Consider the following 283536-nt stretch of genomic DNA (forward strand, 5'->3'; position numbering starts at 1 on the left):
AGGACCTCCAGCGCAGAGACTTCTCCTTGTGTCTAGACCATCCCCAGGGAAGACATCCACAGAAGCCTGGGAGGCACCAGATCCTAGGCCCGCTCTCAGCCCCAGGGAGTGTATTTTGGACAATCTTTAGGTCACTGCGAGCTACTGTTACTTTGACTCTCCTGCCCCAGCCCATCGTCTGGGTGCTATTCTCAGAAATACAAGCCCTACGGAGCTGTCCAGACACGTGAGCTTTGCGGCCAAAAGGCAACCTGGATTTAAACTCTGGGAGCTCGTAAATCATTTCCAGAGTGATAGTGGATTCTCAGGGACTCCAACACCAGGAGTTCCAGTAACAGCCTCCGCTGACTCTGTGCGTTTACAAATAAACAGGCTTCAGATCCTGCCGTGCCCACTCACCCCAGCCTCATGAGCCTGCTCTTACTGTTGGAGCCATTCTGATCACCAAGATCCCTGTGCCGCCCTGTGGCTGACTCCCCTCACTTTTGCTTCTCCTCCTCTCCTGAGTGGTCTGCTCCTCTTCCCTATTACCACAGCCTTTCTTCATCTGAGGAGGATGCAGGTGAGACCTGGGATGAGCCCATGAAGACTGTCACCAAGAGAAGGGAATGTAGGCATCCCCATCTGGGGAATGGCTCTGGGTGCCCTGTGGTTAGCTTGTCTGGGGTCTGTGTGTGTGCATGCACATGTGTGTGGGGTTTGGGCCCATCAGTCAACCAGTTGTGGACTGGGTCTACCACGTGCCTACTGTGGGCTAGGGTCAGTGAGGCCACAAAGGAATATAGGTTGAGACCCTGTTGGCCATGGCAAGTGGAGAGGAGATCAAGGCCCATGAAAAGGAGCATCATGACCTGTAGAACCAGGGTTCAGAGAGAGGCTGGGGCCCCAGGGGCCAGGGTAGGCTTTCTAGGGAAGGAGGGATTGCACTGGGCCTGGAAGAAAGAGCAGAACTTAAAGGGAAGAAGAGAGGGTATTCCTGGCAGGAGGAATGGAGAGAGCAAAAGGAGCAGAGTGGAAATGAAGTAGGTATGGCTGGAGCAGAGACTCTGTGTATGGAGAATTGGACATGAGGTTAGATAGCTAGAGTGTGGAGAGCCACCAGGCAGATGAATTTGGACTTGCTTGATAGGCATTAGGGAGCTCTGTGGCTTCTTGAGCAGAGGAGGGCATGAGCCACTATCCGGCAGTCTTGTGGTGGTCTGTAGCAAAGAGGCCAGAGGCAGTTAGGTGGCCCTGTATACACTGATGCCCAAGTCCTGTTGCTTAGTTTGTGCCACCCACGCATAGATGGCTTTGGGAACCTAAGAATGCCAGACCCTGGTAACCTGCTGGGACTGGCACCACTCTTTCCTTGCTGGTAGCTCCTCTGTTCTCTCACTCCCTGCTTTCCAAATGTTGTGTGCCCTTGAGTGGATTCTGACTCATGGTGACCCTATAGGACAGAGTAGAACTGCTCCATAGGGTTTCCTAGGCTGTAGTCTTTACGGGAACAGATCACCAGGTCTTTTCTCACATGGAGCCACTGGTGGGTTTGAACTGCCAATTTTTTGATTAGGAGCCAAGGGCTTATCTCTGCGTCATCAGGGTGCCTTGCTTTGCTTTCCAGATACAAACAAAAAAACCCATCGCCATCGAGTCAATTCTGACTGATAGCAACCCTATAGGACAAGGTAGAACTGACCCATAGGGTTTCCAACCTTTAGGGATGCAGACTGCCTTATCCGTCTGCCACAGAGCGGCTGGTAGATTTGAACTCTGACTGAGTGCTTAACCACTGTGCAAGGGCTCCTTGGTTTGCTTTCCAGATAGACTCTTACAAACACAAGACCAGCCTCAGGGCTTCCCTGGCTATGATACTGAAAGTAGGGGCAGCTTTGGTCATGCTGCTCTCCCAACCAGCCTCCCCACTTCCTCCTCCCCTCCCCTCCCCCCGCTCCCAGAGGCCGGAGGCCCTGCCTGACAGCCCAGGCTTGACTGGGGAGCAGAAAGGCTGCTTGTGCAGCCTCAGGCCTGGAACCCACAAAGGGAGTCCAGAGTGTCTTGGAGAAATGACCTGGCCCTTTATCTAGAAGCTCAGAGTGAGGCGGGCTCTCACAGGCACCTAGAACAACCCATAGTCTATAACCAAGAGCCTGACTACTTCCAGGGACAGGACCCCTCCTCAGGCTGTTCCCTGGTCTTTAAATGGTTCTGACTACAGACAGCTCACCTCATGTCGATTTGAACGCCCTGCTGTCATCAGTTTGGGCTGCATTTCGGCGGGGGGGGCGGGCTGTGTTTGGACTGGGACTTTTGAGGGACTTCCGGGACCGTCCTGCCAGAGGGAGGGTCAACTAGCCTCTTGGGTCTGGGGTGGCTCTGCTCAATGCCTCGGCCCACCTGCCCTCCTGCCTGGAGCCCCAGGCTGGGGCCGTTTCAGCGTGAGAAGCACGGGTCCATTCCCAGCTTGGCCCTGGGGGTGGGGCATCAAGGGTCAGCCTTCTCAGCCTCACTGGGGAGGCCAGGCTCAGGTCAGCCAGTCGCGCGACGAGCCCCTCCCCCCAGCCTGAGATCATCACCCTCTGGCCCCCATGGCAGCCCCCACCCCCAGCTGAGCTCACTGCCCTGGCCTGCGGGGGGACATTGTTGTCTCTCGGGCCCCTCCCCTGGGCTCAATGAGCTGTTTGTTGGCACGTCAGGCGAGCCAAGGGGAGGGCGGGCACAGGGCCCGCACACAATGGGGATTCCGTCCATTCTGAGGTGGCTGCGGGCTTTGTCCTGCGGACCCTCATTCCCACCATTTAGCGGAGCCGGAACTCCAGGCGGAAGGCCCCGTATAAGAACAACAATGTCGTCACCCGTCTATGGGGGAGGGCGCTACAGGCCCAGCCTCCTGGGGGCCCAGGGGACCCACAGCCTAGGGCAGCCTAAGGGGTGTTTGAGACAGGTTCAGACACCAAGGCTGTGCCTCAAATCTGAAGGCGCCTCAGGCAGGCAGACAAGCACCCTCCACCTGCCCTGCCAGACCATCTGCAGGTCAGTGGCAAGCATTTAAATGGGGGCCTTGGCATCCCAGCTTAGCTCAGCTCCGCCTAGAACAAAGCGGGAGCCCTACGGGTATAGAAGGGATGAATGCATCCTGTGAGCCCTGCTGGGTGGTGGGAATTAGAGGGGCTGGGTTAGGGGTGGCCTGACCTGCAGGTCTTTCTTGATCCAGCTTGGGCAAAAGCCCTTGCTCAAAGCTGGGCTCAGGCCTGTTTCTGGGCCTCTAGCCCAGCCAGCCTGGCCCTTCGGAAGTGGCGCTGGCTGCTCAGACAACAAGTGTTTATTTTCCGGGGGGTGGGGGGATACAGGACGTCAAGGCGTTTCCCTCCTGCCTGGTGCTGCAGTGGTTCTCACAGTCTGGGCACTGGTGACATCACCAGCCTTTCCTCTGCAGCTCTGGCCTCCTTGCTTTTCCCCCCTCCTACCTCCCACCCCGTGCCCTGGCCACACTACAGAGTTCTGAAGCTCCTGCTTCCGGCCAAGCACTTTGGAGCGGGCACACATGGAGGGTGTAGGAGCAGCTGGGAAGTCCTGGACCAGCCCCTCATCCATTCACTGCCCCTGGCATTCAGGCTGAACCCAGGGAGAGCCCCTCTGTGTTCATCCCCACCAGAGGGGTTGGTGTCCCACCCAGGGCATGCTCCTAGAGCGATGCTGGCCCTTTAAGGGTCTTGGGAAGCCAGAACAACAGGAAATCCAAACGGCCTCATTAGGCAGCTCAGAGCTCAGCACAGTAATTAGTGCCCTGAAAACAAAACAAGGAAAAGCAGGTGGTGGTGCCCCCTCCCTCAATCTCGGCTGCCCCTGGCATGGCCTGTTAGTACCCACAGCTAGGCAGCTGGGATAGGACCCCTCCCTTCTAAGCCCCCTCACCCCCAGCTCCTAAAGCCTGCTGTCCACTGCCCAGGCCAAAGGTCAAAGCCTACGCTTTCAGGGAGCAGGCCATAACCTCTGTCAACTATTTTTCCTTAAGGAGATAGGTGCCCCAGGGACACGCACTGGGGCTTCCCCTCTCCCAAAGCCAGGTGGCCACTTGTCCATAGCATCCTCCACCTGTTTGCAAAATACTGTGATGCAAGGTTGGGGACTGGGTTGGCTCCTCCAGAGGCAAAGGGGAGACCCCTGGGAGCCCCAGGCCAAGAAGGCCTTCCCGGTGTAGTGATCCTCCAGGTGGCCAAGACCACTGGCAGGAGGAATGGTAACCCACAGGCCCTCTGGACAGATCCTGGGGACTTGCAATCCACCTCAGATGATAAAAGTCTGACTGGGAGTCAAAAGGGATCCCAGCGAGTCCCTCTCTTTAGCCAGGCTACAGGCCGTGGCTCATTCTATCTTCCCACCCCTACATTTAATGAAATTGGAACTGTGTCTTGACTCTGACTCCTGAGATGTCTCCCTTATCTGTACTACCAGGGGAGGGACATTCTATGCTCCATTTAAGAAACAAATATGCATTCAACAAACACCTATGGAGCAGTTGCAATACTTCCAACACTGTGCTGGTGGGGAGGCTCCTTCCCTCTGACTTGAGACTGTGACTTTCTCCACGGGTGTATTGCCCTTACCACCCCCACAGACCCAGCACTTCCGAGGTGACTGGTGAATGCTTGTGAATAATAAAAAAAATGAATCAGGAATGGACTCTGAGCTTGAGGTGTTTACCACAGAAGCCTAGGATTTGGCATGGCTCAGCAGCACCCTGTCAGGACGCTGGCTGTGTGCTCAGAGCCTAGACTTTGTGCAGAGCAAGAGCCCAGGGTACTGTGGAGGAAGGATCCCAGTCCTCCTGTGGACCACACTGGTGATGACCCCAGGAGTGTGGGGAGGAGCTGCTCTGGGCTTGTGTAGGCTGCAGGCTGTGGGGGGCAGATGCTGAGCAGTAGAGCTAGACAGGTTGAGTGAGGACGGTGACCAGCCTAGGGCAAGCAAATGGGGCTGTAATTAAGCTGTGGGTAGGTTTCTGGTCACACTCCTCTTGGCTAAGAACAAAGGCCTCAGGCATCATTGCCCATGGGGAAGGAGATGGAGCAGAGGGAGGGGGCGGGGGTAACCCAGAACCTACTATTGGGTTGGGCAGCTGGTCTCCAGCTGGGTAGGGGACTCTGTAGCACCTCCTGAGGCCACCAGCTGGGAAGTGATTTCTGAAGGACTCCAATCTGAAGCTGAGAGGGCTGCCCTGATGGTAGAGGGGGAGTGGGCCAGCCAGGAAGTGACTGAAGGCTATGGGGCCATGGAGCAAAGCTCCTCATCCCTGGCCACACAGGAGAGTCACTTGAGCAGCCCTCTGGAGAGTCTGATGTAATTGGTCTGGGAAGAAACCGAGGCGCTGGTATTTTCTGAAAGTTCCCCAGGTGTCCCAGTGTGTGGCCAGGGTGGAGAACTAAGGCTGGCTGGGGAGCACAGGGACCCATTTTAAATCCAAGGGCCTCACCTGCCTCTCCCCTCCCCTCACTAAGGCCCACAGTGCCCAGAGGCCACACAGCTGAACCAAACAGTAGGAGTGCCCTGGACTAGCTGACGGGTTGTGGGAATCGAACCCAAGAGGGAAATGGGCAACCGAGTCCCCTAGGCCCAGGGGTGAGGCCTGTGAAGAAGTCCGCTCTCCTTGACCCCCAACACCCAGTGGAAAGTTACTCAGGGAAGTAGCTGTGGCCAGACAGAAAAGAAGCCTTGGGCGGGGGCAGTGCCCATGGTGTGCCAGTCACCCCAGCCAGGCCCTAGGAATGGACCCTCCTGCTTCACCCCTTCCCTGTCCCCCAGGCCTGGGGACAGCACCTGGAGAATAGGCTGTGGAGAAGGAAAAGGGGTAGACTCAGAGCACCTGAGCTGAGGGGACCTGGCCCGGTACGGGGACGTGCTCCAGTCCTGAATCACTTCCCGGATACAGTTCACGGCCCAGACTTCAAGGTTTTGGGGGGGAAATCTTTTTTCTAAGTTCCCCAATCTGTCATCCCCCTCCCCCACTGGCCGGATAGGACTGGACCAGCGTCCTCTCTGGGCTCTTCTCAGCCTCCCAGCTCAGGCCTTCTCCACCGAGGGCCCTGGACATTGTTTCCCGCCTCAGGAAGTCTCTGATGCCCTGCACTGGATTTTGTTTTCCTTGTTATCGGGACAACTAATATTTTTTCCTGTGCGGAAAAAAAAAGAGATTTTCCCAAGCAGATTACAGCTGTCAGTGCAGGGTGGGGTGTGGGGTTGGGGGAGGGGGCTGGAGGCTGAGCCGGCCCTTCACCCTTCCCCTCAGCCACTCTGTCAGGGCCAGACTTTGTCAATGGAGGAGGAGGACCTGGCCTCAGGGCCGGCCAGGCAAGCTGGAGTCGGGGGGAACTCTGGCCTGGGCTGAAAAGCCAGTCCCCTATCCTCTGCCCATGGACTAGGCCATACTTCCAAGGACAGGAGGAGCCCTGGGCTTGCCTTCTCTCTAGCGCAGCAGAAGGGGCAGGCACAGAGGTGGATTGGAGGATCCGTGGCTCTGGGGGGCCGTTTCTTCCCGGACCAGAATTCTGAACTGCCAGGCAGCACCATCAGACCAGGCGGCAGGACAGGAGGGGAGAGGCTTAAGGAAGGGTGGGAGCAGTGGGAGGCCAGCTCCGGTACACACTGCGACTGGGGCTCCCTGTCTCTGACTCACTGGGCATACTGACACCTGCTTCCCTACCTACAAGGTTATGCTGTGAGGACACAAAGGAAATAAAGTATCTGATTCAGTGTCGGGGGTTCTTTTCTTTGTGTGTGTGTGTATTAACATATATGTGTGTATAATAAAATTTGCTGTTTTAGCCATTTTAAGGGCATACCCCAGTGACATTAATTCCATTCACCACATTGTGCAACCATCACCCCGTCTATTTCCAAAACTTTGTCATCACCTCAATGTCAAGGGTTTCTATGACTCTGGTCAGCAGGGTTGACAGCAGGTATTTGAGTTTCAGTGTGAGTGAGCCCTCTACAACCAGCGGACCAGAAACCAGAGGCCGCCACTGAGGAGGTTCTGTTTGAATGGCACACCTGGTGTGTGAGCCCATGCATGCGGACACGCATTCACACACACTGGCCTATGCATTTTTCCTTGATAAACTCTCACTTTCTGTATCGAGCTGCTGTGGCTCTAGGGACAGGTTGCCTGGGTCTTCGGGGTGGAGACCCACAGAATAACCCCATGGCAGCAAGAGGGCCTTGCCTTAGATGACCCAGTTTCTTTTCAAGTTAACAATACCAAATAGAAGGACTTCAGATGTGGGTTACTCAATTGTTTGTGGCTAGCAACGTATGAAGAAAACCAGCCCCAGCCCCTGCCATGCCCTGCACCCTCTTGCAATGCGGCTGGTCTCCTCTGAGAGGGGCTCTCCTGCCTTCATCCATCACTGCGGTGGGCTCCCCAGTGGCCGTGTGCAGAGGTGAGGGGAAATACAAGGATTTCTATTTATACTTATTTTTAATCTAAAAATGAGAAATTGAACTTTAATATGTGTTTTGACTGTAGCACGTAATCTGTATATAAATATTCATAATCATAAACATTTGGAGACCACCACCCTGGGAGATTACTGAGGGCTTTGTGTCCTATCATAAACCCATTTCTGACTGGGTGCTGGGGTGGGGGAAGAGGACAATGGGGGAGGGGCCAGTGAGCGCTGGGTGCAGAAGCTCTCTGGTCTGGTCAGACTCCAGGACCTTTTCTGGCCCTCGAGGCCACTCTTCTCCCTGTCTACCCTCTCAGGCCTCCTTACGGCCCAAGCAGGTTCTAGAACCTTGGCTGCCATGGTCCCTGTGGGGAGTGAGTAGTCCTGTGTGGCTAGCACGTTCTCCTCAACCTCTGCGAGGCTGGGGTCCCTGTAGCTGCCCTGCATGCCATGTCACCCCCAGGAGAAAAGTCCCTGGCGGGGAGGCGGCCCTCTGCCGGGAGGCTGTTTCCTCAAGCGGCCAAGGTAAGAAGTGGGGGATTTCCAGCCCAGTCCATGGGGCTGACTTCAGTACTGGGGGCTCCTCTCCTTTCCCATGTAGCCCAGGCTGGGGCGAAGACAGAACTCGAGAGGAGAAGAGTTAGGCCCCATCGTTGGTAATGGACCGTGGGACAGAAGAGCCAAGTAGACTCGCAGGCCTCCTGAGTGGAGCTTAGGCTGGAACCCCGGGGCTGAACCTAGGACCAATAAGGACCCAGTGCTGGAAGACCCCGAAGGGCGTCTTGGGAGAGCTGTGGCCTGGAAATTCAGAGCCACACTTACTCATGGGCCTGTGGGAAATGACTCAAATCGATGAATGCCCCTGCATAGCCCCACTGCTCTGCTTCTGCCCCAGGACTGCTGGGGGCACCTGGTGGAGAGTGGAATGGCAGTTGTAAATCCCACCTCGTAAGGTTCCCTTAACTGGCCAGCACTTCCAGGGACCGGGGACGATGGAGACTCAAGGGAGTCAACATGGCCCCATGGGAGCTAGGAGCCAGGAGCCTCACATCCCAGACAATCAGGGGCACTGCACAGTGCATCCGTCCCTACAGACAATACCTCTGCACCATCTTTCCCTGCAAGCTTGGCCCCCAGGAAAGGGAAGCTGTCCCCTACAGTGTTCTCTGTATTCCGGCACTGTGGCAGCTGGGCAAGGAGGATGGGTGCAGTCCCAGGAGAGATGAGGCAGTTGTGGTGGCCTGGAGATGGGGTCCGCTCACCAGGCCCTGGTAAGGGCTTAGGACACAGCTAGACTCTTCTTCCACCATCACGTGCCTCAGACATTTGTGAGCTTCATATTATTACCCTGCTTCTATGTGTATATGTGTCTGTGTGCCTTGCACACGTGTGTATTCTTGTGTGATTAATGCCAGGTCAAGGAAAGGGCAGAGACTCATTCAAGGTCCCTGAGCAGAAGAGGATCTGCAAGGTGAAGGAATAACACCAGCCACCATCAATGCAGGCTCACAATGTACGAACCACCGAGCCGGGGGTTTATATGCCTGATCACTGATCTGCACAGCAACCGACCCTCTGAGGGAGATGTTACTTACCATTTATCTCCATTGTACAAATCAGTAAGCTGCATAAGGCTGACAAAAGTTAAGTGACCAGGCTGAGGTCAAACAGTGAGCAAATCCAAGGCAGGATTTGAACCCTGGTCTGACCGAGACCAAGCCAGAGATCTCTCTGCCAAGCTCTCTCAATTATGCCCTATTTGCTATGAGGTCCTAGTTTCTCTGGTCTGAGGTAACAGATCTCCCTCCCCCAACCCCTTTTCTCCCTCCCCCCATCAAGGTGGCAAAGCAGAGACTGCTGAAGGCCGCGTGGCGCCCAGGGCACTGCGTCCAGACCTTCATACACCAGGCCAGTCCCCAGTTCAGAGGTCCGGCTGGCCCTGGGCTGGATCAGCTAGGGCTGAGCTGGGGCAGCTGTTTACAGTAAACAGAAAGCTCCTGAGGAAGGAAGGAGGGGAGGGGCTGGGGTCGTCATGGAGACAGGGATGAGCTGCGGGGCCTCAGCTCTGATCCACAGCCATTGGTAACACACCCCTGCCCCTTCTAGGACTGAGAAGGAGAGGTCCTGGAGGAGGCCCAGAGGGCGGGCTGAGGAGGGGGGGGAGCTGAGCAGACAGGCCAGATCTCAGGGCAGCACCCACTGAGAACTTATTATTACTTATTTTTAACAATAACAACTACTCTTTATTGAGCTTACGGCACACCTGGCGCTAGGCCCTTGGGAATGTTTTCTTATTTAACCCTGACAACCACCAGCAGGTAGGTACAACAATAGCTTCTTACAGATGAGAAATTGAGGTTCAGAAAGATGAAACAACTTGCCAAGATCACACCACTTGTCAGTGACAGCAGAAATTCTTGGATTAAAAATGCTTTCAACCGAGGCGGGTAGGAGATGAGACAGCTGGTGAAGCTCTGAGCCCCTCAGCCAGGGGGAAACTGAGTCCCGTGGGTGCCAAGGGGACTTTCCTAGGCTTCTGGAGTTAGTCAAAGAGGTTGCTGGGGACAGAACCCTTGTGTTCCAGCCCTAACCACTAGACCACACAGCCTCTCCATGGCTTGAGCTGGGAAGATCCAAAGAGAAACTCCCTTTCTAGCCCCAGCCTGGAGTGTAGACTCTCCCCCTGCTAACACGGCTGCCCCAGTGGAGGCCCGGCTGGGCCAGAGTGTGGTGGGGGATGCTGGGGGGTTTCTGCCACACATATGGTTTCCAGATTCCAGGGGATGAAGAGGAGGCCCTGAGGGGCGGAAATGGGGGTGTGCGATGACAAATTTAGACTGATTGCTTAAAAAAAAAAAGCCAAGAAACTCTAAAAAAAATAAAAGCAAAAATTCCACTAGAAAACCAAAGGGAATTATTCAATTGTGAAACTGAGCGCCATGAGCCGCAGCATGGTCTAATTCAGAACAGTATCAGGGTTCTTGCGGTGTTGACTGCTCAGAGGATGCCAGGGAGGGATGGAGGCTCTGTCTGCCGTTCCTGGCTTCACGCGCTCAGGCTTGGGACAGGGATGGAGTCAGGGAGGGGGACTGGAGGATGTCTGGAGCTCAGGAGCACTGCAGGGACTCTTCTGGAAGGCTTGGGCATCCAAGAGCCCCACTCCAGAAGCCCCATGGCACGGTCAAGGATAGCCTCTGGCTTACACAGGGTTTGGACCTGAGCAGATAGGAAAGGATGAGCCATAAGGTACGAACCTGGGGTGTCTCTGAGACCCAGCCTCAAAGAGAAATGGCCAGGAACAGAAGCTAAAAGAGAGGACAGCTGCCTGGAATTCCGACTTGCAGCAGGCCCAACGCCAAGGGGGGACAAGGGGGACTTTCTGAGGCTCCCAGGAGAGTGCCTGCCAGCCAGCCAGCTAGGCTGTTGAGCAAGCTCTGGTCTGGACCACAAGGGCAGGCTGGCAGAGGAGTCACGCTTGTCCGTGGCCGGGGCGATATCTGCCCGGCCCCCAGGCCTGTTCCTGCTCCTCCAGGAAACCAGGCCCCCACTCCCCAAGGTGGGCCTCCTGTCTCACCTTAGTGGCCACGTTCTACATGCCCGAGGCTTCCTCTCTCCTTCCTATCATGAGCCTCTCTTCCCCAGAATCACTGCTTTTTGAGAAAACAGAGAAACCTTCTCAAGTAAGTCGCTTTCTTCCAATTCCACTGACACCTGAAGAGATCAGAGGGGTTTGTGAGGAAGGGCTGAGACGGGGCTCACAGGGTCCCAGCCCTAGAAGAATGAGGCACAGAAGAAAGGGGAAGAGAAAGCCAGCCAGCAGGAATGACTCATGCCAGGCACTGGGCTAACTTTACAGGTGTGCTGCAGTAAATTTTCTCATTGAAGCTTCGCAACAGTCTCTCAAAGTCTGTACATTTCTTCACATTTTACAGGTAGGGAAGTTGCAGCTCCGAGGATGTGACTTAACCTGACAGCTGATAAATGGCAGAGCAGAGGTTTTTTACTTGCTGTTTTCAGATCACCTCTCTGCCCCTCAGCTCAGCCCACTTTGTCTGGAGATGTTTGAGGAAGGGCTGAGGCCAAAGTTTAGCTCCTAACAGGAACGTGACCATGGATGACTGACGCTGAAGCCTATGAAGGAGGGACAGGGTTGTGGATGGAGCCTCATGTCAGCCACCTACTGGCTGTGGGCTGGTCACTTTCCTCTTAGGTTCCACACCTGTGAAATTAGGAGGTGGGATTGGTGGCTGAGTGGTTTTCAAACTAGGTTTCTGGGCATCCTGGCAGTCCACAGAGGTTGAGGTGGAGAGGAAAAGGGCCTGGGTCCCCCAGGCCAGTGTCCACCAGAGAAGCTCAGCATATTTGTTTTAGGTATTGGACACCATGAAAGTTTGTATTTGAACAAGGACCCCGCAGCACTCTATGGTCTGAGGTCACCGCAGCTCTGACTGGGAGCCAAGATGTAGGCACTCAAGTCCTGGGCTGGGGAGGGCAGCAGGGCAGGCCATGTCTGGGCTTCTAGGCCTGTGGGGAAGCCAGGGAGGAAGCGGGTCACAGGTCAGGGCTGTAAGAGGCGCAGGGCAGGTGAGCTGGTGAGCTGCAGAGATATATAGCACCTGCCTGCACACCTGGGAAACACAAACAGACCTTTGGCCACAGCAGCCTGGGAACCAGGAGCAGCACCCACTGTCCTGTAGACTGGACCAGTGCCCCTTCCCCCCGGCTTGTTCTCAGTGGGCATCGGTTGCTAGCTGCCAACCCTGGGCCACCCTGAACTCCCATGACTTCACGGTACAGTTCGTGACTGCTCAGTTCAAGGGGGATACTTCAAGGCGAAAGTTGTGAAAATGCAAAGCTGCTCAAAGCTGGAAAGGAAAGCACCCAACTGTGGGGAGTTCAGAGAGCAGGGGCTAATCTCCGTGAAAGGAGAACCCTGTTCCGCACCTTTGTTAGGCATCCGAGACCAAAGTTTGCTACTGTCCCTGTCTTCCCTTTTGGAATCTGGACATAAGCATGGCGTCCCTCTTTTGGTGGCTTCAGCATACATAGCTACCTGAATGTCATCATTTCAACATCCGGGTGGAAGAGACAGCCCAGGGTTCCAGCTGCCTGAGGATGAGAGCTAGCTCGTACCCCCCTTATCACCCTACTCCCCCAGGCCTGCCTCTGACCACCAACCACCCTCAACCTGCTGCAGGGCCCAGCCTCACACCACATAAGCAAAGCTGCCAGCAGGGTCCTTTGTGGTGCTGCTTCCGTGTGGCACTGCCCAGGGGCTCCACCATGGGGCAACAGATGGACCTATGGTCTCTACAGAACAATGGTGGGGGAGGGGCCCTGGCATCGCCCGCCCCAAACAGGAAGCTCTGCATGAGCTTCAAAGGACAGGCAGGGCCAAGGGGCTGAGTGGCTGGAGCCAGTGCCAGGACTGACGGCTGCCTCAAGAGATGCCTGCCAGCCCCGGGATGCCCAGCCTGGCAGTGGGCGTGGGGCTGCGGTGGCAAAGGCAGTTGCCTCTGACCTGGGAGCAGGTTGGAGAGTGAGGGCTGGACACTGGGCTGTTTCCCATCCGGGCTGCAGGTTCTTTCCCAGGCCACAGGCGGTCTGGCCCTCCAGCAAGTAACTATGAGGGGCAGGGCTGGCACCAAGCCTGCGGCCCACTCCCTGCCTCCAGCTCCCAGCTGCTCTGCTCAGAGCCTTTTCCTCTCCACTTCCTGTTCACACAGGGGGGGGTGCGGGAAGTGGAGGGAGGAAGTTGGGGGGAGGCGTGTAGGGGGGACCCATTGAATAAAAGGAATTAACCGTTTCCCTCCTCTGACCTCTGGGAATTTCCGCCTGTGAAAGTGTCTCGAAGAATCTGCAGAGCTGGGGGAGTGGAGGGGAGGTGTGCCCCCTCTTGGCCCCCTCCCCTCTCCTCCACCCAGTGGTGGCGGTGGGACCAGATAACTCCCTTTGGGCCCCTAGCCTTTTGTTTCCCTGGCGCCAGGGGGCAGCGCCAAGGGCAGCCTGGAGCCTTGTGGCCTCGGAACCCCCTCCCAACCAATGGGGTTGGTGCCAGTCCTCAGCCTGAGACAGGAGCCTTGGGGGCAAGGGGCAGGAACTGCGATAATTGGTGGTCCTGGGGGAATGAGCTCACACCCAGGGTGGCCAGGCGCTGAGCTCTGCGCCCTCTCTGCCAGGGCTCCTGCCCTTGGCCAGTCTGCCTTGAGGGCAGAAGGGAGGGAGGCAAGCAGGACCTCAGCCACTCCCGACTCCCGTTGACATGTAGGTTCGGGGAAACCAGTAGACAGCGCCTCCTGGTGACCACTGCCTACTTGGCTGGGTGGCTCCCCAGGGCCCTCTCAAGGGCGGGCCACAGGAAGCACCTGCTCCCCAGGACCAGTGCCCCCGCCCCCCTCCCCCGTCTCCCCCAGGTGGCTTCCTTGTTTACAGGCCTCCTGCCTGGTCCCAGCGTCACTGCCTGTGGCCACTCCTACTTCCAGTGACTGCACCAGGAGCAGCTCATTCATCTTGGCCCCCGTCAGTGCAACTGCCCCCCACACTACCCCTTCTGGCCCTCCCCCAGGCTCGGGGCCAAAGCTCCGAGGACCTTCTCCCTCCCCTCCATTCCAGGCTGCGCTTGGTTTCCAGGGATCCAAGAGCTGTGGCTTCCCATTGCCCTGACTCACCGGAACCTCATTCTATCAGTGCCAGGGAAGCCTGGGGCCTTTTTCCAGGAAAAAGGAAGCAGCCTAGGACCAGATGGGCTGGCTTAGGGAGGACAGAAGGGGCAGGGGCGTCCCAGGCTGCTTTAGCCAAGCCCCCTGGGAGGAGAGAGCTATAGGGCAGTATTTGTTTAACTAACATGTAGTAAGCACCCATTACGTGCAAAGACAGAAGCCCCAAGCTGTTTTATCTAAGTGAGCAGGACACTACCCCTGTGCAGCCCGCCTGTGATAATGCTCACTGACAATGGGGAGCAGAGGCCCCCAGTCCTCCCCTCAGCCACATGGGGAGTGGAAGGGAGGAGTGCTCCAAACCTTCCTGACACAGTAAAAAGGGAAAAGATTAGGGTGTCCTCACCCACCCAATGCAACCCCATCACCTCACATTTGCTCCCACTCTTGCTTCTGGGGGAAGAAGAATCTGGGGTTCATAGAAAACGGGCAGCTCTTAGACCCTCTTGTTTGGCAGAGGCCATGAGGAGACCCTGTCGTCCCAGTGGGGAACTCAGGAGGGTAAGATTCACCTGGAACTGGAGAAGACAGTCTTGGCAGGCTGTGTGTATGAGGGGCAGGGGTGACCTGCAGCCACCAGCTATGTGGGTGTGACCCCTGCAGGATTCCAGGAACACTCTGTTTTTTGTTTCCATCTGGGCCAGGTGACAGACACACCCATAAAGCCAGGCAGTGTGCTGTGAACACCAGCCCAGGGGGCAAAGGGTGCTCAGCTGATGTCATTGGGTGGCCTCACTCCAGGCCTGAGACTTAACCTTCAGCCACTATTAAAGAAGCATAATAGGGGGAGGGGTCACAGGCGACTAGATGGGGAGAAATCCTATCTGCCAAATGCCTTGGACGGCAGCAATGACTGTCTCACCTTTGTGCTGAGCCTCAGCATTAAGGTTAAAGGCCAGACAGTGGCAGGGAAGTATCAAAGCTGGGCAGGACCTGGGAAGGCAGGGACCCAGGCTGGTGGAGAGGGGTGAGCAAAATCTAGCATGCTTAAGGCTAGTGGAGAGAGAGAGAATGAGGGGCTTCGAATCATGGGTAGGTGGTGGACAGTTTCAGAAAATTCTAGGAACAACTATGGAGGGAACAGTCGGAGGAGGCACTAGGGGAAAAAGTGGCTTAAGCAATCAGTATCCCAGGTGCCTGGGTGCTAACGATTCTGTGGGGAATACCACCACCTGCTGGCCAAAGGGAAGAACAGTCCCTGGTCCACGGCTCAAACCAAACCCACTGCCGTGGCGTCCAACTCCTAGACTCAGAATAGCCAAAAAATCCAAACCCGTGACCGTCAAGTTGAGTGACTCATAGCGACCCTATAGGACAGAGTAGAGCTGCCCCATAGGGTTCCCAAGGGGTGCCTGGTGGATCTGAACTGCTGACCTGTTGGTTAGCAGCCATAGCTCTTAACCACTACACCACCAGGGTTTCTGGATTTAGGATGGTAGCTGTAAATTCCCAACTGAGCCCTGAAGGCGGGGAAGTTAGAGCCAGGGGACGAGGAAGTGAAGTAAGCAGACTATGGCAACATCATCCTGTCTCATTGCCTGCCATGCAGGACCCTGGTGGCCTCCCTTGGCACTCCAGCCCCCCGAGATCACTCACACACCACTGAGACCAGCACCAACACAAAGCCATGACTCCAGGGCCACCAGTACACACACTGTTTAATGCCCTCACCCACTGCCAGCCCCCACTGTCCTCCATGAGGCCCTCTGCCCCAGGGCACCCCTCACAATGGAGACCCAGACACAGGGCACCTGAGCACGTCCATTATCAGCACTACTTCTCCCACCCCAATGCCAGGACTCAGATGGGCTGCCTTTCCCCTTCTGAGGACCTATGTGCACACAGAAGAGGGGGCTTCCTTTGAAGGAGCAGAGCTGGAGGTCCAGAGGCCAAAGAGTAAAGAGGAGGAAGAATGGTGCTTTTGCTCTGGAAGGTGAGCGAAATGTGTATAGGAGTGATAAGGATAAAAGCGCTGTTAGATGCAGGGGAAATGCTAACAGGGTCAGCTTTCCGACTTCTCCAGGCTAAGGCCATCCGCTGGGAGCCAGGTGGATGGGCTGCTCTTCGTGGCTCTAAGGCAGATCTGAAGAACAGCCCAGGAAGCTGGCCGCTGTGCAGCTGACACTCCACGGCAGCAGCTATGATTACACTCACCCCACATGGCAGAGCCCAGTAACCTGTGGCCGAGCAGAGATTAGGGTGCGGCCTTCCTGCTGCCACCCGTCAGGGGTGGCACCCTCCTACAGCCAGCTGAGATGCTCCTCCTCGTAGCGCTGAGGATCAATGAAGGGCCGGTCAATGGAACGGATCATCAGCTCCCCGCAGTACACGCACTCAGCGGCCACCAGCTCATCTAGGTCAGCCTTGAGCTGCTCCCGGCTGGGGCCCCCAGCTGCGGCCCCACCCTCTGCCTCCTGGGCCCGGGCAGAGCCCTTGGCTGGGGGTTGAGCAGCCCCCAGCTTTCGCTGCAGCTCCTCCAGCCGGGCCTGCTTATAGGCAGGCAGGCCAGGCCGCACGGCCTGCAGCAGGCAGTCAGCATGGAACATGTGGCCACAGAGGAAGAGATAAAAAGGGCGGTTGAGGAGGGGGAAGTCACAGGTGGCACATTTGTCCTGGGGCTCCACGGTGCCGTAGCGGCCTCGCAGCTCCTGCAGGTCTCGCCGGATGCGCTGGGCGCTGGCTGTGGCCTCTTCCATCTCCCGCTGCAGCTCCTGGATGTGGTGGTTGTAGGCCTTAAGCGAGCTGCAGATGGCCTCCTTGAAGTGGTCGATGGTGACGAAGTCGGGAAAGAAGGGCAGCACGTCCTCAATCTTGAGCAGGGGGCAGCTGGCGAGGCAGGCCATGGCCGTCTGCACGTCCTCCTCCTCCTGCACCACGTGCCGCGCGATCTTCAGCCAGAGTTTCTTGCGCAGCTCCTCATCGTCCTCGGGCAGGTCCGCGCACTGCTTGGCCAGGTCCACGTCCACCTGCGGGGGGACCGTGGATGTTTAGGCCAGCCCCTCCCCAGCCCAGGACAAAGACTGTGAGAGGGAACCTGGGCCTGAAAAGAGGCCCCCAAGGCAGGGTTCCCAGCACTCCTGGCAGCAAACAAGGCGGGGGTTCCCGGGGGCCAGGATAGAAACCTGTCTCGGTAATGGCCCTTCAGTCCCTGCCACGACTATATAAAAGCTACTTGTGGTGGTGGGTCTCCAATGTCAGTGAACTTAAGAATCACCTGGGGAGCACATTCAAAATAGATTTTGGGGCCCCACTCCCAGACACTCTGATTCACTAAGTCCTAGGTTCAGGCCTAGGAACCCGCATTTTAAATAGCACTTCCAGGCACGTAGACGATTCATGCTTTGAGAAATGTTACCATGGAGCTCAGCACCTTTCCCCTCTGCTCTGAGTGACCACAACCCAATGGCTGACATGCAGGTAGAACCTGTCTACATCCCAGGCGCTGTTCTAAGTGCCTTTCACATATGATACTTTAATCAGCCCTATGAGGTAAGTGGAGTCCCTGAGTGGTGTGAACAGTTAATATGCTCAGCTGCTAACCGCAAAGTCGGTGCTTCAAACCCACCCAGAGGCACCTGGGAAGACAGGCCTGGCCATCTACTTCCAAAAAAGTGAGCCACTGAAAACCCTATGGCACACATTTCTACTGATAGACAAGGGGTCGCCATGGGTTGGGATCAACTTGATGGCAGCTGGTTAACTGGTTTTTATGAGGCAAGTAGTAGAACATCACTCTCACTTTGCGGCTGAATTATCTAAGGCACATGAGTTTCAAAAACTAGCCCAAAGACCCACAACTTAGTAAGTAGCGGTGCCAGAACTAAACCCTGACTTCAGAGTCTTTGCTCTTCACCAGGCACTACACCAGGCTCTTCAACAGCGACCTCCAGCTGCTGCCCCTCCCCCAACCCTTCAGCATCTGAAGCTACTGCTCTCCAGGTCCCTCTCCTGGCTGGGTCAAGACTCGTTGGCTCACCTGCAGTGCCAGGTCCACAGCCTCCTCGTACAGCTCCAGGACCTTGTAGACGTGGACGCAGGCGCGGTGGTGGCCATGCTCAGCACAGAGCCGCAGCGCATACTTGAGGTCGTAATGCACACGGCGTGGGCTGGCCCCTGCCTGCTCCAGGTAGACCAGCAGTGAGGCAGGCTGGCCGCGGGCATAAAGTGACAGCAGGTAGTTGTGTATGGCCTGCTCGGTCTCGCCCAGCACGTTCACACAGAACTCCATGTAGCGGATGGCCTGGCTTACCTGCTGGGCCTCACCACCCTGGCTATAATTCACCAGGGCAGGGATGAGCTGCCTGGCATCAAGCCGGCTGCCCAGCTCAATCCAAGCGTCCACCAGCTGGCGGGGTATGTGGCGGATGAGGATGGGTGAGAACTTGTAGAAGAGCTGGGGGTCACGGTGGCGGGTGAGCACAGCCAGGGCCTCCTCGTAGGCCTCATGCTGGCAGTGGTACGCCACCACCCGTTCGTAGTCCTGCATGATTACTGCAAAGTACACCATGTGCTCCGAGTCCCCATGGCTGGCAAGCAGCTCGTGGATGGAGGCCCGGCTGGCAAAGAGCCACTCCTTGTGGCGGGGGCTGCTGAGGAAGGCACGGAAGCGCTCCCGTGTTTCCCGGTAAAGGGTCGAGGCCTCTGGGTCGCCCTGCAGCGCGCCAAGCCGGCTAAGGTAGAGCTCTGTCAGCCAGGTGGTGAGCAGTGTGGCCTGGGTACGCTCAGTTGGCTTCAAACCGGCCAGTTTCCGCTGGAGGAACTCAGCCAAAGCCTCCTCCTGTCGGGCCTCCAAGAACTTAAGGGCAATCTCTTCAAAGTAACTCTGGGTCAGGGCGTAACAGCGGGCGCTCTCCAGGTATCGACGCTGGCGAAAGCAGAAATCGGCTTCACGGGCTAGGACTGTGTCCAGGCAGTCAGGCCGCTCTCGACAATACTCTTTGGCCAGATCGAAGCGGTTCATGTCCAGGTAGGTGCGCCAGACATCCCGGGCCTCTCGCTGCACGTGGTAGCGGAAGACAGCCCGCTCAGTGTAGGCCCACAGCTGGCCCGTGGACGAGTCCTTCACCATGTGCTTCAGAGGCCCAAACTTCTCCAGGAAGTGATCCCGCAGCACCACCTGCCCTGTCAGTGTGCACACCGCCTCCACCCGGTCCGCCAGCAGCAGCAGGAAGTGGAACTGGGTCAAGACGATGGCCAGGGGTGGGCTGGCCCCAGGACCCACCCCCTCCGGGTACTCCCAGACTCGCTCCTCACTCAGCAGGGAGTCTGGACGCCCACAGTCCAGCGCTCCGTATAACACACCGTCCCCCATCATCCAGGCAAAGGCCCGGGGCGCAGAGCGCAGCTTGGGGGTATAGAAGGCCAACTCACTGTATCCCAGATTGCTGGGGAACTCACGGAATGGGGGTGGGTGGTCAGTGTAGGCAGCAAAGAGCCCCGAGAACCCTTGGGCCTCAGCCCCCTCGGCAGCTCGGCTTATGAACTGGAAGAGGCGCTGCCGAGTGGTGGCAATAACAAAACCACGCCCATCAGGGCCCCGCTCAGCCTCCAAGGAGCACACGGGTGCTGGACCCCCTTCTTCATTCAGCACGTACAGTGGACGGAAGTAGAGATCGGGGGCCGGGCCAAAAAGTCCACCCTCGCTGGCTGAGAGCTCTGCTTCGAAGATCTGACCTTGGGCGGTGCCGACCAGGATGGGGCCTGTGCTGCTCTCGGTACCCAGCGCCTTGTTCCAGCCCACGCTCTCCACCAGCTGCCCCTTCCAACGTGCCAGTGGCCGCACCTTCTGTCCATTACGGTTCACGTAGAGGACCTCAGTGCTGCTCAGAGCAATCAGCAGGTGAGAGCCTGGAGTGGGGGACAGCATGGCAACCTAGTGGGTGCCGCCACTCCCGCCTTCAGCCTCCTCCTTGCCCCCACCAAGCTCAGATCCCACCCGCCCTTTCTGGGGCCCCCTCCTCAGACCTCTACTACCTCTTACCAGTGTGGTCCAAGAACATCTTGTGAACTCTGGCATCATCCTTGCGCCCCAGCTCCACGTGGTTGGGCTCATTGGCCTTGCCCAAGTCAATGCTGTGGAAACCAGAGTTGCAGCATCACTCCAGAGAAAGGATCACAGACCCCTCTTTCAGAATGTGATGAAAGCCACAGCTTTTCTTCCCTCAAATCCACATACACCCACAAAATTCTAAATTTAATCCCAAGGGAACCCTAAAACACATACAGGGTCCTACTTAAGACCCTCCAGCTCTGGGAGTTCCACCACCTTATTCTGAGAAGTCACTAAGCAGAAGCCTTTTTCTGCAGGTCAGTGGAGTTCCAGCGCATCTGGGAGGACAGGTAAGGGTCTCCCAGATTGCTGGGTAAGAATGGAACAACAGCAAATAGTAGTTAACGGTTACGGAGCACTTTCCATATACCCAAGACCCTGCCAAGAGCTTAATCTAGTATCATCTCAATTAAACTGCACAATAATCCAAAGGAATATTCCTGTTTAATTTTCCTTTTTTTCAAATTATATGCTCATTACAACTAAAGAATCAACACAAAGAAAAAGTTAATGATTTTCTTCCCAACTCCTTTCATTCTCAACTCGATGAGAAAACAGATGTTAACATCTTTCTCCATGCTTGTAACACCGATGGGGTGTTTTGTTCTTGTTTTTACAAAAATGCCTTCACACTGTGTGTGTGTACGTATTATTTTGCAACCTGCTTTTCTCACCTAACGATATTTCGTGAACATTCCATTCGGTCAACAAATATAGCTGTAACTCATTATTTGAATAATTGCGTAATATTCCACTCGTAATTGGCATTTTCTGTTGATGGGCATTCAGTTTCGGTCCGGTTTTTCCTACCCCAAATAATACTGCAATCAACATCCTTATATCTGTACGCTTGCAAACTTGTGCTTTTCTATGGGATACATTTCCCAAAGTGCAATTACATGGTCAAAGTTGATATTTTAAATTTTAACAGATGTGGCCAGATGACTTTTCCAAAAGATGGTGGAAATTTACTCTCACTGGCCATGTATGAGAATTCGTTTCCCTGCATCTTCCCAGCACTACATCTTACTGCCTTTTTTTTTTTTTTAAATATTACTGCTTTTAATTTTTGCCAATCTAATAGGTTAAAAAAAAATTGGTATTTTATCATTTTAATTTGCCCTTTCCAGAGATTAAAAATGTTTTCATGTGTTTACTGAAAATCTGAGAAGTCCCTGGGTGGCGCAAATATTTAAGTGCTGGACTACTAGCCAAAAGGTTCATGGTTTGAATCCACCCAGAGGCACCTCAGAAGATGAGCCTGGTGATCTGCTTCCAAAAGGTCACAGCCTTGAAAACTCTTCAGAGCAGTTCTACTCTACACACACGGGGTCAGAATTAACTCAATGGCAACAAAAACATAGAGTTCGTCTTCTATGAACTGCCTGTTCATAGTCTTTGTCTTCCTTTTCTACTGAATTGTCTTTTTCTCATTAATTTGTAAGGACTTTTTAAGGAACAGAAATATAAATCTTTGGTCATGTGAAACAAACATTATTTCCCCATCTGTCCTTTCTCTTGACCTGATTCATAGTGCTTTCTTTTTTTGCCATAGGAGCAAGTTTTACATAGTGAACCATGTCTACCTTTTTCTTATGGCTTCTGGGTTTCCTAGCTTATGTAAGGACTCCCTTCAGCCTGAGGATATAGAAATGTATTAGCGTTCTTTTAATATTCTCACTGTATATTTTTTACATTTAAACCATTATTCCACCTAGAATTCACTTTTGTGATACAGAGGCCTGCTTATTCCAGGAGGATAAACAACTTTGTTGGGTCTATTTCAGGACTCTAGACTGTTCCACAGTTCTGTGTGACTACCTTGTGGTAGGTACTACCTTTAACAGATAAAAGAACAAGTTTACAAGGGTTGGATGACTTGCTCTAGATTCCATAGCTGGTAAGTGGTACAGTTAGGATATGAAGCCAGGTCTATTTGAATCTTAACTACTATACTATATTGGCTTTCTTTGGAAAGAGATGGGTTATTTCCTGAAAATTCACCTGCCCAGCATGGTAGAAAGACCCTGGTCAGTTATAAGTCCCCAGATACCACCAGTTTTCCCTCTTCCCTCAACCCACGGTTACCGGAACAGCGTATCCTTGCCCAGGCTCATGCAGAGCTGATTGCAAGAGACGACAAGACTGGTGATGCGCTCAGAAGGGGTGAAGTCGATGCGCTGCTTCGTGAAGATGGGCACCTCCTTTTCTAGCTGGGCATTCACATAGCCTACAGGTGAGGAGTGAAGAAAAGGTTAGCTATGAAAGAGACGGAGAAAAAGGAGAGACGACAAAAAACAGGACCTTGGCTAACACACAGCTCAATATCAAGTAGCTGGCTAATCACTTCTGGATTAGAGGCGTCGGGCTCTCCCTACACTTCTGACAACAGTGAGGGGTTGATTCTTTGAACTCTGGAGATGCTGTCACACCATGATGCATCTGCTCCCAGTGGGAATGGGGTGTCAGGAACTTCAGGGTTCTCCCTTAAGTCTTTGACCAGCAATCCCAACTCAACTAAAGCAGCTCCACTCTCTCCCATCCTCCGGCGCAGGCAGTAATGCTCTCAGTAGGTCTCAGTGAGAAGAATGAAACTCCTTGTCAGGCAGAGGGAGCCTGGGAAAGTATTGCCATTAGTGGTGTTAACAAACTGCTGCACCTTTTTTTCTAGTCTTTACCCTCATTCCTTTACCACTGCTCAAAATACCCCAGCATTTCAGGCCCCTCTGCCAACTCCACACTATTTTCTACAAAAATTACCCCTCAACTCCGGGCGGTGCCCGGGTCTAGCCAAGGCCTAAAATATTTCAGATCCATTTTTTCCTGTTCAGCAACACATTTCCATCTAGGACCATCCCTCCTTCTCCTACAACATTCTCCTTTCCTCACTTTCTTTGCCAGTTCTCCCCCTCCCACCTCCAGAAAGGGCCTGGTGGGAAAAGCACAGAATCAGACATTGGAAGAAGTCTGGAGTCTATTTTCAGATCTCCCACTGGCTCAACTGCCGTGCACAGGCAAGTCACTTCCTTTCCTGGGTCCCAGTTCCCTTTTAGAAGTACCCCAGTGGCAGGGCCTAGATCCCACGGCTGCTTCAGGTGCTCGTTCAAACTTTGATCCTCCACCAGCTGGGGGCCAGGAGAGCCAGAGGAGAATCAAGGGCCTAGACCTGGACTGCACGGCCCCGGAGGTGAATCCGAGCTCTTGGGACCCCTCTCCCGCTCCTTCTCTGCAGGTGCCAGGAGGGCCAACGAGGGGAGTCCCGCCCAGCCCTCCCTTACCAGAGTGGGGGATGCCCACGCTAGGGCAGCCGGGCTGCTGGACCGCCGAGCGGGACAGCGAGTCCTCGTACTCATCCAGGATGGAGGCCATGGCGCCTGGCCTCTGGGCCTTTCGTCCGGGGCCTGGGGATTACGACAGGGCTCCCTCCAGGGATCCCCGACGCCCTGGAGAAGAAGCTGCGACTCCCCAGTCTCGTTAGGATCCGACAGATCCTGGGAATCCGCCTCCGCCGTCTCTTCTTTAAAATCCCGAGGATCTTCTCGGTCTCGTCTTACAGAGGGAGAAGGCCGGGAAACCCTCCCCTCTGAAGCGGGCGCAGTGCTGCACCCCACCCCCGCCCCCACGCGATCGCGGGCTCCCTTCAGCGGACCCCAGGAGATCCCAACCTCACGGGGCCGCTCAGCTGACTCCCGCCCCCGTGACGCGTGCCTATAACGCAACTTCCGGGTTCTCAGAGCCCCACTACGCTTGCGCCGGGACGTCGCCGGCCTGGCCCGGGGAGGCACTGAGAGGACTGCGGGGCGGTGGCAGGGGCGGGGCGACGACGGGGCGGCCGATGGGGCGGGGCGGGCCGACGACGGGGGAGGGCCGACGGCGGGGCGGGGGCGACCGCGGGGCGAGGCGACGGCGGGGCGGCCGATGGGGCGGGGCGGGCCGACGGCGGGGCGGGGGCGACGGCGGGGCGGGGCGGGGGCGGGCCGACGAGGCGTGGGGCGGTGACTGGGCGGGGCGACGACAGGGGCGGGGCGGTGACGGGGCGGGGCGACGACAGGGGCGGGGCGGGGTGAGGGCCCCAGTCCGTTCTGGAGGGGCGGGAGCTGGGAGGGGCGGTGGCTCTCAGCCGGCGGGGATCCCAGGCTGGGGAGGAACCGTGTGGTGGGCTGGCCCTGCTGAACACAAGCGCTTCAGGACCCTGCTGCGGTTCCGGGCTTCGACACTAGGAGGCGAGCCCGGCTTTCTCAGTCACGGCCCGCCCAGCACTGTCCTGCCCCAGCCCGGGAGCCCGCGCCCGGCACCTTTCTGGACAAGGTTTCCCACTCTCAGACGGATCGCTCGGCCTTCGTTGTCCAGCGCCACTCCCACCTTTCTAAGTAGCCCGCCGCCCTAGGTCCCCAGGATTGTCTCCAAATCTAATCGCTCCCTTGGTCCCACCTTCATAAGGTTCAGGTAGAGCAGTTCTGGCCCCCTTCTCCCACACCCAGGGACGCACCAGCTTCCAGAAAGCGGGAGACCATGTGCCAGGTATCGCCCTGACCTGCCGCGTAGCGGCTTCTCTCTGTGGTGGAGACAGATCGGGCAGTAGGGAGACTAAGCACAGCTCAGGAGCGCACGTCACTTCCATTCATTCACTCAACAAAAGAGTGTTAAGCACTTAGTCTGTGCCTGGCCTGGGGCTGGGCACTGGGTCCGGACGTGAGTATGGCACCGTCCCTACCCTACAGAAGGTCATAATCCAGCAGGGCGACGGGCCAGTAAATAGGTAATACTAGGAAAGCGACTGGTGGAGTCCACAAGTGAGTGCTCACACTCTGCCACACGCTGTTCCAGGCTCTGGGGACACAGCAGAGAACAAAACTAACAGAAGTCCCTGCCCTCATGAAGGGTGCGCAGAGACGTGGCCACAGCGCTGTAGAAGCATGGAGGAGCGAGGAACAAATACCTGCAAAACCTGGCACGAACGGAATGATAGGTGGCTTTGGAGGCGGGTGGTGAAGGTTGGAGTCGCCCAGCTTAAAGGGAGGGAGGGAGCCCTAAGCCGGGATCTGCGAGGGCGGGGGTGCGACCGCGGTTGGGTTTCCTTTCCCATCCGCCCAGGTGACCCAGAAGAGTCTGTTCTGTTCTCTTCGGCGGCCCATGCACTCTACCTTGCTGTGGTGGAAGGCTTTTGGCCAGAGTCGCCGCCCACCCGGCTTGGCTGGAAGCCCCGGCGTAATGACTAAGAGCGCCTCCTTCACTCTAAAACACCTGGGTTTGCGCTGTAACTTGTGTGGTCAAGCTGCTTTTACCGAACTTCCCTGCCAGGCGCGGAAGACCCTGACGCTCATCAGCCCCCACGGAGGGGTCTGCGGCCCTGGAGCCCCGTCCACCCCTTCCGTCCCCCATCCCCTCCACCCCGGCCAGCACCGGAGGGGGTGACAGGGGTGAACTGTCCAGGGTAACTTTTCCCCGCGCCCGGCCTCGAACGGCGCGCGCCCCTCTGACTCGCCCAGCTTCTTCTGTTCGAACCTGCCGCGGCTACCCGCTTTCCCCCCGTCCGGCCAGGCCTGCGGAAGGCAGGTTTCTGAGCTGGGCAGTAGGCAGGGGCTTCCCAGGCGCTCGGCGAACGGGGCTCCACCTCAGACCACCTGCCGTCTGCATCCGGGAAATACCAATCGGTTCAGCCAAGAACCAGACTCATAAAAGGTACATCTACAGTATGCCAGGCACCATGCTAAGTTCCTAATATTTTTATCTCATTTAATCCTCACACTGATTCTAAGGTAGGCAATGCCCTTATGCCCACTTTAAAACCAGCGCGGTGGAGTCAGCTTGGACTCGCGGTGATCCCTTGTATGTCAGAGTAGAGCTCTGCCCCACTGGGTTTTCAAAGACTGGTTTTTCTGAAGTAGATCACCCAGTCTTCTGAGGCACCTCTGGGTGGACTCAAACCTCCAACCTTTCCGTTTGTACCACCCAGGGACTCGCTGAAATTCAGAACAATGAAGCAGTTTGTGATCAGTAAGTGGGGGAGCCATGAGACATATTCAAATCCAAGTAGATGCTGAAGAGTTCAGCCACCAACCTGTCCATCCCCAGTGGAGGCTGAGGGAAGGGGAATACAAATGGCTCTCTCAGGTCTGGACTTCACAGAGGGGTGTCCCCCTTGCATGAAGTCTATCAGCGTAGGAGGGTTGTTTCCAAGATAGAGTTCATCAGTCACCTACTTACTGTCCCCAAAGGCCCCTCCTAGGTTCTACTGCTTTCTGTGATGTATGGTGTCATAGATTGAATTGTGTCCCCCCAAAATATCTGTCACCTTGGTTAGGTCATGATTCCCAGTATTATTGTCTACCATTTGTCATCTGATCTAATGAGATGGATTAGCGGCAGTTATATGGTGCCTTAAGCCAATCTCTTTTGAGATCTAAAAGAGAGAAGCCAGCAGAGACAGGGGGACCTCATACCAGAAAGGAAGAAGCACCGGTAGCAGACCTGGGTTTCCTGCACAGAGAAGCTCCTAGTCCAGGGGAAGATTGACGACAAAGGCCTTCCTCCAGAGCCAACAGAAAAAGCTTTTGCCTAGAGCAGACACCCTGAATTTGGACTTGTAGCCTACTAGACTGTGAGAGAATAAACTTCTACTTGTTGAAGCCATCCATTTGTGGTATTTGTTATGGCAGCACTAGATAACTAAGACCTTTAGGGTGGTGCTAGGGTGGGGGCTGCTTGCTACAGACTCAGTACATACTCTCTGATGAACTGATTATAGCAGTGTATCTCTACAGACTCGTTCTTCCATCCTTGGGCTGGACATAGAAATAAGAGCCCGAACCCAGCCTTATTATTTATCCCTGCCAAACTACTCACCAGCTATAACACCTAGTGCATATTTTATCTTAGTTTTCGCTTCTTTGTCTACAAAAATAAATAGATATAATAATGCCTACCTATTAGGTCCGTGTTTGAGGAGTGAGGTGTGCCAGGTGAAAGCTCACTACTATAGTATCCTATCCAACATAGAGTATGTGCTCAATAAATGCTAAATGTGACTTTAATCTGACAGTCCCTCTCAAGTCCACTTCCTCCATGAAGCCTTCCTGGACCACAGCTTCACTCTCAGAGCCGTTATGGCTCTTCTTATCCTGGCCATTTACCGGCACCTTTTTTTAAATTATGAAGTGCAGAGATGTTGCTTTGATACAACAGAAGTTAATTATGGGGAATAACCCAGACAATGTTGAGCACCAAGATAGAGAGATGCCTGAGGGAATTCACAACTAAAGAAATGGATCCCCTGGTTTCTACCCCTCAGAATCATCCATTTGGTAGTTGCCATGAGACAGGTGAGGGCTGACTGCTGGGCCAGGGAGAGAGGATTTGTGTAAGAAAGCAGGGGATTGGCGGTAAGACTTGAAGTGCATGGATGATCTCCAAGAGCAAGAAAGGGAAGGTGTTAAGAGCAAAGCACTGCAAACAGCATGATGTTCAAGGGCAAAGCTGGAGCCCTGGAGACCAGGAGAGTGGAGGAACTGTGACCAGCTGTGGCCAGATTGTGAAAGCTGCTCGACTGGGCCATCTGAAGGCTTTAGGCTGGGAATGATGTCATCCTGTGTGGATTCTAGACAGATGGGCTGGGCAGTGACTGGGTGGAGACTATATCAGAGAGGGTGTGACCTGAGGCTGAACCAGAGAAGCCCCTGAGGTCCCAACCAGGGGAGAGTAGACTAGAGAAGACTTTTCTGAGAAAGGACCCACTGATCTTAGTGTCAGATCAGATGTGGGAGGTGAAGAAAAAGTACAGGATGACTCCTGGGGAGACCTGGCCGAGAGCAGCTGTGACACCATTGCTGGGGAGGAGGATGAGCTGGGTGGGGGCAGGATGGCGGCCACAATGACTGAGATGGGCCTGGACAGTTGCACATCAGGCACCTGCAGGCACTTAGCAGAGAGACCCAGCACCCTGTGCAAAGTCTTCTAGGGCAGCCGCCAGTAATTACTTACTGAACTATTGCATGAGTGAGTTTCCTCAAGCCTCAGTTTCTACATTTGTAAAATGAGAGAAAACCTACCTTATAGCGTTGTAAGGATACTAGATGTTACACAAACCACTCAGCACTGTGCCTGTATCTAGAAAATGCTCAATACAAGTTAACTATTAGTAAAAGTTATTGGCTGGATGAAGACCCAGGCCAAAAGAAATGATTTAACTAACTTATATAGTTTTTTTAATAGATTTTATTTTTTAGAACAGCTGTGGATATACAGAAAAATTGACATGATAGTACAGTTTCCATATACCCCGCACCACATTTCCCCTATGATTAACATCTTACATTAGTGTGGTACCCCCTCAAAAAAAACAACCTGTTGCCGTCAAATCAATTCTGACTCATAGAGACCCTATGGGACAGAGTAGAACTGCCCCACAGGTTTTCCAAGGAGCAGATGGTGTATTCAAACTGTCGACCTTTTGGTGAGCAGCTGAGCTCTTAACCACTGCGCCACCAGGGCTCCAGTGTGGTACATTTGTTAAAATTAATGAATGAATATTGATACATTAGTATTTAATTGAAAAAAAAAAAACAGACTTTATTCAGATTTCCTGAGTTTTTAATCTAATGTTTCGTTTCTGTTTCAGGATCTCATCCAGGATAACACATGTCTCCTTAGGCTCCTCTTGGCTATGAGAGTGTCTCAGACTTTCCTTGTTTTTCATGACCTTGACGGTTTTGAGAAGTACTGCTCAGGTATTTTGTAGGATGCCCTCTACTGGAGTTTGATGATTTTCTCACGATTAGACTGGGGTATGGGTTTTTGGGAGATAAAGTACCATTATCATTATGTCATATCAAGGGTACTACTATCAATATGACTTATCAGTGTTGATGTTGACCTTAATCACCTACCTTGAGGTAGCATTAGTCAGGTTTTTCCACTGTGAAGTTACTCTCCCCGCTTCCCCCCCCCTTCTGTGCTCTTTGGAAGTCACTGTGCACAGGCCACACTTGAGGAAAGCCGTTACAGAGGAGGCAACTTCCAAAGTAAGCCCCCTAAGACCAAATACTCAAATGTCTGGAGGGGTGTGGTGCATTCTGGGAACGTTCTTAGATCAGCATGTCTGGGGCACTGAGAGGTAAGTACAGATGAGATGGAGTTTAACTGGGGATGGGGCAAGGGGCTGCTGGGAGTTCTTGATAAATCTTGTAGCTCTGTTTATTTTTTAAACTGCGTACACTTACGGAAACAACGACAACAAACCCGTTGCCATCAAGTCCATTCTGCCTAATAGCAACCCTATAGAACAGAGTAGGACTGCCCCATAGGGTTCCCAAGGCTATAAATCTTTTGTTTTTTTAAACATTTTATTGTGGTTTGGGTGAAAGTTAACAAATTGGTTTTCTATTCAACAATTTATACACATTTTGCTTCATGAAGTTAGCTGCAATCCCCTCAATGTGACAGCACTCTGCCCACTTCCTCCCTGAGTTCCCCGTTTCCATTCGCCCATCTTTCTTGACCCTTCCTGCCTTCTGAACTTTGTCTTTGGGCAAATGCTGGCCTTTTGGTCTCCTGTAGTTGATGGTTCTGAGGAGAAAGTTCCTTACTGGGTGCTACTGTTCACTTTATAGGCCTATCTATTGTTTGGCTGAAAGGTGATCTCCAGGAGTAGGTTCTGTTCCAGGTCTGAACTGTGTCTGAAGGCTGTAAACCTTTACAGAAACAGACTGCCACATTTTTCTCCCATAGAGCGGCTAGCGGGTTCAAACCGCAAACCTTCTGGTTTGCAGCTGAGCGCTTAACCACTGCGCCACCAGGGCTTCTGTACAACTATTGCCATGGTTAAAATAAAAATTAAATTTGAAAACAAATGACTAAATTTCCCTTGCAGAGGAATTCAAAATAATTCAGTTTATTCGATACTCTGCCCCTGAAGGAGATAGAGCTCCCCACTTCGTTCTTTATGAAGAACATTTGAGAATGTAATCAAGTTTTGGCTGACTGAATAAAAAAATAAATCACTAATATTTTCATCATCTAACTTGGAAGGGAGTCAAATAATTTAGCGACATTGCTATTGCCCAAACTACATCCATTCCCATTTAATGATTTATGTGAACCAGGTTTCTTGGCATTTACATCAACACAAAACCCAATATAGCAAAAAAATTGATGCTTCATCCCAGTCCAGCATTTCACCCCCAAATACATGAGCCAATACAAGTTTTGGAAACAAACACAAAAATGGCTCCATGCATCTCATCAAGGTGTGTATTTCTAACCCAATTTCACTTTTCATGTCTTTATGTTTTTATCAAAATGTATAATGTATTTATGTTTTGATCAAATACTAATAATTGTGATAACTTAATTTTTTTTAACTTAGAGCCTTATAATAATCAGAGATATAACATTATAACATTTTTTAGAATTTTATATACTTACTTTATTACAAATAAGTATGATCAGGTATCAATAAAAGCTTTCAAACATAACATACAGTAAGATTGGAAACACTTAAAAAGAAAATGATCCACTTAGGGGTACCTGATCTTCACAAGGGCCCAAAGTCCGTCAAATAGGGAAAAGACAGTCTTTTTTTAGAAAGAAAATGAATAATAAAAAATTTCCAGCTATTAGAAAAGACCTTGTTCCTGTGTTTTTGTAAATGGCTGACAGAAAGTATCAAATTGCTTTGGTATTTAGATTCCAGTGCATACACTTAAAAGAGATAAGTTTTATTTAAATGTCGATGTTCACAGTATGCTAGAAATCATACCCTTTGCAAGGATTTAATCTTAATCTTAGTTGTCAACATCCTTTTGTAGACATCTTTTAGGAAGCATGGCTGTCTTGCTGGGGTCAATAATTTGTGCCTGTACCACCTCTACTGGGAGCCCCTTCCATGCTGGCTTTTGCATCCCCCCCACGACCACCCTCCGTACTGTTTCTCCCATGGCCTTCTCAGCCAAGCCCTCAGGATCCCCCTTCTTTTCAGGATATGGAATTGAAGCCAACTAACCCTTCTCCTTCCCTCAACTCTACAATGTGAGGGTAGAACTAGACCATCTCTAAGGTTCCTTCCAGCTCGAACATTCTTTGGTTCTCTGAAAGCCAAATCCTTGTCACATCCATTTAGAGATATTTGGGGACTGTGCCCAAGGAACAATTGTTTTCAGGGCATGGCCTCAGAGCCCTGTGCCATGCTTTTTACCTATCCCTTAGTCTAAGATTCATTTCGAAAGACACCTCAGCCAGGGAGCCTGATTAACGTGAAACCCAATAAAAGCTAAGATCCCCCTCTCGTTCTGCCTCCAGCTGTAACAACATCTCAGATCATAAAACCTGGCATATGTAAGCACTCGGGTAACACTTCTTGCATCCATTGGACATGTACTGTTCCTTACAAATACACACTGTCACACTGCACATATATGGATTAACTTACCTATTCACCCACACAACCTCCTGCAGAAATGGTCTTCAAAAGTTTAAAAAATGATGAAATTGTATATGTAAAAGAATACTAACAACACAATTATGACTAAATCTAAAATCTTTAAAAAGACAGACAATACCAAGTGTTGTGAAGATGTGGGGCAGCTGAACTCTCACACATTGCTGGTGGGAATATAAAATGGTGCAGCCATTTAACATACACTTGCTGTTACGGATTGAACTGTGTCCCCCCAAAAAAGATAGGTTGAAATCTTAACCCCAGTACCTGTGAATGTGACCTTGTTTGGAAACAGTCTTTGAAGATGTTATCATTTAAGTTAACATGAGGTCATACTGGAATAGGGTGAGTCCTAATCCAAGAGGAGTGGTCTCCTTGTAAGAGGAGACAGAGAGACACAGAGGGAAGATGGCCCTGTGAAGACTGACAAGAGATGAAGTCACGCCGCAGCTGCAAACCAAGCGAAGGCCTAGGGGTACCCAGAAGCTGGGAGAGATAAGACAGGATCTTCTCCTGGAGCCTCTGGAGAGGGCAAGGCCCTACTGACACCATGAATTGAGCTTCTATCCTCCAGAACTGTGAGACGATAAGTTTCATTCCTATAAGCCATCCAGTTGGTGGTACATTGTTAAGACAGCCCTAGGAAACTAATGTATTCATCTTATGACCCAGCAGTTCCACACCTGGGTATTTACCCAAAAGAAATGAAAGCACATGTCCACACAAAGATTTATACACGAATGTTTATAGCAGCTTTATTCATAATCACCCCGAACTGGAAGCAACTCAAATGACTATCAGCAGGAGAATGGATAAACAAATTATGATACATCTACACAATGGAACGCTACTCAGCAATAAAAAAGAACAAACTACCCTTACATACAATAGCATGAATGAATCTCAAAAATATGCTGAGCCAAAGAAGTCAGACACAAAAGAGTACATACGGTATAATCCCACTTATTTAAAATTCTAAAACGGGCAAAAATTAAGCTCTAGTGACAGAAAGCAGATGACTAGTTGCCTGGGACCTGGTGTGGGGGTGAGGGATTGACTAGGAAGGAACCAGAAGGGACTGTATAGGGGAGATGGGAACGTTCTGTATCTTGATTGTGATGGTGATTATACAAGTGGATACATTTGTCAAAAATCATTGAACTACACACTTAAAATGGGTGTACTTTATTGTATATAAATGATACCTTGATAAAGTTGACTACAAAACAAAATTTTTTTAAGTTCTCTGGTCAAATGTTGGAAACCCTGGTGGCATAGTGGTTAAGTCCTATGGCTGCCAACCAAAAGTCAGCAGTTCGAATCCACCAGGCGCTCCCTGGAAACTCTATGGGGCAGTTCTACTCTGTAGGGTAGCTATGAGTTGGAATCAACTCGATGGCAACTGGTTTGGTTTTTGGTTTGGTCAAATGTTAGAATATTAATTAGTGTATATGAGGCAAAAAGCAACAACGACAGCAACAACAACAACAAAAAACCCTTGCTACTGAGTCAATTTTGACTCACAGCGACCCTACAGGACAGAGGAGAACTGCCCCATAGGGTTTCCAAGCAGCGGCTGGTATAACCTGTACCTCTCAAGCAGAGGCCTGAAAAGAGGGCGGTGTTAGAGTGCAACAGACCTGGGCTCAGAGAGGGTTCCCTTAACCTCTTTCTCTCATAGCCTTGGGCAAATCATTTAACCTCTATGGAGACTCAGTCTCCTTATCTGCAGAATAAAGATAATAACAGACACCAGTATATCAGACCCATGACTTGAAACAGTTAATTTTTTTTTTTTTTTGTATTTCCTGTCTGGGACATAAAAACAAAATTACTGCATTTATACCCGACAAAAACTTGTATTGTTTATTTTCAGGCAGAGCCTTGACTTTGTCTGAGAAAACTTGCCCTGATGCAAAACCAAAACCAAATCCAAACCTGTTGCAGTCACAGTGACCCTACGGGACAGAGTAGATTTTAACCACTAAGCCACCAGAGTTTCCACCCTGATGCAGGGGGAAGATAATTATAACAACAGCGCATGCTTACAGAACACTCTCTATGTATGGGGCACCAGTCTAAGCGTTTTCCACAGCTCATCTAATCCCCACAGCACTCCATGAGGAAGGTACTATTTTAACCCCATTTCACAGACAAGGAAACTGAGGCCCGGAGAAATCAACAGCTAGTAAGTGACACAATCTGGAAACCAATCCAGGTTGTTTCGGTCCAAAGTCCATGCTGGACCATCAAGCTAACTTCTCTTTAGCTGACAAAGTTGTAATTTGAGACAAAGGAAGGAAAAGGAACTTGAATTAAAAATGCTAGCTTCTCACAAACTTAAATGTGAACAAAAACCAGTGCCTTCATACCATAATTTCACAAAAAATAGTGAAAGGATTTCATGCTGGTTTGGAAAACTGGGCTGTTCCTAGAGTCAATTGCCGCGGCCATCTTTCTGGGGAGTAGGCTTAAGTCCTAACAGGAGTAAAAAGGGACCTTTCTAGCGTGACCAACTGTCCCAGTATGCCTGGGACTGTCATGATTTTAGCACTGAAAGTTCTGTGTCCCAGGACACCCCTTAGTCCTGGTCAGCCTAGACCTAGATGTACCCTCACTGAAATAACCCCAAAGGAAAAGAGAAGTTGTGTGACCTTCTGGATCTAGCTTCTTCCTCCCTCTACAGTTCATTTCTCATCAGTCTCTGCCTTGGCCAGGCTGCAATACTTTTAGTTCCTAAAATGGACCAGACTCTCTCTTTGCCCTCTGGGCCTGATTCCTGCTATTTCTTCAGGCTGTCTCCAAGCCCTCTTTGCTTGGTCCACATATTCCAAATCCAACCAGACTGATGCAGTTTGATGCCTACACATCAGTATGGTCACACCAGTTGTTGAAATATCCACATCGGTTGGTAAACATCCACTTCCCTGAGTATGCCCCTACCTCCAGTGTCCCTCCCTGTTAGCCTTCCCCAGGATCCAGCCACTAAAGGGTTCATGTCTGGCACAGCAAAGGTCTTTTGGAAAGCTGCTCTAGCACAAGGGTTGGCATCCTTTCTGAGGCCATATTGTTGTTGTTAGGTGCCATCGAGTTGGTTCTGACTCAGCAACCCTCTGTACAACAGAACGAAACACTGCCAGGTCCTGCGCCAGCCTCACAATGGTTGCTATGTTTGAGCCCGTTGTTGCAGCCACTGTGTCAATCAATCTCCTTGAGAGTCGTCTTCTTTTTCAATGAACCTCTACTTTACCAAACATGATGTCCTTCTCCAGGGACTAGTCCCTCCTTCTGAGGGCATAAAAAACCAAAAAACCAACAAACCCGTTGCCGTTGAGTCGATTCCGACTCATAGCAACCCTGTAGGACACAGCAGAACTGCCCCATAGGGTTTACAAGGAGCACCTGGTGGGTTCAAACTGCCGACCTTTTTGGTTAGCAGCTGTAGCTTTTAATACTACACCAGGGTTTCCTCTTAGGCCATACCAGTTGCTAAGTAATTTAAACATCATTTCTGCTTGTAACTACGTAAAATAAGAATTTATATACGTGATACCAGGAAGAGGATTTGGAGTAATATTGTTTTTAATTGAATGCTTGTCTATTGAGTTCTCTTTTTATAAAGCTGTTGATGTTCATCATGCTCATGACTGTCATCATCACCATCAAACGGTAACACACACTCTAAGGTTATCCCCAGAGATCTGAACGGACCTCAGCAGTAGCACGCCCCAGATTCTGTTCATGAGGAGGTTGTGGGCCAACCGAGCCAGTCTTCAGGGAGAAGCAGTTGAAGATGCGGCTGGGCCATGCGAACAAGTCTCTGTAGGATCAGGGAAGGTGGGACTGCCCACCAGCCTTTTTATCATTTGCGCAAACCATGCAGGTTCCTCACCATTCATTTATTCACTCATTCACCCCATAAATAGTTAATGAGCTCCTACTAAGTGGGATGTCACTGTGCTGGAGCAACAAGATCTAGAAGGTATATATAAGACCTTCTCTGTCCTCTAGTTCTTACAGTCTAGTTGAGGTATGAGACAGGCAAACAGGAAACACGGAGTATTCTTAAAATTAGTGAAACAGGCAACTAGTTCAGAGAAGGGGGTACTGACATGGGGTAGAGCAAGGTTGGGGGAATAGGTGAGCCCTGTTTTGTTCACCACTGTATACCCACGGGGCCCCAGGGGCATAGTAAGAGCTCGGCTGCTAACCAAAAGGTTGGTAGTTCGAATTCGCCAGCTGCTCCTTGGAAACCCTATAGGGCAGTTTTACCATGTCCTATAGGGTTGCTATGAGTTGGAATCGACTGGGCAGCAATGGGTTAACGGGTATACCCACCACTTTCCATAGTGCCCTGCCCACAGGGGGTTCACAAACACACCTCACTGAATGAATAAATGAGAACCACACTACAATAATCCTACCATTCAGAAAGAATCACTGTTGACATGTTGGTGCATTTCCTCTTTTTTTCTAAATATACAATACATAATTTTTTTAATTTCCAATAACTTTTTTCCTTGCAAAAGTAACATGTTCACTGGAGAAAATACCAATAAGCAATATAACATTAAAAGCTACATGTGCTTATTAGTGCTCATTATATGTCAGGCAAAACAATTTTAGCAGAATTTCAAATTCTCATGGAATACAGACTCTCCGGAGCCATTGAGGCTAGATGAACCCCCAAACCATTGCCCTGAAATAATCTTTAAACTTTAAGCCTTAAACGAAAAATATCCCCTGAAGCCTTCTTTAAACAAACAAACATAGTTTAGCCTAATTAGTAAAGAATGTCTGCCTTAAGCATTGTGCTCTTTTAAAGAACTATCTATTATGTAAGATCAAATTGATAACAGCAACTCAAAAGGTTAGAGAAGAAATTTAAGAGGCAGTGAGTTTACATTAATGGAGGATGAATAATTTGGAAAAGGAGGGCGAGAATGGTTGCACAACTTGAAGGATGTGATCAATATCACTGCATTGTACATGTAGAAATTGTTGAATTGGTGTATTTTTCCCGTGAACATTTTCAATAAAACTGAACTAAATTATTAAAAACAAAAAACAAAACTCCACATTTTGATACAAGTCCCTCCTATTGGTCTCTATTTTATTTCAACAAATTTTTTTTTTTTTTTAATACTTGGGCTCAAATTGTTTCTACGATTCTGTATTTAACATTATCTTTTTTAAAATTGTTTTATTGTGGTAAAACTATATACAACAAAAACATTGGCCAATTCAACGTTTTTTACATGTACAATTCAGCTCATTTAATACTATAACATTTTCCCATTCTTGAAAGTTGTCATTAAGAATCATTTTTGGTGGCTGATTATTATTCCATCCTGGAGATGTGCTCTCATCCAGGACGTACGAAGCCACGTACACTCTATTCTGTGACTAACAGGGTTTCTCGGGAGGTTTTGGAGTAGAAGACGGACAGAATCAATTTGTTGTCTTAGGAAGTTTGGAAGCGCTATACATGAACAAGATGAAGACGGGGAGACGTGGATAAAAAAGAGAGTCAAGTACATCAGGCAGGAACTGAGGAGGAAGGAGTCCAAGTGGACTGTGAGTTCTGAAGCCCACTGAGTTTCCAATTCTTTCCAATTCATTAGATGGAGAGAATTGCCCTATCATTGTCAGAAATAAGGAAGTTAGAAGAGGGAGCTCAATTATTTAAAGTGGAAGTGAGTCCTTTGAGAGGAACATTTAGGTGACAACTCCAGCAGACTTTTGAAAAATACTGGTCAGGGCTTGAATGAAAGGTCTGGGCAGGAAAAAGAGGTTTGAGGGGAACAACTGCAGTTGGGGTCAGTTGGATGGAGAAACCCAGGGAGAAGTGGAGGCTAATCCACAGTGTGAGGAAGGGGAAGGTGAAAGTGGAGGTGCCTCCCAGAGCAGTGGGTGGAGGTGGGGGTCCTGGGCGCTAGGAGGCTGGCCAGTGGCTTCCTGGAGGGGTAGCGGGGTGGGGTAGGATGCGGTGGGGGAGGCCGAATTTGCCACAAACTCCCTCCTGAGACCCCAGCATACTGAGTAGGGAAAACCTCCAGTGACGCAATTAATGGGAAAGCTCAGAAAATGTGTGTTCTAATTATTACATTGTTATTATTAGGAGTCCCTGGGTGGCACAAGGAGCCCTGGTGGCACAGTGGATAAGAGTTTGGCTGCTAACCAAAAGGTCGGCAATTCGAATCCACCAGCTGCTCCCTGGAAACCCTATGGGGCAGTTCTACTCTGTCCTATAAAGTCGGCTATGAGTCGGAATTGACTCCATAGCAATCAGTGGGTTTGGTTTTTTGATGGTGCAGATGGTTAAGCGCTCAGCTACTAACAGAAGGTTTGGAGGTTTGAATCTACCCAGAGGTGCCCTGGAAGAAAAGCCTGTCGCTCTGTGTCTGAAATATTACAGACATTGAAAAACCTTAGGGAGCACCACTCTATTCTGACCCAGAGGGTGTCACCACCAGTCAGAATTGACTTGTAGGCAACTGGTTTGGTTTTGGTTATTATCATTATTATGTTGGTAAATAAGTGTTAAATATGAAATGATTTTGTCTTTAATCTTTTTTTATTTTGAAGCTCTCTGACCCACCTAGCTCAGTCTCTGGGCTCATTCTGAGCAACAGGCCTGACTTGGGGGCTTAAAGTGAGGCTGGCAGAAGAAATGGAAAAGACTGGGGGAAGTACATTGCACTGTTTGAATCAACTTCTCAGGACTGGAATTCTTTTGGTAACCCCTTCTTCGGCAGCAGGATAATCAGGGTGGGGTGGGGTGGTTTTCCTTTCTTTTGGTGCGTCTTTGTGGAGCTGAAGTTTTGCTACAGATATCCCAGCAGGTGGAGTAAATTTAAATAAGATAAGGGAGGAACAGGAGTGCCTAGTGAGCTCCTGACCACACCTGAAGGTGGACCTGTGGCCTTAATACTCAGATTGCAGGTGCAGGGACTGTCTACACTTACTAGCGTCTTTGATCTTGAGGCAAGACTACTGACTTCTCTGGGTCTCAGTATACACACTGACAAAATGGAATATCCCCTAACACAAACACACACAGACACCACCTCCTATCCCCAAACCTGTCCTCCATACTAAAACGATTTTACAAGTCTAAAGCCATGTGTTTGAGCAAAAAAAGACCAGACTTACTGCTCTGACAGAGACTGGAGGAACACCCAAGACTATGGTCCCTGGACACGCTGCTAACCCAGAACTGAAATCACGACTGAAGCCCACTTTTCAGACAAAGATTAGACAGGCCTACAAAACAAAAAACACAGGTGAGGAACGTGCTTCTTACTTTAATCAAATACACAAGGTCAAATGGGCAGCTCCTGTCCAAAAGCAAGACAAGAAGGCAGGAAGGGACAGGAACTGGACGAATGGACACAGGGAACCAGGGGTGGGAAGGAGAAGCGTACTGTCACATTGTGGGGATTGCAACCAATGTCAGAAAACAATATGTGTATAAACTTTTGAATGAGAAATTAACTTGAGCTGTAAACTTTCACCTAAAGTGCACACACACACACACACAAAAGCCATGTGTTTTGGGAAGGAAAACCACAGAGGTAAAATGCCATTCTTATCATATCACATCAAGAGTACAGGCTATCACCTTGACTTATTACTGTTGATGTTAACCTTGATCACCTAGCTGAGGTAATGTTTGTCAGGTTTCTCCACGTAAAGTTCCTGTTTGTTTTTTTTTTTTCACCCTTTCCATACCTGCAGTCTTTGGAAGTCACTACGTGTAGCCCACACTTAAGCAGTGGGGAGTTACGTACCATCTCCTTGAGGGCAGAGTATCTATATAAACTATCTGAAATTTTTCTGCACGGGAGGCTTGTTTATTCTCCCCCATTTATTTATTCAGTCATTTATTTCCATCAGTACGGACTTGTGGATATTTATTTTATACACTGGGTTATAATCCAAAACGACTTTGTTCTGTTGCTCAGACTGTTTCAGCTTGGGCCATTGGGGGCTCTTTCAGCTGGCTCCTGTGTCTCTTTGTGGGTTTTTTGTTTTGTTTTGGGTTTGTAAGCATTCTTTGCTCTTTGCACTATAAGATGCTCCAGGCTTGTCTTGTATATTTCCTGCTCTAGACCTAGAGTCAGTCACTTCTCCAAGGAGAAAGTGAGGCCAAGTTTTAATCCTAGAGACTGGCTGGAAGCTGGGCAGAAGATCTGGCAGGTGGGGAGGAATAAGGCCCAACCCACCCATAGAATGGGACTTTCCCAGCAGTAGCAGCCAGATTTGCAAGTCATTAGTGAGAAATAGGTGACTCACCAGCTCCCCAGGTTGTCTCCTCCCTCCCCCTCTTGCTGACAAGACTGTCCCTGAACCAGCTCCGATAAAGGGACCTAGGTAAGAAAGTGTCCCCACCCATGGGGCCGGAGAGGAATGACCCATTACAGGCAAAGTTAGCAGACACCACCACCACCCCCCCCCACACAAACGGAAGACTTCATTTCATACATTTGTGTGTTATTTATGCCCTTCCTACCTGCAGGAAATATGAAATAACATTACTCTCAAATTTACAACTACAATAAAACTATTATTAAAACCCATGTAAAAGGACAAACCAAAAAACTAAACCCATTGCTGTGCAGTTGATTCTGACTCATAGTGACCCTACAGGACAGAGTAGAACTGCCCCACAGGTTTCCAAGGCTGTAAATCTTTACGGAAGCAGACTGCCACGTCTTTCTCCCTCGAAGCCATCGGTGAGTTTGCGAATCTGACCTTTTGGTTGGCAGCCAAGCGCTTTAACCTCTGTATCACCAGGCTCCTTGTAAAAGGACAAAAGCAGTATAAAAAAGAGAATACAAGTGTGTGCACGTGTGTGTGTAACAATTTTATCCCACACACCTGGCTGAGGCAGCCTCCTGGGATGCCTGAATCACAGCTTGCTAGCACCAGGACTTTCAGAGATGAACAAGCTTCACCTGTCATTTTACAGAGCCGAAACTGATCAAGTGATTTTCGGGGGGGAGGGAAGTTGGGGCACTGGGCAGGGAGAGCACACAGCTAGGCAGCTGAAGAACTGGGAACACTGGGACAGGTCTCCTGATGTCCAGGTCTTTTCAAATTCCCATTCATGATTCCCTTTCCAGGAGAATAAAAAGAAGAGCTTATAGTTGGAATCCCCCGCTGCCGTTGTGTCGACTCCAACTCATAGTGACCCTATAGGACAGAGTAGAACTGCCCTATCAAGTTTTCGAGGAGCGCCTGGTGGATTTGAATGGCCAGCCTTTTGGGCAGCAGCTGTAGCACTTAACCACTACCCCATCAGTAGTGGTTAAGTGCTATGGCTGCTAACTAAGGGGTCAGCAGTTCAAATCCACCAGGCGCTCCTTGGGAACTCTACAGTGCAGTTCTACTCTGTCCTATAGGGTCGCTCTGAGTCGGAATCAACTCAACAGGAGTGGGTTTTTTATAGTCGGAATCCACTTGACAGCAACAGGTTTGGTTTTGGTTTTAGGGGGATACCATGGCAGGGCAACTTTGGGGCCCCTTTCATTTGCCAGATGAAATAGCTTAAGTGAATATGTCTGAGAAGTCTTTGGGGCTGTGGGGCTATAACTCGGCATCAGTAGCCGCCCCAGACATGCAGACATGTGGGGAGTGCAGAATGTAGACATTGGGATGTAGAAGTGGATACTGGGGACCCTACCATTTCCTCATAGTCAAGATTTTAATGGTTAAGTCAGCAACTTTCCAGCTGTTGCCTTCTTTAAAATAAAGAAGAGAAAAATCAGGAATCCTTCCTGCCTACAACAGCTCACGAACGAATGGCTATTCCCCGTGTTAAGGTGTCTTCCATGATCTTTGTATAGGCTACGATGAAAGACCGCCTTGGGGATCACAGGAAGGGTTACGGGCCTGGTGTCCCTTGGTGTGGCTGCAACAAAGAGATGAAATTAGCATTCACTCTACTGGTGACCTTTCTAGTGCCACCTGGGAGATCTTGTCTCAGTCTGCAAACTCCTTCTAGGGCAAGGAGAGTGGGTGATCCAGAACACTATCTGCAAATAGGTAATCAATATGGTTTGGATGATGATAATATTATGTTCTTTGGGGATTTAGGGAAACCCTGATGGCATAGTGGTTAAGAGCTACGGCTGCTACCAAAAGGTCAGTAGTTCAAATCCACCAGGCACTCCTTGGAAACCCTATGGGGCACTCTGTCGTATAGGGTCAATATGAGTTAGAACAGACTCGACGACAATGGGTTTGGTTTTGGGGATTTAGAAAATATTCAAGAGGGGCAATGTCCTTGAAAAGCCACTCTGGCTAGTTTCTCCAGCACCCTGAGTCCCTCCAGGCTGAGTCTAGAGGAAGTCTTTCCATGGAAGGGCTGCCTGCTGTGCTCATGCTTGAGGTTCTCTGCCTTGCAGCTTTCATTTTCTGTATATTTTCAAATTCATTTTTTATTAATAAAATTATTATAAAAGTAATATATGGCTGTAAAAAAAATTCAAATATGTAACTATGAAGTAGATACTGAAATTGAAATCTCCCCACCCCAACTCCCCGAAGTAACCACTATTACCAATTTTGCGCATATCCAGCCAGACTTTTTTACGCTCCTACAAGCATCCCGACCCATTGCCATCGAGTCGTTTACTACTCATAGCGACCCTCCTACAGAACAGAATGGAACTGCCCCATATGATTTTCAAGGAGCAGCCGGTGGATTCGAACTGCCGACCTTCTGGCTCGCAGCCAAGCTTTTAACCACTGCACCACCAGGGCTCCCGTACAAGCATATGTATAGATTTTTCTGTCTCCATTTGAACACAAGTGGGCTCATACTGTATTACGTGTCCGGCACCTTGCTTTGTTCCCCCTAACAATACATCACGGATAGCCTTCTCGGCCTCATTTGAGCGACCCTTTGTCCTTGTACCTGGGTGCTGGCTGGAGCGTCAGCTCTGCGCCTCTCTCCCTTCCGGTGTTTTGGAGACCGCCGGGCCGGCCTCGTGCAGTGCCTGGCGCAGGTGGGCGGGGTCCCGAGCGGCTGGGTATGCAGATGAGGTGGGCGGGGCCTGGCACGTACCCGCGGTTAGCGGCGGATCCGAGCTCCCTACCTCTACAGTCTCAGTCCGAGGCTGCCGGCGAAACCAGCTTCCCCAGCTTAGCCGCGCCTGGTCCCGGGCTGGCCCCTCTGCTGCCCCCTGAGCGGGCCATGCCCCCGCGGGATCTGAGCGAGCCTGAGCCACCGCCCCTCCGGGCCCCGACCCCTCCCCCGCGGCGGAGCAGCGCGCCCCCGGAGCTGGGCATCAAGTGCGTGCTGGTGGGCGACGGCGCAGTGGGCAAGAGCAGCCTCATCGTCAGCTACACCTGCAATGGGTATCCCGCGCGCTACCGGCCCACGGCGCTGGACACCTTCTCCGGTACGTTCAACGGCCCCGGCGGCCGCGTGGCTGGAGGGGGGGGTGTGCACCCGGGAGCTCCGGGGGAAGGGAGGCGGGCCTCGAGGTGGCGCTGATAGGCATGGTGGGGTCAGAGGACGCTCCTCCTAACTCAGGCTGTCCTTCGTCCCTGCAGTGCAAGTCCTGGTGGACGGAGCCCCGGTGCGCATTGAGCTCTGGGATACAGCGGGACAGGTGAGAAGCGGGGAGTAGCCTCTACTCGTCTGGGGCGCGGTGGGCTGGAGGCGGGGGACGGGGAACCCCGGATCAGCCGCAATGGGGAAGACCATGAGCTCTTGGTTACAGGGCTCAGGTTTTCCAGCCCCAGGTGAGGGGCCAGTTCCTGTTCCATGTGGCAGGGAAAAATCCCATTAACTACCTGGCCTTCCCACCCCAGGAGGACTTTGACCGGCTTCGCTCCCTCTGCTACCCGGATACCGATGTCTTTCTGGCCTGCTTCAGCGTGGTGCAGCCCAGTTCCTTCCAAAACATCACAGAGAAATGGCTGCCGGAGATCCGCACTCACAACCCCCAAGCGCCGGTGCTACTGGTGGGCACCCAGGCCGACCTGAGGGACGATGTCAATGTACTAATTCAGCTGGACCAGGGGGGCCGGGAGGGCCCGGTGCCCCAACCTCAGGCTCAGGGTCTGGCCGAGAAGATCCGGGCCTGCTGCTACCTTGAGTGTTCAGCCTTGACGCAGAAGAACTTGAAGGAGGTATTTGACTCGGCCATTCTCAGTGCCATCGAGCACAAGGCTCGGCTGGAGAAGAAACTGAACGCCAAGGGCGTGCGTACCCTCTCCCGCTGCCGCTGGAAGAAGTTTTTCTGCTTTGTTTGAGCAGCTGTGGCAGCATAGCCAGCGGTGGACAGGTGGCCAGAGACTTCTGGAACCTGGGGCACTGGGCCTTGGAGGGGGCTGCTGACAGGGCCAGGCCACCCCGTGGGACTCAGTTGCCTTCTGAACACTGTGGGGCAGGAAAGAAGGCTCTGAGCCAGATTTCTGTGGTCAAAGCCCACAGAGAAAACCCAGCACTTTTATTTTCATGGGGTAGCCCCAACAATGTCAGCCACCTCTGAGCAGTTTGGGATCCAATTCCAGGTTTCTCATCCTGGGCCAGCAGTGCTGAATTAGGACCTCTTGTAATGATCCCCAATCCTTCCTCAGCGTGGAAGAGCCTGGGAACAGCTTGGGTGTCTTGGAGGGGTGGAAGGTGTCTAGCCAGATTTGGAAAGAAGTTTGGGCTGGACTGTGTCAGAGGTCTGAGAGACTGAAGCGAGCAGAAACAAGGCTTTGGAGCCGTGGGACTGCGGGCAGGCTGGGGTAGGAGGCAGGTCAGAGGGCTTGGCCTAGAAAGAGGATGAGCAAGGAGGACAGCAGGAAAGCAGGGCAGCTGAGAGGAAGACTTGACACCTGGGCTGCCCTCAACCCTCAAGCCAGGGATGGCGGGGCAGCTGGTCCCTGGGAAGAGCTGGATCTCAGGGCTCCCTAGGCACTGCCCAAACTGGCTGGGCCAGAAGTGGGGCAGGAAGTGAGAGGCAAGCAGCAAAGGGTGGGGGAAGGAGTTGTAAATTAGAGCCCCAGGAAGGAGCTGGAGGTGACCCCTCTCCCCAGGGTCACAGTCTAGGGGGTATGACGGTGCATAGTGTACAAATAAAGCCTCAAGTTTCTGAAGCTGCTGTCTTCCAGTGTCATTTCCTAGATTGGTCAGCAAACCTATCTGCCTGTTGCCCAGATCACCCTCCTCAAGTCCCAACAGCCTGGATAGAGACAGGTTGAGCACCAAACAACTGTTTAAGTGCTGAGGCTGGACCGGAGGGTAGGGGCTGGACCAGGTGCCTAATGGGACAGTGTGATGGGAACTGGACTGGGGGGGCAGGCGTGGGGCTCCCTGCTTGGGGCTTAGCTAGTTCCCAGGAGAGCTACCGTGGGAAGCAGCCTGGAAACGGGTTTCCCCAGGTGTCAGCGCCAAACCTGCTTTCCCATGACCTCACCTGGCAGATGGGGCCCCTCCCCTCTCCCCCTCCTTTCCAGAGGGCAGTACTCAGTGCTGCTGCTCTGGGGCAATCTCAAGCCTTCTAACTTTCCTGCTTCAATCTGGCTGAGGCCTGCTCCTTCGGACTGTCCACAGGGTCTTGGGCTAGGGGGCCTAGGTTCAGGACCTGAACAAGGAGGGAACCCCACATAACCTAGATTTCAGCCACTAGACAAGACTTCCCGCTGGTCAAACTTCTTGGACTTCGGTTGGCTGGACCAGTCTTCAGCCATGGTCCTCAAGTCCACTTCAAGGACCTAGTAAAGACCAGATGTCAGTTGTGAGCAATTTAAATAGGAGAAGTTTGGTTCTAGGATTCCTGTGGAAGTAGGGTTCATTGGAAGAACCCTGGAGAGGAGCAGGGGCCCAGAGAACATTCTCTGGAACTGAATCTGGAGGGAACTTTAAAGGCCACCTTGGCAAAATGGACAAACCTTGTTTTACTTAACCATAGGAAACAGGCCCAGAGAAAAAAAAAAGCCGTATCTCAAAAAAGATATTACAGGGTGCCTATAAGAGCACTTCGTAAATTCTAGAGTTGGGTACCTTGGTAAGTGTTATTCTTGTGAAGAGGTTTTTTAAAGGCAAACTGGCATTGCCTCGGGCACAACCTGGTACACCTGCTAGGCAGCTGCCAGGTGAGCATTCACCTGTCCCAGCTCACCTCTGGACCAGCTCCCTCTGCTGGAAGCTACAGCTATGTGTGTGTGAAAAAGAGCATGGGTGAGAGAAATCCTAGCCAAGTGAAACCTCAGATAATCCCCAAATGCAGTTTTAGCCAAGACTGTGCAGCCCTTGTCCCACCAGGGCCCATCTTCCAGAGCTCCAGCCGTCTCACTCCCCTTGTTCCCTTATCCTCTCAGGTGGAGGTGCTGAGCTGCATGCATCGTTCCATCCAGGTCCTGAGGTGCCCCATTTCCAGGGCCAGCTGTCGCCTCAAGCCAGCCTGACACTCTCCTCCACAGCAGAGACCTGGATTCAAATTCAGGCTCTGACATCAACCAGCTCCATGACTTTAAACAAATCTTTTTCTTTCTCTGTGTCTCAGTTTCCTCATTTGTAAAATAAAGGACTCAGGACTCTGATTGGATTAGAGGTGCTATGGGTAGAGGAAGAAGCCTAGTCAGGTGATGTCTGAACCTCCCACCTCCAACTTCTTCCCTGCTTCTCTAATGGTACCAGCACATCCAAGTCACCCAAAGGTGGTCACCATGCCTCCTCCCCCTGCCCAGTCACCAATCCTCGTCAGCAGCACCTCTGTCAGCTTCACCCCCCCATCCCTGCCACTGCTGCTTCCCAATCCATTCAGTGTCGCTGCCTTCTCCTGGGGATCCACCAACTTAAGACTGGAGCCGGCCCTCACTGTCTCTGATGAGCTCCCAGCTCCTCATTTTATGTCTTTGACTGGTCTTCTTGAATCTGTCACCAAGCTGGGCCAGCTGGAGTTCTCTGATTCCAAACCTTTTGTTTTGCCAAATCCCCTAGTTCAGAAGGTACCCCCTCCCACCTCCCAGATGCTTTCTTTGTTTCTCTCTAACCATCTTCCAATACCTGCCTCTTCCGGGAAGCCTCTTCTACCTGTATTAGTGCTGATGACACTCCAAGTTTGGTCACTGACACCGGCTGCAGAAAGATACAACTCGAGAACGCAGTCCCTGGGTGATGCAAATAGTTAACACACTCAGCTGCTAATCGAAAGGTTGGAGGCTCAAGTCCACCCAAAGTCACCTGGGAAGAAAAGCCTGGTGACCTACTTCTGAAAAATCAGCCATTGAAAACCCTATGGAGCAGAGTTCTGTTCTGGCACACATGGGGTTGCCGTGAGTTGGAATTGATTCAATGGCAACTGGTTTTATCCTCCTAATGCCCCGGTAGGAAACCCTGGTGGCATAGCGGTTAAGTGCTACAGCTGCTAACCAGTTCAAATCCACCAGGCGCTCCTTAGAAACCCTATGGGGCAGCTCTACTCTGTCCTATAGGGTCACTAGGAGTTGGAATCGACTCAAGGGCAACAGCAACGGGTTAATGCCCCTGCAGGGTCTCAGACTTCAGATGCCCCGCTGGCTCCAAGTGCTTAAAAGTAAAAGCAACGTGACTTGGAGACAAGGCCCGAGATGGCTTGCTGGAAATGTCCTCTGAAGCCCGGCGTCCGAGCTTGTGCAGGCTGCAAACCCACTGGCTCTCTCAAGTTCTGTTTCTCTCACTAATATGGTATGGCTCTTTACTTTCTGGGACAGCTCTTTTGTTTTTTATATCTTTGCCTGTCCTTCCTTTGCCTCTTTTCCCTGCCTTCTCCCCACTCTTGAATCGATCTTTAATGGGATATTTATGATTATATTAATTGGATAAAAATTCTGTGTTTCTTATTCTTAAATATTTAAATCAAGGGATTTATATCTTCTATAATTTTTTTTTATACATATACATGTTCTTATCTACGTAAACTGTATTTAACACCTGTGTAATTAGCAATTGATTTCTTAAAAATGACATCATTTTTATTTTTGCCATAATAAATACTCATAGAAAAATTGGAAACATCCAAAAAATTAGGAGACTGAAAAATCACACATAGCCTTAACTGTCCAAAACAATCAGTAACAACATTTTGGTTTTCTTCTATTCCAACTTTTCTGCTATGCACATTTTTTTTGAGACTTTCTTTGTAATATATACAATTTTGTATTTTACTTTTTTCGTTTAAAATTACAATAATGTCTTTTCATGTTCTAAAATCTGAACAGAAGTCTGTTATGTTCCTTAGTATTTTTATCTTGACCAAAATTTCTTTAACTAGATCCCCATTTGGGAACGTTTAGGTTGTTTTCTTTTAACCTTTTTTCCTTACTAAAAATGATATCACACTGACAATTGATTTTTTTTCCCACCCATGAGTTGGTGATCAACTGCAGAAAAAAAAAATTTCCACCTCTAGCTTGGAGGCTGGGCCCCAGTGCAATCCCGAGTGGATCTTGGGAGGGAGCTTGGATTTCTGTGTGTGTGACTGTAGGGGGAGGGGGGGCCCTTACTGTTGGAGCATGCCTAGCAGATTGTGGGTGTTCAATAAACACTAAATGATGACAAGGTGTGTATACATTTGTTTCACGTATGTTTCTCTGCGTCCATGTGTTTGCTCTTGTATATTTAAAGTAAGTGTCATCTTTGTGCGAAACACTGAATAACTTCGTATGTGCGCGTGTCTGTGTATCAGTGTCTGTAAATGCGAGTGTCTGTCTTCATGCCAGATGTCCTTAGGTCTGCATTGGATATGTCTATATATCCTTTGGAGTGTGTATTACAGTATATGTGTATCTGGGTGTATATGTGATCTGTGCCTGTGTGTATACATTTTGGTTGGACCTAGTTTCTTGAGGCTGTGTATCTGTGTGAGACTGCTCAATTCTGTGTGTGTGTGTGTCTTTCTCCCTGCACCATTGTGCTGGGTGCATGCTGGGCCTAGGCTGGTGTGAGTGCACAGGATCTGTGTCCTTGCTTTCTCTCTGGGAGCACAGTGGTGCCCAGGGCGGAGGTGACGCACCCTCCCTCAGCTCCCCATTCTCTTGGGAACCAGCTCGTGAGAGTGAGACCGAGAGCAGACTGCGTCAGGAGCACCAGCCCCTTTTGCAACCAGCCCAGGCCCCAGGCGGTAACCGTGGCTCTCACAGGTCAGACCTGCCCACTTTGCCTCTGCTGCCAGGAAACCCGGCTCCCAGGCAGGGCTGCGCTGTCAGTGCCCTCCTTGGGTCTGGGCCAGATCCCCCGGTGAGCAGAACCTAGCCAAGGGGCCACATGAGTCACCCTGTGGCAACACAGGAAGTGATTTCCTGGACCTGGGCAGTGCTGGCTGTCCCAAGGAAGCAGGGCTTTCTGCCTCTGTATGCAGCCATGCGTAGGCAGCCTTATCTCTCCCATCATTGCTTTCCATCCTTGCAACTGAGCTTCAAGATAGGTCAGACGGCTTTTATTAGCTCCACTTTACAGATGAGGAGACCAAAGCACAGAGCCACATGACCGAGGTTAAGGCAGAGCTGGGCCTTGGACCTGGTATCCTGACCCCAGGCCTAGGCCCCCTCCCAGTATCCAAGGGAACAATAGGTTCTGCTTCCTAGAAACTGTTCTCTTAGAGGGCAGGGCAGGGAGGCAGGGTTTATGGGGCAGGCTAGGTTATCCTAGGCTGGGGAATGAGGGAGAGGGAGACAGGCCTGGAGCTGGGAGTTTTAGACTCCCGGGACAGATGTCAGCACTGAACCAGGCCTGCTCTCCTAGGGGAATGTGCTCAAGGCTTTCTTCACTGAACAGAGGCTAGTAGATTTGCCCCATAACTGGGATGGCCATTTATGGTAATTCACTGTCAAACTCAGGACATTTTTTGAGACTGAATGGGACCTCTGTTACTAACTACATGGGACAATAGGCATAAACCTGGGCTATGGTCACCCTACTCATCACCTTTCTACAAAGCAGGAGTCAGTCGTTGTCATCAGCTCCATGGCCTCCTTGACCTTCACCTGTGTCAATTGCCCTTTCTCCCCAGGTGTGCAGATGACGCCCTGGCCCCTTGGCACCGAGGGGTAGCTGGGGAGTCTTTAGGCCCAGTGTGGGCATGGGAATTCCCTGCGACCCCTTGAAGCTGGCAGAAAAGCAGGCAGCATAGACCCTACCCAGGGATCCCTGAACATGACTGCTTCCTCCCTGAGACCTCTATTCTCTGAGGCCATGTTCTGCTGCTTCTGCCTGTCTTCCCTCCTTTCCCAGTGCCCTGCACCCTCTGGGGAGCAAGGGGAGCTTGCCCCCACAGGTCTCCCTCTGGGACCTACGAGATCACTCTCCTGGTGAGACAAGGGGACCTCCAGGGGCTGTGTGAATTTCTCTCCCTACCACCCCCTCCTCTGCCCAACAGGCACTGTGGTCTGCTGACCACCCCATCTCCCACTGGGCCTCAGGCTCTGGCTCAGGCTCACAGCCCCATCCCTGACTTGCCGGGTGACTCTGGGCAAATTACCGCTTTCCTCCTTGTCTGAGTTTCTCCCAGGTGTGAAGTGGGCTAATACTGTCTGCCCCTCCTTGGCTCCCAGGAAACCCGCAGGGATAAGTGAGATAATAGCGGAACCGATTTGGAGGAAGCTATTGAGAGCCAAGTAAGAGGTATCAGTGCTGGCCTGTGTTTACGTGGGTGTGGACCTGTGGTTCCCAGCCTTCTGGGGTCTGTTCCAGCCCTGACAGCTTCTTGGCCTGCCGGGGCTCATGGCCTTTTTATACCATTTCCAGAGAACAGAAAGAACCCGGAGCCAGGAGCCTAGTCGTCTGGAGAAGGTGCAGGGAGGGAACAAAGAGTTTGGGGCTCAGGAATGCTGGCCTCCCAGCCTGCTCTGCCCCTAACTACGGGCATGTGGCCTTGGGCCAGTCACTGCCCCTCTCTGAGCCTCAACTCCTCAGCTCTGACAGTCTCTTCCAGTTCTGAACTCCAAGGACCAGAGAGCTTGGCCACAGTCATGGTTTGGGGGCAGAAAGGATCTCACTGTTTAGTCCAACTCCATTATTTTTCATAGACCACTATGGGTTCTCCCTTTGGGAGACACGGACTAACCCCATGGTCAGCCTGGTTAACTCACTGTCATAAAGTGGCTCCAAATGGGGTCGCCAGGAGAGTCTGAGGGGTCAGGGCAAACCCACTGAGAAGAAAGCCCCAGGTAAGTTTATGGGTCAACAAAGCGATGACTCCATCAGAGTTTGTGTGTCCCTTGTATCTCCAGCCTCCCCCTCGTGCTGGTTCCTTCCTCGCAGACAAAAACCCAGCACAGGCCTCTCCTCAGCCTTCCACTCTCTGTGTGTGGCAAGGGCTCTGCTCTTTTTTCCTCTCCACTCCACCCAAAACAGCCTCCAAACCCCCGTCCGACTCCCGGCCCTCATTAGTTTTCTGCCTTGGTCACCCTTGCTGCTCTCTCAACCATTAGCGATGGTCTGCCCACCTCCTCATCCCCAGCTTCCTTCTTCCTGACCTCCTGCAATGGTTGAAACCCCCACCTTTTGAACTTCTCTCTCTCGTGACTCCTGTTTCCCCTGAGCCCTTCCCTTCTGCTTCCTCCTGCCACCAGTCCTGCCTCACCTTCTGCTCCTCCCCGCTCCCACCCCTCTATTGCTCTCACAGCAGTCTTGCCCACTCCTCCATTTCACCCTTACACCGACCACCCCAAATCCAGAAGCCCCAGCCTCTCCATGGAGCCCAGGCCCCTCAACTCTAGAATATTCACGTGTGGGGCCTCACCAGACACCAGACGGGAGGCTCAGAGTATGGCCCAAAGGCTTTAAGGCTCCTGTGTTTGCATCTCACCCCTGGCCCTATTTTATGTTTTCTCACTTTGTTTCCCTGGTTTCTATCTTATACTCAAGTTATTTCATAATTTATTAACCCTTTTAACCTGCCTTAAACCCTCCTCCAGTAAGGCAAGGCAGAAGCAAACAAAAACTAAGTAACCAACCATAAAAGCAATACGACCAATCTCCATCTGGTACCTGGCAGCCCCTCACCTCCCTCCCTTCTCTGGGAGCTGCCCCTCCTCTGTTAGTGGCATTGCCAGCCCTCCAGGCTCCAGGTCAGAAAGCCTGGACGCTCCACTGACCAAGCTCTCCTTCTGTACCACCTAGAGTTACCAAGCCTTCAGTGTTTCCCTTCCCCAGATCTCTAGAAGCCCGCTGCCCTTCTCCATCCCTTGTCTCTATCCCATTTCAGGGCTTCATGACTGGATGATTCAATTTGTTTTCTTTCTTAAGTATATCTGAATATTTAAAAAAAAAAAGAAAAACTCGTTACAAAAGCAATAGATGTTCATCATAGAAAATTTAGAAAATGCAGATTGACAAAAAAAAAATCTAATTTTATCAATAAGAGATAACACTATTGACATTTGGGTGAATATCCTTTATCCGTCTTTTTTTAAAGCTAAACATATACCTTTTTTTTTTTTTTTTTTAACCCCACAGCAAGGGGCCTCCTTATTTCTTCAGCAGTCTGTTTTCCTCATCTTTCTGGTTCTGGGCTCTGCTGATACAACCCCCAGGAGCGGCCGCAGGTAGAGGCAGGAGATACTGGCTCTCAGGCGAGAAGGCCATGTGGAAATGACACGGGAGACACAGGTGGGCTAGTTAGAGGGCTTAGGCAACCCCCAGGCTGAAGCTGGGCTTCTGGGTTTGGTAAGGAAGTCCAGGTGGGGCCATTGACAACCGCCCCCCCGCCCAAAAAAAGCCCATTGCCATCAAGCAGATTCTGACTCAGTGGCCCTATAGGACAGAGCAGGACTCCCCATAGGGTTTCTAAGGCTATAAATCTATGGAAGCAGACTGCCACAATCTTTCTCCTGCTGTTCGAACTGGTGGATTCAAACTGCCGACATTTTGGCTGGCAGCCGAGCGCTTTAACCACTGTACCACCAGGGCTCCCTGACCTCTCTCCAGGGGAGTTTAAAGGTACCTTCCCAGGCTTTAGTCTCACTGTAGCTGGGCGGGGAAGGGAGTGGTCTTGTGCAATAGAACAAACCTCTCCTGGTTCAGGGCTGTTTGTTTAAGTGGGCAGGGAGGGGCTCAGGAGAAACCATCCAGTTTTTGTCAGTGTTTGTCTGAAATGTTGGGGCCAATGTGGTTTTAGAGACAACTCCCGAATATGGGGAAGGCAGGGTGGGTTCTAAGGGACAAGAGGATGGGGGTCCCAAAGCTGAATACCTGGAGGGTCCAGGCAAGCACCTAACCGTGGAAGCAGCAGCCTGGATGGAGGCTGTGGATGGGATGGCACCTGCCTGGCTAAAGAAGACCCCAAAACTCAGCACTTAACGTTACTGCTATGCGGGAATGTGGGTCGAGGACTGCCAGGTCCCCCACCTTTCCAGAAGAAGCTAGAAATACGGATTTTTATGTGAAATCTCTCGATTCTTTCAATGTTGGCAACCAATTCAAGAAATGAAGCCACTGTTTGGGTCAAAACAAAGCGTGGTTGCAGGCTGCCAGCGAGCAACCTTTTTAGCAGCCTTTGCTGACCATGTTACCTTGCTGAATTTACTGGTGTTTCCTCCCTCTGTCCTCCACATGGTGTGACCTTTCGTGGTGTGGCCTGCTTACCTGTCCCAGGCCCTCCGGCCAGATCCCCTCCCTTAAAGCTGAGTTTGGGTCTCTTTCCCCTGCTCACACCTCCAAGATCCACCAATGTGGCCTCTGGCCTCTTAGCTTTCCCTCTCACTGCCTGGTCCACACGAAGCAGCTTGCTGGCACCCAAACCCAACAAGGCCATGACCTCCACTGCCCAGTTTTTGCTATGATTTTGTCGTTCTTGGAACACCCCCACCCCACCCCTACCTGCTCGTCTCATTCTGTACCTCCTCCAGGAAACCATTTCTCCGCCTCCTCCTTAATCCTCACAGCTGGACCAGCCTCTGCTTTAGGTCAACAAGCAGGGCCCAGCCTGGGGGATACTGAGGTAAGTAAGACCCGGAGTCTGCCCCCAGGAGCTTCCTGTCTAGATGAGAGCAGACTTGCACTAAAAAAAACCAAACCAACTGCCTTCGAGTTGACTGTGACCCATTGTGACCCCTGTGTGTCGGAGTAGAATTGTGCTGCATAGGATTTCCGATTGCTGATTTTCCAAAAGTAGATCACCAGGCCTTTCTTCTGAGGTGCCTCTGGAGGGACTCAAACCTCCAACCTTTTGGACAGCACCCAGGGACTCCAGACATGCACTAACATGGTCCACATGTATGCAGCAGGGCTGTGAACAGTATGAGAATGGAGAGGGAAGTGAAAACCTCCTGCTGGAGCTGAGGGAGGCTTTTTGAGCTGGATCGGGGGGGTGAGTCAGAGCATTCCACGGGCAAAGGGTCATTTGAGGTAAAGGCAGCCACCTGTGCAAAGTTCCGAGAACGGGCCTTCATTTGGGTAGGTGGAGCAGAGGACGGCTGGGGAAGTCAGAGAGATGTGGAGTGGTCTGGGGACAAGTGTATTTCCATCCCTGCTGCCAGCAATCCGGAGTGTAAACTCCAGGAGAGCAGAGGCTTCATCTCAGCTTCATTGCTCCATGCACCAGACACCTGCCTGTGGGCCTCTCCTCAAACCTGTGCAGCAGAGAACACAGTGCCCAGAGCAGTGAGAGCACCCCCTAACGGCTCCCTGCAGGATCTTCTACCGCCAGAGCTGGCCCAACACCAGGTCCCAGCAGCTGGTACTAGGCATAGCACTTTGCCTGGCATCGTCTCACTTGCTCACTGCCCCACCCAGACAGCATGTTCACTTTGTACTATTAAGCACTTACTCTGTGTTGATCATTGTTCCTAGGCACTGGGATACAGAGATAGACTTTAATGAGTCATATCACCCCAGTCTGGGAAGTACTCATAGAGAAAGAACTAATAATGGGGGTTAGATCATGAAGGTGGATGAGTGGCTGGCAAAAGTAGGGTGCTAGAAAGGAAAACATGATGCCCCAGGTGCCAAAGCAGGGTAACTCAGCATCATTTACTGCAGATGGAGGGAGTATGGATGGAGTGTTGGAAACCAGGGATGACACTGGTCGCTTGGCGCTCATACCCAGAGGGAAGCCAGGTAAATGAAGCAAACTTTGCTCTGTGCCCAGGTCTTGTTAGCAGACATAGGCATGTGGAGCAGGGAGAGCCCGACCTGGGTGTGTGCAAGTTTCAGGAACGAGAGCATAGGCTGAGGGATGAATGGTGGGGAAGTGGTCTTGGCTGAGAGCACATGTACAAAAACATGGAGGTGTGACAGTGTGCCCCACCCAAAGGAGCTCCATCCTTCTGGGGTGCTAATGAGTCTGATCTGGGTGCTTGCCTCAGAGGGGTGTGCAGTTATGGAATTCATTCAGCTGTACGTTCATGGCTTCCTATGTAGGTTGTTTTTCACTTGCCAGGAAGTAGGCTCAACCTTTCACATTCCCATTTATGTTTCTGCACAGCCGTTATCACAATCTAAAGTTCTCTCTTAGGCTCTGGACCCTTACTGTAGGGTTTGAATCCAATTCTCCCAGGTGGTTCTAGGACCTTGGGAGCTCACTTAACCTTGCTGAGTCAGTCTCCTCATCTGTAAAATAGGGATAATAGTAGCTAGATCACAGGGCCTTGGAAACCCAATAGGGCAGTTTTGCTCTGCCCCACAGGGTCACTGAGTTGAAATCAACTCGATGGCAGTGGGTTTGGTTTTATATCACGAGGCTGTGTGCAGTCAATCACTTGAGCTATGTAAAGCACTTACATACTGCTTTCCATGTGCCAAGAACTATTTAAGTGCTTGTCGTGACAAACTAATTTTTTTTTTTTCAGTTTATTGTGCTTTAGGTGAAAGCTTACAGCTCAAGTTAACTTCTCGTACAAAAACTTATACACATATTGTTATGTGACCCTAGTTGCTATCCCTATAACATAACAGCACATTCCCCCTTTCCACCCTGGCTTTCCCGTATCCATTCAACCAGCTCCTGTGTCCATTCAATCAGCTCCTATCCCTTTCTGGCTCCTCATCCCACCTCCGGACAGAAGCTGTATTGTGTATCTACTTGAACTATGAAGCACACTCTTCCCGAGTATTATTTTATGTTTTATAGTCCAGTCTAATCTTTGTCTGAAGAGTTGGCTTTGGGAATGGTTTTAGTTCTGGGTTAACAGAGTCTGGGGGCCATCCATGTCTTTTGGGGCTCCTCGTCTGTCAGACCATTATGTCTGGTCCCTTTACTAGAATTTGAGTTCTGCACACTTTTCTCCTGCTCTGGCAGGGACTCTCTGTTGTTTCCTATCAGGGCAGTCACAGGTGGTAGCTGGGCACCATCTAGTTCTTCTGATCTCAGGCTGATGGAGTCCCTGCTTTATGTGGCCTTTATCTCTTGGGCTAATATTATCCTTGTGTCTGTGATGTTCTTCATGCTCCTTCGTTCCAGGTGGGTTGGGGTCAATTGATGCATCTTAGATGGTTGCTGGCAAGCTTTTAAAACCCCAGATGCCACTCACCAAAGTGGAATGCAGAGCATTTTATTAATAAACTTTGTTATGCCAATTGACCTAGTTATCCCCTGAAACCATGGTCCCCAGACCCCTGCCCTTGCTACTTTGTCCCTCAAAATGTTTGGTTGTGTTCAGGAAACTTCTTAGCTTTGACAAACCAAATTCCTAGTGACTGGCAGTGCCTGGCACATAGGAGCTCAGCAAATTGTTGAATGAATACAAGTAGGATTTTTTGGAGGACTAGGAGAGGGTCAAAGAATAAAGGCTGCTGGACAGGAGTGTGGAGCTGCGCGGGGGAGGGGGGCTGCATTCCCATGAAGAAGCCAAGGTGTCTGTGAATGGGGAGACAACTGGTGACCTGGGCCAAATGGGACCCCCATTCCCAGCCACTACACCAAAGAAAGTTGGTACTAGAGGCCAGGGTTCAAATCTGCAACCCCTCCCCCATCCCCATCTAACACACTAAGGGTGCCCCAGCTACTGAACAGGCTTGTTGGGAGGCTCAGACCAGGAAGAAACTATCCTACACAGCAGCCCTGCAGCTTCTCTGGCCCCCAACCCCCATGGCCCTCTCACCCCTCCCCTCTGGTGGTCAAATTTAACACTTCTCTCCACCCTTAGGGGCTGGGGCAGTTTCGGGAGAGGTAGGGAAACCTGCTGAACAGGGTGGCCAAAGACTGAACCGGTTGGACTTGGACAGGGCGGTCCCATCTCCCCCCAAGCAACTGTATCCCTTCCCTGGCCCACAGAATGGAGGCAGAAGCCCACAGACCAACCCATTTTATTACACTGTGGGTGGACAGGGCCCTATGGCGAAGTGGGGAGGGGGTGGAGAGGTGAATGCAGGTGAGTGGTGGTGGGGGATGAAAGCATGCAGCCCCCCCACCCCTGCCCTGCCCCTGGGCCTTTTCTGGCTCTGCCAGCCAGGCCAGGCCAGCTGGGGATGGTCAAGGTCAGAGGGCTCAATATTGGAGGAAGAGGAAGACAGAAGGCAAAGGCCAGACAGCAGTCTTCCACTCCTCTTTGCCCACCTCCATGGCATTAAATAAACAAAACTCTTTACAGCACAAAATATACAGAGAGGTCCTTCCCCCCTGGCCTGGACTGGGTGGAGGGGAAGAGGCAGGTTTGGAGGACAGGGTAGGGGGCCTCCAGCTTCTGACACTGCCTCAGGTCTCCCCACACCCTGCGGTGGCCACAGGGTAGGGGGTAGGCAGTTTTGAACAGGAAACAAAATGTCAGCTTCATCTGAAATCCTAGGCAGATGGCTGAAGAGACAGGTTCATCTGAGTACAGGACTCGTGGCTCAGGGGTTTTTCCTGTCCCAGGCCCTTGAGCCTTTTCAGAAACACCTGCCCCCAGCTCAGCTGAGGCACCTCCAGGAGGAGCTGGAGCCCTGGCCTCTGAGCAGAGTGGCCCTAGGGGACAGGCTGGAGAAATGTGGTCCCAAAGTTTTTCCCAGCCCAGGCCTCCATCTTGGAGAGGAGGAAGCAAGGCCAGGAGAGCTGGTGAGGATCCCAGCTGAAGGACCAAGGCAGCTCCCGGCTCAGAGGGGCCGGGTCGTGTGGTTATAGACCAGGTGCTCTGTGTCCTCGGTGGTGGAGACCGTGGAGCTGGCGGGGGTGGGTGGTGGGTGGTGGCGGTGACGGTGTCTGCGCAAGCCCTTCCTCTGGTTCTTGAAGAAGCAGTAACCCAGGATGGCTATCACCACCACAATGCAGGCGGCCAGGAGCACCGCAATGGCCACCTCCACAGAGCCTGGGGAAGAAGCAGCAGAATGAGGGGCTCCCAATCCTACACTGTATCCAAGGGACCGAGTCAGAATGGGTGCCAGCTGTGGAAGGCTGTGGGGACTCAACTCAAAGCTCTAGCACACGAAGAGCCTGACAACTCTTTAAGGAGTTCTGATGGAGGGTTTCTGGTGGGCCTCAGGTCCAGGCTCCAGGTGGCTCTACTTGAAGGAAGCTTGGAGGAAGGCCCGGGACCCTGATGGCCAATACCCGGCATGCATTTTATTATAGTTTCCTCCCTTGCCCATTGCAGGCATCACTATTTAATTATGGCACTCGGTCCCTTTAGGCAACCTCAGGATCCTTCTCAACACAGCTTTAGGTAGTCCCCACTGATCCTGTGGAGTTGATCCTTGAATTGATACCTGTCCATCAACCTCAGCTACAGGGCAGTACAGGGCTTACCTACGCTGGGGGTGGGGTTTTCTCGCCGCAGACCAAACACATCCTTCTCTGCAAAGTGATGGGGGAGACAACAGTCAACGCTGAGGGGCTCTGAGACTCAGCTGCTCCCCAGCGTCCCAGATGCCCTGTAATGGATTGAACTGTGTCCCCCAAGATATGTGTTGGAATCCTAACCCCTATATCCATGCATGGTGTTTTGTTATGCAATGGAGCCACAGCAGTGTAGGGTGCGTCCTAAATCTAATCACTTCTGAGCTATAAAAAGAGAAAATCAGATACAGAAGCGAGCACAAGCGGGCGAAGACAGATGTCATGTGAAGATCACCAAAGAACTGAGGGACGCCAAGGCTACAGAAGCTGAAAGAGACAAGGTTTCCCCCCCAGAGCTGACACCCCTAGAGCTGGTGCCCTGAACTTGGACTTCTAGCCTCCTGAATTGTGAGAAAACAAATTTCTCTTCTTTAAAGCCACCCACTTGTGGTACTTCTATTACAGCAGCACTAGGAAATGAAGACACCCCCCACTGCCATCTCCCCCCACTCCCACTCCAGGCACTCTGGGGACAGCGGTGTGGTCAGCCTGCGCCTTGGGACAAAGCAGAGAGCTCTAGCTAAGTCCTTCCTCTCCCATTTCCACCACCCCTCCCTGCCTCTGCCCTGCTCACTGGAGATGCCATGACAGGACTCCAGACAGTGCTGCTCCTCCTCAAAGTTGTTCTTGTTGCCATGACAACCGCCATAGGTAAAGCGAGAGCAGCGCTCAGTGAAGGGGTTGTAGTACCAGCGGGGGATGCTCTCCTGACAGAGTCCTGTGTCTGGCAGGTCCACGCAGTGCCCTGGGGGGAACAGCCAGCAGAGCGGCAAATGAGTCCAGGGGCCTCCCAGCACCATCCACCAGTTTCCCACCATCTCCCAACCTCGCCTCATGCTGGGAGGGGGCTGTGGCTCACGGGGCCTCAAGAGCCCAGGGCAGTGTTGCCAGAAGCAAGGGACACAGATCCTGGACAATAACCCTGGGCACAGAAGTAAACTACACTGACTCATAGAGTTATTTCCTTTTCCATTTCCTCCCAACTTTTCTAACTGTGCTGAAGAAGCAGCCTCAATTTTCTAACACGGGCTGACCTGCCTTTTTAACCAAGAGGATGGGCCTCAGGTCTGATGCTTGGCAGGTAACAACATCCAGCTAAGACTCATGAACACTGATTTATTATATTTATTTTTATTGTTGTTCTCCACTTGTGGCAAGTAACAGTGGCTTTTCATTTATGGTAGTGATGTGAAATTTTCTTTTAAAAATGCATTAAAAAAAGAGTTGATTTATAGAAAAAAATATTCATTAAATAACATCTCAATGCTACGTGGGCATGGCTGAAGTGACGGAGGCTTGGAAACCATGAGCCGGAGAAGAGAGCCTAGAAGCTCATCTGGAGAGCTGGGCCCACCCCGGGATCCTTCTGCCCACAGCCTGGCACACACCGCAGGCTCCGTCTGAGCGTGACATAATGAGCGAGGCCGGAAGATCGGGTTGGCGGTGCCAATGTCTGCCCTGACCCTCAGGGGGTGGAGCGCTCTCACCTTTGTCACTGGGGAAATGGAAGCTCTGGAGCTCATCGAAGCCGCTGGTGTCTGCGGAGATGAAAGGTCAAAGGTACTGACCCAATGCGGGTCTCCCGGGGTACAGGGCAGAGCTGTCAGGACCCCTGCAAGCCTCCATGCACAACCCTCTCCCTTTCCCAGGCCTCACATTTTTCACAGGTGGCCTCGTCAGAGGCGTCAGGACAGTCGGGGGTGTCGTCACACTCCAGGAAGCCATCGATGCAGCAGCCATCACCACAGCGGAACTGGGTGGCCTGACAGGTGCCAGAGCATACTGCGTGGGGGTAGGACGGGCGGGGCGAGGTCAGGAGGAACACAGAGGTCACCACTTATCCAGCCTCTGCCCCAGCACAGCATCATGCAGGCCCACTCTTCCCCTTCCACCACCGCCTCGGCCTCTCCTACACACGAGCTGGGCGGACCCTGGCAGGGGTGTGCTGGGCCGGCAGGGGCGGGGTACGGGTGATCCCTCCACATCTTATTGGGGCAGGAATGGTTGGGGTGCGGACATCATATGGGGGTCCCCTATAGGGTCGTTACTGGGTTTTTATGGGGCTGTGGGAAAGAGGGAAAGAAGCAAAGCCCACCTGGATGTTGCCTTCCCATTGAGGGGCCTGGGAGAGAGAGAACAGAGACGTGAGCAGAAGCAGGGCCAGGCCCCAGCAGGGATGACATGTCGGGGAGAGAGCTGGGAACAGGGACGCCCACCACCCACCTCCCTGATCAGTAAGGAGACCACCCTCCCTGGGGGAAAGTTGCCTGAGCCCCAAAGTGGCCTTTGAAGGCCCACCTTGCACATCCCGGCAGGCGAGCTTGCACTCTTCTTCCCGAAGGTAGTTGTTCTTGTTGCCCAGGCAACCTCCGTAAATGAAGCTCTTGCAGACCTGTTCCGGAGGGCTGTAGTACCAGCGAGGGAAGGCGCCCCGGCAGCGGCCCACCTTGTAGGACGCAAGGCAATATTCTGGGGGGAGGGGAGTGTGTGAGAGGGGGGCGTTTGGGGCCAATCAGCAGAGTGTGGCTCCCAGTGCGGCCTCCCCTCCCCTCCCCTCCCTCTCCCTCACCTTCTGTCTGCTTGGCAGACAGCACAGTGACCGTGAGGTTGGCAGTGTTATCTGGCTGGTCTGAGTTGGTCACTGTCAGCTGGAACAGGTAGGTGCCTTCTTGGAGTCCCCATAGCTTCACCTGGTCCGGGTCATTTTTCTATACACAAGAGTGGCCATCAGGCCGGATGCCACCTGATGCCCTTGGGCTTCCTCAGGCTCTCCCAGCCCAATATCTACCCCTGGGGAGAGCAGAGGAACCGGCCATTAAATGCATCCTCAGCTTCTATCACTCCCACCATGTCCCCTGCCACTGGCTGGCCTAGCCTCCAGATAGTTGAGGAGGGTCAAGGACCCAGCCCGGTGCCTTACCTCTACCCTGACAGCCGTGTCACCTTGCAGCAGGTGCCACTCTGTGTTCTCATCACTCCTCAGCACCAGGGGTTCCTGGGGCTGTACCTTCAAGTCCATGCCCGCCCAGGCCTTGGGGACCCGGGACTCTGTGGAGAAGGGGAGGTTAGGTCAACTCCCACTACGGACCAAGTGTCTCCTGGGGGTCAGGGGATCGGTATGGGCCAAACCTAGATCCTACACGGGGTGCAGGCTGGAGCTTACAATTAAGCCATCTTTTCTGCTCTTCATTCAGAGATATTGTCTTTGGTATGTTGAAGACATTTTTATGTTGTAACCCCCTTTTTTTTTTTTTAAAGCAAATTACTGAACAGCGTATGCCATCTGTCCCACTGCAGGGAGAATATACATATTTATGGAGCCCTGGTGGCACAGTGGTTAAGAATTTGGCTTTTAACTAAAAGTTCAGTGGTTCAAATCCACCAGCCACACGTTGGAGACCCCTATTGGGCAGATCTGCTCTGTCCTATAGGATTGTTATGAGTTGGAATTGACAGCAATGGGTTTACACACACACACACACACACACGCACACACACACACACACACATACATATGGAGCCCTGGTGGGCCAATGGTTAAGCGCTTGGCTGCTAACCAAAAGGTCAGTAGTTCAAACCCACCAGCAGCTCTACGAGAGAAAACACCTGGTGATCTGCTCCTGTAAAGATTACAGTCTAAGAAACCCTATGGGGCAGCTTTACTCTGTCTCATAGAGTCACTATGAGTCGGAATTGACTCGATGCTCCCGACATACATGCATACACACGTATATATATATTTTTTGGCTTGTTCCTGTTTCCTACGATAAGCAGGTACTTGTGCTGTTTAAAAAGTAACAATATTTTCAGAAAACCAAATAAATAAATGTGTGATTAAACCCATCACCCCTCACTCTGCTGGCCAGAGGCTGGGGGAGGCCCCTGACTGACCACCTGGATAGCGTCCTTAAGCACAGTCTCTGGGCAAGAACCTGGCAAACCCATGGTGCCCCAGGGTGAGCAGCTGAGGAAAGAGAGTGCCTCCTCTGCCACTGTGAACAGACTCTGCCCCTAGGTACAATAGGTCCTGAGGCTACCGTGCCCTGCCTCTACCTGAGGTTTCTCCAGTCTCAGGGTTAGGGGCTGGGAGAGGGAGAAAAGCACACAGCAGGATTTCTGTCTCTAGTGGGCTGAATGGTGGCCCCACAAAATACATGGCCACATCCAATCTCTGGAACCTGTGAATGTGACCTTATTTGGAAAAAGCATCTTTGCAGATGTAACCAAGTTAATTATCTCAAGATGGGATCATCCTGGGTTACCTGGGTGGGCCCTAAACCCAACACCCAGTGTCCTCACAGAGGCAGAAGAGAAGACAGGAGGAGAAAGACAAGTGAAGGTGGAGGCAGAGATTAGCCCAAGCCAAGGAACGCCTGAACCACCAGAAGCTGGAAGAGGCAAGGAAGGTCCTGCCCTAGAACCTTCAGAAGGAGATCTTGGACTTCTGAGCTCCAGAACTGAGAGAATAAATTTTTTCATTTGAAGCCACCTAATTTGTGGTCATTTATTACAGCTGCCACAGGAAATTAATATGCTCCCCTTCAAGAGATTGCAGTCCATTTGGGAGATAAAAGCCTCAGAACTCCAACAACATGAGCAACAGGTGCTAAGTGTACACAGAGAAGGTAGTGGACATTCGGAGAAGGGAGAGACCACAGCAGGCTAGGGGGATAAGGGAAGGCTTTCTGGAGGAGGGAGAAAGGATGTCTTTGTTTGGCTGTGAGGAAGAATGTGTGGTGTCCTTGATGATGGCAGAAAACATGATAAACCAAAGAGTGAGGAATTTGCAAGGCTAGTTTGGTGGACAAGAAGGAAACAAGCTAGGCTGGGACAGAGCTCAAGGGTCCTGGAGGCCAGACCAGGACATTTGGACATAGGCCCACAGCGGCAGTGACTGGCAGTGACTTTTACGTATTTAACAACTAGGTTGTTTGTTTGTTTTTTTGTTACAGGAAGGGGAGAGACACTGCTGTGGATGGTGGGTCCAGGAATCCTAAGGGAGGGGTCAAGGGATAGGGGCAGCAGGGGGCACTCAAGAGCTCTCTAGGCAGTAGCAGCTGTTTACCAACCCCCATTAGGAAGTATTCCTATGGGGGTGGGAGGTTGAGTGGAGCAGTGCAGCGGGAGTGGTCTGACTTGGAGGGCCAGCCAAGGAATGGGAAGAAAGCAGGATGTGAGAAACAACTGGGCCACTTCAGGCTCCTGGGGAGTCAGCACAAGAGGAAGGGAAACCAGATTTAGAGGGAACATGTACATTCGGTTACACAGAAGTTAGATTTGAGGGAGGAAAGACCATCCAGAGAGGAAGTGAGCAGCCGGCAGTGGGAGATGTGGTGGGAGCTCCAGAGAGGCCAAGGCTGGAGACAGACCTGGAGTTGCATATTATACTCTGTGAAGACATGTGCTAGGTACTTTAGATTCTCATCATGTGTTCTGTCTGTTGTGATATTACATGCCATGTTGTCATTGTCAGTTGCTCTCGAGTCCAGTCAGTTCCAACTCGTGGCCACCCCAAGTGTGCAGAGTAGAACTGCTCCATAGGGTTTTCAAGGCTGTGACCTTTTGGAAGCAGATCGCCAGGTTTGTATCCCCAGGCGCCTCTGGGTAGGTTCAAACTGCCAACTACTGTGGTTGACTTAGTAGTCAAGGGCTTAACTCCAGCATCCAGGGAACCAGAGACAGGTACTTCACCTGCATTGCCTACATCAGGAGTTGGAAGACTATGGCCCAGAGGCCAAATGTGACCCACTGCCTATTCCTTTTTAAATAATTGGAAAAAAAAAATCAAAAATTAAAAGGAGAATAATATTTTGTGATACCTGAAAATTACATGAAATTCAAATTTCAATCTCCATAAACTGGAACACAGCCACACCCATTTGTTTACATACTGTCTATGGCTGCTTTCCCACTATCACAGCAGAGCTGAGTAGCTGTGACAGAGACTGTATGGCTCACAAAGCTTAAGACATTTACTATTTGGACCTTTACAGAAAAAGCTTGCTGACCTGCATCACCTACCTTCATAACCACCTGCCTCAGCTGCGTTCCCAACCCTCTTTACAGATGATAAACTACACCAGGTGAAATGGCTTGTTCAGGGTCTCCCAGTCACTAACCGGCAGAGCTAGAATTTGAACCCATGTCTGTCTGATTCCACATCTTCTTCTCTCTCCAAAACAGCTGCTGCAGCTCACTCACCTGCTTAGAGATATGATTTTGACTGCTATTCTAATCTCAGGTTGTCGTTTTTTCTTAACGTAGGCAATACATTTACATGATATAAAACGTAAAAAGTACGAAAGTGTAGTGGAAAGTTAGGTCCTATCTTTTTCTTAACCCCTCAGGTTCTTTCCTCAGAGGTTTCTACTTTCACCGGTTTGTTTTTGCGTGTATGTGTGTGAATAACCATAGATATTCTTTACATTCACACGCACGCAAGTTCTTCATCTTGTGTTTCCCTTAATACGGATTGGAAATTATTCCCTAGCAATACAAATGGAGTTCCCTTTTGTTATTGTTGTTGCATAGTATTCCATTGTATAATTTATTTAACCATTCTGGAGCCCTGGTGGTGCAGAGGTGTAAGTGTGTGACTGCAAACCAAAAGGCTGGTAGTTTAAATCTACGAGCTGCTCCTCGGAAACTGTGAGGCAGTTCTACTCTGTCCTATAGGGTCGCTATGAGTTGGAATCAACTCGATGGCAATGGTTTGGTTTTTTGGTTTACCAGTCCCCTGTTGCTTTAAGTTAATTAATTCTTCCTTCCTTCTGCAACTAAGAACTACGCCATGCTGCTTTAGGTCTGATTATAATACTCAATTATAGGGTGTGTAGACAGACATGTAGATTCTTTCCAATTCTTTGCTGTTATAAACAATGCTACAGCCAATGACTGGCTGGCCAGTTGTTCCACACACATACAGGTACAGCTGTGAGATGAAATCCTAGAAGTGAACTGTGTCAAGGCTTATGTGCATTTGAAGTTTTGATGGATATCGTCAAATTGCCCTCCAAAGAGGTTCTACCGAGGGTTGCTTCCAGCGTAAGAGCGAGTGCACAGGAAGATGAGAAGGTAAAGTGATAAGAACAGCTGGTAGGAGGCTGAGTCACAGGGATTCCTCTTTGATGAGACAGAGAAAGCAGGGCCAGTGGGGAACCCAGAGTCACAGACAGGGAAGACCAGGACATGAGTGACAGCAAAGAGAAGGGAGGGGAAGAGTGTCCACAGAGCTATATGTCAAATGCTACAGAGGATTGCTGTTGATAGTTGTTATCTGTAGATTCTGACTCATGGTGACCCCATGTTTGCAGAGTAGGACTGCTCCATAGGATTTTTAAGGCTGTGATCTTTCAGAAGCAGATCGCCAGGCCTGTCTTCCAGGATGCCTCTGGGTGGGTTTGAACCATTAACCTTTCTGGTAGTAGTCAAGCACTTAACCATTTGTTCCACTCAGGACTCTGGTACAGAGGGAGGCCTACAAAAACGCAAAAAGGGAACTTGGTATCAGGGGTTCAGAGGAAATAAGACAGGGAGTGTGGGAAAAGAAAGTGCCTGTCTCGATCTAACCCCCAGCCCAGTAGTTAGGTTGGTAATCAGGTGAAGAGGGGCCAGGCCCTAAGACAACCCCAGAGAGACAAAGCCAAGAGGCAATGCAAGGGGTCTTTGAGCTGGGAGGGCCCTGTTCCTCCCTCCTTGCATTTTTCAGAAAATAATTTGCTCTCTGAAAAAGGTCTACCTAGCAGAAGGCTAGCCCCACTAGTCCCCCATCGGGGAAGCGGCAGGCAGTGTGATGCATCAGAACTTGGGCCAAGTCTGGAATGACCTGTCCCCAGGTAGCTCTGTCCTCTCAAGCCCCAGCCCCAAGGACCAAGGGGCAGATGCCCAGCCCTACCACTCCCTCTTCCCAGCCCCCAAGAGAGCAAAGGGCTCAAGGTAATAAAGCCAGCCCCTCCCCCAGCTGCCAGACCTCAAAACATCTCCAGGAAAACACGGGCTCCACCTCCTAAAGCCACTCCTCTAAAAGAAAGAGCGGGGAGGGGAGAAGGGGCAAGGAGGAAGGAGCAAGCTCCTCCAGCCTGCTACCTCAGGAATCTGGACTGAACTGGCCTGGCCGCAGGCAGAGAAAAGGGAACAAACCAACCCATCCTGGGGAGGATTTCTCTACCCAACACAAGAATCAAAGGTTTAGAAGGTGTGACCACCCTCCTCCCTTTGCTTGCCTTGTCCCTGTCCCCCTAGCCTCCCAGAATGCCTTTACCCAGGTCTTACCCACCTCCAACCTCTCTAGCTGAACGCAGCTGAGAATGGACCCCTTAACATAACCCAACTTCCCCCATTTCCTAGAGTGCCATCCAGGCCCTACCCAGCTCCCGAAATGCCCCAGGAAGTCCCCACTCCACTTTCCTGTGCCAAGCAGGCCAGTCCTGGGGGTTTCCAGGTATGGAAGGTTGGTCCCAAGGCCATGTGGCCTCAGTCCAGCTAGCTCCCTGAACAGCCCTCAGAGTGTGGGGCTCTGGCCTCTGTTGGAGAGGAAGTGCACAGGCACCGCAGGCCAATTAGAGGCATCACCACCTACACTACCTGCCACTTCCTGAGAAACAGGCTTGGGGCCCAGCCTGGCCCAGAGATCATGGCCCCCTTGTCAAAGCCCCATTCCATTCCATCCCATCTCTCCTCGGTGACCCAGAAGAGCCACTGCAAGGATAGGGAGAAGTGAGGACCCTCAGCGTGGGGGAGGGACTGGCTCAGGAAAAGGCCAGAGAGCTGACAGAAGAGTCCCTTCCCCACTTTGCAGAACAGAGATCACCCCCAGGCTCAGCCCAGCCCAGCCCAGTTCTGGGCCCTGCTGGGTTCTCTTCCTCTGGTCTGTCCTGTTCTGGGCTGTCTCAGGTCAGAGTGCTAGGTTTCTACCAGGAAAGTGCTCTGATATGAAAAACAGCACAGGCCCTTTGGGGTGGCTTTGGGTTGGAGGCCCAAGCCTACCATTTACAGGCATGTTACCCTGGGCAAATTGTTTAATAACACAGTCTTAGTTTCTTGATCTAGAAAGTGGGTTGACTGCTGAGAATGTGTGGGGCAGCACTCAGTAAACTGTAAAGTGCTAACAGAAGTTAACAGTCTAGACCTGCCTCTGCACTGGAGTCCCACCTGGCCAGAACAGCAGGTAAAGAGAATGGGGAGCAAAGGTCTCTTAAGGGACCTGGCCCCCACTTTGAACCCTTATCCCTGGAGGTAAACAAGGTGAGTAGATAACTTGGCTACTAGACCCTAAGCAGGGACAGCCCTGTCTGGCTCATTCTAGAAGTCAGCTGGGTCAGCTGGGTCCACACACACACACCTGCCAGGACAGCTGACATCCCTCCCCTACCAGGTATACATATCAGGTGAGCTGACTCACCCAGCAGCCCTCCTCACCCCCCCACACCCAAGAGCCTCCAGGCTATTATGCCTACAACTCCCTTCCACTCTCTTGGATTTGGGTCCACTTCAGACTGGGCTTAATCTCTGGGGTCTGGTGGCCCTTCCCAGACCACCAAAGAGCTAATATGTCCTGGGAGGTGGGAAGCAGAGAGATGCTAACCAGTTCCAAACCAGCCACTGGAGGAGACTATCAGGCTCAGCTGACAGGGCCCCAAGGTACCTAGGGCAGTGCATGTCCAGAGGCACCTTTGTAGTCACCAAGCTGCATCAAGACACCTCACTCCCAGTCTCAGCCCATAGGTGCCAGAAGTCAGAAAGCCTGGGTAGTTGCCTCCTCTCTCCCATACCCATACCCATAGCTGAAGGTCTTTCTCCAACACCTCTGAACATCTTGAATTCAGAGCCTGGACTGTAGGATGTTACCCTCCCACGTCCCCTTTCCTCTGTTTACTATTTTATGCTGCCTATTTCTGAGGAGAAAACCCTGGTGGCGTAGTGGTTAAGTGCGGCTGCTAACCAAACGGTCGGCAGTTCAAATCCACCAGGCCTTCCCTGGAAACTTTATGAGGCAGTTCTATTCTGTCCTATGGGGTTGCTATGAGTCAGAATCCACTAGATGGTAATGGGTTTATTTCTGGGGAGGAACTGAGGTAGCATGGATTCTCCTCTTTAACTCTTTTCTGATGCTCACTGTCCCCAGGCCTCCTCAACCAGCCCCTTTCCCGAATCTCCGAATCCACCCAGCCCGGCACCCTGCTCCTTACCTCCAAAGCCCTGGGTTTGAAGCTCCCGGTACGAGCTATAAACCTCTCGCATGAGGTAGTTGATGAAGCCCTCCCTGGGCGCGAACTTGCACACAAAGTTCTGCTCGTAGAGGCAGTTCATGAGGAAGCAGGAGGGGGTGTCGTCCTCCAGGCCGTTGGGCCGCAGCTCCACCAGCGCTAGGTTGCAGCTGTGTGTAGCGCAGCAGGCGCGGACGCAGTCCCAGTCGCGGCGCACGGCGGGGGAGCCCAGGAAGGTGGCCCCGTTGCTGACCGAGGCCTCGGTGTCGAGCACAAAGGCAGGCACCCCGGCGGTAAAGAGGTCCAGGCAGGCGGTTCCGGCCGGCGGCCGGAGGGGCAAGGGCGGCGGTCCGGCCTCGGTGCCCGGGAGGCCGAGCGCCCACAGGAGCCACACCGCGGCGGCGGCGGCAGCGGAGATGCGGGCCTGAGCGAGGCGGGCGCCGGCCATCGTCCTCCCGGGGGCCGTCGGCCTCCTCCCGCAGGGGGTCACCTTCACAGTGCCGGCCTCTGGACTCCGAGAGCGCTCGGGACCTGAGAGAGGGGAGGGGACAGAGGAGGAGACACACCTGATCAGCCCGGGAGACCTCGAGGAAGGCGGTCTGCGGGGAGGAAGTGAGGGCGAGGGCGGGGAAGCAAGGGGCGCCCTGCCAGCAAAGTGGGGTTCGCGGGCCCGACCCTCCCACGCACCGTGCGGTGACCAACCGCCCGACGGACGTTCAGGTGGACGGCTAAGAAACTCGTACCCGGACACACGCACGAGCGCAGAACAAAAGGCCAAACACGCTCCGAGCCCGCTCCGCCCCGCGCTCCCGGTCCCAGGTTACCTGCGCAGGTGAGCGGGGTGGGGCCAGGCCCGCCGAGGTTCCGGTCCCGGCTTCCTGCGGGGCTCCTGCCGCCGCTTCCGCACCGGTGTCCGGCGCGCTGGGGATCAGCCACCTTCTCCCGGTAGTTTCTGGTGAAACTGAGTCACCGCGGCGGGGGCGGGGCCGGACATTAACCCCTGCGCCGCCAGTCCCGCCCCCGGCAGGTGCGCGGCGGCCCTGCCTCCCAGGGCGGGCTTCCGGGCGACCTCCCCGCGGGCCTGCGGCTCCCAGCCCCACCCCAGCCTGGTCCCCCGAGGGGCTCCGGCGCCTGCGGGCGCCCTCCTCGCGCCTCGCCTTAGAGGCTGCTCTCCGCCGACTCCTCCGAGCCCGGCCCCGCGAGGGGCCCCGCGTTGCAGAAGTGCACCCCGACCCGCGGAGGCCGGGACACGGCTGGGGCGCTCCAGCGAAGTCGAGCACGCACGGGTCCGGCGCTCTGGGGCGGCTGCCGCCAGCCTCCCTTTCCCGTCCTGGGCAGCATTCCCAACCCCAGGCCTGGGGCGCTGGTGGAGGGGCTGGGGGAGGTGAAACTGGGGAAAGCCCAATGCAAATTACTTCGCCGCCCGTCGCCTGCCCTCGGGAAATCGTTTCCATTGCTCTGCAGGAAGAGAACCTTTGATTATGGAAATTCGGGATGCCTGTTTCAGCGTCACTGGCCTTGCCAGCGTTGGGAAACCCTTCTTTCTGCCGCAGAGAGAAAACTGAGGCAATTTCCTGAGTCCGGGCTTAACTGCTTGACCCACAATGGTTCCCTTTTGTTTGAGGCCCTTCCTCATTTGATATTAAAGTTTACCTTCCCGTCTCTTGTGGAAGCGGAATCTCAGTTACTGCGCATTGGCCCTTTTCCTTGAAGTTCACGTTCCCTCGCCTTTCTTGGTTAAGAGCTGACCACTTTTTTCCCAGTAAAATTGCCATTTTCAACCCCTTAGACGCTTAAAGGTTCTAGTTCGCCAAAGTCACTGAGTCAATGCCCTTCATCGAACCGTGGAGTCCTTGAAGCCAAGCTCCTTGCTCTTCCTGGATGAAGAGCCCCTCTTAAAAGACCATTCACTTCAGAACTAGATTGGTCTGGTCTCCCCCCCAAAAAGGAATCCCACACCTTTCCATGATGGCTCAACATCCTCCATCCAATGGGACTGGTCTTCTGGATTTCTCACCTGGGGCAGCTTTATCTGGCCATCCTGTAGCCAACTTTTTGAACCTTTCCCTTGCTAAACTACAAGATCCTCCAGCTGCCCACATTATGGGTGTTGAGTATGGGAATCTGAGGCCTGTGTCTTCCTTTCTCTGGATTTTCTGGACTTCCAGAGCCCCTGGCACAGTGGTGGACATAGAGCAATGATGGTGTGCTGGGAATGGAGCAAATGCCTGTGCAGTTACCAGAAGTAAGGGATTTTGTTGTTCCCCACTGCACCCCTAATACCTTAAGCATACAAGGACCCTAACACAGGAGAATATTACCTTATGGGCATGTTGTTTGTGCATGTGTCAGTCAGTTACAAAGACCTACATTTATCAAGCACTGACAACGTCCCAAGCCCTTGTTTCTTAGCCATTCCCACACTCTATCCCATTTCATATGCAAGCCAAGGAAGTGGATACCATTTTTGCCCCCATTTTACAGATGAGAAACAGGCTCAGACAGGTGAACTAACTTGGGTCATGCAGCAGCCAGGTGGCAAAGCAGGGAACAGAGCCCAGGGAGGCCAACTTCATTGCTTTGATGCCCAAACATTCACAGCACTTGGAATTCTCTCTTCATCTGGAGGTTCCACCCCCTCCTCGATACAACTTGCGTGGGACTAAAACTCATTTTCAAGTGGTGAACAGCCATCGTTTCTTGAGATGGCTACTGTGTGCCAGGTCGTATTTAACATATGATTGCTAATGCTTACAACTAGAAGAATTGTTTCCACTTTGCAGAGAGGTTCAGTAACTCCATCAAGGTCCCGTAGTGAGGAGTGGGAGACAGGTTATATAGGAGTTGAGTTTGTGGGCTCAGAGTCAGATTACTGGGTTCAAGTCTTCATCTGCCACTTACCTATCTGCGTGACCTTAGGCAAGTTATCTAACCTTTCTGTGCATCAGTCTCTGTATATGAAATGGAGCTTCATAGGGTTGTTGTGGGGATAAAATGAGTTAACACAAGTCAAACATTTGACAGCACGAGTGCTCTGTAAATGTGACCCGAAAAGAAAGTGACAGCCAGGATTTTATCCCACTATTCTCTGACATAAAAAATCACACTTTCCCCACTACCTCATGCTGCTTCTTACACGTAGAAAGAAAATCTACTCATGAGGAACAAAGACCTTAAAATAACCCAATGGCGTTGAAAGTGATTGTTGTGTAGACAGTAGATAAGAATTATCCTAGGTGAAGGGGAGGACAACACACAATACGGGGAAAGTCAGCACAACTGGACTAGACCAAAAGCTAAGAAGTTTCCTGAATACAACTGTCTTAGTCATCTAGTGCTGCTATAACAGAAATACCACAAGTGGATGGCTTTAACAGAGAGAAATTTATTCTCTCACAGTCTACAAGTCCAAATTCAGGATGCCGGCTCCAGGGTAAGGCTTTCTCTCTCTGTCGGCTCTGGAGGAAGGTCCTCGTCAACAGCCTTCCCTTGGTCTGGGAGCATCTCAGCACAGGAACCTCAGATGCAAAGGATGCGCTCTGCTCCTGACACTGCTTTCTTGGTGGTATGAGGTCCCCATGTCTCTCTGCTCACTTCTCTCTTTTATATCTCAAAAGAGATTGGCTTAAGACACTACCTAATCTTGTAGACCTTGTCAGTATAACTGCTGCTAACCCATCTTACCACATCATAGTGATAGGATTTACAACATATAGGAAAATCACATAAAATGGTGAACAACCACACAATACTGAGAATCATGGCCCAGCCAAGTTGACAGATATTTTGGGGGGACACAATTCAATCCATGACAACAACCAAACACTTCGAGGGACAGAGTAGCAGGGGCAGGGGTCTGGTGACCATGGTTTCAGTGAACATCTAGGTCAATTGGGATAAAAAAGTTTATTAAGAAAATGTTCTGCATCCCACTTTGGTGAGTGGTGTCTGGGGTCTTAAAAGCTAGTGAACAGCCATCTAAGATGCATCAGTTGGTCCCAAAGGAGAATGAAGAAGACCAAAGACACAATGAAAATATTAGCCCGAGACAGAAAGGACCACGTAAGCCAGAGACTCCATCAGCCTGAGACCAGGAGAACTAGATGGTGCCTGGCTACCACCAATGTCTTCCCTGACAGGGAACACAACAGAGAGTCCCTGACGGGGCAGGAGAAAAGTAGGGTGCAGACTCAAATTCTAGTAAAAAGACCAGACTTAATGATCTGATTGAGACTGGAGGGACCCCAGAGATCATGGACCCTGGACTTTCTGTTAGCTGAGAACTGAAACTATTCCCAAAGCCAACTTTTCAAAGATTAGACTGGACTATAAGACATAAATGATAACTCGTGAGGAAAGTGCTTCTTAGCTCAAGCAGATACATGAGACTTAATGGGCAACTCCTGTCTGGAAGTGAGATGAGAAAGCATAAAAGGACAGGAGCTGGCTGAACGGACACGGGAAATCTGGGGTGGAAAGGAGGAGTGTGCCGTCATATTACAGGGATTGCAACTGGGGTCATAAACAATACGTGTTTAAATTTTTTGTACAAGAAACTATCTTGAACTGTATACTTTCAATGAAACCACAATAAAGAAAAAAAAAAGTGACTGTTTTGAATGGAATCATATCCTCCCAAAATATGTGTTGACTTCCTAACCCCTGTACCTGTGGATGTGATCCTGTTTGGAAACAGGACTTTTCTTTTGTTGCATTAATGAGATAAAACCAGTATAGGGTAGATCCTAAAACTAATCACTTCTGAGTTATAAAAACACCAGCATAGACACAGAAGCACATACAAGGGGAAGACAGACTCTAAGGAACACCAAGAAGTACCAAGGATCGCTGACAGATACCAGGAACTAGGAGAGAGGCTCACAGAATTGATGCAACCAAGACCCTAAATTGGACTTTTAGCCTCCTAAACCGTAAAAAAATAAATTTCTGTTCTTTAAAGCCATCCACTTGTGGTATTTCCATTATGGCAGCACTAGATAACTAAGATAGTGATGGTATTTGAATGGTGAGAATATGATGTAAGATTTTCTTATTTCTAGTTTTTAAGATACTTTCCAAGTTCCTGTTAACGAGCACAGAATGCTTCAATATGAAGAAATAAACACATTATGACAACCTCCGTATTCATCATAAAACCAAACCCATTGCTGCCGAGTAGATTCCAACTCAAAGCAACCCTACAGCGACCCTATAGGACAGAGTAGAACTGCCCTACAGGGTTTCCAAGGAGCAGGCTAGTGGATTTGAACTGCTGACCTCTTGGTTAGCAGTGGAGCTCTTAACCACTGTGCCACCAGGGCTCCTCATATTTAGGCTCAAATCTCTCTTCTCTCCACTTGTCTCCTGTTCTCACTGTCCTAGTCACATTGGCGTTATCTGTGCCCCTGCTTTTCCTTGGGCTTTCCTCACAAACACCCAACCAGCCCCTGAGTCCTGATTCTCTTCCTTGGTAGTCGTTCCCATCCATCCCATCTTGTCTATTGTCACTGCTGCCCTTGCCCTGAGCTCTGTGCCAGCTTCCTGAGGGACTCCAGGCCACCCTGCACACTGCCACATGGTTCCTTCCTTCGGCCCTCTCTTCATCTGCCCTTCACATGTTCAGACCTTCAGTGACCCTAAGATCCTCTCTGGAAATATGCCGAGAGCCGACTATTCCCCGGATGGATTCATAAAGTTTGGTTTGTGAAGAGGCAGAGAGTTTCCGAGCTGTAGGGGCCTTAATTAAATCTCTTTCTGTTACATATAGGGAACTGAGGCCTAGAGATATCTTGATTTGTCCAGAAACATTGAGCTAAAATATAACAGAGCGAGCTCCAGACCCCAGGTCTCTTGACTGCCAGTCCTGGGCCCTTTCCATTATTCTGAGCTGCCTTCCTGCAAAGCTTTTCCAAATGGTCTCATTTTCTAATTCTATATTGCAGGCAGAAGGACAGTTATCTGGATGAGTAAGCTCTTTTGTTACACCATGTGGCTCATTTTCCCTCTGCAAGGTTTGGGAAGAGAATGGCCTAGGTTCTGTGCCACAGACTTCATTCTTATTTGCTACATCACCAGTACTGACCATTGTTTTTAGGTATGGGCAGTTTGGTGACAATATTTAGTCCTTAACACCACTACTAAAAAAGGAATGCCTTGTCTTGGATGGTGGTCTGCTGGCATCTGTGGGAAGGTGTGGTGTCTTGTCTACAAAGGTGGTCCACCAATAGTACCTGTTTGTACTGTAACTTACTTTGCCTAATAAAAGAAACCAATCCACTGCCATCAAGTCAATTCCAACTTGTTGCAACCCTATAAGACAGGGTAGAACCATAGGATTTCCAAGGAGTGGCTGGTGGATTTGAACTGCCAATCTTTTGGCACCAGGGCTCTATTACGCAACCAGGGCTCCACTTTGACCAATAGAATGTAGCAAAAGTGGCTGCCATTTTTCCCTCTTGGAGACAATTGCAATATAAATAAGATTGACCACCCTGCAGGAAAGGCCACCTGAAGCGAGCAAGACCTTAGAGAATGAAAGACTATGAAGGGAGAGAGAGGCCCCGTTAGCTCCCAGTCATTCCAGCTACCCCAGCTCAGGAGCTGGGTGAAACCATCTTGCATCCTTATTGTCCCAGCAGAGGCTAGCACTCTGTGCCAAGTTCTGCCCAAATTGCAGAACTGTGAGCAAATAAATGTCTGTTTGTTTTAAGCTTCTAAATTTTAGGGTGGTTTATTACATGTCGGTAATAACTGAAACAGAGGGTAATATATCATAAAAATGATATGTAGGGGGCGTCTGACCTCCTCTAACTTCACAAGAGGGAAGGAGAATCAAGATCAACAGCCCAAGGCTGATTGGTATGCCGTGGGCGTCAGACGTGCCTCCACCCTCCAGCCTTTTTGCCAATTCTGACACCATCCATCCCTCCCACAGCACTTGTACTTCTCTGCTGGATTCAATTAATTCCTTGCAATGATCGCACAAGAACTCACAGGCCATACTCCTGATGATGGGGTTGATTAGGGAATTAACAGGTTACAATTCAGGATCAGAAACAACTCAGGATAGAGTTCTTCAGTCAGGACAGACTCTTTTCAGCCATGCCTATAGGCTCACCTCTGCCTAGACCTCAGCCTCTGTCCTGCTCAGGCAAGTGTTACAAAGCTCTTTTAGCTCTGCCAGTAAGTGTCCAGAGGCATCCCATTCCTCTAGTAAGCCTCCTGCCCAAAGGTGCTCAGCGTTCTCACTCCATCGGCTGGGAAGCCCACCATGCCATCTCCTGCCTATCTCCTGGTTCTGCTCTCTCTATTGCCACCATTTCTCTGCTGCTGCTTCTTGCTATATTTTGCCATCTCTGATGTTACAGCTCTCTCTCCGTCTCCTGAATCTAGGAGGTTCTCAGCGCAGGGATCCCGGGTCCAAAGGATGCTCTCCACCCCTGGGTCTTCTTTCTTGGTGTTGATGAGATCCTCCCTTCCTGCCTCTTAGATGGCTCATTTTAAGTCTAGCAGGATGGCAAAACTGATCAATCCCCTCATTAGGGTTCCATACACCTTGTTTGGGTGGTACCACCCCCAAGACGGTACCACGTACCTTATTTACATTATTAGCAAGCTATCCAATCCCCTTGGTGGGCCATAATCACCTCATTTGCATAGCCCCACCCAGTCATTCTGTGAGAGCTACAAAGACTATGGGTAGAAGGGACGTATTAAGTAATTCACTGCACCATATATATTTACAGAATAAATTTTTCTTTTAACGCTCTAAGTAAAAGCCCGCTAACTCCCTTGATAACACAGAAACAAGGATTTTTGTTAAAGAACTGGGGGAAAAGTAATACAGGCCTGCATCCTCTTTGTTGCCCTGCCCTCATATGGCCCTTCAGTCCTGGTGGCTTTTCCTTCCCATCTTATCTGGGATCCTGAGCTCCTTTATCTTGTGCAAACTTACTGATGAATGGTGACACGAGTAGGCCTGTGAGATGTGTATCAATGCCAAGATGGAAGAATGTAAATAAGGAGCCTCACACTACAGATAATGGATGTAACTCATTTGTTACAAACAGGTTCAGAGAGGCTCCTTGCTGCTGGGTGTATGTGTGTGAATCTGTGTCCCTGTGTAGGCATCCTGTGATGTCTGCATCTTTGTGTCTCTCCAATCCGTCACCAAGTTCTGTTAAATATTACCCCTAAATAGCTCTACCCTCTGTCCACTTCTCGCCATCGACAGAACCCCCTTCCCCAGCCAAGCCCTACTGCAATGGCCTCCTGACTATCTCCTTGAACCCTTCTGTACCCTCTGATCCTTTCTCCACATAAAAGCCAGAACACTGTTTTGGAAATTTAAATCTGAATATGCCTACCTGCTCAACCACCATTGCTCAAGACCCTTCGGTGATTGCCCAGTACCTTTGGAATGGAGACAAAACTCTTCAACCAGCTCACAGAGCCCTGCATGGTTACCCACATCCCCTTTCCTGCCTCATGGCTTACTTTTCCCTCCTTCTCCTCTCTGTTTCAGCCCCACTGACCTTCTCTTAGTCCCTTGTACTCACCATCTCCTTCCTGCCACAGGACCTTTGCATATGCTGTGCCTTTGGCCAGGCCCACTCTTGCTGACCTCTTTGCTTAGTTAATTCCTACTCACCCTCAGAACTCAGTTTAAATGTTGCCCCTCACTAGGTCACACCCTCACTAGACACTCATACAGCACCCCCTACTTTTTCTTTACATTGTTAAATGCAGGTGTAGTTTTACATTTATTCGTTTTATTATTTGATAATGTGTGTTTATTTTCACACTAGAGTGTAAATTCTAGGAAGGAAAGGATTGGTGATTGATCATAATGCTTGGCTTATTGAAGGAGCTCATACAATCTTTGCTAAATGAATGAACAAAACCCAGTAACTCTTCTAACTCTGTTCCTTTTTCTAGAAAGGGCCCCAAACCCTTGGGAAGGTAGGAAACAGAGGAGGGAGGGAGCTATCATAATAATGTCTGCAGGTCACAGAGTGTCAAAGTAACAACTGTGTCTACAAGTTGTGTTAGTAGGGGCATGTAGAGGCCGCCCTACCCCTACTCATCTCCATCCTCTTCTGGACTTCTGGCATTTTCCAAAGAGTACACAAAGAGAGACACTGCAGGTAAACCCCAGGGCCAGCCTTCAGCAGGCCACAGCCTCACCAGGAAGACAGGGAGAATGGGAGGGTGAAGAGAAGGAGGGAATGGATGTGTCCTGAGAAGGAACTCTGTTTTGGACGCCATGCTGAATGTTTCCATATATCCCTCACTTAATCGGAAACCCTGGTGGTGTGGTGGTTAAGTGCTATGACTGCTAACCTAAAGGTCGGCAGTTCAAATCCTCCAGGCACTCCTTGGAAACTCTATGGGGCAGTTCTACTCTGTCCCATAGGGCTGCTATGAGTTGGAATCGACTCGATGGCAATGGGTTTGGTCTTGGGTTTTTCTCACTTAATCCTCCTAACAATGCATCTTTGCAGATGAGAAAACAAATTCAAAAAAGTTGTGAAACTTGGCTAGTTACAAAACGAATGAGTGGTAAAGCTAACTTTGAAGTCAGGCCTGTCATCCTTCCTTCCAAAGCCTGGTCTTTTCCAGTCTATTATCCTGGTTTCCAGCCCTTGAACACCTCTCCCACTCTGTTAACTTAGGGCCTGAATTCCATCATGAAAGGCTGTTTCACTGCTCTTTTCCAAAAGCTCTCTTTTAGGGTGTCTCGGTCATCTAGTGCTGCTATATCAGAAATACCACAAGCGGATGGCTTTAACAAAGAGAAGTTTATTCTCTCACAGTCCAGTATGTTTGAAGTCCAAATTCAGGGCACAAGCTCCAGGGGAAGGCTTTCTCTCTCTGTCAGCTCTGGAGGAAGTTTTTTGTCATCAGTCTTCCCTTGGTTTCTTTGCTTAGGAACCTCAGGTCCAAAGGACATGCTCTGCTCCTTGCACAGCTTTCTTGGTGGTATGAGGTTCCCCTATCTCTCTGCTCGCTTCTCTTGTATATCTCAAAAGAGATTGGCTTAAGACATTATCTAATCTTGTAGATCTCATCAATATGTTGTTGTCCTTAGGTGCCGTTGAGTCGGTTCTAACTCATAGTGACCCTACGCACAACAGAACAAAACACTGCCCGGCCCTGAGCCATCTGTACAATCACTGTTATGCTTGAGCTTATTGTTGCAGCCACTGTGTCAATCCACCTCATTGAGGGTCTTCCTCTTTTCCTCTGACCCTGTACTCTGCCAAGCATAATGTCCTTCTCCTGGGACTGATCCCCCCTGACAACATGTCCAAAGTATGGAAGACGCAGTCTCGCCATCCTTGCTTCCAAGGAGCACTCTGGTTGTACTTCTTCCAAGACAGGTTTGTTCGTTCTTTTGGCAGTTCATTGGTATATTCAATATTTTTCACCAACACCACAATTCAAAGGCGTCAATTCTTCTTCAGTCTTCCTTATTCATTGTCCAGCTTTCACATACATATGATGCGATTGAAAACACCATGGCTTGGGTCAGGCGCACCTTAGTTTTCAAGGTGACATCTTTGCTCTTCAACACTTTAAAGAGGCCCTTTGCAGCAGATTTACCCAATGCAATGTGTCTTTTGATTTCTTGACTGCTGCTTCCATGGCTGTTGATTGTGGATCCAAGTAAAATGAAATCCTTGACAACTTCAATCTTTTCTCTGTTTATCATGATGCTGCTTATTCGTCCAGTTGTGAGGATTTTTGTTTTCTTTATGTTGAGGTGCAATCTGTACTGAAGGCTGTGGTCTTTGATCTTCATTAGTAAGTGCTTCAAGTCCTCTTCACTTTCAGCAAGCAAGGTTGTGTCATCTGCATAACGCAGGTTGTTAATGAGTCTTCCTCCAATCCTGATGCCCCGTTCTTCTTCATATAGTCCAGCTTCTCGTATTAGTTGCTCAGCATACAGACTAAATAGGTATGGTGAAAGAATACAACCCTGATGCACACCTTTCCTGACTTTAAACCAATCGGTATCCCCTTGTTCTGTCCGAACAACTGCCTCTTGATCTGTGTAAAGGTTCCTCATGAGCACAATTAAGTGTTCTGGAATTGCCATTCTTCGCAATGTTATCCATAATTTGTTATGATCCACACAGTCGAATGCCTTTGCATAGTCCATAAAACACAGGTAAACATCCTTCTGGTGCTCTCTGCTTTCAGCCAGGATCCATCTGACATCAGCAATGATATCTCTGCTTCCACGTCCTCTTCTGAAACTGGCCTGAATTTCTGGCAGTTTCCTGTCGATACACTGCTGCAGCCATTTTTGAATGATCTTCAGCAAAATTTTGCTTGTGTGTGATGTTAATGATATTGTTCTATAATTTCCACATTCACTTGAATCACCTTTCTTGGGAATAGGCATAAATATGGATCTCTTCCAGTCAGTTGGCCAGGAAGCTCTCTTCCATATTTCTTGGCATAGATGAGTGAGCACCTCCAGCGCTGCATCTGTTTGTTGAAACATCTCAATTGATATTCCATCAATTCCTGGAGCCTTGTTTTTCGCCAATGCCTTCAGAGCAGCTTGGACTTCTTCCTTCAGTACCATCGGTTCCTGATCATATGCCACCTCTTGAAATGGTTGAACATCGACTAATTCTTTTTGGTATGATGACTATGTATTCCTTCCACCTTTTTTGATGCTTCCTGCGTCATTTAATATTTTCCCCATAGAATCCTTCACTATTGCACCTCGAGGCTTGAATTTTTTCTTCAGTTCCTTTAGCTTGAGAAACCCTGAGCATGTTCTTCCCTTTTGGTTTTCCATCTCCAGCTCTTTGCACATGTCATTATAATACTTTACTTTGTCTTCTCAAGCCACCCTTTGAATTCTTCTGTTCAGTTCTTTTACTTCACGAATTCTTCCTTTTGCTTTAGCTGCTCGATGTTCGAGAGCAAGTTTCAGAGTCTCTTCTGATATCCATCTTGGTCTTTTCTTTCTTTCCTGTCTTTCCAATGATCTATCGCTTTCTTCATGGATGATGTCCTTGATGTCATTGCACAAGTCCTCTGGTCTTCGGTCACTAGTGTTCAATGCATCAAATCTATTCTTCAGATGGTCTCTAAATTCAGGTGGGATATACTCAAGGTCATATTTTGGCTCTCGTGGACTTGCTCTGATTTTCTTCCGTTTCAGCTTGAACTTGCATATGAGCAATTGATAGTCTGTTCCACAGTCGGCCCATGGCCTTGTTCTGACTGATGATATTGAGTTCTCCATCGTCTCTTTCCACAGATGTAGTCAATTTGATTTCTGTGTATTCCATCTGGTGAGGTCTCTGTGTATAGTCGCCGTTTATGTTGGTGAAAGAAGGTATTTGCAATGAAGAAGTCGTTGGTCTTGAAAAATTCTATCATTTGATCTCTGGCATTGTTTCTATCACCAATGCCATATTTTCCAACTACTGATCCTTCTTTGTTTCCAACTTTCACATTCCAATCGCCAGTAATTATCAATGCATCTTGAATGCATGTTTGATCAATATCAGACTGCAGCAGCTGATAAAAGTCTTCTGTTTCTTCATCTTTGGCCCTAATGGCTGGTGTGTAAATTTGAATAATAGTCATATTAACTGGTCTTCCTTGTGGGAAAAAAAAAGAATTTTTAGAATTTTTTTTTTTTTTAGGTGTATGGATATTATTCTATCACTGACAGCATTGTACTTCTGGATAGATCTTGAAACGTTATTTTTGATGATGAATGCAACACCATTCCTCTTCGAGTTGTCATTCCCAGCATAGTAGACTATATGATTGTCCGATTCAAAATGGCCAATACCAGCCCATTTCAGCTCACTAATGCCTAAGATACTGACATTTATGTGTTCCATTTCATTTTTCATGATTTTCAATTTTCCTAGATTCATACTTCATACATTCCAGGTTCTGATTATTAATGGATGTTCACAGCTGTTTCTTCTCATTTTTAGTCGTGCCACATCAGCAAATGAAGGTCCCGAAAGCTTTACTCCACCCACATCATTAAGGTCGACTCTACTTTGAGGAGGCAGCTCTTCTCTAGTCATCTTTTGAGTGCCCTCCAACCTGGGGGGTTCATCTTCCAGCACTATATTAGACAATGTTCAGCTGCTATTCGTAAGGTTTTCACTGGCTAATGCTTTTCAGAAGTAGACTGCTGGGTCCTTCTTCCTAGTCTGTCTTAGTCTGGAAGCTCAGCTGAATCCTGTCGTCCATGGGTGATCCTGCTGGTACCTGAATAACAGTGGCATACCTTCCAGCATCACAGCAACACACAAGCCCCCACAGTAGGATAAACTGACAGACACGTGTGGGCTACCACTAATTCATCTCATTACATCATTTAAAAAAAAAAACCCGTTGCCATCGAGTGGATTCCGACTCATAGCAACCCTATAGGACAGAGTAGAACTGGCCCATAAAATTTCCAAGGAGTGCCTGGTGGATTCGAACTGCCAACCTTTTGGTTAGCAGCCATAGCTCTTAACCACTGTGCCACCAGGTTTTCCCAATACATCATAGCGATAGGATTTACAATATATAGGGAAATCATATCAGATGACAAAATGGTAGACAATCATACAATACTGGGAATCATGACCTAGCCAAGTTGACAGATATTTTGGGGGGGACACAATTCAATCCATGACATAGGGGTCAATGTATGATAGTTGGAGTTGATACAGTGGAAACAGACATTCAACATCATAAAGACAACCACTACAAGACCTAAAAGGAAGCACATAAACAAAAATTGATATGTGGGACAAATGTGCCTGATGGTCCCACAAATCTGTCTCTTGCTCCAACAGCATTTGGAAAGAACAGACCCAGGGACTCCACACCTCCAGCCTGTGACCACCATCCAACTTCTTCTCCAGACTCAATTTCTGGGACCATCTTCTCGGTCAAACCCTGTTTCCAGGACCACTTAACACTGTTTTATTTGTTTCGTTTTTCTTATTGTTGACCAACCATGAGCTCCCAGATCCATGAGAATTAATCCAACAAAATAGAGGCCTTTGTCAACCGCCTGGTCAATCTGCATCTGCAGGCCTCTACATCTACCTTTCTCTGGGCTTCTATTTTGAATGTGATGATGTGGCCTTCGAAGGGGCCTTCCACGAGTTGGTGAAGGAGAACTGCGAGGTGCCCAGCATCTCTTTAAGATGCAAAACTAGTGTAATGGTGTGCCCTCTTCCAGGGCATGCAGAAGCCACCCAATGTGAATGGGGTAGGACCCTGGATGCCATGGACACTACCATGGTCCTGGAGAAGAATCCGTATCAGGCCCTTTTGGGTCTGCATGCCATGGGTTCTACCTGCACACACCTCCATCTCTGTGACTTTCTGGAGAGCCATTTCCTAGGCGAGGAGGTGAACTTCTTCAAGAAGGTCGGTGCCCACCTGACCAACCCCTCCATCTCAGGCTGGCCTGGGAAGTATCTCTTGGGAAGGCCCACCCTCAAGTATGACTAGGGGCCTCCAGAGCCCAGTGGCCTTTGAGGGGCTCCTCTGCATTCTCCTGACATCTGGGCTTCTGCCTGATCCTCTCTCTCCAGCCAAGAGGCAGCTTTTAAAGCACCCTGGAGCCCTTTCCTAAGCCATGGACCAAGTGGAAATAATAGAGCTTCTTTTCACAGCAAAAAAAAAAATTGGTATGTGTGTAAAAATGGCATGACCTCTTCTAAATCTCACAAGGGGAAGGAGAATGAAGACCAATAGCCCAAGGCTGATTCCTGAGGCAGAGATCAGACATGTCTCCTCTCTCCACCATCTTTATCAACTCTGATACCAACTATCCCTCCCACGGTATCTCTACTTCTCTGCTGGGTTCGATAATTCATTGCAATGACCACACAGAACTCATAGACCATACTCACGATTATGGAGTTTATTAGGGGAGTAACAAGTTACAATTCAGGTTCAGGAATGCTCAGGTTACTGTTCTTCCATCAGGACGGCCTCTTCCCAGCCACACAAGTCTCTCTATGGCCCTCAGCCTCTGCCCTGCTCAGGCAAGTGTTTCAAAGCTCTTTTAGCTCTGTCGATAAGCGCCCGGAGGCACCCTACTCTACCAGTAAGCCATGGCCCGAAGGCGCTCAACTTTTTCTCTCTGTAGGCCGGGAAGCCCATGTACCGTCCCCTGCGAGTCTCTGCTGCTGGTCTCTCCTGCCGCCATTTCTCTGTCACCGCTTCTTGCTGTCTTGTGTTCTAAGCTCTCTCTCTGTCTTTCTTGGTCTCCTGGTTCCAGGAGCTTCTCTGTGCAGGGATCCTGGGTCCAAAGAACACACTCCACCCTTGGCTCTCCTTCTTTGGTGGTGGTAAGATTCTCTTTTTCCCCCGCCTCTGGAATGGCTCATTTCAAGCTCAGCAGGATGGCAAACTTGACCAGTCCTCTCGGTGGACCTCATTATCCTATTTGCACAGTCCTACCCAGTCACTGGAGTGGGAATTATAAGACCATGGACAGAAAGGCCACACAAAAGTGATCCATCACATTGCAGGCCGCCCCTTGGCTTTTCTAGCCCTGATTCTTTCATATTGAAGGGTCACTTCCCCCTCCCAGTCATTTTACCAGTCCAAAACAGTTATTAACAATTAGTCCTTCAGTAGAACAAAAGAGTCTTCAAGGTGAGGGTACTCAGGTACCAGCCATTCAGGTCTGCTGCAGGTGTCCATTTGACCTGGTCAGGTTCTCCAAAAGTCACCTTGGCTTCACCCTTCCTGGTGTCTGATAAAATTTAACTGAGAGAAGATTATTCCCTTACTCTGAATCTCATGAGGTATCAGCATAACAAAACCTTTAAGAGACTTTAGGTTTGGTCACTGTGCTTGAGGGCAGAAGCGCCTCCCCCTTAGTCCACTCCTTCACACTTACAGCTTCTACAATTACAGTCTTTACAATCACAATAAACCCTGTTAACAATCAACCCTCACAATTGAATTATATAATCCTATTAACATCTCCTCCCAACCTCTCCTCCCCTCCCAACCTCTCCCCCCTAGACCCATCAGGAAAAGAGGAATCTACTCAGTGGAGATCCTCCCTTGTCCCCCTCATTTAATATAAGTACACTCACGAAAGCATGTAAGTCAGCCACTTCATCCCTTTATCTCCCCCCATTTTAGATAGCCAATGTTTAAATTGCCCATCCCTTTCAAACCAGTATTCTGAGAAGACAAGCATGTTCCTTGGTCTTGAAGAATCTTATGTTATGGTCGGAACTTTGAGCATCTGCATCCTTAAGTCCAGTCCTGAGCAAGGCATCAAATTGCAACAGTCTACACCGGCTCACAGTGTCAAACATCTTTCTCTTCATTCAGTCACGTTCTGGTTAGGTTAGCCCTAGCCATCTAAGCTAGGTCACAATGGGTAGCAGCCTCAGGCTCAAGAGTTCACACACACCTCCTGGCACTTCAGACAGCCCTTTCACACTGTCTCTTTCCTAGCCCTGCCTTGGGCTAGGTCAAGGGGTTCCACCCATAAACGTAGGCGTCCATACGACTCCCTTTACTTCTGAGCAGCCAGCCCTTCCTCTCTCCCTCTCATCCCTAGCCCCCATGGGCTGGGTCAATGGGTGCCAGTGGGACATGTCCAAACTCAGCACATCACTTCATTGCTGCACTTTCCCCACTTTCACTCATGAGTGGACACAGGTGGTCACCACAAGCAAGGGTATCAAGCTGTCTACGCAATGGTTCCCTTTAATTTCCAGTCCTGAAAGGGGTTTTCTTCTGATGGGCACTGACTCTTCCTGCCTTGATGCACCCAATGGCAAACTGCTTGCTTGAAATTCAAAAAGCAAAATGGTCACTTTTTCCCTTGCAGCTCTTTCCTTCAAATGCAAATCTGTTCTCTCAGCAGTTCTGCATGTCTTTTCAAATGCAGATTTCCTGACTCTGAAGGGTTCCAGTGGGGCTCAGGTGTACACAGGGCTACTGCATTCAAACAGCCTGTTTCTTCCAGCAAATTCTAGTTCCTCTTTTAGCATATCCAGTCAAGTACTGGCTGAAGGTGGAGTTACACACTCTCTGCAATCTGTAATATCCAGTATTCATTCCTACCGTACATTTAGGAGAAACATTCAATATCCATAGGACATTCAGATAAACACATAATCCTAAACACATAACCCTTAAAAAACATTCCAGTTTCATCTTCTCTTCTCCTCACCTTAACTATCTTTCCATTCATATGCATATGGCCTTGGACTTCTGGCTGGGTGGAACCAGTAGACCCTGGCCCTCTATCAGTTATCCTGCTTATCTGGCCAGGCTTTTGCCCAGGCCACTCCAGATATGGCTTTTTGGCCATTACAGGTAACAACAACCCAAATAACCATCTAAGAGTCAACAGTTTCACTTCTCAAGCCCCTTCATTCTTTCTCTTACAAAATCCTATGCTTTCATGAGTCTGGAACCATTGCAAAGAATCCCACTTCTGACACCAACTGTAAAAATGGCATAGAGGTGGAGTCTGACCTCCTCTAACTTCACAAGGCGGAAGAAGAATGAAGATCAACAGCCCAAGGCTGATTCCTATGAGGTGAAAGTCTGACATGCCTCCTTTCTCTGCCATCTTTATCAATTCTGACACCAACTGTCCCTCCCACTGCATTCTCTACTTCTCTGCGGGGTTCGATAATTCGTTGCAATGACCACACAGAACTCACAGACCGTACTCACAGTTATGGGGGTTATTAGGGAAGTAACGAGTTACAATTCAGGCTCAGAAATCCTCAGGATACAGTTCTTCCATCAGGACAGCCTCTTCCCAGCCACACAAGCCTCTTCCTGGCCCTCAGCCTCTCCCCTGCTCAGGCAAGTGTTTCAAAGTTCTTTTAGCTCTGCTGATAAGCACCGGGAGGCACCCCACTCTGCCAGTAAGCTTTGGCCCAAATACACTCAGCTTTCTTCCTCCATGGACCAGAAAGTCCTCTGCCTTGTCTCCTGCTGGTCTCTGCTGCCAATCTCTCCTGCCACCATTTCTGTGCCACCATTTCTTGCCATCTTGTGTTACAGCTCTCTCTTTCTCTGTCTTCTGGTTCCAGGAGCTTCTCAGCGCAGGGATTCTGGGTCCAAAGGACACGCTCTGCTCTTGGCTGTCCTTCATTAGTGGTGGTATAATCCTCTTTTTCCTGCCTCTGAGATGGCTTATTTCAAGTTCAGCAGGTTGGCAAAATTTACCAATCCCCCTGGTGGGCCACAATTACCCTATTTGCATAGTCTCACCCAATCATTTGGATGGGAGTTGCAAAAACATTGGGAGAAAGGCCACACAAAAGCAATCCATTGCACCTCAATGTGGAAGGTAAAGGGGATATGGCAGTAGTGTGAGTTAATTTCTCATACTTCATATTGAGTAGACAAGAGATATTGTCTAAAATCAACAAATTCAGGCGGATACTACATAAAAGGATAATGATGATCACAGGAAAATGAAAAACAGAAGCTGTTGATGGTGGTTGCCTCTGGAGATGGAGCTGGAGAAGGGAGAGAAACTTTCATTTTTATTCGTTTGTCCTTTGAACAACTCTTTTTTAAAATTAGTTGTTCTTTTGTTCTGCAACTTTTTTAAAAAAAGGTTTAGAAAGGACTAAACAAACAAAAATACCTGTTCTTTAGAATGTATGTCCGAAAGTGTTACATTCGGTATAAGTTTTCTTTTTCCACTGTCTGGAAGAACCTGAATTAGGGGAGGGTCGTGTGATATAAAACATGGTTTCCTAAGCAGGAAGAGTCATACGATACAAAACTGGATTCCTAAGCAGTTGCCTTTGGGGAATGGGCATGGTAGACAAGCACATAGGGCCAGGCAGACAGAGGAGAGTCTTCCTTCACATACTCCTAAAGGCAGGTTACATTCAGACATGAGAGAGCACTGGGCCCACAAGGGCCAGAGATAATCACCCCTCCCAGTCCATCCCCCAGTTCAAGACTTTGCCCCCAGTAGAGCAGCACTCCAGCAGGAGCTGTCTGACCTCAACTCCTCTGAGGTCCAGAGTGGATCTGGTCCCAGGAAGGTGAAATGCAGAGGATCTCAGGTGACTGTGCCTCAGGTCCTGTTCCAGTGCTGGCCATAGAGCACTAATTGCAGCCCTGAGCCCCTCAGGACCCAGGGCCCCTTCCTCCTCCCAGGGCATGGCACCCTCTTGACCTTTGCTCATCTGCAGTTTATATCACTTTGGGCCCTAGCAGCTGCAGAAAAAGAGGCTGAGGCACAGCTCTGGAGTGCCACTCACTGGCAGCAAGGAGGGCCAGAGACTGGTATTCCTACCACAAAGGCCTATTGCTCTTTGACCCCTGCCCCTCCCAGGGAGGCTTGTCCCTCCCTCACTCCTTCCTGCCTTCTGTGCTTCCTTTCCCCCTGTTTTTTACGTCCTCATTTCCCTCCATGCCCTTGACTGACTGGTGATTTTTCTTAGCTTCTTGCCCAGGCCAACCCTTCCATGCTGTCTTCAAGCCCTCCTTCCTGTACGTCTCCCAACCCAGACAGGGAGAATCCAAGTAAGAAGGTCCAGTGGTCTTCCAGGAGAAGAAGGACATCATCCACAGACTCAGAGTCAAAGCCCCATCCTGACCCCTCCAAAGTGCCCAGGTCCCGGAGACCCAGCCGGCTAACAGTGAAGTACGACCGGGGACAGCTCCAGCGCTGGGTGGAGATGGAACAGTGGGTAGACGCACAGGTTCAGGAGCTCTTCCAGGTGAGTAGCAAGGTGGACGGTGGGAGGAGGGAAGGCTGGGAGAAGATAGGGGACTTCAGGCCAGCGAGGCACTGGGAGAGAGCCTGCATGGAGACCCTCAGAGGAACTGGAGGGGTGAATGCAAGATGCTCCCGTGGAAATAAAGCTTTTTCTAACAGATGGAAGGAAGAAACGTGGGTTTGGAGTCCAGAAACCTGTCTCCTTCTGGTCCTGGGTTGGCCTATAACTCTCATTTATGATTTGGGGCAGATTTTTTAACGTCCCTGAGACTTAGTTTCTTAATTTATGAAATGGGGCTATTAATGCCTGTCATCTCCTTCAGAGAGCTTTTTGAGGCTTAAATGAGATAGTAGAAGGGAAAATGCTTTGAAAAGTATAAAAGATGAGGTTATTTTTCTTTGTTTTATGTTTTTATTTACTCTCAACCTCAGCACACATACAAATCTACAGCTATGCTGTCCACTATGACAGCTACCAGCCATGCGTAACTATTTAAATTAAGTAAAAGTAAAAATTCAGTTCCTCAGTTACACTAGCCACATTTCAAGTGCTCAGTATCCCCATATGGCTAGTGGCTATTGTACTGTCAGCACAGACATAGAACATTTCCATCATCTCAGAAAGGACAGGGCTGGACTAGAGTGTTGTTGTTAGATGCCGTTGAGTCAGTTCCAACTCTTAGCAACCCTATGTCCAACAGAACAAAACCCTGAGCCATCCTCACAATACTTGTTATCCTTGAGCCCATTGTTGCAGCTACTGTGTCAACCCATCTCATTGAGGGTCTTCCTCTTTTTCGATGACCCTCCACTCTACCAAGCATGGTATCCTCCAGGGACTGGTCCCTCCTGATAATATGTCCAAAGTATGTGAGACAAAGTCTTACTGTCCTCACTTCTAATGAGCATTCTGGCCGTACCAAAAAAACAAACTCATTGCAGTGGAGTGTATTCCAAATCATGGTGATTCTATGCATTACAGAGCAGAACTGAACTCCATAGGGTTTTCTTGGCTGTAATATTAACAGAAACAGATTATCGCACCTTTCTTTCATGGTGCTGTTGGGTGGGTGGGTTTGAACTACCGAAGTTTGAGTTAGCGGTGTGCAAACCTTTCGTGCCACCCAGGAACCAAGCGTAACCAAAAGTGAATGTTAATACCAGGACCTAACCTAGCCTTGATCTTGGCTCTGAGTGATCCCTGCCTTCTCCCCTTGCGAAAAAGCAGGTCCTGGCTCTTTGTCTGGGAAAGTGGCACTTTCTTACTTAGATACCACTGAATCTGGCTCCTAAGGTAGTAACAACCACCACTTCAATAGCAAGAATAATGTTTTAAGCACTTATCTATGTCCCAGGCACAACGCGAAGACTTGACATGCATTATTTCATTGCATCTTCCCCATAGCTCCATCAGGTAGGTACTGTCTTACGGCTGAGAAAATGGTGGCTTGGAGATGTTGAGTATCTTGCTTAAGGTCACATAACCAGGAAGTGGTGGGACCAGGAGCTGAAGCTGGGGCTCTGGCTGCAGAGCCTGAATGCTTATCCATGCGTCCAGTGGTTCACCACTCCTGAAGCACTTAAAAAAAATACCGAAGCCCCTGCTTCACCTCAACTGAATCTAAATTTTATGGGGAAGGGCATAGGCATTATTTCTTTTACAAGCTCCGCAGTTGATTTTGACATGCGGCTGAGGAATACCAGGAGTCCCACCTTGTGCATAACACATGGTCTTTGTTGCTCTTCCTTCTTGTCTCAAGTCATATATTTTTTCCTTGGAACTGGGAGCAGAAGAGGCACATATCCTAGGCCTGTGTCTGTCCTGACCTTGCAGGACACCTCTACACTGCCCTTTAGTATTTCCAGCACCTTCTCTTTCTCTCTGTCTTCACAGAACTAGTTTCAATTTCAAATTCTTGTGCACTTGCATGACAAATCTTGTATTACAGACACTTCAGGGAAAACCCTTTTAGACTTTGGACAGTTGCCAAAGAACCTTGTTTTGCAAGATTAAGGCAAGGGGGAAAGCTATACAGTAATGAGCCCATAACACTGGAAAACAGGACATGTGGGAGGACCACTCCCAGGCAATGGCCAGAATAAAAGGCCAAGCCTGTGGTTGCCATGGCAATTGTCCAAAGGTGCCAGGTGGCAGCTCCCCTCCCAATCCCTGTGCTTCTCAGCAGGAAGCAGCTGAGCGACTGGGGAAGCCCCAGGTGGCTGGTCATCTTGGGCACAGGCCACGGCAACACAGTCTTCAGCCTTACCCTACTTCAGCTGTAGCCCCATAGAGCCCTTCCCCAAACACCAGGGCTCTACCCCATATGGCCACCTTGTCTGGCACCACTGGGAATGTTCCCAGGATGCTTCCTTTTACTTGTTTTTTTTTGGGGGGGGGGTTAGTTTAGTTTAATGGGACCAAGTTTTCCCTTGTTGGAGGGCCCCACCTCTTTTCCCTGAGTGTATAGCCTGGTTTGGGGTCCTCAGAAGAATGAAGTAAATCTGGGGAATACAAACAGACTTGGAGCTCTGGAGCTCCTGTTGTCCAGAGATGGAATGTGGATTTGGTTTATAAGCAGGAACTTAAACGCCCAAGAGTCTCTATCCTATTTTATGGAGACCCTTGCTCAATAATATGCCACCTTGTGGATACCACTCTCTCGTTCTTGTCTTCCTTACAGCCAGACTCCTTAAAGGATTCGTCTACATTCACAGCCTCTACTTATTTTTTCTCTTCCTGTCACCCCTCAAATCACTGAAATCTGGCTTCTGTTCCCATCGTTGTATTGAATGGACTGTTCTGGGGCTAAATCTCACGGACACATCATTAGGGAACACTGTTCATTCACCAAGAGTCTTGAAACATTCTTTTCCTGTCGCTTCTGTGACACTCTTTTTCTAGGTGGCAGCTGGCATTTTGATGCAACCTTTTTGATAGTGGCAACATCTTATAAGAAACAATGTATTAAACTTTCAACTTTAGAAAAGTATTGTCAGTTAATGTATGAAGCAAACAATTCTTAGCACATCTCTCAGTCTTAACCATTGCTGGCCCCCATGATGGAGAGATCAGGGGTAAGGGGTTTGGGGATAGAGTGGAGGTGAGAAAGGGGGTCAAATCAGGCAGTGCCTGGCAGGGAACTACCATCTGTAATATAATGCCACACGTTTACCACTTGTTCATCTCAGAAGCAGTTGTTTGATATATCCCCTCATTTTCTGAGAATTCACATCTCAAATGATCTGATGTTTTCCTAGAAGTAAAAGATACTTGAGGGAAAAACAAACAAAAAGTAATATTTGAGGAGAAGAATATTTGGACTATGATATGAGCCCATATTTTCGACTCCAGACTTTAGTGGCAATCTTTCAGTAATATGCATACCTTACATTTAATGTGCACATATTTAATATCATAAATTGTACAGTGGTTTGGGGGGAAGGACCCATATATTTTTAGCGGTGGAGTTCTAATACTTAGAATGTATCTTTATTTTTATGCCCACTCCAACTTCTGGGATTACAATTATACATATATTATTAGGCTGCTTGATGTGGTCCCATAGGTCACCAGGGCTCTGTTCTGTTCCCCCCATCAGTTTTCTTTCTTTCTGTGATTCATTTTGGTTAATTTCTATTGCTACATCTTCAAGTTCAGGGGATCTTTTCCTCTGCAGTATCTCATCTGCTATTCTGTTCAGTACATTTTTCATTTTAACCCAGTGACCCAGTGCCGTTGAGTCATTTTTTAAATACTGTATTTTCATCTCTAGATGCTTGATTTGGTTCTTGTATCTTCAATTTTTCTCCTTACTATGTTCATATTAGTCTGCTAATTCCATCATCTCTGCCATCTCTGGGTCTGTTTCTATTGACGGATTCTTTTCTTGGTTATGGGTCCCTTTTTCTTTCTTCTTGGCATGATTTTTAGTTGGATATTGGACATTGTGGATTTTATGTTGTTGAGTAACTGGATTTGTTTCTTCCTTTAAAGAGTGTTGGGCTTTGTTCTAGTAGGCAGGTAAGTTACTTGTGATTCAGCTTGATACTTCCGAGGCTTGCTTTTAAGCTTCATTGGGGCGAGTCTAGAATAACACTTTATCTAGGGAATAATGTACCTCGCTACTAAAGCTTGGCCTTTCTGAGGTCTCTACTGAATTCCTGTGTTATTAATGATGATTTCTATCCTGACTGGTTGGAACTTGAATATCTCGCAATCCTGTGTGAGGTTTGGGAATCATTCAGCTCAGTGCCTCTATTTCTCTTTGCCTGGCCTTGTGAAGGTTTACCCTATGCATGTACATCTTATGTTTCAGCAAAGACTCAAGGGAATCTTTATGCAGATCCTTGGAGGTCTCTTTCTGTATAACTCTGTTTTCTCCAGAACTTTGCCCAGCAAATTCCAGTTCAACCTCCCTGAACTCTGATCTCTGTCACATCCATTTAGCAAGACCACTGTGTTCTGCTTGGAATGTCTCTCTCTGCTCTGTTGCCTCCAGAAAGGAATCCAGAGCAATTATGGAGTTTATCTTTTTTGTTTCTCTTCCCTCTGGAATCACAGTGCTGAGCTACCTGTTGTCCAATGTCTGAAAAATTTGTTCATATCTTTTGTCTAGTTTTCTAGTTACTTATGTTGGGAGGATAAATTTGATCCCTGTTCCCCTACCTCACATCATATATGAAAATTACCTAAAAATGGATCAATGACCTAGATATAAGAGGTAAAACCAGAAAATGCTTCAAAGAAAACATAGGAGTAAATCTTCAGGACCTTGTATTTGGCAATGGACTCTTAGATATGACACCAAAAGCAGAAGCAACAAAAGAAAAAGCAGATAAATTGGACTTTTTCAAAATAAAACACTTTTTGCATTTTTGGGACATTTTCAAGAAACTGAAAAGATAACCCACAGAATGGGAGAAAATATTTGAATATCATATATCTGATAAGGGTATAATATCTAAAACATGTAAAGAACTTCTACAACCCAACAGCAAGAAGACAACCCAATCAAAAAATGGGAAAAGACTTGAATAGACATTCCTCCAAAGAAGATATGCAAATGGCCAATAAGAACATGCAGAGATGCTCAACATCATTTGTCATTAAAACCCAAACGCATTGCCGTCAAGTTAATTCCAACTCACAGTGACCCTACAGGACAGGGTAGAACTGCCCCTTAGTGTTTCCAAGGAGCAGCTGATCAATTCGAACTGCTGACCTTTTGGTTATCAGTTGAATGCTTAACCACTGCGCCACCAGGGTTCACATTTGTCATTAAAGAAATGCAAATCAGAACTGTTGACAGTAGAAGGAGCAAGGGAGGGTAGGGGGGCTTTAATTTTAATTTTGTAAACTCTGTATTGTTTAACTTTTCTTCAATGATATAACTTTTAAAAACAGCTTTATAGAGATATAATTTATAAACCATACTGGTCACCCATTTAAATCACACAATTCAATGGTTTTTAGACATTCATAGGGTTGTGAAACCATCCTCCCCAAAGAAACCCCATATCCATCAGTAGTCATATTCCATTCCCCACCCCTCCCCCCCTCCCCACCCCTGATAACCACTAATCTACTTTCTGTCTCTACACACGTGCCTATTCTGGACATTTCATATAAAAGGACTCATACAAACATGATCTTTTCTTACCAGCTTCTTTCACTACCATGTTTTCAAGGTTCATTTATATTGTAGCATGTATCAGTACTTCATTCATTTTTACTGCTGAATAATATTCACTTCACTGTATAGCTTATACCAGAGTCCCTGGGTGGTACAAATGGTTAAGTGCTTGACTTCTAGCCAAAATATTGATGGTTTGAAGCCACTCAGGCACCTCAGAAGACAGGCCTGATGATCTGCTTCTGCCTTGAAAACACTGTGGAAAGTTCTACTCTGCACACGTGGTGTCGCCATGAGTCAGAATCAACTTGATGGCAACTAACAGTTGATGGACATTTGGGTTGTTTGCACTTTTTGGCTGTTCTGAATAATGCTGCTATAGACATCCACGTGCAAATTTTTGTGTGGATGTATAATTTCATTTCTCTTGGGTATGGACCTAGGAGTGGAATTGTTGGGTCATATGGTAAGGTGGCATAGTGGTTAAGTGCTATGGCTGCTAACCAAAGGGTCAGCAGTTTGAATCTGCCAGGCGCTCCTTGGAAACTCTATGGGGCAGTTCTACTCTGTCCTATAGGGTCGCTATGAGTCAAAATCAACTTGACAGCACTGAGTTTGGTTTTGGTTTTTATGGTAAATCAACATTTTGAGGAACTGTTTTCCAAAGCAGCTGTACCATTTGACATTCCACTAGCAATGCACATAATAAGTTTTGAAATTAAGCAGCTTTTTTCAAAGAACCCTAGCATCATTTCATGTAGAACATAGTTAAGTGTTCAGTAAGTATTTATTGAATGGAAGAATGAAAGGGTGTTTTGAGTAAGGTGGGCAGAGGGGCTGAACTTGAGAAATAGGAGGAAGACAGGGAGGGAGGTAACTCCTGTACCAGCTGGCCAGGTCTCTGAGCCCCACGTGATTCCTATCCAGGATCAACCAGCCCCGTCTGAGCCAGAGATTGACCTGGAGGTGCTCATGGAACTACCCACAGAGGAGCAAAAGACTCATCTGGAGGTTGGATGGGGGCCTGGGCCCCATGCCCAAGTGGTGAGGGGTTGGAGATGGGCTTGGACCAAGGGCAACCCAGGAACCTAGGCTCTGTCTCCTTGGGTGGAGTGGGGAAAGCCAATTCAGAGGTGAGAGAATTCCTGGGGTTCTGAGTGGGGCTATGACTTGGTGACCCACTCTCTGTTCTCTTCCATCCAGGCCATTCTCCAAAACTGCCCCCGGCCCACAGAGGTAAGGGACCCTCTGCTGGTCTGGGGATAAGAGGCCAGTGAGGGAGGTAGCTAAAGAAGAGTGTTTGAAAGGAAGACTTGGCCCAGGGTCTTTATCCCCTTCCCCAGTTTTGGAGAAATGGGGTCAAGGGAAATCAGGAAGGGCAGGGTGGTGAATGGATGTAACCCCATGTCTTGATCTCACCTCTGTCCGTTTCTCCATCAGTCCTTTATCTCTGAGCTACTCAGTCAACTCAAGAAACTCCGGAGACTCAGCAGGCCTCAGAAGTAAGCCTTGTGAGACCACCTTCAACGGCCTCAGCAGTGCCCAGGCCTGCCATGAACATCTGGATCCTGGGCTGTGGAGAGTCCTCCTTGGGACACAGACAAGGAAGGTGGCAGACAAGGAGGGACATTTGGACACTCCTAGTAGATGTGCAGTCACAGCTAGTTCCTGTCCACTGGGCTTTCTGGGAGCCAGACATGCTGTTGCCCAGGGATTTCCTTGGCAGCAGCCAAGTGGATAAAACCCTTAGGAGCTCAGTTGAATGGAGTGTGGACCACATCTGTGCTGAGGGGCGGGGGAAGGGGAGGGTGAAGTGATATACTGGAAGGCCAACATCCTGAGTCACTGGGACTAGGTTCTACCCACGTATCTCATTTATTCATCAATTCATTCATCCAAACAGGCCTTGAGAATTCAAAGATAAAGGTCATAACCCTGCTTCAGAGAGCTAGCAAGGTCCAAAGGCCAAGCAAAACACGCCTGGTTAAGACACTCAGCATTCTGGCATCACCAACAGGAAGGACACAAATGGCAAAGGCTAGTTTCGAATTCCAGAGGAGAGGTAACAGGAAAAACCTACATGGGCTTGAGGGCATCAGTGAAGGCCAAACTTTCCTCTACCCCCAAATGATGCAGGAGGCCTCAGGCTCTTTCTTGAGCTGGCTCCAGCCAGAGACAGGAAGAGAGAAGCAGAGGCTATGAAGAGGAGGGTAAAGGGTATAGGCTGAGGCCAGAGGTTGGGAGGTGGGAAGTTGCTGAAAGACAGACACGGGGTCTGAATGGCAGCCAGATCAGGGCATGTGCCCCAGGGATGGGGTCCTTTGGGAGTAAAGCCGCAAGCTGGGTCTGCCCCATTCAGACCCACATATTTCCTGCACACCTTGTTCGAATACTAGAGGGGCTTAGAAACCCAAGATGGTGGGGCCTGGTGGCTAAGCTGGGCTGCCCAGAGCAGGAAGCATAATTCAGATTCAGTTCAGTGGAACGAATATTCATGTCTACCAGGATGAGGCCACCTAATCAGGATGGGACTGCTCCTTCCTAGAGGAGCTTCCAGAATAGCTCAACCTTTCCCCTCATACCACAGGACTAGGTTTGTAGCCTACTCTGCTCTTGCTGCCTTTCACAGGGCCCAGACTCAGGGCTCACAAGCTTCAAGAGATAAGAAATGCTGGGTACAAAGAATCAATGTTCTTTATTAAATCCAGTAAGTGCCGGGGCTGGGCCCTGGGCCCTGTAAGCCAGGTTTCAGGGCTCATCCTTAGATTCAGTCTGGTCCCTTCCCCATCATGCCTCTCACTTCCAGCCCAGGCTTCTCTGCTCGAGGGCTCCTGACTCTGCCATCCTTCTGGTTTCACCAATCATCGTCTTGCGTGGAGAATCTTTCCTCCTTCCCGGAATACCGAGGCTCAAGAAGGGGTGCAGCCATCAGCAGTGTAACCTGCTGATGCCAACAGTCCCCAGCATGGGCGCCCCAGCCTGTGGGGCTACCTGTAGGACTGCCTTCCTGGGTGGGCCACGGTTTCCTCAGTGCTCTCGGCCTGCTTGCGGTGGGCAGTATGCAAATGTCTGGTGTTCTTTAAGCTCAGAGGCATCATGGCCCTCCCTGTGGAGGGAAGGAATGCATTTCAGGGTTCCCTGCCAGCCCTCGAGCCCGCCCAGTCCCACAGAGCACTCTGCCTGCGCTCACCGGAAGCAGCGGGCACAGTAGAGATCTCCGTCGCAGCCAGCACAGCGCAGGGTGGCGTCCTCATTGCAGATGCAGCACCAGGGCAGCTCCTCTGCCTCAGACTCAGGACTGGAGGTCGAAGCCTGGACCTTCAGGGCGTGGGGAAGAAGAAGGAAACAAGGTAGCCCATGGGCCATGGGAGCAGTTGGCCAGGCATGGGGAAGGCTGTGATGACGACTTGGAGGGCTATGTCTGGGGCTTTTCTCACCTCAGGCTCTGTCCTGTGGGGTTGGGCCCGGGGCCGGTGAGCTGGCTCTGCAGGGATGTTAAAGCCACTCGCCTCATCCAGGGCGGCTTCTTCAGTGAGCTGTGGACAGGGCCGAGAGGTCTAAGTCCCTGCTCCAGCCCCAGGCACCCCGTCCTGGCATTTCTGTGCTCTGTGGCCTCAGCTTCTCATCTTCCTTTACCTGCCTGTGGCTGCCGACTCCCCATCTTAAGGAACTAGGAGCAGGCCTGGGCCACAGGAGCAGTGGGGCCCCAGCCAGAATTGGAGCTGCAGAGTGACTGCCCATCCAGCCTCAGAGTGGTGATAGGGTGAACGGGGCCAGGTGGGTGGTAGGGCAATGAGGCAGAGAGGACAAGGGCTGCTCTGGTGGGTAAGGCAGGGCCCACCTGCTGCAGGACTCTCTGGATGGCTGTCTCCTCATCCTCATCGTCATCACTGTCTGGGAGGCGATAGTCCTGGAGGGTCACTTAAAGAGAGAGGCGGGAGCAGGAGAAGGGAGAGTGAGGTTGAGACCTGTGACCTGACTGGCTGTACTCTTGCCACTTCATTAAAATGGAGGAAGCTGTTCGCTTCCCAGCAGCACTTGTTTCAGAGTTGTGCAGCCTCTGCAGCCACTCTGATCAGCCTTTGTGCCACCCAGAGACCCTACCCATCTCTGCCCCACCCCTGCAGGGCTGGGCCATCACTGAAGTATGAGGGCTGGGGGCTGGGGGACAAGAACAGAAGTCTCAGCACCCAAAGGGACTGAGGGTTCCGTGGTCCCTGATTTCTCATCCACTCCTTTGCCCCAGCACCTCCTGGGGCAGGGGAGGCCTTGCTCAACAGACATGAGAGAGCGGCTGCTCCCCATGCTCTACCTCCTTCAGGGTCCAGGCCTCGCAGCACAGCCAGCCGCTTGGCAAGGGCCAGGATCCGCTCCTGCCTTGTGTTCTCCTCACGCAGCTCCACTGCTGCCTCCGCCAGCAGCCTGCTCTTCTCCTCCTCCAGGGACCAGGCGGCCTGCTCCTTGGGTTGAACACTCTGGGTCCCCCTGGAGCCACCCTGATTGAGGTCGTTCTGGATAGAGGCAGCTGAAGGAGTGACAGTCAGGGAGGCAGAGACATTCCAAGGCCTCTCATTCAGAAGCCACTGGGCCCATTTCTCAACTTTTTTTTTTTTAACTATAGGTCATCAGCTTTCTGTTCAAGCACTAGCTCCTGTGGTTTATGTTCATTAGAAATGAAATCAGTATTTCCTCCATTTTTCCAAACATCAGATACTAATAATCTCAGACCTGCTCTTTCCAGCCACAGCCATTCCCACCCTCCTGATATTTGAACATGCTGCTCTTCTGGTAGATGCCCCACAATTGAGGATCACTGCCCTAAAGCAGGGATCAGGATATGGGGCAGCAGGAAGCCAAGGCTGAGCCAGCTCTTTGCTGTTCAGGGCTGGGGTTAGCATTTCCCAGGAGCAGCACGGACAGGACAGGAGGGAAGCCTAGGTCTTACACATCACTGGGCGGAAGGGTTTTACCAAGGCGGATGATGTGGCTCTGACATGGTCACCTTTAGCTTAGTTTCAGGGCAAGCAGGTTTGAAGCCAGACAACCTTAGTTTCAAGGATCTACCACTTAGTAGCTGTGTGACTTTGGTGTCTAGCCCAAGGTGTAAGTTACAGGCAGAACCGAGGCTGATTCTAAAGCTCATGACGTAACCACTAGTCTTACACTGGCTCCCTTTGGAGGGAGGACTCAATAAATGCTAGCTCTTATAATGTTGACTGTTCTCTGATTTATATTCATCTCCCCGTAGGTGGGCAGCAGAGCCTCTTCCACCTGGGGAAGGAGGTGGGCAGGTCCCTAGGGAAGCCAGGTGCAGGGCTTACCTGGGCCTCTTCGTTCCCCGCTCTCATCAATAGCCACCTCGGCTGCCAGCTGTGTCAGCAGATCCTGTGCCTGCTGGGGCTGGGTCCTGGTGTCTGGTGGCTGATGGACCTGCCCAGAGGACAGAGCTTCAGTGTGCAGGGAGGGGAAGCGACACTATGAGGCCCAGAAGCAGTCTTGGTCAGGGGTGTATACTAAGGAGTTCTCAAAGCCCAAGGAGTATCAGTACCAGTAGCCGTAAAGATGATTCCAACTCATTGCGACCCCCTGTGTGTCAGAGTAGAACTGCACTCCATAGAGTTTTCTTTCAGAAGTAGATTGCCAGGCCTTCCTTCTAAGGTGCCCCTGGGTGGATTCAAACTGCTAACATTTTGGTTAGTAGATGGTACTTAACCATTTCACCACTCAGGGAAAGGGGATTAATTCAGGCCCATATAATCTAGTGGGTCTGGCAGTGCCCAACAGGACTGAGGGGCCACCTTTTCGTGCTCCACCCAATCCTGCTGCTCACCCCTGGTTCCCTGGCCTGGCAGCAGAGCTGAGGATCAGGGGGTGGGGGTGGGAGGCTTTGCTAACTCTGCAAAGTACATGACCGAATGTGCATCTGGGCTTCTGCTGGGCCCTCTCCCTAGGACCTCCTTCCCACCCAAGCCATGGCACCTACCGGTTGGGGGCCCTGAGAGGGCAGAACTCTGCCCTGCAATGTGGCAAGCCGTGCCTCCATCTCCTGGGTGGATGGGATGGAACCCTGGGCTTCGTCCCTCAGTGCAGCCAGCCGGGCTTCTATCTCTGCCTGTGAGGGCACTGACTCTGGAATTGGCATGGGAGGGAGCTCTGTAAGGCCAGAGGAATCCCAATCCCGGGAGCCCCTGGCTGTGCCCTTCAGACCACCCTGCCCACCCCCACTCACTGGGCTTGTTCTTCTGGCGGAGCCGTGCCAGGCGCTCAGCAATGACCTGGTCTTGTGGGGTCAGTCCCTGGCTCCGGGGAGTGCTGGGCTTCTGCTTGGCTTCCAAAGCTGCCATGCGTCTGGTGGGACATGAGACAGAGGCTCTTGAGGAAGGCAGGGAGTAGGGAGGAAGGTGACCACTTACTATTTCCCATTCAAATCATTTCTCTGCATCTGGTCGGGGGGGGTGGGTCTCTAATGGGCACCTTCTGTGGCCCTTGCTCATGTTGCCCTGCAGCCCAACCCAGCTTTAGCAGACACGGCAAGGTCTACCAGGCGCCTTTTCTGGGGAGAGGGCTGATGACCTGCTTTCTAAGCCCAAGAGGGAAGTCAGGAGCCTGAGACAGGGATTCTCTTCACCCTGTGCTTGCTCATTTATTCTAGGAGCTGGGAGGACAGTCCTACCCTGATGGTCTTTTGTTCTCTACCCATCCCCGTCTCTTTCTCTTCAGCACTTACTTCTTATAGTTCTGAGGTGGTGACCACTTGGAGGTGTTGGCAGGAGCGGCCCCTCTATAGTGAAGAAATCTAGTGTCAGAATTCTGCCACCCTGCCAGGCAGCGCCCTTCCCTCCCCCACTCCCAGTTTCCTGGGCTGACACCTGGTCATAGAGCACAGGGCTGTAAGAGCTGTCAGCTGTCCACTGCCATGCTTGGCTGGACCCTGGCCACCTCGCCTCTCACCTGGTCAGGACCTCGTGGCACTGCTTGCAGACTTTGTGCTGGGTGTTCCCAGCCCGGGGCACTACTGCACTGTAGCTGAGGCAGCCAGAACAGAAGGCCCGGCCACAGTTCTTACAGCCGCACTGCAGGAAGGAAAAGGAGGCTATACCTCTCACGTGCCCCTGCAGGCTCCTCCCTGGGACTCCTCAAGCACACAGACAGGGAAGACACTGATGTGGTGACCAGTCACTGAGAGGGGGAAGAGGAGTGGGGCCCCTGACGCCTGGGGAGAGACAGGGGCTGCAGGTGGGGCAATTCCTCAGTCTCCAGTCTCTTATTCAAATCAAGTACAGCTTCATGCAAAATTCCCAGTGCTTTCTACCCCAGCTTCAATTCCCAGGCACAGGGGTGTAGAAGGCAGAGAGACAAAGTCTCATGCTTCAAGTCACTGACCCTTCAACAAAGGAGAATCACAGAGTGCAGGGCCCACGCCTTCTCTGCTCTAGCCAAGTGGGCGGGTGGCTTGGTTTGGCATAGAATAGTAACAATAGCCTCTATTTATTAAGCACTTACTGTGTGCCAGGCACTGAGCTCAGTACCAAACATTCATCTGATTTAATCCTCACAATTTACATACATTACCTTAATAAATTTTTATAACCACCATTTATTGTCCCTATTTTAGATGGGGCCAGAGAAGTTACATGACTTGCCCAGACCAAGGAAGGTCATCGCGTGAACAGGACAGCAGAACTCAAATTTGAACCCTGACCACTCTGACTCCAAAACCCAGGCTAAGTGCTACACCATCCTGCCTCCCTGTGTGCCATAATTCATTCCATCTGGTTCTCATCTCTTGGTCAGATGCCCGGGCCATAGCTAAGGCACAGGAACTTGGGAGGTCCCTGAGGTCCCTGCATGTCTTTGCAATGGTGCCCTGGGGGCAGGAGGAAGGACAGTAATCTAACTCAAGAGACCCGGGAAAGGCAGGCTGCGATGGAGAAGAGAATAAAGGGCATGTGTGATGGAGAGTGATCACAGGGCATTAACTAAGACCGGGCTGCGGAGGAGCAGGTTGGAGAAGGAAACTGCCAGACCGTACATCTGGCGGACAGAAAGGCGTAGCTTTCCAAAAACGACAGCAGCATGCTTTACAGTTTATAGGGCACTTTCAACTCCAGATCTCACTGGACCCTCACAACTCCGAATGCGAGGCAACATTAGTCCCATTTTACGGAAATGGTAACTGAGGCTCAATAAGTTCATCAAAACCACACAGCTGGAAAGGGGCTGAACCGGGCCGTAAACACTGCAGTCTTCGGACTGCAAACCCCGTGTTTTTCCCTCCGCTCCGCGTCCTCCCTGGCCCTCCTGCCCCCGGGGAGAAAAGACTCGCCTCCTTCTTGAAGAGTGTGAACTTGGCTGCGCAGCCGTAGCACCTACTGTCCATCTTGGCTCCCGAACGTCAGGTTTGGCAGAGCTGAGGTCACGCAGGCCAAGCCAAGGACCCCTGGACTCTCACCCAGCACCGCCCGGCACTACACGCCCACCCGGGCGTTGCTGCTGCGGCCTCTGGCCGGGAGTCTGGACAAACCACGGGTGCCTGAGCGCGGCCGCGGCGGGGCGGGGACTGCTGGGAGTCGTAGTTCTTTCACGACAGCCCGCCTCCCTCAGAGTCAGGCCAACCAGACCCAGAACACTACAATTCCCAGGGGGCTAGACGCCATTAAGCCTGGCCGAGCCGGGAGGCCCTCGGGAGTCCGAACGCACGCTTAGGCTCTTGGGAGTTGTAGTACCAACCGAGCCAGGGTCGTAACCATGGCTGTGACCAAAGAGCTCTTACAGATGGACCTGTACTCGCTGCTAGGGATTGAGGAGAAGGCGACGGACAAAGAGGTGAGAACAGTGGCGAGGAGGGCCGATCCTGAGCCGTCCTTCCTGTCTTAGCACCTCGTCTGCTGCTGGCACTCGGTCTCGAGGTTCGACCGGGCGCTGGGCGGGAGCGAGGGGGGCCCGACGGCCTCAGAAGATGGGCTCCCAGACCTTTCCTGGGTCTGAGGGCCTCGAGGGGAGGGGCAGGGCGCACAGAGGACTCCTCGCGCCGCGTGACCGTGCTCTGTGGCCCCTGTCTGGGAGAGGCCCCGGGGTGAGCCTCCGGGGGAACCCTAGCCTCCTTTCTACGCCTGCGCAGTCGCAGCCTCTGCTTCCGCTTGTCTGTGGACTGTAGCTGGAGGTGCTTCGTTCAGTTTCGACTGAAGGCACATTTCACTCCACTTAGAGCCTTGGGAGGAAGACAAGCCGGGTCTCAAGGCGCCCCCACTCTCACTTCATCCCCCCTTAGGATTGTGACCTATGACTCTGCCGGCTGTATTTTCTTTTCCAGCAAGCTCATTGACTCTTTTCAAGTAGTAGATGTTTAGGTGTTGTACTTCTTAGTGGGCCAAAAGAAGGAGGGTCAGAAGACTCAGGCAGGTAGCCCGGGGTTCCACAGGAAGGTTTTAATAAAATGCCAGGGAATGGGACACTGATCAAGACACTGACCAAACTGTACTTAAGATTTCTGTTCCGTTTTCCTGAATCATGGTGGCAGTTATAGCCTGGTTGGAAGGAGAGTCCAGTAATTCATTGGATGGAAATTAATGCCAGCTATTGCCCATTTATTGCCCATTAGGAAACCCTGGTGGCGTAGTGGTTAAGAGCCACGGCCGCTAAGCAAAAAAGGTCGGCAGTTCAAATCCACCGGGCGCTCCTTGGAAACTCTATGGGGGAGTTCTACTCTGTCCTATAGGGTGGGTTTTTTGGGTTTAATGCCCATTAATGCCCTTGTGCTTCTGGGCTGCCCTGCTCATGGGCTGAATGAGCTGTGAGAAGCAGCAGCTCTGGGACAGAAAAGCTGTCCGCTTGCGCAGTACTTTCCACCGCAGCTACAGCTGAAATCAGAAGTAAGTTACAGCGATGCCTAAGACCCATTGCTATCAATTTCAATTCATAGACCCTGCAGGACAGGGTAGAACTGCCCTGTAGGGTTTCCAGGACTGTTGTCTTTATAGAAGCAGACTGCCACATCTTTCTCCCATGGAGCCACTGGTGGGTTCAAACTGCTTAACCACTGTGCCAGCAAGGCTCCTTCAAGGATGTCTGCAGGGCACCAAAACCGTCTACTACATCCCTTACCAAAAAAAAAAACAAACCCGTTGCCGTCTAGTCGATTCTGACTCATAGTGACCCTACATCCCTTATAAGTCATAAAATTGCAGTGTTAATAATGCCTAATAGGTATGTAATGCCTACTATGTGGTGTAGTGGTTAAGAGCTACAGCTGCTAACCAGGAGGTCAGCAGTTCAAATCCACCAGGTGCTCCTTGGAAAGCCTATGGGCCAGTTCTACTCTATCCTATAGGGTCACTATGAGTCAGAATTGACTTGATGGCAACAGGTTTTTGTATGTGCTGAATTTGTTAAATCATTTAATTAGTACTTCATTAATACTGAGAAATTATTTGGGACATTTCACACCAGATCCAGCCAGTGTGTTGGAACCCTGAAGCTGAGAACTCCTGATGAAGGCAATTGGGAGCCAGTGATGTATATATATAAAACTATATATGTATATACATACCTGTTGCTGTTGAGTCGATTCCAACTCACAGCGACTCTGTAGGACAGAGTAGAACTGCCCCATAGAGTTTCCAAGGAGCGCCTGGTAGATTCGAACCTTTTGAATAGCAGCTGTAATTTAATCCCTGTGTCACCAGTGTTTCCGTATATATATATATATATATGTAAAAATCAGAGAAGTAACATAATTGGATTTTTAAAGGAAATATTCAATATCAGTGTGCAGAATGGACACGGGGTGAGGGTGGAGGAGCTGCCGCGAGGGGGTCAGGTGGAGCTGTTGTCTAGGCAAGAGACCAATGCCTGAGCTGGGCAGAGGTGGTTGGAATCAAGAGCTCACTTAGATGGGATAATGGATGTGTGAGAAGGTTCTTTGTAAAGGATAACAGTGCTAATATTTATGGGTTGCTTTCCATGTGCCAGGTCCTTCCCCTGCGTTTTAGTAGGGGAGGCAAGATTCATGCACAATTAACTACAATAAAAGGAGAACATGGTAAGTCTTCTAAGACAAATACAAATAAAGTGTTGTGGATGTTCAGAGTAGGGTGAGATTACTTCTAATTTGGGAGGAGTTGGGGAAATAGAAGAGGCATTTGAGGCCTTGAAGGAAGGGCATAGTTTACCCATGTGGAAATGGAGGAAGGGCATTCCAAGAAAGGGGAGAGGAAAAAAAGAAAAAGGAGAGTATGTACAGTGCAATTTTTCTGGAGCATATACCAAGAAGAAAGGGTAAAAGAAGATAAAACTTGAAAAGTAGGTTGGGGCCTTTGAATACACTGGCTAGCTTCATAGTAATGCACACTTTTTGGTAGACAGCAAGAGAGACCTAGGTTCTGGTGTCCCTCCTCCTTGCGGGGGACAACACCTGTCACATTCTCTGGCGGCAACTGAATGTCTCCTAAACCTTGGTCATCTGGTCATATAGTCCGTGAGTTCTTAATTTTGGTCCACAGAAAGGTTCTAAGAGCTGCTTAAACCCTTGAAATCATGCATTATATGTTTTGTGCATTCATTTTGGGGCAGAGGAGGTAATTCTTACCCAAAAAAAGGCCAATCTCCTTCTGTTACTGATGGTGAAACTGAAGCTCAGAAACTCAGGTTGTTAGTGACAGAATTGGAACTAGATCCCCTGATGCCCAGCCCAGTCAGTGCTCTGTCCCCTGTGTCACCCTGGCCCTGTCACGCACCATATAGCCCAGTGGTAGTGATGGGTACCAACATCAGATTTAACTTCCGTTCAGGCCACGTCTCACAGTTCAAAGTCCATATATTCATCTCTCTACTTCTCTCCATTTGGATGTTTCACAGGGGTCTAAACCTTACTACATTCAAAGTTGAACTCTTGAACTTCCCTCTGGAAACCTGCTCCTTCGATGGACTTCCCATCTCAGTAAATCACCCAGCTACTTAAGCTGGAAACTCAGGGTCATTCTTGATCCCTTTTACCCTCTAACCCCTGCTATCTAGCCTGTCACTTATGCCCTGAGTCAACCTCCTAAATGTTTCTCAAACCTGTTCACTTATCTCCTGTCCACCACTACCAGTCTAGCCCAAGCCACCACCAACTTCTAAGTGAACGATTAGGGCAGCCTGCCAACTTGTTTTCCTCCTTCAAATCTATTCTATCCCAGCTTATTGTCTCCCTCCAATATATTCTCACAGAAAATAGAATGATCTTGGTACTCCCTTAAACCCTCTGGCACTTATAATAAAAGCCCTGCATATATGCTTTCCCAAGCTCTGCCAAGAATGTTTTTCCTCCCCTTCTTTAACTTGGGTTACTTTTACTCATCTTCAGAACTAAGTGTAGATGGCACTTCCTTGCCTGTTATTTTCTTTCCAAGCACCCCATTCTTCTCCTTTCCAGCACCCTCTCAGCTTGCAATTATGTATACATTTGTGTAGTTACTTGTCTCATGTCTTCCCTCCATCTGTACTCTCAGCTCTGATGACCAGATCTGGTCCTTTCACCTCATAGCAGCCCCTTACCTGGTGACTGGCACATCGTAAGTCTTAGTAAATACTTGTTAAATGGGAAGAATCAGGAGTCCTTTCTCAGGGCCTGACCTTCCTCAAAATATAAAATGAGGGAGTTAGGCAAACTTTGACTCCAGGGGTCAAACAGCCTGTTTTCTAAATGGTCCGTGAGAGTGGTTTTTACATTTTTAAAAGATTGTAAACAAAAACAAAGCAAAATGTGTGGTAAAGACCATTCAGGGCCTTGCAAAGCCTAAATTTTTTACTATCTGGCCTGTTACAGAAGTGTGCCAACCACGGCTAGAGTTAGGGACAAGTCCAACTCTACCGTTTTGTCTGTGGAGATAGTCCTTCTGCAGATGTTTTTCTTCATATCACACAAACCTGGGGGGCCTGAAGGGGACCAAACACCATCATTTGGGTGAATTTAGACAGTCCACAGTTCCTGAAGGTAGACATTTTTTTTGTTCCCTACTCCATCCCAGAGGAGTCAGGCAGGGCAGGGTGTTCCCGTCTGACAGGAATGTCTTGGGTTGAGGACCTAGGTTTGGGGTGGAAGTGCTCCTGGGGAGAGGACCTAAAACCAAACCAAACCTGTTGCTGTGGAGTTGATTCCCACTCATAGTGACCGTATAAGCCAGGGTAGAACTGTCCCATAGGGTATCTAAGGCTGTAATATTTATGGGAGCAGACTGCCATGTCTTTCTCCCACAGAGGTGAGTTCTAACTACCTTTTCAGTTAGAAGCTCAGGCCTTAACCACTGCCCCACCAGGGCTCCTCGGGGAGAGTATAATGGCCTGGGAATTCAGAGTCCTGCTAGAGCCTGAAGCAGTGAGCCCCAAACTCACTGTCTCTGTCAGGGCAGGGCAGCAAGGCCTGCCAAGGGGAAGAGTAGGTTGTCAATTAATGCTGTTTACAAACCCTCAAGAGATTCTGAAATAATTTTAGGAATTTGTTTCTGCCTACTTTCTTTTGGATGTCGGAAGAATCCCGGGAGAAGTGAGTTGCCTTCCTGATTACATCTCCTTCCTCATTAAATTTCAGTCTTGAATGCCTCAATACTCGCAGTTCCATTTTTTTTTCTCGCTTTCTCAAGTATAATTTTTGTTATTATTTTGAAACAATCTCACATGTATAAAAATGTTGCAAGTACAGTACAAAGAACTTCTTTTCCCTGAACCATTCCAGAGTGACTTGCTAACCTAATGCCCCATCACCTCCCACCTCAATGCTATTAGTGTGTATTTCCTACAAATGAGGGCCTTCTCCTATACAACCACACAGTACAATCATCAAAAGCAGGAAATTCACGTTGATACCTTACTACCATTTCATCCTTATTCAATAAGCTTCTTATTGTCCCAATACTGTCCTTTATAGCCAAAGGCTCTACTTCAGCGTTAATAGCACGTTGCATTTATTTACTGTGTCTATTTAGTCTCCTTTAGTCGGCAAACGTTCCTGTCTTTCCTCGACTTCCGTGACGTTGGCATTTGAGGAGGATAGGCCAGTTACTGTGTGGCATGTCTCTATCATTTTGGGTTTGTCTGCCGCTTCCTCATACTTATATTGAGATTATACATTTTGGGCAGGAATATCACAGAAGTGATTCTGTTTTTCTCATGGCATCTGTCAGATGGCATGTGATTTCAATTTGTCCCGTTACTGCTTCTCCACTGTAAGGTTAGTCTTTTTCCTGTTTGTAATTAATAAGTGGAAACCCTGGTGCTGTAGTGGTTAAGTGCCATGGCTGCTAACCAAAGGGTCAGCAGTTCGAATCCGCCAGGCGCTCCTTGAAAACTCTATGGGGCAGTTCTACTCTGTCCTATAGGGTCGCTATGAGTTGGAATCGACTCGACAGCACTGGGTTTGGTTTTTTTTTTTTTTTTTGGTAATTAGTAAGTATTTTGTGGGAGGTATTTTTAAACTATCTGAATATTCAATTCCTCATCAAACTTTCAATTTACTCATTCATTTATATCAGTATACCCGTTGCCATCAGGTCTGTTATAACTCATAGCAACTGTATAGGACAGAGTAGAACTGCCCCCTAGAGTTTCCAAGGAGCACCTGGTGGATTGAACTGCCGACCTTTTGGTTAGCAGCTGTAGCTCTTAACCACTGCACCACCAGGGTTTCCTATGTCAGTATGGACTCAGGGTTTCCTGTTTTATTCAGCGGGTTACTATCATTATCTATATGATGTTCCCAGAATTGGTAATGGGAGGCCCTTTAAGCTGGCTTATTATCCTGTTGTCATGATTCCTTCATCCTTTGAGGACTGCCTTGCCTTCTGGCACAGTAAGACGTTCCAAGCTCATCCTGTACTTTCTTTGCCCCAGCCCTGGAATCAGCCATCTCTCCAACAAGTCCTGGTTCTTTTTAGTGGAAAATGGAACTGTATTTAGAAACAGGGCTTCCGACTGGCTCCTTCCGGTTCGAACTTCTGCTAAGAATTTGCATGTCCACTCCAGATATACTGAATCAGAATCCCCAGGCGATTCTTATGTAAAATCAGTTTTGAGCACCACAGCTGTACTAGTGGTTCTCAAAATTCGTCCTTAACCAGCAGCATTAGCATCGCCTGGAAACTCGTTGGGCAGTTCATACCTACCAGCCACTCCACTGGAGAAAGATGTGGCGGTCTGCTTCCATAAGGATTTACAGCCTTGGAAACACTATGAGGCAGTTCTACTCTGTCTTACAGGGTTGCTATGAGTCAGAATTAACTCAACGACAGACATTGGGTTTTTGGGTTTGGAGAGCTTGTTAGAAATGTAAGTTCTCAGCAGGGGTTCAAACCAGAACAAACTGGTTCGAAGTCCTGTTTAGAAACCCAGGCCTGGGTGGTGGGTGTGCTCAACACTGTTCGGGAATCACTTCTCAGGCCCTGTCAGTGGCCAGAACTTGGGAATATGTATGCGTATGTATGGCTGTGTGAGTATATTTATATCTACAATAATTTCTGCATCTATTTGTATCTACGTATTAAAAACTATGAGTTCACACCAATACCTTCAATTCTATTCTGACACCAGAGTTCATTCTAGTTTTCTCCTTTTCTATATTTGTAACTCCCTTCTCTGACAGTGAAAAACGTAGCTGCCAATATTCTTAATAAAAACCAGTTGCCTTCTGGTTATTTCAACTCATGGCGATCCCATGTGTGTCAAAGTACAGTTGTGCTCCATAGGGTTTTCAGTGGCTGATTTTTTGGAAGTAGATCTCCAGGTCTTTCTTCCGAGGAACCTCTAGCTGGACTTGAGCCTCCAACCTTTTGGTTTGCAGCCATTTGCGCCACCCAGAACTAATATCCTTTAAATATTTTTATCAGTTCCTCTGTATCTCCTATTACTTTCTTCCCATTACCTCCCCTGGCCCCTCCGCATTCCAGTCAAGCTCTGACACCCCGTGCCAGGCTGCTCCCTGTGTGGGCACCTTCCTCACCTCTCTCTGGCTGCAGCACCCCACACCAGGTCACATCTCCCCCTCCCACGGGTACCCTCTTCAGTCCAATCAGGCTTGGATATGCCTTCCTAGACTGTCCCCCCGTGAACACCTTCCTCAGTTGTCTCCGGCCCTTACCCCTGTTGGCCACTTCTTCATGTGGACATCCTCCTCACCTACTTGGGCTCCAATCCCTCGAGGCGAGTCCCTCTCCTATGTGGATGCCCTTCTTTTTTTTTTTTTTTATTAATTTTTATTAAGCTTCAAGTGAGCATTTACCATTCCAATCAGTCTGTCACATGTAGGTTTACATACATCTTACTCCCTTCTCCCACTTGCTCTCCCCCTTTTGAGTCAGCCCTTTCAGTCTCTCGTTGCGTGCCAATTTTGCCATCTTCCCTCTCTCTCTATCTTCCCATCCCCCCTCCAGTCAAGAGTTGCCAACACACTCTCCAGTGTCCACCTGATTTAATTAGCTCTCTCTTCATCGGCATCTCTCTCCCCCGCACTGACCGGTCCTTTTCATGCCTGATGATTTGTCTTCGGGGATGGTTCCTGTCCTTTGTCATCAGACGTTCTGGGGAGCATTGTCTCTGGGATTCCTCTAGTCTCAATCATACCATTAGGTATGTTCTTTTCATGAGAATTTGGAGTCTGTATCCCATTGGTCTCCTGCTCCCTCAGGAGTTGTCTGTTGTGTGTGGATGCCCTTCTTAACCTGCCCAAGCCCTCACGCCCTGTGCCAGGCTTCCTCAGCTCCCCCACCTCACACAGATGCCTGCCTGGCTCAGCACACCTCAGGGCTTTTAGGCGTTTGATCAGGAACGGAAGGAAAACGGGAGACATACAATTATAAAAAGTAGGTTCTCAATGTAAAAAAATTGAAAAACAGAAAAAGAAATCACTCATAATCCCATTACCCAAAGATAACCATTATTAACTTTTTGGTATATGTGTCCTTTTAGTTTCTTTCTCCCATATAGAAATAGGGATATAGATACACACACATTTTTACATATTTTGTCTGGGTTTAAAAAAATTTTTTTATGTAGTGTTTTAGGTGGAAGTTTACACAGCAAATTAGGTTTCCATTTAACAACTTTTGTACAAATTGTTCCAAGCCATTGGTTACAGTTTTTACAATGTGTCAACATTCTCGTCATTTCCATTCTGTTTGTTCTGTTTCCATTGATCTAGCTTCCCTTCTCCTTGCCTTATCTTTGCTTCTGGGTAAATGTTGACCATTTGGTCTCATGTAGTTAATTGTTTAAAGGAGCATCCTGTGTGTATGTGTGCGTGTGTGTGTGTGTATCTTGTGAACAATTTTTATTTGTGAACAACTTCTATCAATAAATATTTTTCTCTGTTTAGATTTTTAAAGAAGAAATCTTGATGGTTTCAGCCTCACCGAGATGGCAGTGAGCTTACACTCGTATATCTTTTCTGTGAGGGAAACCAACCTGCACATATGGTCCCCCTTTGCAGAAGTAAACCTGCTGCCTGCTTGCAAAGTTTAGACATTCTCAGTTGTGGAGCCCTAGCACCAGGCCTTGTTTCTAGTGCTTTTCGTTCCCACCTAGCTTGTTTAATGTCTAATTTGAGTGTCTTCCTGGGACATCTGTTTTGGGCACCCCAGGGCTGTATTAAGTATAGGTGTTGCAGCTTCCACACCCCTGTGAGCAGGCGATTTTGGTCCTTTGCCACCAGCCATTGTTGCCACTGCCCCTTGAGGAGACCTAGGCAAGGTTTCTGCATCACGTCCACACCTGCTCCAACCAGGGAATCACCAGCAGCAGGTTCCTAGGACCTGCTGAGGAGCAGTACCTCTGTCTTGTCTTTCCTGGCCTGAACTAACATTTTTTCTGCTGCATGTTTTTTCTTTGTAGTTGTTTATCCAACTGTTATCAGCATTTCAACTTAGATGTCTGTTGACATCTCCAGACTGAATCCCTCACCCCCTCCCAGCCTGTGTCCACTCCATTGTTACCCATCTCATTATGTAAATGCCAACTCAATTCTTGTATTGCTCAGGCCAAAATTTTGGGAGCTGTCCTTGGCTCCTCTCTTTCTCTTATACCCCATATCCATGTGATCCGCAAATCCTGTCTACCCTACCGTCCACATATATCCGGAACTGGATTGACCACATCTTACCACCTTCCCCCTTGACCACTCCAATTCAAGCTACCGTCGCCTCTCACCAGGTGGCTGTAGTAGCCTACTATTTCTCTCCTTTTATTTCTCTGCTTGCCCCCTGGAGCCTCTTTTCCACTCAGCAGCAGGAGTGAGCCTTTCAGAATATAAGTCAGATCTAGTCACCTCTGCTCAAAACTCCCCATTGGCTTCTCATCAGACTTACATAAAACCCGAGGCTCTTAGGCTGGCCCTTGAGGCCCTTCTTGGGTCTCCTATGTCATCTCCTAGCATTTCCCCCCTTGCTCACTGTGCTCTAGCCATGTGAGTCCTCCTGGAATGTTTTTTTTCAAACTCTTCAAACACATTCATGCTTCAAGGCCTTTGCACTTGCTGATCTGCTTAGAACTTTCTCCAGGTAGCTGCAGATCTCATTCCCACAGTTCACCTAGCTCTGCATTCAAATATCACTCCCTCAGAGAGGCTTTTCATGGCCACCCACACCCTTACTCTGCTGTATATGTCTAAGCAGTACATACTGTTGTTGTCACTAGGTGCTGTTGAGTTGGTTCCGATGCATAGCCCCCTCATGTACAACGGAACAAGCTTTTGAGTCATAATGCAAAATTCCCTTTTGGAAAGATTGTACCAATTTATACTCCCACTTAGTAGTTACGAGATGGCCCATGTCCCTGCTCGGCGGCCACCTTCCTGACCCTTGAAAGCAGATGCTGTATGCCCAGCGCCTTGCCCGGAGCACGCACACAATGAACACTTGCCAAATCAAACTTTACAGTATTCTCCCTGGTTCTCTTTAGCCTCCTTTCCCTGGTCTCCATGTGTGTTTTAGAGAAGGATAGAAACATTGTCCATAAACAACATCTGATTCCACATTTTAAGTGCCTACTGTGTGCCAGTCTCTGAGTGTGGTGCTAGGACCACAAATACGAAGAGAACTGACCTCCAAGCCTTGTCTGCTCCCAGCCTCTCCATCTCTTGCTCCTATGGCCTATGATTTTGAAATGCAGAGGCTAAAGTTGGTAATTCCCCTAGAAGTTGACATTTTCTGATCAGCTGACGATTTCCTAAAGAGTGCAACTTGCTGCAGAAAGTAATAATTTTTATAACTAATCTTAACAAGTACGGCCCAGAATGATTACTTGTTATATCCACCGCGTGTTGAGAATAGATGGAAATCCTAAAACAGAACATTGAGCAACGCTGGGAGTTGTGAACGTACCTGTGTAATCAATCACCTTTATACTTAGGAGCAGTTAGAGTTAAGAAAGTGGGCTTTGGAGTCAGACTGCCTGGTTACTGGCTCCGTGACTCACCAGTTTGCAGCCTCTCTATGCCTTGGCTTCCTCATCTGCAAAATGGGAATAATGATAGGTCCCTACTTGATAGCATTGTTGTGAGACCTGATCCAGGTAAATCACTTAGTACAGCGCCTGGCGCAAAGTGAGCACTCAGTCCACTTGGTGTTGTCGTTGTTATCCCCCTATCCGTACATGCTAAGCTTTAAGGTCAAATATAAATCTCCCACAGCTCACATCCGAGGTTGCCCTCTCCGCCTCACCCCTTCCTCATTCCAGCCCTGACAGATCAGTGCTGACATACCTAACAACGCGCCAGTGATTCTCAGTGAGGAGCAGTCAGTGTAGAAAGGGGTAGGGAGTCATGTAGAATAAAGCTGAGGATCACGAGCGTTTACTAGTTAGTTCAGATCAACAGATTAGTGGAGTATATTACTCTGGGCGAGGTACTGGGTGGGCATGGTGAGGCTTGGAGCTGAATAGGCCATCACTGTGCTTTCTGACCGCTCACACTGACAGCCGTGAATTCTGAGGCAGGATGAAAGAGGTTCAGTTAAAGTAGATAAGGAAAGTGCTGTAGGAATTGAGAGGAAGACATGATTCATATGACTGAGAGAATCAGGGAAGGCTTCCCTGAGGAGGTGTTTTTGTGCAAGACCTTGAGGGCTGAAAAGAATATATTGCGGCAGAGTTAGAGGTCTCCTTTTTTTCCCCAGGAGAACGGAGGTTCAGAGAGGTTTTGAAGCTTGCCTGAGACCGCCCAGGCTATGAGTGAGTGTCAGGCTGGGACTGGGGCCCAAGTTTTATATTCTTTCCACTCCTCTGCAGCCTCTCTCTGTCTTTCTCTTCTGTCACCAGCAGCCTGGCCTTCCTTTGAAGCCCTTGGAAGGGTGTGTAATGCACTCCGTGGGGTGTGTATTACTCAGTGAAGCCAGCTGCTTGAAATGCATTTTGTTAAGCTCCTTCAAGACTCACATTTTAAGTCTGTTTACTGGGAAAACTACCAGAGGAACTTAGGACTGATGCTTGCAGGGAGTTTATGTTCTAACATGTGAGTTAAGTTACTTTGGGAAAAGACTAAACTGTTTGTGCGCTAGGCAATACGTGTAAGCTACGGATTTCTGGTACACCCTAGAACGGTACCCACTAACATTGTTTCTTATGAATTTAAGAAGAGTAGGTTTTTGGGGACATGAAGAGGACAGAGAAGGGCGTGAAGGAGCCGCGTGAGCATGAAAGCACAGAAATAAAAGTGCCTGGAATTTGTTGAGGGTGCAGCAGGAGATGAATCTGAAAAATGTGGTGTGTTTGGGCCTCTAAGGCCCTGTAATGATTAGACTTGGCTCTATGGGCACCTGGAAGCCATTTCTGGATCTGAGGTGTGCCTGACTCAGTCCACTGTCTCCAACAGGAGCCTTTCCCAAAGCTTCCTATCTCCAGACAGGGCACTGAGGCCTCGTAGCTGGTCAACGAGCCTGGTTTCACGTTCGGAGAGTTGCTCATTCACCAGGGGCCTGACTGATGCTGGGTGGTTCTGGGAGCCAGCCCTCCAGTCCTCTCGGTATCTCTCTGATGGTTAACTCACTTGGGTTTGGTTGTCTGGCTGAAATGAGGCTCTGAAGTGTTTAAGTTACTTCACTGCCTGTAAGTCAAAAGGAATGATTTGTTTTGTTTGTAAGCTGTAAGCTATTCATTAGCATTCAAGATAATAGCTCACATTTATATGACACTAAAGTGCCTTCACAGAAATTATCTCATTTGAGGTGATCTTCAAAACAAGCCTGTGAGGTAGGCAAGGCCTATTAGCTCCAGTTTATAGATGAGCTTAGACTCAAAGAGTCGCATTGATTTGCCCGGTGTAAGGTGGCTAGTTAAGGCAGGGCTACTGTGCAAACCCGGATTTTCTGCTCCTTTTTCAGGCCTTTTTCCATGACCCATACTTCGAGAGAAATGAGGGTGACGAGAGACGGGCCTGTGGGCCTCAGAAAGCCTCCCAACTCCATTTGTGACACAGATGGAGATTGGAGTCTGTCAGTGAAGCTGTACAATGCAAGTCCACACTCAGCAGATAGAAGCCAACCTGGATAGCTTGAGGAAGTGTGTTAAAATCTGTGTTAAAACCAGTACAGTGCCATTGTGGGGCTTGCTACCAACATCACAAAACAATTTGTGTATAAATTTTTGCATGAGAAACTATTTGTGCTATAAACCTAAAGCACAATTAAAACAAAAACCTACTACAGTGCAGTTTCCATTTCAGCTAAGGTGGCATTCAAAATATTATTTTTGTGCATATCAACTTTCACAATTTTTGTTGTTCCCAACTATTGTACTTAGCTATTTTTCTTTAAATCAACTCACTTCTTCTTACTAATATAAGTTTGTTTGTAAAGGAAACCAGGCCCTGTGCACGTCCCAGTTGTTCCAGGCTGCACAGCTCATTCTCCTGAGCCCGGACCCTGGGCTGGTTAGCAGCCTGGGCTAGATGTCTGCGTCAGGTCCGGGTTGTGCTACAATCATCTAGATACCACCAGTAGAGCTACATTTTGGGAGTGTTGAGCTGAAGGGATTGGTCTAGAAGGTGGCTGGCTTCCTGCTCGCCGTAAGAACAATCCATGCTTCTGTAGTGACCAGGCATTTGGGGATTTCTCTGTCGTGCTATCTCAGTATGGGCCCCAGCTTGAAAGAAATGCAAGTGACTGAACTTTCAGGCAGAGGAGGCTTTTAGGTAAGAGCTCTGTGGTTTACTTCCTGCCTGGGACATCAGGCAGTCACATAACCTCTGATGTTGGGGCCAGTGAGGAGATGAGATGTCTGCCTCCCCCGGGCTTGGGAAAAATTACTGCCCAGGCCGTGATTACTAACTGTTCGCATTACTGGAACCTGGCCTGGTAATGAATGTCTAGCTGATTCACCGGCTGGTTTCTTCATTCGCTACCTGTTGTCAGCTAGAGCTGCTGTGTGTTCTCCTTATCTGAGCCCAGTCTGTCAGCCTGGTTTTTGAGAACTGGGCCTAATTACTTGTACCAACTGGCTCCAACTATTATTACAAGAAAGGACAGCACCCTGTTTAAAAATCATGATCTCTTCTTTGCAGGATGAGGAACCCTGGTGGCAATGTGGTTAAAGTCCTCAGCTGCTAACCAAAAGGTCAGCAGTTCGAACCCCCCCTGCTCTGCAGGAGGAAGATATGGCTGCCTGCTTCTGTAAAGATTTCAGCCTGGGAAACTCTATGGGGCAGTTCTACTTTGTCCTGTAGGGTCGTTTTGAGTTGGAATTGGGTTTTAGGGTTTCTTTGTAGGGCACCTCAGTGGTGTCACTAGGGTTGGTGTCACCCAGTGTGGTAACTCCCCCCGTGCTAATTTACCACAATACACCAAATAGTGTAGCTAAAATCCTAGAAATTTTGACAGAATCAGCAACCATAAAAACACCGACAGCAGTGGAAACAACAGCGCCTGCTTGTAGTGCAAGCAGAGGACACCGGGTAATCAGAGCCTGATTGTGATCGGGTGATAACGACAGCTCTGACTGGGGCGCGTTGGAAGGTTCGAAAAGTAAATTAGCACAGAGTTTTAGCCTTGTTGGCATACTGATACATGGAAGCTGGGCTTAGGAAAATTTTTTGTTGTTATAACTATAGGGATATTTTTATAAAAATCATAAATTTCGTCTGAAACACTGCACAAAAAATTTATAGGCAGTCATTTGGCGTCACCTCTTCTGACAGTGTCACCCAGTGGGTCTGCACCCCCCTAGTGACGCCACTGGGGCACCTTTCTTTCAAGTTAATGATGACTGTTTTCCATTTATTGGCCCCCTCAGCGCCTTGCTTTTTTGGGTGAGTCAGAGTTCATTCCCCTCGGGAGGTGAAACTGAAGACAAGTGGGTCATCGGAAGCTCCTCTGTGTGCCTGGGGCAAAGCCCAGAGGAGGCGGCAGGAAACCCAGCTCCCAGCCCCCTCCCTGCTCTGGGCTTCTGTTGCTGCAAGTGGTAGAACCAGTTACGGGGCTTCGGAGCTTCCGTGAGAAGGGCTGGGTGTCTGCTAACTCCTTACTCATTCTTGCCCTCTGATGTGGGCTGTGGGGGATAACCTAGTTCCTCCTGTGGTTCTTTTGGTAGTCTGCTATAGTGATTTCTTCCCTTTTTAAGACTTGGTTTTTCAAGAGGAGGTATATTAGCAGGTAGAAAGGGAAATTTTGAAATGGTGGTAAAGCCTCCTAGGATGCAGACAGCCCCCACTTCCTTCTCCTCAGTGGGCCTGAAGTAATTGCACAAAGTTGAAGTCTTCTAAATGTGTTTTGGCTGAGAACACATAAATGTTTGCACCTTTCTTTCAGTAGATACTTACTGTGTGCCTAGGTTAAAAGCTACAGTGGCTAACCAAAAGGTCAGCAGTTCAAATCCATCAGCCACTGCTTGGAAACCCTGTGGGGCAGTTCTACTCTGTCCTACAGGGTCTTTATGAGTCAGAATCAACTTGACTGCAACGGAGTACGGGGACTGAGTGCCCAGTGTTGCAGAGTGCAGTATTCTGGGCCCTGAGAATAAGTCATACTCCCTGCTCATTTGCTTTATTTGTAGGGGAAACCTCCATTGCTCCCTAGGGTGCCCGTATGCTCTCATTTGAGGTTATCAGTATAACCAGTGTATCTGTTTTTCCAGACCATGTCAGCAAAGAAAGAGCAGATAAGGTGCACTTCTAGGGAAGTGCTGGCATCAGATACATCCTAGCAGAGGCTAACTAGGAAAGAGATTGAAAAGCTATAAAAAAAAAAAAAAAAGAAAGAAAAGAATCTAAGATTTAGCCCCTCAGGGAAGCATAGGAAAAGCATCCTAGCAGCACCTGAACATGTTGTTGTGCTCAGTAGTTTATGCTCTGAATGACGGCCCTGAGACACTGACAACAGGCCAAACTCAAGTCGTGTCTCAGGTTGGAGAAGGGGAGGTGGTAGGCAGGGGCATTTTAGAAGGCCATTAGGACAAAGTCCAAACTTCTGTAAAATAGAGTGTATATCCATCTGAGATCCTTGTCCTTCTGGAGCTTGGCCCTTGGAGACAGTCTGATTTTCAGAAAAACCATGGTCTGGACAGGGGGCGTTGGATGGGAAACCCCAAACTGTCACCCAGTGAAGTCTCAGGAAATGCAGATGAGTCTTTCCAAGTGCTAGAGGGACTGAGGGGAAACCTATAGATATAGAAGGGAAGTGACCAAGTGTAAGAAATCTAGTAGCCTTGCCAACTTCTCTGGGCACTTCTACTCCACCTCAGTGATCCCAGAACTGCGACTTAGTGTCATAGAAAAGCTTCCAACCCCAATTCCTGGGATGAGACAGTCCCGCCTTTATCTTACATCGTTATGTGTGTGGTCCCTCTATTTCTTGTCCTGTTGAAAGTTCCTCTCCTTTCTAACCTTATCGTTATTATTGTTGCTCAGTTCCAACGCACAGCGACCCCATGTGACAGAGTAAAACTGTCCCATAGGGTTTTCTTGACTGTAAGCTTTATGGAAGCACATTGCCAGGTCTTTTTCCTGTGAAGCTGCTGGTTGGGTTCCAACTGCCAACCTTTTGGTTAGCAGCTGAGAGCTTAGCCATTGTGTCCCTGCGCACCTTATCATCGTTGTTAGGTGCCATCAAGTCATTTCTGACTCATAGCAGCCCTGTGTACAACAAAATGAAACACCGCTCAGTCCTGCACCATCCTCACGATTGCGGCTGTGTTTGAGCCCATTGTTGCATCCACTATGTCAATCCATCTCGTTGAGGATCTTCCTCTTTTTCCATAATCCTCTCCTTTACCAAGCATGATGCCCTTCTCCAGGGACTGGTTCCTCCTAATAACATGTCCAAAGTACATGAAGTCTTATCATCCTTGCTTCTAAGGAGCATTCTGGTTTTACTTCTTCCAAAACAGATTTGTTCATTCTTCTGGCAGCCCATGGTGTATTCAGTATTCTTCACCAGCACCATAATTCAAAGGTGTCAATTTTCTTGGTCTTCCTTATTCATTGCCCAGCTTTCGCATGCATATGAGGTGAATGGAAACACCATGGCTTGGGTGGGGCGCACCTTAGTCCTTAGCACCTTGCTTTTTAATACTTTAAAGAGGTCTTTTGAAGCAGATTTGCCCAATGCAATATGTCATTTGATATCTTGATTGCTGCTTCCGTGGGGGTTGATTGTGGATCCAAGTAAAATGAAATCTGTGACAACTTTCTCCATTTATCACCATGTTATTGGTTCAGTTGTGAGGAGTTTTGTTTTTTTTTTATGTTGAAGTGCAATCCATACTGACCACTGTAGTCTTTGATCTTTATCAGTAAGTGCTTCAAGTCCTCTTCACTTTCAGCAAGCACAGTTGTGTCATCTGCATAAAGCAATTTGTTAATCAGTCTTTTCCAATCCTGATGCCTCGTTCTTCATATAGTCCACCACCCCACCACCCAACCCACTGCCGTTGAGTCAATTCCAACTCATAGCGGCCCTATAGGACAGAGTAGAACTGCCCGATAAGAGTTTCCAAGGAGCGCCTGGCAGATTTGAACTGCTGGCCTCTTGGTTAGCAGCTGTAGCACTTAACCACTACGCCACCAGGGTTTCCTCATATAGTCCAGCTTCTCCAGTTACTTAGCATACAGCTTGAGCAAGTATGGTGAAAGGATACAACCCTGATGCACACCTTTCCTCATTTTAAACCACATGGTGTTCCCTTATTCTGTTAGAAGGACTGCTTCTTGGCCTATGTACATGTTCTGCGTGAGCACAATTAAGTGTTCTAGAATTCCCGTTCTTCTCAATGTTATCTGTAATTTGTTATGATCCACACAGTCGACTGCCTTTGCATAGTCAACAAAACACAGGTGAACATCTTTCTGGTATTCTCTGCTTTCAGCCAAGATCCATCTGACATCAGCAATGACATCCCTAACTCCACGTCCTCTTCTGAATCTGGCTTGAATTTCTGGCAGTTCCCTGTCGATGTACTGCTACAACTGTTTTTGAATTATCTTTGCACATTTCATTTTAATACTTTACTTTGTCTTCTTGAGCTGCCATATCTTCCATTCAGCTCTTTTACTTCATCATTTCTCCTATTTGCTTCAGCTACTCTGCATTCAAGAGCAAGTTTCAGAGTCTCTTCTGTATTCATTTTGATCTTTTCTTTCTTTCCTGTCTTCTTTATCATAAAACCAAAACCAATCTTCTTGCCGTTGGTTAGCAGCTGTAGCTCTTAACCACCTGCCAAAGCCTAAGGCCACCTGATACATTCCAGTGCACAGTGGTTAAGAGCTCGGCTGCTAACCAAAAGGTCAGTAGTTCGAATCCACCAGCTGCTCCTGGAAACCCTATGGGGCAGTTCTACTCTGTCCTATAGGGTCCCTATGAGTTAGAATCGACTTGATGGCAATATGTTTCCTTATCATAGTTAATAAAAATCTGTACATTTTTACCCTGAAACTAACCTCTTAAGCTGCTGATAAGTAAGGTTGTTTAACAGTAAACAATCTTGACACCAGAAGCTTTTTCAAAGGCCTGCTTTCGACAGTTGTGTTTACATATCGAGAAGTTCTTTTGGCAGCAGTCACTCCAGGAGGGTTGGGTAAAGTTGGGAATCCAGTTTGTAGCATAAAGTACCAAACTCCAGGCCAACTGGTTGGAAGTCAAAACTGGCCTTCTGGGCTAAAACCAAGGAACGGGCCCTGCCCAGGGTAGGCTTAGCAGCTAAATATGGCAATAACTAGTTAATCAGGCCAGACACACTTGACCAGCATTCTTAGGCCAGTTGGGTTTTGGTTCACAGCCACTGTGGAAGATCTCAGGCTACCTACCATTGCCCTGTACTCTTTGAGTGAGAATATTTCAAGCCCCTGGAGGCTAACTAAAGATTGAATTTTAGGACTACCACCCGGGAGACTTAAAACCAACCCCGTCCACCTAGAGAACAAGTCAGATTTGCCTGGGCCCACTGTGGACCCAGCCAAGTCCATCCCTGGATTTCCTGTTAGGAACTGGATCAGGGTCAGAGTTGACCTCCCTCATAGGGAGCCTGGAAGGTCTGGTTTGGCCTAAAGTAAGGGACTCCTAGGTCCATAGCAGTCTGTTGGCTCATTTAGAAGACTCTTAGGCGCATTTCATCAAGCAGGCCATATTCTTTATAAGAATCAGGAAAGGAAGTGGCCTGTTTGGCTGACAGAAGGGAATTTAGGAAAAAGACTGGTTATTGCTAACTGAAGACACATTTACCAGCTGAAGTAACTCAGCCTTCCAGGGTGGACAAGGGAGAGGTCTGGGAGCTTACATTGAGAGCCCAGATTCTGTTGGTACTTCATTCACATGGTCATTTCCTTTAATCCTCACAAGAGCCTATATGTAGGGATCATTATCCTCACTTTGTAGCTGAAAAGGGAAAGGCCAAGTGAGGTATCTAAGGCTGAGTGAAATTCAGTCATCTGCCCAAGGTCGTTCAAGTATGTGGACGATTCACAATTTGAAAACAAGCTGTGAGAACCTTCTCTGTCACAGTGAACCATGCTGTCTCCTAGCTTGGTGCAGTGGAAAGAAGCTAGACAACCTTGTTTATTTGCTTGTTTTGTTAACAGTTTGTTTTCCTCATGCAAAAAGTAATACATTTATCGTAGAAAATAAAAATCAAATTTAATCCTCTCTTCCAGAGATATTTTTATACTTTCTTATTTTCATTTGGCAGGGATGAAAGTCTGGGCTCCCTCCGGCAAGGTGGAAGTCTAGGCTCCCCACTTGGCCTTGGATGGCGTGGGTGGGGGCGGAGACCGCAGTCTATCTCTGTGGTGTTTGGCTGGAGTGGGGGGTCGTTATCTAAAATAACGACGGCATGGTTTTTCATGGAATGACTTGTCAGTATCATCATTTACTTAACCTCTCTTTTTGTCACATTTTCTTCATCCTTAGGGTCATTTTGAGGGTTAATTAAGTTAACGTATGTAAAGCGCTTTAAACCGGGGCTCCTTACTGTTGTATAGGGTCTGGCTACTATTTTTGTTATTGTTTTGAAATTGTAATTATTTCTGACTGTATTATGAATAATGCTACAATGAACAGCAGTGTTTATAAATATTGTTTGACTTTCTAAATCTTTCTTTAGAACAGACTCTTAGAAGAGGCCTTGCATTGTCAAAGGGTATGAACTTTGTAAAGCCTCCTGATAAGTACTGCCAGATGGCCTTCCAGAATCATTGTGTCAGTTTACCTATTCACCACAATGCCACCAACATTGTGTCCTTTTTTTTTTTATTGTTGTCAATTGATAGGTGGAAAATGACTTAAGTTTTGTGCTTGTGAAGCTTAACATTTTTTATGTCGTTAACCATTTATACCTGTCTCTTCATGTTTTCTCTATTCTGTTGTGGTTTGTTTTTCTTTTATGATGTTGCATGAGTTCTTTATATATTAAGGATGGCATTGTCCATCATATTTGATGCAGATACTTCCTCAGTTTTCTTTTCCCCTTTTAATTTTGTCTATGATTTTTGACTTAGAGAAACCAAAACATTTCTCACAGTCAAATCCATCCATTCTTTGTGTACATGCGTGCATGTGTTTGTGTGTGACTTCTTCCCTTGCTTGTACGCGTAGGCATTTCCTGGCCATCCTGAGAGTAGGTAGAGTCCCACCGTTTTCTTTCTTGTAGATTCTTTTCATTTTACTGTGTTTATGTTTAACTTTTTGATTCATTTATAATTATTTTGGCATATGGTTTGAGATGAAGATTTTAATAAAGTACCTTTTACCATATGTTACATTTTTACACTTACCATGGTTTGTTTCTTGGCCAGGCTTATGTTCCATTCGTCTTGGCTGCTGCTTTTATGCTTTATGATACGTTTTCCTAGCAGAGAGAGAAGTCTAGGTTCTATGAATTGGAATCGACTCCAGGGCAATAGGCTAGTAGAGCTACACCTAGGTGATCTCGCTCCCCATCTAGGTTCCTCAGGGATAGAGAGAGACCCCATCAACCTCGTCAGCCATCCATCCCATTTAATCACCCTTGAACTCTAGAGGGCTCTTCCCATCTGGCCCTGCTCAGAATGAGCACGCTGTGGCTTTCTCTTCTCATTGTTCTGCTCTCTGCTTTCTGAGTCACACATACCTTATGAATCACATCTCATGTATTTTCAGTGTCATACCTGAGCTAACTTTGTTATCTTTTTATACTGGCTTGCTCCTCTTCTCAGCTCAGTTTTCATATCTTTGCTCATATGTATACTCTTATTCTCTAGCATTTCTTCATCCTAAGTCTGTGCATCAAACCTGTTTGTAGTAGTTTGTTCTTTTGCCACTGTTATCTTCTACTACTTTTCTTTGGTCGAAGTTTATTAATTAACCAAAACATCCTTTGGCAAAAACGTCATTTTCTTTCCATGTTTTATTGCAGCTGTGTCCTTTTCGGTTCTCAGTACCTTTTCCTCACTGAAGCAAAACTTCTAAGACGTCCCTGTGTGGTGCAAGCAATTAAGTGCTCAGCTTCTGACGGAAAGGTTGGAAGTTCGAGTCCACCCAGAGGTACCTGGAGGAAAGGCCTGGTGATCTACTTTTAAAACATCAGCCATTGGAGCACAGTTCTACTCTGACACACACGGGGTCACTATGAATTGGAATCCACTCCACGGCAACTGGTTTGTTTTTTTTTAAAGCTGGTCTGGGGCTTGAAGAGAAGTCCACACTCTTTCAGATTCTCTCCCTGCATTCTGCTTGGAGATCTCCTTCTTATCTTTTAAGGCCCAGCTCAGACATTGCTTCCTCTGGGAAGCCTTCAGGGTTGAGTTAGCCATTCCCTTCTCTGTGTTCCCAGGCTTAGGGACGGTCTTATGCCACCTCCCAGATGGTAATATAATTTTCATGGCCTTCTTCCTCACTAGGCAGGGTCCCTCCTCTTCAGTGTTAGGGAATATGCCTGATTTCTCTCTGTATCCCCGGCCTCCAGCTCAGCATCTGCACATTCTAGGTGCTCCTTGTGGACCCATGAGATACGGAGGATTCAGGGCTGTACTGAGGGAGCATTCAGAGAACTCCTGCTGTCCTCCCTCAGATGAGTACCAGCCTTACCCTGACTTCCTGGGCCTTGCCTCTTCCCCTGCTAATACCTAGCCGATGCATGAGTCTGGTAATTTTTTTACCAGAAAACCTGGAAACACAGAGCGCCCAGCCCCCTACACCTTTAGATAGTGGTTTGAATACAGGCACAGGCCAGGCCTTGAGTGAATGGGAATCCAGGATAGACCAGTTTGACTAGGGCAGTAGTGTTTGGTTGTAAATGTTGGGGGTGTGGGGATCTGGATAGTTGGAGATTCAGATGGGAAGCGAGATCACCTAGGTGTAGCTCTACTAGCCTATTGCCCTGGAGTCGATTCCAATTCATAGTGACCCTACAGGACAGAGTAGAACTGCCTCATAGGGTTTCCAAGGAGCTGCTGGTGGATTTGAACTGCCAACCTTTTGGATAGCAGCTGAACTCTTAACCACTGTGCCAGCAGGGCTCCATAACTAGTTGCTTCAAATTCAAAGTATGGAGTCCCACTTCTCACACCAACTGGAAGGATATCAAATCCCACCTCTCTGACACCAAACTGTGTTGCTCGATGCAAATCAGATTATTTTCGTTTCTGTCCCACTTCTGTTTTGATACCAACCGCACATGCATCTTTCTTCCTCTGACCCTAACCACGCAGAGCAAGGTCAGATCTCACAAGTAAGGGGCGTGGTCCTCCAGACCACCAAGTCTGTGTAAGACCTCAGATGCCAGATGCAAGCTTTGCGAGCCCCAGTGACACCCTCATGTCTGACCTGCTGGGTACAAATTGGGGCGTTCCCTCTACTCCCTCAGGATACTAGCTGTAACCTCAGGTGCCCTTACTTCTGTAACCTCAGGCGTCCCCAGGATTCCCCTCATCTCTGACCTGCTGACTTTCACTCCTCCCTTGGGTTCAGTAATCCACTAGAAGAATTCACAGAACTCACAGAAGGCACCATACCTATAGTTTTATTGTAGCAAAAAGGATGCAAAAGAAGAGACACATAGGGCGAGGTCTGGAAGGGTTCCCAACGCAGTTTCCACATCCCCAAAAGGGCACCCTACCCTCCCATGTGCTTTGATGTCTGTCATCAACCAGGAAGCCTGTGGAGCTTCCTTGTCCAAAGCCTTTATTGGGACCTCATTGTACAGGCTTGATTGATTGAACTCAACCTTTAGTTCCCCTCCCATGAGGTCACCTGATAGTCACAGTGGGTCTTTCTGGCCTGGCAAGCCCAGAAGCACGAACACTATCATAAACCCTCGCTGTGGTCTGGAAACCTCTTCAAAGACATTTCAGTCACTGGGAAATGCCAAGGTTGTACAGATTTATCGCTCGGAAACCAAGGACAAAGACCAAATTCTTTGGGTAAAGTTAAATTCTGTACCTCACAGACTTTTTTTTTTTAAAATAATTTTTATTGTGCTTTAAGTGAAAGTTTACAAATCAAGTCAGTCTATCACACATAAGCCTATATACACCTTACTACATACTCCCATTTCCTCTCCCCTTAATGAATCAGCCCGCTCCCTCCCTCCAGTCTCTCCTTTCGTGACCGTTTTGCCAGTTTCTAACCCTCTCTACCCTCCCATCTCCCCTCCAGACAGGAGATGCCAACACAGTCTCAAGCGTCCACCTGATACAAGTAGCTCACTCTTCATCAGCATCTCTCTCCAACCCGTTGTCCAGTCCCTTCCATGTCTGATGAGTTGTCTTTGGGGATGGTTCCTGTCCTGGGCCAACAGAAGGTTTGGGAACCATGACCACTGGGATTCTTCTAGTCTCAGTCAGACCATTAAGTCTGGTCTTTTTATAAGAATTTGGGTCTGCATCCCACTGTTCTCCTGCTCCCTCAGGGGTTCTCTGTTGTGCTGCCTGTCAGGGCAGTCATCGGTTGTGGCTGGGCACCATCTAGTTCTTCTGGTCTCAGGATGATGTAAGTCTCTAGTTCATGTGGCCCTTTCTGTCTCTTGGGCTCATAGTTATTGCGTGACTTTGGTGTTCTTCATTCTCCTTTGATCCAGGTGAGTTGAGACCAATTGATGCATCTTAGATCGCGGCTTGTTAGCATTTAAGACTCCAGACGCCACACTTCAAAGTGGGATGCAGAATGTTTTCATAATAGAATTTATTTTGCCAACTGACTTAGAAGTCCCCTTAAGCCATAGTCCCCAAACCCCCGCCCTTGCACCACTGACCTTCGAAGCATTCAGTTTATCCTGGAAACTTCTTTGCTTTTGGTCCAGTCCAGTTGAGCTGACCTTCCCTGTATTGAGTATTGTCCTTCCCTTCACCAAAAGTAGTTCTTATCTACTAACTAATCAGTAAATAACCCTCTCTCACCCTCCCACCCTCCCCCGTCTCGTAACCACAAAAGAATGTGTTCTTCTCAGTTTATACTGTTTCTCAAGATCTTATAATAGTGGTCTTATACAATATTTGTCCTTTTGCCTCTGACTAATTTCACTCAGCATAATGCCTTCCAGGTTCCTCCATGTTATGAAATGTTTCACAGATTCGTCACTGTTCTTTATCGATGGGTAGTATTCCATTGTGTGAATATACCACAATTTATTTAACCATTCATCCGTTGATGGACACCTTGGTTGCTTCCAGCTCTTTGCTATGGTAAACAGTGCTGCAATAAACATGGGTGTGCATATATCTGTTCGTGTAAAGGTTCTTATTTCTCTAGGGTATATTCCGAGGAGTGGGATTTCTGGGTTGTATGGTAGTTCTATTTCTAACTTTTTAAGAAAACACCAGATAGATTTCCAAAGTGGTTGTACCATTTTACATTCCCACCAGCAGTGTGTAAGAGTTCCAGTCTCTCCGCAGCCTCTCCAACATTTATTATTTTGTGTTTTTTGGATTAATGTTAGCCTTGTTGGAGTGAGATGGAATCTCATTGTAGTTTTAATTTGCATTTCTCTAATGGCAAATGATCGAGAGCATTTTCTCATGTATCTGTTAGCTGCCTGAATATCTTCTTTAGTGAAGTGCATGTTCATATCCTTTGCCCACTTTTCGATTGGGTTGTTTGTCTTTTTGTGGTTGAGTTTTGACAGAATCATATAGATTTTAGAGATCAGGCGCTGGTCAGAGATGTCATAGCTGAAAATTTTTTCCCAATCTGTAGGTGGTCTTTTTACTCTTTTGATGAAGTCTTTAGATGAGCATAAGTGTTTGATTTTTAGGAGCTCCCAGTTATCTGGTTTCTGTTCGTCATTTTTAGTAATGTTTTGTATTCTGTTTATGCCTTGTATTAGGGCTCTTAACGTTGTCCCTATTTTTTCTTCCATGATCTTTATCGTTTTAGTCTTTATGTTTAGGTCTTTGATCCACTTGGAGTTAGTTTTTGTGCATGGTACCTCACAGACTATTAATGACATTTGTCAGAGGAACAAATTCTGAAAAGAGAATCAGGAAGCAAATTAATATTTGTATATTAATTTCCCATTATTACGTAATTGATATTTTTCAGTTTAAATAATTTTGTTTCTTTATTTCAGTGAAAAGCCAATTTTCTGATATATAACATCTTAATAGGAGCCCTGCTGGTGCAGTGGTTAAGCACTCGGCTGCTAACCAAAAGGTCAGTGGTTCGAACCCACCAGCTGCTCCCTGGGAGAAAGACATGGCAGTCTGCTTCCGTAAAGCTTTACAGCCTCAGAAACCCTATGGGGCAGTTCTGGTCTGTCCTATAGGGTCACTATGAGTTGGAATCAACTCGATGGGAACAGGTAAATGAATTATAAAACAGAAAACAATGTGTAATATCTTTCTTTTAGAATAAAGGAGCCCTGGTGGCACAGTGGTTAAGAGCTCAGCTGCTAACCCAAAGGTCAGCAGCTCGAATCTACCAGCCACTCCTTGGAAACCCTGTGGGGCAGTTCTACCCTGTCCTATTAGGGTCACTATGAGTCAGAATTGACCGGCAGTAGGTTTGGTTTATGGGTGTTTTAGAGTAAAATCCATATTCTCTTGAATAACAATAAAAAAAAGAAAATGAAGAATATGCTGCTACCCAGCTCATCCCTCCCTCTTTTACTTTCTCATTGGCTCTTCTCTTTCTGCTCTCCCTCTTAGACTTACAAAAAGGAACATATGAGCCACTGTAAAGGAGTTCCTGGGTACAGAAGAAACAAATCCACCACATGAAAGGCATTCCTTCTAATCCTAGTCCTGAGAAAGTTCATTTCCAGGTGTTACAAATTCAGCCAATAAACACCCAAGGAGATGGGCCCCTTCGCCCTGCTCCTTCCTCTCACACACCTCAGAGAGCAAGCAGAAGTGGGATCAGAGAAGGAAGATGAGATAGAAAGAGATGCCAGAAACAAAACACAAAAGACTTCAGTAAGTGTATGTAAGTGCGTGTGTTTGTTTGGATGATCAAGGAGGAAGGTTCAGAAGGGTAGCCGCCATCCAGTTAATGCTGGAACTTTGAGGAGGGGGCAGGGAAGTGGGGAAAGAGCATTAGCTTTTTAGCTTTTTCTTTGTATATTTTTTATATTGTTTGACTTATTGGAAAAAAAAAAGTCAAAGGACCCTAAAATATAAAAAATATATAATAAGGATTTGGTTTAAAATAAAAAAGTCAGGGGCACAGTGAAAGGAAATGAAGTCAGGAGCACAAAAGAAAGAAAAAGGGAGAAAAGATGAATAATGAGTCATGAAGAGTAAAGATGACATTCAAATCATAGGACTTTGTATAAAGCTATCACCTCCCCTCCCTCCATTTTTTAAATATATATATATTTTTTGATTGTGCTTTAATACACATATTGTTTTGTAACATTGGTTGGCAGCCGCACAATGTGCAGCTTTCCTGTCCCCTCCTGCCTTCTCGTGCTTGTCCCTGGGCTGGTGTGCCCATTTAGTCTTATATACATGGTTGAGCTATGTGTTTGTGTTATGGGTCTGTCTAATTTGTGGCTGAAGAGTAAACCTCAGGAGTGACGTCAGGACTGAGTTGAAAGGGCTTCCAGGGGCCATTCTCTTGGGGTTTCTCCAGGCTCTGCCAGAGCAGTAAGTTTGGTCTTTTTTGTGAGTTAGAATTTTGTTCTACATTTTTCTCCAGCTTTGTCTAGGACCCTCTATTGTGATCTCTGTCAGAACAGTTGGTGGTGATAACCGGGCACCATCTAGTTGTACTGGACTCATTGTGGCAGAGGCCATGGTAATTGTGGTCCATTAGTCCTTTGGACTAATCTTTCCCTCATATCTTTGATTTTCTTCATTATCCCTTGCTCCAGATGGGGTACGACCAGTGAAATATCTTAGATGGCCGCTTGTAAGCTTTTAAGACTCCAGACGCTACTCACCACAGTAGGATGTAGAACATTTTCTTTATAAGCCCTTCATTTTTTAAAAATAGTAAAAACAGAGCTAATGAGGGTTGGGTAGGGTGGGAAGGTGAGCAAGCGGGTCAGGTATGTGTAGAGGTGGGCTGTTGGGCGGTACATCCACTCTCTTGATACCCAAGGCCTGTCCTAGGCCTAGGAGTGGTTCCTGCTGCCTCCAGCTCAGTCAGGAGAGCCACAGGTGGCCTTTGGTTGCCTTGGCAGGTGAAGGTCTAGTGCTCACCATGGCCCAGCAGGTGGCAGCACACCCGCAGAGGTCCTGACTTGGCTGACTTGGCTGTGAAGGCAGGAGTTGAGCTAGGCACCTGCCCAGCAGGCCTCTCCTGGCAGACACTGGCTGAGTGCCTCAGGAGACCCTTATTTAGCACTTTGTCTTAGAAGTATTTGGGTCCATCTGAGAAGTCGGGAAAGCTTAGGTGCTTCTGGAAGTTCTAGGTCCAGAGGCTCCTCCTCCCAGGAGGCTGGAGCAGCAAGTAGCCTGGGCAGGGCTGAGGTGGGAGGCCAGAGGCCTGAGGGGGCAGGGGCAGATTCTGAGATCTCTGTCTTTGCTTAAACCAGCAAAGTAGGAAATACATGAAAGAGAATCTTGGTAGCTATTTTTGTTTATTTTTACCAATATAAGAAATATTAGGGTTTAAAATTTTTTTAATACAAGGAGATGCAAAAATGAAAGCTAAAAACGGACTGTAAACTATCTCCCATCAGGATAACCCCTGTTGACAGTAAAAAATGATAATACAATAAGCCTTGTTTACAGTTTGAAAATTTGAACTACAGAAGGCATAAAATGAGAAGGAATATATACTTGCTTGCCAAGCACCTTCAGTCTCTCCAAAGGAAACCACTGTTGTGTTTCTTATGACTGCTTTCAGAAACAAAACAAAACAAAACTATACATACCCGAGTATCTATCCGTAACCATTGATATTTCATTTATTTGTTTGTCTTAAACTCGAAAGTGATCATGTTATATTCTCCGTTCTGAGCCTTGCTCTTTTCTGCATCATACCTTAGAGATCTATGTCAGCACAGAGAGACAGACCTTTCTCTCATAATTTTTTTCATGGGTCTCCCTGTTGATGGGGATTTGGGCAGTAGTTTCCAGTTGGGGACTGTTAGAAACACTGTTGCAGTGAGCATCCATGTATATTTATTTTGGCTTCTGTAAGTCCCAATTCCTTGGAGTTTTTAAATTTAATGGCTCAGTTTTCTTCCAGAAAGCTTGCTCCGTTGTACACTCCCACCAAGAGTGTGTGACAGTACCTTTTTCCAAGTGGCTGTAGAAACCCAAACTCTCTGGGGCAGTTCTACTCTGTCCTACAGGGTCGCTATGAGTCGCAATCGACTCCATGGCACTGGGTTTGGTTTTTTTGGTTTGGTAGAAACCCAGAAAACTGTACTGCTGGCCCTTCCAGGAGCCCTTTGACGTCTGCAGGGGTGAGATTGGCACCAGCTGGAGGCAGGCCCAGCTCTTGTGCTGGTGGCCAGTGGCAGGCTCCCTCCACAGCCGGCCTCCTCCATTGTAGATCCCCATGGTGGCTATGAAGTGACTGTCTCTGTGTGGGAGCCAGCAGCCTCTCTTTTAGATGGTGATGGCAGGCGCCCCCTGCATTTCCCTTATCACTTTAGCAAGGTTTTCCTGCTCATCCCTGGGGCAGAGACCTGAGCCAGCAGCAAGTGACCATGTCTTCTGACTGTTTCAGGTGAAGAAGGCATACAGGCAGAAGGCCCTCTCCTGTCACCCGGACAAAAATCCGGATAATCCCAGAGCAGGTGAGCCTCCTGTGGGCACAGGCAGTGTGTTTTCCCTGATCTAAGCTCTCCAGTGAGTGCTGTGGTATGTAGCTGCACACAGCCTGCTGTTTGGGCAGTGGGACCCAGGCTTCATGTCCCAGGTCAGGGACATCTGCTCAGCTGCTAAAACACTCACCCTTCCTTGCTGGCCCGTCAGCTGCTGATGTTGGCTTTTCTGCCAGACTGTGGCTTCTTTGAAGTGCTGTTTTGAGGGAACATTCCATCACCGAGTCTAACTCTGTTTTTCTCCTCTTTGTTTTGATCCTGTGTTTAGCTGAACTCTTTCATCAGCTTTCTCAGGCCTTGGAGGTTCTGACCGATGCTGCAGCCAGGGTAAGCACCTCCTCCTTTGTCTGATTGGCCCTGGGGTTTCTTTGCTTGACCAACAAATGGTTGACCCCTTGCTTCCTTCAGCCTTGGTCCTCTGCACTCTGCCATGTGGCACGGTCCTTGTGCTCAAGCCTGGAGACCCAGTCACCAGGCTGCCTTCCGATGGCTCTGCAGAGAAGGCCCTTGGGAGGCACCAGGGAGATTGCTGGGCTTTATTCTCATTCCCTGGCTGACCCGCTGCTCCGTGTCCCTTTCTCCCGCCAGGCTGCATATGACAAGGTCAGGAAAGCCAAGAAGCAGGCAGCAGAGAGGACCCAGAAACTTGATGAGAGAAGGAAGAAGGTGAAGCTTGGTAGGTGGCCTGGCATCTCTGGGCTGAGGTTTTACTTCCCCTGGCCGTGTTCATCCATGTCTCCTTTCTTCCTGGAGGTTCAGTTCCAGCAACTCCAAGCCTCTCCACCCAGGCTCTGGCAGAACCCTGTTCCTAGTTGGGGGATTCCAAGGACACTCTTAGTAATAATAACAACTGCTAGATTTACTGTTAGCTAAGCATTGGGACCCTTGAAATGGATAGACACAGTGACTACGACAATGAGCTCAAACACAGCAACGATCTTGAGGTTGGCACAGGGCCGGGCAGTGTTTCCTTCTGTTGTACACGGGGTTGCTGTGAGTTGGAACCGACTCGACGGCATCTAAGAACATTGACAACAAGCATTGTGACATGCTTTATTGTTTCCTTTAATTATCGCAACTATTCAAGAAGGTGGGTGTCCCTAAACCCATTCTTTATAGACAGAGAAGCTGAGGCACTGAAAGGATAAGAACTTGCCAGAGCCAGGATGTAAGCCCACGCGGCATGACAAAAATCTGCCCTGTTCCTCATCATGCCACGCCACGTCTTTTTTATTTGTCTCAGCCTCATTCCTGCCCAGAGCCTTCGCTCTGAGAAGCTCCCTCAGAAGGATCCAGGACGTCCAGGTCCAGGCATTTTTTCTTTCTTTCTTTTTTTTTCACAGCTGTATTGTCCCTGGAGCCCTGGTGGTGAAGCAGCTAAGAGCTCAGGCTGCTAAACAAAAGGTTGGCAGTTCGAATCCACCATCCGCTCCTTGGAAACCCTATGAGGCAGTCCTACTCTATCCTGTAGGGTTGCTATGAGTCCGAATCGACTCGACAGCACACAACAACAACATATTGTCCCTGGGTGATACAAATGGTTAATACACTTGGCTGCTAACCAAAAGGTTAGAAGTTCAGGTCTACCCAGAGGCACCTTGGAGGAAAGGCGTGGCAATCTATTTTTAAAAAATTAGCCATTGAAAATCCTATATGGAGCTCACCTGGTGGTGTAGTGGTTAAGAGTTACAGCTGCTAACCAAGAGGTCGGCAGTTCAAATCCACCAGACGCTCCTTGGAAACTCTATGGGGCAGATCTGTTCTGTCCTGTAGGGTGGCTATGAGTCAGAATCCACTCTGTGGCAATGGGTTTGGTTTTTTTGGTCTACTCTGACACACATGGGGTTCCCATGAGTTGGAGTTGATGGCAGCTGTTTTGTTTTTATATTGAGGTACATTTTACATATCATAAAATTAGTCCATTTCGAGTATATAATTCAATAATTTTTAGTAAATTCACTGAGTGGTACAACTATGACCATAAAATCAGTTTTAGAACATTTTCGTCACCCCAGTAAGATTGATCAAGCATTCTTTACTCAATTTCCCCCCCTCTTGCTTATTCATACTCATGTATTAATACATGTATATGCCATCCAGTACTCCCATTTCTCTATCAAAACAAAACAAGGTAGTTTCTAGGTAAGTAAAGGGCACAGGAAGGAAAGCAGTGAGCCCCAGCCTGAGAGACAGTCTGTCACAGCAGCTGGCCTGGCGTTGGACAGCAAGCAGGTTTCCTTTGGAAGGCAAGAAGGACCTGGGGTGAAGACCTCACAGAGAACCTGCCCATGTGGGCAGGAGCCACTGTAGCCAGGCCACAGTGAGGCTTGGTGAAGATGAGGAGGAGGTAGGAACTCAGCCAAGTGGTGGGAAAAGAATCAAGGCAAGGTCTGTAGCGCCAGACCATAGGAGCAGAGGCCAACAGCTCCACCTACTGGTATCCCCTGACACATAGCCCCAGGCTGCTGACACAAGCACCCACCTGCACCTTGTGCAGTGACTGGAGAGAACCAGCTTGGTTAGGGCTAGCACCAGCGGAGTCCATACTTCTGTGCTGACTTTTCTCAATAGAAATCACCTCGAGGGCCTGTGGCATGGAGGGAGGGGGCAGAATTGCTAGGGAGTTTTGTTCTATGTGGGACTTTTGGGGGAACAGCCAGAGCTGGGGTGGCTGAGGCCGTGTAGAAACTGCTCAGACCAGCGATTGGGTCTTTCAACCCTTGTGCCTAGACCTGGAGGCCCGGGAGCGGGAGGCCCAGGCCCACGGAAGTGAGGAGGAGGAGGAGAACCGGAGCGCCAGGACGCTGGAGCAAGAAGTGAGCATCCAGTCCGTGGGCCACCTGCTGGGGGAGGAGGTGGCTGTCCCAGGCTGGGAGGGCTTGTGCTTTCTTCTGTGGGATCTGGGTAATTTGTCCCACCCACAGGTTGCTGAGCCCTAGCCTGCAGGTGGAACTCAGGGACCTTTACAAGGTGAGAAAACTTGGATCTGCACAGAATTGTCATCCTCCAACCCCTGCTCTGCAGATCGAGCGCCTGCGAGAGGAGGGTTCCCGGCAGCTGGGGGAGCAGCAGAGGCTGATCCAGGAGCAGATACGCCTGGAGCGGGAGCAGAGGTTGAGAGGTGAGAGCTGGTCACACCCCCCTGTCTCCCCGTCCCAGGCCACTCTGGATTGCCTGGAGTGGCCACACTGGCTGCTAGTGGAGCTGCTGTGGGGCATCCACCTCCTGGAACCTTGGGGGGCTTGTGCGGGAGCAGAGCCTGGCTCCCCACTCTGACTGGGACACATGCACTGTCTTTTCCCGCAGCTTCTCTGGGGCTACTTGTCACTCTGCCTGAGGCTTCCTGGCCCCCTTTGTCTTAGTCCCCAGGGAACTGGCTTTGTTCTGGAGCAGATCACCAGGGGAAAAGGCATGGTTATGCTTTGGGCTCTGGGATACTTTGTTTCAGTAGAATTGTGTGGTTTGTATCTACCTCCTACTTCCTCCAGCCTCACCAGAGGTGTTCACAGCACTTCATGTGGAGAGTGCTAATGACTAGGACCTGCAACAGGCAGCTGGCAGACCTCCCCTGGGGTGGCAGCTCTCTGGGATGGGGGTGGGACTGCATCTACATCCCCACCAGGCTCCTCACCAGGGCAGGCACATACTGCCCTTGGTCAGGAGTGACCTTTTCTAGGTCCCAGGCCCAGGCTTTGTCTCCTTTGGGAGACCCTCTGACTCCCTCCTACTCTACGTTGCTTCTTTTCCCAATTTTTCTAGGAAAGTCAGAAAATACTGAGGGCAAAGGAACCCCCAAACTAAAGGTGAGTCCTGGTGGGATCCATGGGCTACCTCACACCCCCTCCTCTCAGCAAGGACAGATGCTTCCTGTGGCTCGAGGGGCTATGGCTGGGGAGGCTAGGTCCCTGGGGATCCAGGACCACTGCCCAATCCTTTCCCTTCTCCAGCTCCTGGAGTCAGGATTCCTCTGAGAGCTCTGCCCTGGAAGGTGGCTCTAAACCCTGATGGTAGTGGATAGAGCATCCCCTAGAAGTTCTCTAAGGGCTGGGCACGTTGCTGAGGGTGAGGGGACGCCCTGCCCACCAGAGTTCAAGGGGAATGTTTCTGGGTGGTCCTCCCTAGACTCCACGTGCTTTGAAGATGAGGAGGGTGTCTGCTTAGACTGTACAGCTCAGGTGTGGGGTCTGGTACTGTTCAGCCACAGGTCAGTGTTTAATGATGGCACCACTGCTGTCTTTTCAGCTAAAATGGAAGTGGAAGAAGGAGAATGAGTCAAAAGGTGGCTACTCCAGAGATGTCCTCCTGCGGCTCTTTCAGAAGGTCTGCCTGCTGACTTCCCTTCTTTCTCCATCACCTCGGCCCAAACCCCAGGACGCTCCATGCCTGAACTTCCCTGTCTTATAGACCACTGGGCAGCCTGGAGACTTCTCCCAGGCCCCGGTTCTCCTGTCACTGTGCCCTTAATCCCCTCCAGCCGGTTTCTCCCTCACTGCCTTGGCTGAGCCCTTGCCGTCCTTTTGGAAGCAGAGGGCTTGGCTGTGTGTTGGGGGCGGGGAGGTGGGATCTGACGTGAAAGCCCAGTCCTCTTTACTACCTTCAACCCACTGAGGCTGCTCTGCTAGGCTACCAACTCCCCAGTCCTTTGCCCAGCTCCTTTTTGCTGTTTTTCTGCATTCCTGGAAAAAATTCTTTCTTTCCCGTATCTGATATTCCTTCTCTGGGATCCTAAGAATGAGAAATTATCCCTCAAAATTTGACAGTGATTATTGGTGAGGGTTGCGTAACCTGATTAGTGTAATCGATAACTGCACTTCAGTTGTACACGTGGAAAACATCACATCAGCAAGGGTTTTGTTATATATATTTTTACAATTAAAAAAAAAAGAAATTACGCCCCGGCCAACAATGCCTCAGTGGGCCTCAGGACAGCCCGGCCTTGTCTCAGGCGTGAGCTGGCCCATGCTGCAGGCTGAGCCATGCTTACCGGGACCTCTCTTGTCCCCACAGTATGGTGAAGTTCTCAATCTGGTGCTTTCTAGGAAGAAGGCAGGCACTGCAGTGGTGGAGTTTGCGACCGTTAAGGCTGCGGTGAGTGCTGCTCCAGGCTTTGGGGGACCATTGGCAGCCCTGTCACTCTACAGCAGGGGACCAGATTCTCTGGACCCTCTGAGCTCAGGTGATCCACACTCTCAGGGATCTCTGGGCCAGGTCAGGTCCAAGGCTCCCCCGACTCCCAGGAGTAGATGCACTGGGTGAAGGGCTGGATGGGAGATGCCCTGGGACAACAGGAGAGTGCAGACTGACTTTTCCCTGCCCCTGGCTGCTGCCTCTATACCTGCCATCTCCAGTGGAGATAGCAAGCACCCCTGGCTTGTCGGCTCCAGCCCTGCCTTCTCCCCCTTTGTGCTTCCCCTCACTCCTGAAATTCAGAAGTCGCCTGCGAGAAGAGTTAGAGCTTCAGCATACCAGTGTTTGAAGGTTGCTGAGGTTGCCCACCTCTGCCTGGATAACTAGAATGCTGATTCTGGTTCTTTCTGTGGGGTAGAGAGAGCCACTTCCTAGCTGACTGGGTTGATGGGAACCAGGACTGGATGCTCTGTTTGGCAGGAGCTGGCTGTCCAGAATGAGGTGGGCCTGGTCGATAACCCTCTGAAGATTTCCTGGTTGGAAGGACAGCCCCAGGGCACAGTGGGCTCCAGCCACCCAGGACTGTCACAGGTAAAGAGCCAGGCTGTACCAAGTGAGTCTGCTCTGGATTTGGGGGACCACTTCCTGTTTGGGCTTTTCTTAGGACCCTTTCTCCCAAATTCAGGTCGTCAGGGGACTGTGGTTCTGTGTGGAGCCCCTTTCCTCTCCAAGTACTCTTGGGACTCTACCCTACGCAGTATCCTTAGACTTTACCTTGCCTTCACATCCAGGCCTCCCTCATCACCCAAAGGGATTATCCTGGCCCCTAGGTGGCTTGGTATGGTGTGGAGCATTTGCTACCTAGAGGCCCCAGTGCTGCAGGGAAGCAGCAAGTGACAAGTGACTAGGTAGCCACTTCCTTCCCCCAACACTTCATTTTTCCAGGTAACGTCTGTGGCTGCCCCAGACAAGGACTAATGTCAAGAGGCAGTATCTCCTCTTTGGGAAAATCACTGGCTACCCTGCTGATGGAAACCCTGGTGGCGTAGTGGTTAAAGAGTTTGGCTGCTAACCAAAATGTCGGCTGTTCAAATCCACCAGGCTGTCCTTGGGACTCTGCAAGGCAGTTCTACTCTGTCCTATAGAATCGCTATGAGTTGAAATCGACTGAATGGCAATGAGTTTGGTTTTTTTGGGTACCCTGCTGACACTGGGGTGCTGCCTGCCCAGAGTCTGGTGCCCAACTTGTGGTGAAGAATAGACCTTCCAGCTGACGTGTGCCCAGTACAAACACGTAGTCCTCACAGCTCCATGTAGGCTTTTGTTAAGCCCCTCCATGGCCCTGGATGCAGGGCTCAGGCTGTCCGCCTCCTGGCCACACCTGCCCCAGGCCTCACCTGCCCCTGCTTTGGTGGGACAGAAGGCTTTGGGGGCAGGAGCTAGAAATCTGGCTCTTACCAAAACCAAAAACCAAACCCAGTGCCATGGAGTCAATTCTGACTTACAGCGACCCTATAGGACAGAGCAGAACTGTCCCATAGAGTTTCCAAGGAGCACCTGGTGGATTTGAACTGCCCACCCTTTGGTTAGCAGCCGTAACACTTAACACTTAACCACTACCCCACAAGGGTTTCCGTTCTTAGCTTCTGGCTCTTAGCTTCTCTGAAATCGGGGGGCGGGGGGTGGGGGGAGAATGGGTTCTGCGTGTGAGCCTCAGGCTGATGGTATATGGCTCCCTCTGGGGGGTGGAATGTCCCTGGGGCTTGGCAGGATCTCTACTCCCACTGCCCTCGGGCACACCAGCCCTGCCTCCTCCGGCCCCTCCACCTGGTATGAGGACCGGAAGCTTCCTGGGAGTACGTCCCAGACTCTGACGGGCAGGAGGTGAACTGGCTCGGAGCCGAATTCGGGACCTTTCTATAGAGGCCTCATCCCCACACCTTTAAGTCCCAGCATTTCACAGCCCCGAGTGACGCTGCACAGGTTGTGTTATAAGAATTTTATTATCTCCAGCATTCACCAAGGAGCCTTTTCGTTTGGGAAATCCACGTGAGGGTTAGGAAAAAGAGGCTGCAGGCATGGGCTGTAGGAACACTGTGGGAGCTTCCCTCTCTCCTTGCTTGGAGGGGCCTGGAGGTCAGAACCACACAGCCAAAGCAGAGAGATTATTGGCTCTGGTTTCAAGACTTCCGGCCAGGGCCTGTGACCCTGACCCAGTAGGCTTGGCCCGGGCTGGCAGGCCCCTCGTCAGAGGGTTTGGGCAAGGCAGATCTCCCCAGTCCTGCTGCTGATCCATGCCCTGATCCTGTCTTCTAGTTTTGGGGGGAGGGAGGAAGGAAATCTGCTACTGTTTTTGCTGCATTTTCCCAAGGGCTCTCATCACTAGTAATTCTGGGAATTCCCCAGAGTACCTCTTTGTAAGCTGTGTCTGATGCCTTTGGCTGACATTCCCCAGAGTTGCTTCCCTTGGGCACCAGGGATTGCTCTGAGCAGCTGTGCTGGCAGGTTGAGTCTCATGGCTCCTGTTCAGCTAATGGTGGGTTTTGGTCTCTCTTCCTCCTCTGCCAGCCCCTCCCCTCCCCTTGCAGCCCCCGTACCATTCTCCCTTCCCCCACCAACGCCACCAGTGGGCTCTGGGCCATGGTCTACCTCAGCGCTGTCCACTAGGACTTCCTGCAGCAGTGTTGACGTTCATTCCGCGCTGACCACTGTGGTAGCTCCTAGCCATATGGGGCTATTGAACGTCCGAAATGTGGCTGCTGCAACTGAGGAACTGAATTTTTAATTGTATTTCATTTCAATTTAAATGGCCACATGTAACTAGTGACTACCACACTGGACAGTGCAGGTCAAACCTGTCCCCTCCCTTTTCTCTTCGGCCTGGGTTGGACCACTTTTGCCTCAACTTTCCCTGTGACCGTTGACAGTGGCATGCATCTATTCTGCCCAGTCTGTGTCCTCCCACCCCGTGGCTCCCCCCCTGCCATCCTCGCCCTCTGCTGGCTCTCTGCCTAGCTGTTGTGGTTGCAGGGTGTGGCCTCCCTTTCCCGGCCTTGCTAGCTTCCTTCAGTGCCCCTGCCAGGAAGGTCCCCTCACGATGCTGCCAGTTTGCCTCTGCGCCTCTGTCCCCCAACTCTGGGGTGACTTGGAGGACTGTTCAGCGCCCAGAGGGCAGGCATCCAGGTACCCATCTTCTCCTCAGTCCATCGGTGTACCTACTGGGCCCTCAGGCTTCCAGCTCTTTCGGTCACCCACCTGTTCCCACCCTCACCCCATTCAGAAGCTGGGGTCACTGGGAAATTGCTCCCTCAGTATCTGTAGAACTTCCTCGAGAAGTGAAATCCCCAGGTCCACTTTGAAGGAGAAGAAGGGGTCACTGAGGTCCGGGCCAGGTGTCTCCTGGAAGGGGGGAGTGTCTAGAAGGTCGTCCTCTGAGTACTGGTGGAGGGCGCCTGCCAGGGAGACTGCCGAGGGCAGGGTAGCCGAGTATGCAGCAGTGTAGGCGGGTGGGGGCTCCAGGATGTTGGGGCAACTGGAACTCTCTCGGTAGAGGCGTGGGGGTTTAGGTGGGGCCAGCAGGGTGGCCCGAGGCTGCTCGTCCCCCCACAGTGGCAGGCGCCGGCCGTCTGGCCTCCCTTGCAGCTCCCGAATGACCTCTCGGTTGCTGTACTCCTCATGGTCACCACCGGCCGTGCTGGCCTGGCTCAGCATGCTGCCCTGTCGCTGGAGTCGCCGTGGCCGCCCCAGGCTTAGCCGCTTGAAGAAGGGGGCGTTGCGGAAGGAGCCTTTCCGCCAGGTCTCCATGGGACCAGGGGAGCCAGCAGACAAACCTGGCCCTCAGAAGCCCGGCAGGAGCAGCCAGTGACCATCTGGCCCCAGCTGGAGCCGTGAATTGGGAGATTCAGGGAGATAGCCTTAGTGGGCCCGAGGCAGGGGCCCCGGGGTGTCTGCTCAGCACAGCCCTTTGGCCAGCATCTCAGAGGGTGGAATGAGGCCCAGAGCAGAGGCTGATTTTTGTCCAGGAGAGCAGAGAGCTGGGAGTTCCTGAAGAGGAGCTTCCCAGAGGAACAGGAGTGGCCTGGCTACTCGATAGGGCAGTGGAAAAACCCCAAGATGCAGGAGAAGCACTTACTGGACAGGCTTGAGGTGTCAGAGAAGAGTCTTCGCGGGCTGGGCCAGGGCAGCCAGTGTGCTGGGTCCACAGAGCTGGGCGGGGGCCTGCGCAGGTGGAGGGGTCAGACGGGCCGGGATGTCCCCGTCTGGTGGTTTCTTTGGCCCCTCGTTGGTCTCTAGGGCAGTGTGGGCTGTGCCCTCTCTGCCAGCGGCGCCTGGACTCTGGTTCGTGGCTGGCTGTGTATGCCGGCGTGTGGCAGTGGAGATGTGCTTTGTTTTCAGCTGACTCAGCCAGTTGCGAAGCCAGGTTTCATGCTGAAGTAATTGCAGCATCCACAGGCAGGGCTTGGGGTGGCCGTGGCCCACACCCCAGGGCAGTGAGGAGCTCCAGATTCCTCTGAGGACTGGTCCGGGGGCAGCCCTGCTTGATGCGTCACTCTTCACCCCTGCTTCCTTTCTGCTCACTATCCTGCCACCGCAGGCCGGCCCTGTGCATCTGGGAAGGAGGAGCCCAGGGAGGGCGGGCACTAATTGAAGGGCAGGAGCCTAGAACTATTGTCGGGGAGGATGAGAGACCAGTCGCTAGTGTGGGTGACTCAGCCCGGCAGCCTGGTGGCAGGCCCTCATTAGCAGAGCCTGCAGGTATGGGGGAAGGAGGCAGAGGGTGTGTGAGCGGGGGAACAGCCCCATGCCTGTAAAGGGCTCAGCTCCTCCCAGGACTGTGTTGGGGACATGCCAGCCCATGGCTGGGTTGGGGCCATGCCAAGGGTGACTCCAGGTTCCCTTGGCAGAGCAGGTTAACTTGGGGAGGGGAGCGTTGCTCTCCCCTTGGCCTGACACCCAGCCTGGCTGCCCACTTTCTCATCCTCCCTGGCTTTCTCCAGATGGCTTTGTGGCAGGAGCAGAATCACCTGCGGATCTTGTTAAACTGTAGATTCTAAGGTGGAAACACAAATTCTCATCAGGGGGTCGAACGGGGCGGGGGAGAGGGGTCATGCTGTTTCCTACCCCACTCACTCTAGTCCTTCCCCTCTGGCTGTCTGGGCCTCCTTTGGGCTCCCTCTTCCGAAGGAGGGTGGACCACCGTGAGGGCTGTTGTGAGCTGTCAGCAGTGCTGGGGGTCAAGCTTAGGTAGGGGGGCCTGGCTGGGAGGGAGTGGAGGAGGGGTGGAGCAGGTGGGAGGAGGCAGGGGGAATCCAGGCTGAGTAGCATTTCCTGTTTCTCTACAGCCCTTACTCCAAACCAGTTGGCCAGGGCCTGGCATCTTAGCCCCAGCCACTCCCTTATTATTTCCTGGGTCACTGACCACCAGGCTTCCCTCCCGGTTTGTCCCATGAGTGTGCCAGCATGGAACAGGCCCCAGCAGCCTCCTCCTCTGATAGAGGGCCAAGCATCATGCATCCCCTGGCTTGGCACTCCACCTCCTCCCCATGCCAACTCAGGTGGGCTTCTCACGGCTTCAGCTGCACTGAGGGAAGAAGTGATTTAATTCCCACTGCAGACCTTATCAGGGCGTGGGGTTGGCAGCTCCAGGTCAGCTACAGAGCTGCTTCTCCACCCCACAGCCTCAGCCCATTGAGAAGGTTGTTTATTATTCTTTTGATTATTAAAATATAGCACTCCTTAATCTTCTGCACCGAGCTGGCAAGGTCATAAAAGAAAAAGCCATGGTCCCTGCCCTCCAGGAGCCCTGGTGTGTATTTTTAGGAGGCCAGTGGGACCCAGGCTTGTTTATCTCTCCTTCTAGGATGGAGCTATTTGAGGCCATCTCTAGGGTAGGGCTCCCTTCTCCTGAATCCTCAACAGGAGCCAGGTCACAGGGAAGACAGGTAGCTGGGAGGGGATGGTGCTGTCGCCTCCACGGGGCAGAGCGGCTGTCTGCACCTCTTACAGCTTCCCTTCATCAGAAACCTGTGAGAGGCAGAGCCATGGGTGGAGGGAAGGAGTGGCGAATAAAGGGCTGAGAGGAAATGGAGACGAGGGCCTGGCTAGAGCAGGGGAAGTGATTCAGGCAGAGCAGATCACCCAGAGCTGACTGCAGATGTGGAGGGCCGGGTGACAGGGACCCGGGCTAAATGTTTGAGATGGACTGGAGGGGGAGCCGGACGGGGAGAAGCCCGGCGGGAGGCCAAAGGCCGGCTTGCTGCGAAGACTGGGCCTTTCCTGGGTACCCCTGCCCTCCCCCCTCCTTGACCCTTAGGCACCATCCTCTGAAGGCTGGTGTCTCTGGCCGTGCCCCTGACCATGTCCTTGCTCTCCCCTCCAGGGCTCAGTGCTGTCTGAGAGGGACTACGAGAGCCTCGTCATGATGCGCATGCGCCAGGCAGCTGAGCGGCAGCAGCTGATTGCCCGGATGCAGCGAGAGGATGAGGAGGGGCCACCCACGTAGCCCCGGGCTCCAGCCCCTCCCACCTTACAGCCCTTTTCTTAAACATCATCAATAAAATTTTGTTTTTTTTTTAAGAGTCTGTGCCTGTTACGTCCCCGGGTTTAGGGTGCTGCCTGCCCAAGCATGGCCTGGTTTCTGGGCTCTGCCTCAGAGGCCCGCACCCAGGCCTGGGTCTCCCTCTCTGGGAGTGGGCTGACCCCAGGGAAAGGCTCGCATAGTGAGAGTCAGTGGCACGCGGAGCAGAGGAGTAACCACTCATCATAGCCCTTTATTAGTTTGGACTAGCTACGCAGGACCCACCCTGGAGTCATCCTTGACTGGGGTGCCTGGCTCTGGGCCGGGCTGCTCATCCTGCCCACAGAACATGGCCTACTCCAGGGTCCTCAGGAGCACCAGGCAAGGAGCCCTGCTCTCCCTCACTGACTGGGGCAGGGTTTCAGAGAAAGCCATCCCTGCCCATCGGTGCTGGACAGACAGTGATGGTTTGGGAAGAGGGGCAGTGACAGTTTGGGAAGAGGGGCAGGGCGGTCAGTGAGGCATGCCTGGGGGCTGGGTCCTCAGTAGCGGCTCCAGGGCTGGGTTACCCCGTTCACTCAGCGTGAGGTCACTCCTTGTGCAGGCACCACACCAGCGTCTGGCCCACCCCTGTCATGCTCAGCACACGGAAGCCCCTGCGTTCCAGCTTGTCCAGGACTATGCGAGGAGGGTCATTGACGTAGTATTCACAGCTGCGAAGAAACCAGGCAGGGGTGGCAGGGGCGGGGGTACACAGAGCAAGCTCCCAGTACTAAGCTTGGTTGGCCTCAGGTGCGGCAGTGCCAGGAACACTCGGTCCTGACATCCAGGTGCTTCATGCGCCTGGCTGAGTACACGGCCCCCACCCTTCCTGGCTAAGCAGTTCACACACAAAATTTCACTTATCCCAACAACCTAATGAGGGACTAATATCGTCTCCATTTTGTAAGTGAGAAAACTTTCCCAGTGTCACAGATAGTAGGACCCATGTTAGCCTGACAGCAGCCACACGTGCCTTGAGCCACCATGCGTCAGAAAGAGTGGTCTGCTCTCCCAGCTTGCTCCTCTGGCCCCTCCTGCTGCCCTGCAGTCCTGGAGCAACAAGGTTGGGCCCTAAGAGGTCCCAGCTTTATGTGCCATTGCCTGGCATCAGGAAAGCATGGCTCCCCTTCCTTCAGATTGAACTAATGCTCAGGGCCGGTGAGAGATCAAGGGCTCAGAGCCCCAAGCCAGGGATCTTGAGGCAAACCTCTCAGGACAAAACGGTTAGGGTTGGCTTCTGCTTCCAACCTTGATTTAAGGGCTGGGATCAGCTTGCCTTCTCTTTCCCCATTTGAACTAGAGACTCACTCTGGCAGCTCCTCGCAGGAGTTCCGAGCCTGTGTAGCCAAAGTGAGAGGGGTGAAGGAGCAGGAAAGGAAGTTGTGTTCAGTGCACACACAGAGATGGTGTGAAGGATGCCAAGGGAACGGCCAAGTCCCCAGGCAGCGGAAGTAGGACCCAGGCTTCCTACTCCCCATTTCTAGGGCTTGGCTTCATTGTTCATTCAGCTCTTCTGGAACAGAAATCCTCCTTTCTGTGCCTTTGCCTTGACAGGGTCCAGCTTAGAGATTAAAGGCAGGGCAAGGAGTGTTTGCTTATGGAGTCCCATACCCAGGGAACTGGACTCCATGCTGATGATCTAAGGATGGCTTGTGAAGTGATGGCCAGTGGGAAAGCTTTCAGAGTGAGCAGGTCCTGGGGGGACAGGACAGACCCTACAGAGAACAGAGCCCAGGGCACAGGTAAACAGGCCCCAAGGCTGGGCAGTGGCCGTGGCCGTGGCCGTAGCCCTGGGTTTGATGGTTGTGTAAAGGGAACAGGGGCAGGTCTAGGAGCAGGCAGGGAGAAGACACTGAGGGATGCCACAACTTACAAGTTGTTTCCCAGGACGCTTCTCTTCGAGGCCCCCAGATGCTGCATCAGCTCCGGATCTGAGTGCTCATCGCCCACCATGGTGGGGCCCACCTCCTACAAGGGAAGCCACAGTGGCTTGGTTGGCTGCTAAGTAGAGATGGAAGGTGTCACTTCTCCTTCCATCCCTGCCTGCTGGCCCTGAGCCAGCTCCTGTTAAAGGCTGGAGAAGGGGGGAAGGACTTTGGGGATTGAGCACAAGCTGGGAAGGAAGGGGTGGAGCCTGTCACTGTCCCATGAACAGGCTGGCGCTGGGGGAGTCCCTAGCCCCCTCTAAGCTGAGCTGGGTGTTGCCTGACTATTGGCACCAGCACCCATGCTTGTGTGTGTCAGAATCACCTGGGGAACAAGAGAAATGCACACAAATGTCCACGCAAAAACTTAGTACATGAATGTTTATGGCAACAGTATTCAAAATAGCCCCAAGGTGGAAATAACCCAAATGTCCCTCAACAGGTGAATGGATAAATAAAACGTGGTATAGCTATGGAATATTATTCAGCAATAAAGAGGATGACGTTCTGATACAGGCAACAATATGGTTGAACTTTAAAAACACGCTAAACGAAAGAAGCTGGACACAAAAGACCACATATGGTATGATTTCATTTATATGAATGTCCAGAATAGGGACAGAAAGCAGATTAGTGGTTGACTAGGACTGGGGGATGGGGACTGGGGGAAACGGGGAGTGACTGCTAATGGGTGTGGAGTTTCTTTCCGGGGTGATAAAAATGTCCTAAAATGATGGTGATTGTTGCCCAACTCTGAATACACTCTTGTGTGTTGTACACTTTAAATGGGTGAATTGTACGCTACATGAGTTATGTGTCAATAAAGCTGTTATATTTTCAAAAGAAAAAGAACAAAATCATCCTAGAGTGTCTCAGGAGGTCTAGAAAGCGCTCCGGAACCCACATTTTAACCACTCCTCAGATGCTGGTTCTTGAACCACTGCCCTAGGGCACCACCAAGATCTCTCCCGGCCGTGGGGTGACTACCTGCTATTTCCTTCACCCCGGGGGAACTGTGTACCCTCTGACGGGTCACCCGAGCACTGGAGAGTTGGAAGGGGCGAGGAGCATCCTAGGAAACCCAGCCACATCCTTCTGAAGCTAAAAGGGGATTCCCGGGGCAACAAAGGGAGGAGCCTGCGCCCAAAGACCATGATTTCTGAGTCCTGGACCGTGCTCTCCGCACCTCTTAGCCCCACCGCCTCGCCTCTTCTTCCTTTCTTCACAAGCAGCAAGTTCTTCCCTTTCCTTTCCTTTCTCAAGGCCTCAGGGATAGCCCTTCCTGGAAGCGCCTAAAGGTGCACCTAGTGGCTGTGTGGGGGCCAGGGACTCGGCACAGGCTAAGCGCGCCAGCTTGTCCTTTTCTTTTCCAAGGCTCTTTTTTTTCCCCCTGAGAAGCGGCTCTGCGTGGGGCAGAGAGGGCGGCTGCACGTGTGAGGCCAGGGCTCTCTGGGTCGCTCCCGGAGGCTCGGAACTACCGGACAGGTAGGAGGGAGCCGGAAGCGCCAGAGGACGCTCCTTGGCCGGGACGCATGCACCCAGCCCCCTTCGCAGCCAGGGAGACTCCGGGCGGGCCAGAGCTTCCTGGGTCTCGGGCGCCGGAGCAGGGCTTAGTCCGCAGCCCCGGTTTCCCTCCCGGCGGCCCGAGGGGGCGTGTCCGGGGGGGACTCCGGGTCCAACCACCGGTGGGCGCTGCCCGGGAGGGAGGCGCGAAGGTGCGCCCGCCGCCACCCTCGGGCCCGGGCCGGGCTGGAACTCCCCGGGCGGCCGGTACTCACCATGCGGATCTGGGTGCTGATGAGCAGGTAGGGCATGGTGCGTGCGTCACGGCCGGGCCCCCACCGCGCGGCCTCCGACTCCGAGCCGACGCCAGCCCCCCGGGCTTCGGGACTGCGACCCGGCCGCCCGCGTCCCGTTACTCCTGCTCTGGCCGGGGGCGGCGCCCATCCCGGCGCTCGGGGCCGTGACCGCCGCCTCCGGCCAATCAGGAGCGGGCGCCGTGACGCGCCCCGCCACTCGACGATTTGGGGCCCGCCCCCCGCCCTGGGGGCAGCGGACTTGGACCCGGGGTCTTGCCCGCAGCTTCCGCCGGCTGGGCCACCGCGGGGAGGGGTGTGTGTGCCAATGCACCGGCACCACGACCGGGGGGCGGCGGCGGCTCGGCTGGCTGCGGCCCGCTCTTGCGCCAAGCGCGCGTGTTGATCCTGCGCCCGCTTAATTCAACACTTCGAGTAACACGTTCCGAAGTCCTGTTGGTCCCCACCCCCGTACCTGTGAATCAGAGCAGAGAGCAAACGGTGACCATGCTCCAGCCCAACCTGCCCAGGGTCGCCTCCAAAGCTTTTAGCGGATCCCCACTTCCTGCCCCAAGGCACTTTTGCTCACTGTGGATTGATTCCTCGGCGCGCGGGAGATGAGGGTGAGAGGCTTGTGGCGTGTCCTGAATGCTACAGCTAAAATACCCCCCTCGCGCACTGGGCATTCCCGCCCCACCGACTATAATGCTTAGCATAGCTGCGGTTCCTCGAATTTGGGCCGCCCTACAAGCAAATCTATAAAGGAACTGAGTGCTTGGCTGGATTCCAGGGCTGGAGTACCTTAAATGGATGGAACCTGGCCCTTCCCCTTCTGAGAGCTCCCCCCGCGGCTGGAGACATCCGGCGCACGCGCAGGAGACAACAAGACAACACCTGGTGCAAATGACCCAATCTTACCAGCACCTGCTACCCAATGAGAGCGCTGCGAGTTCCTAGCGGTGCGTCCACGCCGTCATCTGGATGTATCAAAATCTAACAACTCAGCGTTCTTGATCTGCATTGTTGTGACTGGGTGTCTAAAAAAGACATCAAAACAAAGAAAACAAAACCAAAACCAAACCAAAACAAACCCATCCTATAACCTTCCCTCCTCTGGCGCTTGAAAAATCAGCACTTCTTTCAAGGAGTATTTATAGAGCATGCTCTGTGCCTGCAGCACTTTTGACAGATGTGGAGAGAGCTACAAGGGACATAGGAAGGTGTAATCCTTTTTTTTTAATTCATTTATTTGTGGTAGGGCATTTTTTTTTTTGAACTTTAGATGAAGGTTTACAGAACAAACCAGTTTCTCCTCAAACAGTACACACATTGTTTTATGACATTGGTTAACAACCCCACGCTATGTTAACACTCTCCCTTCTCAACCCTGGGTTCCCTATTACCAGCTTTCCTGTTTGGTCCTACAGAAGGTGTAATCTTAAAGACCCTATAGGATGGAGTAGAACTGCCCCATAGGGTTTCCAAGGAGTGGCTGGTTGATTCTCGAACTGCCAACATTTTGGTTAGCAGCCGAGCTCTTAACCACAGGACTAATGAGTTAGCTGGAGAGATAAGACATATTCATGCTTAACAAAGGGTTTGTCAAAACCCACAATGGATTAGTGCCCAGAATATACAAAGAACTTCTACAAATCAGTGAGAAAAAGATAAACCAACAGATGAAACTCAGGCAAATGAATAGGCGCTTCACAAAAGAGGAGACTGAAATGGCCGATAAACATATAACAAAACGCTCAGTATCATCAGCCACTGGGAAAAGGAAATCAAACTACATTTTGAACCACAATGAGATACTGTTTGAGAGATTAGCACACACACATCAAGTCTGTAAATATCAAGTGTGGGTGAAGATGTACAGCAGCAGCTGGAACACTTTCTACTGTTGGGAATGCAAATTGGTACGACTGATGCAATCACTTTGGAAAACAATTTGACAGCACGTAGTGAAGCTGAATAGGAGCCCTGGTGGCACAGTTGTTAAAGCGCTGGACTGCCAAGCAAAAGATCAGTGGTTTGAACTGACCAGCCACTCCTCGGGAGAAAGATGGGGCAGTCTGCTTCCGTAGAGATTTACTGCCTGGGAAACCCTATCGGGCAGTTCTACTCTGTCCTATAGGGTCGCTAGGAGTTGGAATCCACTCGACGGCAATGGCTTTGGTTTTGTTTGAGGAATGAAGTCAGAGATGTGTATACCCTATGACCTAGCCCAAACTTCTCCTACGTAAAAACTTCAGGAAAATTCTCATTCAGGCATGTCAGGACACACGTACAAGAATAGTCTCAGCAGCACTGTGTGTAATTAGCAAAAAACTAGAAACAATCTTAATGTCCATCAAAAGCATAATAGATTAAAAGTTTTGATGGATTCATACAACAGAAAATATATAGTACTAAAAATGCTGAGCAATATAAAAGCAGATCTTGGGAAAAATGTAGAACAGTTCTATGTACATAAAGCACAAGATATATTGTTTGGGATAAAAACACGTGGCCAAATTATAAAGAAAGGTGACCAGTTGCTGTCGAGTTGGACTGTGCTCCGCAGAGCTTCCAACGGCCGATTTTTTGAAAGCAGGTCGGCAGGGCTTCCTTCTGAAGTGCCTCTGGGTGGACTTCAATCTCCAACCTTTTGGCTAGCAGCCAAGTGCGCTGACCATTTGCACTACCTCGGGACCCCTAAAGGAAGATTCCAGTTGCCATTGAGTCGATTCCAACTCCTAGTGACCCTGTAGGACAGAGTAGAACTGCCCCGTAGTGTTTCCCAGGCTGTAATGTAATCTTTGTGAAAGCAGACTGCCATATCTTTTTTCTAAAGAGCAGCTGTAGGTTCAAACCGCTGGCCTTTTTGTTAGCAGCCCGGCACTGAAACGCTATTCCATCAGGGCTCCTTAGAAGGAAAGGTAAGGGAATGATTGTAAAAATGGTGCGCCCACAGCGTCAGACCTCCTCGTCTAACTTCACAAGGGGGAAGACAATCACCAGCAGCATCAGTCCAAGGCGAATTCCTATGAGGCAGAGGCCAGCTATTCTTCCTCTCTACGACCTTTTGACCAATTCTGACACCAGCCATCTCTCCCACAGCACTCTCTGCATCTCTGCTGGGTTCTGTCTGGCATCCGGTCTCCTGGTTCTGTTGCTGCTGCTTCTCTGCCGCTGCTTCTTGCTGCCTTGCTTTGTCTCTGGTGTTACAGCTCTCTCTGTCCCCTGGGTCTAGGAGGTTCTCGGTGGAGGGACCCTGGGTTCAAAGGAGATGTTCTGCTCCTGTCTCTTCTTTTTCTTCTTGGCGAGTGAGGTCCCCCCTTTGTTCCTCTGGGATGGTTCATTTTAAGCCTAGCAGGATGGGAGTCAGAATCGACTTGACAATGAGTTTTTTCTTTTTTAAAATTTAGGATGGCAAAACTGACCAATCCCCTAGTTAGGGTGCCATATACCTTATTTGCATGGTCTCACCCCCACAAGGGTGCCATGCACCTTATTTATGTTATTAGCAAGATGTCCAATCCCCTTGGTGGGCCACAAGCACCTTATTTGCATAGACTCACCCAAACATTTGTTGGAGTTAAAAGACTATGTTGAGAAAGGCCATATAAAAATGAACCATCACACTGAAATAATAAACCTAATATGTAGGGTAATGCCTACCTCTGAGAGAGCAGAGAAAGGGATGAGATGATGAAGCACATGAAGTGGTTCTTAAAAGGCAAAGGTAATTCTTACAGTAGCAGGTGGGGGCAGGGGGTTATTTTTTATACACATATTACAGATATTCTTTTGTATTCCATAAAAATAAAAACAACTTTTAAAAGTATCAAGAACCTTGGGGATTAGCTGCAGGGGGTAAGGCCGCCTTCCTAAGGCATTTAACTATGTCACAGGCCTGAGAAGAGCCAGGTAGATGAGGCTTTCATGTTCTGGGCAGGGAGCAGGAACAGGAGTTTGGGGTCTGCTCCGCTTGCCTCTTTCAGCCTGGGCTTTGGAGGGCATGGGAGGAGACACAAGGGCAGTGTACATCTGAGGCTGCTGAGAGCTTTATTGGATTTGCAAAACTAGCTCGCAGATGTAGCATAAGATAAAAAGCTAACCCAGTACAGCCCACCCCACTGCTGATTGCTCCTGAGGCCACATGCCCACCAGATAACATCTTTAATATCCAGAGGGAAATGAATTCCACTGCTTGGTCTGCCCAGCTGGCCTCCCTTCCCACTGCAGACAATCAGTTTATCTGGGAGTGCTACTTCCGTATAAGGAGAGGAGAAATTGTCTCTCTGTAACTCAGCTTTTCATCATGTCTGAGAAAGCATCATTGAAGTGGCAGGGCCTGGATGGTGGCCATTCCTTCTTTCTTCCTCCCTCCCTGCAGCTTTTATGGATGCCTCTCTGCATTAGAGCTGTGCTAGGTATAGGGGACATCAAGAAGAATCAGGCTTGAACCCTGTCCCAGAAAAGTGAGTGGTCCAGTGGGGTAAACAGACTAGAAATTAAGGAATCATAGAACTAAGTGTAATGAAAGTAAACAAGCCTTGCAGCAAAGACAGATACAAAGATTAATTCCACCAAGGCAGTGGTCTGGGAAGGTTTCCTGGAGGAAGTGAGTTTTTATTTTCTCTAAAATAAAGTTAATATATTTTGTTTTTACTACAAAAGCAGTACATGCTTATTATTTAAAAAAATGAGAGAAAAAAATCGAAATGTGTAAAAAGAATAAGAAAATACTCTTTTCTTATTACCAACACAATCATAGTTAACCCTTTAGTGTATCTCAAGAGGTATTACTTGAAGCGGATCTTAAAAAATGAGTAGGTCTAGACCAAAGATGAGAAGGTCAGGGGGGACAAAGAAGCTAGATTAATGGAAATAGAACCACCAGAACAGAAATAATGAGAATGGTAACACATTGTGCAAAGTGTAATGAATGTCATTGAATAATACCTATACCAAAACCAAACCAAACCTGTTGCCTTTGAGTCGATTCAGACTCACAGCAACCCTGTGGGTCGGAGTAGAACTACCCCAAGGAGTGGCTGGTGGATTTGAACTGCCAACCTTTAGGTTAGCAGTTGAGCTCTTAATCACTGTGCCACCAGTGCTCCAAATAAAATGTGTAGAAATTGTTAAATAAGAACCTAATTTGCCACGTAAATTTTTTCCAGAAACACAGTAAAATATTTTTAAAAAATGAGTAGGAGGTATTGGTGAAGTTCTATTCCTTAAGCTGCAAGGTGTTTTAAATTTATTCTTTACAATGTACATATGAATTAAATATACTCATGTATATAAAATATCTCACAATTAAAAGGTAAATAAATATAAGATGTAGTCAAAATTTTGGCTGTTACTAAACTGGATTTTAACTCTTAGGAAATGCTGACAATAAGGCTTGAAATCATAGTCCAAAAAATCAGTCTTTTTAGTTTCTAAAATTACAATGAGCTACATAAAATTACAAGAGAAAAGTGGAAATATAAAAAAATCTATGGGTCACTGGCAGGCACAGAAAAAAATGATCACCACATGTTAAAAAGAAGCAAACAAACAAACCTAAATGGTATCTGAACCGATTTAGACAATCAGGAATCAACTCTGATCCGCCCAAATGTTTAAAAAAAAAAAAATTATCATCGGAGAAATGAATTTCCAAGATTCCATTCACATTCTGGAAATGGATAAAGAGTTTACGACCCTGTCCCTGCTTAGTGTAATAACGACAACATAAGGTTTAAGATGTTTTTAGGGCTGGCGTGTAGTCATCTACAATATGAGTTTTTAAATGTCAGCTGACAGGAACCTAGGAACTCAGGAACCTCTTGTGGATAACCACTAATGAACCTGTTCTAATTTGATCTGCCAAAGGCGCCACTGTCCACTGCTTAGTAAATGAATAAAAATTCCGAATACAATTAAGTTAAGCGAAATGAAATAAAGTCTGAGCTATGACGGAGTGTTAAAGGGGGGAGAGGGTGGCGCTTTTCAGGTAGACAAAGGATCATTCTAGGCAGAAGTAAGAGTAGCAGCAAAGGTAGAAAGCTTAAAAATGCGGAGTGTCCCGGGGAACAGCAAACAATCTAAGAGTGACTGAAGGGAAATGGAGCCTCAGCTGACCCGACCGTGAAGGGCACTTGGGTCCCGCCTCCGAGCCCTCAGCCCTTCTCTCTCGGTTTCCCTTTCCCGCTCTCTGCTGGCCCCGCCCACCCGGCGTCCCCCCCCCATCGCCCCGCCCCCGCCCCCTAGGAGACGCGGGGTCGGGGGCGGAGTCTCGCGCGGACAGCTCATGGCGTCTTCCTAGGGCGCGCGGAGTTGAAGGCGCTGTTTAATGACGTCACGATCATTGACAGCGTGAGGCGGTGGTGGTAGTGGTGGCGGTGGCTGCTGCCATGGTGGCGACGGGCCGGGTAAGAGTCCGAGGGTCGAAGTTGATCTCCTGGCAGGCCAAGCGCTGGGGAGGCCGGGAGTTTGCGGGCAGGGCGGCGAGGTGGTGACTGCGGTGCGGGTAGGCTGAGGCGGGGGTTGAAGGCTCAGGAGCCGGACTTCTTGATCTGGGCTAGAGGGTGTGTTGAGCGGAGGCTGCGTCCAGGTTGGGTGAAAGGTGCGGTAGTCCAGGTCTAGGGGGCTGGCAGAGCCTTCGAGTTCGCACTGGGGCGAGAGTAGTCGGGAGCAAAGGGTCTGAGCAAGGAGATGCCTGCAGGGGTTTGGCCTTGGTGGTGGGTGAGTCAGGCTCACGAACCTCTGCCCCCTCCCCAAGTTTTCCCCACCCCTAACCTCACCCTCTCCCCGTGGCGCGCGCGGGCTGCAGGTGCAGGATGTCTAGACTGGGGGCCCTGGGTGGCGTCCGCACCGGCCTGGGGCTGTTGGTGGGCACCGCCGCGGGCCTTGGATTCCTGTGCGCCCTTTACATCCAACGGTGGAAACGAACCCAGCGCCATGGCCGGAGCCAGAGCCTGCCCAACTCCCTGGAATACACGCGGACTTCAGAGCCCGGACGCCAGGGTAGGAGACGGTCTCCTGAGGTCGTGGTCACTGCCGACAGATGGGCCTGGGGTCCAGGCTGCCTTTAGCAGAGCCTGTGAGACAGGGCAACGGGGGCGCCCGAGGGTTTCACTTTCTTGGAAAGCTTCTTGAAAAGAAAAGCAATTTTCATTTTCTGTATTTTTCCCCCTATAACCCCAGGAAAGAATATTGTGAAAAAGTCTGTTTAGCTTTCACTTTTTTGTTCTGGCCACGTAGTGCAATGTGTGTATTAAAGGCACTTAGTGTTGGGTTAGCTTGGCATAGGGTGTGTAGTAAGTAGAAGATAAGTCCAAAAGAAGGAAAAAGGAATAATTTAATTTTGTAAGAATTAAAAGCCTTGAGGCTTACTTATCCTCATTAGAATTTGGAGACAATCTAGTCCAAATTTTTTGTTCTTCTTATGAGGAAATCAAGATTCAAATGATTAACTGCTCTGAGGTTGTCACAGAGCAAGTAAGTGGCAGGATTGGGCCTAGTCACCTGGTCCAGGGGACTTTCCACAGAACAGGGCTGAGAGCTCACTTAATGCAATTGAACCTGAATGTGGCTGGAAGCCAGGCATAGCTGAAATGGACAGTGCTTTCAGTTTTGCAAAACTTTCATGTTAACTTGTTTGAGCAAAGCATCCAAGGCTGGCTTAAACCTCTCTGTTCCTTCTTCATCTTTGTTTAATAGAAGACTGTTGAGATCATCTCATCCTGTGTTACTTGTGTTTTCTCTGATTACCAATGCCAGGTCTGATTTTAGCCATGTTGGTTTGAAAAAGTTAATTTTGGAAGAGAGCCTTCAAAGAATTATCACCCTACAAATATGGTATGATATAAGAAGACAAGATATATATACAGAGTTCATTGGTGTTTACCAGGGACTGTGGGGGATGGGGGGCACTCTCTAGATCATAGATACTTGTTATTGTTGGTGATGGGAAAGGCAGCACAGAATGTGGGGGTAGTGAGCACAGCTTGACTAAAGTAAATGTTGCCACTAGGAAGTACACAGGAAACCTTGGTGGTGTAGTGGTTAAGAGCTATGGCTGCAGTTCTAATGCACTAGGAGCTCCTTGGAAACCCTATGGGGCAGTTCTACTCTGTCCTATAGAGTCAGAATCGACTCCATGGCAATGGGTTTTTTTTTTTTTAAGAAGTGCACAAGAGAAAAGGATGTTTGTGCTAAAGAATATGACATATATAATTCAGCAACAACACCAATAATAACAAAAAAAAAAAACAGTGTACGGTCACATGTAGGTGTACAGGCATATATGTTTACAGGTAGATAAAAGTGTGTACATATGTGTGCACAGACAGAAGTACATGTATGTACAGATATATGTGTGTACACATATGTATTCATAGAGGATACAGTTACAGATACTCCTCAGACATAACCAAACACCTTGTGAGATTGGTTTTCTGAGTTTGAAGGCTTAGGACCTTAGTCTTGTGGGACAACTCAGTCAATTGGCGCCACAGAGTTCATGTTCTGCATCCCTAGTGAGGTGAGTAGCGTCTGGGCTCTTAAAAACTTGAGAGCAGCCATCTAAGATAAAACTAATGGTTTCTACCCTTCAGGAGCAATAGAGTAAGAAGGACCAAAGTCTCAGAGAAGAAACTAGTCTAAAGGGCTAATAGCCTACACAAGCCATGGCCTTATCTACCCTGAGACCAGCAGAACTAGACGGTGCCCAGCTACCACTACCGATCGTTCTAATCAGGGCCACAGTAGATGGACCCTGAAAGAACATGAGAAAAATGTGGAACACAACTCAAATTCTTAAAAAGTCAAGACTTCATGGACCAGTTGACACTAGAAGACTGAGACTGTTGCCTTGAGATACTCTTTAAACATTGAACCAAAACTATTCTCTCAGGTCATCTTTTAGTGGAGTAACAGATTGGCACAAAAAATACAGGATATCATCCATGAATATGGTGCTCCATTAAAAAATCATCTATAAGGTCAACAATTACTCTAAAGCAAAGATGAAAAGAAAAGGGGGCAGGGAAACTGGAGTACTGGAAAGGGAACAACCAGAAAGCAGTTAAAGAGCATGTTGACACATTGTGAAAAATGTAACTAATGTCACTGAACAATTTGTAGAAATTGTCAGATGAGAACCTAATTTGCTGTGTAAACTTTCACCAAATACACAAAAAATATTGTTAAAAAAATAATAAAGTTATCGCCCCAGATTGCAGCTGATTGTCAGGATTTTATAGTCTGGTAGAAACCTAGGATTGTAGGTGTGCTTGTCTTTCTACCCTTTCCTTGAGTTTTGTTTGTATTGTAATATGGCTGAGATTGTTACTAGACTTTCTTTAACAAAGGATTTCTGCTTGCTTAACTGTGGGGCGTGCCCTGGTTTTTTTTTTTTTTTTTTCTTTCTCGTTTTTACATTTTCCAGTCCAGTTGCCTGTGGCTCTCAGTTTACTAGCATTTCACTGTTGGAATTCACCTGGGTTGGAATTCAGGGTTGGGTTAGTGGGGCTGGACATGGTGCTTTTCCTGTGGGATCTGTATGGGCATTTTTCAGAGTACCTTTTCTCTTAGTAACTTCCCCTTTTTTCTTTGTCCCTCTCTGATGATACTAATGGAGGTCTTGAGAAGAGCTGAGTTTTCTTTCCTATTCTTTGTGAAAGATCAGAATTTGAATGAGCTCAGTTTTAGTTTTGCTGTGTGCTTGGCACTGGTTGCCTGGCATTTGGACACGGTCGTCAGGTAGAGGCTCCTCTTTGACTCTAGTGGGGCGGCCGTCCTGCCTCCCAGGTGCCACACTCTGGCAAGCATTCCACGTTATCTGCGTGGTATGCTGCGTTGCTGACGAGCTCTGGTGTGGAAAGTCTTGGAGCAGAGGGCTCTTGTTTAGAGATTAGAGCCTTAATTTGTTTTTCTAGATAGCTCCTTGGAACTAGTTTCCATGGCTTAGCTGTGAAAATATGCCATTTGAGCCTGAAGGGTCTTGTCTATACATGGAACTTGGGTGAGGAGCAAGTGTTCTTGAATTCTAAGTGCAAGATCCCTTCTTCCCCGCTGCCCTGGGTGTCACCGTTTCCTGTCCCTCTTCCTCAGTGATGCTGTTGCAGGCAGCCCCAGGTGAGGCCGGAGATGCTGCGGTGCTGTCCCGTCTTCCCCGAGAAGGGCAGGAGGAGGTGCTGGGCCGCCTGGACTTCGTGCTGACGAGTCTCGTGGCACTGCGGCGGGAGGTGGAGGAGCTGAGGAGTGGCCTGCAGGGGCTTGCTGGGGAGATTGTTGGCGAGGTCCGGTGAGTAATGGGGCCTCCTGCTACTTTGTACCCTTTCCCCAGCATCTCCCTGCCCCTGCAGCTTTCTCAGCTGGGGTGTGTTCTGGCCTTGCTCTGTGTCTGAGGAAGAGGCCATCTTATAGTGTCTAAGCTAATTTGCAGTGAAAACAGTACACTTTGTACCTTGTCGCCTCTGGGCCCTCACAGTCTGTTGCAGCAGCTGGAACCCTGTCCTGCCTATCTGGTCTGTCCATACAGGCTGGGGCCAGATAGCTGCCCTTCCTGTTCTTCTGAGGGTGGAGACCAAGGAATTTTCTCCGCCTTTGGCCCTTCAATGAGGAGTGGTTGTAAGAGCCTCTCTCACGGTGAGGGAAAGGCCAGGCTGGATGGGGCCTCATGGCACCCTCCTGCATGGGGCCTGCTTTCCAGGTCCCATATGGAGGAGCACCAGAGAGTGGCTCGGCGGCGAAGGTTCCCGTTTGCCCGCGAGAGGAGCGACTCCACTGGCTCCAGCTCTGTCTACTTCACGGCCACCTCGGGAGCCACATTCACAGATGCTGAGAGTGAAGGGGGGTGAGTCCTCTCCTGGTGGCAGCTGTGGCTGTGGCTAGGTTGCATTTTTCAATTTTTTTTATTGTTCTTTAAATGAAAGTTTACAATTCAAGTCAGTCTCTCATACAAAAACCTGTGCACACCCCAGTTGCTCTCCATACAATGTGACAGCATACTCCCTCTCTCCACTCTGTATTTCCTGTGTCCATTCAACTCACTCCTGTCCCCCTCTGCCTTTTCATCTCGCCTCCAGACAGGAGCTGCCCACATAGTCTCATGTGTCTACTTGAGCTAAGAAGCACACTCCTCACCAGTATCATTTTATGTCTTATAGTCCAGTCTAATCTTTGTCGGAAGAGTTGGCTTCGGGAATGGTTTTAGTTTTGGGCCAACCGAGAGTCCAGGGGCCATTACCTCTGGGGTCCCTCCAGTCAGGTTGCGTTTTTTAAAAGCAATGCTTACCAATAGAAAATTCAGACCAAGCTGCTCTAAATAATTTTTGGAACAAGGTAAGGATATAAGTAAATAAAATGCAGAAAAGTTGAAACAAAAAAAATCATCCAATTTATGTCATCCAGACATTAGCTGAAATGTTAACGGTGGTTATTGCTTCATCTGTTATTTTCCTCTGAGTAGGTTTGTTTTTTACATAGCTGTTATGACATAGGGTGTACTTTATTTTTGTTTTCTTGTAACATTCGTTTTGGGGCATTTTTCTGTGTTACCACCAGGACTTTGTAAGGATTGTCTCGATGCCTTTGTTTCTTTGACTGAGTGGCCGAGGCAGGTGTGGAGCGTCTCCAGGACTCCATGAGCTCCCGCCGGCCTGGATGTTCTCACCTTCCCACAGGGCAGGCTTGCCCATGCCGCAGCCTGGCAGGTGGGAGGTGACTGACCCGATGACTTGGTGACCCAGCAGGTCTGACCGTAGGCCTTATGGTGAAGCGGGGCCACAGGGAGTCTGGTGGACAGCCTCCTTCAAGCTGGGTCAGGCCAAGGGCTTTTTGATTTTAAACCACTAGTGAAACTTTGGAACTCTGCTCCCAAGGCTGGGGTTTGAATGAGCACCTTTGTTCATTCTTTGCCTGGTGCTGTCAGAGCATCTCCCTCACCCACTGTGAGCTCCAGCCATGCAGGTGGCCTGTGTGAGACCCGCAGGCGATCACTCCTTGGCGGCCTCTGCCGACCTTTCTCCCTCCGCAGGGAACAGATCGGTACAGAGAACAGCCGAGCTTTACACTAGGTCAGGGTGGCTGATGCCGCTGTGAACAAGACACGGAAACCAGAAGTTAAAATCAGCCGTTCAGGGTGATTTTGCAGGATTGGCCCTCTTCACCGCAGCAGTTTATAGAATTAGAATTAGCTACCATTTATTCCTCTCTTCCTCTGTGCAAGACACTGCACTAAGCACGTTAGAGGCATTGCCTCACAACAGTCCTATGGAAGGGGTGCTTTGATTCTCCCTATTGTCAGATGGAGAGTTGTGAGGCTTAGTGAGGTGCTACCTTGCCTGTTGTTGTACAACTGCTAAGTGGTATCACTGTACAGACATAGCCTGAGTTCCATTCTCTTGACAACTGGGCTTATCTGCAGGAGTGGAGGGTCTGTGATCTGAGGCATGGCTTGGTCCTCAGGGCACATTTAGGGGGCTTCTCAGGAAGACACACAGCATGTGGCCTTGGGGGATTCCCCCACTGGCTAAGCGCCGCCACAGCTCACTGCCAGGGAAGACCTGAGATGCAGTGGTCCTGTTTGTTCAGTCCATCTTCCTCAAGTAGAAAGATGGACTCCTGCTTATCTTCATTTCGCTTCCTAAGAAAATGAAGAATAGTGCTAGTCTCCTTTCCCACATCAGCGCCACTGGGTACCTGTGCTGGCTTTGATTATTGCTCAGGTGCCTTTTGAAACAGTGAAGTCTTGCTGAAGCGCTCCAGTCCTCCATCCCTGACCACAGTTGCTGGGCTATCTGACCCCGTAGTAGATGCATTCTCAAGGGCTAGCAGAAGCAGCCCTTTTCTATTCAGTGTGCCTCTGGGCCGAGAGATGCTTTCAGAGGGTTGTGTTAGAGAAGGAAGCAAAAAATAAAATTGCTATTTAATGTGTATCTGGATTGCAAAGAAATGAAAAGGACTGGAAGTAGGTTACAGTGAACACCGAGGCTTGAAGAGCACATCAGTGGAACCCAAGTAAGCAGGCCACTTGGGTGAGGGAACTGACGCTTGAACTTTGTAAGAAGGGCTGATAGGAGAGGTCACTGCTCTACCCAAGATCAGGGCAGGACAGGGCTGCCCTGTGATAGGGTAAGGGGAGGGGTGGCTTTCTTGGTTATAGCTCCAGCAAGCTTAGCCCATGACTGATTCTGTGGTGGCCACATGGAAGCCTATGGTGGTGCAAGGCTCTGTTGTTTGGCTGGCTGCTCTCTGGGGCAGTGGCCACGTGGAATACTTCTCTTTGACATAAACCCATTGCTGTTCATTCGATTCCAACTCACAGCAACCCTATAGGACAGAGTAGAACTGCCCCACAGGGTTTCCAAGGAGCGGCTGATGGATTTGAACTACCAACCTTTTGGTTAGCAGCTGAGCCCTTAACCACTGTGCCATCAGGGCTCCCTCTTTGCCATGATCAGTGCCATATCAGTCAAGGGGGAATCAGGAGGAGACCACAAATGCTGACCAGGGGAAGGGGGGCTTCTTTGAGGGATGAAGGGATAAGATTTGATGGGCTATCCTACTCTACTGAAAGCTGTATTCCCTCCTTCTCCCAAATAAAATAGCAACCTTGAGGTCTCAGAAGATGGACTGGGTATGGAAGAGGCAGAATCACTGATCACAACTCTCCAGGAAGCCTTCCCAGGCATCCCAGCCAAGAGGGACGGCCCACAACCTCGTCTTCCCTCCTTCTTGGGCATCTGTCACTTCTTTTAGCTTGGGTCTTGTCTCCACCACTGAGAGCCTCTTAGGGTCAGGGCCTGGTCATCTTTGAACGTTGCACAGCTCAGTCCCTTAGTAGGCTTGGGAGTTGAAGGCAGGGCTTCAAAGCAGTTTGTTCTGGTTCAAACCCCTGTTGAGAATTTCTACCCCAGATGTACTGAATCAGAATACACTTTAACAAGATCCCTATGTGATTCTTATGTGTAACAATTTTTGAGAACCACTGCTCTACTAGTGGTTCACAGAATTGGTTCCTAACCAGCAGGATTAGCGGAATTGGTTCCTAACCAGCAGGATTAGCGTCACCTGGGAACTTGTTAGAAATGCAAGTTCTCAGCAGGGGCTCGAACCAGAATGAACTGGTTGGATGCCCTGGTTGAAAGAAGGAAAGTTAGTGCCAGGAGGAGGGGCTTTGTGTGTGACTGAGTCTGTGGCCACTGACTTGTGGGCTCTCCTCAAGGAGCAGAGTAGGAGAGCACGGCCTCCTTGCTCAGAGGGAGCCGTGGTTCTCTGGCCCACTGTGGGAGTGGTGTGTTCCTGTGTGCATAGGTCCCCGCCAGTCCCTGTCCCATCTCAGAAGCCTCAGGTTGTATTAAACAAAGGGCCACCTTTCTGTCTGGTGGATTTCCCCAAGGGCTGGGTTGGTGGTTAGGGAGGTGTGAGAGAATGGCTTCTTTTCCAGTGGGTGCATCAGCTGGGGCTCCCTGGGAGCCTGTGGCTTAGATGTCAGACCCAGAGACACCTTCTCAGAAGGTCCTATCTGTATCTTTCTCTTCCCCTTCTTCCACCTACAAAGTAGTCGATACCCCCAGCAAGGTCCTTTGGTTCCCAAGGGCCACTCCCGTGTGGTTTAGGATTGGTTGCTGATGTAGAACAGAAGTGCAAGTTTAATTGAGAAAGAAAATGTGGGCATTTGTGCTGCCCATGACCTTGGAGGTTGGCACCCACTCCACTCGGCCCTGGCAGGTACCTTTGGCTGATAGAGCAAAAACGATTGACAAACCCTTAGTCTAGGGAGTAATCTAGCTCAGGAGATCAGCTCCACCTACATCTTACGGTTTTCATTTCTTTTTTTTTTTATTTATAAAAGGAAAATACCTATGCTCACAAAAGACATAAATAATGTTAAAAGATAGAAGAAAAATTTACCTTTAATTCCTCTGTCCTGAGAGGCCCACCGGCATCATTTTGGTTCATACCTTTCTAGGCCTTTTTTTTTTTTTTTTTTTTCCTAGCAGACATGGTAGTAGCAAAGCAGGAGATTCTCAGAGTGGCCTCTGACCATTCACGGGGCCCCTGGCTAGTCACCCTTCTTCCAGGCCATTTCCCCAGCCCACAGCTCCCATAGGAAGCTTTCTTTTGAGGATTCATTCTGCCCCTAAGCAGTAGGAATGGTACTTTGGACAACAGTGCTATGGTGGGTCCCTCTGTATGGGCGGTCCATGGTTCTCTAGAGGTTGAATAATCTTCTCCCTTCACCCTGTCACTTACTTTCTCTGCTATAGGTACACTACAGCCAATGCTGAGTCTGACTATGACCAGGACTCTGACAGGGAGAGTGAGGAGGGAAAAGATGACGTGAGCTGTGAGACCGTGAAGATGGGGAGGAAGGACTCCCTGGACCTGGAGGTGGAGGCAGCTCCGGGCCCTGGGCCTGGAGCCCTGGAGGATGTGCTGCCCCTCCTGCGGCAGGTGGACGAGCTGCACCAGGGCAGTGAGCAGGACAAGCGGGAGGGCTTCCAGCTGCTGCTCAACAATAAGCTGGCGGTGAGGCTCCCCACTGCCTGCTTGCTCCCACTCTCCCTCCCGCTCCTGGCCCAGGGCGTGAAGGGAGGCCCACCTGGCTACCGACTCCTGCAAGCAGACCTGGGGAGGGAAATGAGGGTGAAGTGGCAAGGGGAATATGCACCCCTCAGGATTGCATATTCTGTTCCAAGGAGGCCGAGCACTGACCCTGGGGGCCTGCATACTGCCCCCGACAACTCCCTGACAGTCTGCTGCCTCCTGGAGAGGCTCTGTGGAAGAACTTGACCCCTCACCATAGGAAAAACTGGGATGGGTTTTCCCTCTTCTTCCCTGAAGGCAGACAGCCCCACCTGCAGCCTCCATCACAAGCCTAAGTGGGTAGTACAGGTGCCAGTTCTCCTCCCAAGTTCACTGCCAGCATTTATGCTCACCCAGGTAGAGATGCCTAAGGTTGTTTTCTTTTTTTGGCAATTTCACTTTGTTCATTCTGTCAGCAAAAGACTTCTCTCTTGCCGTGCCTCATTCCAGCTCCTTGGAGTTGACCTCCTGGCAGTACTCGGCGGTCAGGGTGCCCTCCCTCTGCATGTGTGCAAGGCCTGTCATCAGCTGCAGGGAGAGGTCACCACAGGGGAGGGCTATGCCTCGGGCCTGGCCTGATCTCAGTGACTGTAACACACTGACTTGGAAAAGCAAACCTAGGGCATGGGGAGAGGGCCAAGGCCCCGCTCTGTGGTTGAGGGAAGAGGGGCCTCACACCTGTTTGGTCTGCAGTATGGAAGGCGGCAGGACTTCCTCTGGCGCCTGGCCCGAGCCTACAGTGACATGTGTGAGCTGACTGAGGAGGGGAGTGAGAAGAAGTCATACGCCCTAAATGGTGAGTGCTGAAAGGGCCCAGGTGGGAAGGTGACTGACTTTGATTATGGGAGTGGAGCTGGCCCATCTGCTTGGGGCCCAGGGGGACGAGTGAGATGCGGCTGCCAGGACAGCTGTGGCTCACTCACTCACCAGGGACAAATTCTCTGGCTCCCAGGAGCCCCTGCTTCCTCCTGAGGAACAGGAATCAGGTCATGGTGACTGAATAACCCAGGCGCCCATGCTTTTAGGTACGGTTGTATCCTGTTAGCATGACTTGTTCTCACTTCATAGCCACAAAGAGCGGCAAAGCCCCCTTTCTTAACCTGAGGAGGTCTGCTGCTGCTTAGGAGTCTGGTTTCACCTGTGGGGCCTGTGGAGCACGCTCCCTGAGAGCATGAGGGGATGTTTGGTGATGAGTGGACGTTTGGCAAGCACCTGGGAGGGTGGCATGGGGGGCTACTGCCAGCTTACAAGCCCCTGGGATCCCCTGTGCAAGTTTGCTGTCAGAGTCATACGCTGAGGGGTAGGATTCAGCTGACCTGCGCCAGGCTCCGGGCTCTCCTTGTCCGTCTTAAGGTCGCTGAGAAACCTGGGACTGTGGGAAGATGATGTGTCCTGCCAAGCGACACGTCCTCTGAGTCAAGACCATCAATGGGCTTGTGGTTCAGCGAATTATCTAAAGTAACTGAGTTATCTACAGTGGATTCATCTACTTTCCCGCTTTTATAAGTACAGCCTGCAAACACCATTGAATCTCTGATGGTGCAGAATCTGACAATACCCCAGGTCATTGTTGTAAACACTGACTTTTGTTGTAGAATTCTGTTAATGTAGACAGAACAGGCCAACTGAATTGACTGTTTGATACAGGCCTTCAGAAAAATCTCTGGAAGTTCTAACAAAAGGTGCTTGCTTACATAGTTTGCTGAACTACTGTTTGCTTCTTTCTCTTTAAAACAGTTTCTGCCTTCCCTCCTAAATTTCAGGTGAAGATTCTGATAAGCCTTTGGATGATTTTGGGGCTCTTGGTAGCCACCTTTCCTTTCCTCTTGGTCACTGACCATCTCTTATTAATACTAGGATGCAGCATGAATCCTGAGAATGGAGGCCAGGGTGGTAGTCAGAGGAGCAGCTACAGACAGCACTGGTCTGGTCTGGTTCCCCAAGCTTAGCACCCTGGGACAAGTCTGTTCCTGCTGGAGGGCAGGGGACCATAGAGTGTCTCTGAGGGTCCTGCTCTAGAACTGTGGCCTTTTAGAACTATCCTTGTTGGTCCTAAAGTTCTTAATTTCTTTCTCTAGAAGCTGGACCACCAGGAGGCAGCCATTCTGTGGGATCTCAGGCAATGTCTGTCTTCCCCCGTGTCGGTGTGGCCTGGCACCTGACTCAGAGCCTTATAGTTTAACCAGGAGACTCATGAGCAGGATAGAGAACTTGGCAGGAACTGGTGTCTCATTCTTCACTATTACTTTTCTAATGAGCAAATTTGCCTTGAAGGGGACAGAGAGAAGTCCCCTAAGAAAGTCAGTGTCCTCTGTAGCATCAGTTGTCTGAAACATCTATTCGTTATATAAATAGCATTATACCATGGTTACTATAATTGGAATATGAGGAAAAATTTCAGAGTACCCAGCCTACCACCTCAACATTTTCTCTGTGTTCTCTTCCAAACCCTGAGTTTTAATCAGCAGAGAAACCCTGTTTTGCAGATCCTCTTTGCCCCAGGGGAAACCCTGGTGGCGCAGTGGTTAAGTGCTGTGGCTGCTAACCAAAGGGTTGGCAGTTCAAATCCACCAGGTGCTCCTTGGAAACTCTATGGGGCAGTTCTACCCTGTCCTATAGGGTCGCTTTGAGTCAGACTCGACTCAATGGCAACAGGTTTGGTTTTGGTTTTTTGCCCCAGGGTGTAGGCGTGTCTTCCTTCAGATGGCTACAGCCCTCTGCCTCTTTGACACTTGAGGGGCCCCTTGTCAAGAGCTTTCACATGTTTGGGCCTTGGCTTCTTTGTTCATTTTGGTGGCTAGAAAACTTAGGGAAGACCAAGTCTCCCTTGAGACCTTGGTCTATCTGCCTCCTGTGAGGGGTTCTGGCCTGCAGCAATAATTAACATGAGTTTTGGACCCTCTCCTAATAAAATGCACATATACCAAAAATTTGATACAATTTCAGAGGGATTCATTGATACCCTGAAGCCTACCCACAGATCCCAGATCAAAAACCCTTCAGAGTAAGGTCTGCTGGGGACAGTTTCTGATGGCCTTTGGGTCTCATCTGTTTATATTTGAAACGCGAAAATCTGCGTCAGGAACTTCAAGTGGGTTTTGTAAACAGAAGGTAGCTGGGGCAGCTGATGACAGAGTTGGGGAGGCAGAGGGGAAGGAGAAGTCATATTATACAAACTGGTCCCTGGGAAGCTGTATGTGACTTCACTCTGCTCAAGTTCACAACCGTTTCTAAACCAGCCCAAGTCCAGTAGGGACTGAAAGCTACAGCATCATTCTTCCCTTTCTGTGGGAGGGCACACAGGAGCCCGTGTCAATTTCTGGATCACCTTTGTCCTACAGGAAAAGAAGAAGCGGAGGCCGCTCTGGAGAAGGGGGATGAGAGTGCCGAATGTCATCAGTGGTAATAACACCCTGCAGAGTCCCAGGGAAGACCAGTGGGGTCAGAGTGGAGGAGATAAGGGCCCTTGCTTTGCTCCAGCCACAGAGGCATTTGCCAGAGGAACCAGGAGAGGGAGCTCTGGCTTTTATTTTCACATGCCCCATCCTACCGCTTCCAGAGACCAGGGAAATTTTCTCTGGGAGGGGGCTTTCAGGTCAGGACAAGGGAGTACAAGGTTTTTTTCTGTTAGGGCTTGGAGAACCGAATAGCTTTGTAAGTCATCCTTGTTAGAAACTTGTGGGTTCTTTTCTCCTCGGGAAGGCTGGGACAATTTGCAGCTCTCCTATCCTTCACAACTCTTCTTTCCCCCAGCTGCAAGCCCTGGCTGCTTTGCTTGGCTCGCGTGAGGAAAACTGGATGTGAGCTTATCCCTAGGAAGTTCAGTGGTCATTTCTTGGCTTATAAAAACATCAGCTCTGCTTGGTCTCATGTGATGCAACGTTCTGCCAGCCTGATGGGTCAGAGCCTGGTCATTTTGTGTGTCCCAGGGCCTGGGTCCAGCATCTGACGAGTCCTCATTTCAGTGAAGACGTTCATTGTCCACTGCTGCCCCTTGCTTTCCATGTCTCTGCAAGTGGTCTTCTCAGAGGCAGGTCACTGTGTCTTAGGTGTCATAGGTGCTGCTTCCCCAGGCTCCCAGGGATGGCAACTGGCTCATAGTTGACTCTCAATTCCTAAGGAAGAGCTGTCTGCACTAAATATGGGTATGAGTCTCTGGCAGTGTCTAATACAAATGTCCCAATATTTAGTGAAGGCCTGGGTTAGACATTCAGCTTCTGTCAAATGTGCTTCTAGGAACAAAACTGAGGGGTGGCGTAGTGAGACCTTGTTTGGAAGACAGAGGATGGCAAGCTGGCTAGCGGGGAGTGGGGGTGGCGGTCCTGAAATTGGAGGGCTTTCTTCCTTTGCTTCTGCTGGTCCCCAAGTTAACATCAAATTCCTTGAGTATCCTGTCCCAATTTCACTGCCCTAAAATATGGCTTCCCAAGTTCCAATGATACACCTGTATACTTCCAAGGCCAATGACACCCTCTTCCTGTTTACTCAGGAGACAAAAGAACAATACAATCAGGTCTTGATCTAATCTACCAGAGATCTTTTCAAGTTTTTATGACACCTGTGACTGTACTCTTTATGAAAGGGGGAAACTTCTGACACTGGGGACTTGGTCTGGGACCGTGCCTCGATATTCTTAGGTGTAGGAGAGAGGGTTAGTGTGGGAGACTAGTACGCTCTGGAGAGCTGTGAGCCTACCAGTATGTTTGCTGAGAACATTGGCTGGGACCACGCGTCTGTGAAGAGAGAGAATTATATACAGATAGAAATTGCAGTGGTGGCTTCCAGCCCTCATCGCTGAGCTTGGTGCCGCTTCCCCTCCTCAGGTACGCAGTGCTTTGTGGTCAGCTGGCTGAGCATGAGGGCATCCAGAGGCGCATCCAGAGTGGCTTTAGCTTCAAGGTGAGGAAAGGCTTCTCTCCCTCCCTTGTGCTGGTCTCGTCCAGGCTCCCTGGCTACTTCCCAGCTTCCCTTAGCAGGGCTTTCCTACAGCCTCAGTGACTTGCCTCTCTTCCCTTAGCAACTCTTGTCTCTGATGTTAGTTTATTTACATTTTTCTCCCTCAGGAGCATGTGGACAAAGCCATTGCTCTCCAGCCAGAAAACCCCATGGCTCACTTTCTCCTGGGCAGGTGGTGCTACCAGGTGAGCTACATCCCAGGGCTTGACATAAGGTTCTGAGTGTCCTGTGACACTGATCTCCTTGCCAAGAGGAGCAGGGCCCTCAGCTTCCTCGGCCTGGTCCGGCTCAGGTGCTATTTCTTCTGAACACCTGTAGTATTGGTGTGTATTGGTGGTCGAGACCCTGTTTAACCCTGTTTGTTTCCAGTACAGAATATTCCGTCTTCCTACAGTTATTTCTTAAAATGTTTCACTCACACCCTGATCTTTTGGTGGCAGGTCTCTCACCTGAGCTGGTTAGAAAAAAAAACTGCTACTGCCTTGTTGGAAAGTCCTCTCAGTGCCACTGTGCAAGACGCCCTGCAGAGCTTTCTAAAGGTACCAGGGAAGGAAGGTAGACACCAGCCCAGAACACCAGGGTGACCCTGTTTCTTTCTCCTAAGGACATGACTGGGACCCTTAATGGATGGGGTTCCTGGCAGGGGATAATTTTGTGTTTGCTTGCTCTTGTGGGAAATCAGAATCACCTGAAAAGCTTTTTTTAAAAAAAATAGATTCCCAGACCCTATCCCAGACCCACTGAATCAGTCTCCAGCTTGGGGAATGGAGATCTTTATTTAATAAAGTCGAGCCTGACTTGAATTTGGGAATCTCTTACTGAAATACCTTCCTCCCTTCTTCTCCAGGTTGAAGAACTACAGCCAGGATATTCCAAAGCAGGAAGGGTATATATTTCTAAGGTAAACTCACTTGCCATCCTTACAGATGGGAAGATCCATAAGTAAAATTTCTGGGAACTCCTAAATGCACACATACTCATCCCCTTCTAGTCTTCTGGTTTATTTCTGCCAGGTTGTCACTGTTATGTGTTTTTAGTGCTACAGAGAGCTAGGAAAAAACTTGGAAGCTCGACAGTGGGTGAAGCTGGCCCTGGAGCTGCCAAGTGTCACTAAAGAGGTAATAATACTCTCAGGAACTTTTCTAAGACTGGGTCCTATCACTGAGTCATCATGGCTTAAGAAAGAAACTCTTCTCTTGAGGTCTTATGTCCCTAGGAAAGGAAGGCTCCATTTTTGTGTGTAGGCCCTTTCGTATACAGGGGAGAAGATGGAGCTCATGGGCTTCAGGCTATTGGGGAAAGTAGGAGAAAGACTGGTAATGGGCCGATCTCAGACTCTGGTACCAGCAGTTTGGGAAACGTTGGCTCCAGATTTTGAGTTCTAGCCTTGTTCTGTTTGTCTCTTTTGTCTCTTTAGGATTCAGCTTTCCAGAAGGACCTGGAAGAACTGGAAGTAATTTTAGGAGAATAATCACATTCCAGTGGCCTTTATAACTTGAAGGATATCATTATTTACTTAAGGAGAAAAAAATCAAGGCATTTTTTTTTTGTTGTTAGGCCTGCTTAGCTCTGGAAATTGAGCCAGACTGGCTTAGGGGGTGTCCTGACTCATGGGTCTGACAGCTACCTGCTAACATTCTCCAGTTTCTTGCCTGTTGTCCACCAGTTAATCTATTCTAATCCTTTACCTAATCTGAAATTGGGTAAGTAGCTGAGGCCTAGGATTCTGTCCTCCTGAAGTGAATTTCTGAAAAATTAAGACTAGTATAGCACCTGCCCCAGGGTTGCGTGTGGGTGGAACCCTGAAGGCTGCTGGAACTAAGAGAAGGAAGTAGTAATACTGCTTTCAATTGCTGGTGAGGTAGGTGAACTTCAAAGAGCTACAGAACAAAGCACAGAACATATTAAACTCTAATCCTTTTCACTGATTAATATTCAACATAAGTGTGTATGGTCTAAGATTGCACCCCATCTACCAGAGTGAACGAAGGAGTCAGAGCAGCCCACAGTTTTGCCCTCTTATCACCCATCATGTGGATTCTTAACACTATTCATGGGCTGAGGGGCCGGACCATGTGATCTCCAGAGTCCTGACAGCTTTTGGAATGACAGCAGTGGCAAAGGTTTATGATACTGTGAAATGATGATCTGAAGAGTTGCCCGGAATGTATTATGGCACACACTTGAAATAAACCAAATTTGATTGGAAGTAATTACATTCTCCTTTCTATGTTTGTTTCCATTATTAGCTCCTTATTCTTAACACTTCCAGAGTTATTCTTCATACAAAAGCTACTGCATACAAGTAGAAAAACAGGACTCCAAATATTTAGTGTTTAGAATAAGCTCTTTAGTTAATGCTATTTCCAGTGAAAATTTTAGTGTTACATGTAAAAGACAGGCAGGGGCATGATTGTTTGTAGCCTAACAAGGTCAATTGCAACTAAGCAGATATTCCCCTCTCCCTCACGTTTACCTTTAGTCAGAGCCAACAGCACAAAGCCTAATACCCCCTAGAAAGAAAACCTCACCTAGAAGAACAAATGAGACAAGCTTCTGGATCAAAGTCACTTAAATAGAACCGTAAGATTGATATGCTTTTATACAATAACCAAGTTTTCACTCCAGAACCTGTCGCTGTGGTTTTTTGACATCCCAGGTTTGTTTTGTGGTGTAGAAACGAAAGAGAAGACCTGAGATGTATGCAATTCTGAGGATAAAAGAAAAATTTTGGGGGTGGTCTAAAATCTAGATAAAGTTTTTGGGAGAAAATGAGCTGAATGTGTGTTACTTTGGGTAAGATCCGGACTGCATGCCCCAGCTAGCAAAGATCTTAGAACCCAACAGAAGGAAAATGGGGAAATGAAGGAAGGGACAGGAATTTAGGAAAAAGTCTTGCGAACTTTATTTGGTACCTAGCTCCCAGGGACAGTGACAAGACTCTTAATTCTTAAGGAACTGTTTTCAAAACAGCTGCGTTATACTGACTGGCTTCCTGTCTCCCTACACACAGTGGGACCACCAGAGGCAGCAGCAGACTTTCGCTGCTCTTCCCCAATACTAACTGAAAAGCCTTTTGGAATTGGAAAAGCTAGTTAAAACCCTCCTAAACAGAAATATGAAGGGCAGGAAGAAGAGTATCTTAAACCCCTAAAGTAGAACGATCAGGGCAAGTACCAGACCTCTATAATAGAAGACTTCTGGCCATAGGAAAGCCGTGGTAAATCCACCTTAGGATGTTCTCCATTAGGCCAAAGGCGCTCAGTCTCTGAATGGAGGATCCTAAATCATGCATCCTATTTCCAACCAGTTTTCAAATCTCAAAGCAGCAGAAACATTACCCCTAGGCAGTGCCAAAAAATCATTACAGAGGGCCTATCTTGAAACATTCAGCTTGTACAAGAATAACTCCTAAATAGCACATTCACTACAAATAAAACTACTTTATTACCAGCCTCTCACTGAATCTTTTTACTTAAATAGTCTGAAAAGCTCAAGAGCCCAGAATTATCTTCAGTTGGTCTTAGCAGCAAAGACCAAGCAAGCAGACAGTGAAGGGCTGGCGGCCCAGCAGCCATGCTCAGGACTCCTTAACCAGAAACAGTCCAGACGGACAAACTTAAAACACCTGCTTCTGATTGACAGGGGAGAGGTTCTACTGAGAAAAAGAACCTGTGAGGAGACCCATTCCCTGGCCACACAGCTCAGGCATTTTATTTCACCATTATTCTGACAGGGAAGAGTTGGGTCTCCCCAGCTTTAGTTCTTTTGAAAACAAAACTGTCCAGTAGTTAGCTGTTAGTCTGGAGTCAACCCCAAGGCGCTGTATCAAGGTATTCCATATCTCCCTTCCAAAAACCAAAGAAATCACAGATTAACATACTCCAGAAGGAAAAAACATTTCAGATCAGTTTGTGACTACTGACCTGTATCCTGTTTACCCCATCAGAAAAGCCGATACAATAGCTGTTTTTCTGGAAGCCTTTTCCTGGCAGTCACAACAGGAAGAGGCCTGTGAAGACCCCAGGGAGCAGTCCTCTCCATTAGGCTGCTGCAGCACTTAAGGTTTACAACAGGAAAAAGCAACGATTCAGTCTTTGGCGTCTCCCACTCCATCTGCGTTGATGGCAAACATAGCTTCAGCTTCCGGAAGACAGGGAGAGTCATAGATCTTGCAGATTCTCGTTTCTCCTCTTCCTTTCCTCAGGTACAGTCTGACTCAAAGACATAGGCCAAAGCACCAAAGTTATTACAATTAAAAATTCCATTTTTTTTACTTTATTTATGGTAAATCTAAAAAAAAAAAAACAAAATCTTTTTTTTTTTTAAACAAATATATACATCCTAAGTACTTGGGGGGATCTTTCTGGGTTCCTTAGGCATAAGGGCACTTCCAGCCTGAAGGAATCCATTTCTGCCCTGCCCTCACTCTTAGTGGATTATCCAATATTGAAACAATTGAAATAATGTTTTGTTTTTTAATCAAGGAGAGGCATACAAATTTTTCATATTCATTTTTCCATATTGGAGGCTTTTAACTACCTTATAGGAGCCCTGGTGGCGCAGTGGTTAAGTGCTCAGCTGCTAACTTAATGGTCGGTGGTTCAAACCCACCAGCTACTCCACAGGAGAAAGATGTGGTAGTCTGCTTCCGTAAAGATTTACAGCCTTGGGAACCCTATGGGACAGTTCTCCTCCATCCTATAGGGTCGCTATGAGTTGGAATTGACTCGATAGCAGTAAGTTTAACTACTTTATGAATGATCTAGAGGCAAACACCTGTACTAACCAAAACTAAAAAACCAAACCCAGTGCCGTTGAGTCGATTCCAACTCATAGCGACCCTATAGGACAGAGCAGAATTGCCCCATGGAGTTTCCAAGGAGCGCCTGGCGGATTCAAACTGACAATGCTTTGGTTAGCAGCCGTAGCACTTAACCACTACGCCGCCAGGGTTTCCGTACTAACCAAAGCGTGAAAATTAGGTTTAGCAATATAGCTCCCAAGTACCTAACTACATACGACAGTAACTTAACGGGATTTAAATGGAAATGCTCTAGTTTCCTATCTACTTCACGACATTCCAAGGAGAATTCACCTGCCCCATCAGCTTACCTGGTTGTTGAAGCATGGGCAATGATGTTTCCTCCAATAGGTTTCTTGGGGTCTGCAGCAAACATGGCTGCTCCATCCACTTGGGCTACCACCTGGTTAGTGATTACCACGGCCACACCAAACTGAGGGGGAAACGACAGTATCACCTTTGCGGCCACGAACACTCCAAGGACCTTCTGCTGCCACCCCATTTCCCCACAAATAACAACTAACATCTCTCTTCTTTCTTGTCGGATAGCTCCAAGATACTAGGCCCTAAAGTCCCGGTTTCTCAGCAAGGCTCCTGGGACTTGTGGCTGGTGAAAGTAGGCATGTGCTATCCCTAGCCCTCAGCTTACCTCGTCAGCAAGTCGCAGAAGCATCCGCAGAAACCTGGCCAAGTGCATCTGCCTGGCTGAGAGTTCACCGCGACCAGAGTAGTCTGTTCTGTAGAGGGCAGTGGCACTGTCTACAATCAGCAGCGCGTACCTACAGGGAACAAGGATTCTCTGAAGCTTGTTTCTAGCCTGTGTCAGATTCTGCTCCCTTCCTCACTACCCTGAAATCGCATATTCACAGACAGACTTGTAGATAGATGCTCCAGGAAAATAAACATTTGTATAGCATTCACATCTGAGGCACTATGCGCCACAAGTAAGACTCCCCATAAGTTCAAGTGTATTGTGGCTTCATGTTTTAACAGTGACTTGACCTAAACAACAAAGCAAGATCATGAAAATAAAATCTTAAAACTTAAATCTCCCCATTTCTAATTCTAGCTACTATCAATTTGGCCAAACAGCTTATTATACAAGATTCAGGGTGAGGGTCCTGGCAGTGTATTCAGTGCCTTCTACTGGGCCCATACCTGGACTCCACCATCATGGCTGATGCTTGATAAAGGAGCTGGGTCTGGTGGTCTGTGTTGAACCCTCGAGCGTATGCTACATTATCCAGGACATCACTGCCAGAGAGGCCATATCTAGAAGGGGGGAGAGAACATTTTAAAGCTGTACATGGGAGCCAGGCAGATGAGAAATTCATCTCTAACACTGGAGTTATCTGGATGGGTAAGATGTGGTATTGATGATAGTTTCAAGGCCCCAGAATATAAACCCCTTCCTATTAAGAAGTTCAGCAAACTATATATAGAGAGAAAGCAGCAGCAATTACTTTGGAGACCTACTGGCAGAACATCAAGATAAATCTATTCTTTGAGGATTCATGAACTAGAATAAGAAATTTCCAGATATAACAATGTTATTCTCCTGGAAAGACCAAGGGTAGCATGACAAAACTGGGACTGAAACAAAGATGAGTCACTGAAAGATAAATTAAAATGAATGGTAAGTAAAAACACATTTTTCTTTTAGTTGGCAAAGCAGTCATAAACATAGCCCTAATAAATAAATAAATACACAATGCATTGTTGTAGGGCCTGGGAATACAGCGGGTGATCCAACCAAAGTCATGGCCTACATTCCACTATTGTGTCTATCCTAATATGAGAACATCTGAATACTTTATGTTACTAATCAAAATTTAAAGACTGTCTAAAAGGGAACCTCTAGACTACTAAAACAGGAGGCTTGGTGGTACAGTGGTTAAGAGCTTGGCTGCTAACCAAAAAGTCGGCAGTTTGAATTCACCAGCCACCCCCTGGAAACCCTATGGGGCAGTTCTACTCTGTCCTATAGGGTCGCTATGAGTCAGAATCCACTCGAAGGCATCGGGTAGACTACTAAAACAGTGTATTCAAAACGTGATTTCTGTATGAGTGCCAAAAATTACTTTTGGAGGGAGGATCCAGTTCTCTACATGTCTTCAAAAAATCAAGATCAGATTGCAAGAGAGTAATTCTCCCTTGACAGGCATTTTGTAAGCAGAGGGAAAGAGGGCAAAGGCCATGATGCTGCAGTCACAGCTCCAACCTGACTTTATGTCTCAGTGGTGTACGCACACGTTCAACGGCTTGGACTCCTCAAGCTGGAAACCAGGAAAGACAATTTTGATACAAAAATGGAAAGAAAACTCTTCTCAACTTAGTGTTCCACAAACTGCCCTATCCAGGCAGGTTCTGACTTGAGCCTGTGACGTCTCAACATGCAATTAAAATTCTATTTAATCAAGGCTGTCTCATTAGGGGGAGAGTAACTGGGAGTGTGTAGCAAGGTGTATATGGGTTTTTGTGTGAGGACCGACTTGATTTGTAAACTTTCACTTAAAGCACAATAAAAATGATTTAAAAAAATTAAAAATTCTATTTAATCAAAGGTTTCAGTTTAAATGTGTGGTAGGGACCAAATTATCACCATTTGACAAGGGAAAATAAATAAAACAATTTTTGAGAACTTACTTTGAAACTATATTAGGAGATGTAGAAATAAATTCTTTAACTTTACTGAGGTATAATTTATATACAATAAAATTCACCCGTTTTAGTTCTAAAATGCAATAATTTTTAGTAAATTTGCAGAGTTGAACAACCATCACTACCATCCAATTTTAGAACATTTCCATCACCCTCAAAAAGATCTCTCATGTTCTTTTGCTGTCACTTCCCAGTCCTACCCCCAATCCTAGGCAATCACTAATCTCCTTTCTGTTTGAAAATTTCATATAAACAGAATCACACAATATGTGGTCCTTTTTGTCTGGTTTCTGTCACTTAGGATAATGTTTTTGAGGTTCGTCCATGTTTTAACATGTATTAGTGTTAGTACTTTGCTCCTTTTCATTGCTGAATAGTATCCATTGTATGGATAAACCAGATTTTGTTTATCCATTCACCAGGTGATGGACATTTGGGTTGTTTTCAGTTTTTGATTATTATAACTGCTATAAACATCCACGTACAAGTCTTTGTGTGGGCCTTTTCATTTGTCTTGGGTAAATAAAAAAAAAAATTATTATTATTATTTTTTAAATAAGTAAGGTGAAATTGCTGGGTCATATGGCAAATTTGTTTAACTTTTAAAGAAACTGCCAAGCTGTTTTCCAAAGTGTTTGTACTATTTGACATTTTCATTAGCAGTGTATGAGGGTTCTAGCTTCTCCATGTCCACACCAACATTTGTTGTTATTTCTCTTTTGTAACAGCTACTCTAATGTGAAGTAGTATCTCATTGTGGTTTTGATCTCCAATTCCCAGATGACTGATGTTGAGCATTTGTAGGTCTTCCTTGGAGAAATGTCTATTCAAATCCTTCGCTCATATTCTAATTGGGTTGTTTTCTTCTGAAAGTTTTGTAGTTTTCGCTCTTATATTTAGGGCTATCATCCATTTTGAGTTCATTTTTGTGTATGGTGTAAAGGTAAGAATCTAAATTCATCTTTTTGCATGTGATATCCATCTACATTAACACCATTTATAAAAGGTTATTCTTTCTCCTCTTGAACTGCTTGACACCTTTGTCAAAACTCAAGTGACCATAAGTAAACTCAATTCTGTTCCACTGATCTGTGCTTATCCTACATCAGCACCACACTACCGTGATTACAGTAGCTTTACACTAAGGTTTAAAACAGAGAAGTGTAAGAACACCAACTTTCTTCTTTCTTCAAGAATGTTTTAGCTCCCCAAGACAGACACCATTCTAAACAGAAGCTGTCCAAGACTACCTTTCAGCCAAACCACGGACAGGTCCATAAAATAAACGTTAACAACCAAGAAAAACGTGCACCTTAGAACAATCAATTCTATGAGCTCAAAGGGGCAACATTTACCCAAAAGCAAAGGAGAAGGCAGGAAGAGGCAGCAAATCAGGATGAAAGAAAACAGAGAACTTAGGGTGGAAATAGGGAGATTGCTGACATATTGTGGGGAATGAAATCAATGTCATGGGACACTTTATGTACAAACTATCAGATGGGAAACATTTGCTCTGTAATCTTTCACCTAATGTACAATTAAAAAAAAAATGTTTTGGCTATTCTAGGTTCTCTGCATTTCAATATACGTTTTAGAATCAGCTTGTCAATTTCTACAGAAAAACCTTGCTGAAATTGCATAGGTATTCTGTTGAATCAGTAGGTCAAAGTGGAGAGAACTGCCACATTAACAGACTTCCCATCCGTGAATGTGCAATGTTTCTCTATTTAGTTAGGTCTTCTTGAATTCTTCTCAGTAACGTTTTGTAGTTTTCAGAGTACCAAGTTTCCCACTAAGTATTTTACTCTTTCTGATGCTATTGTGAATGGAACTGTTATTTTCAAGTTGTTCATTGTTATATATAGAAATGTAATTGATTTTTACATATTGATATTCTATCAATCTGAACTTGTTTATTAGGTCTAGTTTTTTTTTTTTATATAATGGATTCCTTAGGATTTTCTACATATAGGATCATGTCATCTGTGAAATAAAGACAGTTTTACAAATTTTTCCTTTGCAATCTAGATGTTTTTTATTTCATTTTCTTGCCTGACTGTACTGGCTAGGACCTTCAGTACAATGTTAAATATAAGTGGAGAGACTGGACATCTTTGCCTTATTTCTGACCTTAGGGAGAAAGCATTTAGACATTAACCATTAAGTATGTTAGCTGTGGGTTTTTTGTAGATGCCCTTTATCAGATTGAGGAAGCTTCCTCTTATTTCTAGTTTGTTGACTTTTTATCAATGAAGAGTTTTGCATTCGATCAAATGCTTTTTCTGCATCTATTGAGGTGTATGTCCTTTATTCTATTAATATGGTGTATTACATCAAATGATTTTTGGATGTTAAGCCAATCTTGCATTCCTATGATACATCCCAATTGGTCATGCTGTGTAATCCCTTTTCCAAATATTTGTTGGATTCTCAGATTTCTTTCTTTGTGGATCTCTAATTTAATTCCATTGTTGTCAGAGAACATGCTTTGTGTGATATCATTCCTTTCAAACTTATTGGGACTTAGTTTGTGGCCCAGCATATGTGTGCTTGAGAAGAACGTGTATCATGCTGTTGTAGGGTAGTGTTCTATGCCAAGTAAGTTGGTTGATAGTATTAGTCAAGTTTCCTAATGCTTGCTGATATTCTTCCTAGTTGTTCTATCCACCAATGAGAGTGAGATTTGAAATTTTCAATTACTATTGCTGAATTGGAGCCCTGGAGGCACAGTGGTTAAGAGTTTGGCTGCTAACCAAAAAGTTGGTAGTTCGAATCCACCAGCCGCTCCTTAGAAACCCTATGGGGCAGTTTTACTCTGTCCTATAGGGTTGCTATGGGTCGGCATCTACTCTACAGCACCTAACAACAACAACAACACTGAACTGTCTATTTCTCCTTCCAATTCTGTCAGTTTTTGTTTTGGGGGCTTTGTTGTTAGATGTGTCTATGTTTATAATTGTTATAACTTCACAATGAATTGGGTTTTTATTATAAAATGTCCCTCTTTGTCTTTAGCAGTTTTTTTTGTCTTAAGGCGTGTTTTGTCTGATATTAGTTTAGTCACTCCAGCTCTCATGATTACTGTTTGTATGAGATATCTTTTCTGCCCCTTAACTTTCAATCTATTTGTGTCTTTGAATCTAAAGTGCTTCTCTGGAACACAGCATATAGCTGGATCTTGTTTTTTATCCAGTGTGACAGCAACTCATAAATTCTTGACTAAAAGAGAATGCTTTTCTCCTCTAAGGAAGGTGTTCTTCTGAACCACGCAGACAGCTCTGGGAAGAACAGACACGGGGCAGTAAGTGAGGAAAAGGCACTCTGCAGCCGAACCAACCCTTGAATCAGTGCAGTCACAGGTGCAGCCGTATTTCCTCCTGTCCAATCCGGTCACCCACCTCTCAGCCACTGCCAGCAGCCGTTCGGGCCTAAAGGTACCCTCGGTGTCAATGTACATGGCCTTTCCTTCACCTCCACCCCGGTCAATAGGAAGCTAGAGAGAACAACAAAAATAAAAAAATAAAAAGGAGAAATGAAACTGTATTTGTGATACAACTGACCAGGTTCCTTGTGGCCGGAACACTTAAAGGGAAAAACTTCAAAATGACAATAAGAGGTACAGAGGGGGCACTCCCTTTTGATAGAAATACAGCTAGTGGAGATGAAGCTCCCTGTGTCGCCCACCATGGAAGGCTAGTGTCTTCCCGGGGCTGGAGTGCTTGGAAACATAATACAACGTGGGTAGTAAAATTCTGTGACCGCGTATCAACACAAGACTGACCGAGCAATTCTCCCAGGAGGAAAAACATTTGGGAGATCACTCACTTTAACTGTAATCAGTAAGGGACCTGATCCAATACCCATACCCAGACCAAAACTTACACTTCAGCTCATTGAGCAGAGCTCATTTCTGAGGGTCATTAAAGGGGCTTGGCAACGTCCCAGGTGCATCTCTAACAAGTTTAAAGTGTGAGCACCCAAGGACACGTTGTGGGGTCGGCAAACAATGTCACAAAACAATACGTGTATTAATTGTTTAATAAGAAACTAATTTACTCTGTAAACCTTCTTCTAAAGTACAATAAAAAATAAAGTGTGAGCAAAAAGGAAGAAAAAAGGTGTTTGCTCTAGTAGTACATAGAGATGTTAAAAAAGAACAAAGAGAGAACAAGGAAAATAAATACTGAAAGTAAATGTAGAAAAAAGGAAAGAGGAAAGAACATGGAGTGCCATGAAAACTCTCTCGAGCCACTCAGGGAAATCTGTTTTAGGTTACCCGCTGTAGGCCAAACACGTACGAGTCTACAGATTTGAAGTGAATGATGCTAAAGCGTAGGTTGCATCCTAGAAATCTACTTTGTAGCCATAATTCACCTTTAAATTTTGAGGAAATTCCATTTCATATCTAGGGCCTCACAGCACCAAATTTTTTCTCCTCCTATCTTTGAGAAATTTTTTATCCAAAATGACAAAAGCACTATATGCTTGTATTAAAAATTCAAGCACATATGTATACCAATGTTCACTGCAGCATTATTCACAATGCCAACAGGTGGAAACAACTCCAGTGCCTGTTAGCAGATAAGTGGATAAATAAAACATGGTATGAACACACAATGGAATGTTATTCAGCTATAAATAAAATTGAAGTTCTGATACATGCCACTATATGCATGAACCTTGAAAACATTACACTAAGTGAAATAAGGTGGACACAAAAGGACAAATATTGTACGAGTACCACGGTCAGAGAGGCTGGGGGAGGGGGGAGAGTTAAAAAGAAAAAGTTGAGAAATACAAATAAAATTCGAGCTCTCCAGTGCCGCTGCAGCCACCCTGTGTACTGGGCTGGGATGCCGCCAAGTTAGCTGTCTGAAATAGCTGCTTTGTACCATAACTGAACTCTTCTTCCTGTTTTACAGTGATGTAGGTTGTCTTCTATTTTCACCAATTTAGTAACGCCATGGTATAAACTATACATTTATGCTTGAGCATAAGTAAAACTTTCTACAAGACAAATTTGCTGGTCAAAGGGCATGAGCATTTAAAATCGGGTGTGTTAAATTGTCTTCTCAGAATTTTTAAATTACCCCGATACTATGAACAAGGATAAGGTATTCATTTTAATCACCCAACTGTAGCTCTCACTTTACCTAGCTTCACTATGAGACAGCAATCCAACACACTGTAAGGTTTCATTTCATTAAGCTGAGAAAATCTGAACAATGAGAGCAGATAGTGTTCAGTAATCCAACATCCTCTCTAGACCTGTGGATCCAGTTCTTAGGCTGGTTAGAGGGAACTATATCCATTATTAATGAACTAGCAGTCTTTTCCTTTGAAAAAAATATCAAAGCTCTGTAATTGTTTGGTCACGTATGAATGTTCGGTTATTTTTATAGAAAGGATATGTTTATTTGAGAATTTTGCTTCAGTGTATTGTTGACAGGCATAATGAACAGGCATTAATAAACATTCCCAGGCTAGGATTCTGTTTGTACAACTTTATAGCGTCAGCATGATATTCTGAGTTACCAAGGCAACTACGGATATCGTGTACTGTAGTCTAAATATTTATTCCACATGAATCTCTGTCAAAACAACACGGGGAAAACATTTCTGTTTAAAAGGCCACGTGTCATGTCAAACGGCCCATGTCAGGGTGGTATTTTAAACAGCCTCGTTTCCCTTTAGCCATCAGTTTTCTAATGGAGCCCAGGCAGTAGCTATAGCTCCCACAGCTTAGTACCACCCTTCCTCCTCTCAACACCTCCCCCCTTATTATCCTTAAAGTTCTCCTACCCCCCACCCCCACCTCTTTCCTCCTCAAGTTATAATAAGGAAAGCCAACTATGCCTCAGGTCTACTTGTTACTGGAATCCTAACTTGGCTATCTAACATACGGTAACATTTTGGTCACTCTTTACAGAGTCAAGTCTTTGAAGTTAAGACACTCACTCAAGTATTTACTGAGTGCCAAGCACTGACTAAAAAACCCCAGTGCTGTCGAGGCGCTAGTAATACAGCAGAGAACAAGCCAGTAATAGGCTCTACCCTTATGAAAGGTTTTTAAGGCTCTGACACCTGCTTTGATTCCTGGATCCACTAACTGCTATATGATCTTGAACAGTTACTTAATCCACTGTGTCTCAGTTTCCAAGTCTGCCCACATGGGAGCACAGTAATAGAAGAGGAAGCTGAAGGAGTCCAGGAAGGGTTTCTCCTACTGGAGGAGATATCGGGCATGTTCGTATACTGAGAAGGATAGCCTAATAGAGAGGTAGAGTAGAAAACGGAAGGACTAGAGTCATTGAGAAGGTGGCAGGAGATGACAACCAGACCACAAGTAGTAGGACTGGCCATTGAGAGAAAAAGGCACACTTTTCTCCCTCATAACCTGAGATAAAGAGAGGTGGGTGCAAACGTAGGCGGGTTTAAAGACTTGATGTGAAGAACAGGTTAAGTCACTGGCTGAGAATAAGGCTTGAGGAGGAGCATGGAAGCCTTGAGGAGAGAGGGCAAAGTATGAGACAGTTGTCAATTTATTAAGAGGGAAAGTATGCCTAAATGAAGAAACGCAGTAGATCTGCCAGGCAGTACTGAAGGCTAATCTAAAGTTTGTCATCTTGACCGTGGTATCGTCTGGGGTCTTAAAAGCCTGAGAGCAGCCATCTAAGATATATGTACTGGTCTCATCCCAGCTGGAACAAAGAAGAATGAAGAAGACCAAAGACACAAGGGAAAGATCAGTCCAAAGGACTAAAGGGCCACAACTACCACAGCCTCCACCAGACCGAGTCCAGTACAACTAGATGGTGCTACCACCACTGACCACTCTGGCACGGATCACAATAGAGGGTCCCAGACAGAGTGGGAGAAAAAAGTAGAACAAAATTCAAATTCACACACACAAAATAAAGACCAGGCTTGCTGGTCTGACAGAGATTGGAGAAACCCTGAGCACATGGCACCAGGACACCCTTTTAGCTCTGTACTGAAGTCACTTCTGAGGTTCACCTTTCAGCTGAGACAGGTCTATAGGGCCAACAATAACACACATGCAGAATGTGCTTCATAGTTCAATTTGTGCAAAGGAGACTAATGGGCACTCCAGCCCAAAAGCAAAGATGAGAAGGCAGGAAGGGACAGGAAAACTGGGTGAATGGAGATAGGGAACCCAGGGTAGAGAAAGGAGGGTGTTGACACATCACAGGGTTGGCAGCCAACATCACAAAACGATTTAGTAACTATTTAATGAGAAACTAATTCACTCTGCAAACTTTCACCTAAAGCACAATAAAAAAATAAAATAAAATGTTTTGATTACTATTATAAAAAAAATAAGTTTGCGATCTTGAATTTAAAGTAAAGCCAGTCAGCTTTATGGTATGATTTTTCTCCAGTATGATCAGCTATTTGGGTACAGGCACTAAGAAGACAGATTGGGTTTATCTAAGGTTAGTCTATCTTCAGGTGGGGGATATAAACTGAGAGTACTTGTAAAGGAATGATTTTAATGACGAATCATAAAATCCAGGCTAGAAGCCAGGAGAGGCCCAGTGAATTTACAAACGATTTGAAATCAGTGGTCTAAAAGTTTCCATGCTATGGAAGAATTTTGCAGTAGAAGTCTATCTTCTAACAAGCTATAGAATTCCTGAGGACAGAGAAAGTGCCTTTTGTGTCTATCCCCACACATGCTTGCAGAATAACTTGAAAATAGCAGGAAACAAACAATCCTCACTGACCTGATTAGCTAGAACCCCAACAGCTCACCTGACACGTAACAGCCAGTGTATGACAGATTTGGGTCTTCCCAGTTCGAAACTCCCCAAACATCTCTGTGATGGATCCAGTCTCGATTCCACCTAAAAGAGCAATAAGAAACACTTCTTAGCATGATATAAATGTTTACAAGCTATGATCACAGAAATATTCTTGCATCTCATCAAAATGAGTATATAATTGAGAAATGCAATTTTCAACAAGCAGTAACTTAAAAGACCGTTTTATTTTGGAATAATTATAGATTTGTAGGAAATGGCAATGTACAGGGTGATCCCATGTGCTGTTCACCCAGCCTCTCCAAGGTTAACATCTTGTGTAACTATAGCACAGCATCAATACCAGACAACTGACACTGGTACAATCCATAGAATTTGCTGACTTCCTAAGTTATACATGTGCTGATTTGTGTGTATAGTTCTACACAATTTTATCACATGTGTAGCTTCACCTAAGGAGTCCTGGTAGCGCAGTGGTTAAGTGCTCGGCTGCTAACCAAAAGGTCAGCATTTCAGACCCACCAGTAGCTCCAAGGGAGAAAGATGGGGCAGTCTGTTTCTGTAGTCAAGATTCACAGCCTTGGAACAGTTCTACTCTGATCCATAGGCTCGTTATGAGTCAGAATCAACTCAGTCACAACAGGTTTGGTTTTTGGTTGCTTCATGTAACTAACACCATAATCAAGTCACACAACTGTACTACCACAAGTCAACAAGCGGCCGTTAAAAAAGTAAATATTATATATATATAAGTTCATATATACATACGCACACATATATACGTATATATAACATCATCTAACATTTACTAAATGTTTCTTGTGTACCTGGCATTATGCCATACATTTGTATGTACCATTTCATTTAATTCCAATAACCTATATGGTAGGAAGTCTTTTTAATCCTCATTTTGAAAATGAGAAAACTTAGGCCTAAAGATATTAAGCAATTTACCCCAGTAAATGCTGGGGAGGGGGGCTAATACTCAAATTTGAGTCAGATTCCTGAACCTATGTTATTATGTATCCTAAAAAAAGAAAACCTGAATGATTAAATATTTGGAGGAGCAGCAAGACTCAAACCTAACTTTACAATAATTTAAGACAACAGTACTTTGAAAACGTTAAAAAACTTTACAGCTTTCCTTGAAGTCTTGAAGATTAGTGTATACTCCTATAATGAATAGCATTTAAACACAGAGTGTTTTAACTAGTTACCAGATTTTCAACCTTGTGGTAGAGTAGGAGGTTATAATCATGGTTATTTCCTTAGGCAGAGGAAGCTGACTCTCCAAATGCATATTAAATAGGGATTAAATTATTTAATTTGTAGATAACTCTTTATATATTTTTTATAAGTCACATCCCACCTTCTAGCAGTCTTACTCAGTGTGGATACTTTCCATGTCTCTTAATTATATCTAAGATATAACCCACCCAAATACTTCAGTTGTGTTCTATGACCTGGAACCTCTCACAGCTGGAGTTCACACCTTAGGACAAGGAACCACCGCACCTTGGAGCAGTTTGTCGAGCTCTCTGGAGCCGGTAGTAATCTGTATGATCTCTGACCGCCTCTGGTGGAATTCAGTTGCAGTAGTGAAACCCATTGGAACTAATTTAGCTGCCTCCGCCTGGGAAAAATACGGAACATCAGGTCAACAAAATAATAGGTTAATAAAACAAGAACTAGGCATACAATGGGAAGAAACAACGTCTAACAAAATTTCCAGAATAATTTCTCTTTTAAAAGTCATCAAAATACTAGTAGCTCTAGTTCAGGGACTATTTCATCTCTCTGACAATTAATGGATCAACTAATTTCCAGATTCCATAAAGATTAAATTTTTAATTGCCAATTCAAGTCCCTAGTTAAAAAAAATTAAAAACTATCATGTTGTTGTTGTTAGGTGCCATCGAGTCGGTTCTGACTCATAGTGACCCCATGCACAACACAATGAAACATTGCCTGGTCCTGCGCCATCCTTACAATCGTTGTTATGCTTGAGCTCATTGTTGCAGCCACTGTGTCAATCCACCTCGTTGAGGGTCTTCCTCTTTTCTGCTGACCCTGTACTCTGCCAAGCACGATGCCCTTCTCCAGGGACTGATCCCTCCTGACAATATGCCCAAAGTACAGAAGACGCAGTCTCGCCATCCTTGCCTCCAAGGAGCATTATGGCCTCACTTCCTCCAAGACAGATTTGTTCCTTCTTTTGGCAGTCCATGGTATATTCAATATTCTTCGCCAACACCACAATTCAAAGGCGTCAACTCTTCTTCGATCTTCCTTATTCATTGTCCAGCTTTCACATGCATATGATGCAAATGAAAATACCATGGCTTGGGTCAGGCATACCTTAGTCTTCAGGGTGACATCCTTGTTCTTGAACACTTTCAAGAGGTCCTTTGCAGCAGATTTACCCAATGCAATGCGTCTTTTGATTTCTTGACCGCTGCTTCCACGGCTGTTGATTGTGGATCCAAGTAAAATAAAATCCTTGACAACTTCAATCTTTTCTCCATTTATCATGATGTTGCTCATTGGCCCAGTTGCAAGGATTTTTGTTTTCTTTATGTTGAGGTGTAATCCATACTGAAGGCTGTGGTCTTTGATCTTCATTAGTAAGTGCTTCAGGTCCTCTTCACTTTCAGCAAGGATGGTTGTGTCATCTGCATAACGCAGGTTGTTAATGAGTCTTCCTCCAATCCTGATGCCCTGTTCTTCTTCATATAGTCCAGCTTCTTGGATTATTTGTTCAGCATACAAATTAAATAGGTATCGTGAAAGAATACAACCCTGACGAATACCTTTCCTGACTTTAAACCAACCAGTATCCCCTTGTTCTGTCCGAACAACTGCCTCTTGATCTATGTAAAGGTTCCTCATGAGCACAATTAAGTGTTCTGGAATTCCCATTCTTCACAGCGTTATCCATAGTTTGTTATGATCCACACAGTTGAATGCCTTTGCATAGTCAATAAAACACAGGTAAACATCCTTCTGGTATTCTCTGGTTTCAGCCAGGATCCATCTGACATCAGCAGTGAAATCCCTGCTTCCATGTCCTCTTCTGAAACCAGCCTGAACTTCTGGCAGTTCCCTGTTGATATAGTGCTGCAGCCATTGTTGAATGATCTTCAGCAAAATTTTGCTTGCATGTGATATTAATGATATTGTTCTACAATTTCCACATTCGGTTGGATCACCTTTCTTGGGAATAGGCATAAATATGGATCTCTTCCAGTCAGTTGGCCAGGAAGCTGTCTTCCATATTTCTTGGCGTAGATGAGTGAGCACCTCCAGCGCTGCATCTGTTTGTTGAAACATCTCAATTGATATTCCATCAATTCCTGGAGCCTTGTTTTTTGCCAACGCCTTCAGAGCAGCTTGGACTTCTTCCTTCAGTATCATTGGTTCCTGATCATATGCCACCTCTTGAAATGGTTGACTATTGACTAACTCTTTTTGGTATAATGACTCTGTGTATTCCTTCCATCTTCTTTTGATGCTTCCTGGGTTGTTTAATATTTTCCCCATGGAATCCTTCAGTATTGCAACTCGAAGCTTGAATTTTTTCTTCAGGTCTTTCAGCCTGAGAAACACCGAGCGTGTTCTTCCCTTTTGGTTTTCCATCTCCAGCTCTTTGCACATGTCATTATAATACTTTACTTTGTCTTCTTGAGAGGCCCTTTGAAATCTTCTGTTCAGTTCTTTTACTTTATCAATTCTTTTGCTTTAGCTGCTCGACGCTCAAGAGCAAGTATCAGAGTCTCCTCTGACATCCACCTTGGTCTTTTCTTTCTCTCCTGTCTTTTCAGTGACCTCTTGCTTTCTTCATGGGTGACGTCCTTGATGTCATCCCACAACTCGTCTGGTCTTTGGTCACTAGTGTTCAATGCGTCAAATCTATTCTTGAGACGGTCTCTAAATTCAGGTGGGATATACTCAAGGTCATATTTTGGCTCTTGTAGACTTGTTCCGATTTTCTTCAGTTTCAGCTTGAACTTGCATATGAGCAATTGATGGTCTGTTCCACAGTCGGTCTCTGGCCTTGTTCTGACTGATGATGTTGAGCTTTTCCATTGTCTCTTTCCACAGATGTAGTCAGTTTGATTTCTGTGTGTTCCATTTGGCGAGGTCCAGGTGTATAACTGCTGTTTATGTTGGTGAAAGAAGGTATTTGCAATGAAGAAGTCGTTGGTCTTGCAAAATTCTATCATTCTATCTCTGGCATTGTTTCTATCACCAAGGCCATATTTTCCAACTACTAATCCTTCTTTGTTTCCAACTTTCGCATTCCAGTCACCAGTAATTATCAATGCATCTTGATTGCATGTTCGATCAATTTCAGACTGCAGCAGCTGATAAAAATCTTCTACCTCTTCATCTTTGGCCCTAATGGTTGGTGCGTAAATTTGAATAATAGTCATATTAACTGGTCTTCCTAGTAGGTGTATGGATATTATCCGATTACTGACATCGTTGTACTTCAGGATATATCTTGAAACGTTCTTTTTGACGATGAATGCAACACCATTCCTCTTCGAGTCTGTCAGTCTGTGGTACTGTGGGGGCTTGCGTGTTGCTGTGATGGTGGAAGCTATGCCACCGGTATTCAGGTACCAGCAGGGTCACCCATGGTGGACAGGTTTCAGCTGAACTTCCAGAGTAAGACAGACTAGGAAGAAGGGCCCGGCAGTCTACTTCTGAAAAGCATTAGCCAGTGAAAATCTTACGAATAGCAGTGGAACACTGTCTGATGTAGTGCTGGAAGGTGAGCCCCTCACGTTGGAAGGCACGCAAAAGATGACTGGGGAAGAGCTGCCTCCTCAAAGTAGAGTCGACCTTAATGACGTGGATGGAGTAAAGCTTTCGGGACCTTCATTTGCTGATGTGGCACGACTCAAAATGAGAAGAAACAGCTGGAAACATCCATTAATAATTGGAACCTGGAATGTATGAAGTACGAATCTAGGAAAATTGGAAATTGTCAAAAATGAAATGGAACGCATAAACATCGATATCCTAGGCATTAGTGAGCGGAAATGGACTGGTATTGGCCATTTTCAATCAGACAATCATACAGTCTCCTATGCTGGGAAAAACTATTCTAGACCCACACATATATACTTTACCTGACTGATGACAAAGGTGACCACACAGTGCAAAGTTCAACAACATATTTAAGTCTCCATTTCCTGTTCCATCAACTGTCTGTAATTTTAACTTTCTACTTTACAAAACGAGGACAACTGCCCTTCTGTCTTTTCTTCCCCTACATCTACCTTCCCATCTCTGTCCTTTACATTGTCAAGGTTGAAAACATTTACATCCTATTCTGTAATCATAAATAAGTCTTCCACGATGGGTCAACAGGTTGATTTAAAAATCCATGAACACTAATTAGTAGATAAGAACTGCTTTAGTTGAAGGGAAGGACAACACTCAATACATGGAAGGTCAGCTCAATTGGACTGGACCAAAAGCAAAGAAGTTTCCGGGATAAAATGAATGCTTCAAAGGTCAGCGGAGCAGGGGCGGGGGTCTGGGGAACATGGTTTGAGGGGACTTCTAAGTCAATTGGCAAAATAATTCTATTACGAAAACATTCTGCATCCCACTTTGAAACGTGGCGTCTGGGGTCTTAAGTGCTAACAAGCGGCCATCTAAGATGCATCAATCGGTCTCAACCCACCTGGAGCAAAGGAAAATGAAGAACACCAAGGTCACACGACAACTAAGAGCCCAAGAGACAGAAAGGGCCACATGAACCAGAGACCTACATCATCCTGAGACCAGAAGAACTAGTGGGTGCCTGGCCACAATCGATGACTGCCCTGACAGGGAGCACAACAGAGAACTCCTGAGGGAGCAGATCAGTGGGATACAGACCCCAAATTCTCATAAAAAGACCAGACTTAATGGTCTGACTGAGACTAGGGGAATCCCGGCGGCCATGGTCCCCAGACCTTCTGTTGGCACAGGACAGGAACCATCCCCAAAGACAACTCATCAGATATGAAAGGGACTGGTCAGTGGGTGGGAGAGAGATGCTGATGAAGAGTGAGTTAAGTTTATCAGGTGGACACTTGAGATTGTGTTGGCATCTCTTGTCTGGAGGGGGGATGGGAGGATAGAGAGAGAGGGAAGCTGGCAAAACTGTCACGAAAGGAGAGACTGAAAGGGCTGACTCATTAGGGGGAGAGCAAGTGGGAGTATGGAGTAAGATGTATGTAAACTTATATGTGACAGACTGATTGGATTTGTAAACGTTCACTTGAAGCTCAATAAAAGTTAAAAAAAAAAAATAGAGGAGCCACTTAAAAAATAGTTACTAAAGTAGAAAATTAATATTCAAAAAGCTGTTTTTTCTTTTCTTTTCTTTAAATAATAGCAGGCTTGGAATCATGTTTTTACTATAAACAAATATTGTTTTACAGGTTGATTATTAGAAAGATGTTCATTTTTTCCCTTACCGAAATAAATTGTTAATTAAGATATACAAAAACCAGGGGAAAAAAAAAAAATCCATGAACACTGCTTAAGAGGTTCTGAGTTTCTGTTTGGGGCGATGAAAAATTTTTGGAAGTAGACAGTGGTGACGGTTGCACAACGTGGAACACGTAATTAATGCCACTGAAACATATACCTAAAAACAGTTAAAATGGCAATTATTGTGTTATATATAAAATATGAAAAACCTTACAGAATACTAGAAAAAGAACGAAGCCGCCACAAGTTGATAATCAGTGAAGATTTACGATAAGTTCATGGGGGTTCATTACACTAGTTTCTCTACTTTTGCATATCTAAACTTTCCGGTAGTAAAAAGTTCTTAAAAATATGAATAAAATCAAAGCATGAATATTCACAAATACGTGAAAATTAAACAATAGGTTCCTAAATAACCAATAAAGAAATAATAAGAGAAATATTAACAATAATAATCAAAGAAGAAATCACAAGGGAAATTAGAAAATACTTGGAAATGAATGAACATTAGGAGATAACATATCAAAGCTTACAGGACCCTGCAAAGCAGCGCTTAGAGAAAAATTTGGATCTCTAAACACCTATATTAGAAAAGAAGGAAGATCGTAAATCTAACCTAACCTTCCATCTTAAGAGACTGGAAAAAGAAGAACTCAACATAAAGCAAGCAGAAGGAAGGAAATAATAATAATTAGAGCTGAAATTAACAGAGAATAGGAAAACAACAGAGAAAATTAATGAAACCAAAAGCTGGTTCCATGAAAAGATCAACAAATTGACAAATCTATACCTAGACTGACCAAGAAAAAAGGGAGAAGACTCAATTCACTAAAATCAGGAAAGAGGGGATATTACTGGCAACCTTACAGAAATTAAGAACAACTTAATTTAATATGCAAACAAATTAAAGAATTTGAGTGAAAGGGACAAATTCCTAGAAAGTCACAAATTACTGAAACTGACTCAAGAAGAAAAAGAAAATCTGAATAGACCTCTATCAAATAGAGATCAAATAAGTAATCTAAAAACTTCACAAAGAAAAAAAAGAACAATGAACAGCTGAGCAATGGGTTTGTATTATGCTCTGAACTTTTCTATATACTTAATACTATCACATGAAAGTTCATTACAATGTTCGCATTATAGCTTTGTAAATATAATTCACTGCAGAACCATATGGTATGGTAGAAATGTAATTCCTTCTCTAAAGTTCCAATGTTACCAACCCTATGCCTCTCAAAGGTTTCTTACCATCAAATTCAAATGTATTATTTTTTTATATGCAACCAGTTTCAAAATCATGCCCCATTTTCCCTTGCTTCATATCTGAACCACGTCTTTCTAGCATTTTCTGACTTCATCATTTGTTACGTTTTCCCAATCTTAATATGAGTTCTACTGGATCGCCTTCCCCCTTGAAGATCTCCTTTACTTCTCTAAACTGGGCTGTCTGCTCTCTAGGCTAGCTATGGGCCTGCGTCTGCCTTCATTGGGTTCCTGAGTTGGAGCCACTGTAACCTCGATCCTACAAATCCCTCATTTTGGTAAAGTATATCCTCAAGTAACTTCCTAAGAGTGGCTGAGAGGAAAATCTGAATTCTTGCGTTTTTGAAAACGTTTTTATTCTGTTCTAATGAGCTCCTGGGTGGTACGAACAGTTAATGTGTTTAGCTGTTAACCAACAGGCTGGAGGTTCAAGTATACCTGGAGGTGCCTTGGAAGAAAGACCTGGTGATCTATTTCTGAAAAATCAGTCCTGGAACGGAGCACAGTTCTACTCCGACACACATGGGGTTGCCATGAGTCAGGATCAACTTGACAGCAACTGGTTTTTTAATACTTGATTAACAGTATTGCTACATATAGAATTCTAGGTTTAAAACTATTTTCCCTCTTAACTTGGAAGGTGTTGCTCTACTAGCTTCTACCATTCAGCATTTCTGATGAGAAATGTGTTGCTTTCTTTATAGGTCACCTATTTTTTTCTTTCTGAAATCTTTCAGAATCGTCTCTTTATGCTTCATGTTTTGAAATTTCACACTGATATGTCTAGGTATGGGTCTTTGACACTCTGTTGGCTTTTTTTTTTTTTTAATTGTGCTTTAGGTGAAGGTTTACAGAACAGATTAGTTTTCCATTCAATAGTTCATAGACGAACTGTTCCGTGATAAGGGCTGCAGTAACTGCAGTGTGTAAGCACTCTGTCCATTACCACTGTTGAGTTCCCCATTTCCACTGGTCTGGTTTTCCTGGCAACTTCCTGCCTTCTCATCTTTGCTTTTGGGCAGATGTTGCCCTTTTGGTCTCATACAGATTATTGTTCTAAGGAGTACTTTCCTCAAGGTTTATTTTTTATTATATGGACCTGTGTATTATTTGGTTAAAAGGTGATATCCAGGAATGCTTACGTTTCAAGTGAAAAGGGTGTCTAAGGGCCATAGTCTCAGGGGTTTCTTCATTCTCTCAGGCCGGTAAATCTGGTCTATTTTATGAATTTTGTTCTACTTTTTTCTCCATTCTAATGGAATCTTCTATCGTGATCCTGGCCAGGATGGTCCATAGTGGTAGCTGGGCACCATCTAGGTCTTCTGGTCTCAGGCTAGCGGAAGCTGTGCTTCCTGTGGTCCATTAATCCTTTGGACTAATTGTTTGAGTCCTTTGTTTTCTTCACTCTCCTTTGCTGGACGGAAAGAGGCCAATAGTTGTACCTTAGATGGTCACTTGCAAGCTTTTAAAACCCCAGACGCCACTCACTGAAGTAGGATGTAGAACGTCGCCTTTGGGGACTGTGTTATGCCAACTGACCTAGATGTCCCGAGACTACCGTCCTTAGTCTCCTAGCCCAGTAACTCAGTTCTATGAGGTGCTTGGTTATGTCTAGGATGTTTCCAGAGCCCTGGTGGTGCAGTGGTTAAGAGCTATCACTGCTAACCAAAAAGTCGGCAGTTCAAATCCACCAGCTGCTTCTTGGAAACCCTATGGGGCAGTTCTCCTTTGTTCTATAGGGTCTCTAGGAGTCGGAATCGACTTGATGGCACCTAACAACGACAGGGTGTTTTCATGACTGTGCCCCTGTGTGCTGTACCATATATACGAATATACATGCTGCACATACATATGTAGAAATATCCACAGGCAAACCTATTATTTGCATGTAGGTGTACTCCCAGATGTCCTCCCGCACCTACTCAGCATACATACCTATGTATCCATTCATAAATTATTGTTATTACTGTTGTTACAGTTAATATGTGATAGTATTTACTGTTGTTATCTTTTATTTTTGCATAACTCTTATTGGGTTTTTAACTCTTAGTGTAGTCCCTTGCCTTGGTCGTGTTGTGCTGACTTCCTCCATATTATGTATTGCCTTTCCCTTCACCAAAGTTAACATGTGTCTACTCTCTAGTTAGTAATTTTTCCTCCCCCGATCCCTAGTAAACATCAAAAAATGTTTTTTTCTGTGTATAAGCATTTTCTTGACTATTCATAATAGTGGTCTCACTCAATATTTGTGCTTTTGTGATCAACTTATTTCACTCAGCATAATGTCCTCTAGATTCCTCCATGTCATGGGATGTTTTGAGGATTCACCATTATTCTTCATTGTTGTGTAGTATTCCATCGTGTGTATGTACTGCAGTTTGTTTACCCACTTATCCGCTGTTGGGTACTTAGGCTGTTTCCCTCCTTTTGCTATTGTAAATAACGTTGCAGTAAATACGGTGTGCATATATCTTTTCTTTCCACAGCTTATTTCCCTAGGATACATACCTAGGAGTCGGATTGCTGGGTCATATGGTATTTCTATTTCTAGCCTTTTAAGGAAGTACCATACCTTTTTCCCTAGTGTTTGTATCATTTTACACTCCCACCAGCAGTGAATAAGAGTTCTAATCTTCCCACAACCTTGCTAGCATTTGTTTTCTGCTTTTTTGATCAGTGCCATTATTACCGGGGTTAGATGGTATCCCATTGTATTTTTTATCTGCTTCTCTCTAATGGCTAATGATCGTGAGCAGCTCTTCATGCGTTTTTTAGCCACCTGAATGCCTTCTTGGGTGAAGTGTCCGTGTATGTCTTTTGACCATTTTTTAACTGGGTTGTTTGTCTTTCTGGTGTTGAGATGTTGAAGTTTTCTATAAATTTTAAAGATTAGACCTTGTCAGATATGTCACAGCCAAAATTTTTTTCCCAGTCTGTAGGTTCTCTTTTTTACTCTTTTGGTGAAGTCTTTTGATGAGCTTAAGTGTTTAATTTTTAGGAGATCCCAGTTATCTAGTTTATCTTCTGCTATCTGTACATTTTTAGCTATATTTGCTATTCTATTTATGCCATATATTAAGGCCCCTAGCATTGTCCCTATTTTTTCTTCCATAATCGTTATAGTTTTAGGTTTTACATTTATTTGATCCATTTTGAGTTAGTTTTTGTGTATGGTGTGAGGTATGGATCTTCAGTTTTGTCAGCACCATTTGTTAAAGAGACTTTCTCTTCCCAATTTAATGAACTTTGGCCCTTTGTCCAAAACCAGCTTTTGAAGGGTAGATGGATTTACTTCTGGGTTCTCAATTGTTTCACCGGTCTATGTGACGTTCACATCAGTACCAGGGTGTTTTGACTACCGTGGCTGTATAGTAGGTTCTGAGATCTTTGCTCTTCTTCAGTAATACCTTCCTTATTTGGGGCCTCTTCCCTTTCCATATGAAGTTGGTGATTAGTTTTCCAACTCATTAGAGAATGTTGTTGAAATTTGAATAGAGATTGCATTGTATTTGAAGATCACTTTGGGTAGTACTGACATTTTCACAATGTTAAGTCTTCCTATTCATGAGCATGGTATGTTTTTCTATTTATGTAGGTCTCTTTTGCTTTCTTGAAGTAGTGTTTTGTAGTTTTCTTTATATAAGTCTTTTACATCCCTGGCTAGATTTATTACTAAATATTTTATCTTTTTGAGGGCTACTGTAAATGGTATTGTTTTCCTGATTCCATTTTTGGAGTTCTCTTTGTTGGTTTATCTATGGGCTCTATCTTAGATTCTATTTCCTTTCAGCTCTGGGAAATTTTCTTATATTACTTCTTTGATAATTTCTTTCCTGTCATTTTTTTTTTTTTCTATAACTTCTGTTAGTCCTCAGGATGAGTGAAGATTAATGAAAATTAGAAAAATAAAAATACCTATATTGTGTGTTGTCCTTCCTTTCACCTAAGTTAACACTTGTTTACTATCTAGTTAGTGAGTCCTCCTCTCCATCCCTTCACTCCTCCGTAACCATCAAAGATTGTTTTTTCCTATGTGTAAACCTTTTCTTGGATTTTTATAATAATGGTCTCATACAATATTTGACCTTTTGTGACTGACTTATTTCACTCAGCATAAAGTTCTCCAGATTCATTTATGTTGTGAGATGTTTCCCAGATTCATTATTGTTCTTTATCGCTGCACAGTATTCCATTGTGTGTATGTACCATAATTTGTTTATCCATCCATTGATGGGCATTTAGGTTGTTTCCACCTTTTTGCTATTGTGAATAATGCTGCAATGAACACACTGGTGTACATATGTCTATTCAAGTGATGGCTCTTACTTCTCTAGGATACATTTCTAGGAGTGGGATTGCTGGATCGTATGGTATTTCTATTTCTAGCTTTTTAAGGAAGTATCATATCATTTTCCCATACATACAAAATCAAGCCACAGGCAGACAGATAGTTAACCTGCTTTCTCATACCAGGAGCATTTCCCTACGTAAAAATACTCTTCTAAACTATTTTCAGTGGCTGTATAAATATATTTCTAAGGTATGAGATCATAATATCTAGAAAGGTAAGATACACTCCACTCACTGCTGGTAGGAGTATAAACTAGTAATCAGTTTGGCAGTATTTATATTATATTCCATGATACTGTAATTTTGTAGAGAAAATTTGAATTTATGCAAGGAGATAAATACAAAGATAATAAACCAGTAGCTGCAGTTGCCTCTGGAAACGGGAACAGGATGGCAAGAAAATGAGGGATGAAGGAAGGAGGACCATCTTTCACTGTAAACTCTTTGGTATTATTCCTGCTAATACCTCCCAGCACATAACCTGTACTTACCAAAATTTTATCAGCTTTGGCTTCACTAATACCTTTAATATTTATTAGCTCCTTCTTCGGTGCATAGGCAACAGCCTCAACAGTATGGAATCCAGCTTCTTCTAGTTTCTTCACATCATTGGCATTTATGCCACACTGCTGCAAGGGAAGAAAATCAAGGGCTAATTTAAGCTTCAGTTCTCTCATCTGTCAAATGGGAATAATATTTGTTCTACCTACCACAGAGTTGTTTTGAAGAAATGTGATATATGCAAAAACTTTGCAAAGTATACCCTATATATGAGATATTTAATAACAAATTCCACCAGTTGCTCTGTGGTAGAAAGATGTGGCAGCCTGCTTCCATAAAGATTATAATCTTGGAAACCCTATGGGGCAGTTCTACTCTGTACTACAGGGTCACTATGAGTCAGAATTGACTTGACGGTGATGGGTTAATAACAAACGATCAATTTTTCATTATAAAAATCAGGAGTTTTAAATTAGCCCAAAGCCATGTGTATTACAATGGAGTTACTACGCATTGAGATTAAGCCAGTAACTCTCAAGCTTTTATGACTGTGAATCTAAATGAGCTTTGAGACCCTGGGCCCTAAAAGGGCACTTAAATCCAGTGTTTCCCAACCTTTCCCACATGAAGTGCATATAGAAAATGATTATTCTTATGCCATGTTGGGGTAAATAGATAAGGCTGCCACAGAGCTGAGGAGATTGTTATCGTGGCAAATCAAACTACCTGTTTGTAGCACAATGACCAAGAAGCTCTGCTTTAAATTACTGATACTAATATTAGGGAAAACTACTTTCGGTCAAGGACATTTTTATCACTTCTCGAAACAAACCACTCAAGAGCACCTCTTGCTGCTTATATACAAGGTAAGCTTTGGTTTTAGTAGCTATGGAAACCATGACCACACATTTGGAAGTCAGGGAGGGTTTGGGAGAGAGAAAAGAATAGCTTCTGCCCATAGTAGCCATCCTCACCTGCTATTCCAGCAGAGCATATTTAAGCAATAAGGAATACACATGTGTGGGTATTAAGGATGCTCATGGTACCAAAAGTCATGACTCTAAACATAAAGACTAGAAGAATCAAAGTTTTTTCTACTTTCCCTCCCTTTCCTTTTAGCCTAAGTCAGCCGCACTCATACTGTGGCCAGAAATAGGGCAGAAATAGTACGAGACCCCATCTGGAGCTTGATGTTCTTGTGCAGAATCCTGGAACGGAGCTTGTTTTTTTCCCTCTCTATAACCCCATGCCTTTCTCCCTGCCTAAGACAGCTGTCTTGCTGTGAACATGGGCACAGAGCTGGGTCAATGCAGAAATTTTGTTCCCCTTTGCTTCTTGCACAGCTGGTCCTGAACAGCACTTTTATAGTTAATGCAAACAGCAGAGGCTCCACTCTGGGATCCTAGGGCTTCTTAGTTTCTGATAGTCAAGCTCTGAGAAAGAAAAATGATAAAGTAGGAGAATCGCTGACAAGTCTTAGCCAGACATGTTTAGATCCTATCTTAGGCCTTTCCACAGGATCCTTGACAATCCCCCTGAAAACTCTGATTTGGGTGTGGACCTCAGGTAGGAAACTGATGGTTTATACACAGGCTGATGCCTCCACTGGGTAGGCTCTAGTCCAGTGTAATTCCAAAATCATCAACTAAACACATACCTCTAACCGTGAGATAGGTTGTGGGCCAAAGCTTTCTTCTTCCACTGAAGTATCTGCATTTGCCTCAAGCTGCATCTGCATTGCCATTACGCAGAGTTTTCTACACTGAAAAATACAGATGGCCGTCAGGAAGTACATTAGAGAAATACTGTGAGGGTAAGTACAGAGCTATAAACTTACCCATGTCTGGTGACACAGTAGTTAAGTGCTACAGCTGCAAACCAAAAGGTCAGCAGTTCAAATCCACCAGGTGCTCCTTGGAAACCCTGTGGGGCAGTTCTACTCTGTCCTATTGGGTTGCTATGAGTTGGAATCGACTCGATGGCAACGGGTTTGGTTTTTTTTGCTATAAACTTAGTTTCGCAGTAAACACCTGAGGAGTTATTTGCTAGGCTTTTAGTCTAATCAATGACCTACCCGCTGCAGGAAAAAGAACAAACCTCTCACCAGCTTCCTCCTCCATCTGTCTAAATAGCTAGCTAGTTGTATCAGAAAGACTTAATGAAGGACCAGGACCTTTCTGCTGCTTAAAGATGTGCAGCTTAACTAGATTAACTATTCCACTCTGTTTCATGCTTTATATTCCTTGAGGATGTGGACCAAACCTTATTTATTTTTATACACCCCCATGATAAATAATAAATGTTAGGTGTTTTGTAAATAAACGCATAAGTTCAGGGATTCTACCTGAAAAAAAAAAAAAAAGCTGATGAAAGTCACACTGCTTTAGTTCCACCGTTCCTTTCCAACAAGGAGAAATTTGGAGGGTACAGGAGTGAAATGAAGGTATAGAAAGGTTGCTCAAAAGCCTCCATTCCTAATAGGGAAACAGTAGACTGAGATGAGAGAAGGACTTCCTAGAGTAGGCAAGGGTCATAGTTTGTAGTCACATTTGTTGCTTGCAATAGGGGTGTATGATATTCAAGGATCACCATTTCAGTTAATTCCAGAGCTTTAGACACCTCAGTGACTGAGCAAATAAATGATATGCAAGTACCCTACTCAATTCAAAATCTTCCATATAGTATAAGGCCTATACCTAAAGTCAGGTTATCATGAGAGTTAAGATTGCTCTGCTTGAAAAGAACTGAGAACAAAACGAAACAACTTTATCTTCAAAGTGTATTAGTAAAAGTCAACAAACTTAATATCTACAAGAATAAAAATAAAATTACTTAAATCACATCAAAAGAATCTGGACAAATACCAGGACAAATTTAATCCAAAAGATAAGAGATATGAAGTCTCTATTCTTGAAGACTTGACGAAAGATGATCATTTGTCTTGATTGGTTTAGGTACAGATCTCTTAGATGGCAGATTTAACATACTATGAATCTATGATAATTCAACATATCCAAATAATTTGGATGCAATTTAAATTTAAACATTTCCCTTCATAATTTATGAAAAAGATGGCACTGCAGAGAAATGGGGAAACGATGGTCTTTTCAATAAACAGTGCTGAGTTGATTGGATAGGATAAAATGAACCTGACCCCTATCTCACACTACAGAAAAAAATTAATTTCCAATTTAGATTATAGATCTAAATTAGGAGGTAAACAAATCTTTTAGAATATAGGAGAATATCTTTACGGCCTTGGAATAGGGAAAGAGTTCTTAAATTGATACAAAATGCAATAATCATTGAGGAAAAGACTGAAAACTTGGACTACATTAAAATTCAGAACTTGCATTCATCAGAAGACACCATTAAGAGAATGAAAAGTCAAACCATAGTGTGAGAGAAAATATTTGGCATATATATAACCAATGGCTGATAACCAGCATGTTTAAAGAACTCTTTCAAATCAGTAAGAAAAAGACAATTCAATAGAAAAATGGGCGTAAGATTTGAACACTTCACTATAGAAGATAAGCAAATGGCCAATAAACGTATGAGCAAGAGCTCAACCTCATGAGTAATAAACCTAAAATTAAAACCACAGTAAGATATTTTATGCCCATAGGAATAGCGAAAATTAAAAAGAATGATGATATCAAGTGTTGGCAAGCATGTGGAACAACTAAACACTCATCCACTGCTGGTGTGAGTATAACCTGGTACAACTATTTTGGAAAACTATTTGGCATTCAATGTAAAGGTTGAAAATAGACAAATGCCATGACCCAGGAATTTTAATACTGTGTATATTAACCAACTTAAAAGCATACGCATATTTATCAAATATATACAGGAATGTTCGTAAAAAGGCTGGAAACAACCTGAATGTCCACCATGGGTAGACTTGATAAGAAACCCTATACAGCAAATGTACTGCTATACACAGGGACATGTATGAATCTACAGACATGTTGAGTGAAGCCAGACACAAATTAATATAAAACCATTGCCATGGAGTCAACTCCGACACATAGTGACCCTACAGGACAGAGCAGAACTGCCCCATAGGGTTTCCAAGGAGCAGCCGGTGGATTCGAACTGCCGACCTTTTGGTTAGCAGCCGAGCTCTTAACCACTGGGATACCAGGGCTCCACAAAAGCATATGTATACAGCATTGTTTCACTCAGGAGCTCTGGTGTCCCAGTGGTTAAGAACTCTCTGTTACCGTCAGCTCCTCTGGAGAGAAAGATGTGGCAATCTGCTTCCATAAAGATTACGGCCTTGCCCAGGACAGGAACCATACCCAAAGCCAACTCTTCAGATAGGGATTGGACTGGACTACGGGATAGACAACGATACTGGTGAAGAATGTGCTTCTTGGATCAAGTAGACACATGAGACTACGTTGGCATCTCCTGTCTGAAGGGGAGATAAGAGGGTAGAAGAGGTCAGAAGCTGGCCAAGTGGACACGAAAACAGAGAGCAGAGGGAAGGAGTGTGCTGTCTCATTAGGGGGAGAGTAATTAGGAGTATATAGCAAAGTGTTTATAAATTTTTGTATGACAGTCCGACTTGATTTGTAAACTTTCACTTAAAGCACAATGAAAATTAAAAGATTATGGCCTTGGAAACCCTATGGGGCCATTCTACTCCTTCCTAGGATAAAGATCACTATGTCTGGGAATCAGCTCCACGGCATGGAGTTTTTTGTTTGTGATTACACAAATATATTCATTTGGTAGTAATTCATGAAGCTGTAAACCTCTGTGATCTGCGTTTTTTCCTATATATATATATATATATTTTTTATATTACACTTGGAAACCCTGGTGGCATAGGGATAAGTGCTACGGCTGCTAACCAAAAAGGTGCCAGTTCGAATCCACCAGACGCTCCTTGGAAACTCTTTGGGGCACTTCTATTATATTACACTTTACTGCAGAAGTTTAGAAAAAACCTCACTTCAGATCATCCTCTAGGTATCACGTGAACGCTCTGCCACGTCAGGTAGCAGAAGTATCTTTCTGGCAATTAGAAGCCGGACGTTTCTAAGCAAAACATGACGTAATGGTAAGAGGAGTGAACAGGGATCCAGAAAACCCGACTCTGACATTAAATAGCTGTGAACTTAACTAAGTCAGTACACCTCTCTGCGTCTCAGCTTCCTGACCCATAAAATCAGTATCAGGTATGAAAGTGTTTAAGGTTCTTCCCAGCTCTAAAGACTGGGATCCGCTTCTGTCTTCTCCTCAACGAGCTCCGAGGACTGTTGGTCCGGGCATGTCCCTGTTCCGCCATCACCGGAGTCCTCGCTTAGTGCTGAGGGGCCCTGGAGGCTGGTGACGGCAGCACGGGCCCGGGCCCGAGCCTACTAACGCGGGGACCGACCGTTGCGGTGAAAGGGGCCGGGTCCGCGCCGTACACACTCACCTCAGCCTGCAGCGCTGCTCTCTCCGGCGGGCCGCGCGCTCCGACTGCCGTCCGCTGGCCTAGCGAGCGCGCGACTCCTGACGGCCCCCCGGCCCCTCACTTGCGCCGCACTTCTCTACTCCTTTGCTTAAGCCTTCTGCGTACGAGCCAGACGAGGCGAGGCTCCCAACTACGCGTCTTCGGGCGCGTCTCAGGTCTTCCCCGGACTCCGTATCAACCACAAAGCGCGCTCGACCCGCGGCTTTCGGAAATCCCGCCAAACCCTCTTGGGCAGGGTCACGCCCGCCTCCACGTAACGTCTCCCCGCCCTTCGCGGAGCAGTTTTCTAGGCGCCTCGGCCGCTGCTCGAGAGCCGGAGACATTGGCCCAAGGAACTTGCATGGTTTTATCGTTCAGCCTCATCCTTTTTCTCTTAGGACTAAATTCTTTTCTTTCTCTCCATAGGAGAGCGCTACCAGATGGAGGACTACAACTCCCGAGACGGTGTGGTCGGACCGGGACTACACCTCCCAGCATGCACCGTCAGCGGGCGCCGCGGCTTCCGCGCCTCCACACCCATCTCTGGAACGTAACCTGACCCCTGAGAGCCAAAAGTGCCTGGTGCGACCTTTTGGCAGTTTCGTTTGCTGTAAGCCACTGACATAAGTCAAATTTCCAGAGCCAGGTGGTGGAGTTGAGGAAGTCCGAGATGGATATAGCGCTCCTCGGAGGGGAGAACGAAATGACTGGAATAGTATAGTCTAAATTTGTGGTGTTTTACGAGAGATTTACAGGACCCCAGAGGAGAGCGGAAACCCTGGTGGCGCAGTGGTTAAGAGCTACAGCTGCTAACCAAAAGGTTATCAGTTCGAATCCACCAGCTGCTCCTTGGAAACCTTATGGGGCAGTTCTACTCTGCCTATAGGGTCGCTATCGGAATGACTCGAGGGCAGTGGGTTCAGAGGAAAGAGGCATTGATTTTGGTAAGATTTACCTTATCATGGTTTACCAGAATTTTTGACCTGTGACCCCGGTCTTAAAAAATGAGAAAGGTTTCTCAGGCCAAGAAGAGGTGGCCCACATAGCTGGTAGAGCAAAATGGTCATGGAAATGAACGCCTTGTTCAAGAAATAGCATTGCTTGAAGAGGGAGGGTAGTTGCCATAACAAGTGCTGAAACTGGAAAGGAAGGTGCAAAGACCTGGAGTTAGAAAACTAAAAGGGAAGAACATCCTCCACATTTCTCCAGTGAAAGAACTGAAGAAAAAAATCAAGCTTGGAGTTGCAGTATTGGTGAATTCTGTGGGCAAAATGGTGAATACGCAGGAAGCATCAAAAGAAGATGGAAGGAATACACAGAGTCACTGTATCAAAAAGAATTAGTCGATGTTCAACCATTTCAAGAAGTAGCATATGATCACGAACCAATGGTACTATAGGAAGAAGTTTGAGCTGCACCGAAGGCACTGGTGAAAAACAAGGCTCCAGGAATTGATGGAATACTAATTGAGATGTTTCAACAAATAGATTCAACTCTGGAAGCAGTCACTTGTCTATGTCGAGAAATTTGGAAGCCAGCTACCTGGCCAACTGACTGGAAGAGATTGATATTTGCACCCATTCCAAGAAAGGTGACGCAACAGAATGCAGAAACTATTGAACAATATCATTAATATTACACGACAGCAAAATTTTGCTAAAGATAATTCAAAAACAGCTGTAGCAGTACACTGGCAGGGAACTGCCAGAAATTCCAGCCGGATTCAGAAGAGGATGTGGAACAAGGGATATCATTGCTGATGTCCGATGGATCTTGGCTGAAAGCAGAGAATGCAAGAAAGAGGTTTACCTGTGTTTTATTAACTATGCAAAGGCATTTTGTTGCTGGGTGAAAATCCCAGGTTTTGCTCAACGTGACTTGTCATAGCCAATAAGCTGAGGTGGGAGATCAGAAAGACGCTTTTATTTTCATGTACAAGGAAAGGAGCAATTGGGGCTGCTGCCTCCAAGACTGCTCACAGGCAGCGTAGGGAGGTGGGCTTTTACAGAGAGCAGACAAGGAAATGCAAATTCATCATGAATATTCAGGAATGACCTTCGCACAGGCACTCGAGGCTTCAGGTGATTATGCATTTTCTATGGACAAGGGTTCAATTCTCCGGCGGGGTGCTTATATGTATTTTGCACTTAATGAGCTAATAGGTCGCTTGGAGTTGAGATAGCATAAAAGCCTGCTAAGACGAGTTGGGGCCCACTAAGGCTGTTCTCTGGTTATCTTGTCAAGGACAGTTCTTGGCCCATTCTGTAGCTATCTTGTCAAGGACAGTTTCAAAACAATGTGTAGCCTATTTTGCTCAATGAGGATAAGCTAGAGGAGGTGTCTCTCAGAAGTGCTGAGTTCTGAGGCTGCCTTTATCTCCTTGAAGTGTTGAGCTCTGAGGCTGCCTGTCTCAATTTGACTGTGTGCATCATGACAAATTATGGATAACATTTCGAAGAATGGGAATCCCAGAACACTTCATTGTACTCGTGTGAAACCTGTACATAGACCAAGAGGTAGTCATTCAAACAGAACAAGGAGATAATGTGTGGCTTAAAATCAGGAAAGGCAGAGAACGCCTGAGGGAGCAGGAGAGCAGTGGGGTGCAGACCCCAAATTCTCAGAAAAAGACCAGACTTAACGGTCTGACTGAGACTAGAAGGACCCCAGTGGTCTTGGTCCCTAGACCTTCTGTTAGCCCAAGACAGGAACCATTTCCAAAGCTAACTCTTCAGACAGGGATTGGACTGGACAATGGGATAGAAAATGATACTGGTGAAGAGTGAGCTTCTTGGATCTAGTAGACTTAAGAGACTATGTTGGCATCTCCTGTCTGGAGAGGAGATGGGAGGGCGGAGGGGGTCAGAAGTTGGCTGAATGGACTAGAAGAGAGAGAGTGGAGGGAATTGCTCATTAGAGGGAGAGCAATTAGGAGTATATAGCAAGATGTGTATAAGTTTTTGTATGAGAGACTGACTTGATTTTTAAACTTTCATTTAAAGTACAATAAAAGTTAAAAAAAAAAATCCAGAAGGGTGTGCATCAGGGTTGTATCCTTTCACCATACTTATTCGAGCTGTATGCTAAGCAGATAATCTGAGAAGCTGGACAATATGAAGAACGTGGCATCAGGTTTGGAGGAAAACTCATTAACAAACTGCAACATGCCCGTGACACAACCTTGCTTACTGAAAGTGAAGAGTACTTAAACCACTTACTGATGAAGATCAAAGTCTACAGCCTTCAGTACGAATTGCATCTCAACATAAAACAAAAATTCTTACTAGACCAATAAACAACATCATAATAAATGGAGAAAATATTGACGTTGTCAAGGATTTCATTTTACTTGGCAAATCTGCAAGAGATGTCACCTTGAGGACTAAGGTGTGCCTGACCCAAGCCACAGCATTTTCAATTGCCTCATATGCATGGGAAAGCTGGGCAATGAATGATGAAGGCTGAAGAATTGATGCCTTTGAATTATGGTATTAGTGAAGAATATTAAATATACCCTGGACTGCCAGAAGACTAAACAAATCTGTCTTGGAAGAAGTACAGCCAGAGTGTTCCTTAGAAGGGATGTTGGTGAGACTTTGTCTTCCGTACTTTGGACATCTTTTCAGGAGAGACCAATCCCTATGAGAAGGACATCATGCTTGTTAAGTAGAGGGTTGTGGAAAAAGATGAAGACCCTCAATGAGATGGATTGACACAGCGGGCTTAAACATAGCAACGATTGTGAGGATGGTGTAGGACTGGTAGTGTTTCATTCTTTTGGTCATAGGGTCACAATGAGTTGGAACCAACTTGATGGCACCTAACAACAACAACAACAACATGAAGAAACAGAAGACCATTCTAGGGAGCTTTGCTCTTTCTTTTAGGTAATGGGGAACTCACTGAAGGTTTTTAAGCAGATGAGTAATATGGTTAGATTTATTTTTCCCCCAACTACCATTTTATACGGAAACCCTGGTGGCATAGTGGTTAAGTGCTACGGCTGCTAACCAAGAGCTCAGCAGTTCAAATCCGCGAGGCGCTCCTTGGGAACTCTATGGGGCAGTTCTACTCTGTCCTATAGGGTTGCTATGAGTTGGAATCCACTGGATGGCAGTGGGTGGGTTTTTTACCATTTTATATTTGTAGAGTACTTTAAAAGTTTACAAAGTTTTCATTTAATCCTCGACACTGTTATCCTGCCGCTGTGTAAAGGATAGAGGTCAACAGAGTGAGAGTGAAGCCAGCAAAGCTGTTAGGAAAGTCTGCATTATTTCAGGGAAGAGATGAGGGCTTAAGTTAGAACGGTGACAGGGAACAGATTCAGGAAGCATTCTGGAGGTAGTATCAACCTACCTAAGTGATTACAGATTGTACTGGTGGATGATACTGGACCTTAACTTCCAGTTCTTCACATACACTCTTAGAGCACCTGCAAACCCAGTCCCAACTTCCTGAGTGGAATCATGACTTTGACCTTTCTGGCTACAACTGCTTGGGCCAACAGTGTTTATCTGACCCCAAATCAATCACATTAAAAAAAAAACTAAAAACTTTATTTAGACATAATTTACATACTATATAATTAACCCTTCAAAGTGGTTTTTAGTGTATTCACAGATAGGTGCAACCATCACAACAGTCAATTTTAGAATATTTTTTATCACTTCAAAAGAAAGACTTTACCCTTTAGCTATCACTGTCTATCTTCTTAATCCTTCCCTCCTCCCTCCCGGCTAAAGTAATCACTAGTCATTCTGCCTGTATAGCTTCCCTGTTCCGGACATTTCTTACGAATGGAATCATATAATGTGGTCTTTTGTGACTGGCTTCATTCATTTAGCATAATGTTTTCAAGGTTCATGATGTAGTGTGTATCAGTACTTCATTCCTTTTTATTACCAAATAATATTCCATTCTATAGCTATACCAAGGAGCCCTGGTGGTGCAGTGGGTAAGTGGTCAGCTGCTAACCGAAAGATCAGTGGTTTGAACCCACCAGCCACTTTGTGGGAGAAAGATGTGGCAGTCTGTTCCCATAGATTACAGCCTTGGAAACCCTATGCGGCAGTTTTACTCGGCCCTATAGGGTCACTGTGAGTCAGAATAGACTCAATGGCAATGGGTTTGGTTTTTTTTGATTTATGGCTATACCACATTTATCCATTCCTCAGCTGATTGCTGTCCACAGCATATTCAATATTCTTAGCCAGCACCACAATTCAAATGTATCAGTTCTTCTTCTGCATTCGTTTTTCATTGTCCAGCTTTTGCATGCATAAGGGGCAACTGAAAAGACCATGGCTTTGGTCACGCGCACTTTAGTCATCAAACTGACATCTTTCTTTTTAAAATTTAAAGGTCTTTTGCAGTAGATTTGCCACAGTGCAATGTGTTATTTGATTTATTGACTGCTGTTTCCATGAACATTGACTGTCAACCCAACTAGAATGAAATGGTTGGCAATTTCAGTTTCTTCATTTATCATGATGTTTATCGATCCAGTCGTGAGGATTTCCTTTTTTTCACATTCATGTGTAATCCATACTGATGACTAGTCTTTGACCTGCAACAGTCAGTACTTCAAATTGTGTTCATTTTCGGCAAGTAAGGTTGTGTTATCTGCATCTCACAGGTTGTTAATTAGTCTTCCTCCAATCCTGATACCCTGGTCTTCTTCATATGGTCCAGTTTCTTGGACTATTTGTTTAACATTCAGATTGAATAAGTAAGGTAAAAGGATATAACCCAGCCACGTACCTTTTCCAGGTCTGAACCACACGGTATCCCCTTGTTCTTTTTGTTTGACTGCCTCTTGATCCATATACAGGTTCTGCATAAGCACAAGTAAGTGTTTTGGAATTCCTATTCTTTGTAATGTTGTTCATAATTTCTTGTGATCCGCACAGTCAGATTCCTTCATAAAGTTGTTAAAAAACAGGTAAATACCTGTCAGGAATTCTCTACTTTCAGCCACGCTCCTTCTGACATCAGCAACGGTATCCCTCACTCCATGTGCTCTTCTAAATCTGGCTTGAACTTCTGGCAGTTCCATGTTGATGTACAGCTGCAGTTTCTTTTTTTTTTTTTATATTGTCTTCAACAAAACACATTATAAGACTACAATAATTAAAACGGTATAGTGCTTGTACAAACTCAATGAAACATAGTAGTTATCCCAGTGTATTAGTTTTTTTTTTTGAATTGTACTTTAGGTGAAGGTTTACAAAACTAGCTTCTCATTAAACAGTTAGTACACATATTGTTTTATGACATTGGTTAACAACTTCACAACATGTCAACACTCTCTCTTCTTGACCTTGGGTTCCCTATTACCAGCTTTCCTGTACCCTACTGCCTTCTCGTCCTTGTTCCTGGCTGGTGTGCCCCATTAGTCTCGTTTGTTTTATGGACCTGTCTAATCTTTGACTGAAGGGTGAACCTCAGGAGTGACTTCATTACTGAGCTAAAAGGTTTTCCGGGGGCTATACTCTCGAGGTTTCTCCAGTCTCTGTCAGGCCAGTATGTCTGGTCTTTTTTTTTTTTTTAATTTAATTTTTATTGTGCTTTAAGTGAAAGTTTACAAATCAAGTCAGCCTCTCACACAAAAACCCATATACACCTTGCTAATTACTCTCCCCCTAATGAGACAACCCACTCTTTCCCTCCACTCTGTCTTTTCGTGTTCATTTCGCCAGCTTCTAACCCCCTCCATACTCTTATCTCCCCTCCAGGCAGGAGATGCCAACATAGTCTCAAGTGTCTACCTGATCCAAGAAGCTCACTCCTCACCAGCATCCCTCTCCAACCCATTGTCCAGTCCAATCCATGTCTGAAGAGTTGGCTTCAGGAATGGTTCCTGTCCTGGGCAAACAGAAGGTCTGGGGGCCACGTCCACCGGGGTCCTTCCAGTCTCAGCCAGACCATTAAGTCTGGTCTTACAAGAATTTGGGGTCTGCATCCTACTGCTCGCCTGCTCCCTCAGGGGTTCTCTGTTGTGTTCCCTGTCAGGGCAGTCATCAGTTGTAGCCGGGCACCATCTAGTTCTTCTTACATCTAGTCTTTTGAGAGTTAGAATTTTGTTCTACATTTTTCTCCAGCTCTGTCTGGGACCCTCTATCGCGACCCCTGTCAGAGCAGTTAGTGGTAGTAGCTGGGTACCAACAATTGCATCACTCTGATGTCTGTTTCTGTCATCACATCTCCTTCTCTGACTCTTAAACACTCTTCTCCCTTTTGTAAGGACTCTTGTGATTACATGGGGCCTACCTGCATAATCCAGGATTATCTCTCCATCTCAAGATCATTAACTTAATAACATGTGCTAAATCCCTTTTGCTGTGTAAAGAAGCACATTCACAGGTTTCAGGGATTAGGACATAGATATCTTTGGGGGCAGCCATTATTTTGCCCACCACACGCAAAAACAGACACAAATACATAGAGAGCTTTAATATATGATAAAGATGGCATCTCAGATCAGTAGACTACTGGTGAAATGGTGCTGTGATAACTGCATCACAATCTGGAAAAAAATTAATTTGGATCCATATCTTATGCAGGATAAATTTCCAAATGGATCAAAGATGTAAAGTATGAAACCATGAAAGTTCTAGGAGAAACCATGGATCTCAGAGCGGTGGAAATCTGAATATGACACAAACCTCACAAGTTATAAAAAGTTTTGATATATTTGACTACAAATCAAAAAACCCGCTGCTGTCGAGTAGATTCCAACTCATACTGACCCTATAGGACAGAGTAGAACTGCCCCAGAGAGTTTCCAAGGGGCGCCTGGTAGATTTGAACTGCCAGCCTTTTGGTTTGCAGCCATAATTCTTAACCACTGTGCCACCAGGGTTTCCTATTTGACTATATATCTTAAAAATTCCATATGGCATAAAAAAGGAATGAAGTTCTAGTGGAATATTATTCAGCCATAAAGAGAAAGTTCTGATATGTATTAGAGCTAGGAGGACTGATATAACCATTTTAGAGGGCAGTTTGGTAATATCTGTGAAAAACTATGAACACAACTACCTTTTGATTCAGCAGTTCCATTTTTAGGAAGCTATCCTACAGATAAACATGTACGAAATTTCAGCCGTTTGCAGTTGTTGGTTGCCATAGAGTCAAATCCAACTCATGGCCACCATATGTATAAAGAAACAAAAAGTTGCCCAGACCTGCTTATCAATTAGGGTAGAGGACATCCATCCAGTGAACTATGATGCAATTAAAGGGGAAGAAAAGATGTACTGGAAGCTCTTGCACTGATCTGAACCTGTTAAGATATGTGGTTAAGTGAAAAAGGCAAAGTGAAGAACAGTGTGTATTGATATGCTGTTATTTGTGTAAATAAAAGACACACACACATATATTTGCTTTCTGTTTTTCTTTCACACACACATGCATGCATATACACACACGTATATATATATATATGGAGCCCTGGGGCACAGTGGTTAAAGTGATTGCCTGCTAGCCAAAAGTTTGGTGGTTCGAAACCACCAGTGGCTCTACAGAAGAACGATGTGGCACTCTGCTTCTGTAGAGATTTACAGCTGTGGAAACTGTGTCAGAATCCACTTGAGGTCACTGTGGTGGGTTTGGGACACACACACACATATACACTCACACCTGTTTGCATACATGTTTGCTTTTTTATGCACAGAATATCTTTGGAAAGATAGGAAAAAAAGAAAAACTGGTAAAGTTGGTTGCCTATGGGAAGGGAAACTGGGTGACTGGGGGTGAAGGTGGATGAGAAACTTTACTCTCATTTTGGTACTTTTTGAATTTTGTACCATGAAAATGTATTATCCATTTAAAAGCTTAAAAACAAAACCAGATTTAGGTCAAATCTTTTTTAAAGGACTCACAATAAAATTTTCGTTTTGGAAAATTTTACAAGGATGGGGGAGCACCGAGAGCAAGACCTTGGCATAGTCCAGGGAAGAGAGAAACTGAATCTGGCATCAAGAGTTGCTAGTAGGCACACTCCCATAAGGCCGAAAGTGTGATTCATCAGACTTCCCTAAGGCCTGGATGAACTCTCAGAACTACTTCTTTGCTCTAGTTACTTATCACCAAGCAAGCTTGTTTTCTCTCCAATTTTTTATTTTGAAAACATTCAAACCTATGGACATGTTGAAAGAATAGTACAATAAAAAGCTGCATAACCATCACTCAGATTCATCAATTGTTAATATTTTGCTATATTTGCTGTTTTTCCCTCTCTCTCACACACACACATGCATGCACATATACACATATACTTTTAAAAACATTTGTCCTAAAAGTAAGGACATTCTTCAAAGTAACAATAATATAATACACCCAAGAAATTTAACGTTGGTACAAAAATATCTAATATATACAGTTTATATTGAAATTTCCAAATGTCCCCAAAATATCATTTATAGATTTTGTTTTGATACAGAAGTCGATTGAGGATTAAGCATTGCCTTTCAGAAATTTAAATTTTTTTTTTTTTTGTAACCTAGCAGAGTTCCCCTGCCTTTTGTTTTTCATGACTGTTTTAGTCACCTAGTGCTGCTTTAACAGAAATACCACAAGTGATGGCTTTGACAAAGAGAAATTTATTTCTTCACAGTAAAGTAGATTAAACGTTCAAATTCAGGGTATGGGCTCCAGGGGAAGGCTTTCTCTCTCTGTTGGTTCTGGAGGAAGGTCCTTGTCCTCAATCTTCCCCTGGTTGAGGAGCTTCTCAGGTGGAGGGACCCTGGGTCCAAAGGACACGCTCTGCTCCTGGTGCTGCTTTCTTGGTCGTGTGAGGTCCCCAACTCTCTGCTCATTTTCCTCTCCTTTTTATCTCTTGAGAGATAAAAGGTGGTGCAGGCCACACCCCAGGGAAACTCCCTTTACCTTGGATGGGGGATGTAACCTGGGTAAGGGTGGTGTTACAATCCCACCCTAATCCTCTTTAACATAAAATTACAATCACAAAATGGAGAACAACCACACAATACTGGGAATCATGGCCTAACTGAGTCAACACATTTTGGGGAGACACAATTCAATCCATAACAATGACATTGACATTTTTGAAGAATGTAAGCCAGTTGTCTAAAGAATGTCCCACAATCTGGGTTTGACCACTTTACTTCCTCATGATTAGATTCGGGTTAGAATTTTTTATAAGAAAACTATATAGGTGATGTGTATCAAGCAATCTATGCTTACTAATTGAACTTCCCTAATGCCCTGACATTTGCCCTGACGACAGGAAAGGGATTTCTTGAGTAGCAGACATGCGTTGTAAATAAATGAACTTGCTAACCAAAAGGTTGGCAGTTCAAATCTACCAGACGCTCCTTGGAAACTATGGGTCAGTTCTACACTGTACTATAAGGGTCACTATGAGTCGGAATCGACTCGACGGCAACTGGTTTGGTTTTACCTACAAGTGTATTTCCCCCTGGTTTTGCTGATTGCTTAAGATTCAATCAGATATGAATTTCACTCAATTTTATACCCAGTAAGCCCATAAGCATCCAGTTTTCCTATGAAAACTAAGCTCAGCTGAACCTTGGGAAACATCTCTGTGTTAGCCATATATGCATATGTTTTTATAAATGTAAGAGCTACCATTTATTGAGTACTTATCTTGTGCCGGCGCTTCATATGCTTGAGCTCACTTAATCGTCACTACAACACTACGGAAAAGTATTACTGTTTTACAAATGAGGACAGTAAGACTTAAAGAAGTTAAGTGTGTTGCCCAAGTTCACAAAGCCAGCAATGGGCGTGAGGATTCAAATCCAGGCTTCTTAGAAACTTGTGACAGGTTTAGCTGCATTGCTTCACGTCGGTCGTAACGGCAAAGGCATCCAGAGGCCAGAAGGAAAGGGAAAGAGAGCCTTTGATTCTTTGCCTTTCTCATGGCAGACATTGCTGGGGCAATGGAATTCCAGGTTCTAGCAGAAGATGATGAATATCTTCATTCCTGTCTCAGCAATGGCTGACCTTGGGCCACATCCCAATCAAAATAGCAGATTTCAAACTTGACTGGACCCAGTAAACAACCATATAAACCTGGCAACCTGGCACACAATCAGCTCAGACTCGCTAATGACCCAGAACCTGACGACTCTGAATATACTTACCACTGGACACACTGACCAGTCTGGAGCCTCCAAGAGTCCTGTGCAATGAACATCAACTAACCATCCTGGGATAGAAACACTTGCCCTACTCCCAGGACCCTGAGAGCTCTTTGCTTATCTTGCCCATGTGCAGAGGGTGGGAAAAGAAGATGTTAGAACCAGAGTCGTTTGTAAGAAATCTTCTATTTATATAAAACATCGATGTGTGTTTTCCCAGGAGTTCAACTGGACATAGTTATTTCATGATTACCCTAAAAGCATTTTGGGATAACATGGGAACCACATCAACTGATTATAAATGTTGATACTAACAGGTGACTGTTCTTAAAATTTGTGTTTGAGTTTTCTTATTAAATCTGATATTAGAATTTCTACAAGTAATGTTTAAAATCATAACTTTTTGAACTTACAGTTGCAAAAAAGTGTTTAAAAAATTATATGTTTTTCTGAGTTTGACTTAGGAACAGATTTTAAACACAATCTGTTTATATATTGTTATATTTGTATACTTAGCCATGGACAACCATATATTGCTCTCTCACGATAATGATTACTGCAGTAATGCTGTCCTGATAGTCATTGCTGTGTTTATAATAAAATATATGGATAAATAAAATGTTAATGTTTTACTAATAACCATTGAGATCTTCAGGGATAGTGTATGTTACATTGGATAATAGCTGCTATACAAAAGTCTTTTGTGAGTTTGGTTAGTACAAGTCCAAATATCTTGCAGCAGTAATTTGGGTACCTGGATATCTGAGGATTGGACTCTGAATTTTGTGGTTCTCTCAGAGGAAATGACACCTTGGTGATTAAAATTTTCTACTTCATTACTCTTTGCCCTGGTTAAATATTTCTGATAAAATATTTTAAAAGAGATGGAAAACACATATTTGTACCAATTGGGATTTACTATCTTTCCAATCTAAAACACCTTGGCCTTCTTCAGATGCGACTGTAATTACTCTCAGCTGAGCGTTTGGCTGTTAACCAAAAGGTCAGCAGCTCAAATCCACCAGCCTCTCCTTGAAAACCATATGGGGCAGTTCTACTCTGTCCTATAGGGTTGCTCTGAGTGAGTCGGCATCGCTATGAGTCGGAATTGACTCCAGAGCAATGTTTTTTTTTTTTTCCATTTCCTTTACTGACTGTGATTGTTAAAATTGTATGTCAGCTTGGCTGGGCCATGATTCTCAGTGATTTAGCTGTTAGGATATAGTCTGGCAGTCATAATAATGATGTAATCAACTCCGTGCTGCGATCTGATATAATGTGATCGACTCCATGATGGGATCTGCTGTCAGTAGCCAACCAGTTGAAAGGGAGTCTCCTTGGGGGGTGTGGCCTGCATCCAATATAGGTGGACTTTATGGCAAGACTTGTGGGCTTTTGCTCGCTCTGGATCCTGCAGCTGGCTCCTGTTCATCTGACCTCCTGTTCTTGGGACTTGAGCTAGCAGCTTACTCACCGGTCTTGGGATTCATCAGCCTCTGCAGCCTGTGAGCCAGAAGAAGCCTCCAGCCTGACCCAGGGACTTGGGACTTTCCAGCCCCTAAAACCATGTGAGCTATTTCCTTGAAGTAAATCTCTCTCTCTCTCTCTATGTATATAGATGCTTCACTGGTTTTATTTCTCTGGAGAACCCAGCCTAAGATACTGACAAAAAAAAAAAAAAAGACAAACATATATATATATATTTTAAATTTCTCCCTTTAGGAGATGAGCTGGGCAGTGACAAAAATATTACTTAAAAAGAAATACATAACCTTAAGTATTTATTAGAAAACAAAAATAATGAGTGAGACGTCTACCATCACAAGGAGTTGGAAAAAGAACAGCAAAATAAACCTAAAGAAAGACAGGCAGATATATATATAAAAATATAAACAGGAATTAACAAAACAAAAAAAAAACCCAAAAAACAAAAACCCATGGTGACCCCAAGTATGCTGAATAGAACTACAGTCCATTGGGTTTTCAAGGCTGTGACCCAAATGTGAGAGCTAAAACTATAGAATTTCCCAAAGAAAACCCAGAAGTAAATTTTAATGATCAACAACAACAAAAATAGACAGATTAGACTTGACTAAAATTTAAAATTTTTTGCTTCAAAGGAGACCATCAAGAAAGCAAAAAAAAAAAAAAAAAAAAGGGCTTGAGAGAGCATTTTCCCAAAAGAGATACAAATGGTTAACAAGCATATGAAAAAATGCTGTGTTAGTCACTAAAAAAACAAAAACAAAAAACAAACCCACTGCTGTCAAGTTGATTCCAACTCATAGTGATCCTATAGGGCAAAGTAGAACTGCCCCACAGAGTTTCCAAGGAGCACCTGAGGGATTCGAACAACTGACCTCTTTGTTAGCAGCCGTAGCACTTAACCCCTACACCACCAGGGTTTCCTCCCTTAGTCACTAAAAAAAAAAAAAAAAAATTTATTTTTTATTTTTTTTTATTTTTTTATTTTTTTAGGGGAATGCAAATCAAACCCTCAATGCGATACCACTTCACACCCACTAGATGGCTAGAATCAAAAGATAATAACAAGTGTTAGTGAGGAAATGGAGAAATTGGAACCCTCATACATTGTAGGTAGGGATGTAAAATGGTATAGTTGTTTTGGAAAACAGTCTGGCAGTGTCTCGAGTGGTTAAATTTAGGGCTACCACATGATCCAGCAATTCCATTCCTAGGTAAATATCCAAGAGAAATGGAAACCTATGTCTACACAAAAACTTGTACATGAATGTTGATAGCAGTCTCATTCACAACAGCCAAAACGTGGAAACAACCCAAATGTCCATCAGTTCGGAAATGCGGTTTTACCATGAGTCTTAAACAGGAGGTTTGAAGTTGGACGGTTCCACAAAATGTGGTATGTACATACAATGGAATATTTGGCCATAAAAAGAAATGAAAGATTGATACATGCTACAACATGGATGAAACTTAAAAGTATATTATGTTAAATAAAAGAAGCCAGACCACACATTATATGATTCCATTTATATGAAATGTCCAGGACAAGCAAATCTATAGAGACGGAAAGTAGACTAATGGTTGGTTTAGGGGTGTGGGGGGAAGGCAGGTTGGGGAGGCTAAAACCTGAGAGCAAGGTTTTCTTTTAGAGGTGATGAAAATGTTCTAAAATTGATCATGGTGACGGTTGCACATATCTATGAATATGCTAAAAACCATTGAAGCGTACACTTTAAATGAGTGAACCACATGACATGTGAACTATATCTCAATAAAGCTGTTTAAAGAAAAAAAAACCCACATATAGAATGCTGGTCCCCATTCCCAGGATTTCTGATTCAGCAGTTTTGGGCTAAGGCCATAGAATTTCCATTTCTCCACGTTCCCACGTGAGCCTGATGCTGCTAGCCTTAGCTCGTAGGAATGACGGTTTCTTGAGAACCTTCAAAATAATTTTCTTTTACTGTCCTTCTAGAGACTCAGTTTTCAAACAGGTGTTTCTAGAAGGAGCTTTCTTTGGTATATCTTCAAAGATCTGTTGGGTACATGGTAAAATACTCCTTACTTCATAAAGAGATCCTGCTTAGTAAAGATTTCATGTAATAAACTTATTTTAATAGTGCAAAAAATTATCTGCTTTCCAGTCATTGAAGGAAAAACTTCCAAATAATTTTATGAAACTAATACTTTGACAATTACAAATGCAAATAACCAGGTAAATATTACAATTGTGTACTCCAAATCCAGGAAAGCAGAGGCCATCATTACAAAGTGAAATCATTCTTAGAGCTGGTTATTCCAGAGTGCCAAAACATCTACTTTTTAGGCTTACAGAAAAGAAACATAACAACTCCAATAAGAAAGTTAATTTAAGACTTATGGTAAACAGACCATACTGATGACTTTAAAAGTTTTTTAAGCAGTTCATGGAAAAAGGAAACATGAAGCTCAAAAGACCATGTGATCTTTTGACCTCTATCTCAGAAGTACAACCAATTAAGGGGGAGGATAACATTCATGGAACGCATAGGAATTTAACCTGATCCTAAAGTAAAAACAAATTCTTAAGATGAATTAGTTAAAAAAAAATACAAATATATTTCAGTTTAGCATTAAATACAAAAGAAACAAAAAACTATCATGATTAGGATTTGACTACAGGTTGGGTGAAAGTTTTTCATATTTGTAGACTTCACAGATGATACTGGCCATTCAGTAATCGATGGATATGTTTATTTTTGTGTATGAGGGTGTGGTTTCAGAAACTGACACTGATGTTAAGTTCATTACTACCACCAGAACTTGACAAAACCGGGGTTTTGGATGTGATACCGTTTGAAGTGTAACTACTATGTCAGAAACACCAAAAACAACATTACTATATTTACATATATACACTGGACCAAAATGAATTAACTTTTCCTAGAAAAAAATATACATAATGAATAAGAAAACACTAATATACACTATATAATAAAAGATGGCAAGGGCCTCCAGAAAAGATGGCAACCATTCCAATAGATGAGTGTTACTGCTTTCTGTTAACAGCATTTCTGGAATGGAGAAAGAGAATGAGTAGTTTGTACACAGGTATGTCTCCAATTCAGAAATACATGCCAAGCAGAAGCCAGGCTACCGAAAAATCATAGCTCTCTATATGGGGAAAATAGCTAATTTTTGGTCAGTGGTAATACCCCCTCTTATATGTAAACACTGCTCTTTAATTGTTCTTTAGCAGAGAGTGCCACTTAGTTAGAAGAAATTTTCCCTTACTATCCCACTACTAAAATCTTTGGGAGAAAGATAAGCAGGTTGATAGCAGGCTATTTGAGGCCTCTCATCATTCCTGACGGTAGAGACTTAGAAACTAACTATACAAATTAACTATAATATTGCTAGAAGGAATTTTACCAGACTTCTTTCTAAGACCTAAAAGGCCAAAGGTTAAACGGCTATGGAGGCCCTGACATGTCATTATTAAATGCATCCTGCTTGGTTGTTACAGCTGCAGTCCATGAGTCTATTGGTGGAAACGGCAGTCCTGAAGCAGATCTCGGTAAATTTGTTTGACTACATTCTTCAGGTAGTTGTCCTCTAGTGGCACATTAGATAAAATGGCAGCAATTTCATCTTGGCTGTAAGAATAAAAAGTTAATTAATTTTTCTGGTAACAAACTTGTCTATAATTTGATGCGATGTGTGTTCTTAGGTCCTTCTCTAAGTTTTCTAGGAAGTACGAAAAAAAGAGCATGTCTGGAAATAAACAGACTGTCCAGTTTGAAATGGAATGAATCCCAAAAAGGTTTAGGAATCAGTTCTGTATGTAACTGTGAAGATCTTAACCTAGCTGCTTTCTCTGGCTCTAAAAATCTAAATTGTTGGTGTTTGCTGAAGGATTTGAGGTAGGAACATTCTAAGTTCTGCCATCTTCCAGTCTGTCAGCTGTGTGACTAAAAAGATGCAAAATGTATCACAGCCTGGTAAATATGAGACATTTTTCGGTCTGATTCCATAGACTGAAAAATGTATTACAAATGCACAGCTTTTTAAGTGATTATTCTGTTTTTAGGACCATAAAAGTTGTTTAGATATGATCTGGGCTAAGCTTATGTAGGAGTTTTTCTTTCTTGACTTCTGTTTTAAAAAAAAAAAAGGGTATTTAAAAAATATGAAAGAACAGACTACAGGCATACCTCGTTTTATTGCACTTTGCAGATATTGTGTTTTTTGTTAAGTTGAAGGTTTGTGGCAACCCTGTGTTGAGCAAGTCTATCAGAACCATTTTTCCAACAGCACGTGCTCACTTTGTGTCGCTGTGTCACATTTTGGTAATTCTCGCAATATTTCAAACTTTTTCATTGTTATTATATCTGTTATGGTGATCTGTGATCCTTTATGTTACTATTGTAATTGTTTTGGGGTGCCATGAACCGCACCCGTATAAGACAATGAACTTAACTGATAAACGTTGTGTGTGTTCTGACTGCTCCACTGACTGGCCGTTCCATCTCTCTTCCTCTCTTCAGGCCTCCCTATTCCCTGAGACACGACAATATTGAAATTAGGCCAATTAATAACCCTACAATGGCCTCTAAGTGTTCAAGTGAAAGGGAGTGTCGCATGTCTCTCACTTTAAATCAAAAGCTAGAAATAATCAAGTTTAGTGAGGAAGGCATGTCGAAAGCGGAGCAAGGCCTCTTGCGCCAAACAGTTGGCTGAGTTGTGAATGCGAAGGAAAAGTTCTTGAAGGAAATTAAAAGTGCTACTCCAGTGAACACACGTCTGACAAGAAAGCAAAACAGCCTTATTGCTGATACAGAGAAAGTTTTAGTGGTCTGGATAGATCAAACCAGTCACAACATTCCCTTACGCCAAAGCCTAATCTAGAGCAAGACTCTAACTCTACTCAATTCTATGAAGGCTGAGAGAGGTGAGGAAGCTGCAGAAGTTGCACAGCTTGGTTCATGCGGTTTAAGAAGCCATCTCTATAACATGAAAGTGCAAGGCGAAGCAGGAAGTGCTGATGTGGGAGCCGCAGCGAGTGATCCAGAAGATGTAGCTGAGATAATCGATGAAGAGGCTGCGCTTCCGTGCAGCCGAAACAGCCTTACACTGGGAGAAGATGCCGTCTAGGACTTTCACAGCTGGAGAGGAGAAGTCAACGCCTGGCTTCAAACCTTCAAAGGACAGGCTGACTCTCTTGTTAGGGGCGAATGCAGCTGGTGACTTTAACTTGAAGCCAGTGCTCATTTAGAATTCCGAAAATCCTAGGGCCCTTAAGAATTATGCTAAACCTACTCTGCCTGTGCTCTGTAAATGGAACAACAAAGCCTGGATGACAGCACATCTGTTTACAATAGCATAGTTTACTGAGTATTTTAAACCCATTGTTGAGACCTACAGTTCAGAAAAAGATTCCTTTTAAAATATTACTGCTCGTTGACGGTGTACCTGGCACCTAGTCACCCAAGAGCTCTGATGGAGACGTACAAGGAGATGAATGTCGCTTTCATGCCTGCTAACACATCTGTTCTGCAGCCCATGGATCAAGGAGTAATTTCAACTTTCAAGTCTTATTATTTAAGAAATACATTTTGTCTGTGGGGACCATGGTCTTGGGGAACATCTAGCTCAATTCATATAACATAGTTTATAAAGAAAACGTTCTATATTCTACTTTGGTGAGTAGCATCTGGGGTCTTAAAAGCTTGTGAGCAACCATCTGGGATACTCCACTGGTCTCACCCCACTGGAAGCCAAGGAGAATGAAGAAAACCAAAGACACAAGGGAAAGATTAGTCCAAAGGACTAATGGACCACAACTACCACAGCCTCTACCAGACTGCGTCCAGCACAATTAGACGGTGCCCAGCTATCATCAACTGCTCTGGCAGGGATCACAACAGAGGGTCTCAGACAGAGCTGGAGAAAAATGTTGAACAAAATTCTAACCAACAAAAAAGGACCAGACTTACTGGCCTGACAGAGACTGGAAAAACCCCTAAAGTATGGCCCCTGGACACCCTTTTAGCTCAGTAATGAAGTCACTCCTGAGAGTCACCCTTTAGCCAAAGATTAGATAGGCCCATAAAACAAAATGAGACTAAAGGGGCACACCAGCCCAGTGGCAAGGACTGAAAGGCAGGAGGGGGCAGGAAATCTAGTAATAGGGAACCCAAGGTCTAGAAGGGAAAGTGTTGACATGTTGTTGGTTTGGTAACCAATGTCACAAAACAATATGTGTACTAATTGTTTAATGAGAAGCTAGTTTATTCTGTAAACCTTCATCTAAAGTACAATAATTAAAAAAAAAAAAAAGCATTTTGTAAGGCTATAGCTGCCATAGATAGTGATTTCTCTGATGGATCTGGGTAGAGTAAATTGAAAACCTTCTAGAAAGGATTCACCATTCTAGATGCCATTTAAAACTCTTGTGATTCATGGGAGGAGGTCAAAATATCAACACTGACAGGCGTTTGGAAGAAGTTGATTCCAACCCTCATGGATGACTTTGAAGGGCTTACGAGTTCTGTGGAGGAAGTAACTGCAGATGTGGTAGAAACAGCAAGAGAACTAGAATTAGAAGTGGAGCCTGAACATTGCTGCAATCTCATGACAAAACTTGAACAGATGAGGAGTTGCTCCTTGTGGATGAGTAAAGAAAGTGGTTTCTTGAGATATAATCTACTCCTGGTGAAGATGCTATACATATTGTTGAAATGACAACAAACGATTTAGAATATTACATAAACTTAGTTGATAAATAAGCAGCAGGGGTTGAGAGGATTGACTCCAATTTTGAAAGTTCTACTGTGGGTAAAATGATAACAAACAGCAATCACAGGCTACAGAGAAATCTTTTGTGTCCTTTCACAAAACATTTCTCTGTAGCCTGTGATGCTGTTTGTCAACTGATGGGGCAAACTTCATTGTCTTATTTAGAAATTGCCACAGCCACCCCAACCTTCAGCAACCACCACCCTGTTGAGTCAGCAGCTATCAACATCGAGGCAAGAGGCTCCACCAGCAAAAAGATTACAACTCACTGAAGGCTCAGATGATGGTTGGCAGTTTTTAGCAATACAGTATTTTTTAATTAAGGTGTGTACATTTTTTTTTAGACATAATGCTACTGCACACTTAATAACATTGCAGTGTAAACATAACTTTTATGTACACTGGGAAACCAAAGAATTCATGTGACTCGCTTTATTGCGGTGGTCTGGAACCGAACCAAACCTGCAATATCACCAGGTATGCCTGTAATGGTCTCTAGCTTACACTGGGGATAGCAATAGAGGTCACTGACTTTAAAAGAACGAATTCTTCAAGATGAAGTCAGAGAAGTGACACATAAGCCCTTAGCTATTACTATGATCCATCCATTTGCTGACCACTTTAAGGAATCTTCCAAATGAAATAAATAAAGGTGAAAAAGTAGTTGGGAGCCCTATAATGCCAACCCTTTACTTACCCAATGTTCCCAAGGTGATTCTGAATGGAGAAAGGTAACCGGACAGATGGATAATGGGCTGAGAGGCACAAAGTTATTTCAAACTTAGCAAATGCTGCAGAGCTGGAGAATAAAAGCTTCAATCTACAAAAGACAAGATCCACAATTAAAAATACAAAACAAAAATAGACTGAAACACAAATCCATTTCCCTTTTACATTGACATGTGAAACGGAGGTGTAATTATTTCTTGTCATTATCAAACATGAAACACGTTAGTAGAATATATATTTTAATAAGTTTTCGAGTAATTACGTACTCAGTATTATTTACATCTATGTTCATGAGGTTATAATTTGGTCCCCATCTCTTTAAGAATTCAATCTCTTCTCCAAGGAATCTGCAATGGCTCACTACCAGCGAAATTTCTTGAAGCATCTGGGGAAAAATGAAGGGGGGTAAAAAAAAAAGATGAAAACATTTCAGCGTTTAGTGATTCTTTTATAGTGTAAAGAAAGTTAAACAATTGAATATATTTATCATTTCAGGATCCACTGTTGCATATATAAAATTTCAGTTCTGCTTAGAGAGCATAAATTTTCCTTTAAGCACCACAATCAGACTTTACCTTGGGTACCTGATGTTGTGTTGTACATGTCTTCTTCCAGGATTCCTGCTCCTCAATGTACTGGAAAATAAGCTTATGAACTAAAAGGGAGGAAGGAGGAGCTTTATCCTCTGGGGAAGGAAAAATTGAAAGAAGAGTATTGTTTATTATTCATATGTTGTATATAAACTGGAAATACTATACTATGTAAGCTGGAAATACTATACTATGTAAGCTGGAAATATTCTCAAACTACTAGATACATAAATATTCTCTTCCTTTTTATTTTCAAATACATATGTGGTGTTTTTTTAAATTTTTATTTCCAACATATATATCGTACACAAGACATTCCCATAAAAACTCAAGACCTTATCACATACAGAGTAAAATTTTCATTTGACAGTATGGGCTTAACTGTAGTTTAAATCCTGGCCTACCTTACTGGCTGACCGATCTTAAGCGTACCAACTTTTTGAGCTATATTTTCCTAATGTTTAAAATGGGGAATAATACCTATCTCATAATGTTGATGTAAATAATAACACATGTCTGATACAAAGTAAATACTCATATTGGTAATTTTTAAATTATGGAACTAGCTATTATAATCATTGCTCAAGGCCTAGTAATAATAAAAAAATCATTTTAAAACCTACCCTTTTTAAATTCTACATATTTGCAACATTAGCCAATAGCTTATATTTAATACACATTTCTAAAGACAAATTATTATTATTGTTTATATTTAACTTAGCATGTGAAAGTGTTCTCAAGGAGTAATTTATACCTGTAAATTATCATCAAATTTTTAGAGGCTCAAATGTTTCTAACTTACCATCCAAAAGAGATTGAAAATTCAGGTCAGCGATCTTCTTGTAATCCTTGTTTAGGAAAGGAAGACCAACTAGGAAGAACCAGGATAAGGATTTCTTTTTACTATATGATTTTAAGCCACATAAAACTAAGTACTTTAGAGTCCTACTCCTTCTGGGTAGCAGGGTTTTTTTATAGGTGGTTGAAGGTTTCTCCTTGAATCTTTTGAGTATATTATTCTCTGTATACAGTAAAGGCTCCCCTGAGACTGCTGAACTACAGTGATTGGCAGGCCTTTGAAGGAAATTTAAGGCATAGTACACAGCTGTATTTGTTAAGGTCTGACCCCTAACCTCTGTGCAAAGATAGTTTTATTTTCAGGAACCATAGTGAAGAGTCTGGCTCCTGGCTATGTATTTCTCCAGCCTCACTATAGGCAATTACAAATTTCCTCCTGGCAGGCCTCAGGAGGAAAGCTGCCTTCCCCAAGCAGACTTGGTGCATAGCCAGTGCACTACAGACTCTGAAGGGAGCTTCAGTCAAGGATGCAGCCACACCCCACCCGCAATGTTCTTATGAATATCTGCATCCCTAGCCTAGGCACTTCCATAGGGAGGCTTCTTTGTCTTCCTTTGGCACCTCTGCTGAACCTTCCTTATCGGGTGAAGTGGGGAGGACCCTTGAAAACATTTTTGCCCAGTCTGACCCAATGCTCAGTATTTTTCATTCCTAGCATTTCCCTTGATCTCCCCCTGGCCCTTGGGTTTATAAAACTGCAGAAACCTTTTGTTTGAGGCTCCCTCGGCAGTGAGACAGTCCCTACATCTGCACTGATCCACCTGACCCTCACTGGGCACTATTCCTGGGGAAATATGGGACAAGAGGCAGTGGTGCCTTCTCTGGGTTTCTCTTGCTTATAGCTATCACAGTAAGTGATCAAAGCCTTGGCTGTTACTTTCATTTTGGATCATTGTCTTAATTGACTATTCTGACACCTGACAGCTCAGCTCAGCTCAGCTCTACCCAGCTCAGTTCCCTGACACATATAAAAGGGAAACACAGGTGGCTATGAGCCCCCACTCTGCTATCCTTGTATCAATAAAGATGAATTATGCTTTTAGTATTACAGTAATGGGTTTTACGTAGCCAGGAGAGCTGCTTGCTCTTCCAGACTAGAACGTTATCTCCTGTCTCTCAAATTCTTTTTTCTTTGTTGAATGTTTTTATACATGTTACACACCCTGGATACCATAATGAGAGAAACGGACAAGAAGCTTACAGCTTAGGGAGACACGCAGATAACTACATTAATAAATAAAACAAAAACTTCAAACTGTGACACCGGTACTCATTGCCACTGAGTCGATTGCAACTCATAGCAGCCCTATGGGACAGAGTGGAGCTGCCCTATAGGGTGTCCAAGGTGGATTCAAACTGCTGACTTTTTGGTTAGCAGCTGAGCTCTGAACCACTGCACAACCAGGGCCCCTCAAACTGTGATAAGTGGTATTAAAAAACTACCGGAAGCAATAAGAACATCTAACAGAAGGTAAGTGGTAGAGAAGATGGGTAACAGAAAAGCCTGGGAAGATTTTCCTAAGAAGGTGATAATTTAGCTGAGCTCTAAAGGGTTATTAGTAGGAATTTATTTCATAAAGAGGGAGAAAAAGCTTCCAGGCATAAGAAATCTAAGCATGAAGGTTCTGAGGTAGGATGGAATACATCTGTAATGGATTTAATTGTGTCCCCCCAAAATACCTGTCAATTTGGCTAGGTCCTGATTCCTAGTATTGTATGATTGTCCACCATTTTATATGTTTTCCTATATGTTGTAAATCCTATCAGTGTGATGTAATGAGATGGATTAGTGGCAGTTGTATTGATGAGATCTACAAGATTAGGTCGTGTCTTAAGCCTAACTCTTTTGAGCTACAGAAGAGAGAAGCAAGCAAAGAGACATGGGACCTCATACGACCAAGAAAGCAGTGCTGGGAGCAGAGCACGTCCTTTGGACCTGAGGTGACTGTGCTGAGATGCTCCCAGACCAAGGGACGATTGATGACAAGGACCTTCCTCCAGAGCCAACAGAGAAAGCCTTCCCCTGGAGCTGATGCCCTGAATTTAGACTTGTAGCCTACTGGACTGTAAGAGAATAAATTTCTCTTTGTCAAAGCCATACACTTGTGGTATTTCTGTTACAGCAGCACTAGATGACTAAGACAACATCTGAGCACAAAAGACCATGATCACTTAAGGAAATGAATGAAGTCCATTGTGGCCAATGCGCAGAGAACAGGTGGGAAGGTAGTATAAGATGGGGCAGGAAACAGGGAGAATTCAATGAATGCAGGGCTTTACAGGCTATATAAATATTCTGATCATTAGCCTCAGAGTACTAGGTATATGGTCAGATTTTTAACGATCACTCCAGCTACACGGTAGAGAAGGAATTGGAGAGGAAAAGGAGAAGATCCAAAAAGACCAGGTTAGTGATGACTACTGACAGGAGAAAATATGGAGAAAAGTGAATGAATATTAAGAAGCTAAAATCAGTAAGTCTTTTTGGCAATATAAATATGCATAGTGAGGGGGGAAGAGGTATAGGGTAATTCCTAGGTTTTAATTTTGGACTTCGATAGAAGTTGATGCTATTCATTGAGAAAAGGAACAATTAAGGAGAATCAGGTTTGGAGGCTGGGAGGTTGTAAAGATCTTAAGTTCCAATCTGGCTAAGTTTGGCCACGTTGCCACTGACTGGTCCAAGAGAAAAATACCTACAGATACTGACAGGAGACACCAATAAAACAGTTGGGATTCTATCCAATCACTATACAGTGAGGGCTACCCATTATTTTGATAAGCCTACCTTATACACAGAACTTCTCATTAATTTTTTAGGGTCTCACTCTTAAACATGAGAAAACAATGAAGAATCACCAGCAATTAGAGTAAATCCTCCATCACAAAAAACTGAGACAGAAAAAAGGAACTCGGGGAAACAGATGTGAATAGCATATTTATCCATTATTTCAACAGGCAAAATTTCTATTATCTAATGTAATTCAACAATGGACAACTTTCATTAGCTTAAAAAAAAAGCAAAACAATACTCACTGATTAAAGTTATCACATCTTCTAAGATTTTCAGCAGTGCTTTCATTATGTGAGTAATTATTATTGTATTAAAATAAAGATTTGAATCTCTAGTGAGTTTAGCTATAGACTTGTTCTACGGAGGAGTTGTCCTTTTTTACTTACCTACTGCCTCTCCAAAACTAATAGTGAGCTCCACTGTGTCATAAAGAAAGGTGAACACAGCTTGGTCATCGCTCCACTCAATGATATCCCATTCAGACAAGCTGGAGAGACAGAAATAAGGTATTTCCTTGAGATAAAAGAAGAGTGATAAATTCTGATTCTACTCAACAGTACCAGCAGTACCTGGTCATGTTTACAACTGGATTAATAGATAATCGATATTTCCATTAAAATATTCTGAATGTACAATGTTATGGCATTGAAAGAAATAAGAACCAATTCAATCTTAAGTTGTAAATCTGAGAGAAGTCAAGTCCAGGCAATGAAAAGTGTTAAATATTTTAAAAACCATAATTTCATAGCTCTCCCACTCTGTTATTTTCGGTTTAGTGTTGAACGGACTGACTCTTTTTGAGGCTGTACTGTGTTGTTGTTGTTAGGTGCTGTTCAGTCAATTCCGACTCATAGTAACCCTATGTACGACAGAATGAAATACTGCCCAGTTCTGTGCCATCTGTGCAGTCGTTGCTATGTTTAAGGCCATTGTTACAGCCACTGTGTCAATCCATCTCATTGAAGGTCTTCCTCTTTTTATTGACACTCAACCAAGCATGATTTTCTTCTACAGGGGCTGGTCCCTCCTGGTAACATGTCCAAAGTACAGAAGATAAAGTCTCACCATCCTCCAAATTAAGGATCATTCTGGCTATACTTCTTCCGAGACAGATTTGTTTGTTCTTCTGATAGTCCATGGAGTATTCAATATTCTTCACTAACACCATAATTAAAAGATGTCAATTCTTCTTTGGTCTTCCTTATTCATTGTCCAGCTTTCACATGCATATGAGGTGACTGAATATACCATGGCTTTTTTTTTTGGGGGGTCAGGCGCACCTTAGTCTTCAAAGTGACATCTTTGCTTTTTAACACTTTAAGGAGGTCTTTTGCAGCACATTTGCCCAGTGCAATATGTTGTTTGATTTCTGACTGCTGCTTCCATGGGTGTTGATTGTGGATCCAAGTAAAATGAAATCCTTGACAACTTCGATATTTTCTCTGTTTATCATGATGCTGAGGATTTTTGTTTTCTTTATGCTGGGGTTCAATCTATACTGAAGGCTGTAGTCTTTGGACTTCACCAGTAAGTGCATCACGTCCTCTTCGCTTTCAACAAGCAAGGTTGTTTTATCTGCATGTTGCAAGTTGTTAATGAGTCTTCCTCCAATCCTGATGCTATGTTCTTCTTCATATTGTCTAGCTTCTTGGATTATTTGCTCAGCATACAGCTTGTTCTGACTGATGATACTGAGCTTCTCCATGGTCTCTTCCCACAGACGTAGTCAGTTTGATTCCTGTGCCTTCCATCTGGCAAGGTCCATTGTATAGTTGCCATGTTGTTGAAAAAAGTATTTGCAATGAACAAATCGTTGGGCTTGAAAAATTCTATTTATTATGTGATCTCAGGCATTTCTATCATCAAGGGTATATTTTCCAACTACTGATCTTTCATCTTCGTTTACAACTTTCCCATTCCAATCACCAGTAATTAGCCGTGCATCTTAATTGTATGTTTGATCAATGTCAGACTGCAGTAATTGGTAAAAATCTCCAATTTTTTCATCTTTGGCATTAGTGGTTGGTGTATAAATTTGAATAATGCCTGTGTTAACTAGTCTTCCTTGTAGGCATATGGATATTATCCTATTACTGACAGTGTTGTACTTCAGAATAGACCTTGAAATATTCTTTTTGACAATGAATGCGATGTCATTCCTCTTCACTTTGTCATTCCCAGCATAGTAGATCATATGATTGTCTGATTCAAAATGGCCAATACCAGTCCATTTCAGCTCACTAGTGCCTAGGATATTGATCTTTAAGCATTTCATTTCATTTTTGACAATGTGTAATTTTCATACATTCCATGTTCTGATTATTAAAGGATATTTACAGCTGTTCCTTCTCATTTGAGTCGTGCCACATTAGCAAATGAAGGTCCTGAAAGCTTTACTCCATCCATGTCATTAAGGCTGACCCTACTTTGAGGAGGTAGCTCTTCCCCAGTCATATTTTGAGTGCCTTCCAACCTGAGGGGCTCATCTTTCAGCACTATACCAGACAATGTTCTCCTGCTATTCATAAAGTTTTCACTGGCCAATCTTTTTAGAAGTAGATCATCAGGTCCTTCTTCCTAGTCTGTCTTAGTCTGGAAGCTCTGCTGGAACCTGTCCACCATGGGTGACCCTGGGGCATAGCTTCCGGTGTCATAGCAACACGCAATCCATCACAGTATGACAAACTGACAGACGAGTGGTTAAAAAGAGTTACATATGTAAAAACATATCAATTGCTCCAATAGGTCCAGACAACCTACTCAAGCAGAGGATAAAACACAGATTAATGATGCCTGCTTTTTCTTACCTCAACTGATCTAAAAGCTCTTCGGTTCTATTTGTTTGTTTTTTTGCAAAGTCTATTTGAGCAAGGGTCTCCTTTTTCTGTACGTCCAGTTCTAAGAGGCTCCTGCAATTATCACAGAAAGATAAGTCTTTTGTTAGATAATTCAGACCCTATCAATATAAAAGGTCTATGACAAAAAGTCACAAGCTAGACAGCTCTCTAGGAAGGTAATAATGCAGGTGTATGGCACCCATTTCTGCATCCTCAGATGCTTTTTTTGTTGTTGTTATTTGTTTTTTTTAATAACCTAAAAGTGTTGGTCTACTTAGGAAAGGCCTAAGTCAGTGTCTCTCAAATTAGAAACCATGAAGATATGCTTGGGGGTTCACATGTTCTTTGAGATGGTTTTTAAAATTTACATTTTTACTTTGATAATAGAAATATTAATATAAGCATGTCTTAAATCCTAAGGATGCCCACCTCAAAGCTGTCTACATTTGGTTTTGTGGGTGAGTTTGCTGGCGCTAAATAGAGCCTATGTTTGGGCAGCCATTTTGCATCAATCTAATTTTAGCCAAAGTTATCAACTGTCAAGTTAATGTTATCAGTTGGAACTGTATTGGTTTTGTCATTATTTGTATTTAAAACAGCTTAATGTTAGGTTTATTTTCTTTAAAAGGATCCTAATATTCAAACTTGAGAAATACTGGACTTTCCTTGGGTTCCCTGGAAACAATAAATGCTTAGAAGATATTGTTGACTAAGACGGCCCCCAGGGTCCAGTTCAAAGTGGAGCAGAAACCCTGAGCCTGTCTTGGTGGAGAGTCACACCCACAGCCTGGTCAGTCTCTGGAGGTAGGATATCATTTGCCTGGTGGACTTTAGTATCATATTTTCTAACGCTCACAGGACTGACCTTTGAAGCTCTTCTTCTTCCATTTTTAGCTGTTCCAGCTCTTTGAAAAGAAAATTACAAATCTATGAGAATGAACACATTCAAATGTTGTCATAAAAATATGTTTCATTGAAAATTCTGACTTTATCTCACCTAAAATACATGTACACAAAACGGATTTGTTTTTCATTTATTTTATCTCATTAACTAATTCAGTTACCTTTCTCTGAAGCTCTAATTTCAGGATCCCACTTTTCCATAGGATCTTTCTCTTCATCCTCCAAATACTTAGTTTCTATAGTAGACAGCATACATTAGAATAGCGTAGTCAGAAATAACTTATTAAACAATCAGAGATAAAAAGTACAGACAGTCCCGAGTTGGACTGGTGCAAATATTTCACGAACACCCACCACTCCTTGTCAATAAAGTACTGATCTATAATTTTAATATCATACGGAGACCTGTTTTTTGTGCCAGACAGTGAACTTTGGGCCATGACGCACTGATCTGCACTAACATGTTCTCAGAGGTCATTTTCAATGGAAGCTGTTTACATATAATTTTAATATAATTAGGCCACCTCCATGGGCTAAGTAGAAGCAGATACACACATACAAATACATGCACAAAGATATTTAAATTTTATTTTTGAAATATAGCCGTTATCCCTAAAACTATCCAAACCATCGATGAATTTAGATTTTACCTCAAAAATATCTTTTGAATATACTTTTTTTTTTAACTACAAGCATCCCTTAATATAAGCTCCTGTACTTTCTCAAACAAGTCCAATAACTACATAGTTCTCACATTTACTTTTGATCTGCTCAAATCCAATCTCTACACTACAGTCAGTGCTTAACACCATTCGAATGACTGTTCACAAGAAAAAAAAAAAAAAAAACTCCTTCAGAGGCTCTCCCTGGCCCATCCCTAGTGACATCTCCAGCTTCATCTCAGAGTTCCCTTTTGTGCTCTCTATTCCAGCCACACTGACCTTATTTCAGACCCTGTACTTGTATATTCTCTCCCACAGAAGGGCTTCTGCACGTGCTATTCATATCTAATAGTCTGCTTTCCCTTCCCGTTACATTTCGTTAATTCTTGCTTATCATTTAGATCTTAGCTTAAATGTTACTTTCTCAGAGGGAAAGCTCTCTCACCTCCTGATGAGGTAAAATTTCTCTTACAGGACCTTTTAGTACAATAGAACTTCCATAGCACTTAACATTAAATTATTTGTTTAATGCCTATATTCTCTTCGAGACTGGATACTCCACTACGGAAGGAATAGTTTTTGTTTTTGTGTATTCTTGGCACCAAGCACTGTACATGGCACATAGTAGGTACACAGTAAATTTGCTCAACAAATAACGAAGGGACCAGAAAGAGACAGACAGCCATTCAATGGTAGCTCGGGAGGGAGGTGTGGTTATTGGTATTTTTAAAGATGGGAGTAGAAAAGAACATATTCAGTGGAGGTGGAGAGGCTGAATATACAAAAGAAAAGGGAAAATCAGTAGTATAAGATTCCCAAAAAGACAAAAGTCTAGGTAGAAAGACTGGTCTTAGGGAAAAGAAAGAAAGGAAGAAAAAACAGATGAAGACATATGAAAGGCTGGTTGGTTTGGTAGTAGGAAGTTTAGGACGTTCCAACCTGACAGCTTCTATTTTTTTCTCTGTGAAGTAGAAAGTGAAGAACAAAGGCGTGGGGCAGTCTAAGACATGGAATTCATATACTTGTGAATTTAAGGCAGAAAACATGCACTAGGCACCTATTCTGCGCAAAGCGTGGTGTTAAGGGCTTTGAAGGATAGGGAGAAAAATAAGAGCTAGTCTTTGTATCCGTGGAGCTTACAGTTTAGTTAGGAAGATAAAATTATACAAAAATAACTGTAATACAAGCAGATGTGATAGGTACTATAACCAAAACCAAACCAAACCTGTAGCCTTCAAGTTGATTCTGACTCACAGTGACCCTACAGGACAGGGTAGGACTGCCCCCATAGGGTTTCATCTTTATGGAAGCAGATTGCCACATCTTTCTCCCATGGACTGGCTGGTAGGTTCAAACTGCTGACCTTTCAGTTAAACCACTGTGTCTCCAAGGCTCCTTAGGTACCATAAGCAAAACCAAAACCAAACCCGTTGCTGTCAAGTCGATTCCGACTTACAGTGACCCCATACGACAGAGTACAACAGCCCCATAGGGTTTCCAAGGAGCCGCTGGCAGGTTCAAATGACCGACTTTTTGGATAGCAGCCAGGCTCTTAACCACTGTGTCACCAGAGCTCCAGGTACTATAAGAAGTACTAATAAAATAGCCACCAGAGCTCAAAAGGGAGATAAGAGACTACTTCCTACTGAGGTAGAGAGTACTTCCCATTACTTCTGGGACACAGAAGGCGAATATGTCAGCAAAGACAAAGTGGCAGTACCGCATAGGAAGGACAAGATTTGGCTTCACAGGGGAGTAGCAACTCATGCAGGAAAGGAGGATCTGAACGTGATTCTAGAGAAATGCCAAGCTCAGGAGTTTGGACTTTATTCTGTGATTAATGGAGAGACATGAATGTGCCCCCCCGCCCCGGAGCAACAATGAAAACTGTCCTTTGTGATAATTAATCTGGCAGCAGTGTGCAGATTGGGTTGGAAGGAGATAGAATGAAGGTAAGAATATAGAAAGGTTAGTTAAAAAAACTTGAACTAACACATTTCAGAATTGGTGAGAACCTTAATGGGAATGAGAAAGAACACAAGCGACGCTGAAGAAGCAGATATGATAGGACATCGTTAGACACAAAGACAATGAAAGTTTTGAGCCTTTTACAATATATAACAACAGTGATTCCATTAATAGAAAGGAGAAACATAATAGGGAGAAGAAGTTTTTGGATTTTATTTTGGAGATGGAAGGAGACAATTCAGTTTTATTCACCCTAGTTTAAGACGCTTAAAGACATTTATACAGAGAGGTTCAGCAGGCAGCTAGAAATGTAAATCTGGAACTCGACAGAAAGAGGCTAAAGGCGTCCTCATCCAAAATAACTATAAGCTACCTAAGTGCAATATGTGTGTTTTATAAATCTTTATACATATTTGTGTTTTATGTATCCTTCCATTTTTTCCAACGCTAAGCACACATACTGTAGCGCATGCAGTAGGTGGGCAGCAAATGCATAAAAAATTTAACCGAATTTGGAAATCATTCACATAAACATAATTGTTAGGGCAGATAAAACAGGGTAGAAAATGAAAAAAAGAAATGCCCACACTAAGGGTTAGTTACAGAAAGAAAGGCCACCAGAAGAGCTAAAAGGAAGCTAGCTAGCAGAAAAGAATAGGGTCAGGGTAACACAATATCATAGCGGTTAAGGGAGATGAAAGTTTCAGGAAAAAAGAATAATCATCAGTGTCAAATGCTAGAAAGAGGTCAAGAAGTCTGAAGGCTGAATTTGTGGAATTTTGTGATCTTGAGAAACAGTTTCAGGATAGCAATACTAACAAGTCAGGACTGTGAGAGGCCAAATTGAAAGGACAGCCAATTTTCAGATAGAGATAAACTCACTTATTAAAAACACAAGATTATGGTTTAGGTTTAGAAGAACTTTCTAAAGAGACTTACTACCTTCGGCAATTCTTGTCGATTGTGTTAGGCATCATCATACCACAGGAGCTTTAATTTGCTCCTAGTTGCTGTCTCAAGCTGCTAATACAAGCCTTCAGCATAGAGATACCAGCAATCTCTACTGTAGAAAACAATTTAGATAAAATTAAATTTTCTTTCATAAAAGTATTGAAGATACTTTACCTATTTCTACCTTAGTGAGACAGTCATCAATCTTCTTAAGTATGTTGTCCATCTCACGCATCCTTATCTGAAGTTTCTCCCTCTCATTCTAAAAACAAAATATAGATTGCCAGATTAAACCTCTGAAAACAAAACAACATAAACGGCTCAAATTGCTGACAAAACTGTTACGTCTAAAATCATGAACAGACGAATGTTAAGACGGAGGTCAAAGCTTCAAGTCTTGACTTAAAAATTTTTTTTAATAATATAGAATAAATTTATATAAATTCATTTTTTTGTACTTTCCTTTATTCTAGTGTTTCCATGTGCCTTCCATGGAATATTGATTCCATGAAATATTAACATGTCTTAATTAAAAAAAAAAGTTCTATGGTCAAATAAACATGGGACACACTGGTCACACAGAATTATATCATTTTTTTTTTTTAAGATTTTTGACTTTAGACTTTAATATGCTAGCTGTTACATTTCTCCAAAGGGAGGATATTGAATGTAGCATTTCCCAGACTAACCTGCCAGTGGAAATTCTTTTATGCAGAACATTTCTTAAAGGGCAGTCCTTTTGCTACTTTAAACACACATACAAACACACACACACACACACACACACACACACACAGAGCTGGGTATGGACTATGAGGATGATAATACCACATTACATTACAGTGCTTTAGCAATAGGAAACCAGGAATCCTAGTGTTTCATCTCAATATGTGCAATGCATAACAATATTTGAGATGAGACACAGGCCCATATCAGTAATTATATTCCAGTATTACTCAAATGGAAACCCTGGTGGCATAGTGGTTAACAGCTACTGCTCCTAACCAAGAAGTCAGCAGTTTGAATCCACCAGGTGCTCCTTGGAAGCCCTATGGGGCAGTTTTACTCTGTCCTTTAGGGTTGCTATGAGTCGGGACTGACTCAGGCAATGGGTTTGGTATTACTCAAGATGGAAACCCTGGTGGCGTAGTGGTTAAGAGCAACGGCGGCTAATCAAAAGGTCAGCAATTAAATCCACCAGGCACTCCTTGGAAACCCTATGGGGCAGTTCTACTCTGTCCTTGAAGGTTGCTATGAGTTGGAATTGACTCGATGGCAACGGGTTTGTGTTTTTTTTTTAAATTACTCAAGATGTCAGGATATGCCACTTCTGATAAATTGAATCCCACTTCTTAGGAACAACTCTAAGTTTGTGTCCAAGTCTCATTCACATGCCTTCTAAAGAACATTCTTCTTGGTCCACAATCACTATGAAGCCACTGTAATAGGTCTGTCTTTCTATGCTGTTTGCTGTCTCAGATTACCTGAGCTGATTGCTCCAGCTTGCTGTAGAGAGCCACTTTTCCTTGGTGAGTGAAGACTTTAGTTATCTTGGTAAAACGTGATTTTATTTTGTTCAAGTAAGTTCCAAAGGACTTTAGCTGTAAGGTAGAATCAAAGGATACATTGTACCAAAACAAACAAGTCCAAAAAAGTTAAATGGTCTGGTAAGACTGGCTCAGCTATCACATTCTAGGCTTTGCCCATCCTAGACTGATTCCTACGGTGGGGCAGCTCTCATATGCAAATTTAATTCCACATATTTGTTTAAAAACAGAACAAAATATTTCAGTCTCAATTCCTGCCTTTATATTATAAATCAGAAAAACGGCAGACTTGGAGTTAATCAAATTTCTTAACATTTTACAGCACACGTAAAATAGATTGTGTATTATTTAATTAGTTAAAGTACATCTTTTCTTCATCCAAATCTAAGTGAAAGGCAAACAGGAAGGAGAGAACTCTAAATAAACTTCAAATATATTTCATATATTAAGCTGATCATCTCAGGTTTGGAAAGGTTGCATATTAACAATTACTTGTGACTAATTAAATAAGACCTTGTAGAGGCCCTGAAGGAACCCTGGTAGCGCAATTGTTAAGCACTAGGCTGCTAACAAAAAATGTAGGCAGTTCAAACCCACCAGCCACTCCACAAGAGAGAAGACCTATCAATCTGCTCTCATAAAGACTATAGCCTAGGAAACCCTACCAGGCAGTTCTACCTGACCCACAGGGTCGCTATGAGACGACGACATACAACAACAACAGAGGCCCTGGGTGGTGTAAACTATTAACACACTCTGCAACAAACTGAAAGGTTGGAAGCTTGAGTCCACCCACAGGCACGTTGGAAGACAGGCCTGGTGATCTACTTCTGAAAAATCAGCCATTGAAAATGCTGTGGAGCACAGTCCACTCTGAATCACTTGGGTCACTATGAGTTAGAATTGACTTGACAGCAACTGGTTCTGGCTAACATATTACATCTTAGAAGCAAGTTAAAGAATTCACCACTAATTGTCATGTAATAGTCACTGTTTCACCATAAACATTGTTCAAAATGCCTGTACTGATTCCCATTCAGACAATGAGATAAAAGTACCTCCTCATCTGAGCAGTGTCTCATTTTTTCCCACAGGTTCTTATTTACATCAGTCAGCAGTTTATCTTGGTTCAATGCAGACAACTTTAATCTAAAATATAGAAAAGTTAATTAGCATAGGGTTTAGAAGCCAGCCTGACTGAACCAGCTCAGATCTACAGGCACACTTAACATATGCTTCTTAATTCCTTCCTGCCTAAAAAGAGGGGAACTTGCTCAAGAACAGTATCCAGCCTGATTATTTCAACAGTTCAAGAATGTCACGAATCAAAAATACTTCCCTTTCAAACAGAATTCTCACCTCAGTGTATCAACTCGTTCCAACACGAAACAAACTTGCTCCAGCATATTGCTTACGAAGGAAGAATCCTTAATGCCTGTCAGCTGGCAGCTGCTGTGATGTTGTAGCTATTAGTGTTATAAGCAAAAGCTCCCAATCCAGTACAAAGCATATATTCTGTATACTTTACAGAACAGCAGTGATAAAAGTAGCAAAGCTATTATAATTTCAAATTTTAATAAGTTGAGGAAATAAATTTCCATCAGAGTTAGAAGAATATATTATATGCGGGAATGTAGGTACAAAATCAAACAGCAGAGCACATCTAAGACAGACTGCTTGTTGTGTGCAAAAGTGCATTTCATTCCAAGTAAAACAATTTCACAGTTTAAACATTCTCCGACAAATCCTGAGACATCCAACTCTTTTAAACAACATGAGGACAAAGACCATGTCTTCTTGTTCAGTGATAAACCCCAGAACTTAGTACAGTGCCTGGTACATAATAAGTGCTCAATAAATATTTGTTGAATCAACAAACCACAATCAGGCAAATCTGAAGTATTATATTTTCACAGTATCTTAAGTTTCTAGTTTTAAAAATACATAACTCTGAAAGATTATTTTATTTCTTTTCTATTTGCTAGATTGGTTCAAATTTAGTTGGATAATCCTAGGTAAGTATAATACAAATACAATTTTGGGTTGTAGATCTAGATTTACCTGCAGGAATCTACACAGACCTAATCTGTAAATCAATATGCGGCATTTACATATACCAAAGCCCTGAATTATATTTTAAGAAAAGCCCTGTTCTTGTATATATGCAAATCAAGGGTAAATGTGATAAAAGTACAAACCCAAAGGCAGTCTTGATTCCAGGCACCGTGTATAAATCACTAAAGGGTACTATCTCCTTTTAATGATGTTTTCCCTCAATCAACTCATATCATAATCTTATAATTACTATTTTTGAGGGCTTAGTTTTTGCTAAGGATGGGATGAAAACATTTTATATATACTATTTCTACCTGCTGAGTAGATATTATTACTCCCACTTTATGGATAATGAAATGAAGGTTAAATGACTTACCCAAGGTTACACACCTAGTGTTGGTGGTGTGAGCTTCCATATGTCTGACTACAAAGCTGAAACCCTTTCCCCACATCAGACTGCCAATCAACACTATCAACATCTTTCCATGCCAATGGAATTCTAATCAAAACCTTACCACGCAGACTATTCATTCGTCCAACAACAATACATGAAAAAAAAAATCAAATTTTTCATACTCTTCAATCTTTCGAAGAAGAGCCTCACAATCCTCTTTATAAATCTGTATCTTGGGTCGGTAAACGTACTGACTTAACATCAGGTCTTCTGGAGTAGGTGGCATGTTTGTAGTAAACTGAAAGAAAGAAATAAATACCTCAAAATTGACATTCTGAGGATGAAACTATGTTCAAGAACAAATTCAAGTTCCAGAGTGCCTATCTTAAAAAGCTCTACAAAGAAAGTGGTTAAGAGCTAGGGCTGCAAACCAAAAGGTCAGCAGTTCACATCCACCAGCCGCTGCTTGGAAACCCTATGGGGCAGTTCTGCTCTGTCCTTAGGGTCACTATGTGTTGGAATCTACTTGAAGGCAACAGGGTTGGCTTTTGTTTTTTTTTTCTACAAAGAAAAGTGTGAATGGCCGGTAAGCTGCAAGATGGCATTTGAGTTCAAGTCTCAGACTTCAAAGCTCAATTCCCCAGGTATTTAGGAAAACTGGATGTTCCACTCACATAACATTGAAAGTAATTTGAAATGGCTGTGCATTATTTTAAGAAAATCAATCCCTAAAAATTCAAACTTACCAGGAACCCCTTTATGAAAGACAATGAATGCTAGCTTCCCAATTAATCTTTTCTATTCTCATTCTCTAGCCCCGAGTCCTACTTCTCTGCCAAGGTGAACTCAAACATTTTTGGACATGTCCTTCATTTCTAAAACAAGGCAGTGAAAATTTGGTTATTTTAAACATGCCTTATTGCTCAATCCTATGGCTTTTTGATACCCTTGATGTAGTATTAGAAAAACAAAGTCAACTTTTTCTTCACATTACTCACAAAAACCAAACCAAACTACACAACTGTCCATTATTCACAGTCGATGTGGCACTGAATAAGTCATTTTACCACTCTGAGCTTTGGTCTCCTCATCTAAAAAACAGGGATATTAACCAACCTCTTAAGATTTTTTAAAAAGGTACGTAGCTCAGGGCCTGCTACAGTAATCCAACAAATGTTAACTTCTGTCCAGTTTCCCCTTTTAGTCAATCCATTAAAAAGAAGTAACTGAGGTTTTAATCTCCTTTCTCTTTCCCTAACACATCCTCTAATCAATGTGCTAAGAAAGTGTAGAAAAGCATTAAAAGCAATTATAACTGAAAGTTGATTCCCTTTCTTAAAAAGTACTTTCAAGGCTAGAATTATGAATAACAATCAAAGCTATATGCACAACACAAAAAGAAATATTAACACTAGAGCCCATGTTGTATTTTCTAAACACCATTTTCTCACTGAAAGAAATCAGAGATCCTTGGAAAAATGGCTGACCGCCTTTCCTATAGGAACCAAGAACAATTTTTTTTTAATGGCATTGTCAACAGGTGTTTATTATTCACAGAATAAACAGGACAGGAATGAGTAGAACAGCACATATCCTCATCAGCCAAGCTTCCCCAAGTTAGGCTACCATCCTGAAGTAACGTTAGAATGCATCTAAGCATGCCCCACTTTGTGTCTTGGGAGAAGAACATCTGAGTCCCTCTTTCCTGTGATTAAATACTAACAGGCCATGTCAATGTACCAAATAGCATGTACAGGAACAGGTAAAGGGAAGGAGTAATAACAAGGGTAAAAGGGGTATTAAAAGTGGAAGACCCCTGCAGGCAGTGGACATCATTTATTGCACCTTTTTAGGGTGGGTGACCATATCCTGATAGCTATTTTGGATTTTACTGGTATCAGGAGCAGTTCCTCCTCCTTTACCCCACTGAGATAGTTCTGGGTTTCTTCAGAGGGCAGTCATCTCCTCCTAAGGCACATACTTCACCTGGTGTCTATTAGTCGCTATTATGTCCATTAGCAGCTAGGGAGACTGTGAGGAGCCATTTATAATGCAGCACACCAGCGTACCCAGCAGTGGAGTCCGGGGCTTTTCACACATAATGTAGTAAGTAGAGACTGAAGGAATGGGTTAGATTGTTTCTCCTAGAGAGGCTGCTTGCCTTGGAGCTCCGAGTAGTTTGGACTTGTTGCTTGGGAAGGATGTTATTTGGTCTGGTAGTTTATTGCTTAAATCCAGTTACCTACAATCCTTTTTAATGATATTCCCTGATAAATAAATTGATATTTTAAAAATTACAATAAAGTGTACTATGACGCTGGGTTTACTCTTCTAGGTAGAATATATACTGAGATCTAGAGGGGAAGATTTAGTAATTTTTAGGCACTTATTATATGAGCCTATGAACGTATATTAGCATCTGAGTGAATTTGATCACAAGCATGTGTTATTTATAAGATGCCACATTTTGTCGTTTTTTAGTGACTTTTAAAATCTTGAAGCTGTCTAAGTATCTACTTAGAAATTTGGAATGATGTGTGGCAAATATAACAGGGAGGAAAGCAGAGAGGTCTCACTGCAACGTGCGGCAGCTGAGCCTTAATGACTCTTTCTCACCATATTGCAGTGATTGAGCTGTGGCTGGCACGTCTGGGGCCTCTACCGTGACAGCTCATCCACCTGCCACTGCTTGGTGCGTTTTTTGTCCATGTTCTGAATTTCATTATTTAGTTAAAAATAGATACTCAGTTTAAGTGCTTGATTACTAAATAGAGCAATTTTAAAAGGTGACTATTGGAAGCTTTGGTATCTTACGGAATTCATTTTTGGTTATAGTATGAGGTAAGGGTCAAGGTTCATTTTTTTCTATGGATATCCAACTGATGCAACACCATTTAAAGAAAAAACCACTCTTTCTCTGCTCTTCTGCAGGGCACCTTTGTTAGCCAGATGTCCCTATATGTGTACATCTGTTCTTTAAAAGTTAGATTTAACTTGTCTGGTTTTGGTGATCTGGTGAATTTTAATGGTAAAATTTAAAATAATCTTTTCAGTAGTAATTGATTTAAGTTTTCCAGTTCCTGGATTAATTTTGGTAATTTATATCTTGCTAAAAAAGCAAGATATAAATTTGTCAGAGTTGATGGATTAAAAAATTTATTTTAATCTCTCATTTTTAAAATCTGTGCATTTATCTTCTTAGTCTTAATCTTCTATATTTTTGTTTTCTCTAGACTTGAGTTTTCTTATTTTATTGTCTTTTCAAAGTACTAGCTCTTGGATTTGTTGTCCTTTCTACTAATTTTTGTTTTCCATTTCATCAGCTTTACCTTTTGCCTTTGTTAATTCTGTCTTCCTAGGCATTTTTGTGGATATTATTTTATTGTTCATTTTCTGATTTCTTAAAGTGAATATTTAAAAACTGCCTTATGTTTAGAATCTGTTTTATAATAGTAAAGATATCTAAGGCTTTTAATTTCCTGCTAAGTATAAGTTTTGCTGTATGTCCCATAGATTTAGTATCAAATATTCTCCTTTTCTTTGCTTTCTAAGTAGTTTCTATTTCCTCTTTCATCGAAGGGTTATCTAGAAGTATGTTTCTTAATTTCCAAGAAGCTAAGAATGTTCTGCTTTTTAAAAAATTATTTCTAATTTAACTGGATTATGACCAAATGATATGGGCTATAAAAATTTTTTTGATTTGTTAAGATTTTCTTTGTGGCCAAGGGCATAACTAATTTTTGTAAATGTTCAATAGAGTTAAGAGAAAAAAAGTGTTCCTATACAAGCATTTAAGGTTTTCCATTAATTTTGAATTGAGTTTGTGGATTTTGTTATTTAAATATTCTATGATCTTCCATCCTTTTGCTTTTTGAAAAGTGTATATTAAAACCTTCTACCACACTTGGAATTTTATAATGAGGGGGGAAAAGCATAAGTTACTTTTATAATCTGGAAAAAATACCAAAAACAAATAGATGGCAAGGAAGGAGAACACAATTTAAAATTTTATCTTATCGAAATTTATTTTATCTTATCAAAATTAAAGAAAAATCCAAGATTTGCTTTCTATGCCGAACACAAAGTACCTGTTATAGGAAAACTTTCTATAATAAAATTTGCTTCCTTCCTTTTTTGCTTTTGAATACTTGCTTTGATACAGTTTAGTGAAAAATATAATGTTTTTCCATTGAGATAACTATTTTGCCAAGAAATTTTACTTACTTTGGTTGGGAGATTGCTCTGCCGGGGTTTCTGTATTAAGATGTGGACCTGAAGAAGTATAAAGAACTCTTTTATTGTTATTCTCCCGTCCTTGAGTTTCTGAGGAAAGAAAAAAAGTTTGCATGACCATTCAAGAGAAGCTCACTTTGACTGTAAACACCTCATTTGTTTTTAAACAGCTTAAAAGTACTTTGCATATGCTTATGGAAATATTATCCTGATATTTGCAGACTAGACATGAGCAGGTTTTATCTAAGATTACTTCTGAAGGTTATTCAGTAACAGTAGAGTTGAAAAAAAATTATAGGTCTTCTAAACTACTTCATATAGTTAGTTACCATGTTGGGTCCTTAACAAAAAAAAAGAAAACTAGTCTTCTGTATGTTTAAAATATCTTACAATTAAAAAAAAATTAAAAAGCAAACAAGGAAATAAGTTGTATTAGAAATAAGAAATACTCTTAATATACCTCTCTCAAGCTCCCCTCACAAATTGTGTCTCTGAGAAACTGTGATTCCATTTGACTATTGCGGTGTGCTAGAAATAAAGTAAAATCAGGTGATGAACAAGTCAAAGCTAAATTGTAAACTTAATTTTAGTTATCTTTCAGGTTTATGTGCAGTTCATGCTCCTGAACCCATCTACCAGAATCTTTCTGGGAAAACAGTAATTTAGCAGGGCAAAGTATACTCCAGTTTTGAGGCTCCATTCTATTCTTTTAATGTTTTTCTAAATATTAGCCTCTCACTCTATTCCTCTACAGTATATCACTTCTCAGTTTGTTAAAGTAAGCAAGAATTAAAAAGAAATTAAATGGGATCAAACTGACAACAGCAACTCGAAAGATTAGATAGGGACCTTAAGGGGCAGCGAGTTTATGTTAATAAAGGAGGAATAACTCAAACGAGGAGGGTGAGAATGGTTGCACAACTGGAGGAATGTAACCAATGTTACTGTATCGTATGTGTAGAAATAGTTAAATTGGTATATGTTCTATTCTCAAGAACAAAAATAAAATAAATTAAAAAAATTATCTTACTTATTAACTATTTATAACCTCCCAAAAAGCTTATACAACATTCAAATATCTCCCGAACTGAAACCCATTTGTCAAACAAGTATATGACCAATCTTATTTAGTCTGTATGAAGATCTTACTGCTAAAGTCCAGAGAAGTCCCATCAGCCTTGATTGAATCCAGAGAGCTACTGCAACTAGGTGGGGTCCTGCTCAGGCTTTTCGTCAATATAACGTTGGCACTTTTATCTATATCCCCTTCAGTATGGTGATCAAATATCTGAAATTATTAATTAAGGCATATCATGAGTATGAAATTATGGTACTGTATGCTTCTAATAATTGTTTGTTGAACACTAACAGAAATATTGTTTCTAAAATAAAATTTAGCTATTAAAAAAATCAAGCCAAAACTGGTGGCTGTTGAGTCAATTCTAACTCATAGTGACCCTACAGAGCAGAGTAGAACTGTCCCATAGGGTTTCTGAGGAACGGCTGGTGGATTCGAACTGCTGACCTTTTGGTTAGCAGCCCTAGCTCTTAACCACTGTGCCACCAGGGCTCCAAATTTAGCTATAAATCATACGAAACATCTTAGTAACGAATCAGAATAAGTAACAGGGATAACTTAGGCCTTTAATTAGGTTTATAACAAGAGTAATTTTATTTAAAAATATATACAAATAACGTTATGCATGATATTGTGTAAGTAAATTGTTTCTCAAATGTATGCAAGTTATAGCCAGATCCTATGAGTTACCAAATGTTGACCTATCCAGTTATTCAATTATTAGCAACCAGGGTCAAAGGCACCACAGTGCACAAAACCAGAGTTCCATCTACATAGAATATTGGCTATATATGGTGTCCCTGGCAGAATGCAGAGAAGAAACTTATTTCCAGGCTTTAGTACTTCCATCCCCAGCTGACGAAAAATCTTATGGCTGAAGTAAAAAAAGTCACATGGTCCTGCTTTTTCTCATTTTAACCATTTGATTTCACAGCCTTAAAAGTCATCTTCATCTATCTCCTTATGTATGTTTTTCAAGGACAACATATTCTAAATGCTAGAAGCTCCATGAGACCAGGGTTTTGTCTGTGTATTTCCAGTGATGCGTTCCTAGCACCTAGCACCTAAAATAGCACCTGGGATATAGCAGACCCTCAATATTTATTGAACAAATAAACAGAATACTAATTTTCATAGAAGCTGTTCAAGTCATTTAAATTTTATATTATTATTACTACTTTCTCAAAGCTTCGTAGACTAACCAATTATTTCTTATTGATCATATTTTATAGAACCACTATGGATATTTCCCTATGACCTCATCTTCTAAGCTTGTATTTCTTAACAGAGTTTAAACTTTGTTTTCTATTTTTCATGACCCTCTGTTGCTTTCTAAGCTTTATTTTCCCACCTATAAATCTTTAGCTTGAGTGAAAGGTTTCTCAAGTTACCTAAATCAGTGTTTCTCAACTTAAAAAAAAATCTTTGCCTTCTTTTAATAAACACAAACTTTCACTCACTTCACTTTGAGACACTGGGTTTGACACAGGCATTCCTGCATCCACTAAAGAAAAGGACTCTCTGCTTCTATACATATCCTCATTAGCCAAGAAAATTCAGTCAAGCTTTTTACATTGTTTGTATAATGGAAAGGGGTTTTACTCCCCAAATATTTACAGCACTGAAGATGATTTTTCAAACTACATATACCCTGCCCGACGATTCTTATATGCAAAGCCATTGACAAATCACCAGAGGTGACACAATATTTAGAATTAACTACACAATTTCAACATGAGTTAATTTTTGTACTACATTCTATTTCATTTTTCTGTGTCTGTCACTTTAAATTGTTTCTAAGTCTAGGTGTTAGTTAATTAATCTCTGAAGGTTCTACATAGGAATATTTCTCTAGCCCTCTAATTGGAAATAATTAACTGCTGACTAAAATTAAAATTAAGAACATTCCTTTGTTTAAGACAGAACTCACCTGCTGGTCTTGTGCAGTATCACTAAGCTTAATCTCATTTTTCCTGATTTTTTTCTCATTTTGAATATCATCATCTTCTTCTTGTACCCAAGTTCTTTTTTGACTGGTGTAGGTTTCTTCTGCTTTATTTTCAGATGGTGAAATCTCTTTTTGGTATGTCTCAATGAAAGTCTTTTCTTCAGTTTCTATGCTGATTGAGTCTGAGGAATTCATCTCAGGATACGTAGGAAGATTTTCTTCATTTATATATTGAGATGGACTTAAGTTCAGCTTAGCTGCAACAACCCCAATGCCTGAATCTTTGCTAAAGACTGGCTGAGTTTCTAAGTGATTTAAATCCGTTGTGTCAGCTGGAATCTGCTCCAGGTCGTCTATACCAGTGACACTACGATTTCTCTTGTTTGGCAATCTGGGCAAAAAGATTCCCAAAGAACATTTCCTCACTTTATTTTTATCTTTTATGACTGTCATTAATGGTACAGAGTTGGTTTCGGCACCAATGTGAGAATTTTTATCTTCTTCATTTCTATCATCTTTCGCATTGGTGCACACTATGTCAGTATTATGTTTGTCTGTGGCTTGCACTATAGTCACATCATGGGGGGCCTTATTTGCTAAATGAGGTAACTGTTCTGGAGGAGGTGGTATATGAACAATTTGCAAATCTAAAACATCCTCAGTTTTTCCATTCAAATTATTCAGATTAGGTTTGATACTACTAAAACTTGGAACGCCAGATGGAATCGCAGTATCTGATGGTTCTCTAAGACCAGCAGGGGTTTGATCGACTTGCCTAGCCAAGTCTGAGTTACTGTGGCAATCTGTGTCTCTACCACATTTAGCTGTCTGCGTATTTTCCTTCGATTCTTTTTTATAGGCTATAGTAAACTGTTTCTCATTATTCAGCATTGTGGGCTCATTTTCACATGTGGGCACAGAGGAATTTCCTACAGCAATATTTAAATTCTTATATTCAGCTTTAGATGACATCATTTCATCTTTACTGACAATATTTTGTCCTTCTTGAGGTAATGGAGGTAGCCGAGTTGAGAGATGAGCCTGAGAGTCAGCACAAACGCCAACAAAGGTCTTCTGTAAATCATGTTCTGCATTATCAACAAACTCTTCCATCTGGTGATTTAGAAGCTTAAAAGATACTCGCTTTGAATTAGCTTTAGTAATCTCCCCCAGATCTTGACTACCTGCTAAAATTTGATTAGCTGGTAGATTTCGGGGGTCCTTAACCAGATCTTCTTGATCTTTGAATGGTGTTATGACACAGTCTAAGTGTCCTTTGGTATTGGTCTGAGTACCTTCTGTTTTCTCTAACAAAGGACAAGGAGCAGAGATAGGTGATTCCTCAGATTTCAAGTAATATTCAGCTGCCAAATTGTTTGCATAAGCAAGATCACTTTGCATTGGGCAATTACTGGCTCTTTCCTTATCTTTATCACACAAGGACATGATATTCCCCTCTAAATCATCAACATGGGAAATTACACTTGGTAAATCGGAATAATTATCACTGGATCTATAAGTAACAGTTGCACGATTGCTTGTAAAATCCACATTTCTTCTATCTGTACTATTTAAGTGACAACTTTCACTTTTGGCTTTTTCCGATGTAGGGGCCCAATCTACAACCTTCTCCACGAGCTCTTCATCTGCAGCAGTGCTATGGAATTTGGTAATTTTCATCTCACCTTGATCCCCTGTCAATGTATTAGTAGGAACAAGGGGTACCATATGATGCTGTTGTTCACTGTGAGAAATGCTTTTGTTTTCCATGGCCAGTGCTTGTTTTTTCGTGATTTCTTGGACAAAGCTGACATCCTTAGGAAGAGAAACACTCAAGTTTTTTTCTGTTGTTATTCCAAATTGAGGGTACTCTTGGAGTATTTTCTCCATGGCTTGACAATCAATGAAAACAGTGTGGGACTTGGTGACTTCTAGATCATTGTGACTATCTACAAACATTACAGTCTTGTCTATAGGCCTAGCAGTTATTTCACCTGATGAGACAAGTTTACGTTCTAAGGCAGTTGTGTGACTTCCAGTGATCTCCATGTCGTCTTGTCCACATGCATACAAAATAGTTTTAGAAGTTCCTGCCAAAGGCATCAAGTGGGAGTCCTCTTTATCTTCTGGGGCACTTTTGTCACTTATTCCCACTATACAACTCTGGGTGATGTCCATATCCTTTTTATCATTCCCTGAAAATGCAACAATCGTATCATTTTTGAGTCTGAGGCTTTTCCTTCTTTGACTTTTGCCTGATAAAGGTTCATTCAGAAATCCTTGCTTTTGAGTATCTTTATCATTTTTCCAAGTTGTTGATTTAGACATTTCTATGTTTTCATCAGCTATAAATGCTACAGCTTTCTCTTGACCACTATGAGACCATTTCCCCTGTAGGGTTAGCTGGCTGCCTTCTGCTGCTGGATGGACACTTTCACCATACTCTGGAAAGAAAACACTTTCCTCATCGGGAGCAGATGTCACTTTTGGTTTTCCTAGGCTTTTCATTTTGGGTAGCTCAAAGTTAGGTCTGACTGGAAACACGGTTCTCTCCTTTGCTTGGTAGTCAATGAAAACAGTGTGGGACTTTGTCATTTCTAGATCATTGTGACTATCTACAAACATTACAGTCTTGTCTATAGGCCTAGCAGTTATTTCACCTGATGAGACAAGTTTACGTTCTAAGGCAGTTGTGTGACTTCCAGTGATCTCCATGTCGTCTTGTCCACATGCATACAAAATAGTTTTAGAAGTTCCTGCCAAAGGCATCAAGTGGGAGTCCTCTTTATCTTCTGGGGCACTTTTGTTACTTATTCCCACTATACAACTCTGGGTGATGTCCATATCCTTTTTATCATTCCCTGAAAATGCAATAGTCTTGTCATTTTTGAGTCTGAGGCTTTTCCTTTTCTGACATTTGCCTGATTGAGGTTCATTCAGAAATCCATGCTTTTGTATGTCTTCCTCATTTTTCCAAGTCGCTGATTTAGACACCTTTATGTTTTCATCAGCTATAAATGCTACAGCTTTCTCTTGACCACTATGAGACCATTTCCCCTGTAGGGTTAGCTGGCTGCCTTTTGCTGCTGGATGGACACTTTCACCATACTCTGGAAAGAAAACACTTTCCTCATCGGGAGCAGATGTCACTTTTGGTTTTCCTAGGCTTTTCATTTTGGGTAGCTCAAAGTTAGGTCTGACTGGAAACACGGTTCTCTCCTTTGCTTGGTAGTCAATGAAAACAGTGTGGGATTTTGTCATTTCTAGATCATTGTGACTATCTAGAAATACAGTCTTGTCAGTAGGCCTGGTAGTTACTTCATCTGGTGAGGGAGTTTTACATTCTAAGGCAGTTGTGTGACTTCTAGTGATCTCCATGTCATCTTGCCCACACGCGTACAAAATAGTTTTAGAAGTTCCTGCCAAAGGCACCAAATAGGAATCATATTCATCTAATAAAGGTCTATGGTTTATTTCTACTGTATAACTCTTGGTGATATCCATATCATTCTCACCACTCTCTGAAAATACAATAGTCTTATCAATTTTTAGTCTGCCAACACTTTTCCTTCCACAAGTTTTGACATTTTGCTTTTCATTCAGAAATCCAGGTTTCTGCACAGTTTTGTCCTCCAATACTTCTGTATCATTAGACACAAAGACTCCAGTTTTTTCTACAGGATTTTTACTACATTTTTCAACTTTTACAGCTCTCTGTTTGCTCACTGCTTTTAGCTGACTGTTAGTACGTTCTAAATTAGTCTCACCAAATTCTTGCACTTCAGAAGGGTGAAATCCAATGACAATAGTATGACTTTTTGTTAAATCCATACTTTGTTCCTCCATTGGACAATTACTAATCTTGTCATGAGAACAGCTAGGTGTGGGACTGTCTAAACTTTTCCTCGGTGGCTCAGGAAGTTTAGAATTCTCACCTGGTACAGATACTACTGTATGGCTGTTAACAGTAGTATTACGGTTTTTTATGAGTGCTTGTCCTTCTGATGAAAATAAAGGGTCTGTAGTAGAAAATAAAGATTGCTCACATGAAACTATACTTCTATTATCTCCCAGTGCTACTTGTTCATCAAGATCTCTAACAGAGGAGATAATATTACGGGTTTTTGATATGTTCTGGTTACAACTAACTGACTGAGGAGAATCTTTATCAAGATTGGGTGAAATCTTCAAAATCTGATCTATTTCTTTGCTCCACGTAGTGGTTAAGATGTTTTCAGATACCACCACATTTGGTTGTGGGGGTGGTTTGTTATGATATTTAGTCATTTTTTCCCGTTCAACTGAAAGGCTTTTGCTGGGAGAGTGAGATTTACTAGTAATCTCAGGTGCTAGCTTATAAGATGCAAGAGGAGTTTGGCTTCCTAAGTTACCTGTGTGACATTTAGTCAAATCCATATCTTCATCTGTTAAGAGTTTAGTCTTTCTGTCAGTCAATGAAATAGACAATGAATTTGCTAGGCTCTGCTGTAATCTTTCCTTAGACACATGAGGAACTGAGCTACAATTTACAACCATTTTCCCATTCTCTGCCACAGTTATGTGACTTTGGAGCATCATTTCTTTTTCAGATATTGGTGCAGCTGTTATTTGAACATTTGTCTGATCTTGTTTAAAAATCTGATTATCTATAGCAACTGTGTGACTTTTGGTAATATCCATGCTATCCTCTTCTGAATAAAAAGTTTTTTCTGTGACAAGAGAGATGGCATCTGAATTGGAACAATAATTACCATCATGTTTTAGTAAAATTTTCTCTTCTCTCATGCTTGGGAGACATTTGGTCAGTTCCATGGCATCACTACAACTAGAATAAAAAACTGTCTTATAATCTTGAACAGCCGAACTGGAACATGTAGATTCTGAGATCATAGCCAAACTTTTACGATCTTGGTTACAAGTCTGTGTGACTGTGTGAGTTTCTGCTCCCATAATATGACTTCTGGTAATACGTATTTCATCTTCAGGGCCTAAGGTAGAATCTTGAAATGCCGCATTCAGCTTATTCTGAAAGACTTTCTTCTTTCCTGGAGAGTTAGCTCCATGGCCTGTTGTAACATCCATCCTGACATCCTGAATTTGATTTTCTATTTCAGATAAATTATCTGCTGAGGGTAAAATCTGTACAGTGTGGTTACTTGTCAAGTCCATAAAGTCACTGCCATAAATTGTAATATCATCACTTTTAACTTCCCTTAAGCTGGACTTACTGGATATAGGAACCAAAGTCTGAATATTGGCTGTATGACACTGGGTGAAATTCATCCCATCATCTTGTTCTCTAAAGATTCTAGTCCTATTACTGCTATTCTCATCTACATTAAGAGATACGCCCATTTGATGTATAGAAGAGGCATTCTCTGATCCTTTGGCATGAACGAATAGCTCACAATTTTCTTTATCAGACCCTTTAGAAGGAGAAGCATTTGATTTTCCCAATTTCAATCTTTTTATAAAGTCACTGAAATTTATTTTCTTTTCTGAAGAAGTATTTTGATCTATGGAAACATTTAATTCTTTTCTCACTTCTGATTCTTCAGCATGGAGCTTTAAGCTAGCCAGAAATGATTTGGTATCTATCTTGATGGACTTTTCAGTTTTGGTACAATCTAAAAGGCCTTTGGAAATCATCACAGTGTGACTTGCTGTCAGCTCCATCTGATTTTCATCTGAAGAGATGATTGTCTGCTCATTTTCATGTTTCCTTCCATGGTTGTGTTCTGTAGTTGAAAACTATAATGGAAGCAAATAACAAGAGATCAAACCAAAAGCAAAATAGTTTTTTAAAGGTATTATACAACGTGTACAACAACATATAAATAAATAATCTTTAATGATGGTTTCATGAAACACAGGTTTGTTTGACTCAATGGTATGGTGTGTACCAAGTAATTTGTTATTAATGACTTTTCTAATGTCTATGAATAATTTACTTTTTAATGTTTTGGGGGGAGCCCTGGTGGTGCAGTGGCTTAAGAGCTACAGCTACTAACCAAAAGGTCGAATCCAGTTCAAATCCACCAGCTGCTCCTTGGAAACCCTATGAGGCAGTTCTACTCTATCCTATAGGGTTGCTATAAGTCAGAATTGACTCAAGGTTAGTTATACAGCTAAAAGTAAAAAAGACTGACAACACCAAATAGTCATGCTGAAAAATATTATACTCTGCTCTTGGGAATTGGGTTCTCTTTGAGTCTTAATGCAGAGGTCTTATTTGTCCTTACAATAATTAGTCTAATTCCTTGCTACTCAAAGTGTTGGTCTGTGGACTTGTGCACTAGCATCACTTAAGACATTGTTAGAAATACAGAATCTTAGGACCTACCCCATATCTACCAGGTAAGAATCTATATTTGAACAAAATTCTTTGGTGATTCCTATGCTCATTAAACTTTGAGAAGTCTTGGTATAATTAATACATCTCCCTATTACCTAAACTGATAGTGATTTCATTATCTTTAGTTAAGAAGTAAGATGGGAAGTTTTTCTAGTCTATGCTGGTCTATTTCAGTAAGCCATTCCTAAGTCATGCCATTATCATTAAAAAAAATTTTTTTTTAATAAGTTTGAGTTGTCAAGAAAGGTTAAGATATGAAGGCACTTGCATGAACACATACCTCTCTCTGTTGCATCTGGTTTTGAATGGGGGCACAAAGCAATGTGTTCATCCCTATTGAGAAAAAAAGAAAAAAATTATAGTCAGTAACTTAAACATTACATATTACCAGGGGCCTAATTTTCTCTCCTTAGATTCTTCATCAGTTATAGGTATTTACTGAGGCTGTTCATAAGAATTATTATACTTATTAAGACTTTTAATGGTCCTGTCTTAGTGCCAGAGTGATCCTCCATGTGATTAAAATCTTTTTTAGAACATGGTAAAGGCTTTAAAGGCTATGACTGGTGGAAATTTTAGACTACTTTTTTTTTCTTTCAATTATTCATTTTTATTTCCTGGTAATTAGAGGTTACATTATGAAGAGTACCAAGCGATGAGACTAAAAGGGCAAGATTTTGAAAGGTCCATTCTGTGTGAAGGAATCTAGATGTTCCCAGGATGACATATGCATTTTATAAAAAATAATTCCCGAGAAGAAGAAGAAAGTAAATTCAAAAGAAGACAGTCAATGAGGAAGCTACGACAATAATTCAGATACAACCATGATGAGAGTTTATGCTAGGGTACAAGGCAATGAGAATGGAAAAAAGGGATTAGACTCAAGACATTTTAGAGTTGAAATATAATGGTATAGGTAACAAACTGGACTTTGGAAATAAGGAAGGGATTGAAGACGGTATTCTGAAACGAAATACATTTTAAAATACTTAAGTTTAAAGGCAAATCTTTATAACATTTTAAAGATTTATGGCAACTTCAAGTGTATATGATGACATAGGTATAGGCTTTTTACCAAAATCTTTACTTATACACCAGGCTTCCATTCATTGATTCAATAAATACTGACTCAGAATTTATTATGGGCCAAAAACTGAGCTACCACTGAGGCACAAAAAAAGAACAAGACAAATATGCTGGCCTCAAGGAGCTTATGAGAGCTGGAAGTAAATCCCTAAAATACAATGTGATAAATTCTATAACAGGCTGAAGAATAAAAGCCATGCTGTGAGAGCACAGAAGAGTGTGGTTTTGTCAGAGAAGGCTCCATCTAAGTCAGTGTCACTTAAAGTATGGTGCCAGTCTGTGAACTGCTTGTTACCAATTCACGGTAAGAAGCTCGTAGCAAATGTAAATCACATACTACTTCCTTTGTTTAAGAAAGCCTTGCTAAGAAAAAAATGGCAGCTAAACCAAACAAGCGGCTCAGTGTCATAGGTGATTTACATTCTAGCACAAGCTCTTTTTCTGCAATGGATTGTAACAGTTTGTGGACAGGCTATTTTGAATAGCACTGAAGTAGAATCTTGGTAATGAGAAGATAGCTAGGCAAATTAGAGAAGGAAAAACACCTTAAGTAGAGGAAATAGTATTTACAAATGCATAGAGGCAGAAAACAAGTCTACGGAGCGAGCTGTAATTACCTCATCATGGGCTAGAACATAGGATATTTGAAGGGATTTTTAAGTCAGTTCTAAGGAGTATGGGCTTTATGTTGTATACAAAAAAAGTACCATTGAACAATTTTAAGCTAGGAGGTAATACATCAGATTTAGAAATATGTATAATGGTTTGGAAGGGTAAGAAACAAAATACAACAGTCCAAGAAAGAGTAATACGAACTTAAAGCAGTGGCATAAGAATAGGGAGTAGTTCACAGATTTGCAAGTCACGTAGGAGGCAGAATAGAGAGAAAGTAGGGCCAAAAGGATCTGCAGAGTGAAGGAAAAATTTGAAATGATGCCTTTATTTCTGATTTGAGTAAATGACTGAATACATGAAAGTCCAAGATACAGAAAATAAGAGGACCATCAGGTTTGAGAGAAATAGTGAATTTTTGAAACTCTAAAGCCTTTGCGTAAAAAACAAAGGTTTCTTCACATACTTTTTATTTCATGGTTCTTGTGTACATTACCGAGGAATCCGATACAGGAAAAAGTGTATGGTATAAAAAGTATTCTGGTTCATACTCACCAGTAATCTCCCAGTGATTATCTTCTGAATTTTTATTCCTAAAAATTAAAAAATTTTCATAACGTATTTGTTGTTATCAGCTGCCATCATGTTGATTCCGACACATGATGACCCCATTAATGTAGAATACAACTACTCCATAGGGTTTTTAAGGCTGTAGTCTTTCAGAAGCAGATCACCAGGCCTGTCTTCCAAGGCATCTCCGGGTTGGTTTGAACTGCCAGCCTTTAGGCTAGCAGTCAAGTGCTTAACCATTTGAGCCAAGGGAGCCCTGGTGGTGCAGTGGTTAAAGAAGTTGGCTGCTAACCGAAAGGTTGGCAGTGCAAACACACCAGCAACACTGTGGAAGAAAGATGTGGCAGACTGCTCCCATAAAAGATTATAGCCTTGGAAGCCCTATGGCACAGTTCTACTCTGACCTATAGGGTCACTAGAAGTTGGAATCGACTTTGGCAGTGGGTTTGGTTTGGTTTGGTTGGGACTCCTAATAGTGTATACTCAAAATAATTAACAAGAATCACAGCATTTGACTAAATAAATGTTGACACAGACATATAATAGATTATAATAGACTATGGTAGACCTATACATTATGACATAGGAAATGCTACAAAACATTTTATTAAGTGATCCCATTTTTGTTTTGCTTAAAAAAAAAAAAAAAACCTAGATATAAACATGAAAAAAAATTTTATGTATATATATAAACATGCGCTTGTATGTATATAGGAAAGCTGGTGGCCTAGTGGTTAAGAGTTGGGCTATTAACCAAAAGGTCAGCAGTTCGAATCCACCAGGTGCTCATTGGAAATCCTATGGAGCAGTTCCACTTTCTCCTATAGGGTGGCTATGAATTGGAATTGACTCAGTGGCAATGGGTTTGGTATTCTGGATATAAATAGAAAATTTCGCAGAGACACTCAAAATTATCAACAGTGGTTTATCTACGGGGAGTGGACCACCTGAGGAAAAGGGAGTAGGTTTTTACTTTTTACTTGATGCCCCCTGTACCTTTTTGAAACTATGAATACTATTCCTTTGGTCTCTTCATTTCTCAACATTTTAATCAAAAAAAATTTTTTGATAGGTAATACATTCACATAGTTCTAAATTAATAAAGCACCAAAGTCTCCCTTCCAACATGAATCTTCTAGCCATCTAGCTCCTTTCTCTGTATGCAGTCAATCATACCAGTTCCTCGTGATCCTTCCAGAGATATCCTGTGCACATATAAGTCAATACAGATACGTGTGCCTTGTATATATGCATATACACATGTGTGTAAATATATATAAACACCTACACATATGTACATGTATACACACACATGCCCCACACACTTCGTTTTGCATCTTGCCTTTCACTCTAAGTAATACGGCTTAGAGACTTTTCTATATCAGTACGTTAAGAAAATCTTTTCTTTTCCCCCCGCTGCATACTAGTCAATTATATGGAAATTTTACAATTTATTTAACCAGTCTCTTACTGATGGATCCTTCAAACCTTGTGCTATTATAAGAAATAATGTTGCAGTGAATAACAAACATTACATTCATTACAAATATTACAAGTATATTGATGAAATAAGTTCCCAGACATAAAATTGCCCAGTTAAAGAGCAGGTGCATTTAAATATTTGAACAATTCTGCAAAATTGCCTTCCACAGAGGTTATCCCAATTTATAGTTCCGCTAGTAATTAGTGCCTTTTTACCTATATCCTTAACTAATAAAATAAAATGGGCATCTCTGTATAGTTTTAATTTGTATTTTTCTTATGATGAATGAAGATAAGCATCTTTTTATTTATTCAAGAGTTATTGGTATTTATTTTTCTATGTATTAATATTATGATAAAGATTAATTTAGAAAAATCTGAAAGCTTAGAATTTATTGTTTTGTACAAGCTGATGTATTTTAAGGACTTATATACGAGAGTAGAGTGTTCCACCACTCTATTAAAACTACAAGCTGTGTAATATACCTATTTATCAGATGAAATGCTATACTGAATTCTGCAAAGAATTTGTTTTTGAATTAATTCTAAATATTCCATGAAAGAGACATAAAAAAATATTAAAAAAAAAAACTTCACTCATTTAATAGGAATAAACAACTTCATTTATATAATTTGAACCATAATTTCCTTACTTACTGCATAAGCAGAGCATTTTCTCCTGCTTCTTTTCCTATAAATAAAATAAAAATTAAATTTGTTCAAGGATAAATTGATAAAGCATTAGAAAAATTATGTAAGGATATTGATGACAATAAAAAAAGTATTACCACCCACCCTGCTTCCTACCCCCATGGCTCAAGTTATACATTTAAAGCAGTAAGACAGGAAATGATTTATATCAATTACCTGGTTAGATGGTCACAGTAAAATTTTAAATAAAACAGGTTTAGCAGGAATTGCAGTGACATATTTACCTGCAATTTCTGACTTTCTCGATATTTTTGTATGAGACTCTGCCTGGAATATCCTAGAAGAGAAAAAAAAAAGATTATGGAAAGTTGGCAATTTTCAATTAGACTCTTGATGTTAATTTATAGTCTGTTTTGAGCTAGGTAAAAGTAAAACTTTGATTGCGGTTTCCTCTTTGCTATTTCACGTAGTATTACTTTCTGAAATGTCAAAGTTAGATTACCACAGTAAAATCTGCTATGGTTTTCTAATGAGCTCTGGCCTAATCATTCTTTTATCCTTCTCAATAACCTAAAATACTCATTTAAAACGCTTTTATTAAGCACCCATTACGTGGCTGGTGGAGCCCTGGTGGTACAGTGGTTAGGAGCTATGGCTACTAGTCAAAAGGTCGGCAGTTTAAATCCACCAACCGCTCCTTGGAAACCCTATGGGGCAGTTCTACTCTGTTCTGTAGGGTCACTATGAGTCCGAATCAACTCAACAGCAATAGGCTTGGTTTTGTTTATTAGCCTGGAACTATACTAGAGCCTGGCATTCAATCGCGTGATCCTTGACCTCAAAGAGCTTCCACTGTAAGTAGAGAGCTGGAACAAGCACATAATATTATAAACATCATCTCACTGATTTTTGATATTAATAGTTGAGATAAGGTAGGACCTCAGAGGAAGGGATCCCTTTTTACTGGAATGATCAATAATAAGCTTCATGGAGAAGGTAGCATTGGATATCTGCCTTGAAGAACCTGACCCATTCTATTTTGCTAATATTGAGTACCTCCATTATGCAGAAGCTAATCTTAAATACAAGTAAATCTTACATCAATTACAAAAAAAGCAGCAAACATGTGGGGACCGTGCTCTCAGGGAACATCTAGCTCAATTGGCATAACACAGTTTATAAAGAAAATGTTCTACATTCTACTGTGGTGAGTAGTGCCTGGGGTCTTAAAAGCCTGTGAGCAGCCATCTAGGATACTCCACTGGTCTCACCCCTTTAGGAGCAAGGAAAAATGAAGAAAACCAAAGATAAAAGGGAAAGATTAGTCCACAGCACTAATGGACCACATCTACCACGGCCTCCACCAGACTGAGTCCAGTAGAATTAGATAGTGCCTGGCTACCACCACTGACTGCTCTGACAGGGATTACAATAGAGGGTCCTGGATAGAGCTGGAGAAAAATATAGAACAAAATTCTAACTCAAAAAGAAAGACCAGACTTGCCGGCCTGACAGAGACTGGAGAAACCCTGAGAGTATGGCCCCCAGACACCCTATCAGCTCAGTAATGAAATCACTCCTGAGGTTCACCCTTCAGCCAAAGATTGAACAGGCCCATAATACAAAACAAGACTAAAGGGGCACACCAGCCCTGGAGCAAGGACTAGAAGGCAGGAAGGGACAGGAAAGCTGGTAATAGGGACTCTAATGTTGAGAAGGGAGAGTGTTGACATGTCGTGGGGTGGTTAACCAGCGTCATAAAACAATAGGTGTACTAGCTGTTTAATAAGAAACTAGTTTGTTCTGTAAACCTTCATCAAATGTACAAAAAAAAAAAAAGCAGCTAACATTTACACTGTGCATTTTTACATGCATTTTTAATGCTTACGAAAACTGTCTGACTGCAAACCCTGAGCTCATAACTACAAAGCTGTATTTGACACAACTTTTCTACAAATGAATACAAAATAGAAGCCTTTTTATTCAATATTAACAGGATTAGTAGGTAATTAATTAGCCAAAAAATATCTGTTAAAAATAAGGACTCATACTGATTCATATGTACCTTAAACTTTTTTTTTTAATTAAAACATACATGGATTTTAAGCAAATCTCCTAATGTCAATCCCAGTCCCATACTCTGAGTATGGATTTACTGGTACAGTTTTAGTGTATTTAAAGTGGCATAAATACTTTTAAAAAAACTTGAAAAGCAGTAAGAAGTCAGAATGTTAAATTTTTAGGAAGCATTTCCCTTTTAGAATTGTTTCACCCATACCAAATTTGAACATTCACCTTTATCAAGTTTTCCCTAAGCAGTCAATGAAATTTTCATAATTACCTTTCTCTTTCAGCTCATTTTCATTAGTTTATATAATATTAAATTATATAATTACAACAAAAACTTCAACTGAGTAAATAGGATAAACACTTCTTGGTAAGCTTACCTTTCATCTCTTAGGACCCAAAGTTTATGGACATAACAGTATTCAGTGTGCTGTAGGTATCAATATGTTTTACAAGGGAAATGCGGAATTGATAGGTTAATTCTAGCAAGTGGAGACTGTTCGAGAGATTTTACTACAATTGCTTCTGTATCTGGAATCCTGTACTTCCTTTTCAATTAATCTATTTTAACAAAGAATAGCCTTTTTGAAATACTATTTATAAATTGTTCAATGTTATTCAAATTGACACTCTCATTGATAACATTATTGTTACTTCCAGTTGCCGAGTTGGCTCCAACCCATGACACCTTATGTATAACAGAACAAGACATTGTCTGGTCTTGGACCACCTTCTTGACGTTGGTATGTTTGAGTCCATCGTTGCGGCTATTGTGTCAGTCCATCTCGTTGAGGGTTTCTCATGTTTTTTACTTCATCAAACATGATGCTGTTTTCTACTGATTGGTCTTTTCTGATGACATATCCAAAGTAAGTGCTTCTAAGGGACATTCTGGTTGTGTTTCTTCTAAGACTTATCTATTTGTTCTTTTGGCAATTGATGGTATATTCAATATTCTTCACCAGCATCACACTTAGAAGGCATCAATTCTTCTGCCTTCCTTTTCATTATTACTTTCACATGCATGAGGTAATCAGAAAGGCCATGGGTGAGTGAGGTGTACCTTACTCATCAAAGTGACATCTTTGCTTTTTAAAACTTTGAAGAGGTCTTTTGCAGCAAATTTGCCCAATGCAACACATTCTTTGATTTTTTGACTGGTGCTTCCATGGCGTTAATTGCTGATCCAAGTAGAATGTAATTGTTGACAACATCAATTTCTTCTCCATTTGTCATGATGTTCTTTATTGGTCCAGTTGTGAGGATTTTCATTTTCTTCACATTCAGGTTTAATCCCTAATGATGGTTGTAGTCTTTGACCTTCATCAGTAAGTTCTTCAAATCATCTTCATTTTCAGCAAGCAAGGTTGTCTCTCCTGCATATCTCAGGTCTTACAGCAGAGTAATAACATATACCGTCTTATTGTGGCCATGTAATAACATTACAAGCTATGCGAGGACTATTATTTCCATCCTAAAAAGGAGAAAACTGATGCTCTGATAAGTTAAGTGACTGGCAGTAGGAGATGTAGCCACGAGACCAGAAGAACTGGATGGTGCTTGGTAGCCATTACTGAACACTTTGATCAAAGACTCTACAGAAGAATCAAGATCAAAATGGGGGGTGGGGGGATGTGGAACAGAATTTCAGATTCTCATGGAATCCACACTTTCTGCAGCCACTGAGGCTGGATGATCCTCCAAAACTATTGTCTTGAGATAAACTTTAATCCTTAAACTGAAACTATTCCCTGAAGTCATCTTTAAATCAAACAATAGTTTAGCTTAATTAGTAAAGAATGTTTGCCTTGAGCATTGTAGTCTTTTAAAGAATTATCTGTGTCTGATCAATTGGCAACCAAAAAACCAAACCAAAGCCGGTGCTGTCTAATTAGTGGATTCCAACCTACAGTGACCTTATAGGACAGAGTAGAACTGCCCTATGGGGTTTTCAAGGAACGCCGGTAGCTTCGAACTGTCAGCCTTTGGGTTAGCAGCCATAGCTCTTAACTACCATGCCACCAGGGTTCCAAACTGGGAATAAAAAAAAAAAAAATAGCAACTCGAAAAGTCAGATCAGAAACTTAGGGGGCAATGAGTTTACGTTAATGGTCCAATAATTTAGAAAAGGATAGCCAGAATGGTGGCACAACTTGAAGAACATAATCAATGTCACTTAATTGCACATGTAGAAATTGTTGAATTTTGTTGTGTATGTTGTCACCAAAAAAAAAAAAAAAAAAAAATCTATACAAAGATCAGAAGAAAATATATGACTAAAAAAAAAATAATAATTGAGATTTGGCATTTTAAGCACAATCTGGAAACCAGGAACCATAAAGGAAAGGATGGGCATATTTGATCATATAAAAATTTTAAAATTATAATACAGAAAAATGCCCAATAAGCAAAATCGAAATGGATACAAAAATTTGCAAAATAGAAGAAAAAGGGTTGATGTCTCTAACCGTTAAAGAACTTTAACAAATCAAAAGAAAAAACCCAATTATTCAGATCAAGAATGACCTAGAAACAATGACCAACCAGTAGCGGTGAGGCACTATTGCATCTAGAATGTAGTCTCCAAACGTCATCTCTGACTAAAAGTAACCAGGGCTCCTTGGAGAAATGGCTGATTCTATGTCTAGAGCAGAACATACACAAAATGAACACGAATATCTTGTTATACCATAAAGAAAAAAGCTACCAAAGATTATTGGGGTTGGGTCAAAAGGTCAGAAGTCAAACTAAAAAAATTACACTGGCCAAAGTTAGAATAATTTGAGTGTCAATAAAAACAATAACTGCAATGTACTGAAACACATCAAATATATTAAAGTCCATGAGTTCATAAAAATAGTAGGAAAAAATATCAAACTCATTAGTCAACCTTGAAGGATGCCAGAAAACTGACTCATTAGTATACCGAAAACTGATAAATAAAGGAGAAAAAGAAATCAAGCATTTAATCTGCCTTTCCTGTATGAACCATAAGTCAGAGTAACCAAACAGCTGATAAGGGAAAGTCTCTCTCGGTAGAATTGCTGCTAATAAATGAAGAAGAAATAACAGATTGAGAATATTATCAACTTGCAAATTCTAAAGAAATAACGGATCTAGGCAGTAATCATCAATGGTTGTTATATCACACAGAAAAAGAGATAACAGTACATTAAGTGCCATCTGATAGACAGGCACACCTATAAAATATTCTGTTAAAAAAAATCAAATCTAAATCAAATCAAGCCTTCAGACCCAGTTATCAGGAAAAATCTAGAGAACAAAGGAACATATTAAACAACACCATGGGGATGTAATTTGCAAAATCCAGAATGTGGGACCCCCCTAAAGGAAAACTTCTGGTCATGAAAGAGTCAGGCATCATCCTAATTTCTATTCATGGTTAAATTGATCTAAGAGCTTACTTCACAAAAGGCCAAGATGAGGTACTCTGAGGTATACAGAAAATGAAATTTGAAGAAGGTAATGGGGCAGTTCTACTCTGTCCTATAGGGTTGCTATGAGTTGGAATCGACTTGAGGGCACTGGGTTTGTTTTTTAATATTAAACAGAAGGACTGTCTTTATGGCAGCTAAAAAGAGGCTTTGTTTACAGAAAAACAGCTACCCTGGAACACCACCAGATCTCCTCTCCAGCCATAGGAATGTCTTGCAAAAAGCTGGTTCAGGAAAACCCAACCCATTTAATGATGAGTAAAAAGCACAGAAGAAGCCACGGTGGTACAAACAGTTAAGCACTCAGCTGCTAACTGAAAGGCTGGTAGTTCAAATCCCCTCAGCAGTTTCACAGGAAAAAGACCTGTCAGTCTGCTTCTTTAGAAACCCTGTGGGGCAGTTCTACTCTCACATGGGGTTGTTAGGAGTTGGAATTGACTCAGCACCCAACAACAGCAATAAAAAGTAGAGAATCTGTAAAGATATCTGTCATGGATTGAATTGTGTCCCCCAAAATATGTATCAATTTGGCTAGGCCATGATTCCCAGTATTGTGTAATTGTCCATCATTTTGTCATCTGATGTGATTTTCCTATGTGTTGTAAATCTTATCTCTATGATGTTAATGAGGCAGGACTCAATCTACAAGATTAGATTGTGTTTTAAGCCAATCTCTTTTGAGATATAAAAGAGAGAAGTGAGCAGTGTGACATGGGGATTTCATACTACCAAGAATGTAGTGCCAGGAGAAGAGTGCGTCCTTTGGACCTGGGGTCCCTGTGCTGAGAAGCTCCTAGTCCATAGGTCAATTGATAAGGACTTTCCTACAGAGCCAAAAGAGAGACAAAGCCTTCCCCTGGAGCTGATGCCCTGAATTTGGACCTCTAGCACACTAGACTGTGAGAGAATAAACTTCTGTTTGTTGAAACTATCCACTTGTGGTATTTCTGTTTTAGCAGCACTGGATAAATCAGACCACAGGATAAAAAAGAAGAAAAACATAGCATAACTTATTAACAAAAGAAAAGCACTCATCAGAAAAATGTTGCCTCAGAGCAGATAAAAATTGTGTACACACAGTTTGATACCTACTTAACATAACAAAGCAATCATCTCTACGAAAAAAATTGAGGAAGAGATGGTAAGACAGCAGGAAATGAAACATAAATAGGCGAAAACTAAGGAAAGAAGCGGAAGAAAAGGTAAAACCATTGTGGAATGAAGTCAAAACTGGAAGAAGCACAAAAATGAAAAAGCACTTTGTGGTACAGAACAGAGAAAATTAGAAAAGTGAACAAAGTAAAATAAAGTAAAAAAGAATTAAGGGAAAAAATAACACGTGCTGAAGAAAATCACGTATTATATATAGATATAAAACTCTACAACTAGTTTTATATATAGATATAAAACTCTACAACTTGAAAATATAAACTACACCTTCTTTTCAAGTACCTTTGGAACATTCACAAAAATCGATCACATAAAAATCACAAATACAATTTCAACAGAAATAAAAATATTACAGATTTACATTCTCTTGCTTCATTACAACTAAAAATGAGCGACGTCCTAGAAATAAGAGCTATCACACGAATAGACACACGCACACCCATGTTCACTGCAGCATTATTCACAATAGCAAAAAGATGGAAACAATGTAAGCACCCATCAAGAGACAAATGGATAAACGAATTATGGTATATACACGTAATGGAATACTACCCAACGATAACGAACAATGATGAATCTGCAAACCATCTCACAACATGGATGAATCTGAAGGGTATTATGCTGAGTGAAATAAGTCAATCACAAAAGAAGAAATACTGTATGACACCACTATTATAAAAACTCAAGAAAAACATTTATACACATAAAGAAACAATGTTTGATGGTTACAAAGGAGGGAAGAGAGAGAGAGAGGAAAACACTAACCAGATAGTAGAAAGTGGTAATTTTGGTGAAGGGTAAGACAGTACACAATACTGGGGAAGCTGGCACAACTTGACCAAAGCAAAGCCATGTTTAAGAATATACACAGCAAAGCACATAACAATTCAACAATTTCTACTTGTATTATTTAGTGACATGGATTATACTCTTCGAGTTTTGCAATCATTCTCACCCTCCTTTTCTGAGTTATTCCTCCCTCATTAACATAAATTCACTACCCCCTAAGGTTCCTATCTATTGAGTTGCTATTGCCAATTTGATCCCATATAGATAGTTCTGAATAACAACCTTTTAAATAACAACTCTAATGTTTATCTAACTGAGACAGATTATCTAATTTACTTAGTAACAAAACATTTGGTTTGGGACCAAAAAAAAAAGCATTACCTATAACATCTCAATGTTTCTCCTTTTAACTTACTTTATAGTATCTGCGAAGCTGACTCGACGAGAGCTTTTCCTATTTCTCACAGCATTGGGTTCCTAAGGGCAAAAAATACATGGTATAATTCTTAATAAAACCACTGTAAATTAGGTCTCCAGAGTACTAACTATGAACAGAGATCAGATCTTAATTAATTCTGAATTAATTTGATATGACTCTCAAAATATCCCAATGTAGAACTTAGCAAACATGAATATGATTTCCAGTGTGAGTGATAATAAGCATACGGACATAAATAACACACATTTAAGAAAGGTGATTACCCTTCTTACCCTTTCTCACTCCTATTAAATGGCTATTTTGCTATCAAGAAGAAGAAAAAGGGAGGACAAAGCAAGTGATACACTGCTTGTTATGGTGCTTATACTATAATACACTATTTTTTATTTTCTTTCCCCACCTTCCTTCTTAACAAGAGCAAACACTTCTACTCACACAGTTATCAAACACAAATAACAAACAGAGAGAAACAAACAAAATTCAATATTTTACTGGAATATTACTGGATTAATTCTGAATATCTGAGCATCATTTTTATAATAAACCATCAGGAATAGTTATTCCCTCTGCATCCAGCAGTATATGTGGTTAAGGCCCTAGCAGACACCATAAGTAATATTGAGCCTAATATGACAATGATAATACTGACATAGTAAATACTGGGACTAAGAGAGATTAATATATTTCTTACTCAAAAAAAAAAAAAGCTGAAATTTGTGTGGTATTTAGAAACAGCACTGAACTAGAAATGAGATTAGAGTTTCAATATGAGGCCTGCCACCAACTAGCTGTTTGGACAAAACACTTAACCTCTTTGGATCTCATTTCTCATCTATAAAATGAAGGAACTCAGATTCAAGATTACTGATGAGGTCCTGTTGGACACATGAGTCTATGAATCTGTCATTTTCTCACCCGACATTGATTCAATTAAAAAAAAATACAAACACACCAGGCCCTGTGCTCAGTGATGGAAATACAGTGGTAAAGGAAACACTGCCCTAGTGGGGAACAGATTAATGGCAAGACACACATTAAAACAAAATTCACACAAATATAAAATTCAAGTGTAAAAAGTGCTTTAAAGGAGAATACATAAAAGATCTAAGTTAGCTTTGAAATCGGGGAAGGTTTCTTTGAGGAGGTAGATTGAAGTTGAGACCTGAAGGATTAGGTAGAATTGGGTAGGGGGGAAGCATTCTAGGCAAAGGCCGTGCAGTGGCCCTAAACCATTTCTCGATACATTTGAGAAATAAAAAGATTAGAGAGGCCAAAGCAGAGTGAGCATTCAAAATCATACGATCTCCAAAGCTATGTGCATTTCACTGATCAACAAAACGTACTGAAAGCCAACTATGTACCAGGTAACATATACATAAAACACATGAAAAAATTCCTATCCTCAAGGAGTTCTCAATTTCGCATGGACAGAAGTAAAACATTACAACAGAAGGTGTTAAGTGATGATTTTCTGAAAGAAGTTGAGTCTTGGAGGACAAGTAGGAATTAACCAAATAAAGAAGATGGGGCTGGAGATTTATGATAAAGCAAGTATGATAAAAAGTCGATTGTAGAATCTAGGTGATGAATACCAGTATATAAGCATTCACTGTCAAATGCCACTTTTCCCTAAGTTTGGAAAAGTTGTAGTAACATGTGAGGGGGGCAGAGAATGAGAGACTAGCCATCTAGACAGAGGGAAGAGCGTATGTAAATATTTGCAGACTTGACAGCTCACATGTTACTTGGATAATAATAAGCGATTCTGAACGGCAAAATACACGTGTGAGAGTGGCAAGAAAGAAGACTGGAGAAGCAAACAGGTTAAAAATCATGAATGTCAGGCATGTTAAAGTGTTTGAATTTTAACCTGAAGGACATGGGATGCTTACTTGTACACATTCAATTGGAAGTCATTTATGATATTCTCTCTTCATATAGTTAACAAAGTTCCTGTCTACTAAAAAAATCACTGCAAATAGCCATTTATAAAGAATTTGCACTAGAGACTTACCTGAACTGCTTCATTCTCACCTCTGAGGTCCTGAAGAGGACTCCTTGGGGGTTTCAAAATCTAGAGGTAATAGAATTATTCAAGAAAATTTGGCATATCTATTCGTACTCAGTTCAAGTTACACCATGAATAGAAAGGTAGAGGTGTAAAAATTCTCACAAAAACCTCTAAAACTCCTCAAATTCGTACTGCTGTATGCTATGCCCTGAGGCTGGTGACATTTCTGGAACACCTGGTCAGTAAATTATGCCTAAAATTTTTCCTATCTTTGGACTTTCAGTTTCATAAGCCAATTAATATACATTTTTTGCTTAAATCATTTTGAGTTAGTTCTTCTGTGTCTTACAGCAACTTTGTACATGTTAAGTATATTTTTAAACAGCTTTACTGAGGTATAATTAACATACCATAAAATTCACCTGTAATTGTACAATCTAATGTTTTTAAAATTGTGAAAATATACATAACAAAATATTCCAACTTAAGAATTTCTACGTATACAACTCAGTGACATTGACTGCATTCTTCAAGTTGTATAGCCATTCTCACTATGCTTTTCCAAATCATTCCACCACCATTAACATAAACTCAGTGCCCTCCAAAACAAAAATTCCCCCTTTTGCTCTCCCTCCCATCCCTGGCAACCACTAGTAATCTTTGGTTTCTATGTATTTGCTTATTTCATATAAGTGAGATCATACAGTAATTGTCTTTTTGCAAATGACACTTTGATCAAAACGATGTTTTCAAGGTTCACGCACACATCAGGACTTCATTTCTCCTTATGGCTGATTAGTATTCTATTATAGGTGTACATCACATTTTGTTCATCCATTTACCTGTTGATGGATATTTCAGTTGACAATCTGATGGCTTTTATGTAAATTTTTAAAATTGTGTAAACAGGTCAAATATGTGAGTCTTTATTCATAGTGAATAGGAAGTCAGTGGAGGTAGGTGGGGAAGACACAATCAAAGTTGCTGTGGTATATAGTCACCATTCAATAAAAGGGAAAAATGTTTCTTACTGAGGAGTGTCGTCTTCTAATAGTTTTCGCTATCTTGTCACTGAAAGAGGAAAAGAACAGATATTTAGATATACATTGGTAAAAGACTAAATTTCAAAAAAACATTATCTCAGCATCCCTTACATGCTTTTAAACTGGCCAGCACTTTCACGTAGCGCTCTGGGCAGCAGAATTTATATTACAAGATTTTAAATTCAGGATTTAAGAAGTCAATGTTTTAAAAAATACATAATGTGTAAAAGACTATCTCTTGAACAACAATGTAGTACAACATAATTTATGATATTTACAGAGATGTAATTGTAAGATAAACGGGCTATAAATCAAGAGACTCTAGCTCTGGTTTTACTACTGTGTGATTTTTAAACCAGATTTTGAAAATTCAAATGCCTATGGAAGACAAGCAGATAATTTGGCAGATGTAAGAAAAATAGAGAATGTTGAGACTGTAATGTTATGGCTAGGTCTTTTTTACTAGTTGGAAAATTATCTTTCTCTGATAAAGAGCATGACATTTTTAGCTATGCCGAATGAACTTACTTTTCTTCATTAGCCTCTGAACACAACCCTTCCATTTTTGAAGAAACTTTTTCTGTAAAAAATACACAGTATTAGAAAAGGTTAAGAAAGGAAGAAGAGAAATCACAATCTGTGAAGAGTTTAAGAGTGCACTCTGACTTCAGGGTTACATTCTGAGGGAAGACATAAAAAAAGAAACAAACTATATAATGAGGCAATATAAGAAAGTCTAGAGAGTTTAAACCACTCTGTAATAAAAAGTATAATCTAAAGTTTCCTCAGTTGGTCTCAGTTCCTACCTACCTCTTACTTGTGGAGCACGAATCTGTTTAAAGATATATATATTTTTGTAACCTGGTCCTGGTCCTAAATGTTTCATTTAGAATTTAACCAAAGAAATAGGGAAGTGTTCTGGCCTGAGTGGGGAGGGGCGAGAGACTAGCTGGATTTACTGAAAGGTGGGATGTCCAGTGTAATACCTGTGTGAGGAAAGACACTATTATTCATATAGGGCTCAAACCTGGAAACAGGGAGAGCTAGAGGTACTACAGTGATCTTAGAATCATAAGGACTGTCTGATAATGGAGATTACCCAGAGGAAGAAGAGTCAGAGCAGAAAAAGAGAAATGCTGGTGACCTTGTTGGAATACCTGGTCATTAAGTTGGGCCTAAAGCCACTCCTATCTTTGGAGTTTACAGTCTTAAAAGCCAATAAATTACAATACATAACAAAGTAAAATAGTGCCTTTAAAGGTAAAAGTTTAACTATACAGTACTCTATTTTCATATTATGCACTGACTTTAGAACCTCACTCCTAGGTGAGATAAAATTCCATTTGCAGATTTAAAAAAACAGAATAGCTAGAGATTTTGACAACTATATCAGCATTTTCACCACAACACTAAATTAATACCATATACATAAACAGAGTCAATGTTCTTACTTTTAATAATAAGTAAACAGGTACCTAAAAGATATTATCCTATTTTATGTGCTTTCCTCTTACATAACAAAAGCCAAATTAGGGCACAATACTTCATAATGAACCTGAACTTCAAACTAACATAAAATTGTATCCAGTTAGCTGTCAATGTAGACAAGGTAGGGGCCCCTGGGTGATGCAAACTATTGACTATCAACCGAAAGGTCAGCACTTTGAGTCCACCCGGACGTGCCCCAGAAGAAACACCTGATGACCTGCTTCCGAATGATCACAATCCTGAAAACCCTACGGAGTGCAGATCTGTCTGCCACACGCGGGGTTGCCATGAGTTGGAATCAGCTCACGGCAACTGGTGGTAGACAAGATGGGCATTTTCTAGGGTTTGATCTCTGACCTCGTCTTGTTCTCCATCACTTTCTCGGGATGCATATCCATTCTTCTGATGTCATTTACCACCTGTTTACAGATAATACCCATATCTACTTAAGATAGTCTTTTAAATTTTTTTAAATTTCAGTTTTCAAAGTTACACATGCACATTATATGAATAAGGCACACTCCGGCTGTACTTCCAAGACAGATTTGCTTGTTCTTCTGGCAGTCCATGGTATATTCAATATTCTTCACCAACACTATAATTCAAAGGCATCGATTCTTCTTCAGTTTTCCTTATTCATTGTCTAGCTTTCACATGCATATGAGATGACTGGAAATACCATGGCTTGGGTCCAGGTGCACCTTGGTCCTCAAAGTGACATCTTTGCTTTTGAACACTTTAAAGAGGACTTTTGCAGCAGATTTGTGCAATGCAATATGTCATTTGATTTCTTGACTGCTGCTTCCGTAGGCATTGACTATGGATCTAAGCAAAATGAAATCTCTGACAACTTCAATATTTTCTCCATTTGTCATGACATTGCTTATTGGTTCAGTTGTGAGGATTTCTGTTTTCTTTATGTTGAGGTATAATCTATGTTGAAGGCTGTATCTTAATCTAACAATATCAAAAAAACCAATGGCAAAATCAATGTAATGGTGAAACTTTGAAAACGTTCCCTTTGAGATCAGAAAAAAGAATGCTATTTCCACATCTATTAAATGTATCAAGTCTTAGTAGACCTATTTCCAATGCATATTCCAAATTCATTCACTTCTCTCTTTAGTGTCCCCCCATAGTTCAAGCTACCATCACCTATCTCTCATGTGGGATACTGCAATAGTCTCCTCAGTGGTCTCCCTGCTCTCATTCTTATTGTCACCATCCTTTCTCCATACAGCAGTCAGTTATCTTTCTAAAACATAAAATATATTTAAGACATTCCCTTTAAGTGGTTTCCTATTTATACTGAGACTAAACACTTCACTAGGACCTAACAAAAGAGCCCTGGTGGTGTAATGGTTAAGCACTTGGCTGCTAACCAAAAGGTCAGTGGTTCCAACCCACCAGCAACTAGACCTGGCAATCTGCTCCCTGTAAAGATGCAGCCTAGGAAACCCTACTAGGCAGTTCTACTCTGTCCTGTAGGGTCACTATGAATCGGAATTGACTCAATTTCACATAACAACGGGACCTACAAAGCCCTACGAGGTTTGTCACTGCTTGCCTCTCAGTCTTCACCTCATGCCGCTCTCTTCTTCACTCTTTATGCTAGCTAGCCACACTGGCCTTTCTACTCATGCGCACTCAAAGCTCTTTCCAGTCAATGTGTTTGTATTTCCTGTTCTCTTGGGGGGCCCTGGTGGCACAGTGGTTAAACACTACGGCTGCTAACCAATCTACCAGCCACTCCTTGGAAATTCCATGGGGCGTTTTACTCCCCTATAAGGTAACCCTGGTGGAGCAGTGGTTAAGTGCTACGGTTGCTAACGAAGAGGTCAGCAGTTTGAATCCGCCAGGAGCTCCTTGGAAACTCTACGGGGCAGTTCTACTCTACTCCGGAGTCGGAATCGGCTCAATGGCAGTGGGTTTGGTTTTTTTTTTTTTTTTTAATAGGCTCGCTAGGAGTAGAAATTGACTCGATAGCAACGGGTTTGTTTTTTTTTTTTGGGCTTATTCCCTCTTGGGAGCCTTGGAAATCCTACGGGGCAGTTCTACGTTGCCCTATAGGATCGCTATGAGTCAAAATAGACTCGATGGTAACGGGTATTCTCTCTTGGCAAGAAAGTACTCTTTGTAGCACTGTGTGCGTCTTCTTTGTAGCATTACCACAACTGTAATTTAAAAGTCTACATGTAAATTAATTATTCCTGTTATCTCCCCAAACTACCCCTGCCCCAACAGTAAATTCTGTGAGTATAGGGCTGGTATCTATGTTCGCTGCTATATTCTAAGAGCCTAGCGTGGTGCTCTGCAAACAGTAGGAGCTTAATAAATATTGAATGAGTAATTAAGAAACAAATATTTAAAGTTACTTTTATGATTACAGACTTGCATAATTTTTCTCATTTTCAAGATGGATCAATTAGTTCTACTCCATTTGTAAATAGCCCCGTGCGCCTGTCAGTTTGTCATACTGTGGGGGCTTGTATGTTACTGTGATGCTAGAAGCTATGCTGTGAGTATTCAAATACCAGCATGGTCACCCATGGTGGACAGGTTTCAGCTGAGCTTCCAGGCTAAGACAGACTAGGAAGAAGGACCTGGAAGTCTTCTGAAAAAAAAATTAGCCAGTGAAAACCTTATGAATAGCAGTGGAACACTGTCTGATATAGTGCCAGAAGATGAGCCCCTCAGGTTGGAAGGCACTCAAAAGACGACTGAAAAAAAAATTAGCCAGTGAAAACCTTATGAATAGCAGTGGGACACTGTCTGATATAGTGACAGAAGATGAGCCCCTCAGGTTGGAAGGCACTCAAAAGACGACTGGGGAAGAGCTACCTCCTCAAAGTAGAGTCGACCTTAATGACGTGGATGAAGTCAAGCTTTCAGGACTTCCATTTGCTGACGTTGTATGACTCAAAATGAGAAGAAACAGCTGCAAACATCCATTAATAATAGGAACACAGAATGTACAAAGTAAGGACATCATGCTTGGTAAAGTTGAGGGTCAGTGCAAAAGAGGAAGACCCTCAATGAGATGGATTGACACAGGGGCTGCAACAATGGGCTCAAGCATAACAACAATCATGAGGGTGGTGCAGGAGTGGGGAGTGTCTCATTCTGTGGTACAAAGCGTGGCTATGAGTCGGAACCGACTTGACAGCACCTAACAACAAAAAAAAATTTGGAAATATTTTCAAACTCTGCATATATTCGAAGTTTACAAATAAAAGTATTAAATACCATCAACTCAAGATCACATAAATATTTCTGCTATTTGAGATATAATTATCATTCTTGTCTAAACTGCAAACAAGTTGGAAATTCACTAATGAGATTGAAAGATTATTCTGGAGTCCCTTTTTTTTTTTTTAATATTCTATTATGGTTAAACCCTTGGTTATTGCCACATTGATTAGTTCCAAAACTGTGTGCCTGGTACCCAGGGGCAGGGCAGCAAACTCCCAGAGGTGTCCAGGGATATTTTAAGTTTTTGAGAGGAACGTGGCAGTTCTTGACATCTGTCAGGCAGTGTGTGAACTACTGGCTCAAAATAATGCCCATTCACATAACATTCATTTTGATGACATCATTAGTAAGCTGATTTTTGGCATTGCTGTGATAAAAAGCAAATACTTTTTATCGATATGGTACAGTAAAAGAGGGTGGCAGTGTCCAATCTGATTCTACGGTTTGGGAAGGAGTGAAGTGTCCAATAGGCACACATTCCATTAGCTTGTGACTATCTAAACATATTACTTTTTCCTTTGATTTATGTGTATTATCTTTTCAAATAGCCATTAATGATTAGGACAAAAATACTTATTATTTAATAAGTAGAGCTGTTTAATAACTAACTAATAAGTAGAACTGTTAGGTATTTCTTTGGCCTAAGGGTACCATAAACCATGAAAGTTTGGGTACCTCTGTGTAAATAATCCGGAGGTCTGCAAACTACCACCACTAGGCCAAATTGGCCCTTAAGCTAAGATTGGCTTTTGCATTTTTAACAGGCTGCAAAAAACAAACAACAAAGATATGTGACAAAGACCATGTAGTTGCAAAGTCTGAAATATTTACTATCTGGATCTTCGTTTGCCGACTCCTACTTTTAGGTTACCAGTATCTAAAGTCAGTATTTTCCATTGTGTTCACTGATAGAGGCTCTAGACCTGTCCTGTCCAATATGATATCTACTTAAGTTTAATTAAAATGAAATAAAATGAAAAATCCAGTTCCTCAGTCATAATAGCCACATTTCAAGTGCTCAGTAGTCACATGTGGCTAATGGGTATCAAGCTGGACAGTCTAGACATAAAACATTTCCATTGTCACAGGAGGGTCTATTGGACAGCGCTATCTTACTATTAATACCTAGAGTCAGAATCTTTCAGTCTTTTTTTAAAAATAATTTTATGTTGTTGTTATTGAGAATATGCACAGAAAAACATACACTAATTCAACAGTTTCTACATGTACCATTTAGTGATACTGAGTTGTATAACCATTCTCACCCTCCTTTTCTGAGTTATTCCTCCCCCATTAACATAAATCCACTGTCCCGTAAGGTTCCTATCTAATCTTTCAAGCTGCTATTGTCAATTTGGTCCCCTAACGATAGGTCTTAAAAGAGCATAATGCTCAAGACAGACATTTTTACTAGTTAAGCTAAACTATTGTTTGGTTTTAGGAAAACTTCAGGGAATATTTTTGGTTTAAGGTTTGAAGATTATGTCAGGGAAATAGTTTCAGGGGTTCATCTAACCATCAGGGCTCTGGGAAGTCTGGAGTCCATAAGAATTTGAAATTTGTTCCCCATTTTTCCCCTTTTCATCAGGATTCTTCTATGGAATCTTCGATCAAAATGTTCCGTAACGGTAGCCAGGCACCATCCATTTCTTCTGGTCTCAAGGCAAAGGAGGCAGTTGTTCACTGAGGTAATTAGCTACACATTCCATATCCTTTTCCTATTCCTCACTGTCTTCTTCTGTTGTTCCAGGTGAATAGAGACCAACTGTTGTGCCTTGGATGGCCGCTTGCAAGCTTTTAGGACCCCAGAGTCTCTGCTTCAAGCTAGGAGGTAGAACCAAAGCACTAAACATGTTATTAGGCCAATTAACTGGGATGTGCCATGAAACCATGACCCTAAACCTTCAAACCAAGAAACCAAATCCCATGAGGTTTTTGATTGTATATAAGCAGCCTCAGCAGCGACTCCTTTTTTGTTGTTGTTGTAGTAAATATATCTATCACATACCAATTCAACTTTTTTAGTGTGCAGCTAATTGACAGCAATTACAATCAGCTGTGCAACGCTACCCTTAATCAATGCAATTTTTCCGTCACTGTTAACCCCTTTTCCCCCTCTCTTCTACCCCCGATAGCCACTTATAAACTTTGTTCTCTATGCATTTGTCTTTTCCTGTCTTTTTATACAAGTGAGGTCATACAATATTTGTCCTTTTGTGATTGATTTATTTCACTGAGCATGATATTTTCCAGCTCCATCCCTATTGTAGCATTTATTAAGACTCTATTTCTCCTACTGGCTGAGTAGTATTCCATTGTATGCATGTACCATATTTTGTTTATCCAGTCGTCTGTTGATGGCATTTAGGTTGTTTTCACTTTATGGCTATTGTGAATAGTGCTGCAATGAATATTGGTGTACAAGTCTCTGTTTGAGTCTCTGCTTTCAAGTCTTTTGGGTATATGCCTAGAAGTGGAATTGATGGGTCAAATGGTAGTTTTATTTTTAGTTTTTTGAGCAATGGCCACACTTGTTTCCACAATAGCTGTACCATTTTCCATTCCCACCAGCAATAGATAAGGGTTCCAATTTCCCCACATCTTCATCAATATTTATTATTTATTTTTTAATCTTAGCCGTCCTAAAACCCATTGCCATCGAGTCAATTCTGACTTATAGCGACTCTACAGGACAGAATAGAACTGCCCCACAGGATTTCCAAGGAGCGCCTTGGGGGTTCGAACTGCTGACCTTTGGTTAGCAGTCTTAGCACTTAACCACTGCACTACCAGGGTTTCCATTTAACTATCTGAGTGGGAATGAAATGTTATCTCATTGTGGTCTTGACTTGCATCTCTCTGATGGCTAATGACACTAAGCATCTTTTCATGTGTTTGGTGGCCATTTGAATGTCCTCTTTGGTAAAATGTCTACTCAAGTCCTTTGTCCTTTTTATGATTGGGTTATTTGTCTTTTTGATGTTAAGCTATCAAAGTTTTATATTTTTTGGTTGTTAGATTCTTATCGAATATATGGTTTCCAAAGATATTCTCCCAATCCATAGATTGTCTTTTCACTTTTTTGGCAAAGTCTTTTGACGAACAAAAGTTTTTAATTTTTACAAAGTCCCATTGATTTAGTTTTTTGCTATTTGCCTTTTTGTTATTAGATAATCCTTTGTTAAAAGCTAGGCCTGACAGCATTGCTCCTGCTTTTTCATCTAAGAATTTTATGGCTTTAGTTTCAACATTTAGGTCCTTAATCCATTTTGAATCTGTTTTTGTGTATGGTGTGAGGCATGGATCCTGCTTCATTTTTCTGTAAGTGAAAATAAAATTTTCCCCATAGTCTCTTATTTAGCATCAAACACATCATTAATACTATCACTCAAAACATTTTTATTCAATTTATATCTATTTGTCATCTTGCAAACATTTCCAGCCATTCACATGGTCAAGAAGAATTATACTGTTTTGAAACCAATCTTTAATTACCAAAACTGTTGCTGTTGTTGTCGTTAGCTGCTTTGTAGTTGCTCCCCTCTCCCACGGAGATCTCATGCACAGCTGAATGAAACACTGCCTAGACCGGCACCATTGCTATGACCTGTTGTGGACTGAACTATTGTGATCCATAGGATTTTCATTAGATGATTTTCAGATGTAAATTACTAGGCCTTTGTTCCTAGTCCATCTTAGTCCAGAAGCTCTGCTGAAACATGTTCAGCATGATAGCAACACACAAGCCTCCAGTGACAGGTGGGCAGTGGCTGCACATGACGTGCATTGGCCTTAATCCCTCAACTCTGTAAGTCATTCTACTCTTCAAGTCCACATCAAACGCCACCCTCCCCATGAAGCCCCTTTAGTCTCCATTACCAAAAGCATCAAACAAGCTCTCCCTTCTCTGTGCTCCCATACCACTTTAGAATACCTTATAATCCAGCCAAAATGCTCTTTAGAAGCATGTACTTTGGACACTTTATCAGGAGGGACCACCCCCTGGAGAAGGACAACATGCTTGGTAAAGTAGAGGGTCAGCGAAAATGAGGAGGACCCTCAAAGGGATGGACTGACACAGGGGCTGCAACAATGGGCTCAAGTATAGCAACTATTGTGAGGATGGCGCAGGATTTGGCAGGGTTTCATTCTGTTGTTCACAAGGTCGCTATGAGTGGGAACCGACTCAACAGCACCTAGCAATAACAATGTAATCCTTTATATTCTATCTTGTATGATAGTTGTGTATGTTATTTTCCTTTCTGGACTGAAAGCTCCCCTGCATCATCAGTTCCTAGCCCTAGCACAAGACAACAAGGAACCCAGTAAATATCTGTGGAGTTCGATTGCTCCAATGAAAACTTCAATTCTAATATCTACAATAAGCTTCTGCTGTGGTCTTCATTCTGTATCTTTTATCTCTGTTAAAGCCTAATAAGCCTATCTGTAAAATTCCAACAGCAAATACTCTCCCTTCCTCAAACTCTAATATTGATATAAACAGCACGAAATTTTTAAAACCAATTTTGGCTTACCAACATTGGCTTTATTGGTTACTGCCTGTTAAGTGCTGCTAAACACTCCAACGAGAACTGTAAATAAATCATTACGAGCCGAGAGATTAAAACGACGTATTGCTGTAACTTCATTTACAGCTAAGAAAAGATAGGATCAGCAATACAAAGAGCCGTACGTGCCCTAAGGAAAGAGTGGCAGAGAAGCGACAATGAGTCCCAGAGCCCTGACAGAAGATGGCGGGGCGGGCCGGGCGCGGAGAGGGAGACCGACAAGCAATCCGAGGCGGCTGGAGGAACCCAGGTATGCGTGAAGCCCTAGGAAAGAAGGTGGTGGCACAACGTGCAGGCCGCGGTGAGCGGGGTGAGGAAAGGGGCAGAGGTGCCTAGTCAGGGCCCAAGGCTTTCCGAGGCCGCCAGGCTGAGGGAGTGTCCCCCACCTCCAGGAGGCATTCCGATCGCTCCGACAAAACCCAAACCCCTCCCAGGAGCCCCAAAACAAATAATCTTCTTCCTTACCTGCCGCGGCCCGCCTGCCTGACAAATTCTCCTGACTTATTTGGATTCCCCGCGCTCCTCTGAGGGAGCTCACAGCTCCCTCTCGACGTCACCTCACAACGCCCAGACTTCCCCAGTAACGAATTCAAATCTAACCGCCCAGAGATGCGCATGCGCAAAAGAGCTCTACGTGTCGGCTCCGCCCCTTAGGCTCCAGACCAACCCCATTCCTAAGACTTCTTTAACCAAACTTTCCAGCCTCTGTGCCGATTTTATTTCCTTCAGGTTTATCTCATTTTCTACATAGTTTTCCTTTCCTCCTTCACGTTGCAGACTCCCTCATCACGGGAGCGGCCATCTTCTTTCGATGGTCTGCTGTAGAAATTGTCGAACCTTTGCTTCCGTACAAAATGGCAGCTTCCATAATAATGCGTCACATCCCCCTAGTATTACTCCCTATAGCCACCAAGAAGGTGTAGGCTTCTGGGACGAGGTGGCCGAGTGGTTAAGGCGATGGACTGCTAATCCATTGTGCTCTGCACGCGTGGGTTCGAATCCCATCCTCGTCGAAGGAAGCTTTTTGCCTCAGATTTAAACAAAAAAATAAGTTGCGGAGTAGAAACTACTGCTTATTCCAGTTATGATTTACGGGTCAATTTAATCTAGTATTATTAACCTCAGTTTTGAGAAATTAGAAAAGCAGCTTTTAAAGCGTTCTGATTTCACAGAGAAAGAACAGGAAGGAAAGACTTCCCGGGAATCGTAAAATGTCTGTACTGGATTTAATTTATTTTCGTATGAAGTAAATAACAATGCACAGAATTCCACCGTTATTACCATTCAGTATATTGGAATGCTAATCGACTCCAACCTCAAGTAATCTAGTTCCTGATTGACCAGCTTCAATTATTATCGGCTCTTACGAGTTTTAAAATAACCTGTCCTCGTTAGGAAATATCATTTCACCTGAAAACTCCTGCGAGACAGAGTATTCAGAATTCTCTTGCAGACCCCAGCAAACGTCAGTTGCTCAAGAAATGTATACATTGAGAAACGTTAAAAGATGTTGAAAATGTGTGGAACCTTGGTAATATCTAAAACCAGAGACCGAAGACCTGAAGCATGGCTACCTTTCCGGAGAGGGAAGTGTGATCCTTCCCTTTAAACCAAAAAGGGAGCAACAGGGACCTGAAAAAGATTAGAGAGATTTCCCTCCTGGAAGGTCATCAGGCAGATTCATTCAACTCACATTTAACAACTTTTATTTATCCACACATTTTATATGAATTGTATCACTTTAGCCTTACCATAACCTTGTGATCATGACACCAGTTATTGGTTGCCGTGGAGTCAATTCTGACTCAGGGCAACCCCATCTGTGTCGGAGAACTATGCTCCATAGGGTTTTCTTTCTTTCATTTTTTTTTAGTATTTGTGTGTGTGTGTTTTCAGTGAAAATTTACACAGTAAATTAGGTTCCCATTTGACAATTTCTACACAAGTTGTTCAGTAACATTAGTTACATTTTTCACAATGTGTCAACATTCTCTTTAATTGCATTTTGGTTGTTTCATTTCCAGTACTCCAGTTTCGCTGTCCCCTTATCTTCTCATTTTTCCTTTACAGTAATCGTTGACCTTTCGGTCACATATAGACGGTTTTTTAATAGAGCATTGTACACATGGGTTGTTGATGTTAGGTGCCATTGAGTTGGTTCAGACTCGCAGCGACCCAAGTACAACAGAATGAAACACTGCCTGATCCTGCGCCATCCTCATAACTGTTGTTATGCTTGAGCCCATTGTTGCAGCCACTGTGTCAATCCATCACGTTGAGGGTCTTCCTCTTTTCTGCTGACCCTGTACTTTACCAAGTATGATGTTCTTCTCCGTGGACTGATCCCTTCTGACAACATTTTCTAAGTATGTAAGATGCAGTCTTGCCATCCTTGCTTCTGGTTGTACTTCTTCCAAGACAGATCACATGATACTCATGGGCAATATCCTTTATTTTGTGTGCCAGTCTGTTATTCCACTAAAAGGTGACCTCATAGGAGAGTTTTAGTTCAACGTTTAAATAATATCTCAGGGCAATAGTCTCAGTTCTGTAGTCTCAACTGGTCCAGTAAGTCTGAATTTTTTAAGAATTTGAGTTCTGTTCACTTTTTTCTCGTGTTCTGTCAGGGTCCATCTATTGTAGTCCTGACCACAACGGTTGGTAATGGTAGCTGGGCACCATCTAGTTCTTCTGCCTCGGGGTAAATGAGGCCATAGTCATGTAGGCTATTAGCTCTGTAGAATAGTTTCTTATGAGACTTTGGTTTCCTTCTATCTCTTTTGCTCCTGACAAGTAGAGACCAATAGTTGTATCTTAGACAGCTGCTCAAAAGCTTTTAAGATCCCAGACACTACTCAACTCACTAGGATGCAGAACATGAACTTTGTAAACTATATTATGCCAATTGACTAAGTTGTCTCATGAGACAACTAAGCCTTCAAATTCAAAACCAGTCTGGCAAGGTGTTTGGTTATGTCTGAGAAGTATCTGTAACTGCGTCCTCTATGAATATATATGTGTGTACATACAGATACTTCTATCTGTGCACACATATGTATACACGTGTACCTGCCCATACACATGTATTGCCTATGTGTCTACATATGTGACCATACACTCATTTTTTGGTTATTGTTGGTGTTCTTGCCAAATTATATATGTCATATTCTTTAGTGCAAATATCTTTTTCTCTTGTGGGCTTCTTGTGGCATCGTTTACTTTGGTTCAAGCTGTGCTTATTACATCCACATTTGGTGCTACTTTTCCTATCACTAAAAATAACAAGTATGTATGATCTAAAGGGAGTCCTGGTGGCACAGTGGTTAAGAGCTTGGTTGCTAACCAAAAGGTCGGCATTCCAAATCCCCCAGCCGCTCCCTGGAAATCCTATGGGGCAGTTCTACGCTGTCCTATAGGGTCACTATGACTTGACAGCAATCGGTATGATCTAGAGAGTGAGTCCCCTTCCCCACTCCACCCATCCGTGGTAACCACCAATGAACATTGGTCTCTGTATATATATTTATTCTTGTCTTCTTATAAAAGTGGAATCATTCAATGTTTGTCCTTGTGTGATTCCATAGGGTTTTCAATGGCTGATTTTTCTAAAGTAGTTTGCCAAGGCTTTCTTCCGTGTGCCTCTGGATGCACTCAAACCCACGAACCTCTAACCTCTCAGCAGCTAAGCACATTAACTCTTTGCACCACCCAGGGACTCCTGTGAGCAAAACAGATATTTTTATTACTCCATTTTACAGATGAGAAAACTGAAAGATTAACTTGCCCAAGATTATACAGAAAACTCTGGTGCATAGCGGTTAAGAGCTATGGCCGCTAACTCAAAGGCCAGTGGTTTGAATCCACCAGGTGCTCCTTGGAAACTCTATGGGGCAGTTCTACTCTGTCTTATAGGGTCGCTATGAGTTGGAATCAACAAGACGGCAACAGTTTTGTTTTGTTTTTTAAGGTTATACAGCTCCTAATTTAAGAACCTAAGTCTGTCAGACTCTGGTGACTCTTAACTACCAGTCTATACATGCTAGAGATTAATAAACAGCCTCATCAATCCCCTTGCAGTAATGATTGACAAGTCCTCTCCCCACTGAGGCTGTCCACACCTCACAGGCTCAACCCCAGAACGCAGCACCTGGCACGCTCTAGGGCAAGGTTTGCCACACTGAGTGTGGAGGGCCTGGCCCCTGCTCTCCCTGCTCTACTGGCTCCTCTCTTAGACCCACATCCCTTGGGAGTGTTAATGTCAGTGAGGGCTTTGTGTCACCAGAGCACCTGACTTCAGCCTTGCTCTCCAACCCATTCTCCACCCTGCTGCTAAGAGGAGTTTCTATCCAGATTCTACACGTTCTCAAGGGGTCTATGGGTGGAATTCAGTGGGCTATTTGGTAGGGAAAAAATTTTCATCTTTATTTTCACTGATCTTTAATTGGAAGTTAACATTTCCTTCAACAAAGGTGAACAACAAACTCCGGTAATATTAACCTCACCTGTGATTTTGTAGCCCATAAAAATGACAGATATTTTTATATCACATCACAGCCATTGCTTTATGCTCATCCAAACCAGGTGCTGTTGAGTTAGAGTCAGACTGTGTGTGCTAAAGTAGAACTGTGCTCCACAGGGTTTTCAATGGCTGATTTTTTGGAAGTAGATTGCTAGGTCTTCCAAAGCACCTCTGGGTGGACTTGAACCACCAACTTTTTGGTTAGTAGAACCTCCAACTTTTTGGTCAGCGGTTGAGCACATTAACCATTTATACCACTCAGAACTCCATTATGTTCATTACCAAAAAAAAAAAAAAAAGTTAATGTTTGGTCAATTCCAACTCATAGCGACCCTATAGGACAGAGTAGAACTGCCCCATAGGGTTTCCAAGGAGAGGCTGGTGGATCTGAACTGCCAACCTCTTGGTTAACAGCTTCAGTGCTTAACTACTGTGCCACCAAAAAAAAATTAAACCAAACCCACTGCCCTTGAGTCGATTCTGACTCATAGCAACCCTACCGGACAGAGTAGAACTGCCCCATTGAGTTTCCAAGGACTGCCCGGTGGATTTGAATTGCCAACGTTTTGGTTAGCAGCTGTAGCTCTTAACTACTACACCACCAGGGTTTCCATCACATCCATTACTACTTTGAAATTATGATAGTTATTAGACCTGCCATTAGATCTTGTAATGCTATGCATTCATAAGAAGTACATATATCAGTAAATCACAGATTTTTTAAAGTAATTTTTATTGTGCTTTAAGTGAAAGTTTACAAATCAAGTCAGTCTCTCACATAAAAACTTATATACACCTTGCTACATACTCCGAATTACTTCCCCCCTAATGAGACAGCCTGCTCTCTCCCTCCACTCCCTCTTTTCGTGTCCATTTCACCAGCTTCTAACCCCCTCTACCCTCTCACCTCCCCTCCAGGCAGGAGATGCCAACATAGTCTCAAGTGTCCACCTGATCCAAGAAGCTCACTCCTCACCAGCATCCCTCTCCAACCCATTGTCCAGTCCAATCCATGTCTGAAGAGTTAGCTTCAGGAATGGTTCCTGTCCTGGGCCAACAGACGGTCTGGGGGCCATGACCACCAGGGTCCTTCCAGTCTCAGTCAGACCTTTAAATGTGGTCTTTTTATGAGAATTTGGGGTCTGAATCCCACTGTTCTCCTGCTCCCTCAGGGGTTCTCTGTTGTGTTCCCTGTCAGGGCAGTCATCGGTTGTAGCCGGCGCCATCCAGTTCTTCTCGTCTCAGGATGATGTAGTCTCTGGTTCATGTGGCCCTTTCTGTCTCTTGGGCTCGTAATTACCTTGTGTCCTTGGTGTTCTTCATTCTCCTTTGATCCAGGTGGGTTGAGAACAATTGATGCATCTTAGATGGCTGCTTGCTAGCGATTAAATCACAGATTTTTAAAAATATTTTGAAAACTTTATTTCAATATAATTGGTTGCCTTTGTGTTCTAATATACTTGATTTTATGCATCTTAAAACAGTATTCTGAGAAGGAGTCCATAGGCTTCACCAGACTGCCATAGAAGTACATTTTCACAAAAAAAGGTTAAGAACCCCTAAGGGACTTTTCTAAAATACTCTTGAGACACTGACTAGGCCCTGCTCTCCCTCCCCAAGACCTGTGCAGATGCTGTCCCTTCTCCTCTTGCTGGAATACGCTGCCCTCCACTCCCTACCTCCTTCCATCCTGTGCTTCCCTGGGGGCCTCCTACTCCTCCTTCAGATCTCAGCTTAGGGGTCGTCCCCACCAACAAGCCTTCCCTAGCCATCCGTCTGTGCCTGCACTTCCTAACTGCATTTCCCTCAACTAGCTCCTGGGCTCTCTCTTGCTTCTGGGCCTTTGTACCCCTCCTAGCTGCTCCCATAGTCCCCTGGGCTTCCCATAACACTTGCCAAGCAGTATTTAAATTGCCTGTTAGTGCTGTCACCTCTCTAGAGACATGCAGTGGCAGTTATCGTGACTGAGACTGGCAGGGCTGCATCATTTTCATGAGTTTTGCCTGCTTCTTGCAGTGATGAATTTCTTTGGAATATCGATAAAACCTGTCAGTGTGCCCAGATTCTACAAATAAAAGGTAGGCCAATAATTTTCTCAAAAGAAAATCTTCAATTGTAAAAGTTCTGAAAATACTAAGCACTGAAAGAATTTAGAGAAAGAGAAAAAAAAAAAAGATTGTGAGTTGAAAGCTTACTTTTCCATTCCTCAGTTTTCATGCTTAATTGTTCACTTGCGGTTTTTCACATGAAATGGCAGTGAGATTTGCTATGCACAGTCTCAGTTTTTTGCATTTATACTGACTTCCTGATATATAAGAACTACTGTGCTTATGTTCCCTTTTTCTAAAAGAAAATCAGAAGAGTCGAAAACGTACTAGATAATTTAAAAGCCCGGGGAAAAAAGAAAAAATTAGTAATGGAAAAGGAACTTACAAGAAACTAAGGCAGTAAAAGAGTTAGAGGCGCCCTCTATTGGAGAAGATGAAACTGCACGATTTGGACAAGGTAACTTTTTTTTTAAAGCACTCCAGGAGTGGCTTTTGCCTTTAGAAAGATCCTCAGTACCCTTCCCTCCTAAACTGGTCAACCAACCACAGCTCAAAGAAACCATTCTTCTTCTTCTTCTTTTTTTTAATTATTGTACTTTAGATGAAGGTTTTCAGGGCAAACTAGCTTCCCATTAAACAGGACACATACTGTTTTGTGACATGGGTTGACAACCCTGTTGACATGTCAACACTCTCCCTTCTCAACCTTGAGTTGCCTATTACCAGCTTTCCCATCCACTCCTGCCTACTAGTCCTTGTGCCTGGGCTGGGGTGCCCCTTTAGCCCCATTTTGTTTTATGGGCCTGTCTAATCTTTGGTTGAAAGATGAACCTCAGGAGTGACTTCATTACTGAGTTAAAGGGTGTCCAAGGGCCATATTCCTGGAGTTTCTCCAGTCTCTGTGAGGCCAGTAAGTCTGTAAGTCTGTTTTTGTTTTTTGTGAGTTAGGATTTTGTTCTACATTTTTTTCCAGCTCTGTCTGAGACCCTGTATTGTGATCCCTGTCAGAGCAGTCGGAGGTGGTAGCTGGGCACCATCTAGTTATACTGGACTCAGTCTGGCAGAGGCTGTGGTAGTTGTGGTCCATTAGTCCTTTGGACTAATCTTTCCCTTGTGTCTTTAGTTTTCTTCATTCTCTCTTGCTCCCGACAGGATGAGACCAGTGGAGTATCTTAGATGGTCGCTCACAAGCTTTTAAGTCTTCAGACGCTACTCACCAAAGTAGAATGTAAAACATTTTCTTTATAAACTATGTTATGCAATTAAGCTAGATGTTCCCCAAGACCAGGGTCATCACAGCCCTCAACCTAGTAATTCTGTCCCTCAGGGAGTTTGGATGTGTCTATGGAGCTTCTGTGACCTTGCCTGGTACAAGTTGTGCTGGCTTCCCCAGTATTGTGTACTCTCTTACCCTTCATAAAAGTTACCCCTTATCTACTAATCCATTTAGTGTTAAAGAGACCACCGTTTTTTTTTTTTAATTTATTTATTGTGCTTTAAGTGAAAGTTTACAAATCAAGTCAGTCTCTCATACAAAAACTTACACACACCTTGCTGTGTACTCCTAGCTGCTCTCCCGCTAATGAGACAGCGCGTTCCTCCTCTCTACCCTGTATTCCCTGTGTCCATTCAGTCAGCTTCTGTCCCCCTTTTCCTTCTCATCTCACCTCCAGACAGGAGTGGCCCACACAGTCTCATGTGTCTACTTGAGCCAAGAAGCTCACTCCTCACCAGCATCATAATCTATCTTATAGTCCAGTCCAATCCCTGTCTGGACAGTTGGCTTCAGGGATGATTCCAATCTTAGGCTAACAAACGGTCCAGGGACCATGACCTCCAGGGTCCCTCCAGTCTCAGTCAGACCATTAAGTGTGGTCTTTTTACTAGAAATTGAGGTCTGCATCCCACCGTTCTCCTGCTCCATCAGGGATTCTCTGTTGTGTTCCCTGTCAGGGCAGTGATCAGTGGTAGCTGGGCACCATCTAGTTTTTCTGGTCTCAGGCTGATGTAGACTCTGGTTTAAGTTGCCCTTTCCATCTGTTGGGTTCATCTTTACCATATGTCTTTGGTGTTCTTCACTCTCCTTTGCTCCAGGTGGGTCGAGACCAACTGATGCATCTTAGAGGGCCACTTGCTAGCGTTTAAAACCCCAAACACCTCTCACCAAAATGGGAT

The 283536-nt window shown here is 45.3% G+C and overlaps 11 protein-coding genes and 1 non-coding gene across 20 annotated transcripts; 5 read left to right on the plus strand and 7 right to left on the minus strand.

Annotated features, from left to right (window-relative positions):
- Positions 1-14317: 14317 nt before the first annotated feature.
- VPS18 (VPS18 core subunit of CORVET and HOPS complexes) lies at positions 14318-23886 on the minus strand. The gene is made up of 5 exons (XM_049898710.1): positions 23471-23886; positions 22281-22422; positions 20124-20215; positions 18120-19990; positions 14318-17109 (listed from the first exon to the last, which is right to left on the minus strand). Exons 1-5 carry the CDS (start codon positions 23559-23561, stop codon positions 16384-16386), a joined length of 2922 nt encoding a protein of 973 aa, XP_049754667.1. The 5' UTR covers positions 23562-23886; the 3' UTR covers positions 14318-16383.
- Positions 23887-42750: 18864 nt separating this feature from the next.
- Positions 42751-44722, plus strand: RHOV (ras homolog family member V). Its single transcript, XM_049898112.1, has 3 exons — positions 42751-43037; positions 43192-43250; positions 43453-44722. Exons 1-3 carry the CDS (start codon positions 42830-42832, stop codon positions 43894-43896), a joined length of 711 nt encoding a protein of 236 aa, XP_049754069.1. The 5' UTR covers positions 42751-42829; the 3' UTR covers positions 43897-44722.
- A 10753-nt stretch (positions 44723-55475) lies between these two features.
- On the minus strand, positions 55476-69477 carry SPINT1 (serine peptidase inhibitor, Kunitz type 1). 3 transcript variants are annotated; one of them, XM_049898627.1, is made up of 11 exons: positions 69394-69477; positions 68552-69100; positions 61285-61412; positions 60934-61072; positions 60663-60833; positions 60460-60486; positions 60021-60146; positions 59852-59902; positions 58939-59109; positions 58275-58322; positions 55476-57837 (listed from the first exon to the last, which is right to left on the minus strand). In XM_049898627.1, exons 2-11 carry the CDS (start codon positions 69015-69017, stop codon positions 57626-57628), a joined length of 1539 nt encoding a protein of 512 aa, XP_049754584.1. In that variant the 5' UTR covers positions 69018-69100; positions 69394-69477; the 3' UTR covers positions 55476-57625. The 3 variants fall into 3 exon arrangements, with proteins under 3 accessions (XP_049754584.1, XP_049754585.1, XP_049754583.1); XM_049898628.1 differs by having other exon boundaries at positions 69313-69396; XM_049898626.1 differs by lacking the exon at positions 69394-69477 and adding an exon at positions 69257-69383.
- On the plus strand, positions 69338-95507 carry PPP1R14D (protein phosphatase 1 regulatory inhibitor subunit 14D). The gene is made up of 5 exons (XM_049898629.1): positions 69338-69401; positions 88024-88302; positions 94862-94945; positions 95138-95170; positions 95375-95507. The coding sequence occupies exons 2-5, from the start codon at positions 88048-88050 to the stop codon at positions 95438-95440; spliced, it is 438 nt and encodes a 145-aa protein (XP_049754586.1). The 5' UTR covers positions 69338-69401; positions 88024-88047; the 3' UTR covers positions 95441-95507.
- A 1103-nt stretch (positions 95508-96610) lies between these two features.
- On the minus strand, positions 96611-102487 carry ZFYVE19 (zinc finger FYVE-type containing 19). Of its 4 annotated transcripts, XM_049898101.1 has the most exons (11): positions 102261-102487; positions 100886-101007; positions 100662-100715; positions 100164-100282; positions 99918-100063; positions 99256-99364; positions 98247-98459; positions 97776-97855; positions 97372-97470; positions 97125-97252; positions 96611-97040 (listed from the first exon to the last, which is right to left on the minus strand). In XM_049898101.1, exons 1-11 carry the CDS (start codon positions 102312-102314, stop codon positions 96962-96964), a joined length of 1203 nt encoding a protein of 400 aa, XP_049754058.1. In that variant the 5' UTR covers positions 102315-102487; the 3' UTR covers positions 96611-96961. The 4 variants fall into 4 exon arrangements, with proteins under 4 accessions (XP_049754058.1, XP_049754060.1, XP_049754061.1 ...); XM_049898103.1 differs by lacking the exon at positions 98247-98459; XM_049898104.1 differs by lacking the exon at positions 100886-101007 and having other exon boundaries at positions 102261-102343.
- Positions 102488-102630: 143 nt separating this feature from the next.
- Positions 102631-143246, plus strand: DNAJC17 (DnaJ heat shock protein family (Hsp40) member C17). Of its 2 annotated transcripts, XM_049898106.1 has the most exons (11): positions 102632-102760; positions 131473-131542; positions 131838-131896; positions 132158-132245; positions 134300-134385; positions 134594-134690; positions 135329-135372; positions 135812-135889; positions 136577-136657; positions 137177-137287; positions 143076-143246. In XM_049898106.1, the coding sequence occupies exons 1-11, from the start codon at positions 102683-102685 to the stop codon at positions 143196-143198; spliced, it is 915 nt and encodes a 304-aa protein (XP_049754063.1). In that variant the 5' UTR covers positions 102632-102682; the 3' UTR covers positions 143199-143246. The 2 variants fall into 2 exon arrangements, with proteins under 2 accessions (XP_049754062.1, XP_049754063.1); XM_049898105.1 differs by lacking the exon at positions 143076-143246 and having other exon boundaries at positions 102631-102760; positions 137177-138362.
- On the minus strand, positions 139299-143082 carry C10H15orf62 (chromosome 10 C15orf62 homolog). Its single transcript, XM_049898107.1, has one exon. It carries the CDS (start codon positions 140498-140500, stop codon positions 139973-139975), a length of 528 nt encoding a protein of 175 aa, XP_049754064.1. The 5' UTR covers positions 140501-143082; the 3' UTR covers positions 139299-139972.
- Positions 143247-143437: 191 nt separating the features above from the next.
- On the minus strand, positions 143438-147331 carry GCHFR (GTP cyclohydrolase I feedback regulator). Its single transcript, XM_049898108.1, has 3 exons — positions 146959-147331; positions 145129-145223; positions 143438-143926 (listed from the first exon to the last, which is right to left on the minus strand). Exons 1-3 carry the CDS (start codon positions 146992-146994, stop codon positions 143803-143805), a joined length of 255 nt encoding a protein of 84 aa, XP_049754065.1. The 5' UTR covers positions 146995-147331; the 3' UTR covers positions 143438-143802.
- Positions 147332-153247: 5916 nt separating this feature from the next.
- Positions 153248-169721, plus strand: RMDN3 (regulator of microtubule dynamics 3). The gene is made up of 13 exons (XM_049898188.1): positions 153248-153386; positions 153788-153981; positions 157072-157264; positions 157673-157816; positions 162234-162495; positions 163246-163348; positions 165894-165954; positions 167376-167451; positions 167616-167693; positions 167949-168047; positions 168356-168409; positions 168546-168626; positions 168926-169721. The coding sequence occupies exons 2-13, from the start codon at positions 153795-153797 to the stop codon at positions 168977-168979; spliced, it is 1392 nt and encodes a 463-aa protein (XP_049754145.1). The 5' UTR covers positions 153248-153386; positions 153788-153794; the 3' UTR covers positions 168980-169721.
- A 27-nt stretch (positions 169722-169748) lies between these two features.
- Positions 169749-201207, minus strand: RAD51 (RAD51 recombinase). Of its 2 annotated transcripts, none has more exons than XM_049898191.1 (10): positions 200804-201207; positions 197027-197126; positions 195360-195497; positions 184273-184390; positions 182750-182841; positions 178372-178466; positions 173471-173584; positions 172962-173091; positions 172624-172745; positions 169749-171722 (listed from the first exon to the last, which is right to left on the minus strand). In XM_049898191.1, exons 2-10 carry the CDS (start codon positions 197111-197113, stop codon positions 171599-171601), a joined length of 1020 nt encoding a protein of 339 aa, XP_049754148.1. In that variant the 5' UTR covers positions 197114-197126; positions 200804-201207; the 3' UTR covers positions 169749-171598. The 2 variants fall into 2 exon arrangements, with proteins under 2 accessions (XP_049754148.1, XP_049754146.1); XM_049898189.1 differs by having other exon boundaries at positions 197027-197131.
- Positions 201208-215539: 14332 nt separating this feature from the next.
- On the minus strand, positions 215540-275491 carry KNL1 (kinetochore scaffold 1). Of its 2 annotated transcripts, none has more exons than XM_049898618.1 (26): positions 275260-275491; positions 266015-266066; positions 265475-265514; positions 264447-264506; positions 262409-262470; positions 254797-254849; positions 254519-254552; positions 252365-252402; positions 250392-250444; positions 243739-249507; positions 241880-242018; positions 241191-241258; positions 240722-240820; positions 236680-236795; positions 235107-235197; positions 233986-234102; positions 232676-232763; positions 229082-229156; positions 228883-228922; positions 227988-228089; positions 225567-225667; positions 222331-222399; positions 221514-221623; positions 221205-221323; positions 220907-221029; positions 215540-217067 (listed from the first exon to the last, which is right to left on the minus strand). In XM_049898618.1, exons 2-26 carry the CDS (start codon positions 266047-266049, stop codon positions 216953-216955), a joined length of 7716 nt encoding a protein of 2571 aa, XP_049754575.1. In that variant the 5' UTR covers positions 266050-266066; positions 275260-275491; the 3' UTR covers positions 215540-216952. The 2 variants fall into 2 exon arrangements, with proteins under 2 accessions (XP_049754575.1, XP_049754576.1); XM_049898619.1 differs by lacking the exon at positions 275260-275491 and adding an exon at positions 273722-273852.
- A 234-nt stretch (positions 275492-275725) lies between these two features.
- TRNAS-GCU (transfer RNA serine (anticodon GCU)) lies at positions 275726-275807 on the plus strand. The gene has a single exon. It is a non-coding gene; the product is annotated as a tRNA-Ser (tRNA).
- Positions 275808-283536: the final 7729 nt, after the last annotated feature.

This window comes from Elephas maximus, chromosome 10, assembly GCF_024166365.1.
Source record: "Elephas maximus indicus isolate mEleMax1 chromosome 10, mEleMax1 primary haplotype, whole genome shotgun sequence".
Taxonomy (NCBI): Eukaryota; Metazoa; Chordata; class Mammalia; order Proboscidea; family Elephantidae; genus Elephas; species Elephas maximus.

Coding starts and splice junctions, on each gene's coding strand:
- VPS18 (XM_049898710.1), bottom strand. CDS start 23,561: ATGGCCTCCATCCTGGATGAGTACGAGGACTCGCTGTCCCGCTCGGCG. Junction 19,991..20,123: donor GATGTTCTTGGACCACACTG/GTAAGAGGTAGT, acceptor CCCCCACTCCAG/GCTCTCACCTGCTGATTGCT. Junction 17,110..18,119: donor CTGTGGACCTGGCACTGCAG/GTGAGCCAACGA, acceptor GTCCCCCCGCAG/GTGGACGTGGACCTGGCCAA.
- RHOV (XM_049898112.1), top strand. CDS start 42,830: ATGCCCCCGCGGGATCTGAGCGAGCCTGAGCCACCGCCCCTCCGGGCC. Junction 43,038..43,191: donor GGCGCTGGACACCTTCTCCG/GTACGTTCAACG, acceptor TCGTCCCTGCAG/TGCAAGTCCTGGTGGACGGA. Junction 43,251..43,452: donor TCTGGGATACAGCGGGACAG/GTGAGAAGCGGG, acceptor TTCCCACCCCAG/GAGGACTTTGACCGGCTTCG.
- SPINT1 (XM_049898627.1), bottom strand. CDS start 69,017: ATGGCCGGCGCCCGCCTCGCTCAGGCCCGCATCTCCGCTGCCGCCGCC. Junction 60,147..60,459: donor AATGGGAAGGCAACATCCAG/GTGGGCTTTGCT, acceptor ACCCCCACGCAG/TATGCTCTGGCACCTGTCAG. Junction 59,903..60,020: donor CGAGGCCACCTGTGAAAAAT/GTGAGGCCTGGG, acceptor TCATCTCCGCAG/ACACCAGCGGCTTCGATGAG.
- PPP1R14D (XM_049898629.1), top strand. CDS start 88,048: ATGCTGTCTTCAAGCCCTCCTTCCTGTACGTCTCCCAACCCAGACAGG. Junction 94,946..95,137: donor AGCAAAAGACTCATCTGGAG/GTTGGATGGGGG, acceptor TCTTCCATCCAG/GCCATTCTCCAAAACTGCCC. Junction 95,171..95,374: donor ACTGCCCCCGGCCCACAGAG/GTAAGGGACCCT, acceptor TTTCTCCATCAG/TCCTTTATCTCTGAGCTACT.
- ZFYVE19 (XM_049898101.1), bottom strand. CDS start 102,314: ATGGACAGTAGGTGCTACGGCTGCGCAGCCAAGTTCACACTCTTCAAG. Junction 101,008..102,260: donor TCACACTCTTCAAGAAGGAG/GCGAGTCTTTTC, acceptor TCCTTCCTGCAG/TGCGGCTGTAAGAACTGTGG. Junction 97,471..97,775: donor TCCAGAGAGTCCTGCAGCAG/GTGGGCCCTGCC, acceptor CCCTGTCCACAG/CTCACTGAAGAAGCCGCCCT.
- DNAJC17 (XM_049898105.1), top strand. CDS start 102,683: ATGGCTGTGACCAAAGAGCTCTTACAGATGGACCTGTACTCGCTGCTA. Junction 102,761..131,472: donor AGAAGGCGACGGACAAAGAG/GTGAGAACAGTG, acceptor TGACTGTTTCAG/GTGAAGAAGGCATACAGGCA. Junction 132,246..134,299: donor AAGGAAGAAGGTGAAGCTTG/GTAGGTGGCCTG, acceptor CCTTGTGCCTAG/ACCTGGAGGCCCGGGAGCGG.
- C10H15orf62 (XM_049898107.1), bottom strand. CDS start 140,500: ATGGAGACCTGGCGGAAAGGCTCCTTCCGCAACGCCCCCTTCTTCAAG.
- GCHFR (XM_049898108.1), bottom strand. CDS start 146,994: ATGCCCTACCTGCTCATCAGCACCCAGATCCGCATG. Junction 145,224..146,958: donor TCAGCACCCAGATCCGCATG/GTGAGTACCGGC, acceptor CTTCCCTTGTAG/GAGGTGGGCCCCACCATGGT. Junction 143,927..145,128: donor AGCGTCCTGGGAAACAACTT/GTAAGTTGTGGC, acceptor GTTTCTTCGCAG/CTGTGAATACTACGTCAATG.
- RMDN3 (XM_049898188.1), top strand. CDS start 153,795: ATGTCTAGACTGGGGGCCCTGGGTGGCGTCCGCACCGGCCTGGGGCTG. Junction 163,349..165,893: donor GAAGTCATACGCCCTAAATG/GTGAGTGCTGAA, acceptor TTTGTCCTACAG/GAAAAGAAGAAGCGGAGGCC. Junction 168,048..168,355: donor CCCTGCAGAGCTTTCTAAAG/GTACCAGGGAAG, acceptor CTTCTTCTCCAG/GTTGAAGAACTACAGCCAGG.
- RAD51 (XM_049898191.1), bottom strand. CDS start 197,113: ATGGCAATGCAGATGCAGCTTGAGGCAAATGCAGATACTTCAGTGGAA. Junction 182,842..184,272: donor GCTCGACAAACTGCTCCAAG/GTGCGGTGGTTC, acceptor TTGCTCTTTTAG/GTGGAATCGAGACTGGATCC. Junction 172,746..172,961: donor TTCTGCGACTTGCTGACGAG/GTAAGCTGAGGG, acceptor TTTCCCCCTCAG/TTTGGTGTGGCCGTGGTAAT.
- KNL1 (XM_049898618.1), bottom strand. CDS start 266,049: ATGGAAGGGTTGTGTTCAGAGGCTAATGAAGAAAA. Junction 249,508..250,391: donor ACCAGATGCAACAGAGAGAG/GTATGTGTTCAT, acceptor CTTCCATTATAG/TTTTCAACTACAGAACACAA. Junction 232,764..233,985: donor AGCTGGAGCAATCAGCTCAG/GTAATCTGAGAC, acceptor TTTTGTTTTTAG/AATGAGAGGGAGAAACTTCA.